At 40.3% G+C, this 250,804-nt stretch overlaps 2 protein-coding genes across 6 annotated transcripts; one reads left to right on the forward strand and one right to left on the reverse strand.

Annotated features, from left to right (window-relative positions):
• Positions 1-20,179: 20,179 nt before the first annotated feature.
• INIP (INTS3 and NABP interacting protein) lies at positions 20,180-66,057 on the forward strand. Of its 4 annotated transcripts, XR_008374988.1 has the most exons (8): positions 20,186-20,312; positions 21,216-21,297; positions 42,244-42,348; positions 48,719-48,821; positions 53,751-53,841; positions 55,076-59,805; positions 61,120-61,674; positions 64,866-66,057. XR_008374988.1 is itself a non-coding variant. In XM_053565796.1 (5 exons), the coding sequence occupies exons 2-5, from the start codon at positions 21,273-21,275 to the stop codon at positions 55,169-55,171; spliced, it is 315 nt and encodes a 104-aa protein (XP_053421771.1). In that variant the 5' UTR covers positions 20,180-20,312; positions 21,216-21,272; the 3' UTR covers positions 55,172-60,565. The 4 variants fall into 4 exon arrangements, 2 of the variants coding, with proteins under 2 accessions (XP_053421771.1, XP_053421767.1); XR_008374980.1 differs by lacking the exon at positions 42,244-42,348 and having other exon boundaries at positions 20,180-20,312; XM_053565796.1 differs by lacking the exons at positions 42,244-42,348; positions 61,120-61,674; positions 64,866-66,057 and having other exon boundaries at positions 20,180-20,312; positions 55,076-60,565.
• Positions 66,058-76,308: 10,251 nt separating this feature from the next.
• KIAA1958 (KIAA1958 ortholog) lies at positions 76,309-238,987 on the reverse strand. Of its 2 annotated transcripts, XM_053565723.1 has the most exons (5): positions 238,811-238,987; positions 160,896-162,089; positions 115,435-115,518; positions 92,824-92,996; positions 76,309-78,957 (listed from the first exon to the last, which is right to left on the reverse strand). In XM_053565723.1, exons 2-5 carry the CDS (start codon positions 162,064-162,066, stop codon positions 78,151-78,153), a joined length of 2,235 nt encoding a protein of 744 aa, XP_053421698.1. In that variant the 5' UTR covers positions 162,067-162,089; positions 238,811-238,987; the 3' UTR covers positions 76,309-78,150. The 2 variants fall into 2 exon arrangements, with proteins under 2 accessions (XP_053421698.1, XP_053421691.1); XM_053565716.1 differs by lacking the exon at positions 115,435-115,518.
• Positions 238,988-250,804: the final 11,817 nt, after the last annotated feature.

Consider the following 250,804-nt stretch of genomic DNA (forward strand, 5'->3'; position numbering starts at 1 on the left):
GAGGATCACTTGAGCCCAGGGGTTTAAGGTTGCAGTGAGTTATGATGATGCTACGGCATGCCATCCTGGGCAACAGAGTGAGACTGTGTCCAAAAAAGTATTTTGAAAAAGAGTATCTAGTCTGTGACCCTCGATTCATAAGTGGGAAGCTAAGGCCAAGAAATAGTTCAATACTTGCTTGAAGTCAATCACCGAGTGCTTCTGCTTGTAAATGCTAGTTTGCATAAAGGTAAAAGAATGAGGAAATAAGCAAAAAGGAAAAGAGAAAGAAGTGTCAGCCACTGTTAGAGTTGCCTTACCACTCATTTTCTCCTTCTTCATTGCTTCATTGCCTGTTGCCCTGACTCTGTCTTCTCCCTTCCTTTCCATTGCACTTGTGTGTGGACCAATGCATGGAGCTGCTGCAGCCATTTTGTAACCATGAGCACAGACATTCCTGATACATAGCTAAGTGGATAAATGGAAAGAGCCTGTGCCTTTGGTGGCATCATTGAACCACTGCACCCCAATCTAGACTTCCTTAAGTAAAAAGTAAGTATGCTTGTGGCTTCAGGCAGTTTGACAGTGATCCCTGTAACTTGCAACTGAAGTCATCCTTACAAGATGCTGGGGACAAGGAATATGAGTAAGCAGGAGAAAGTCTAAGCAGACAGCTCACCCACACTGTGGGCTGCGATGTTCACAGAAGTATCATCCTTCCCTAGCAAGCATTCTCAAAAGGGGAAATATCGCCCCCAAGGGGCTATGTCAAATAAATCTTAGACATTGAAGTGGTTTTTTGGCCCCTCAGCTTCCCTCCGCCAATAAAATCTTATTCCTTAGTATTTGATGTTTATAGTTAGGGGGTATTTTAGCTGGCCCGGGCCAGGTTCAAACCTGCCACCTTTGGTGTATGTGGCTGGTACCGTAACCACTGTGTTACAGGTGCCAAGCCTAGTTAGTATTTTAAACCAAATTAACTCTCCCCTTTAATTAAGGAGCAGTAATAATGAAAAGCAGGTTGAGACTGACTCCTCCCATATCCCTGCCCCAAGTTCCATCCCTGTAGTAGCTCCACAGGCCTGCCCTGCTCTGACTCACCTGGGCTTTGTAACCCAGGCCCACAGACAGGTCCTCACTGCACAGAGGTAGGGAAGGTGTGTGTACACCAGGCCTTATCTTTCTGAATAACCTGTGGGCAGTGTAGCAAGACATAGCTGGAGGCACTACAAGAAAGTGATACTCAGTACCCAGGTTATATTAATAGATCCAGGTGAGGTGACTTAAGAATGGAAGGGCTGCCCCACACCTGCAGCTATATAAGGTAATGAACCATGCTGGTATTTCCCCAGCATGGCTGGGTAGGAGGCTTGGCTTTCCCTTCTTCCCCCACTCAGGGCTCCCTGTGATGTGGCAGGCGGACGCCACCACCACCTCAAGAAGAAAGCCGCACTCACCACACATTCTCTAATCTGATTTCCTCTGCCTGCTAGAATAGTAGCCTTTGAACTTAGGCCAATAAATGGAAACTTGTAGAAGTTTTCTATCTGTTGGAATATTTATTTTTTCTAAAATCAAACTCAGTCTTCTGTGAGCTTTCTGTTTGGGGAGGGGCGGGGGGTTGTTTTTGAGACAGTATCTTTCTGTCGCCCTGGGTAGAGTGAGGTGGCATCATAGCTCACAGCAACCTTCAACTCTCAGGCTCAAGCAATCTTCTTGCCTCAGCCGCCTGAGCAGCTGGGACTACAGGCACCCCCCATAATGCCTGGCTAGTTTTTTATTTTTAGTAGAGATGGGGGATCTCACTCTTGTTCAGGCTGGGCTCGAACTCCTGAGCTCAAGCAGTCCTGCCACCTTGGCCGGACTCCCAGAGTGCTAGGATGACAGGCATGAACCACCGTGCCCAGCCTTCTGTGAGGCTTCTTAAAACACCTTCTTCTGGGCAGTGCCTGTGGCTCAAAGGGGTAGGGCGCCAGCCCCATATGCCGGAGGTGGTGGGTTCAAACCCAGCCCCGGCCAAAAACTGAAAAAAAAACACCTTCTTCTGTACTAGTATGAAGGCTTGTGCAACTCCCAGTTTCTAGTGGGTCAGCATCCTTGTGAGGTTGCCAGTTTCTGAAATCAACTCATTTGCCAGTTTCTTGTCATCAAATCAAAGTGGACCTAAGTTCTTCCTGGGAAAAGGCACACTTCCAGTGCCTCAGGGAGGGGTCTTATGGGATTTTGAGGATTCTACTAATTTAACACTGTATTAAAAGCAAAGTTCTAGCTTCACCTCAACTACTGAATTTCTGTATAGCCTCAGAATTAAGGTTTGGAACATGATATTCTTTTTTTTTTTTTTTTGCAGTTTTTGGCCAGGGCTGGGTTTGAACCGGCATATGGGGCCGGTGCCCTACTCCGTTGAGCCACAGGCGCCGCCCGATGTTCATTGATCCATCAGCACCAGTACCATCCAGAACTCCCTGGGGTCAATACATGGGTACATGGTTGGTACCTTGTAGGGATCCAGGAACTTAAGAGGACACCAGAAAGGAAGCCATGTCACTGATTACTTGAAAAAATAGAATATATGAGGCCAGACGTGGTGGCTTACGCCTGTAATCCTAGCCCTCTGGGAGTCTGAGATGGGCGGATTGCCTGAGCTTATGAGTTTGAGACCAACCTGAGCCGCAGCGAGACCTCATCTCTAAAAATAGCTGGGTGCTGTGGTGAGTGCCTGTAGTTCCAGCTACTTGGGAGGCTGAGGCAGAAGGATGGCTTGAGCCCAAGAGTTTGAGGTTGCTGTGAGCTATGATGCCAAAGCACTCTACTGAGGGCTACTGAGTGAGATTTTTGTCTCAAAGAAAAAAAAAACAAAACAGAATATATGCTATAAAATCCTAACTTGATATGTTATTGTAACTACTGATGGAATGGTATTTTTTAAAAGCTACTCTCATATAGACAGCACCTGTATTTTTCCTAGAGCAGAAAGGACACCCTTTATATTTGATGATCTTGCTGTTGGTGGTATTCCATCAAAGGACAGTAAAGGACAAGCTACACAGTGTCTTTGCAGCCGAGACCCAGCCAGGCTTGGGCTAGTAGGGCAAGTGAAAGAAGGCAGAAGGAATGTCTCCCACCTGCAGCTCCATAGTACAGAAAGCAAAGGATTGTGCAAAACCAAGTAAAGTGAGGAACCAAGATCAGAAAACCAGAGGAAGGGGTCTGAATTTGTCACTAAAGCAAGGGGAGTAGTTGTAGTGGCAAAAGCAAATGTCAAAGGTCAGAAAAAAAAAAATCATGTTTCAAGACCAGAAATAAGAGGTGAAGGTAAGCCTTCTAGTGATCCTGAGCAGCCTTTGGGTGGCGGCATTATTATAACTGTGAACCTTGTACTTGCTGGAGTGGGAGGCATGGTGTGGCCAGGACAGCCAGACTCAACTATTCTGGAAAGCTTCTCTGAGCTAGCAGGGAATTTGGACAGGGGAAATGACTTCTCAAAATTCCTTCCCCATCACCCATATTATTTGTTCAAATTAAGCACTAGATTGTAAAGACACCAACTCTATATCCAAAGGCAGAATGCTTTCTTGGCTTAGATAGACTCCCTGAGGAAGGATGTGGCTAGCAATAATAATTACTCTCTCTCCTTTAAAACAATTTTTTTTTTGTTAGAGATGGAGGTCTCTGTTGTGCAAGCTGAAGTGCAGTAGCATGATCATGGCTCACGACAGCCTAGAAATTTAGGACTCAAGCAATCCTCCAAAGTGCCTGGGAATACGGGCATGGGCTTCCATGCTGGCTAAGTTTTTTTTTCTTTTTTGTAGAGATGGTCTCACTATGTTGCAGAAGCTGTTCTGGAACTCCTGACCTCAACTGGAACTCCTGCCTCAGCCTCCCAAAGTACTAGAATTACAAACTTGAGCTACCATGCTTAGCTCCCCCTACCATTTTAATTTAAGTGATTTATTTATTTATTTATTTTGAAACAAAGTCTCACTCTCTTGCCCAGGCTACAGTGCTGTGGCATCAACCTAGCTCAGCAACCTCAAATTCCTGAGTTAAAACAATTACCCTGCCTTAGCCTCCCAAGCAGCTGGTACTCCAGGCACCCACCCCAAAGCCCAGCTAGTTTTTCTATTTTCAGTAGAGACCAGGGGTCTCACTCTTGCTCAAGGTGGTCATCAACTCCTGAGCTCAAGCTGTCCTCCCACCTCAGCCTTCCAGAGCGTGAGGATTACAGGCGTGAGCCACCATGCCTGGCCTAATTTAAACTTTTTATTTTGGAATAGTTGTAGATTTCCAGAAAAAGTTGCAAGGATAGTAAAGAGAGTTTTTGCATATTCCTCACCCAGTAATCTATTAACATCTTATGTCATTCTGATACATTACTATTGACCTAACCATAGACTTTATTCAGATTTCACTAGTTGTTCTCTAATGTTCTTTTTCTACTTCAAAATCCTGTCCAGCCCCTTATTACTTTGAAATAAAAAAAAAAAAAAACTTTTTAAAGACAATAACAGCGACAAAATCCCTTCCAGGATTCCATGTTACATTTTGTAGTCATGCCTTTGTCTCCTCTGGGGTGTGGCAATTTCTCAGACTTCCCTTGTTTACAGTGATCTGGACAGTTTTGAAAAGTGTTAACCAGGCGTTTTGTAGATTGCCCCTCAGTTTGAGTTTGTCTGATGTTTTCCTCGTGGGTAAAGTGGGTTTCTGGGTTTCGACCACTGAGGTGAGGTGCCATTCTCATCACACCATAGCAAGGACACACACTATGAACATCACTGAGGGTGTTAAGTTTAATTGCCTGGCTGAGGGAGTGTTTGCCAAGTTTTTCCATTGGTTACTGTACAGTAGTTTTCAGAAGCACATTGCTAAGCTCATTTCTTACCATTGCTGTTGGAACCCCATTTTCTTTTTTTTTTTTCAATTATAATTTTATTGCAAGTTCTATCTTAAGTATATATTCATTTAAAAAGCATTAAATTATTATTGATCCTATATTAATATCCTAGATACAGTACAAATGCAGGAATTTTAAACCTTACAGATCCAAACCTAAATACTTTTAGGTCATAATAAAAATAATAAATGCCATAATTAAATTAGTTGTTTTTTTTTTGAGACACTCAAGCTGTCGCCGTGGGTAAAGTGCCATGGTGACATCATAGCTCACAGCAACCTCCAACTCTTGGGCTCAACCAATTCTCCTGCCTCAGTTTTTTGAATTTTTTTTTTAATTAAATCATAACTATATACATTGATATGATCATGGGGCATCATACACTTGCTTCATAGACCATTTGACACATTTTTATCACAATGGTTAACATAGCCTTTCCGGCGTTATCTCAGTTACTGTGCCAAAACATTATTTGCGAAACTTGGTAAATGTAGAATGGAACCCCATTTTCAACTCTTTATTTGAAAAAGAAAGCTTGTGGTTAAGGTGGGTCAAAAAACATCATCTGAGGAAACAGGATACACCTGCAGCAGCCACTGTGGGCTGATGAGGACTCTGCCTTTGGCGGGGATATTATTCCTTTTTCTCCTGTCCTTTGGGCCTGATCCTCACAGGTTTAACTGCCCCTAAAGTTGTTGAAAGAGAAGTTTCCCACTCATTAGGTAATGTCTTCCCCAAATCTAATCAAGTAGTGGGGTGGAGGGTCTACTTGGTTAGTGGCTATGGAAGGATTAAAAATTAATACATTAAAAAAAAAAAAATCAATACATTCCATGATGGGCACAGTGGCTCACATCTGTAATCTTAGCAGTCTGGGAGGCCAAAGCAGATGAATTGCTTGGGAGTTCGAACCCAGCCTGAGCAAGAGCAAGACTCTGTCTCTAAAAAAAAACCCCCAAACCCCCCGAAATTATCTGGGTGTTGTGGTGGGTGCCTGTATACCTAGCTACTTGGGAGGGTGAGGCAAGAGGATCACTGGAGCCTAGAAGTTTGAGGTTGCTGTGAGCTGTGACACCACAGCACTCTTTAATTCATCTGGAATGTATTAATACCTTTTTTTCTTTAAGCCAGATGAATTAAAGATGCAAATATATAAATAAAATATTAGCAGAACATATATGTAACTGTGGCAGGTGGGGAGACCTTCAGCAACAATGGAAACTGGAGACCAAAAGCTATGTTAACCAGTGTGATGAAAATGTGTCAAATGGTCTATAAAACCAGTGTATGGTGCCACATGATCACATTAATGTACACAGCTATGATTTAATAAAAAAAAAAATGAAATCCTCTCTAAAAAAAAAAAGAGGCAGAGATAGAAGTGATGTTTCTGTAAGCCCAGGAATGCCTGGGGCCACCAGAAACTGGAAGAGGCAAGGACGGTTCTGCTCTAGAATTTGCCACCTGGCACCTTTCAGCTTTTGGTCTCCAAAACTGTGAGAAAATACATTTCTATTGTTTTCAAGCCACATAGTTTGTGGTAATTTGTTATGGCAATTTGTGGAAACTAGTACAGTCACCTAATAAGATTTGATAATGAAGATGAAAAAGCTGGAAACGGAGAAGTAAAAGGAATAATTACTTATTTTGTTATACAATACTAATAAAACCATAGAGCACTAATATAAAAAAGAAAAAGAAACTGGAGAGCTAGAAGCTGTAAAAGAAAAGAAAATATATTTGACTGGAGGAAAATTAAGGATTCTTATATTAAAAATACCATCTATCAAAAGATAAATTACAATGAGAAAATTGGGAGTGATAGCTATAGAACACAGAATTTCTTTGGGAGTGATAAAATATTCTAAAGTTGATTATAAAGATAGTTGCCTAAGTCTGTGAATTTAATAAAAACCATTGTACACTTTAAATAGATGAATTCTATAGCACAGTAGAACTTCCATAGTTGACCACCTCCCAACATTGACCACCTCCTTAAGTTGACCTAATTTTTTTTTTTTTTTTTTGAGACAGAGTCTCACTTTTGCTGTGGCATCATATAGCTCACAGCAACCTCAAACTCTCTGGGCTCCAGAGGTCCTCTTGCCTCAGCCTCCCAAGTAGCTGGGACTATGGGGACCTGCTACAACACCTGGCTATTTTTAGATGGGGTCTCACACTTGCTCAGGCTGGTCCTGAACTCCTGAACTCAAGTAATCCACCCACTTTGGCCTCCCAGAATGCTAGGATTACAGGTGTGAGCCACCTTGCCCAGCCTTAGTTGACCTAATTTTTATAGACTGGACATATACCATGTATATATCAATATTAGGCCTAGTTCCTTAGGTTTTGCACCTTTGTATGTTGACCATTACAGTGCCTTGGTAGTCAACTTACAGAGGTTCTACTGTATATGAATTAGATATCAATAAAGCTATTGCCTCCCAAAAGACAAACAATAACCTAGAGAAAATTTTTGTAAGACAAATAATCACTTGAGTGTAGGAATTTGAGGTTGTAGTCAGCTTTCATTATGCTGCTCCACTCTAGTCTGGGTAATAGGTGAAAAATGTTTTTCAAATATGAAATTTGGTACAAAGGTGAATATTTGTTTAAAATGAGAAAGTAAATCACCACAATTATAAGTTTTTAAAAACTGATAAATATCACAAAAGTTTTAAAATTATTAAGTGTGTGACACAGATCTATATTACTACTTTTCATAGTCCTTGGATGCATATTCTTTAAGCTTCATGAAAACTGCGTTATAAACTATTTTCTAAAGAGGGAATAGAAAAATAAAGATAATGAAGTCTCTTCTACGCTGGCTGACTGAAATTTCCTTTTTTTTTTTTTATTAAGACAGAGTATCACTCTATTGCCAGCTAGGATGCAATGGTATGATTATACCTCACTGTGGCCTTGAACTCCTAGGGCAGTGGTTCTCAACCTTCTAATGCCATGGTCCTTTAATACAGTTCTTGTGGGTCACGACCCACGGGTTGTGAACTGCTGTCGTATGGCTCAAATGATCCTCCTGCCTCAGCCTCCAGAGTAGCTGGAACTACAGGAATATGCTCACCATGCCTGGCTAGATTTTTTATTATTAAAAGCTTTAAAAAGTTTTAATTTCAAATTTGTTATTGATAATGTTGTGTAATCTGCAATCTGATGCAATCTGATATCTTGGCAGGCTTACCAATAGACATACTTGCTATCTGTAGTACTATTATAGACTTTTGGCCTACATACCCAGAAATTCTTAATTTTTCAGGTTAAGTTCCACCAAAAAGGAAAAAAAAAAACTATATGGTGAGTGTAAAATTATATGTACTGCATTATCAAGCATATTCCTGATAAGAGAAAACTTTTTTTTATTTGAGATGAAGTCTCACTATGTTGCCCTTGGTAGAATGCCGTGGCATCATAGCTTACAGCAACCTCAAACTCTTGGGCTCAAATGATCCTCTTGCCTCAGCCTCCCAAGTAGCTGGAACTACAGGCACCTGCCACATGCCCGGCTAGCTTTTTTTCTAGAGACCTTGCTCAGGCTGGTCTTCAACTCCTGAGCTCAAGAGATCCTCTTGCCTTGGCCTCCCAGAGTGCTAGGATTACTGACATGAGCCACGTCTCCTGGCAGAAAGAACTTTTGATCTTACTTGTCATCAATAAGAACTGATTTATTCACTATAATTTTATGACTTCTTCTGGCTCCACATTTCAAACTTTGTTTCCTCTCCAGTAGCCTCATACATCCAGGGCTAGGTCCTATGGGACACGTTTATTTCACAGCACAACCTCTGGCCCTGCATCTTCATAGAAGGATACCTACCCCGGGATGTCTAGCAATAACTTAAGTATGTATAGAGGTGACGGTGAACCTAAAAATACATCCTGCTAAACTTAAATATATGTACCCCATCTCAACTTTCAGATACGCCCACAGCCCCTCCAAGACCATCCAACCCCAGGGTAAGAGTGAGGGGAGGGGCATCAGAGTGGAGATGCACTGTTGTCTTAACTGGTTGCCATTAAAATAACTTTTTCAGATTTATCTGAAGTGGAGTATCCCAGGAATAGAGAAACAAGCACTACATGTTCACATTAATCATAGTTAAATGGGGCAGCACCTGTGGCTCAGTGAGTACGGTGCCGACCCCATATACCGAGGGTGGCAGGTTCAAACCCAGCCCCAGCCAAACTGCAACAAAAAATAGCTGGGCGTTGTGGTGGGTGCTTGTAGTCCCAGCTACTGGGGAGGCTGAGGCAAGAGAATCACCTAAGCCCAGGAGCTGGAGGTTGCTGTGAGCTGTGATGCCACGACACTCTACCAAGGGCGATAAAGTGAGACTCCGTCTCTACAAAAAATAAAATAAAATAATAATAATAGCTAAACGATGGGTACACATGGCCATAAAGTGGTGTAAAGGACACCGGAAACTAAGAAAGGGTCAGGATAGGAAGGGAGTGAGGGATAAAAACTTATCTTTAAGGTACAATGTATACTATCCCGGTGATGGGCACACTAAAAGCCCTGACTTCAGCATTGTACAATTCATTCATGCAACAAAAACACTTGTACCCCCTTAATATTTTAAAATTTAAAAAAATACATGACCCTGTGAGCACATGGCTAAGGCCTCTCCTAGGGCTGAGGGGGTAAGGGGTTCACATGTTTAACAAAGGGTCCTGAAATGTAAACTTCATCAGCTTCACAGGAAATCCGCCCATGTCCACTGCTAGTGAGGGTACAGGGAAACAAGTGCTCTAAATAGTGTTGGCAAAACCACGAAGTGCTATCAGAATAAAAGGACTAATACCCAAGGATATACACGTATGTGCAAAGGCATTTATTGCAGCAGTGTTTGCAGAGACAACAAAAGTAGAAACAATCTACATTTGCATCACTGGGGAAAATAGTGAACATTATGATCCATCCACACTCTATTATGCAGTAATAAAAAATAATGAATTCGAGCTTTATGTTTTAGAAGGTCTACAATACATTAAATAAAAAGAGCAAGTGGTAAAGTGATATGTATGGTGGAATCGCATTTCTGTAAAGAAGGAAACCCTTCCATACACACATATATGTATAAATATGAATGTATCTGTGTATATTTTATATGAGAATGGGGAAAAGCACGAAAGGACATGCACCAGACTGTTAAGGTTTTCTTTTTCTTTTCTTTTTTTTGAGACAGAGTCTCACTATGTCACCCTCCATAGAGTACTATGGCGTCATAGCTCACAGCAACCTCAAACTCTTGGGCTTAAGCAATTTTCTTGCCTCAGCCTCCCAAGTAGCTGGGACTATAGGCGCCTGCCACAATGCCAGGCTATTTTTTTTTGTTGTAGTTGTCATTGTTGTTTAGCCGGCCGGGGCCAGGTTCAAACCTGCCAGCCCTGGTGTATGTGGCCGGCGTCCTAACTATCAAGCTACAAGCGCCGAAACACTGTTAAGGTTTTCAATGTGGGAGGATGGGAGAAAAGCAGAAGATGAGTGGTGGAAGCAGACCAGATTAATGTTTCCTTTCTACAACATCATATTGTTTACATAATATGATGAGCATTTATTTTATAATTTAAGAATCTGAGTAAAGAAAAATTTAAAAAAATCGAAACGTGGAGCCTCTGAGCTAAACATATTTACAGTGCTTCCTACTTCTTTCCCAAAGCTAAGCAATATTCTTTATAGACCCAATCCTGTGCTTATCTTTCTTTACCCCAAAGTGATAAAATTACAAGGTTAAGAAATCTCCATTATATAGCCGGGCGTTGTGGCGGGCGCCTGTAGTCCCAGCTACTCGGGAGGCTGAGGCAAGAGAATCGCTTAAGCCCAGGAGTTGGAGGTCGCTGTGAGCTGTGTGAGGCCACGGCACTCTACCGAGGGCCATAAAGTGAGACTCTGTCTCTACAAAAAAAAAAAAAAAAAAAAAAAAAAAAAGAAATCTCCATTATACCCCAACTATACTACCAGCCCATGGCAGGTTTTTAAAAAACCTCTACGACATGTATCACTTTCTCCTTTAAATAATATGGTATTTACATGTTACTCCATAGCAACAAAGACAATTTCCATGCACAAACCTAGACCTACCACACGGCTGTGTCCAACCTCCCTCCTCCACTTTGTAGAGACACTCTTGTACTACCTCACTTTATCAGATGTATCTTGAAACATGTGTCAACAAGCAAGGTCGGATCAATGTCATATGATTTGAGGTGAACTATGGGATCATTTCCAATTTCAGAAAAAAATCTAATTTTACTTCTGATTAGAATTTTCTTTTATACTTTAGAATTGTGTCTTTTTGCTATTAACTGTTAATATGACATGCATTAATAACTGAAGGTGATATATTCTCAGCATCTTCCTTTTGATGATACTCTTAGGAGATTTTTTTAATACTCTGAACAGAAAGTATAGCATAGTCTGAATCATATGGATGACCATTACTTAACTGACGAATGAAATGAACATCAGCTTCTACATTTATATTTGCTTAAGATCAAGAAATTGCCAAATATTTCAACTTTAACTCCCTTCCTTCCTTCCTTTCTTCCAACAGAGTCTCACTCCATCACCCTGGGTAGAGTGCTATGATGTCATCATAGCACACAGCAACCTCAAACTCTTGGATTCAGCCTCCCGAGTAGCTCCAACCTCAAGGTGCCTGCCACAACGCCCAGCTAGTTTTTCTATTTTTAGTAGAGACAAGGTCTCACTCTTGCTAAGGCTGGTCTTGAACCCCTGAGCTCAAGTAGTCGACCCACCTAGCCTCCCAGAGTGCTAGCATTATGGGCGTGCGCCACTGGGCTGAACTTAACTTTGATTTTCTTATGCCAATGATGAAAGAACAGCAGCTGGCTGGCTTACCATGTGTAAACTTTCCCCCAGTAAGAACCATCTGATCATTTTTGGGAGCCTGGGGCAAGAACACAGATGCAGGCTCACCTTCTATAGTTTAATTATTTAGAAGTTATAAATCAAGCTAATAAATACGTGTAAAACTATTGTTTTGAAATGACTGAAAGTTGGCTAAATATCAAAGCCAACTAACTTTATGATTTTTTCATGTTTAGATGATCTGTTGATATTTGATATGAGTAATAAGTATATTCACAGCTCATAATTAGTTCAAATTTATACCATACAATTTTCTTTCTTTCTTTTTGCAGTTTTTTGGCCGGGGCCTGGGTTTGAACCCACCACCTCTGGCATATGGGGCCGGCGCCCTACTCCTTAAGCCATAGGCTCCGCCCCTCTTTCTTTCTTTCTTTCTTTTTTTTGGGGGGTGGGACAGAATCTCAAGCTGTTGCCCAGGGCAAAGTGCCATGGGGTCACAGCACCCTCCAACTATTGGGCTCAAGTTATCCTCTTGTCTCAGTTTTTTTGGGGGGGGGGTTGTTTTTATGTATTTTTAGTAGAGATGAGGGTCTCGCTTTTGCTCAGGCTAGTCTCAAACTCCTGGGCTCAAGAAATCTATCCACCTTGGCCTCCCAGAGTGCTAGGATTACAGGCGTGAGCCACTTCACCCAGCCACCATACAATTTCTTTTCTTTGCCTTTTTTTTTCTTTGAGACAGGGTCTCTCTGTGTCACCCAAGTGCAGTGGCACTATCATAGCTCACTGCAGCCCCAAACTCCTGGGCTCAAGCAATTCTTCCAGCTCAGCCTCCTGACCAGCTAGAACTACATGTGCTCACCCACCATACCCAACTGATTTTGTGTGTGTAGACAGAGGGTCCCACTGTCTTGCCCAGGCTGGTCTTATACTCCTGGCCTCCCCAAGTGCTGGGATTATAGGCATGAACCACTGCACCTGCTTTGTAGAATTTCTTTTTTTCACCTTTATATGAGCAAAAAATTAATTACATTATTATAAGAGTACAAGATTTTTCACCAATGGTGTTCTATTGACCAACAGAGCCAATTGGATAAATTTTCTCATGTGATTATAGTTCTTAATTATTTATTAGTTGAAATTTGGAGGAAACATGTTCTCTGGTAAGGAAACAATTATATTTGCCAATTAAATTCTTTTTCTTTCTCTCTTTTTTTTTTTTTTGAGACAGAGTCTCACTCTGTCGCCTTGGGTAGAGTGCAGTGGCATCATCATAGCTTGCAGCAACCTCAAACTCTTGGGCTCAGGGGATCCTCTTGCCTCAGCCTCCCCAGTAGCTGGTATTATAGGTGCCTGGCCACCACACCCGGCTAGCTTTTCTACTTTTAGTAGAGACGGGGTCTTGTTCTTGCTGAGGCTGGTCTTGAACTCTTGAGTTCAAGCAGTCCACCTGCCTTGGCCTACCAGAGTGCTAGCCAATTAAATTTTTAAAGCAATATTTAGATTCAGAAATGAATCACAAATTTTACATGTATTAAAACGCTGTGTTGGCGGGGGCTCACTGCGGCCTCTTCTCGTTGGTGCTAGTTGGCCATCTTCTGGCTGCATGCTCACATGACCTCTCTGTATGCTCCAGGAGAAAGAGCCAGCAAACCCTCTAGTGTTTCTTCGTATAAGGACCCTAACCTATCAGATCAGAACTCCGTGTTTATGTCCTCCTTCAACCTTAATTACTGCCATGGAGGCCCCATCTCCAAATATAGCTACAGTGAGGGTTAGGGCTTCCACATGTGAATCTTGGAGTGACACATTCAGGCCATAAGACATATGATAAGTTATCATCAACGGAATATCAGGGTATAGTTTACTTTTGTTATAAATTATCATTTATATTGCAACTTTATTTATTTATTTTTTGAGACAGAGTCTCACTATGTCACCCTCATGGTAGAGTGCTGTGAGGTCACAGCTCACAGCAACCCACAACTCTTGGGCTTAAGTGATTCTCTCTCCTCAGCCTCCTGAGTAGCTGGGACTACAAGTGCCTGCCACAATACCCAGCTATTTTTTGTTGCAGCTGTCATTGTTGTTGTAGCAGGCCCAGGCTGGGTTCAAACCCACCAGCCTCGGATGTATATAGCTGGTGCCATAACCACTATGCTACGGGTGCTATTTTTTTGTAGAGACAGAGTCTCACTTTATTGCCCTCAGTAGAGTGCCGTGGCATCACACAGCTCACAGCAACCTCCAACTCCTGGGCTTAAGCGATTCTCTTGCCTCAGCCTCCCAAGTAGCTGGGACTACAGGCACCTGCCACAACGCCCGGCTTATTTTTTTATTTTTTGAGATAAAGTTTTACTCTGTTGTCCAGGCTAGAGTGCCATGGTATAAGCCTAGCTCACAGCAACCTCAAACTTCTGGGTTTAAGTGATCCTTCTGCCTCAGCCTCCTGAGTAGCTGGGACTACAGGCACCTGCCATAATGCCTGGCTGATTTTGTCTATTTTTAGTAGAGACAGGGTCTTGCCCTTGTTCAGGCTGGTCTCGAACTCCTGAGTTCAAGGGGTTTCTCCCCCCTCCTCTCACCTTGGGCTCTCAGAGGGCTAGAATTACAGGTGTGAGCCACCATGACCAGCCCAGTTCTCTGCTTGTTTTGATTGATGATTCTCATTATGGATTGTGCTTTCCTGCCTTTTTGTATGTCTGGTAATCTGCTTAGATGGCAGACATTGTGAACATTACTTTGTTGGACACTAAGGTTTTTTGTATTCATATAAATCCTCTTCTGGTTTGTTATCTCCCATGAAACAGTGTTGGGAGATGGGGCCTAATGGGAGATGATTAGGTTATGAGGATTCTGCCCTTGTGAAGGGATTAATGCCACTTATAAAAAGGACTTGTTGGAGTTGTTTATTCTCTTCTGCTCTTCTGCCATGTGGGGACACAGAGTTTGTCCCTTTTTGCCCTTCGACCTTCTGTCATGTGAGAATACAGCCAGAAGGCCCTCCCCAGATGCTGGTGCCTTAATCTTAGACTTCCCAGACTCCAGACTGTGAGAAAAAAATTTGTATTTGTTATAAATTACCCAGACTCAGGTATTCTTTTATAGCAGCACAAAACAGATTAAGACATAGCAGGAGCCTGCAAAGCATTATTTGACTAAAGAATTAGATCAACTTTCAAAGCAGCAAAAAAGCAAAAGTAGGATTCTGGCCTGCATATGCCAAAGCATCTATTAAACAAGGACAGTTTGAATTTTCAGTGTCTGGCATAGCATTAATTAAATGCTTATTAAATAAATGACTAAAAGGGCACATTTCAGCTTAATCGGGTTCAAATTAAGTATCAGTCAGTAGGTATACTGCTTAGCGCTCTTCCAGCCAGTTTGAGGATACTAAAATGTACTGGAAACCCAGTCCTTTAGAGATAACAAAGAAGTAGGATGGCAGACATTTTGTTTGACATTGACATTGGCCTGCCAAACAACAAGACGTGAAGCATTACACTTCACCCATGCAGCCATTCTCCACAAGAAGTTTAGTGCATTTGGACAGTCCTCTCTATAGCCCTTTGAAGCGCCAGGGTTTGAGCTATTTAATAAAAGAATAAAAAACCAGTGGCAAAATACATGTGTAAATTCCTTCCTTTTTAAAGCAAATCGATTTGTTCAATAAAAAATTTCTAATCTAAACCTCACCCACTCTTCCTCTCCTCACCTCACCTAAGGAGGCACCTTTTATATTCCCCTGTGGAGAAAGAGGCAGGGTGTCTAATGCCCTCATGTCTGTGCACCCACCTGGTCTGCAGACTGTGGACAAGACTTGATAAGGGCCTCAGACTGCACCAGCTGTCAGCCTGTGACTGTGCCTCACGTTCTTATCATTCTTGACCATGGCTATAGATACAAGGGGCAGCTTCACCTAGCGTTTAGTTCACTATTGCAAACAAGATCTGTGGCATCTTGGACAAGTTGAGTGACTTGCTTAAGTGTTCGCCAGTAACTCAGATAGTCTTGTTCTAGACACTGCTTTCTTAACCAGTGGGAAATTCTGCCAAAAGTCTCCTAATCTGCATTCACTTCATTTCCGTCTCAGGATCTGAAATAAGAATGCTTTCGTTGAGCACTGTATTTATGGCAGCCAGCTTGTAAGATGGTCCCCAGTGCTCCCAGATCCTGGTACTCAGTCTTGTTCTCTTCTACCTGGTACCAGGGTTGGTCTGTGTGAGAAAGTACATGGGGGAGCATTAGGATGCCCCTTCCAAGATTCAGTTATAAAAGACACTGTGGCTTCTGACTGTGACACACTCTCTCACACTTAACGTCCATTGCTACAGCTGGGTCTGAGTCCATTTTTGTGTTGCTATTAAGGAAATACCCAAAGCTGGGTAATTTATAAAGAAAAGAGATTTACGGCTTGGTGCCTGTAGCACAGTGGTTATGGCGCCAGCCACATACATGGAGGCTGGCAGGTTTGAACCCAGCCCCGGCCTGCTAAACAACAATGACAACTGCAACAAAAAAATAGCTGGGCATTGTGGCAGGCACCTATAGTCCCAGCTACCTGGGAGGCTGAGGCAAGAGAATTGCTTGAGCCCAAGAGTTTGAGGTTGCTGTGAGCTGTGATGCTACAGCACTCTACTGAGGGCGACATAGTGAGCCTCTGTCTCAAAAAAAAAAAAAAAAAGAGAGAGAGAGCCTTACTGGCTCACAGTTCTGCCAACTGAAAAAGCAGTGTCTGCTTGGCTCGGCGCCTGTAGTTCAACAGCTGGGTGCCAGCCACATTCAGCAGGGCTGACAGGTTCGAATCCAGCCTGGGCCTGCCAAACAAACAATGACAACTATAACCAAAAAGCAGCCCAGAGTTGTGGGGGCACCTGTAGTCCCAGTTACTTGGGAGTCTGAAACAAGAGAATCGCTTAAGCCCAAACGTTTGAGGTTGCTGTACCAAGGGCAACACAGTGAGACTCTGTCTCAAAAAAAAAAAAAAGGAAAAAAGAAAGCAGTATCTGCTTCCGGTGAAAACCTCAGGAAGCTTCCATTCACTGAGAGAAAGGAAGTGAGAGAGAGGTGAGGGTGGTGCCAGGCCCTTTTAAACAATCAATTCTCATAGAAATAATAGAGTAAGAACGTATTACTTAGAGGACAGCGTGGAGCCATTTATGAGGGATCCACCCCTAAGATCCAAACACCTCCCACCAGGCCCCACCTCCAACACCTCCAACAAAGGATAAATATCCAAACTATATTGGCCTGTGAACTGCTATGTCATAAGCAACTCTATAGAAAGAGCTTCATGGTGAGGACCGGAAGCTTCCCATTAGTCAGGTTTGTGAGCTTGCAAGCAGTTCCTCCCATGTACTCAGGCTTTCACAAGTCTGTGGCCCCAGCCTCCATCTTGACTGCAACCTCCTCAAGGACCCTAATCCAGAGCCACCCACCTACACTGCCTGAATTCCTGCTCCTTCCTCAGAAATTGTAAGATAATGGTCGGGTGCAGTAGCTCACACCTATAATCCTAGCACTCTAGGAGGACAAATCAAGTTTAGGAGTTCAAGACTAGCCTGAGCAAGGGCTAGACCCCATCTCTAAGGCCTCTAAAAATAGCCAGGCATTGTGTCAGCTGCCTGTAGTCCCAACTGCTTGGAAGGCTGAGGCAAGAGAATTGCTTGAGCCCAGAAGTATGAGGTTGCTGTGAGCTATGATGCCAAAGCACTCTACCAAGGGTGACAAAGTAAGACTCCATCTCAAAAAAAAGAAAAGAAATGGTAAAATAATATGTTCATTATTTTAAATGGCCAAATTTCAGGCTAATTTGTTATATGGCAATAGATAATTAATATAGTAGTTGGCTCAAAGTTCTACATACTTGATCTTTAAAGCCTGATTAGCCTAATGCAGTTTCCATTAATATTTTATCACACAATACCAAAAGGAGTTAGGGTAGTTTCAGGAAGGTTAGTTGAAGGTCTATCTCCACAATAGTTTCCATGAAGCAATTTACAGATTGCTACCTGTCATTTCCTTATCAGTTAATAGAACCATGGGGTTGTAACATGCACTCTTGTCTTGAATTTTCCCCTAGTTATGTATGTAGGATCCACATATTTATCTATTGACCAAGTACCAAGATACTAGTAAAACATAGATTTTTTTTTTTTTTGTAGAGACAGAGTCTCACTTTATGGCCCTCAGAAGAGTGCCGTGGCCTCACACAGCTCACAGCAACCTCCAACCCCTGGGCTTAAGCAATTCTCTTGCCTCAGCCTCCCGAGTAGCTGGGACTACAGGCGCCCCACAACGCCCGGCTATTTTTTTTTGTTGTTGTTGCAGTTTGGCCGGGGCTGGATTTGAACCCACCACCCTCAGCATATGGGGCCGGCGCCCTGCTCACTGAGCCACAGGCGCCGCCCCGTAAAACATAGATCTTTCATTGTTTATAATAATACTAACAGCCAACATTTATTGTGCGCTTACAATGTGCCAGGTGCTATTTTAAGTGGATCACATATATTCACTTAATTTATTTTGATTCCCATTTTAGAGATGACAGAACATATGGCTCACAATCGTTAAGTGTGAATGCTAAGGTTTGAACTCAAGTTAAGTGACCCACTATTAACCACTATGTTAACATTCTTGTGAGGCAGAAGGTCTGAAAACTCTTAGGAGAAAACAGGAGGGTTTCAAGGGCGAAGACCCATGAAGCAAAGGGCAAAAGAGTTAGCGGCAAGTTAAATTTATTTTTCTCCTGATAATGTTCCCTTCACCCTGGCAAATTACAAAATGTTGTTCTGGGGATAGAACTCTCTTTTTTCACCCTCCCTTCTTAAATAAGCTTTGTTCAGGATCGGCGCCTGTATCTCAGTGGTTAGGGTGCCGGCCACATACACTGAGGCAGGCGGGTTTGAACCTGGCTAGGGCCTGCTAGACAACAATGACAACTGCAACAACAACAACAATAACAACAAAAAATAGCTGGGCATTGTAGTAGGCACCTGTAGACCCAGCTACTTCGGAGGCTGAGTCAAGAGGATCCCTTAAGCCCAAGAGTTTGAGGCGTTGCTGTGAGCTGTGATGCCACAGCACTGTACCAAAGGCGACATTAAGACTCTGTCTCAAAAAAAAAAAAAAAAGCTTTGTTCAGAATGTCCACTTGGGACTTAGACTGGAACTTTCTGTGCACTAGTTTCTATATTGTCTAGCCAGACAACAAAATAACAACAAAAATCTCCTGAGATGCTATCAGCCATATAGATCTCAGAAATCTTTTCAGTCACACTAGGACTCACAAAGTCCTCTTAACTGAAAAGGGCTCCTAGCCACTTATCAAAATGCACACGTGTTAGGCTTTACATCTGGATTAAAGCAGTCAGCAAGAGCTGGTCTCAGACGAATTCCTTCCTCTAGAGCAGAGGAAATACGTGAGATTTAAGAACGTGGGCATCTGGCAGACCTTTCTCTCTGAATCTCATTTTGCTACTCGACATTTCTGAGTAACAACATTTCTGAGTCTCATATGAATCAGAAAATGACAGGACCCAAGCTGGTGCCCAGCAAGTGCCTGACACTACAGAAGGCACTCCAACTGCTTGCTAGAGTGTAAATAAATGCTTGGTATTCAGTAAATAAATGCTTGATATTGAAATTATTACTTTAGTCATTGATCCATGAACAACAAAATTGTGCATCATAAACATTTAGTCTTGAGCAAACGATTAAAACATAGGTTCAAATTCATTATTCATTCTATTTAATTAAATGCTTTATGCTCTTGCAAGCTTGTGATTTAAGTCTGTGCTTTTCAAAAGCATCTTTCTGAAGAGATTAAGAAACTGCAATTTGAACACACATCAACGTAAGGTTACCTTTTAATGTATATGTGTAATCTATTGTGCTGGGATCAGGCATCAGGTGATCCCACTTTTAGCGTATTGGTGTTCTTAGACGTGGCACAGTCACTTTAAAAATGCAGATTATTGCACAGCAGTAAAAACCTCTACATGTTTTATGCTTTCCTTGTGTATAAGTATGTAAACTGCAGGCGAAAATACACCCCTGGATTCGTGTGTGTGAACGTGCGATCTGATCCGGTTGTTAAAGTATAAAAGCGAGCCCAGCCTCTGAAGACTCTGAGTTCCAACAGAGCTGGCTTCCCAGGCTCCCAACATCGGCCAGTGGCAAAAAAGCCAATCTCGGTGCTAGGGACCCAGAAGGGCTCCGCCCCGCCCCTGCGTAGCAGCCACGCCTCGAGTCTCGCCCCAAGTTCCATCCCACACCCAGGCCCCGCCCCGAACGCTACTGCCTGCAACTCCCGTGAGACTCTTCGGCTGTCACGCTTCAGAAAGGAAGTGACGTTGCTCTAGGGCGACCGTTAAAGTGCGAATCACTGTGGGCATTGGCCGTTGGGGCCCGGTGAGAGGCGGGGCTTCCGCTCCCTCCAGCGTACGCCAATCAGGCGGCGGAAGCGCAGAGGGGGGCGGGAAGGTTGTAGTGCCGCGCGTTGCTCTCCTTTCGCCTGTCCCTGAGTGGTCGCGCCCCCCTCGCGAGCCGCCGCGTGGAGGCTCTGCAGTCCCCAGCGCCTTCCGCTGCCAGGTACGTAGAGCAGCCTAGCAGCGCCGGGGTGTGCAAATCTGTGGCTCCCGCTGACCTGCAGCCGCGTCTTTATTGCCACAAGGCAGCGGCCTCCCTGCAGACCTTGCCACCAAACATTTCTCGCTCCTCCTTTTTTTTTTTCCTTCTAGAATAGATCGCAGCACTGGCCTCGCCTATCCTCCACGCGCTCGCGGGCAGGGACCTTCAGGGACGGCGCTCTAAAGCCCTGTCACATCCGCGCTTGCTGTTCCCTTTCACAAGATGGCCCTGTGTTCCTTCTGCCCTAACCTAGTTTTGCTAGCCCAGTGCTTAAGCAGCTGGCGACACCTAACGTCTCATTTATTTAAAAGCTTCCTTTTTCTAGTTCTTGCATCTTTCCCGGACTCCCTAAAAGCCATTCCTCTTTACTCCAGTAGTCCCTTGTCTCTGCCTCCTGGACACTGTGCACGCATTTTAAAGAGCACGTTTATTAAGTAAGCTTTTTTTTAGAGTGGTCGCTTTTCCTTTTTAGCTTTCAGTGTACACAGTAGTTCCGGGTGTGTTTTTTAAATGAGTGGAGAGGCACTGTAGTTGAGTGATTTTTTTTCTTCCCACCATGCTCATATTGATCAGATATCAATTGGTTAATATTTTTGGTAGTATTTGGAAGTACAACCTGGTGACATTTATTAAAGATGGAGTAACATTAAATGTTAGTGTTAGCATTTGCAAGAATAAACACACTGATTAAATGCTTGAGGCGTTTGCAGAGTTGAGATTTGTGATTTCAGTCTGTGGGCTTTTCAAACGTATGTTTCAGAGAGATTAATAAACTGAAGACATTTCAGCTAACTGTTCTGACAACTTTTAGTTTGTGATTAAAATATGGTGCATTTTATGTGTACACACGTATTTTTTTTACAGGTGATTGTAAAGTGCTGATTGGTTGCCACCAGACATAATTGAAAACAGAATAGGAAGATGGCAGCAAATCCTTCAGGACAAGGTAATGCATGCTGAAATTTTCTTTTATTACCAGGAACTTTCCCCCCATGTAGTAACTGTTTGATCTTAATAGAAAATTTGGCATAGGGAAGTTACTGTAGCCAGAATAAAAATAAATATCAAAGTATAAAACCTCAAATTTGAAATACTCAGCTCTTAATACTCTTAATAAATTTAGTGCAGCGTAAGTGATACTGTTAATAAATTTAGTGCAGCATAAGTGTATAGTGTTTTTGGAAGTTTACAGTAGTGCACAGTAATATCCTAGGCCTTCACATTCACTCACCACTCGCTTACTGACTCATGCAGAGTAACTCCAGGCAAGCTCTGTTTATGATAAATGCTCCACATAGGTGTACCTTTTTTTTAAAAGAGAGAGACAGGGTCTTGCTCTGTTACCCATGCTGGAGTGCAGTGGCTCAAACATAGCCCACTGCAACCTTAAACTCCTAGGCTCAAGTGATCCTCCTGCCTCAGCTACCCAAGTAGCTATGACTGCAGGCATGAGCTAGCACGTCAGTTAATTTTTCAATTATTCTTTTGTAGAGATGGAGTCTCCCGGTGTTGTTGAGGTGTACTTTTTGTTTGGGTTTTTGTTTGTTTGTTTTCTTGGGGGAGACAGGGTCTTGCTCTGTTGGCCAGGCTGGAGTGTGTGGTGGTGCAATTCTAGCTCACTGTAACCTAGAACTCCTGGGCTTATGTGATTTTCTTGCCTCAGTCTCCCAAGTAAAGGCACATAGTACCACACCCTACTTTTAATCTTTTGTGCCATTTTTTTACTGTCTCTTTTCTGTATGTAGATATAGTTAGATGCAAAGGCCAGGCCCAGAGACTCATGCCTATAAGCCTAGCACTCTGGGAGGCCAATGCAGGTGTATTGTCTAAGCTCAGGAGTTCAAGACTAGCCTGAGCAAAATTGAGACCCTGTCTCTACTAAAAATAGAAAAACTAGGTTGGCATCATGGTGGATGCCTGTAGTCCCAGTTACCTGGGAGGGTGAGGCAAGAGGATCACTAGAGCCCAAGAGTTTGAGGTTGCTGTGACCTATGATGCCACAGTACTCTACCCAGGGTGACAGAGTGAGACCCTCTCAAAAAAAAACAAAAAAACAAACCCAAGTGATATAATTATATGCACAGATACTTACCATTGTTGCCTGCAGTATTCAGTACTGTAATAGGCTGATTTGGTTTATAGTCGAGGAGTAGTAAGTTGTAACTTATTATCTAGGTGTATCATAGGCTATATACCATATAGTTTGTGTAAGTGTACTCTGTGATGTTCATTCAATGATGAAATCTCCCAACAATGCATTTCTCGGAACGTATCCGACTTAAATGACATATCCCTGTTCTCATAGGTCTAACATTGTATTGGCTATATAATATCTTTAATATTATTAATCCTATATTTTAATCTGTGTTTAGTTATGTTGAAATTGTTTTTACATTGTAAACCTTTTATGTCTTTCTGTGACATATCTCTTCTCTTGCTCTTTTACTTGAAATTAGAACCACTTTTTAAAGAAGTTGGGTTGTCCTCAGGCAACATTTTTGCCTCTGTCTTCATTGTTCTAAAAACTTAAAAGTTTCAATTGTGTTGCAGTCTCTCTAAAACAAATCAAGTTAGACACATTTGTTGCAAGTAGTACTTAGTTTTCTGCTTAAAAACTTGAAAGAAGCCTCTATTTCCTTTCTGTATCAAGTCTAAACTCATGTTTTACCCATCATCTTTTTTTTTTTTTAGAGACAGGGTGTCACTCTGTCACCCTGAGTAGAGTGCTGTGTCATCACAGGTCACAGTAACTTCAAACTCTTGGGCTCAAGTATCCTCTTGCCTTAGCCTCCCCAGGAGCTAGGATTACAGGTGCCCCCCACAGTGCTTGGTTAATTTTTCTATTTTTAGTAAAGATGAGATCTCGCCCTTGCTTAGGCTGGTCTCAAACTCCTGAGCTTAGGCAATCCACTGCCTCAGCTTCCCAGAGTGTTAAGATTACAGACATGAATTGCCACACCCAGCTTCATCATATTCTTTTATTACTGATCTCTGTTCTGATTTTTGTCTTAGTTTTGTGTTACCTTAAACTTCACATAAACAGAATCATGAATTATGTACTCCTGTGTGTCCAGCTTCATTCACTCACCATACTGTCTGTGAGATTCATACATGTGCCTGGATCACAATTGACTCAGTTCTGTGAGCAGTATTCCATTGTATGAGTATATTACATTTGGTTTATTCATCGTTCAGTTTGTGAACTTTGGTTGTTTCGGTTTTGGCTGTTGTGAATAAAGGCGGCGATGGGCATTTGTTTATAAGCCTTTTTGTAGACATATTTTTATTTCTCTTGGATAAATATCCCAGACTGGAGCAGCTCAGTGTATGGTTACTGCCAAACCTTTTCCAAAGGAGTTGTACCGTTTTGTATTTCCTCCAGCAATGTGTGAGGGGTCTGGTTGCTGTACAGTAGTGTCAGTCTTCTTAGTTATTTATTTAGTGTCAGTCTTTTTATTTCTTTTAATTATTTATTTATTTATTTTTATTTTATTTTATTTTATTTTTTTGCAGTTTTGGGCCAGGGCCAGGGCCAGGTTTGAACCCGCCACCTCCAGTATATGGGGCCGGTGCCCTTCTCCTTGAGCCATGGTGCTGCCCCGGTGTCAGTCTTTTTAATTTTAGCCATTCTAGAATGTGCGAAGTGACAGCTCACTGTAGTATTAACTCACATTTCCTTGATGACACATGTTGAGCACTATTTTCGTACTTAAATCTTCCTTTGTGAAGTATTTATTCAATTTTTTTGCTTATTTTTTGAAAAGTGAGTTACTTCTTTTTAATATCAAGTTTTTGTTTTGTTTTTGAATGTGGATACAAGTCAGGTGCATGTTTTGTAAGTATTCCCTCCCAGTCTTGCTTGCCTTTTCTTTTTTTTTTTTTTTTTTTGAACCCACCACCTCTGGCATATGGGGCTGGCACCCTACCCCTTTGCAGGTGCCGCCCTGCCTTTTCATTTTCTTGTTTTTTTTTAAGAGACAGAATCTCACTTTGTCATCCTGGGTAGAGTGCCGTTACATCACAGCTCACAGCAACCTCTAGCTATTGGGCTTAGATGATTCTCTTGCCTCAGCCTCCTGAGTAGCTGGGACTACAGGTGCCCGCCATGATGCCTGGCTATTTTTTGTTGCAGTTTGGCCGGGGCCAGGTTCTAACCCACCACCCTCAGTATATGGGGCCGGCACTCTACTCACTGAGCACAGGTGCCACCCAACCTTTTTGTTTTCTTAATGGTGGGTTTTTTTAATCCTGTATGTAATGTGCTATTTTTCTCAGACTTTATTTCACATTTTTTCTTCATATTTCAGCAGTTTAACTATAATATGCCTAGAGATGGTTTTCTTGCTTACAGTTTGTTGAGCTTTTTTGGATCTGTAGGTTGATATCTTTGACTAAACTTGGGGCATTTTCATCCATCATTCAAAAAAAATTTTTTAGGGGCGGCGCCTGTGGCTCAGTCGGTAAGGCGCTGGCCCCATATACCAACGGTGGCCGGTTCAAACCCGGCCCCGGCCAAACTGCAACCAAAAAATAGCCAGGAGTTGTGGCGGGCGCCTGTAGTCCCAGCTACTCGGGAGGCTGAGGCAAGAGAATCGCTTAAGCCCAGGAGTTGGAGGTTGCTGTGAGCTGTGTGAGGCCACGGCACTCTACCGAGGGCCATAAAGTGAGACTCTGTCTCTACAAAAAAAAAAAAAATTTTTTTTGACCCAGTGTTTCCTTTTCTTCTGGGACTGAAATTATGTACATATTGGATTACTGACCCACAGATCTCCAGGGCTGTGCTTATTTTTCCTCCATATTTTTTCTTTTTTTTTTTTTTTTTGACAGTCCTAGTTGTAGCCCTTGGTAGAGTGCTGTAGCGTCACAGCTCACAGCAACCTCAAACTTTTGGGCTTAAGCTGTTCTCTTGCCTCAGCCTCCCAAGTAGCTGGGACTACAGGTGCCCACCACAACGCCCAACTATTTTTGGTTGCAGTTGTCATTGTTGTTTAACTGGCTCAGGCTGGGTTCGAACCTGAACCTCCGTGCATATAGCCTGTGCTGTAACCACTGTGCTACAGGCGCCAAGCTTCTCTTTGCTTTTCACATTGGGTAATTGCTAATGCTCTAATTTCAGGTTTAGTAAATATTCTGCTGTCTCCAATCTGTGTTAATTCAGACCAGTGAACATTTTGTTTCAATTGTCCTTTTTTAGCTTTAGGATTTCCATTTGGTTCTTTTCTCTGCTAAATGCTCCTTTTATTTATTATGTGTCTATATTCCTTAAGTCCTTAAATGTATTTATACTGCTTTTAAGTCCTTGCCTGCTAATTACATCATGTATCTAGGTCTTCTTGGAGGTGTTTCTGTTGATAGCATTTTTGTTGAATATGAGTCACATTTTCCATTTTCTTCCAATAACTAGTGATTTATACTCTTGGATACTGGACCATATGACTAATACATTGAAGAGACTCTGGATTTTATTGTAGTCTTCTGAAATGTGATTTTCATTCTAGCAGATAGAATGAAAGGTTTGGCTTAACCTCTAAACTCTCGTCTTTCTTGTGTTGGGCATCTGAAATCTTGCTCAGCCCCGCTGATTTATCGCTGGGTTCCCTGGAGTCTCCCTTATACATTTTTGTAGTTCAGCAATGAAAGAGTGGATTTTTACGCATGGATTGGGCTTTATTTTTCCTGCCTTTCTCTCATAGGTCTCTCCTCTAAATTTTCGGCTATCCTGCCAGCCCTGATACTTCAGGCTAGTAAGGGAAAGTATGGTGAGGCTGTCTAAGCTGTTTGTGGATTGGGGAGTACCTCAGGCAAAAGACCACAAATTCCCAAATCTCACCAGTTGCAGTGTCTGCCTGATTTCAGTGCCTTCAACAATGTTTTTTAATATTTTAAAAATTTGGCTCAGTGCCCAGTGCTCAGTGAATAGGGCGTCAGCCACATACACCAAGGCTGGTGGCTTTGAACCTGGCCTGGGCCAGCTAAAACAACAATGACAACTGCAACAACAACAAAAAACTCTGGGTGTTGTGGCAGGCACCTGTAGTCCCAGCTACTGTATAGGAAGCTGAAGCAAGAGAATCACTTAAGCCCAAGAGTTTGAGATTGCTGTGACCAGTGACGCCACGGCACTCTACCTATGGCGACAGCTTGAGACTCTGTCTCAGAAAAAAAAAAAAAAAAAAAAGACTGCTGATTCTGTTCTAGTTTATCAGTTGTATGTATGACAAATTAAACATAATACAAGTTTTATGGAAGAGTAATATTGTGAAAAATTAGCTATGATAACAGCTTTACCAACTGTAACCAGCTAATACTGTTCTGTTTTCCTCTCAAATAACTATGTGTGATTTCTGTGCTCTATGGACCAATCACAGGTCAAAAGTCCCTTATTGTGGGCGGCGCCTGTGGCTCAGTCGGTAAGGCGCCGGCCCCATATACTGAGGGTGGCGGGTTCAAACCCGGCCCCGGCTGAACTGCAAACAAAAAATAGCCGGGCGTTGTGGCGGGTCTGTAGTCCCAGCTACTCGGGAGGCTGAGGCAAGAGAATCGCTGAAGCCCAGGAGTTGGAGGTTGCTGTGAGCTGTGTGATGCCACGGCACTCTACCCAGGGCCATAAAGTGAAACTCTGTCTCTACAAAAAAAAAAAAAAAAAAGTCCCTTATTGTATTGACTTCTTCTTTTGTCCATCAAGTTATAAAGGCTCAGATTAAAAATAATTTAAATTCTTGGGGGTGGGACACAATTATAAGAGGGACTTTGCCTAACAAATGCAATAAATGTAACCTAATTCTTTGTACCCTCAATGAATCCCAAACAATTAAAAAAATTTTTTTAGCAAATGTACACACAAAAACAAAAATAAAAATAATTTAGTTTTAGCTAAAATGAAAACTAAGAGAAGTCTATTTTTGGAAAGAAAATATGCTGCTAAAAATCACATAATGCAGCCCAAATGAAAATAAATTTAAAATTATCACACTAGTCTAATCTTACAAGTAACTGAGATTTATAATTTGCTGGTTACTGTTTTAAAAATCTTTAGTGTTGCCTTGATTGATCTATAATTAGATCCATTATAAAACATGCCCTCATCTTGGCCAGGCATGGTGGCTCACTTGTATAATCCTAGTACTTTGGGAGGCTGAGGCCAGAAGACTGCTGGAGCCTAAGAGTTTGAAGCTGCAGTGAGCTATGACTGTGCCATTGCACTCCAATCTGGGTGACAGTGTGAAATCCTGTTTCAGAAAAAAAGACATGCAGATCAGGTGGTGGGAGCTATCTGTTTTGAGCCACTCTGGATGTTCTCAACTGTGATTTCAGGGTGCTACATAGGAATGGATGGCAGACCTGTGAGGTGTCTTATTTGACCTCAGATCCAGGTCTTATCCCTAAATCATCTGTGTACTAGAAAGAAAGCAAATTTATCTTTCAGGCTTATACTAAGGCATTAAGAGTTTATCCTAGTGATGCATAAAAATTTTCTTTTTTTTTTTTTTTTTTTTTGAGACAGAGCCTCAAGCTGTCTCCCTGGGTAGAGTGCTATGGCATCACAGCTCACAGCAACCTCCAACTCCTGGGCTCAAGCAATATTCCTGCTTCTGTTTCCCAAGTAGCTGGGACCACAGGGGCCTGCCACAACGCCCGGCTATTTTTTTGGTTGCAGCCCATCATTGTTATTTGGGGGGCCCAGGTTGGATTCTAAACTGCCAGCTCAGGTGTATGTGGCTGGCACCTTAGCCGCTTGAGCCATAGGCGCGGAGCCTATCTTTCTTTTTTATATATATATATATATATATATTTTTTTTTTTTTTTTTTTTTTGTAGAGATGGAGTCTCACTTTATGGCCCTCGGTAGAGTGCTGTGGCCTCACACAGCTCACAGCAACCTCCAACTCCTGGGCTTAAGCGATTCTCCTGCCTCAGCCTCCCTAGTAGCTGGGACTACAGGCGCCCGCCACAACGCCCGGCTATTTTTTGGTTGCAGTTTGTCTGGGGCCGGGTTTGAACCCACCACCCTTGGTATATGGGGCCGGCGCCTTACCGACTGAGCCACAGGCGCCGCCCTCTTTTTTTTTTTTTTTTATGCTCTGGGTAGAATGCTGTGGCATATAGCTCACAGTAACCTCAAACTCTTGGGCTCAAGTGATCCTCTTGCCTCAGCCTCCTCCTAAGTAGCTGGGACTACAGGTGCCCACCACAAAGCCTGGCTTTTTTTTTTTTTTTTTTTTTGTAGAGACAGAGTCTCACTTTGTTGCCCTTGGTAGAGTGCCATGGCGTCACAGCTCACAGCAACCTCCAGCTCTTGGGCTTAGGCAATTCTCTTGCCTCAGCCTCCCAAGCAGCTGGGACTACAGGTGCCTGCCACAACGCCTGGCTATTTTTTATTGCAGTTTGGCCAGGGCCGGGTTTGAACCCGCCACCCCGGTATATGGGGTTGGCGCCCTACCCACTGGCGCCGTCTTCCTAGCTTTTTTTTTAAAATAGAGACAGAGTCTTACACTTGCTCAGGCTGGTCTCAAACTTCTGAGCTCAAGCTATCCATATGCCTCAGCCTCCCAGAATGCTAGGATTACAGGCATGAATCACTGCTCCTGGCCTTAAAATTCTTGTACCTTTTTAAAGATGAGAGTGTAAAGACAATTTGGAGTAGGTTTTTAAAAATTAGATATCTTTTCATTTGATTTTAATTGCTAAGGAAAGGAGAATAAATGAGATTCTGACGAAAGATTGATTGGTAGGCCCCAAGTTGAAATGGGAGTGAAACTGTCAAGGCAGAATATGATGTAAAGTAACCTGACGTTGTGTAATGAGGAGAAAGCTTTGGATCCCCAGGTCCATTCAAAGTAAATGTGAGTGTAACTCAGGAGACTTCGTGTTAATCAGTCGTGCTCTAATGAAAAGCTGTTCACTGAAAGAGGATTGTCAACATGGGGCTGACAGGAGTCTAGTAATGTTAACAACAGGAGGAATAGGGAGAGAGAATGCTAGATAATAATAATAGTAACAGTATTTATTAAGCAACTACCATGTGGCAGGCAGTGTGCTAGGTATTTTATGTAATGTATATTTTCTATATTTAGTATAACCTATAATCATCCTTTGAAGTTGTTACTGTTATCCTCATTGGTCCTGATGCATGGTGAGGTAATTTTCCCAATATTAAATAGTAGATGATAATTCTGAGATAAGAACCCAGATTGATTCCTTGTGCAAATTCCGTGTTCATTCTGTTTTCTCATGCTGCCCTTCAGCTGGTGGATTAGAACATTCTAGTTATAGCATCTAAGAAAAGAAATGGGAGCTTTAGACTAGGGACACAAACCTTTCCTAGTCTTTGTACCTCTTTTGGACTGGGTATTAAGCAGAAAAATCCTTAAAATGAAAAGGGCCTCGGGAGGCTGAGGCAAGAGAATCGCTTAAGCCCAGGAGTTGGAGGTTGTTGTGAGCTGTGTGAGGCCACGGCACTCTACCGAGGGCCATGAAGTGAGACTCTGTCTCTACAAAAAAAAAAAAAAAATGAAAAGGGCCTATGAATTTATCTATAAAGAAGAAAAGGAAAATGAGGGGAGAAGAAAAGTTGATTCATGCAGAAGATATTTCATCATCTAATTTGGCCAGTCGTGAAGAAGAGAAACCTCAATGGATAGAAAACCTGGCAGTAAGGGCGGTGCCTGTGGCTCAAAGGAGTAGGGTGTCAGCCCCATATGCTAGACGTGGCAGGTTCAAACCTGGCCCCAGCCAAAAACTGCAAAAAAAAGTGTCAGCAGCTTAAAAAGAGCAAGTCCTTGGGGTCCAAGTGAGAGAGAACATGAACACAACCAGATCACCTGAGCAGATATTAAGGCTTATTCCTTTCCTTTGATACGTATTTTCAGTAAACACCAAAAGGCAGCCAAGGGTTGAATAAATTTTGTTTTTGTTTTGTTTTTTAGAAACAGAGTCTCATTTTGTCGCCCTCGGTAGAGTGCTGTAGTGTCACAGCTCACAGCAACCTCCAGCTCTTAGGCTTAGGCGATTCTCTTGTTTCAGCCTCCTGAGTAGCTGGGACTACAGGTGCCCGCCAAAACACCTGGCTATTTTTTGTTGTTGTTGCAATTTGGCCGGGGCTGGGTTTGAACCTGCCACCCTCGGTATATGGGGCCGGCACCCTACTCACTGAGCCACAGGCACCGCCTGGTTGAATAAGTTTTTAATCATGAAAGATAAGAGAAACATTTGCCAGTAATTAGATTTAGGAAAGGGCAAGAAAACGGATTCTTTCCTAGTGACTCTGGAAAGAAACGCAGCCCTACCAACACCTGGATTTTAGCCACATGAAACTTCTGACTTACAGATCTGTAAAATAATAGATTTGTATCCTTTGAAGCCACTAAGTTTGTGGTAGATTTTTATAGTAGTAATAGACAACTAATATATGGTCTAACTGTGTGAGCCAAAATTCTAGGACTTGTCCACGACTCTTTCCTCATTGCTCACTTCATATTCAATCCATCCCTGTCCTAGTGATTTAATTTCATAAATAGCTCTTGAATGTGTTCATTTCTCTCTATTTTCACGGCCACTAATAGCTTCTATTATCTCTAGCTTGTTCTACTGTAATAAGTCTCCTGACGATTTTGTCTTATCTATTCTCAACATTATGGCTAGAGTGGTCTTTTTAAAAAGGGAATGATTATTTCCTCCCCCTCTTTAATTAATGTAGTTAACTTATTAATCCTTTAGATTTCAGTTCAAGTATTATTTCTTTTGGAATGGAAGCCTTCTCTAACACTATTCCCCCCCCAGGTTAGGTCAAGTTTATTCAACATTCATACCTACAATAATGATTATTATAAATGCTCATAAGAATGATATTTCTTTATTTCAGACTAATCATCTTAGATCTTAATTATACATTTGTGTTATTAGTTGATTGATCTTTATTTTCACTGGACTGTCTGAAAACCATGAGAGCTAGAATCATGTCAATTTGGCTTATCATTGCATCCTTAGAGCCTAATTTAGTATCTATAAGTGATGGAAGCACAGTAAATACTGTATATGTTGAATCAATAAATAACTTACAACATCTTGAGCTAACAGTGCCACAGTGACTTTCCTCTAATAGTAAACATAGGTGTCCTAAATATGGTGCTTTGATTTGTTGTCTGATTGTGAAGATTATAGCTTGTTTGATAACCATTTGAAAAGATTTAAACAATATTTTAAAATATCTTTAAAAAAATCATTGTTTGAAGAGTGATATAATAGCTATAATTGAAAAGTAAGATGATCCAGGGTGGCGCCTGTGGCTCAAGGAGTAGGGCGCTGGTCCCATATGCTGGAGGTGACGGGTTCAAACCCAGCCCCAGCCAAAAACCACAAAAAAAAAAAAAAAAGTAAGATGATCCATTACCTTACTGATCAAAATAATTTTCATTATTTAGTTTTAGATTTTTTTTTTTCAACAAAAAGAGTTCCAGTTAGTCTTGATAGAAATATTAAAGGAAAGTAAATACAGCTTTTGGGTATTAAATGCAGTTTGATATTATATTGATTACTTGAGAATGTCTTTAATGACAAATGTGTGGTAGTTGAATGTTTCTATGAGAAAATGAGAATGTACATGATTATGAATAGCCATAGGGTTATAGTTTTAAAAGTGGAAATATTTTTAGAGTATGCTATTCTAAGATTTTATTTAGAAAAAGGATTAGTTATAAGGTAATAAATATAAGGTAATGTTAAATAATTAGTACTGTACATGAGATAGTATATTAAAGACCTTTAAGACCCTTGTACTTCTTTTTTTTCCAGCCTCCCCAGGAGCTGGAACTACAGGCACTTGCCCCCCTACCTGGCTAGTTTTTCAATTTTTAGTAGAGACAGGGATCCCACTCTTGCTTGGGCTGATCTTGAACTGCTGAGCTCAAACAATCCACCTGCCTCAGTCTCCCAGAGTGCTAGGATTAAAGTGTTAGCCATGGTGTCTGGCCAAGAACCTTGTACTTCTGAGAATTAAAAAGAGATAAATTATGGCAGGAGACCATATGAGATTTACAAAACTCTAATATAGGAGTAAATGTCACATATTGATTCCCCGGTTAAGAGGAAGTTTGTATGAACCCTGAAGGTGGGAGAATCTTATTATAGAAGATTATACTTCACATAACCAGATAAATAGACTACCTAGTCTGTGCCTTAAATTTCAAATTTGAAATAAACAATTATTTCATATTTGCTGCCTATCTGTTGACTTTCATAAATGTTTTTTTTTTTTGGTTTTTGGCCGGGGCTAGGTTTGAACCCACCACCTCCGGCATATGGGACCAGCGCCCTACTCCTTGAGCCACAGGCGCCACCCTTCATAAATGTTTATAATGTAAATGTAACCAACATGTAAAATAAGACTAGCTTATGTTGGGCGGCGCCTGTGGCTTAGTGAGTAGGGTGCCGGCCCCATATACCGAGAGGGTGGCGGCTTCAAACCCAGCCCCGGCTAAGCTGCAACAAAAAATAGCCAGGCGTTGTGGCGGGTGCCTGTAGTCCAGCTACTCGGGAGGCTGAGGCAAGAGAATCACCTAAGCCCAAGAGCTGGAGGTTGCTGTGAGCTGTGACACAACAGCACCCTACCGAGGGCAACAAAGTGAAACTATGTCTCTAAAAAAAAAAAAAGAAAAAAAGACTAGCTTATGTTTTAAAATTCAAGAAGGAAGGAAGGATAGTTTTCATGGGTATTAGACAAGATCAGAAAATAAAAGCCTAATGTATCTGACCATAGATATCCTTCCCTTTCCTATAATAGCTCTATGGCCCTCAGCTCAGAGACAGACATTAGCTCTAAATGTTATGTAATAGATAACCTTACCCGAATTAGACTGTAGAATAGCACTTGAGAGGAGAGGCTATTCTAGAAACACTTAGGAAATAAAATTGAACTACATGATTGGATGTGGGTAGGAAGGAGGAGGTGGGGAGGCATCATAAGGATAAAACTCAGGCTTGCTGGGGGGAGAATGGGGGTATTAAGTGAAGTAAAGAGAGAGTTTATTCCTTATTTACCAAGGAAGGGACTGATGATCAGGAGAGGTTAAGTAAATTTCCCAAGACCACATAGTTAAGAAGTAAAGGAGCCAAAACTCAAGTCAGAGCTCTTGGTGTCAAGCTTTTTTCTCTATACAAAACTTTCTGCAACCTCAAATCAACTTATTCAAAATAGAATAGTATCTTTCCTTGCTTCACTTCTTTTGTCTTTGATAACTGGTTCCACCATCTAAGGCCATTTTAGCCAGAAGTTACTATAATAAAAACACAATGCCCAGAGCACTAGCTTTTCAAAGGTCTATACAAATGTTTGAAACATCCCTAAATCGTGTTTGTTTCAAAATACACAAGTAAAACTGAAATTCTGAGATAAATTACTATATCAAAAATAAAACATTGTGACCTATATAAAGTGTTAATTTTATTTATTTTAAAATTATTATTATTGGCTGGATGCAGTGGCTCACGCCTGTAATCCTAGCACTATGGGAGGCCGAGGCGGGTGGATTGCTTGAGCTCATGAATTCCAGACTAGCCTGAGCAAAAAAGCAAGATCTCATCTCTACTAAAAATAGAAAAACTGAAGCAAGAGGATTGCTTGAGCCCAAGAGTTGGAGCTTGCTGTGAGCTATGATGTCACGGCACTCTACCCAGGGTGACAGCTTGAGACTCTGTCTCTAAATAAATAAATAAAATAATAATAATTTTTCTTTTAGAAACAGGGTCTTGTTCTTGCTCAGCCTGGGCTCAAACTCCTGATCTCGAGCAGTCCACCTGCTTCAGCCTCCCAGAGTGCTAGGATTACAGGTGTGAGCCACTGTGCCCAACCTAGAATGTATTAATTCTTAATCCTTCCATAGCCACTAACCAAGTAGATGCCCACTACTTGACTAGATTTGGGAAAGAAATTACCTAAGGAGTGGGAAATTTCTCTTTAAACAGCTTTAGGGGCTATTTATTTTAGAGACAGGGTTTGGCTCTTCCTCAGGCTGGTCTAGAACTCATGAGCTCAAGCAATTCACCCACCTGGGCCTCCCAGAGTGCCCCGCCAGGCTTTGTGGTGGGCTACCTGTAGTCTCAGCCACTCTGGAAGCTGAGGTAAGAGAATGCTTGAGCTCAAGGGTTTGAGGTGGCTGTGAGCTAAGACGCCACGGCACTCTTCCCAGGGTGACCAAGTTAAAGTCTGTCTCAAAAAATAAAATAGTCTTTAAATTTTCATTAAATTTGAATACCATTTGTGACTTTGATATTTTTTGGTTTGTAAGAATCCTAGAGTATTCTGTGATTATCAAGCAATTACAACTAATTATAAATTAAATTACTTGTAGCCATAATTTCAAAAGCAAAGAAAACATCCTTTCAAAAATTTTGTAAGAATAAACAGTTTAGGTCAGGCGTGGTGGCTCATGCCTGTATTCCTACCATTTTGGGAGGCCAAGGCAGGAGGATCCCTCGACAGGAATTCAAGACCAGCCTGACCAAGAGCCAGACCTGATCTCTACTAAAAATAGAAAAATTAGCCAGGTGTTGTGATGGGCACCTATAGTCCCAGGTGCTCAAGAGGCTGAGGCAGGAGGATCACTTAAGCCCAAGAGTTGAGGTTGCTGTTAGGTTGATGCCACGGTGCTTTAGCCCAGGCCACAGAGTGAGACTCCATCTCAAAAAAATAAATAAATGTTTTAATATGGGATATGAGCTCATTTTAAAAATATTGGTTTTGATTGCTATGAACCCTCCACAAGTGAAAGTATCCAGGGTTCTTTAAAGCCTAATAGTAACCCTGCAATCACTTACTAGTGATTCAAGCTATATCCTTAGGGTCATCTTGATTTTTTTTTCCTCTAGTCTCTCATTTCATTTTATTTCATCTGCATTATTTCTTGAAGTAGTGTCTGTCGTCCTGCACATCTTTGATCCCTGATTTCCCTGTAGCAGGTGTCTTCCACCCTGTAATCCATTCCCTCTCACCAGCAGAGGGCATTCTAAACCATGAAGAGAATGATCCGTGTATTGTCCCTTTCTAAATGCTCTTAGTAGTTGCCCATTATCTATTTGATAACGCGTAAGAGCTATGTGTAATACAAGGTCCCTGAATATTTAGCTCCTTCTCTTCTCAGCTTCTTTCACTGCTTTTTATTTAATCATAATTTGTGCTAGAGTCACTTGGATTTATTTGCTAATGCCCAAGTATTCCATTTCGTTTCATAACTTTATTCAGTTATTTAATGTTGGAGGAGATTTGGAACTTGGAGAAAAATGTTTATCCCTGCTCATAATTTACTGCTCAGTTTATCAAATCTACCAAAGTTCTAAAATAAAAATGTAAACATTTAGACATTGATTATAAGCTTAGTTAAATTATAATGTAACTAAATTATATAAGCTTAGTTAAATTAGTTAAATTGAGACAGAACCTCAAGCTATCACCCTTGGTAGAGTGCTGTGGCTTCACAGCTCACAGCACCTCCAACTCCTGGCCTCAAGCGAGTCTTCTGCCTCCACCTCCCAAGTAGCTGGGACTATAGGCGCCTGCCACAACGTCTGGCTATTTTTTGGTTGCAGCCGTCATTGTATTTTGGTGGGCCTGGGCTGGATTCGAACCCGCCAGCTCAGGTGTATGTGGCTGGTGCCTTAGCCACTTGAGCCACAGGCACCAAGCCTAAATTATCTTTAGTAACAGTTAAATTACAATTATAATTAATACATTTCTGCAATGCTTTATGTGGTGATCACAAAACTTACTAAAAACTTAAAAGTAAAGCAATTAAACTATTAACCCATTAAAGTCAGTCACTCTATACTTTTATATATATTTATATAATATACACGTATATATCTTTATTATATATATATATATATATATATGTAATTCCCGTGTGTGTGTAAAAAAATTTACAGGAATTATATAGATTTCCTCTCCCAAGAGATCAGGGATCAGGTATATATTCTAGATCTCTCTTTAGGATATTTGACAGTAATTCACTTAGTTAGAACTCACTTTCTACTTGGTCACTGTGTGTGACCATGGGTGCTCAACAGCCACTGGTCTCCTTTAAGTTGGTGTGTGAGGCTGGGCATGGTGGCTCACACCTGTATTTCCAGCTACTTGGGAGGCTGAGGTGGGAGGATCACTAGAGTCCAAGAGAAGGAGGCTTCAGTGAGCTATGATTGTGCCACTATACTCCAACCTAGGAGACAAAGTGGGACTCTGTCTCTTCAAAAAAAAGTAAAATGGTTTATGTGTGAGAACCTGTGCTGATCCAACTTTCCTGTTACTGGTACAAGACCTTTTTCTGGGAACTATTTGGCTTAGTCACAGTTCCTTGTATCTGCCTCTCCTTAAACTGAAACAAAAAAGTACACAGCTATACTTCATAAACAGGAATATGTTATACTCAACAGGAGAAACAAAACAACTAAAATTTAACACCTAACCTAGTTATTAACACAGTAAGACATTAAATACCCTATTGTTTTCACCCTTTTTTACAACTATCTTTTTATATACTTTAACTTTCCCTTTTGCATTTCATTATGAATTCATAGCTTATCATGGACTCATTTGTTCCATTTAGCTATAATTATTATTCTCTTTTTAATGTTCAATTATGACAGCCTAGCTAACCTCAAACAGACTTCTTTGTCCTTTTGGCATTATCCTAGACTTTTTTTAAAAGGTCTCGTTGGCTGGGCACAGTGGCTCATGCCTATAATCCTAACTCTCTGGGAGGCCAAGGCAGGTGACTGCTTGAGCTTAGGAGACCAGCTTGAGCAAGAGTGAGACCTCTATCTCTATTAAAAATAGGAGAAAAGGGGGCGGCGCCTGTGGCTCAGCCAGTAGGGCGCCGGCCCCATATGCCGAGGGTGGCGGGTTCAAACCCGGCCCCAGCCAAACTGCAACCAAAAAATAGCCGGGCGTTGTGGCGGGCACCTGTAGTCCCAGCTACTCGGGAGGCTGAGGCAGGAGAATCGCTTAAGCCCAGGAGTTGGAAGTTGCTGTGAGCTGTGTGAGGCCACGGCACTCTACCAAGGGCCATAAAGTGAGACTCTGTCTCTACAAAAAAAAAAAAAATATAGGAGAAAAGGCTCAGCGCCCGTAGCACAATGGTTACAGCGTCAGCCACATACACCGAGACTGGTGGGTTTGAACCCAGCCTGGGCCAGCTAAACAACAATGACAACTGCAACCAAAAATAGCCGGGCGTTGTGGCAGGCGCCTGTAGTCCCAGCTACTTGAGAGGCTGAGGCAAGAGAATTGCTTAAGCCCAAGAGTTGGAGGTTGCTGTGAGCTGTGACGCCACGGCACTGTACTGAGGGCGACATAGTGAGACTCTATCTCAAAAATAAATAAAGTAAAATAAAAATAGGAGAAAAATTAAACTAGCCTAGCATGGCAGTGGGTTCCTATAGTTAGTCCCAGCTCCTGGGGAGGCTGAGGCAAGAAGATAGCTTGAGCCCAGGAGTTTGAGGTTGCTGTGAGCTATCATGATGCCATGGCACTCTACTGAGGCAAAGAGTGAAGACTGTCTCAAAAAATAAATATGGGAGTGGCCACAGAGTTCATGTGCAATAGTGTACAATTTTAAATTGTACACAAACTTTATGGCCACCCTGTATATAAAAGTCTTCTTGCTTTCTGATGATCTTGATTTTTTTTTCCCTGCCCTAAGACAAGGAACTAGTATTCTCCTTGAAAGTCTGGTTTCTGATTCCTTTTTTTTTTTTTTGTAGAGACAGAGTCTCACTTTACCGCCCTCGGTAGACGTCACAGGACTCACAGCAACCTCCAGCTCTTGGGCTTACGTGATTCTCTTGTCTCAGCCTCCTGAGCAGCTGGGACTACAGGCGCCTGCCGCAATGCCCGGCTATTTTTTGGTTGCAGTTTGGCCGGGGCTGGGTTTGAAACCGCCACCCTAGATATATGGAGCCAGCGCCCTACTCACTGAGCCACAGGCGCCGCCCTCTGGTTCCTTTTTAATTGGTAATAGTAATTATTACAGACCAAAATCTCTTTCACCTGGAGTTGACAATAAGGAACAGGGTATTGGTGCTGGCCATTTTAGTGACAGAACAAGAAAACATGTTTCTTTTAGGTCATATGTTAATAATGGTAGTCCAACTTAACTTTAACATTACTAAATCTTTTTCTGTCTTACTGCTTTTCTTCATTATAAGGTTTCGTTGATTACTAACACTATTACATTGACATATATCTTTCTATATGAAGTTCCCTGGGCCAGGAATGTTTCCTCCCACCCCTTTGACAGTTTGGCAAGCTTCTTTGTAAAATCAGAGAGGGGATAGAATAAATTTGATTAAAACGCAACCTACATCTCAAATGTTAAACAGAACCAGAGCAATTGAATAGTCTTACATATCTTCAAGTACTTTTATTGAACTTAAGGTTTTCTTCCATTAAAAAAAAAATTACTAGAGTGTTGCCCGTAGCTCAGTGGGTAGGGTGCCAGCCACATATACCCAGGCTGGCAGGTTTGAATCTAGCCCGGGCCAGCTAAACAATGACAACTGCAACAAAAAAATAGCTGGACATGTGGCGGGTGCCTGTAGTCCCGGCTACATGGGAGGCTGAGGCAAGAGAATGGCTTAAGCCCAGAAGTTTGAGGTTGCCATGAGCTATGATTTAACAGCACTCTACCAAGGGCAACATAGTGAGACTCTGTCTCAAAAAATAAATTCCTAGAAACAATATTCAATCCAGCTACCCTAACATGGTTTTATTTGAAAATCATTTGTAGAATTATATTTACATTAAATTCTTAATTGTCCTAGCACTCTGGGAGACCGAGATTGCTTGAGGTCAGGAGTTCTGAGACCAGCCTGAGCAAGAGCAAGACCCTGTCTCTTAAAAACTAGCTGGGCATTGTGGCGGGTACCTGTATTTCCAGCTACTTAAGAGGCTGAGATAAGAGGATCACTTGAGCCCAAGAGTTTGAGGTTGCTGTGAGCTATGATGTACAGCACTCTACCCAGGGCAACAGAGTGAGACTCTGCCTCAAAAAAAAAAAAGAAAGAGAGAGAGAAAAACTAATAACTGTCTATAAATTTTTAGTATTTCTGAAAATTACTGTTTAAGTTCATAGTACTAGTTTTAAACAGTTTTTAAAAATCCTCATTAGGGCGGCGCCTTTTGGCTCAGTCGGTAGGGTGCTGGCCCCATATACCGAGGGTGGCGGGTTCAAACCCGGCCCCGGCCAAACTGCAACCAAAAAATAGCTGGGCGTTGTGGCGGGCGCCTGTAGTCCCAGCTACTCGGGAGGCTGAGGCAAGAGAATCGCTTAAGCCCAGGAGTTGGAGGTTGCTGTGAGCTGTGTGAGGCCACAGCACTCTACCGAGGGCCATAAAGTGAGACTCTGTCTCTACAAAAAAAATAAATAAATAAAAATAAAAATCCTCATTATTTGGAATCTGAGCTTTTTTTTTTTAATTTTTTTTTAGAGACAGAGTTTTGTTTTGTCGCCCTCAGTAGAGTGCCGTGGCATCACAGCTCATAGCAGCCTCCAACTCCTGGGTTTAGGCGATTCTCTTGCCTCAGCCTCCCAAGTAGCTGGGACTACAGGCGCCTGCCACAATGCCCGGCTTTTTTTTTGTTATTGTTGTTGCTGTTTGGCCGGGGCCAGGTTTGAACCCACCACCCTCGGTATATGGGGCCGGCACCTCACTCATTGAGCCATAGGTGCCACCGGAATATGAGCTTTTTATATAGCTTATTTCCTCTTTCCAATGCTACTATTAGAAACAAATTTTGTTTTGAGATTGTCATTTTCAATATTACTAATCAGGTTGTAGACATTTTAAAAATAATTTATATAAGTTTATAGACACCGAAGGGCATTGAAAACCTCAGTTGTACTCATTTATATACAGCTTGATCAGATTATGTACTCTTTCTAATGCTTTTTCTATTGCTGGCTACATGGCATATAATTTCTATTGTACCATTACTGACAGTGACTCTGAAGTATTTTTGTGTAAACAAATTCTTCTTGAGGGAGATTGATACTTCTGTAAATAGCACATAAGGACTTTGCAGGGTGACATTAGGTTTTAAAATTTGCTTTTTAAGAATTTTCTACCACGAATGGATTAATAAATTGTGGTATATGTATACCATGGAATACTATGCAGCCTTAAAGAAAGATGGAGACTTTACCTCTTTCATGTTTACATGGATGGAGCTGGAACATATTCTTCTTAGTAAAGTATCCCAAGAATGGAAGAAAAAATACCCAATGTACACAGCCCTACTATGAAACTAATTTGGGACTCTCACATGAAAGCTATAACCCAGCTACAACTTAACAATAGGGGGAAGTGGGAAAGTGGGGGGGGTGGGTAGAGGGAGGGGAATCGGTGGGATCACACCTGTGGTGCATATTACAGGGGTATTTGCGAAACTTGGTAAATGTAGAATGTAAATGTTTTGGCACAGTAACTGAGATAACGCCAGAAAGGCTATGTTAACCACTGTGATAAAAATGTGTCAAATGGTTTATGAAGTGAGTGTATGATGCCCCATAATCATATCATTGTATACAGTTATGATTTAATAAAAAAATTAAAAAAAGAAAAGAAAAAAAAAAAAAAAAAGAATTTTCTAGCCAGGCACGATAGCTCATGGCTATAATCCAAGCACTCTGGGAGGCCAAGGCAGGTGGATTGCTTGGGCTCAGAAGTTTGACACCAGTCTAGCAAGAGTGATACCCCGTTTCTAAAAATAAAACAAACAAAAAGTAGCTAGGCCTTCTGGTGGGTGCCTGTAGTCCTAGCTACTTGGGAGGCTGAGGCAAGATCACTTGAGCCCAAGAGTTTGAGGTTGCTGTGAGCTATGATGCCACAATACTCCACCAAGAGTGACAAAGTGAGATTCTGTCTCCAAAAAAAAAAAAAGAATTTTCTATTTGAAGTATCTCTAAAACTCTAAAAAATGGAACCATACAATATTCTTCTAAGAATGCATTAGCTTCTTCTAGAAAAAGAAACAAGTCTTGTCCTATAGCTGGAAACGTAGCTGGTGGTATAACTTGCCTCAAACATATGCAATTCATATACAGAGGGTCCCCCCAAAATGTATATACATTTTAAGAAAAGAAAAAAGTGTATTAAAATTGTAATACTGGATATATACTGATAACAATGAATGATGAATTCAAAGATGAATGCAAGTCTCATTAAGTACCTTGTGTAATTGCAGAAGTCAAACATGACTTGAGTGTTGCAAGAATGGGGTGGAAACTCAAAAAACTTTACTCATTAGAAATTTAAGTTGAATGTACGTTTCCATCAATTACTTTGTTAGCCCAATGAATTCTAATTGAGTAGTCTAATTACTTGATTTATTTTTTATTTTTTGTTTTTGAGGTAGAGCCTCAAGCTGTCACCCTGGGTAGAGTGCTGTAGCATCACAGCTCACAGCAACCTCCAACTCCTGGGCTTAAATGATTCTCTTGCCTCAGCCTCCCAAGTAGCTGGGACTACAGACGCCCAGAGTAGTCTAATTACTTTAAACAAGATAACTTTCTCAGCTCACAGTATGTCCTTAGTATTTCAGTAATTTTTGCTTGACACCCCCAGGCCCATAAAAATACTTAACAGTTCTGTTTAGTAAATAGTTAGCGCCAAACAACCTAATAGTATTTATGGCCTAACATCTTATAGTTTTTTGTTTTTTTTTTAAAAGAATACATATAAATTGAAAGAAAAAATGTTTAATTTCATTTTAAAATAACTGCAATTACTTACTAATGGTGTGTGCCTGGCCACCACATAACTTTTCAAACTTTGGAATCATTTCAGACACCACCAATCCTCATTTCTTGTTCCGCACTAATTTTCACACAATATTTGTTTGTTATCAGAGCAATTGCCAAAACCCCAACTTGATAAAGATGTCATTGAAAGGAATGCAGTGCACTGTTGAAAGTGTAAACTACTTAAACCATGTCATGTGGTGTCCAACAAATGTAAGTACTACTGCGTTTCCTTTTCCACGAAGCCTCTAGGTTGCTCCACGGTGTCCTAGAGATACCAGGGCATATAGTTTGCAGACCACAGCCAAAACAATACAATGATAGTTTCTCTCATGTTTTATCAGGCTGTCTCCTAAAAGGGTTTACAGATTAGGTACTATACAAATAAAGGGCATAATAAAATATTTTCTAACAATTAAATAACCTTATAGATTTAAAGAACTTTTCCTAAAAAGGAAGTATAAGTATGGACTCATGTTTACATAATAAGGAATATTATATAAATGTAATAGCTACTGTAAGATAACTTATGTATTAAGTTAAAGTTTATTAAATGCTCTATTATTTGACTGTTTTCTACCCACAAAACAACAATTACATATGATTCACCAACTTTTTTTATAATTATATACTTACATGTTATGCTTTGCTTGGTCAAGAAGGAAGAGCCTTCCATCATATTCACACATGCTACTTGTTTAGTATTATGTGACATGCATCTGTCTATATGGTAGTCCTCCTTTATCTTTTGGGGATACCTTCCAAGAACCCCAGTGAATGCATGAAATTGCAGATAGTACTGAATCTTATAAATGCTGGGTTTTTTTATACATAGGCACGGTAAGACATTAATTAATAATAACAATAAAATAGAAAATTACAACTACATTGTAATAAAAGTTACGTGAATGAGTACTCACTTCCTCTCTCTCAAAATATCTTACTGTATTCACTTAGTTTTGGGCCATGGTTGACCACAGATAAGTGAAACCTTGAATAAGGGGTGACTACTGTACATTTTAAATTTAATTTTGATTAGTGTTAAAGAGAAAGAGTCTTTTAAATAAAAATAATAATAAAGCCGAGTGCAGTGCTTTATGCCTGTAATCCTAGCACTCTGGGACATCGAGGCGGGTAGATTGTTTGAACTCAGGAGTTAGTGACCAGCCTGAGCAAGAACGAGACCCCATCTCTAAAAAATAGCCAGGCGCTGTGATGGGTGCCTGTAGTCCCAGCTACTCAGAAAGCTGAGACAAGAGAATCATTTGAGCCCAAGAGTTTGAGGTTGCTGTGAGTTATGATGTCATGGCACTCTACCAAGGGTGACAAAGTGAGACTCTGTCTCAAAAAAATAATACAGATGAGAAATAATTTAGATGTCTCATACATTAAGACACCTAGAAATTCTGAAAATCAGTGAAAAGAATACTGTAACCTGGAATGCAAACATTATTGAAGTGTGGAGAACAAGGTCTTCTCTATGGCTGCTTCCAGAGAAACGCATGTCCATTAAATGAGAGTCACTGTGGTATTCCAAAATGTCAGGAAAAACAGACCATTTTTCTGCTCAGGATAGTTATCTGATCAGCCTTGTCTTTAAAACTGGGACTCTAAGGATCTCTTAACTCCATTTGGTTTGAAGAAAAAATAATGCCACCTGGCAGTCAGGCCAGTCATAGTTGGAGTACACTTTATTTCTGCCCTCACTTCTCTACCCCTGCCAGATAGTTATTTCTGATTTTCAAAATCAGTGGAATTAGAATTATATAGTGTCCCAAAAGTCACTCCTAAAGTTGCCATACTTTAGGCAAGTGGGAAATTATAGCTAAATGTACTTTTATTTATAAAATAACTTATTATAAAATTTTACAAAGAGGTAGCCAACATGTAGAGACTATTTTATAAATATTCTATAAAATTTTGTAATGAATATTTTGTAAATAAAGAGACATTTAGCTACAATTTCCCATTTTCCCTATGTATGGCTTTTAGGGGTGACTTTTCAGACACTGTACATTGCTTTGCAATGATGTTTCCTTAACAATATTCTGACGAAGTTTCAATTATTATAACATACAGTATCTTTTACCATGCATTACCATTCATAGGCATAAATATCATGTATATTAAGATAGCTTAGAATTTTCAGAGCGACAGACATTTGGGGAGGATTGTGGAATCTTCATGTGTTAGAGCTGGAGAGAGCCTTTAAGGACTACTTTAACCATTTCATTTAACATGAATTTAATTACCCATCTTTGGAGACTTTAAGAAGACTCTCCCAAGCAAATAGCAACTGTTTATGGAAGGATTTCCATAGGCGATGATGCTTTCATAAGTCTGATACTGAGACTGGGAGGAATTTTTCGTGGATTCAGACTTTATTTATTTATTTATTTATTTATTTTGAGACAGAGTCTCACTTGGTCGCTCTGGGTAGAGTGCCATGGTGTCATCATAGCTCACAGCAACCTCAAACTCAGCCTCTCTGGTAGCTGGGACTAAAGGCCATCTGCTACAACGCCTGACTAGTTTTTCTATTTTTGGTAGAGATGGGATCTCAAACTCCTGAGCTCAGACGATCCACCCACCTCGGCCCCCCAGAGTGCTAGGATTACTAGCATTGGGTAGTAATGAGAGTGCCTGGCTGATTCAGGCTTTATTATTACCCACTATTGTCTGCCTCATTTCTTCTAAATGAATCCTAAATTGTGATAGAAACATACCTTCTTACAGTCCTTTCAGAAATAAGTAATTATGTAAGTATTACATTCTTGAAATTTAGCTATTGTGATATAATAAGAAATATAGGTTTGGTCTTTGATCACTGGTTCCTGACATAGAGCTCCTTAAAACCCTTGTAATTTCCCGTGCAATAGCAATAGGATAATCTTTAGTTCTGATGTTTTGTCTTTCACCTCATCTCCTAACAGAGCTCCTGAGATCTTCTTAATTTCCTGGCTGATACCATCTTTTGTTCTAATGAGGTGACTCTTGGTGGGTTCTGGATGGAGGCTGGTTGCCAGGGGAACCAACCTGCAATTAGAGGGTTAGAACTTTCAGTCCCACTCTCTGACCTCTGGGGAAGGAAGGGGCTGAAGGTCGAGCTGATCAAAGGCCAATGATTTAATCAATCATGCCTATGTAATGAAGCCTCCATAAAGCCCCAGAAAGACAGGGTTCAAATGAGCTCACAGATAGCCAAATATATGAAGATGCCTGGTGTGCAGGAGACAGCACTGCAGCTCCGTGCTCTTCCCACGTGCCTTGCCCCGTCCATCTCTTCATCTGGCTGTCATCTCTAACCTTTGTAATGTCCTTTATTAAGAAACCAGTAAATTTAAGTAAAGTCTTTCCCTGAGTTCTGCGAGGCACTTTAGCAGGTTAAATCCAGGGAGAAAGGGTCATGGAGCCTTGATTTGTAGCCAGTTACTTAGAAGTATAGATGACAACTATTACATACATGCCACTGGCATCTGAAGTGGGAGGTAATCTCATGGAACTGAGCCCTATAGGATCAGACACTGTTTCCAGGTAGATAATTGAATTATAAGACACCCAGCTGGTGTCTGCCGAAGAATTGCTTAGTGACATCTGGTGTCAGGAGTGTTATGTTGAGGGAGAGTAGATATAGGAAAAACAGTTTGTTTTTTTCCTCTGTCTCACAGAGCTGGATTAGATCCTTCCTTAGGTAGAGACTCCTGAGACATACCTTAAAAGGCCCCAACAGAGCTTTTTCTCCCTGAAGACTTAACTAAGAGGTTGGGTAGGAAAAGGGGATTGAAGTTAGGATGAGGGTAGATGAAGCTGGAAAGCTCCTTAAACTCTCTCTTCAGAAGCACCAGAATGTATTGTAAATGATTTCATTCAAAAAGAGGGAGTCTGCTAGGACTAGCATCTGGTGATACAGGATAAGTGAGCAGAGAAGGAAAATGGGAGATGATAGATTCCTACAATGGAAGTGTCAGAGACACTTTTTTTTTTGTAGAATTCTGGATGCGGCCAGTATACAAATGCCAAATTTAAGAGCAGATTTAGTTGGAAACACTGCAAATCTCAGCTGCTTTTAGTCCAGCCCAATCTCTGTCTGAACACTCTTTGTACTGCCAATCTCTGCCTCTGTCCCCAGGAGAGGAGGAAGTTATGCTTCCTGCCCGTTTACCCTTAGGAGCGTCAGGTCTGCTCTGTTTGGCACATGCTCCCTCCCCCATGTTTATTCTTCTAGCCCGTAGTTCTAGTCTCCTGAGCTGTAGTCATCATTCTCTTTTTTTCTGCTGATTTGTCCGGTTTTTAAGCCTTCCATTTGTTTTCTTTCTTTTTTTTTTTTTTTTGTGGTTTTTGGCCGGGGCTGGGTTTGAACCCGCCACCTCCGGCATATGGGACCGGCGCCCTACTCCTTGAGCTACAGGCGCCGCCCCTTCCATTTGTTTTCTTCTAAATTAGGGATCAGAAATTCAGATGCCTACAGATAACATAAACAAGGCTGATAAGGTTTGTAACAGGCTGGAGAGTGCCCAGCTAAAGGGGATCCTTTTTTTTTTTTTTTTTTTTTTTTTTTTGAGACAGTCTCACTCTGTCACGCTGGATAGAGTGCTGCACAGCTCATAGCAACCTCAAACTCTTGGGCTTAAGCGATTCTCTTGCCTCAGTCTCCCAAGTAGCTGGGACTACAGGCACTTGCCATAATCCCCCCCCCCCCCTTTTTTTGGTTGCAATTGTCATTGTTGTTTAGCCGGCCCAAGCTGGGTTTGAACCTGCCAGCTTGGGTGTATGTGGCCAGCACCCTACCCACTGAGCTATGGACACCGCCTGGGGATCCTTATTTCTTAATTCTAGTTCATTGTTGCCATGAGGACATACAGATCCATTGTTACCAGACTTCGAGATATGTTTCAAGAGAAGCTAGAAATCTGAGAATTTAGTGTGCAGTTTCTCAGTGATGACATGTTGGTATTTAATTCAGATTCCTAAACATAGCTGCTTCTGGGCCAGGATTTTGCAACCTGTGCTCTAGATGTAATGTAAGTTTGAAGCTCAAAATCGAGCCCAGAATTAAGTATTTGATAAAGGATATACCTGATTTGTTTTGTTTGCGTTGTTGCCCAGGCTAGACTCAAACTCCTAGTTTTAAGAGATCCTCCTGCCTCCCCCTCTGGAGTTGCTGGGACTGCAGGTACAGGCCACCACACCCAGCTCAAGGACATTTCTCTCTGCATCCTGTCAGTTATGCTCCATTTCTTTCTCAGAATTGCTTTCTGGTCAATTGCAATTTTTTGACATGTTCCTTGAAAGATTGTATGTCATTTCTAAATGGAAGCAGTTGAAAAAAAGAAACACTTTTGATTTGAGAGTATGTCTAAGGATTTTTCCCCTATGAAAAGAGGCATTCACCAAAATGCCTAAAATTGATGACTAAGAAAATATACCCTCCTGGATATTAACTATGCAGGATAGAGGTTGGTCCCTGCAGCATTTTGGACCTCAAAAATTTGTTAAAAAACAAATACTGTAGTCTGGGCTCAGTGGCTCACTTCTATAATCCTTGCACTCTTAGCAGCCAAGGCGGGTAGATTGCCTGAGCTCACAGGTTCAAGACCAGCCTGAGCAAAAGCAAGACCCTGTCTCTAAAAATAGCTGGGCATGCTATGACGCCATGGCACTCTATCCAGGGGCAACTCTGTCTCAAAAAAACAAACAAAAAAAAAACAACCAAATACTGTAATATATAGTGATTAAAATTCTTTTTTTTTTTTTTTTTTTTGTAGAGAGAGAGTCTCACTGTACCACCCTCGGGTAGAGTGCCGTGGTGTCACATGGCTCACAGCAACCTCCAACTCTTGGGCCTACGCGATTCTCTTGACTCAGCCTCCTGAGCAGCTGGGACTACAGGCGCCCGCCACAACGCCCGGCTATTTTTTTTGTTGCACTTTGGCCGGGGCTGGGTTTGAACCCGCTACCCTCGGCATATGGGGCCGGCGCCCCACTCACCGAGCCACGGGTGCCGCCCCTCTTTTTTTTTTTTTTTTTTTAAGAGAGTCTCAGTATGTTGTCCTTGGTAGAGTGCTGTGGCGGCACAGCTCACAGCAACCTCAAACTCTTGGGTATAAGCGATTCTCTTGCCTCAGCCTCCCAAGTAGCTGGGACTACAGGCGCCCACCACAATGCCAGCTATTTTTATATTGCAGTTGTCATTATTGTTTAGGTGGCCCGGGCCAGATTTGAACCTGCCAGCCTTGGTGTATGTGCCTGGCACCATAACCACTGTGCTACAGGTGCCGAGCCTAAAATTCTTTAGAAGTAAGTCTTAAAAATCTTCAGTCAATATTATACTATACACGTAATATATAGCATATTTTGCATATATATCCATGTAATATGCTCTTAAAGGTGTTGGGAAATAGGCAGGAGGGGAACAGTAACCATTTAGGAAAAGTCCTTTCTAGTGAGTTCATTATCATGTTAGAGAGTAGGAATTTTGCCTTCTGGGTTCTAGATGCCGTAGGTTTATAAAATAGGTCTGAAATGTTTCTCATTTCTCTCTCTCTCTTGCTTTTTTTCTCCCCTATCTTCCTCTCGTCTTTAGGTTTTCAAAACAAAAACAGAGTTGCAATCTTGGCAGAACTGGACAAAGAGAAAAGAAAATTACTTATGCAGAACCAGTCTTCAACAAATCATCCTGGAGCAAGGTATTGACTACTATTTGGGGAGCTACCATTAATCATATTTTTAAGAGAATAAATGGAAATTTTTTTGTTTTATTTTACTTTAATTTTTTTAGGCACACAAATTTTAAAGAATAATGTTTTTATATTCACTGATTAAAAAAATTTTCTTGGACCTGATAACTCAAATTGGTTGGCAATGGTTTGTTTCTTTAACACTGCAATTTAGGCTCAGTGCCCACGGCACAGTGGTTAGGGCGCCGGCCACATACACCGAGGCTGGTGGGTTTGAACCTGGCCAGGGCCAGCTAAACAACAATGTCAACTGTAACAACAACAACAATAAAAAAAATAGCCAGGCGTTGTGGCAGGTGCCTGTAGTCCCAGCTACTTGGGAGGCTGAGGCTGGAGAATCGCTTAAGCCCAAGAGTTTGAGGTTGCTGTTAGATGTGACACCACAGCACTCTACTAAGGGCAACATAGTGAGACTGTGTGTCAAAACAAAACAAAAAACCCACTGCAATTTATATGTTGTGTTTTGTTTCTGTGGGGAAGGCTAAACGTTACTCATCTTAGTTCTTAGTTGGGATGGACCCCTGTAATAAAAGGCAGATTTAACAAGAGAAAAACAAGTTTATTAATGCATGCAGTGCATGTTACAAGGGAGAAACCTCAGTGAAAAGTAAATATGTACATGGGAGAAAACTAAGAGGAAGGTTTGTTTGCAGATTCCTCTGGTACGGTCTCTGCGCTGAGAGTCTAGAGTTGTCTCCAGTAAAGGAGAATTTGTATCCTGGCTTTAGGCAGAAAGCGAGGAGGATAGAGAGAACTTTCCCTTAGTTTGCTGCTGTTTGACTTCAGCTCAAAAATAATTTTTATGTCAAAGAGACATGTTTTGGGTGACTTATTATGGCTTTTTTCCTTTCCTATTTAGACCTTTAAAAATTAAACTCTTCAGGCTGGTGCAGTGGCTCACACCTATACTCCTAGCACTCTGGGAGGCTGAGGTGGGTGGATTGCTTGAGCTCAGGAGTTCAAGACCAGCCTGAGCAAGAGCGAGACCCCATCTCTACTAAAAGTAGAAAAAATTAGCCAGGCATGGTGGGACATGCATGTAGTCCCAGATAACTTGGGAGACTGGGACAAGAGGATCACTTAAGTCCAAGCATTTGAGGTTGCTGTGAGCTATGATGCCACTGTACTCTACCCAGGGTGACAGAGTAAGACTCTGTCTCAACAAAAAATAAGTTAAACTCTTTAATTGATTAGATCTTAAATATTCTAGTCCAAATATTTTTAATATGGCTTTCCTTAGGAAAATAAAAGGAAAAAAGTTTTGAATGGTTGAAAAAAGTTTTGAATTTTTGTTTGTTACTGAAATTTTTGCCAGGGGCCCATTTCTAGTCATTCTGCAAAGTAGGTAAAGTTTAGGTAATTTAATCATCTTTATGATATGTACTTTAGTCTCTGCCATATTCATTATCTTCCCTCAGATCTATTATCCCAATTAGCCACCCTAATTCTCCTCTCTTTCTCTTACTTTCTTTGAAATTAGTTGTCTGTACTCTGATTTACTTTTTTACTCATCAGCCCACTGTAGTCTGACATAGAAACCCTCCTTTTCCTTCCACCAAAGAATTATGTTCTTGCCTAGGTTGCTTGTAACCTTGTGGCTAAATCTGGCAAACCAGGTCCACGTCTTTTTTTTTTTTAGAGACAGAGTCTCACTTTGTCGCCCTCAGTAGAGTATCATGGCATCACAGCTCACAGCAACCTCCAGCTCTTGGGCTTAGACGATTCTCTTGCCTTAGCCTCCCGAGTAGCTGGGACTACAGGCGCCCGCCACAACATCAGCTAGTTTTTCCATTTTTTTTAGTAGAGACAGGACCTTATGCTAGCTCAGGCTGGTCTTGAACTCCTGAGCTCAGGTAATCCATCCACCTCAGCCCCAGAGTGCTGGGATTATAGCTGTGAACCACTGTGCCCGGCCTAGAGAAAATATCTTGATTTCTTCTGTAGACATTTCTCCACCTCTTTTCTCTTGACTATTGACATTCCTCTGAGTTCTGTTCTAGTCCAGGTCTCCCAGTCTACATCTTTTCATTGGACAGTTGCATCTACTCACACCACCTGTTATTTATGTGCTGGTAACATGAGCATTTGCAGGTCTAGTCCAGTCCTTTCTTCTAAGCACCACACCACCTCCTAGCCTCCTAGACATCTTTACTTTGATGTCCAACAGGCGTTTTAAACTTAGTATGATCCAAACTGATCATCTTCCCTTCCCTCTCTCTAACCAACTACTTATTAATATTCTTGGGTTTCCTGTCTCAGTGAGTGGTGCAGTCCATCATCTACTAGTTATCAGAGTCAGAGATGTGAACCTTGGTTGTTCATTATTTCCTTTCACTTCCATCTCTAAGCATTTACTATTCTTCCATGATAGAATTTTGAAATGTATCTCAAAGCAGTCCATTTTTCTTCATCGCTAATGATGGTGTCCTGATTCCTAGCTACTCTCATTTCTTGCCTCAGTTACTGTAACTGCTCCCTCATTAAATTTCCTGTGGTCTTACTCTTCTTGAATATATTTATCAGTTGTGTTATTGTTTTAATCTAGATGTAACAGAAAACCGACAAAATTGGCATAAACATCAGGGTATATGTTAACCAGGAGAGCCAAGATAAGGAACTTTCAAAGTGGCTTAATTCATTGGCCATAGCAATATCATCAATAGTGAAGCTTCCTTTATCTTTCCTTTCTGCCTTCCTCCATGGGTCAATGGCTCTCTCAAGGTCAAAATATATCTAGAGTAGCCCAGGCATCACTTCCACGCTGAGCTACAAGAAAGGTTCCTGTGGTTAAGTCCCATTTGTAAGAGAGAGGAGAGTCTTCTAACAGACTACTGCCCGTCAAGTCTGGTTGCCCAGGTTGTGTACCTTTCTCTTGCCTAAACCAGAAGCCACAAGGGGAATGGCATTGTCTTAAACCAGCAAGGTCTACTGCCTGGGGCATGAGCCTGGCCAGCCCTGCAGCATGTGACCGCTGGTGATTGAACCAAGTTTGGGTTCCATTAGCAAGAGGAGAGAGCTAAACAGCCATGGGGGTGACTGACATTGTCACTGGTGGTCTTTCTGAACCACAGTGATCATGATTCTGATCAGGGCGCTCCTCTGCCACTCAACACTCTTCTGAGGCCTTCTATTACTCTTTTTATGAGGTTTCCCTTTTTTAATGTTTCCAGCTATATTGAGTGTCTTTATTAATTCTCCTGTTATAGCTTGTATCACATCTCATCAGAACTGCTGCTGTCTGAGCTTTCTCTGGCATGTTTTTATACTCCTTGTGTTTAGCATGGAGCCACACATCCAGTAGCTGCTTGAGAATCTGGTGAATACATGCCTCTGAGTTTGTCTGTTTATTCATAATAGTTCAGTCTATGTGGAACATGGTTATGATAATTTTTATACAAAAAAATGGGGTTTTACTGTTGATGAATTAAAACAGTTAAATCTTGTGATACTGCTAATAGGGATCACAATAGATTGAAAATGAACTAGGGATGATAAATAATAAATGCTTTTTTTTTTGAGGTAGAGTCTCACTGTGTTGCCCTGGGTACATTGCCATGGCATCATAGCTCACAGCAACCTCAAACTCTTGGGCTCAAGTAATTCTCTTTATCTCAGCCTTCCGAGTAACTGGGACTACTAGTGGCAGCACAACACCCAGCTAGTTTTTCTATTTCTGGGAGAGACAGGGTATCACTTTGCTCAGGCTGGTCTCAAACTTTGAGCTCAGGCAATCTACCCACCTCAGCCTCCCAGAGAGATAGGATTACAGGTGTGAGCCACCAGGCCTGGCCTAACTATAGATGTTTTTTAAAAATCATTTGAAATTGGCTGGGCGTGGTGGCTCACGCCTATAGTCCCAGCGCTGTGGGAAGCCAAGGCGGGTAGATTGTCTGAGCAAGGAGGTTCGAGACCAGTAATGAGCAGGAGTGAGCCAGAGTGAAGCCCTGTCTCTACCAACAACAAAAAAAGCCGGGCATTGTGGCAGGTGTCTGTAATCCCAGCTACTTGGGAGGCAAAGGGAAAGAGAATCGCTAAAGGAAGAACAGAGAAAAGAAAATACGAAAAAACGAAAACAAAAACTTCAAACGAAGAAGAATGAACAAGCCAGCTGAAATTAAAAGCAAAAAAAAAAAAAAAATCATTTGAAATTCTACTAAATAACATGGGCTTTCTTCATAGTGGAGATAGTGCTAGAAGGAAAAAAGACTTATTCTGGGAGATCTTTTTTACCCCTATAAAGAATATATAATGAAAAATGTGATTCAGCAGTAAAGACACCTTTCTAAGAGATTTATTGGATAGCATGATAACTATATTTAATGATGTATACTTGAAAACTGCTGAAAGGATAGATATTGAATAAAAAATGGTAAGTACATGAGGTTATAGGTATGTTAATTAGCTTGATTTAGCCATTTTACAACATAAACAAAATATTAGAACTTCACATTATATGCTATAAATATATGCAATTTTAGTTTATTAATTATACCTCAGTTTTTATGTTTGTTTGTTTGTTTGTTTTTGAGACAGAGTCTCAAGCTGTCGCCCTGGGTAGAGTGCGGTGGTGTCATAACTTACAGCAACCTCAAACTCTTGGGTTTAAGGGATTCTCTTGCCTCAGCCTCCCATGTTGCTGGGACTACAGGTGCCTGCCACAACACCCAGCTATTTTGTTGTTGTTGTTGCAGTTGTCATTGTTGTTTTAGCTGGCCCGGAAGGGTTTGAACCTGACAGCCTCGGTGTATGCAGCCAGCACCCTACCCACTGAGCTATGGGCGTTGAACTATACCTCAGTTTAAAAAAGATAACATATATCATCAAAAAAAAGGGATGTCCCTGCCTCAAGTAGCTGAGTAACTGAGATTGCCATTTCAGCATTGCACTCTCCAGACCTGCTCTGAATAAGGATTTCCGAGATCATGCTGAGCAGCAGCACATAGCAGCCCAGCAGAAGGCAGCTTTGCAGGTGAGTCAAGTGCAACTGACATTCTGGTCTCTTTGGAGATTTCTTGGGTCTTAGAAGCCAGCACAATAGTTATTTTATGTTTCAGTAGAGTAGTATCAATAAATATGTTCCATATAACTGCCATGGTTTGCTGATGTTCAGTCATGCCCAAAGGATTCGGAAGACCAATATGACGGTAATGAAAGTATCTTTTATGGTGCTGACGCAGTCATGATTGATTCTGTGTGGAACTGGCCAAGGGACTGCTTGTGTACAGAAGAGTTTAGGATATCTGGACGGATGGGAATGATCTTAAAAACTGAACTGGCGCATTTAATATGCATATATATATATATTTTTAAGTTTGTCATTGTTATTTCATCCTTTGGTAGTCTTAGTGGTTTGTTTGGAGGTTTTTCTTTTTTTAATGGTCAGCACCACAGTAGTCAGGAAATGTTTTAAAGCTAACTTTTATAGGATTAGGAATGTGATACTTCATCAGTTACAAAATGTATTCTTCAGAGTAAATGGTTTTAATGTTACATTTGTTCATTTTGGATAACTTAAGATTCCCAGAGACCTTGGACAAGACATTTTTTTTCTTAGATATAATCACCAGTAATCCCCTCTTCCCTGCTCTCCTTCCTATTATTACTCTGCTTTCTCAGGCTCCTGCTTTGCTGACCCAGAGCAGAGTACTTTGGGACCTTTGAGGCCAGTTTTCTTCTCTCCAAGGAACAAAGCAGTGTCTTTTACTCATTTATTGACTGAGGAGAATCCCAGGGGAGATAATGGGAATGACAAATATGTACCTGGTGCAACTTGCTCATCCAAATTTTGTATTATTATCCCTCTCCCATGTTCTTAAACAAAATTAGCAGCATGAAAACTGATTTTTAAATATATTTGGTGTCAAGCATTCAGAAAGGTTAAGTAATTCCTATGCCTTGGTTTAATGTGGTTCAGTCGGTAAGGCGCCGGCCCCATATACCGACGGTGACGGGTTCAAACCCAACCCCGGCCAAACTGCAACCAAAAAAATAGCCGGGCATTGCGGCGGGCGCCTGTAGTCCCAGCTGCTCAGGAGGCTGAGGCAAGAGAATCGCTTAAGCCCAAGAGTTGGAGGTTGCTGTGAGCTGTGTGAGGCCACGGCACTCTACCGAGGGCCATAAAGTAAGACTCTGTCTCTACAAAAAAAAAAAAAAAAAAATTGTGATTCTTAATAGCTTAATTGCCTTTGTTTAATCTTTCCCAGCATGCTCATGCACATTCATCTGGATACTTCATAACTCAAGACTCTGCATTTGGGAATCTTATTCTTCCAGTTTTGCCTCGCCTTGACCCAGAGTGAAGAAAATATTTGTGATGAAAATGACTTCGTAATACCAAATGCCAAAGCCTCTATCATTCAGTGCTATACAAACAGTGACTTTCAGAATTTCAGTGAACTTTTATATTTTCTGCTTCTTTAAAAGAAAGGAATGTATAAGTAAAAACAAAACAAAACAAAACAAAAAACAAACGGTAACTAGGATGATGGAGAGCTTTAGGAGCCGTATCGTCTGAGGAACTGATTATGCTGCCCATGACAGCAACTGTTCTGAAATGCTGTTTGATTTTAACTCTAAATCAGATTCTGAATTGGATGGTCATATAAAATCACACCCTAGCCCCCAACAGGTTTGACTGACTATATCTATCATGTCCACACTAGATTTTCAAGAGTCGTTTATAGTACTTACCTTAAAGAAATGAGGGTGCTTTATAACATGTGAACCAGTAGCTTAAATAAGTTACATTCATATTGGGTGTTTGGAGGATTAGTGTCAGCATACCTTTTGATTTTATAGTTAACAAAAGAACCTGAAATATTCTTTGTGAACTTGTATTTCCCCTATTTTTCAATTCTAAACAAAAACTCAAGATAAGACTAAATTACCAAACAGTCTTATCTTTAATAAACATACGCCATAATAAATGATGTGACTAAATGCTATTAAAAACAATTATAATAAATGTGGTGGCTTTTAAATTCATACATGCTCTTATGGAGCATTACCATATAAATGGTCTGCTTGTGTGGTTTTATGGTCCATTATTGTTCTAATTAAAACTTACGCAAGTTGAGATCACTATTCATTCCTTTGAATAGGAAGGAGTTAAGTTTCTCAACATGACCAATCATCTTTAACAGACTCTGGGGTGCTTATGTAAATATGCAGTCCCCACTACCCTACCCCAGTCCTACAGAATTAGAATCTGATTAAAAATAAAGTCTGAAGGGCGGTGCCTGTGGCTCAAAGAAGTAGGGCGCCGGCCCCATATGCTGGAGGTTGTGGGTTCAAACCCAGCCCCGGCCAAAAACTACAAAAAAAAAAAAAAAAGTCTGAAAATGATGGGTTAGAGAATTGTATAATATATCTTGTACAGAATTTTCATGATATATTTATATACTCATGGTTTTACAGATTCCTAAAACTTAGAGATCATTTAGTTAAAATATACATTTTTCTTTTAATAGGACTGAAATTGTATTTTATACTATATCACAGATAAACTATTTTATATAACATTTTATAACCTCATTTTGGCCTTGAGTCCTGTAGGACAGAATTTAAACTTAAAGTTCCAATTTGGGTTAATATTTAGTCAAAATTCTCTCTTTCAGAGTTTCTTCTCCCCTCCCTTCCCCAGATATTTTCACCAACCACACAGCCCCATCCTACTCAAATTAAGTGAAGCAGGGGTAGATGATTCTAGAATTAGATGTGCCATTTAGATTCTTTCTCTTGAGAATTTGAACTGATTTCCTTCATTAGGGTGAGTTGGCAGCTGTCTCTATTACAATGGTCACCACTGCAGAGAAGAGCCCCCTTCCTCCTGACAGAACTTTTGAGGGGCCTCTGGGTCCTGCCCCGTCTCAGGTCCTTTCAGCTACTCCTTGTGGTCATTTTCCTGAATTAATTTCAGTGTTTCTGTTCTCTGTGATCTGCAACATACTGACATGGTTCTAATCTCTAGTGATACTAGGAAGAAAAAACATTTGTATAGTTTTTACACTATTGAAGACTTTACCTAATGTGTGACTTCTGTAACTCAGGTACAGAGATCTTTTTACCAGTAATACCCTTTCTAGTCTCTTAGCCTTTTAAATAAATAGCTGTGGCCTAAATCCTGAAGTCCTGGCTAGGAAGCACTTCCCCCTACTCTTTTGCTTACAAATTCAGCTTAATTCCTCTTGTTTTTGGGGACACAAAGCTGTCCTTATGGAGGTCACAGTGAAGAGGACCCTATTCTGGTATACCGATTGTTTAAAAGTACGCCAGAGAGTAGTAGTGGCACAAGAGAGGCATCTGGGTGTGACGCTGCAAGTAGGCTTGGGTAGGCTGAGAAGTATTTGTATGATTTAACTGGAAAGGGAGGGAAGAGCTGTTGCAGTTGAAAGTCAAGATTGCATAATCAGGCCAGGCATGGTGGCTCACGCCTGTAATCCTAGCACTCTGAGAGGCTGAGGTGGGTGGATTGCCTGAGCTCACAGGTCCAAGACCAGCCTGAGTAAGAGCGAGACCGCACCTCTCTAAAAATAGCTGGGCACTGTGGCGAGCACCTGTAGTCCCAGCTACTTGGGAGGCTGAGGCAAAAGAATCACTTGAGCCCAAAAGTTTGAGGTTGCTATGAACTATGACGCCACGGCACTCTACTGAGGGTGACAAAGTAAGACTCTGCCTCAAAAGAAAAAAAAAAAGATTTCATAATCAAAGAGAAGAGGGCGCTGGGCGAATGCAAGCACCTCAGAAGATGATGGAAAGGGTAGCTCTGGGGTGAAGTTGCTTCCCTTGGATCATGGGGGAATTGGGTAGCTCACTTAGTCTCTCTTTGAATGTTGTTCTAATCTGTAAAATGGGAACAGCACACACTGCCTTTGTCATAGATTATCTAGACAGCATTTTTCATTGTATAAGTCTCAACCCATTGCTGAGACACCAATATAGGGCTTAATGGGGTGTGACCTTTAAAAAAAAAAAATAGCATCCAGCACACTGCCCATAGTGAGAAGTGGTTTTGTTTCCCGAATCTTCTGTTTCAGTGTGTTCCTACGGGTGTGCATTGTACTCACTAGGATGTAAGGTCTTTGAGGGCAAGGATTTCTTTCCCTCCTTTTCTCTTTCCTTCCTCTTTGTTCACTATTGTACTCTGCATAGAATAGTGTTTGGCATATAGCAGGTGTTCAGTATATACATACTGAAGGGATGACGAAAGGATATACATGGCCTGAGTTGTGATGTAATGTGTAATTTTTTTTTTTTACTGTGAGTCATGGCAAAAATGCATTGAAAGCCACTGCTAAATAGTACGGATGACAATGCTTTGTATGACCCTGGAATAAAAAGTGAAATAACTCCATAATTTCAAAGGCAGATTTTTTTCCCTGAACAATCTATAAGCTGTTCATTAAGTTGTCTCAGTTCTTTGCTTCACTTTGGCAATAGAAGATCAGCCATTATATGAGTTTAAGGCCTATGGAGGCAAGAGATTTGGCAAATGTGGTTATACTGAGAAGAGAAGATCACCGGAGTGTGAATTCATTAGTGCAGTTCAGCCTGCCTGCCAGAATCCTGTCAGCCAGCACAAGTCCCATTCTGACAGCTTGAAACTCAACCAATATTGACTGAGTGCTGTGCTATTCACCTCTGTCTGCACGGTGATGCATACACAGTAGACACCCACAAATGTTTTTAAGTGAGCAGATAACGAACATGGACAATGAGGAGGAGGAGGACATAGTCACTGTCCTCAATCTGACAACTTAGAGTGAGCAAGACTGGTAATTAACACTGGAGGCAGCTGGGGGAGAGAATGTGGACATGAGCCCGAAAGCGCCCGTGAGGCTCCATCAGAGAGCAAGTATTTGAGCTTGGCTTTGAAGATGAGATTTCAGCTAGGGAAGAGGACAGCAGCATACAAAGCAAAGGAAATCTGCACACAGGCAGGAGGAGAGCCAGCCCAGGGGCTGCTGTGAAGATCCCGAAGTCCAGTTCAGCTGGAGCAGAGACAGGTTCATGCAGATGGATAATTAGTAATGAGGCTAACAGGAGGCTGGATTCATACTCCAGAGCATCTTAAAGTCCATGGTGAAGCAAATACCTTTAGCTTGATATACAGCTGGGAGCCGTGGAACATTCTGGGGCATAGGCAGGTATAGAGATGAACCCATTCAACCCTCATCAGCTCTTGGGAAAGGGGAACTTGGGAGGTACCAGAAGAATGTTACTGTTAATTTCTGAGAATTCAGAGAGAAGTGTGTTCTGTTTGCATCTACCTATCAACTCTATCCCCATTTGACATCTCTTCCATTTCAGTTTTGGACCCTTCCTCAAACCTCTCTGTGCTTATCCCCCCCCCCCCACTTAGCTGCCTTTCTTTTCTCATCCAGTTTTCTTCTATAGCTCTACCTCCAAAAACATTGCAAGAAGGAAAAAGCAAGGCATCCTCACACAGTATTCTACCCTCACCCCCAACAGCTCAAAGGTAGAGAGATGGAGACCCTCAGGAAATCTCAGCATGACTTTTGCCTTTCCCCCTTCCTAACAATGCTTGGATGGGCCACACTCCTTCCACAACAGCCGTGTCCTTCAGGGGAAGCTGACTCAGCCCCCAAACAGGAGCGAACCTTACATGCTCTGAGCCAATCAGAGTTACTTCCCTTTTGCCACAGTTGACTGCTTCAGGTAACTCCTGCCCACACCAGTTAGCACACAGTATTTCCAGACCACAGGAATTGGTTCAGGATTGTATAGTTACTCAGATGAGACTCCAGGAAAGGACTGCTGAGCTTATGGAAAGGATGCATTTTCACCCTTCAGAGAACATTATCAAAAGGGACTCTCCAGATTTGTAAGGAAGCATTCAATCCCCAGCGTTGTTGGCAGCTGTCTGTGACTGTGAAGCGGAGCCAGTTTTAGGAGGAAGCCATCACCCTAAAAGGTACAGTGGAGAAATCCAAAGAAACTGGGTCCTTGATGACATTATTGGGTGCTGAGTCAAATGGTTCCTATGGTGCTAGCTACCCTTCCTCTGGGATTTCTAGTTATGGGAGGAATAACTCCTCATTCTTGTTTACACCACATTAAAGTAGGTTTTTTGTCTTGTTGCACTAACACCCTTACACAAGGTGTACTAACTTGCTAGCTCTTTGCCACACAGCTAAGCAGGATTCCAAAACTCTCCTCGTGACTGTGCTCCCTCTACTGCCTGCCTTGGGCTGCTGGCATATCCCTCCCACCCTCGCAGTCCGCTCTCCTCCCCTGCACCCTTCCACCACGCTTTGGTTCAATCACCAAAATCTATCTATGCATTTCCAACTTCCCTGCCACCCCCTCTGTCTCCATTTCTTATTGTCAGTGGGTCTTTTGTACCTGGCAGGAGAAGGCAGTTCATGACCCGCATTCAGGCTGTAGACTCAGCCAGCTTCTGGCTCGCTCTCTGTTGCTGCTCCAGAATATTGCTTAACTTCATTTCAAAATTCATTTCTTAAAAACACATGTCCCTACCCCCCTTGCAGAAAGCCCATGCTCACCCCAGTGTCTTCACTGCCAACTTCTGCAGAGGTGGGGGACTCCCTCACATCCCTCAAAGACCTTGATGCCTTCACAGGCTTGATCTCTGCATTACTCCTCAAAACATCAACAGCACAGTTGTTCTTTAGACTCTTCCTTATGGCAATTTTTTTTTTTGTAGAGACAGTCTCACTTTTTCGCCCTTGGTAGAGTGCTGTGGCGTCACACAGCTCACAGCAACCTCCAACTCCTGGGCTTAGGCAATTCTCTTGCCTCAGCCTCCCAAGTAGCTGGGACTACAGGCGCCTGCCCAACCCCAGCTATTTTTTTTGTTGTTGTTGCAGTTTGGCCAGGGCTGGGTTTGAATCCAACACCCTCGGTATATGGGACCGGCGCCCTACCCCTGAGCCACAGGCGCCGCCCCCTTATGGCAATTTTTAAACAGAACAGAGAAGAGACTAGGAAACTCTCATGTACCCATTGCATTTCTTAAATAATTATCTGCTCGAGGCTAATTTATATATCATCTATACCTTCATGTTCTCAGCCCCTCTGGATATAAATAGAGCTTAGAACAGTGTCCAGGACATCATAGCAATGTTAAAAATATTTTAATGAATAAATGAAGTAAGTCTGACTGTACAAAGGGAAAACTGCCCTCCCAGTCCTCAGTAGCGGCCCCTCTGGAAAGTGAAACAGACACATGTGCATACACAGAAATTAACATGTGGTCTGACTCTAGTTGTAGGAGGTTCCTGCCCAGCCACAGATCCAGGTTTAAAACCCTTTGATCAGAAGGAATTCAGCTGCTACCTCAGTGGATGCTTCTCCAATACAGTCTTGAAAATCGCTTCAGTGCCACAGGTGTTATTGCTGCTGAGCGTCTCCCAGGAGAGCTGGAGCCTTACAGTGCTGTAGCGAATAGAGTGAAGCGACAGCATAGTTCTGTTAAGGAAACATGAAGAGCGTAGGCCAGCCCTCATTCTGCATTGCTGGTCCTATTGATTCAGGTTCTCAGAGAAACATCCAACAGGCTCTGAACAGCTGCAGGCTGGAAACAGACGTCTGTCCTGGGAGGCCCAGACCTTCACTGGAGAAATGAGTTCTCTACCCAGTTCAGCCACGTGAGTCAAATGCTCAGAGAAGCAAAGCTGCTCCCTTTAATAAACTTGGGTCCTTGGGATGGCAGGTGCCTTGCAGGTGACAGCAACTGGCTTGAAGTTTCTGTTCAATGTTGATGTCCTCTGAGGCAGAAGAATCCAAGAGGACTGACCTGCTCACGTGTGCCGTGCACCAGGTGAGAACTGGAGACTAAGTAAGAACGTACAAAGCGGGTGTGACAGCAGAGGGAAGGGGGGTTGGGAAGTGTCCTAGACAGAGGGTGAGGGCGCACAGGCAGAGAGGAGGCAGAAAAGCAAGATGTTGGCAGTCCATGTGGTTGGGAGGTTGGAGCTTTACCAGAAGGGCTTTGGAGGGCCACAAAAGGGAAATGATAGAGTAAGATTCGTGTTTAGTGAGGTTTTCCTGGAAAGCCATTGGGCAGGGAGACCACTCAGGTGGCTTTTAAGTAATCATGGGGCAAAATGGTGTGGGCTGACCATGTTAGTGGCAGTAAGGGAATGAGAAGGGAAGAGATTCAAAGGATTTTAAGGCAGGCAGAATGATCAGATAATGGAAACTGATTATAGAGGGTGGAGGAGGAAGGAGAGGAAAAAGGGAGGTCCTGGCTGGGCGCCGTGGGCGGGGCAGGTGCTTGCTTGAGCTTAGGAGTTGGAGACCAGGCTGAGCAAGAGCAAGACCCCATCTCTACTAAAAGTAGAAAAGCTAGCCACGCACTGTGTCAAGTGCCTGTAGCCCAGCTACTCGGAAGGCTGAGGCAAAGGGATCACTTAAGCCCAAAAGTTTGTTTGCTGTGAGCTATTACACCGTGGCACTCAACCCAAGGTGACGGAGTGAGACTCTGTCTCAAAAATTAAAAAAAAAAAAAAAACAGAAGGGAGGTATGGGCGGCGCCTGTGGCTCAGTCGGTAGGGCGCCGGCCCCATATACCGAGGGTGGTGGGTTCAAACCCGGCCCCAGCCAAACTGCAACCAAAAAAAATAGCCGGGCGTTGTGGCGGGCGCCTGTAGTCCCAGCTACCCGGGAAGCTGAGGCAAGAGAATCGCTGAAGCCCAGGAGTTGGGGGTTGCTGTGAGCTGTGTGAGGCCACGGCACTCTACCGAGGGCCATAAAGTGAGACTCTGTCTCTACAAAAATAAATAAATAAATAAGAAGGGAGGTATTAGAATAACTGTCAGGTTTCTGGCTTGAGCAACAAGGTAGATAAGGTGTCATTTCCTTAGGAAGGAAAGTCAGGTTGAGGAGCCTTTGTCACTTGAAGTTCCCCTAGAGAAGTAAGCCTCGCCCCCAGGCCTCACTATCTTTACCATCTCTCCCCTGCATCTAGAGTGCTACTAACTATGTTCCTTAATTCTCCTCTGGGGACTGGGAAAATAGGCCCTCAGGTAATTTTCTGCATTCTGTGGTTCAGATGAAGAACCCCAGTTGAAAAAGGGTTAGGTAATCTAGGTCTACTGCTTTTTGTTGTTGTTGTTGTTGTTTTTGCAACTGAGTCTTGCTGTGTCTCCGGGGGTAGGGAGTGGTCGTGTCCTCATAGCTCACTGCAGCCTCTACCTCCTGGGCTCAAGCAATTCTCCTGCCTCAGCCTCTGAAGAAACTGGGACTACAGACATGCACAACCATGCCCCGCTAACTTTCTCTATTTTTAGTAGAAATAGGTTTCTCTCTTAGGCTGGTCTTGCACTCCTGAGCTCAAGTAGTGACTTTCTCACCTTGGCCTCCTAGAGTGCTAGGATCACAAGTGTGATCCACCCTGCCCAGCATAGGTCTATTTATGCTTAAGGGTATAGGAGTGGATGAAATTGTCCCGAGAAAGTGTATAAAATTAAATCTAGGCTGTGCATGGTGGCTCATGCCTATAATCCCAGTATTGCTTTGGGACGCCAAGGCAGGATGATAGCTTGAAGCCAGGAGTTCAAGACCAGCCTGAGCAATATAGCAAGACCCTATCTCTATAAAAAAAAATTTAAAAACTACCTGGGTGTGGTATATGCAGTCTTAGCTACTTGGGAGGCTGCAGTAGGAAGATCACGTGAGCCCAAAAGTTGACATTATAGTGAGCTATAATTGGGCCACTGTACTCTAGCCTGGGTGATGGAATGAGACCCTGTCTAAAAATGAAAAAAATTTAATCCATATAAATGAGAGCATCAAAGGACAAGGAGCTGGAGAAAGAGAATCTAAATACTAAATGGAGGGCGGCGCCTGTGGCTCAGTGAGTAGGGCGCCGGCCCCATATGCTGAGGGTGACGGGTTCAAACCCAGCCCCGGCCAAACTGCAACAAAAAAAATACTAAATGGAAAAGTCAGGAAGCAGTGATACCTGAGCTCTTCCGAAGCCAGGAAGAAGATCATTTCAAAGAGGGGAATGGGGAAACCAAAGTGTGGTTATTGCGCCATGGTGATGCTAGTGATGTTTCTTACGGTATGTATGACAAACACTGCAACTTTAATAGTGATGTACTTATATCTATTTATTATAAGTAAAACAGCATTTGTATAGAAATATAAATAATCACCATAGCTAAAATTTACTATGTACTAGGCAGTGTTCTAAGTGCTTTATCTATATTGATATTCTTATTTTTTTTTGCTTTACTACAAACTCAAGTTAAAAAAATGAATCAATTTAGGGCCGCGCCTGTGGCTCAAAGGGGTGGGGCGCTGGCCCCATATGCCGGAGGTAGTGGGTTCAAACCTGGCCCCGACCAAAAACTGCAAAAAAAAAAAAAGAATCAATTTAAAGAAAATAACAAATAGACAATAGAACAAGTGAACTTAGCTATCATAGAAATTGTGAAGGTGGCCCAAAAATGGCTGAGACTTGGGAGGTGGTTTACCAGCTGGATGGTTCACTGAGAAATCATGGGAGAGCAAGAGAAATATATGGTAGTAAACTCTACATAGTCTACAAATGTGCAGAGAATACAGGACCAAAGGAAATCTTGGAAGCTTAGTTTTCCCTGCCTGGGAGGAGGTCACACCGCATCCTTTCAATTCTGGACCATTATGCGAGAGACAGCTTTAACAACAAAGCACAAATACAGTATTAACTACTAACTGTCACAAATGTGTTTGTTACCACAGGGCTGGACTCTTAAATAATGTCCTCAAAGACTCATTGGGTTCTTTAAATTTGGTCAAACTCTTAAATATTATTACCATAGTTAAGTGTATTAGAAATGAGCTCAATTACTTCCTTGGTTGCATTTTGAACACTTCAACAGCTGAGTACATTGTAAATACTCCAGCAGGAATTTCTAGTTCTCATCCTTATTTCTTTGGGATCCCCTGAGAAATACAAGAATCTCATTTATTGCTGAAATACATCTTGTTTAATGTCTTTTATGTCTGTTCCTTGTATCTTAGGAGGAAAAAATGGCAGTGAAAATGCTCCTGAGCAGAAGGACTAAAACAAGCAGATGGAAAGGAAAAGAAGGAAAAGGAAGCGCACTGGTGCAGGAGGGTGGGGACACACACCTTCTGAAATACGACACATCAGACTGGCCCTCGGAGACTCCCTCAGGCCCTGGTACGCATCAGGAAAAGCGGGCCCTCCCGGCATCTAGAGGCCCTGTTGCCTCGACCCCGTGCTGCACACCCGTGGCGATGCTCGCCTGGAGCTTCTCCCTTCTTCCAAGTGGCAACTCTGAGGAGTGCATGTCCCTGGGGTAAAGGAGAAGGCCACGTGCTATCCTGGGCCCAGGAACCCCTGGCTCACTTTGCGGTTTTCACAGCATTCTCACGAGACTGGATCACATCTCAGTCTCATAATTACAGCTCTCTTACGGCTGCTGGAATCAGCCCCCAAATTTCCACAGATCTATTTTCTTTTCTTTCTTTCTTTTTTTGAGACAGAGTCTCAAGCTTACACCCTGGGTAGAGTGCCATGGCATCATGATAGCTCACAACAACCTCCAACTCTTGGGCTCAAGCAATCCTCTTGCCTCAGTTTTTCTATTATTAGTAGAAACAGTCTCGCTCTTGCTCAGGCTGCTTTGGACTCCTGAGCTCAAGCAATCCACCCACATTGGCCTCTCAGAGTGCTGGGATTACAGGCGTGAGCCACCGTGCCTGGCCACCATGGATCTATTTTCCTCATTGAGAGAACAAAATCTGTTCCCAGGCCCCACCACGCAGTAGGTACAAATGAGGCCACAGAACAACTCAAACTTCACAGGCTCTTGTCGTCATGGCTACAACCCGGCAAGCTCACCTGAAAATCTGGCTTGGGCCTTATTGCCTTTGTCAGCATCATCATTTCCAGTTCTCCTTCAGTTCCCTTCTTTTAGTGTAAAGAGTCTATGATTTTATGAGATTGACAAGGAGGGCCGTAGAACCTCCAGTGCAGTTGTTTTGTTTGTTTTTAACTCTTCCTTATGGAACATTTTAAACATGTACCAAAGAACAGAGGAGAGATAATGAACTCTCACTTACCCATTACTTTAACAATGATCTGCTCAGGCCAATTTGTGTCTCATCTACGCTTCCATGTACTGGATACCTCTGGATTATTTTGAAGCAATTCCTTAAATCTTTTAGAGTATACCTCAAGAAGACAACTCTAAGGCGGCGCCTGTGGCTCAGTCGGTAGGGCGCCGGCCCCATATGCCGAGGGTGGTGGGTTCAAACCCGGCCCCGGCCAAACTGCAACCAAAAAATAGCCGGGCGTTGTGGCGGGCGCCTGTAGTCCTAGCTACTCGGGAGGCTGAGGCAAGAGAATCGCTTAAGCCCAGGAGTTGGAGGTTGCTGTGAGCTGTGTGAGGCCACGGCACTCTACCGAGGGCCATAAAGTGAGACTCTTGTCTCTACAAAAAAAAAAAAAAAGACAACTCTATTAAAAAATATTTCTAGAGCAGGGGTTTTAAAACTTAGATTTCTGAATGTAAAATGTGGTACATGTATATGCACTGTGATGAGAAAAATAGTCCACAGCTTTCATAAAAATTTTAAACTGGTCCAGCAGTCTAAAGTGTAAAAAGTCATGGCTGGAGTGGAACAATGAGCATAGAGTCAATTTGTCTGAGGGTCAATTATGCTCAATAGAACAACATCTCTTCTTTTCACTATTTCCACAATTAGACTCTATCAGAAATATCTGAAACTATTTCAGAAGCTATTTCTTAGACATGATTTTAGAAAAAAAAAAAAGAAATGATTTTAGCTGTTTTATATTCAGAGCAGTAACTTTCTACTTTGTAATTTCTAAGGATTAAATGTAGTCTCCAAATCCAAAATAATAAAGACCAGAAAAACATTAATTAGAGGCATGTACACAATGGTCCATATGGAATTACCATGTGAGCTTTCCAAATGGAGCTTCAGCCTACCCAGTGAAGCAAGCCCAAGTAAGAGGACCAGAGAGAGCATCAGAACAACTGTTTCACCCGGAGCATGGCTCAGAAGCATAGAATCTAGGTATAGAACTGCTCGCAAGATCCTAAACTTGCAAACTATAAAGAAAAACATTACATCTAGGAATGTGATACTACAATACATACTGCTGATTAAGTTCAAATAACTGTTATTTTAAGAAAACAGACAAAATATACATTGAACTTTTTTATTTTTCAAAAATCTGGGTCAAACAGTCAAGTTGCATGTACATAAATGAAACCAAATAACAAGTTAAAAACAAAACAAAACAAAACACAACCCAGAACCTTGCAGATTGTTAAGAGACTTTACTAGACTATCAACTAGAAGTCTGGACTAGATGAATAAGAAACTCCTTCCAACGCTAACACTCTATGACGGAAAATAGAAGGAACAGCCACTTCCCACTCATGTAGTCCCACCTGCGCGTGTGCAGGAGAAGAAAGACAAAGTTGAAAATGATACAATAAAATCATTCAAGTTACTGACCATTTCCTACACCATTCAGATAGATGTTTCCAGTGTTAAGAAATTATGGGTATCCTCCTCTACGTTAAAGAAAAAATACACAACAGTGAAAACATTAGGACACAGTTTTGTTGCGATTATTTGGAAAATACAGTCACATAGAAAATATTACATTTTCAAATAAAAGCATTGCATTTTTACCTAAGTGGCTACATGGAACAGACTTCTGTCAGTCACAGCTAAGCAAGAGGACCCTGGGAAAGGCTATTCTTGGAATCTACCCATCTTTATGGGAAGAAGTTTTGCTGTGTTTCAGACTGAAAAACTAAGCAAACACAAAGCAATCCATGAACTATTCTATTGCTAAATTGGAGCAAACATGCTGGTGTCATTGAAAATTTAGTTTAAGTGGACAACTTAGGGCACAGATAAAACTTTAATATTGCCTGGAAGGAACTGAGCATTAAAGCCGAAGATACTCTACATTCCTGTGTTTTCAAGGCCTGCAGTGCAAGCAAATGAAAAAAAAAAAAACCCAGAATAATCCAGCTTTGGTTCTAACACTGACATTGTAGACTCCAGAAGTAATTTTTTTTTTTTTTTTTTTTTTTACTGCTTTTATTCCCTTAATATCTGAACTTAAACAGAATTCCATGAAACTTCAAGTACAGCTAAGGAAAGCACCTCACTGCCCCAGGCCAGCTTCCTGTGGTTGAAATTGCATTTTGTACTCTAAAACGAGCTTTTTTTTGGATCACTTTTTAAAACACAGACATATATTCTTTAATCTTCTAATTTTGCCCCTCTTTCTAGTTCTGAGTTTGAGGAGAATGGGGAAGCACATGGAATGGAGTCAACGAGCTCTAGTGTAGACCAGCAGACACCCAAAGGTGGGGACCCCCAGCCTTTTTATAATTGGAAGAGAGAGACTCTTTTAGATGTTTTAAACGGTGTTGGGAAAAATTGGGAGCAATTTATATTCTATTAGTAAAAGATGTGTCTGAATTTCCTATTTATACCATAATTATCATGCATTGTCTCAATAATAAAAATGAATAAATCACAATGCTGTGCTATGACAATTAATTTTAGATACATTTTCTTGTGTTACTTAGCCCGTTCACGTGAAGACTTTGCTTTTAGCTATGTGGCTTCTAGTCGATATTATCTATTTAAAAGCATATATTCCTTGTTTTAGTGGATAATGAACTGCTATTCAATACCCCAGAGTGAAATTGTGACACTCAGCAAATACTATTGGATTTAAACAAAGCTTTGTAGATTTCAGTACATCTCATTATCTTTATGAGAATATTTCATAGCTGGTATATTTCCTAGATGCTTGTCATATCTAAAAATAGTCCCTATCTTAACATATAAAATGTATGTGAAATTCCAAAGTCACAATTTTCCTCTTCAAAATTCCCTATTGTTTCCTGGCAATTGTATTGTGTGGTAGAGTGGCAGAAGTCTGGAGCCTGACTGCTCCTTTTTTTGGTCTTCTCTTTTTTCTACCTTTCCTTTCTTACAGGCAATTTGTTACTTTTGGACTGGATACCTGCAGGACTTTTCATTCTCTAGGATTCTAATGTTTTTGCCAGGAGCTGATTAGGTATTTGTTTTGTCTTCTTCAGGTTTTTTTTTTGGCCTGGAATGCAAATCTATATACACAGATTTTCATTCTATTCAGGAAAGATTTCACTTTTATAGTCTGATAATATTTTTTTCCTATCAATAATGTCTTTCTATCAGAAAAAAAGTAAATGCCAGTAATGTTAACTACTGTTCCATCTTCCAAATCCATTCCCCTTCTCCACTATTCACTTGTTTAAGAAAACAAGAAGATAAATCTCAAGTTTGTCCTTCACATAATTGATATGAGGTTTTAAAAGCTTCAATTTGTTCTTTTCTGCTTGGAATGTGGATTTTAATCTGCTCTTGTGTTTTTGGCTTCCTTGAAATCCTTCTATTTCCTTTTCCATTTTATTCTATTGCCTTTTTCTCTTAACGCATTCCCATCTTAAGATTGCTCACTATTGCTGCATAGAAGCAATTCTTCTGTTCTTTCAGTTATGACAAGGAGAATCCTAAGAATTTCTTGTTTCCTGCAGTCCATCACTTTTATTTTCAAGAGTGTTCCGGAAGCTGTTCATTTTTTTTCTCTGTACTCATCCTTAAATGTGGTCCTATGTTCCCAGCCCCTGCCCACTTGCGTGTTTGTTGAATCCCTTTTATGTCAAATCCCAGGCCCACAGTAAGGTGATGTTCATATTTCCAAGTTCTATTTCTAGTTTACCATGAGGGAAGGCATTATAGACTGATTTTCTACTCCTGAATCTCCTACTTTTCTATTGACATAGCATCCTTTCCCTTCCTACTGCCTGGTTTTCTGGATCTCTGAACCAGCATCATGCCTGAGAAATCGTGTTCTGCTACTCGGTCATTTATGGCTTCTGCCTGCACTGAAGGGGCGTTATTCTCTGACTGGGCAGTTTGTCTAATAGTCCCTCCCTGCTACCTGCTACCTTTTAGCCCTAGGATTTGTCTTGGGACTGAATGAAGAGAACGAGAGGTTGGAGAGAAGGGAGGGTGGTGTAGCTTCACGGTGTGGCAGCTGGCTGAGAGCATCAGCCTGAACTTCTCTGGAGCTCCGACCCAGAGTAAGGAGACAGCTATGGTTGGGGAGGACAAGAACTTAACCGATCCCAAAGTTTTAGTTTCACAAGCCTCTGTTCCATGAAGGGAAGACAGGGTTTGAGCTTTTGCCCCAATCCACCTCATAAATTCTGTGAATTCCGTCTACATTCCAGAATTAAGATCTGGGGCTTTATGAATATTTTTCTGGGAAGGTGGGAGAAGCTCACTCACTGGAGGTTTCTGCTAGCCAATGTCTGTTTTGCCAAATGCAGTTCTATAATTACTTTTTAAAAATCTGAACCTTCCCAGCTATGACATGAGGGAAGGCATTATGGACTGATTTTCTACTTCTGAATCTCCTACTTATTGTTTGACTGATCTTAGATGGACCCTTTAATATCCCTGGCCTTTAATTTCTGAAGGAGCTAAGAAAATTTAACTACAAAGTATGACTCCCTGGTATAAAAAATATTTTGAATTGGAGGCCAGTCAAGGTCAAGAAACAATGGAGGACTTCCCTCTATCTGCATAAACCGGGCAGGCCTGATCAGAGGACCAAAGAGGGTAATAGAGATCTTTTCTGTTACCTCAAAATATTTCAGGAATGGGGGTCAGGAATGTAGGAATACATGGCCCAAATCACTTGGGTCATCAATACCCATCTCTCAGGTTAATTTATAAGTCAATCTATTTCTCCCCACATCCATTCGTCTCCCTAGCAACCATTTATTGCCCTATTCTTCCCAACTGCCCCCTTCCCTCGAAGGTGTATTTGAACTCCATTGGAAAACTGTGTTATCACTCTGATTTTGCCTTTATGAAGTAAATAAATTCTCTTATTAATCTTCCTTGATTGTAAGTTGATCTTTCAGTGAACTTTTAGGGGAAAGGGCAAGTTTCCCCTCACCTCTACATTTTTCCTTGTTGGTAAAACGAGGGAGTATGACTAGATGATCTCAGAGTTACCTCTAACCTATTCCTTTTTAGGTTAGAAAAATAAAAAAAATGCCCCAATAGAAGAAAGAACAGAAAACAAATGACTACATTTTGCTATTAGAGTAGGCTTCAGCCTAAAGATTATAAAAAATCTTCTGGCAACAGAATTAAAAACCACGAATAAAAAACCGAACATGTAATCATGGCATAGGTTAGGAAAACTTCTTTACATTTTAAGCAACGGTTCCAATGTCAAAACAGGTACAGTTTATAAACCAACTGACTTCTTTTAGAATATACTGGCATGTATAGTCTAGAATATATCTGCCCTTTAAAGTAGATAACGGTTGAGCGGTGCCTGTGGCTCAAAGGGGTAGAGCATTGGCCCCATATGCCGGAGTGACGGGTTCAAACCCAGCCCCGGCCAAAAAAAAAAAAAAAAAAAACTTCAAAAAAAAAGGAGATAACGGGTAATATAAATTGCTCATTGGATAAAGATAGAAGATTTGCAGTACACAGAAAATATACTCATTCATAGAAAACCATCAGGCTTTCGAGGAACTATTAAATTATACCCAAATGACTTTTTCAGTTAGTAAGAGAGTAGATATAAAGTGTCTGGTGCAAGAAACAAAATATTTCCCAAGCAAATAGAAACTGTGTTTAATTTTTAAAAAGTTGATTGGTGGGCCGGGCATGGTGGCTCATGCCTGAAGTCCTAGCACTCTCACCAGGCCAAAGGAGTGGACTGCCTGAGCTCAGGAGTTCCAGACCAGCCTGAGCCAGAGCAAGGCCCCATCTCTAAAAATAGATAGGCGCTGTAATGGGAGCCTGTAGTCCCAGCTACTCAGGAGGCTGAGGCAAGAGAATCACTTGAGCCCAAGAGTCTGAGGTTGCTGTGAGCTATGTCACGGCACTCTATTGAGGGTAACAAAATAAGACTTTGTCTCAAAAAAAGTTGATTGATTTAGGCCAGCATGGTGGCTCATGACTGTAATCCCAGCACTCTGGGAAGGTGAGGCAGGAGGATTGTTTGAGCCCAGGAGTTCAAAGTTACAGTGAGCTGTGTGAGGTCAACTGTACCATAGCCTGGGCAACAGAGTCTGTTTCCCCCAAAAAAGAAGTTAAATGGACCTCCAAGGCAGTTTTGTCTAATGGATTGAGCACTGGATTTTGAGTCAAAGACCCTATATTCAAACTTAAGTTCTCTAACTTATTAGCTCCGTGAGACTTTTGGAAGTTTAATTAACTTCTCTGAGCCTGGTTTCTCAATAAGTAAAATGGGAATAATTAGACCCTTGCAGAGCTGCTGTGAAAATTAAAGGAGAATGTGAGGCAGCTTTGAGAAAGCACTTAAAACTGTGTCAAATCTGAACCTTCTAGAACAGTGGTTCTCAACCTGTGGGTCATGACCCCTTTGGGGGTCGGAAAACACGTATTTCCGATGGTCTTAGGAACCGAGACACCGCTCCTCTACCCGTCTCTAGGCTGGTCCGTCCACATACAGATCTGTCCACATACAGTACCCGGCATGATGACATCATCTGTATTAAAGGGTTGAGAACCATTGTCCTAGAAACTTGCATTTGAACAAATCAGTATATGTAATAATAACCAGTTAAATGTAAATTAAGTCAATTATATTGACCATTATGTCTTTAGGAGCCCATTCTCAACAGGGGAGAGAGATCTAATTGCTATTATTATTATTATTTTTTGAAACAGTCTCAAGCTATTGCTCTGGGTAGAATGCTGTGGCATCAAAGCTCACAGCAACCTCCAACTCTTGAGCTCAAGTGATGCTCTTGCCTCAGTTTTTCTATTTTTAGTAGAGGCAGGTTCTCCCTTTTTGCTCAGGCTACTCTGGAACTCGTGAGCTCAAGCTTTCCACCTGCCTGGGCCTCCTAGAGTGCTAATATCTAATTGCTATTAATAGTAATGGAACTAGTATGTATCTCCATATTATCCAGTTTTTTGGTTTTTTTTTTTTTTTTTTTTTGGCCGGGGCTGGGTTTGAACCCGCCACCCTCGGCATATGGGACCAGCACTCTACCCCTTTGAGCCACAGGCGCTGCCCAAGGTTTTTTTTTTTTTTTTTTTTGTCTTAGGTATTTCCTGAAATAATGAACTTCCATATGAGTTGCATTAAATAAATAACTAAACACTTTACTTGAACATAACAATCTGATTCTGATCAATAACATAGGAAAACTTCTCAGGATTTCTTGGACTATAATGAATTAGAAGTATGCTTAAGCATAAAAATAATGGGTGAACTTTGCCTGAAGAATGGGCAGCCTCCCTCAAAAGACTTTTGGGAAATCCAGTGATGTAAGGACACATGTCAGAAGTAAGAATGATCAGAGATGTTAATTATTATCCTGGATGGCCTCCTCTTCTCTGGGAAAGGGAGCGCAGCTGTCGGTCACTCCCAATCCTTCCCAACTCCTGTTTTAATTAAGGTGATTAATTTATATGAGAAGATGCAACAAAGATCTTAAGAACATTGCTAAACAATGGGTTTTTTTTAAACACAGATCATTAAAAATTCACTTTAAAGGCAAAAGCATTTAAAAGTATTCTTCTGCTCAGAGCTCATTGTTTCTGTGAGTATGGGCCTTAGCCTTAACTTTCATCACGTAGAGAAAATGAGGTAACTCTTACTTGAGGTCCTCATTGTTTACCTTCATTGATGCCTAAAGGTTAACTAGTTATAAGTTCAAAGTTTTTAAGCAATCGCCATCTCATATAAAGCAACAGAGAGGGCTGGGTACAGTGCCACATGCCTCTAATCCCAGCATTTTGGGAGGCTGAGCCGGGTGGATCGCTTGAGCTCAGGAGTTTGAGACCAGACTGAGCAAGAGCGAGACCCCATCTGTACCAAAAAATAATATATACATATATAGAAAAACTAGCTGGGCATTGTGGCAGGTGCCTGTAGTCTCAGCTACTTGGGAGGCTGAGGCAAAAGGATCACTTGAGCCCAAGAGTTTGAGGTTGATGTGAGCTATGATGACGCCATGGCACTACACGGAGGGCAACAAAAAGTGAGACTCTATCTTAAAAAATAAAAATAAGGCGCTCAAGCAGCTAAGACACCAGCCACATACACCAGAACTGACGGGTTCAAATCTGGCCCAGGTCTGCCAAACAATGACAACTACAACCAAAACATAGCTGGGCATTGTGGCAGGCACCTATAGTCCCAGCTACTCGGGAAGCTGAGGCAAGAGAGTCGCTTAAGCCCAGGAGTTTGAGGTTGCTGTGAGCTGTGATGCCACAGCACTCTACCCAGGGCGATAACTTGAGGCTCTGTCTCAAAAAATAAAATAAAATTAAATTAAAAAATAAAAATAAATAAAAATTAAAGCAACAAAGAGATGAATGTTTTCTTTTTATTTAAGTAGTAACAGTATAGCTAGTGTTAACCTAAACTGAGAAAAATAATCAACATTCTGCTGCCTAAGGATAGCAAGATAATTTAGAAGTTGTGGAACTTGAAAATTCAAGAATGGCATCTTGTCTTGGGAAAGCTGAAATCAACATGATTTTTTTCCTTGAAAAGAAAAATCTTATTCCTAAAGAAGGTATCGCTAATGAGTGAGAAGCACAAAATTAGGAGATAAATTATTTGGCTTTCAGGAATTAGGAACTTTGCCACTTCCTCATTGTATGAACCTTGAAGAACTGCAGAAGTGTGACTTTGTTCACCTTGGAGATGATCCATTCCTCTGAGCCCACTTTATAGCTGAGGAAAGTGACACCAGCATTTGCCCAAGTGAGGAGTGAAATAGCTCCCAGTCTAGCAATCTTTTCATTTTAGCAAGAGGCTTTAGTTTCTATATGAGTATTACTTTGTTCAGATTCTCCTAATGACCGTGTCTATGAACTGGTCGAGAGAGTGGAATATAGTGCTTGATGCTTTTAGTAAGGCTAGATTAAAATAAAAATCAAAGTAAGAGAATTTCATATTTCTTCAACACCATTTATCAGTCTGACTAATGCAGTAAAAAAAAAAAAAAAATCCGAGGAAAATTGGAAAAATGCCACATGACCAAGGAGACCATTTCTTTCACAGCTTTGGTTAGATACTTCCATAATATTCCTTTTTGCAAACACACTAAACAATGGAAAAACTGTCTCATAAAGCCTATTAAGGCTTTTCTGTTCTACTTTCACTTATTTTTGCTATATTTGAGGTATCAGGGCTTGGCTGAGTTAGAGGTAGAATTCATGGGTGAAAATGTGTTAACTTGACCAGATTATCAGGTTTGGTTTCCTCTTCAAGTTTAACATTTTAAGAGAGAGAGAAAATCTCCATGATGGAGGAAATAAGTGGTATAAAGCAGATTAGTTAAATAAATCTATCACATGCTTATGATGTGCTCAACTCTTTATGTTTAATTCAATTTGACACTTATCATCTCTGCCAGAGTAAACTTCCAACAAGGAGACCTGCTAGATTCTGAAGAATCAGTAGCAAGAAAGCAGGGCTCACTTCAGAGCAGATACGCACAGTGCTGTGGGCAGGAGCTCACCCAAAGGACTCCACAGGCCCTCTCATAACTCCTGCAGCACCAGCCTGATGCACAGCCCAAAGGTAACTGGTATCTAGGTGAATTTGAGAATTCTCAAAATTCATTCCCACTTTGGAACACAAAAACTCCCAAAGGTAAGTGGGGAAAATGTTCTCAACCTTCCCTCTTGGGATCTCCTTTCTCCTGTTTAGGCCAAGAGCCGAAAATCCCGGTGTCCGCAGCAGGTAAGGTTTAGAGCAGACTGGAAAGCCAAAACAACTGCCCTAGCAGAACACCAACCAGACTACCTACTCTGCCCCCCATTAAGATCCTCCAGGGTCGGCCTTAGCCACGCACATGGACAGGCACTTTGCCATCTTAACAGGTTCACCAGGCTTGAACACACAAGTGTGTGCGCGCACATACATATACACAAAGATGTAACAGATAAAGTACCTAGCACAATGGGTGGGGCATGGTAACACCTGACGGAAGTGTTCTCCTTCACACTTCCATGCCCAAGAAGGCATGTAATGAACGGCATTTAGGATGCTGAGACACCGTTCTTTCCATCGGACAGCTCTGAAGATGTGCCCTCCAGATGTAATCATTCGCTTCAGAACTCTGGGGATTTATAGTACATCAAATAGGTGGCAGGCAACAAGCCCGAAGCAGGGACGGTTATTCAGTGCATGAGACGCCACTATCAGTAGAAAGGTTACAAACTCTAGATCGGTTATTGCTACTATTGGAAATGTTAAAATCTGAAAAGATTCCTAAGAGCCATTTCTTCTTGAATCTAAAATAAAAGTGGAGGCTTTATTTACGTAAGCTGCAGGCTCTGCCCAATAGTTCACAGAGGTTATATTTCAGTTTCAGTGCAGAACTGACAAGGACATGAACATCTGCTTTCCACAAACAAAAATATCCTTTGGGTGTTTAGCGAACTAAAGGAAAACTGTATCTAATGTTTTGTCTATCTCTTTTTAATCAAAACCCTAAAATCACTATAGGAAAACCACAACAGAACAGTATACAATATCAAGTCATAACAATGATTATTAAATATTACCTGTTATTTACATACAGATGTAAATATTCCAAAATTAACCTCTACCAAGGAAAGATCAACTAGTAAACAAAATTATCAATGCACAGTAACTTAAAAGGGAACATCACAGCTTAAGGCAGCATTGGTCGAGTGTTCTCTGGTAAAGAAGTATTATGTATTTCAGTGACTAGGGAATGTTCTTAAAAAACAATTAAAATAAATACCAAAATAATATTTTGAAAAAGAAATGGGACTGATTTTCTGACTTCTCCAAAGTCAGAATTTGTACAGGAATTTTAATTCAGGATTAGAAAACACACACAGGAACATGGCATAAAGTTGTAGAAGTTTTTCCTCAAATATAAAGATCTGTATGAATTATTGTTATTATTAATTAGTACTCTTTGGACTCCTTATTCACCTACTGTTGCATTCAGAGTAGTAATCAGAAAATTCTGCTAATGTTTAAATAATTATGCAATCAGGCTGAATTTTACCTGAGTGAAATGGTTTCAAATGCCATTAATAATCTACATTAGGCTCTGACTTTACAACTACATTCTTAATGCTGGGTTTGCTTACCTGGTCGGTCGCCTAAATTATCATGTCGCAAGCTCTGGTGCCAACCTAAAATGATGGCATCTGCCGTGGCTGAAAAAGTCAGGCTTTGACAACAATATTTCAAAGCTCTTTAATAAACATGTTTTGGGATTTGTTTTCTTTGCAGTTTATTTTGTTGGATTTTCTTGGTAGCCGATAATTACCTTTAGTTGTTTTAATAGATCCAGTGTTATATGCTGACAGAACTATGACATGAAACACAGATTAATAACAATAAAAAATGTTCAAATGAAAAGAGCTCTCATGTGGTGCTGAGAAATAAAATGTAGGCACTTCTGCTTCAGGAGGTTTTCACATTTTGAATCACAGATGGCTTTTCCAAGCCATTTTCCTTCACTGCTGGAAATTCCCTCATACTACAAACCATCTAGTCACAGGAAACCTTGTTCTCACAAACACCCTTCTGGTGCATTCATCTTTTTCACAAAATTGTCTCCACTGACAGTCGAGATGGAGTCCCTTCCACTGCGGATCTCCCCTCCGGCGAGGCTGCTTGCTCTGCAGAACCTCGTTACCCACCAGCAAAACATAAAGGAGGGTCAAGAAGTGCACTTCTGTCCCTGGACATTGTTAACACGTCGCCTCTCTCCTTCTGCTTCATTCTTGTGAGTGTAATTCAACAAGTGTAATCCTAACACTCTAAAGCGACTGGGCTACTGGGATTTTTTTTTTTTTTAAGTGATTACTTAAACAGTTTCCTTTTTTATTTTATTTTCTTTCTTTTCTTGAGAAAACCTGTGCTAAAAAGGCACTAGATAAAATGAATTTCCTCACTCTTGTATGTAGCAATTATACATTGTGTTAAATTCTAAAAGTTAACAAAGGTGACAGACATTTGGATAAAACATCTGAATTATTCAGACTCATCTACTTAAAAAACAAACCCAAGTCAGGGGATTAGCAGGCCACGCTGATGGAGACCAGCCTGATAGACGTCATGCCTGGTCAGCCCCTGCCTCCTCAGAGCACTGGTGACGCTGACTCTGGCCACCTAGGGGAGCTCTGGCCTAGGAGGGTGCACGGGGCAAGGGCTGGACCCAGGCTGGGCTCACTGGCAGCAGCTGTGAGAGCCCAGCCTCCTGGAGACCTGAGTAAACGAGACGAAGGTGAAGTTCTCACAGTTTTCCAGCTTGACCTTCTTGGCTAAGTTTGGGACAATTCCACGAAGAGATCGCAGCCCCATCCTCTGTTCCTCGTACCACACACTGCCCATGTCTGCGGCCTCCTTTCTGGCGGTAAGGTAGAAGGGGGAGCGGGCCTCCATCTGGGTGGGCGGCCGGTGGATGTACATGTACTTGTAGAGGAGGCAGTAAGGGCACTGTCGGTGCCCCCTGGAGTGCTCGTGGTAGATCTTCCCGTGACACACTCTGGTGGAACCACTCCGACTCTCCCGCTTGACGCTGTCTGTCCGCGCGAAGTAGGGCTGGTTCTGTGGGTCTTTGAGCAGCTCAATGTCCCCATACATCAGATCCGCGTGCTCCTGCAGCGTCCGCATGTTCAGGTACTGGCTGTTGTACTTGACCACAGTGGACAGGAGAGTGATAGGGCTGTCATCCCCCAAACAGCCCGCCTGCCACATCTCCTCCTCGTCGGAGAGGGAGAAGTAGACGATGTTGCGAGAACGGGCCCCTGACATGCCGGCCTTACTCAGCACCCACAGCTTCTCCTTGAGCTTCTTGGTGGAGGAGCTGAAGGTGCTGCTGGTGATGGAGAAGCCCACACCTGCGTTCTTCAGGATGCGGTCCAGGCCTCGGCGGATGGCGTGGAGTGAGGTGGCCAGGAAGTCGGAGCCGTCACTCTTCTTAACGGTGACATAAAAGTTCTCGAGTAGCTCGTTCAACTTCACTGCAGGGATCTCAAATGAGACAAACACTGAGGTTACACACTTGAGGACACCCACATAGCCAGACCCCTCCTTCCTTTCCCATCCTCACCAGGGGCTGCACTGTGGACAAGACACGTGGTGGCCTCTAAAGGGTTGACCCCTTAGTGACACAGTGGAAACAACAGTGAACTTCAAGCTGGAAGATCTTCTACACTTGGATCCACCACTCAAACCTTTGCTTCCATTCACAAAACAGGACATAATGACCTCTCAAAGGATCGTTGTAATGTTTAACGTAGTGGGCCACGAGAGGGTTTGCAAATAGTAACGAACACACACACCCTGTGTGTCTGCAAACACAGACATAAACTGTAAATATACCTTTTCTTTGGTCTTTTGTAATTTTCATTATTCCTTTCTGGAAGGCCCTTTTTCTTTTCTTTGCTTGCAAATCATTTGCTTTCCTTCCTTTCAATAAAATTCAACCATCCTCTGTAAAGGATTCCTAAACTAAACTTAAACTCTGAATCGCTTCAGCATTAATTTCCTCGACACGTGCACACTGGTCTTGGCGTTACTACACATGGTGCTCTAAGGAAAGACAATTGAGGTCTCCTCCACTGAAGAGAGCAAGTTAATGCTCCTTGATTGTCACTTGAATTTATCTGAATAGGTCCTGAAATATATCTCTGGCTTAATGACCGACAGGTCTTCAGTATCAATTATTTGTTAAAGAGAAATCAAACACTTAATGACTATACTGACAGGGAGAGCACCTGATTTGGTATGGTAGGAGAGAAGGTAGCTTGGCTAGTAAGAAAGCTTTATTTTCAAGATGCAGAGCAAACCAGATCTTGCTCATAGTGTATTCAGGCTGAATGTACTAATAGGTTTTAGGACAGTAAGAAAATCTCAGCAAAAAAATTCTTTACTGAGTAGAAATTGAACAGATTAACATTCATTCTTCTAATATCCCTGAGTCAAAGAGAAAGAATTCAAGATTAAGAATTAACAACAACAAAAAAAGAATTAATGAAAAGCCACCTATTGGATACAGCGTAGGGGCATACAGCAAGCACGGTTCTGGATAAAGGACTCAACCACAACTCAGACTTTGAACTTTACCTTATAAATGTAACAATCACAAGTATCCTATATTAACACCAAATTTAAAAAAATTAACAAAAGGAAAAATATTACATATCAAAATATATGAGATACTGTGGCCAGGCATGGTGGCTCACGCCTGTAATCCTAGGACTTTGGGAGGCCAAGGTGGGTGGATGGCCTGAGCTCACAGGTTTGAGATGAGCCTGAGCAAGTGCAAGACCCCGTCTCTAAAAATAGCCGGCATTGTGGCAGGTGCCTGTAGTCCCAGCTGACGCAGAGAACCACATGAGCTCAAGAGTTTGAGGTTGCTGTGAGCAATGACACCACAGCACTCTACTGAGAGCAACAAATGATACTCTGTCTCAAAAAAACAAAAACAAAATGTATGAGATACTGCAAAATATACAGAGGGTACCAAAAAATGTATGCACATTTTAAGAGATGTTATCTATGTACCACTTTTTGAAGTTGAATCGAAGGTACCATTACTGGTCAAGTGTACCTAGGCATGCTACACACATCAATTTTACTTCCAATTCATACACTTTTTGGGAATGTGTATAAATATTTTTTGCACCCCTAGTATTTCAATAATATAGTTTTGAATGACTTTGTTAGAAAACTTTATTTAGAATAAGCAAACCGATTATTAAACCCAAAAGGCTAGAAAAAGTAAATCAAACTAAAAAATAATAGAACGAATTGATAAAAATGTAAATTAATAGGCTACAAAAGATATAAGTTGAGGTAGATAAAAATAAGAATATGTAATCTTTAAAAATATGCATAGAGTTGACAAACTTCTGGCAGGTATAACTTTAGAAAGAGAGAAAAAAGAGAAGGAGGTATGTGTACATTTAAATAATAGTAGGAATAAGAAAGAGTATAACTACGGAAAATGAAAATAAAGAATATGAAAAACATGATATAATTTCTGAATATTAATTTGAAAATCTAGATAACCCAAACAATTTTCTAGCAAAATATGAATTATCGAAGTTGGTTCAATAAGAGGTAAGAGATTTGAATAGGCCTAAACAAGAGAAAAGAGTGAAATAATTGTTAAAGATGTGTATTATTTCTAAAGAGATGGCTTTAAGGAGTCAATTCAGATTTTCTTTTGTATTTAAGGAGTTTTAAGGCATAGGAAAAAGATATTTTTTTCTAATGCAAATTTGACCAACATTATTCCAAAAACCAAAGTATATGCATATGTGTATGAATGTAAACATCCCTAATAAAATATAGGCAATTTTCATTTTCTACTTCATTATGTTAAATAAAATTTGTGCACATTGGTACCATTTAAAGTGAAGGCATGACTCTGATATGCATAAGTTCTAGTTCGCCTTGCAAAACAGGGAATGCCTATTATTATCAAGTCAAATTCAGAATGGAGTATAATATTGCATCAAAACAAGTGGGGATTCTTGTACAATATAAAAAAATTCAATCTTAATACTTATTTTTATATAACTGACATTCATTAAGAAGAAAAAGCAATATGAACTTGATAGATACTAAAGAAGTATTTGAAAAAGTAATAGCCAAAATTTTTAAAAATACAAATTAAGTTTAGATTGGAAGGAAAAAAAGCTTAGTATGATGAAGAGTATTAGGATAGGCAAGAACTATAAAAATTATACTTATAATGAAAACTTTTGAATTCTTTCTTATAAAAGCAGGAATAGGGTAAGCATACTGAATATTATTGCTATTATATATAACACCGTTCTGGAGGGTACAGCCAAACACGTAAGATAAGAAAAGGAAATTATTATATATACACGCTGGTACATATGTATATAATAGGAAAAGAAAAAGACAAAATAGAATTATTTTCTGATAATCTGATTGTTGGTCTAGAAAACTCTAAGAAATTCAGATGAAAGCTATCAGAAGCAGTAGGTTACATACAAAATATAAGAACAACTTTCTTTTTTTTTTTTTTTTGTAGAGACAGAGTCTCACTGTACTGCCCTCGGGTAGAGTGCCGTGGCGTCACACAGCTCACAGCAACCTCTGACTCTTGGGCTTACCCGGTTCTCTTTCCTCAACCTCCTGAGCAGCTGGGACCACAGGCGCCCGCCACAACGCCCGGCTATTTTTTTGTTGCAGTGTGGCCGGGGCTGGGTTTGAACCTGCCACCTTCGGCATATGGGGCTGGCGCCCTACTCACTGAGCCACAGGTGCCGCCCCAAGAACAACTTTCTTTTTTTTATTAGTCTTTTTTTTTTTTTTTTTGGCCAGGGCTGGGCTTGAACCCGCCACCTCTGGCATATGGGACCGGCGCCCTACCCGTTGAGCCACAGGCGCCGCCCAAGAACAACTTTCTTAAATGGCAGCAATAATCAGTTAAAATAATTTCCCAATAACCAATATACTCAAACTCAGCTGATGTTGGATTTTTAGGTTGTCACTTGCAACTCTCCACTTGCAGGTATTAGCTTCTCCTTTTATTAATGGGGATGTCTTTGATTGCGAGAGAGAGACTAAACTTGAACAAGTGTAGGCAGAGAGCGATGTCAGACTTAGTGGGGCTTCAAGGCCATCAGGACGCTCTCTATTTCTCATCTCTGCTTCTTTGTGCAGACTGACTTTCTTCATATAGCTACAGAAATAGCTACCTAGCACTCCCCAAGGTTTACATCTTACAGCTTCAGGTTTTTAGCAACAAACTCTCATTTTCAGTAAAAAAAAAAAAAAAAAAAAATCCAAAAAAGGGATTCTGTTTGGCCTACTCCTAATTCAAACAACTTATCATCTTATTACTGTGTGACTTCTGAAATAACCATGTGGATTGCAGGAGAGGAACGAATCCTAAATAAGGAGAGCTAAGGAGAAAATCTTATTTTTTTACTTTAGTGTTTTAATAAAAAAACAAAACAAAAACAAACATCTGACAGCTTCCTGTTGCCCCTGGGATACATTCTAAACTGTCTACCTTGTATATAAGTCTTCACAATCTGCTTCTACTCTGTGGCAGGCCATTGGCAAAGAGAGCTCCAGCAATTCCCTTCCCTGTACACACAACCCTTTGGCTATGCGACTTTGCTGCTTCTCCCATCAAGAAGTGGAGTCTATTTTTCCACTGACATAGTATGACCGACAGATATGGCAGAAGTGACAATGTGTGAATTCCAAGCTTAGGCCTCAGAGGAGTTCAGTTTTCATATTACAGGTTCTTCCTATCTTAGTGCATCGTGTTGCCATGTGAGGAGGCCCAAATTACCTCCCATCTAATCCCAGATGACTGCACCCATGTGAGCACCTTAAGTGAGGCCAACAGAGGAAATACTCAGTTGAGCTCAGCCCAAAATGCTAACACGTCAAATCATGAGCAAATAAAATGACTGTTTGCTGTAAGTTACTTTTTTGTTGTTGTTGTTGTTGCAGTTTTGACCAGGGCTGGGTTTGAACCTGCCACCTCTGGCATATGGAGCCAGCACCCTACCCCTGTGAGCCACAGGCGCCGCCCTGCTTGAAGTTACTTAGTTTTTTGGATAGTTTGTTATGCAGCAATAGATAACTGGTACACACCCTATTTCTCTAGCTTGATCTTCTGTTCTCTTTGTAGTTTATTTTTCAGCCTCATTGAACTTTTTGCCATTCCCAGAAACCACAAGGCCCTTTCATGCTTCTAAGTCTTTGTACTTGCTAATTCCTCTGTCTAGAATGCTTTTCTTCTAACCTCTATTTGAAAAGTCTCTATGCCCTCTTCCAAAATTAGCTCAAATTCTGTTTTCTATATAATAGCTTTTCCAGCTTCCCTAAGCAAAATTACTTTCTTACCTGGGATTCCCACGGTCCTTTCCATGTTGTATAGTCTGTTATGTATTTATATATCTATCTCTCAAAATGGACTGAAGGTTCCTTGAAAGCAAGAACTGTATCTCATTCATGATTAGGTCTTCAACACATACCAGAAGGCCAGAAACATAATTGGCACCCAATGCACTGACAACTATAGGTTAAATCAATGAATTAACCTTGGTATCAGGAGAACCAAGCTGACTTAGGATACAGAACATTTTTCTGGACTCCTACAGAATATCACAAGTTTCAAAGTAAAATCACCACAAAAAAGCAATTCCTGGAGAAATGTCAAGGCACAAAATTTATATTGTCTGCACATAGGAAACAGTTAATTGTCACCATGTTGGCTGCATCTGTTTTCTCAGACCTAGCTTGGGCTGGTGATTATTCCTCTAAGTTACCAAGGTCTTTAGTGAGCTAAGAAGACATGACAAGAAACCACTTTCCTTCATTAACCTAAATTGATTTACCACATCAAGATTCACCATGGATTAGACACTTGGCTTCCTTGATGTAAAAAATGACCAAAGAGAAATAAGAGATTTGTTATGGGACTGATGACCCCAGGTGGGAAAGAATAAAATAAGAAGAAAACTGACTTGCCTGGCAAATTCCAAAGCTCTGAAACTAAATATTAGTCCTTGACACTTGCAAGAGACAGGATATAAGACAAGTATTAATAAACCCAAGAACTGCTTTTTTTGAGAAATGCTTCAAACTCTTATTTGTAATAATCTTGTCTAGGAGGATGGAGAAAGTGGAGAAAATGGGTATGAACTGCAAGTAGTTGTACAATTTGCTTGAAAACAAATGAATCTTGAAGTAACCATTGCTGACAACAAAAAAATTTGCACTTACCAAATTTTACTTTATTCAGAACAGTATTTATAGAGATGCCCCATTTTTTTAGTGATTGAGTCTAAGGAACATGTAAGGCAATAGAGCAAACTTGAAGAATACGTATCAGGGATGAGTAGGTCACACTTCTGATAACTCGTGGGGAAAAACCACAGGCACTACACAGCGCTCACAGAGTGAGGGCAGCGCGCACACTAGGCTTATTCAGATGACATGTGAAGTCTGACTTGACTCCTTGCTTTCTCCCTTGAGCAAGCAACTAAATTTGGGGCTCGCCAGATGCCAAACCATAATCAGGCACTGGTACCTGCCAGCTGTATCTATCTTTAATGACACACCTAGACTAATAATATTTTGTAGGGAAACCAAGAGAGTCAAATTAAAGAGTATGGGCACTTGATGCCACATTTTTTCTCTTCATTAAATGTTGGCTAATTCTCTAAGATATTTTCTTTCTTAACAGATATTTAATCTGGGAGGATCATGTAAAATGGATTACAGAGGACTGAGACATTTCTTTATCCTTAGCCATTATTTGTCTAGGTAACACAGGGGCCAACTAAGAAGTATTAATACCCAGAAGCAGGGAAAAGGGACACTCTACTGGAAAGCTGAGAAATTTTCACCACCTGAGATGTGGATGTTACCTAAATGATGGAGGGTGGGGAGAAATAAGGGTCCTTTCATAGACTCCTACAAGGGAATATATAGGTTCACAGTACAGACAACTGCCATAGTGATGTTAGAGAATCTGGAAGATAAGACTCTGAGGCCTAGCCTTAAGGCTAGTGGCCATGGAGAAATCATGGGAGTTGGAGAACAGGTGAATCTTAAAATTACTAATATATTAGCAATCATTTAAAATTATTATTTAAAAGGAAATGATTACCTTTTTATTGATTTGGGTTTTTAAATTGTAGTAAAATATACATAACAAAATATTTATTATTTCTTAAATTTCTACTTTATTTATTTATTTTTTGAGACAGAGTCTTACTCTGTCACCCTGGGTAGAGTACTGTTACGTCATCATAGCTCACAGCAACCTCAAACTCTTAGGCTTGAGCAATCTTCTTGCCTCAGCCTCCCGAGTAGCTGGGACTATAGGCATGCATCACTATGCCTGGCTAGTTTTTCTATTTTTAGTAGAGACAGGGTCTCACTCTTTCTCAGGCTGGTCTTGAACTCCTGAGCTCAAGCAATCTGTCCACTTCAAAATATTTAATTTTTATTTTTTGTAGAGATGGGGCCTATGTTTCCTAGGCTGGTCATAAACCCCTGGCTTCAAGCAATTCTTCTTTATAGATCATTTTTAGGCATACAATTCAGTGGCATTAATTGCATTCACAAAGTTGTAAATCACCACAATTCATTTCCAGAACGATTTTCATCATTCCAAATAGAAACTCTATACTAATTAAATAATACCTCATTTCCTCTTTGCCCAAGGCCTGGTAACCTCTACTGTACTTTCTGCATCTATGAATTTGCCTATTCTAGGTACCTCACCTAAGTGGAATCACACATCTCTCTTCTGTTGTCTCTGATTTATTTATCCTTTTGTGTTTGACTTCACTTGGTCTAACACTTTCAAAGTCCATCCATGTTGTAGCATGGATCAGTACTTCCTTTTTATTGCTAAATGGATACGCTAGATTTTGTTTATCCATTCACCTACTAATGAATGTGGGTGGTTTTCACATTTTGGCTATTGTGAATAATGCTATAGTAAATATCTGTGCACAAGTTTTTGTATGAATATATGTTTTTCATCCTCTTGGGTATATATGCCTAGAAGTGGAATTAGTTGGTTATATAGTAACTCCATGTTTAACTTCTGAGGAACTGCATGATTGTTTCCAAAGTAGCTGCATCATTTTACATTCCCATCACAAGAATATGAGAGCCCCAATTCTTTCACATCTTCACTAACACTTGTTATTTCTTCTTAAAAAAAAAAAATTCTAGCCATCAAATTGGATATGTTGTGGTTTTGATTTGCATTTCCCTGATGTCTAATAATACTGGGCATTTTTTGGTTGTTGCAGTTTTTGGCCGGGGCTGGCAAGCAACCTGCCACCTCTGGTACATGGGGCTGGCACCCTACTCCTTGAGCCACTGGCACCGCCCAATACTGAGCATCTTGTCATGTGCTCATTGGCCGTCTGTGTATCTTCTTTGGAGAAATGTCTATTCAGATCATTTGCCCATTTAAAAAACAGGCTATTTGTCTTTTTGCTGGTAAGTTATCATAATTTTTTATTTTTTTTTTGAGACAGAGTCTCAAGCTGTCGCCCTAAGTAGAGTTCTATGGTGTCACAGCTCACAGCAACCTCCAAACTGCTGGGCTCAAGTGATTCTCTTGCCTCAGCCTCTCAGCTAGCTGGGACTACAGGCCCCCACCACAGCGCCTGGCTATTTTTTGGTTGTAGTTGTCATTGTTGTTTGCCGGCCTAGGCTGGATTCGAACCCGCCAGCTCTGGTGTATGTGGCTGGCGCCCTAGCCACTTGAGCTACGGGCGCAGAGCCAAGTTATCATAATTCTTTATTTTGGATACAAGTCCTTTATGAGATACAGGATTTATAAATACCTTCTCCTATTCAGTGGGTTGTCTTTCACTTTCTTGAAAGTGGTATCTTTTGAAGTACATGTTTTTAATTTTAAGGAATTCTGGTTTATCTATTTTTTCTTTGGTTGATTGTATATTTGATGTCATATCTGAGAAACCTTGTCTAATTCAAGGTCATGAAGATTTACCCTTATGTTTTCTTCTAAGAATTTAATAGCTTTAGCTCTTTTAAGTTTAGATTTTTGATCCATTTGAGTTAATTTGTATATATGTTTTGAGGTAGGGGGGTCCAACTTTAGTCTTTTGCATTAGATATCCAGTTATCCCTGCACCATTTATTGAAAAGCTATTCTTCTCCATTGAGTTATTTGGCATCCTTCTTGAAATCAACTGACTGTAAATGTGAGGGTTTCTTTCTGGATTCTTAATTCTATTCCACTGATCTGTTATGTATGGTGCCAATGGAACACAGTCTTGCTTTCTGTAGTAAGTTTTGAAATTAGAAAATGTGAGTTTTCCAACTTTGTTCTTCCTTCTCAAGATTGTTTTGGCAACTTTGGGTCACTTATATTTCCATATGAATTTTAGAATCAACTTCCTACTTCTGCAAAAAACAGTTGAGATTTTGATAGGGATTACTTTGAATCTATAAATAATTTGGCTGATTACTGCCATTTCGATAATATTAAATTTCCTAATTCATGAACACAGGTTGTCTTTACATTTATTTATGTCTTTACTTTTTTCCCCAATATTGTTTTGTAGTTTGCAGTGAATAATCTGGAATTTTTCTGTTAAATTTAATTCTAAATATTTTATTCTTTTTATTTTTGCTATTATAAATAAAATTCTTCTCTTAATTTTATTTTTGGTTTGCTGATTGCTGATTCTTTTTTTCTTTTTTGAGACTCTCACTTTGTTGTCCTCGGTAGAGTGCCATGGGGTCATAGCTCACAGCAATCACAAACTCCTGGGCTCAAATGATTCTATTGCCTCAGCCTCCCGAGTAGCTGGGACTATAGGTGACTGCTACAACACTGGGCTGGTTTTAGAGATGGGGTCTTGCCCTTGCTCAGGCTGGTCTCGAACCCGTGAGCTCAGGCAATCCACCCGTCTCAGGCTCCCAGAGTGCTAGGATTACAGGTGTGAGCCACCACGCCTGGGCTGATTGCTGATTTTTGTGTATTGATTTTATATCCTGCAATCCTGCTGAACTAGTTTATTATTTCAAATCACTTTCTAATGGTTCCTTTAGAATTTTCTTTATACGTGAGCATACCATTTGCAAAAGAAGATAGTTTACTTCTTCTTTTTCATTCTGGAAGGCTATTTCTTTTTATTGCCTAATTGAACAGGTCCTGGCTTGAACCTCCAGTATAATGTTCAATAGAAATGGCAAGAGCAGACCTTGGATGGGACGAGTTCAGTCTAGGGGCTAATTATTCTCTATACCTGACATGAGCTTTCTGAGTACTCTCCTCATTCTCAATGAATCCTGAGGTTTTCCCACACTGGCTGGTAAAAACGGTGCTTTCCTCAGGGAGCTTCCTTACCTGCATATGCTGCTCAGTACTTACCTGAATATTTGAGGGTGACTGTCTTCAGGTCTCTATGGGTTCTTTGTTTGGCTCTCTGCCTTTAAATATTCTGTTATGACTACTCCAGCCATCTTGGTCTCTCTGTTCTCTCAGCTCCATTTCCCTAACTCAGAAGGTCTACGGGACTCTGCCTGGATTCCCTCTCCCTACACTACACATCTGTTAACTCTCTCAAGAAAGCAAGCTGGGGCACCTTTTTTTTTTCTTTCTGTCTCTCAAAGATCACAGTCCTTCTGTGCTTATTATACAGAGCTTTGCAAAACACTGTTTTTATCTTTTGTCTGTTTTTTTATTGTTTCAGAAATAAGGGTAAATCCAGCCCTCCAAATTGGCTAGAAGTGAAAGACCTAACTAATTACTCTCCTATGTGTGGGTCACATGTTTCCATGTCTAGTAATATTTGATTAGATGCTAAAAATTATGAAATTTACGGGAGGCGCCTGTGGCTCAAAGGAGTAGGGTGCCGGCCCCATATGCCGGAGGTGGCGGGTTCAAGCCCAGCCCCGGCCAAACACTGCAAAAAATAAAATAAAATAATAAAATTCTAAAAAAAAAAAAAAAAAAATTATGAAATTTACATTGTTGAAGTCTAGATTTGGGCATTTTTTTCAGTGAATGTTAATTTCTTTCTAGTGTATTCATGTCCTCAGCCTGCCCAAATTCTGATTGCTGTGTCCCCACAACTCAGTGAGATTGCCAGGCTCTGTTCAGATTTCCTTCCCTTAACTGCACTTGAGAATTTGCCTCCAGGCAGGAAGCCTGAGAGCTGACAGCACCCTTTTTTGTTTTTGCAGTTTTAGGCTGGGGCTGAGTTTGAACCCCCCAACTCCGGCATATGGGGCCGGCACTTACCCTTTTGAGCCACAGACGCTGCCTGAGCAGGCAGCACTCTTTCCATGTGTTTCCTCTGTCTTAGGGATCACATCCTGTGCTGCCTGTTCTATCATAGATTGTTTCATATATTGTATTCAGCTTTCTAGCTGTTAAAACAGGAGGGTAATTCTGGACTCTTTTATTCTCTTATAGCCCAAAGATGTCAATTTATTTTCAAATCTGCTGGATCATTTTGATTAGTGTATTTTTATTTTTATGATTTCTTCTATTTCTATAAAAATGCCATACATTGGGGGCTGGCCATGGTGGCTCACACCTGTAATCCTAACACTTTGGGAGGCTGAAGTGGGCAGATTGCTTGAACTCATGAGTTGGAGACTAGCTTGAGCAAGAGCAAGATGCTGTCTCTATTAAAAATAGAAAAACTTCCTGGGCATTGAGGCGGGCACCTATAGTTCCAGCTACTCAGGAGGCTGAGGCAAGAGGATTGCTCAAGCCCTGGAGTTTGAGGTTGCTACGATGCCACGGCACCCTATCTAAGGTGACAAAGTGAGACCCTTGTTTCAATAAATAAATAAATAAATAAATAAAAATGTCATACATGGTTTATTACCTACTATTCAATCTACTATCTAAAGTCCTTGGGGTCTAAATCTGTTGTTTGTTGTTTTTATTCATTCTCACTCATGGTAGTTTATTTCCTTGAGTGGTGGTGGTAGTTTTTTTTTTTTTTTTCTTGAGACAGAGCCTCAAGCTGTCGCCCTGGGTAGAGTGCCATGGCTTCACAGCTCACAGCAACCTTCAACTCCTGGGCTCAAGCAATTCTCCTGCCTCTGCCTCCAAAGTAGCTGGGACTATAGGCATCTGTCACAATGCTGGGCTATTTTTCAGTTGCAGCCATCATTGTTGTTTGGTGGGCCCGGGCTGGATTTGAACCCGCCAGCTCAGGTGTATGTGGCTGGAGCCTTAGCGGCTTGAGCCACAGGCGCTGAGCCAGTGGTGTTTGTTTTTAATGAGCACATATTTAGTTTATCTTAATCTGAAAATAAACCTGGGCACTTACATTTTGGACCTTTCCCTTAACAATCATTAGCATATGACTCTGGGAGGATCCAGGGTCTGTTACTGACCTGGATCTTTAGGATCCTGGCAGGATCTTTTCCTTAATCCAGGATTCTTCAGTTCATCTCCCTGTCTCTTCCCCTTCTTACAGAGTTTTTTTTTTTTTTTTTTGCAGTTTTTGGCCAGGGCTGGGTTTGAACCTGCCACCTCTGGCATGTGGGGCTGACCTCTTCCCCTTCTTAATAATTTTATCAACAGAAATCTTCAGGGAGAACCCTGCTTTTCAGTGGTACTTACTGTTCACTGCTCCAGTTTTGCCTCTCCTTTGTTGGGGAATGGGGAGAGCACAGACAGCAGAAAGGTCCCAAGCCGCTCGAAGTGGAAACCTGGGTTTCTTAGTTTATCTCCTGTTGGTTTCCTAAACATGTCACTCAAACTCTGAGACCTCACCTGTCCTGGGGTTTCAACTATGACCTCTATTTTCAAGACTTTTCCTTATATATTTCCAGCTTTAGTATTTCTGTTTTTTTTTTGTGGTTTTTGGCCGGGGCTAGGTTTGAACCCGCCACCTCCGGCATATGGGACTGGCGCCCTACTCCTTGAGCCACAGGCGCCGCCCGGACCAGCTTTAGTATTTCTACCATGTTTAAAATCTCACATTCTCAACTGCTTATTGGACATGTCCATCTAGATATCCGATTTAGACTCAATATAGCCAGAACAAAATACAGGATCTTTCCACATCTCTAAAATTATTTTCCTTCCATTCACAAACTTTAAACATCTCTACTCAGAAGCTCTTAAAAGCTTATTTAAAAAATGGAGAGACTGAGAACCAAGGATTTTTTTTTTTTTTTTTTTTTGAGACAGAGTTTTAAGCTGTCACCCTGGGTAAAGTGTTATGGCCTTGTAGCTTACAGCAACCTCCAACTCTTAGGCTCAAGAGATCCTGTTGCCTTGGTTTTCCTATTTTTTTTTTTGTAGAGACAGAGTCTCACTGTACCGCCCTCGGGTAGAGTGCCGTAGAGTCACACGGCTCACAGCAACCTCTAACTCTTGGGCTTACGCGATTCTCTTGCCTCAGCCTCCCAAGCAGCTGGGACTACAGGCGCCCGCCACAACGCCTGGCTATTTTTTGTTGCAGTTTGGCTGGGGCTGGGCCTGAACCCACCACACTTGGCATATGGGGCCGGCGCCCCACTCACTGAGCCACAGGCGCCGCCCGGTTTTTCTATTTTTAGAAGACATGGGGCCTCGCTTTTTGCTCAGGCTGGTCTCAAACACATGAGCTCAAGCAATCTACCCGCCTTGGCCTCCCAGAGTGCTAGGATTGCAGGCATGAGCCACGATGCCCAGTCAGGACTAAACATGTTAAATAACTTTTTGCTCATCACTTCCAGTGAATTTCTCCAGAGTACCTCTTTATGTTCCTTCCTGCTCAAAAACCTTCCGTGGTTGCACTTTTGTCTAGCTCTTAAGATGGATCTTATGGTCAGAGTAATTCTCCCTATGGCAATAGTCGCCCCCCACCCCCACTGCAATAATCCTTTCAAGTAGAGTCTCTTGCTAGCAAAAACAACACATTTCAGTGAATTCTCAATGTTCACAAGATTTTAGCTTTGTACCTTGGTTTTATAGTCTGCTGTATCTATGTACGACACCTCTTCCGCAGGCAAGATGTGCCTCAGATTTTACTCTTCCTTCCATCACTCAGCCTAGAAAACTCCTGTCCTCATCTAATTCTACAAAAATCCTACTTCTCTCTCAAAATGTAGTTGAAATATCAATTCTCTCCTCTAGTTTCACCAAACTGAAGTTAATTTATCCAACTGAACTTTTCAGACAGTTCTGTTCTATGAATTCATAAAATACGTATATTAAATTCTGCTTTGTACTATGAATATTTTTCTTCTATTTTATGTCCTTTTAAAAGTTTTCCCAGGAAGAGAGTAACTGTTCTGTGTTCTCTACAATTCTTAGCGCAGTGCCTGGGACTTTGAAGCCCGATGAAGTTGGCTGAAAAAGTAGTAAACTCAAAAGTCCCTTACCTTGGTGATGTCCGTATGATCTTTGAGCCCGTTGGTCATGCACCAATATCGCCACACGTTCAGGGCATACCGGGTGGCTTTGGTAGTATTTGGGCTTACTGCACTGGTACACAGATCATTCAAGTCATCATTAATATTAAATACAGGAAATTTGTTGAGCTTAGTAGAATAAGCTAGAAACAAAAACAACAAAAGCATTAAAATAATTTGCCATTCTCTTCTTTAGAGAATTATATCTTGGGATCATATTAATAAACAGAGAGCTCCTAAACGATAGCACTTTTAAAAACTATTTTTTTCAAGTATACATATGTTAGAATAAATGAAGTAGGGAACAATGTTGATAGCATGGAATCAAGGCAGTAACCCTGCATTTTATCTCAACTGTTTTGCCATATATTAACTTATGCACTAATGTAGGCATTTCAATAACAGAAAAAAATGAATGCTAAAAAACAAAAAAAATGTTCTTTCTAAAACTTTCACTGGAAAAAATAGCATTTCTATAATAGCAGCAATAAAAAGAGAAATGGAAAGAAGAAAGGAAAAAAAGAAAGAAAAATTACACATCCTGGGCAGGGCCTGTGGCTCAGTCGGTAAGGCGCTGGCCCCATATACCGAGAGTGGCGGATTCAAACCCGGCCCCAGCTGAACTGCAACCAAAAAAAAAGAAAAATTACACATCCTTAGCACATGGAAGTGCTGCCATTCCTTTGTCATGTACTGTCTCAAATGTCTTGTGTGCCATCATGGGAAGCCTTAAATAAAATGGCATTGGCATAGTTCTTTAATTCTTTTCACAAATTAATAAAGAGAGAGATTTAAACCCTGAGTCCACAACATATCATCTAGCTTCAAATTAGAAGTGGAAGGCTACCTGAGGGAAAAATTAGGGAAAGAAGGAGGAATACTCCAGAGGGGCTCACATCTTCTCAGAGGAGAGGGAAGATCTTTTAAATTGCCAAAACTACTTCAGATAAAGATTGAAAAATCACTTTAAGTGTTGGTTGCCAAAGAGATAACCTAGTCCATAACCATTAGCTGTCCTTTCTTTACAACCTCTGATTTGCTAAAACCAGGTTTAACCTGTTCAAATTGAAAAAGAAATCCAAGGCAGGTGGGCAGGCCACCTCACAATAAAAACAATGCCAACCTCTACTTTGCCTGATAGAAACAGTTTCTATCTTCAGACAAAGCTCTAATGACTAGTTCTGTGAGAAATAGCACAATGAAAAGTTAATGCAGTTACCAGGGCGATGTGCAGATGGGTTTTGCTATACCTAACTCACAGCACCCTTCACTGCTCACACTGAAGAGCTTCTCTGTACCAGGCCACGTCTCCTTCTGTCCCCAGGATCCGCCTGCACCCAGGAATCCACACCACATCTTCCCACACAGAGCTTGAATAATACCCCACGTGGTCTTAGTGTCAAACAAAATAGTCTTTTTTTTTCAATTCTAATTTCTATTTCAATTCCAAACTTACGTCTACTTAGCTTTTCCCCATACTAACCCAACTCCCTTGTTCTCTCCTTCAGTATGTGCCTCACATTTGCTTTACTTTTTTTTTTTTGGCTGGGGCTGGGTTTGAACCCGCCACCTCTGGCATATGGGGCCAGCGCCCTACTCCTTTGAGTCACAGGCGCCACCCTGCTTTACTATTTTTTAAGAGTGTGTTTGTTATACTTGTGTCCAGACCTCTTCAACTGGTTTGCATGCACCTCAAGACTGTATCTTCACCCTTTAAGTCTTGATCCTGCTCAGAACTGCAGAATACACAGTCTGCTTTAATAAATGCAGGAGAGGAATAAACAGTGCAGAAACTCCTGGAGGCACTGGTGTCACCAACCTCATAGCCCTAGGTAACACCTATTATTTGTAGGACTTACTTATTACTAATCAAAGGATTCTAGTATATAATTTATAAACTATATATACTTGGCACTAACTGAATGTCTACTAAATGCCAAGAGGTTTCACATAAATTACTTGTAACCTTAAGTAAGCCCACTGTTATCCTTACTTTACAGATAAGGAAACTGAGCCTCATATGGTTAAATAACTTCATACATTGAGTCATCCAATATTTACCAAGATATTCTTTCTGTGCCAGGCACTGAAGGAATATGTTTCAGTCATGGAACTGGTAAGTAGAAGAACCAGTATTTAAACCTGAGTTTCAGTGACTTCATGACCACAAAAGGATCAGACACTACAGATTTAAAATTCTCAGCAAACAATACAAGTTAGATTACATCTGGAAAGCAAGTATAAGTCTGAATGTTCTATATACCACTGTAGGGATGACTATTGTTAACAATGATACATTGTAGAATTTCAAATAGCTAGGAGGATACTGAATGCTCCCAACACAAAGAAATAATATACATCTGAAATGACAGATATGCTGATTACCTTGATCTGCTCCTAAACACTATACCTATCAAAATATCACTATGTAACCCATAAATACGTACATTATATGGTGGTTGTTTTTTTTGGAGACAGAGTTTCATTTGTTGCCCTCGGTACAGTCCCATGACATCATAGCTCACAGCAACCCCAAACTCTTGGGTTCAAGTGATTCTCTTGCTTCAGCCTCCCAAGTAGCTGGGACTACAGGCACCGGCCACAATGCCCTATTTTTTAGAGATGAGGCCTTGCTCTTGCTCAGGCTGGTGTTGAACTCCTGAGCTCAAACAATCCACCCGCAACGGCCTCCCAGAGTGCTAGGATTATAGGCATGAGCCACCGTGCCCAGCCTATGTATTAATTTAAGAAATAAGAAAGAATACAATTAAGATATCATCATGTCGGGTGGTACCTGTGGCTCAAGGAGTAGGGAGGGCGCTGGCCCCAGATACTGGGGGTGGTGGGTTCAAACCCAGCCCCGGCCAAAAAAACTAAAAAAAATCATCATCATGTTGTGGTGATGAAAAACATTGTGGTCCCTCAAAATTTACTTGGATTAACCTTCAATAGGAATAACTACGTCTGATTTATTCAGAAGACCACTACAGTTTCAAACAGATAAGATGATTACATTTAATTATTACGTTAAACAATTATATGGCCTTAGATAATTCTATTGTTCTTTCATTTTTACCATGGGACATATACTATACATTGAAAAAGAAAACCACAATCCTAGTACAATAGGGAAACAGGTACAGAATGCTTGTATGTTTACATAATAGGAAAGAAATTGTGTGAAAATGATCAAATGACATACATGGTTCCTTCCTGATTATACTTAAGGATTAAATTATATTTACTTAATAAACTGCTTTTAAAATTTGGGGGATAGAAGTGACTGAGGAAATTTTTAGGAAACTATATTGATGGAGAAACAAAAGTAAAAATGTGTAACTGAGTACAGGAAAAGAGGGGACTACTAAAGGACTTGAGTTATTTTTCCACTGGAGGATGGGACAAACTGCAAGCTCAAGTTAGGAACAGTGGGGCAAGGCAGCGTAGCGTAAGGACTACCAGGTCTGAATGGTTATCCTGCTCTCCACACAACTACCGCTGACATTTACCACCAGCACAGGCGTCGGCAAGTGCAGGTGGGTAAGAGGAGGGAAATCGGACGTGGAAGGTTACCCTCCGGGCCAGAGAGAGGAAACAGAGCAATGCTTCCAGTAACTCTGGGTCGTCCCATTGAACACAGAGAAGGGAAAAAGAAAAGCAAAGAAACCCTCGAATGTAACACCTTCCCTGTGTCTACAATTAAGAGAGTGCAAATTTCCCAGATTGTTTCTCTGGCACTCATTACAGCTGGCTTAAGTCCACCAACACAGCCCTGTGTTCAACTATTACCTACAGAAGTGAGCTCTGTACGGATATATCAAACAGGAAACTTCAACAATATCTAAGGAAATCTCTATCAGTTACCAATAATGATCAACCTAGACTTGAATTCTGAAGAGTGACTACACAAAGATCACTTGGCAATTGAGAAAACTAACAGCATGACAGTCTCCAAGGTAAACGAACACAGCAACTGATGCCACATTCCCTGCTCCTCCCTCTGAGGATCAAATTAAGAAAACCAAAGACAAAATTTAAAACATCACAATTATATTAGAGTGATTTGAGAGGACAATGCATGCTTAAAACAAGAACAGCCTTCATTGCAAAAGGAGAATTAGGAAAAACAAGGGATGATCTTGGAAACTTAAAATGATTGAAAAAAAATTTTTTTAAAGAACAAAAGCATCTTCATTGCAGAGAATAAAAGATAGGCAGAGGCATTTCTTTGCAAGATTTCATCATTTTTATGTGCAATTTAGGAAGTACCTGGACAGATGCACCTGTTAGAGTAGAACCTAGTGGGTGGGGAACCAAATTGAGGCTCAAAAATAATATCCCCCACCCGGTTTCATCACCTGAAGACAAAGAGATAGCATATACATTGGTCTCAGAGAGATGGTAAGGTTTCTTTCTTTCTTTCTTTTTTTTTTTTTGAGACAGAGCCTCAACCTGTCGCTATGGTAGAGTGCAGTGGCATCACACCTCACAGCAACCTCCAACTTCTGGGCTCAAGCGATTCTCCTGTTTCAGCCTCCCAAGTAGCTGGGACCACAGGTGCCCGCCACAATGCCCGGTTATTTTTTGGTTGCAGCCGTCATTGTTGTTTGGCGGGCCTGGGCTGGATTCGAACCCACCAGCCTTGGGTGTATGTGGCTGGCGCCTCAGCCCCTTGAGCCACAGGTGCCGAGCCAATGGCAAGGTTTCTTGAGGATAGGGTTTCTGTCACCTTAGAACTTAGAACAGAGCTTGGCATAGGCAGCCACCAATAACATCTGAATAAAAGATTGATGGTCCAAATCTATAACTCAGTCATTTATGCAAGATTCTAAGACACTGATCTTAATTGACCATCTCTGTGGCTCAGTGAGTAGGGCGCCGGCCCCATATACCAAGGGTGGCGGGTTCAAACCCAGCCCCGGTCAAACTGCAACAAAAAAATAGCCGGGCGTTGTGGCGGGCGCCTGTAGTCCCAGCTGCTTGGGAGGCCGAGGCAAGAGAATCGCTTAAGCCCAAGACTTGGAGGTTGCTGTGAGTCCTGTGACGTCATGGCACTCTACTGAGGGTGGTAAAGTGAGACTCTGTCTCTACAAAAAAAAAATAATAAATAAATAAAAAATTGACCGTCTCTGGGTTTCTTGTGTATATTGTGCACAGATTCTTCTCAGGTATAAAAACCAGTCTATCGTTATAATACTGCTATACATGCTTAGGGTTGACACACTTCCCATTTTCTCGGGAGTGCTCCACTTCGTCCTATGGGTGTAATTGTAATAGTGCTCCATTCATGTTTTAAAGTATCCAGGTTTGAACAATAAATTATATGATTTTCCCTATATGCCCCACCATAATAGGGAAGCCTCGTATTTCCACTGGAAACGTAAAAGGATAGGGGAGATGTAACAAAATATCCCCTGGGAGTTAGAGCTACAAAATTTTGAAATGAATTAGTTGTAAGGATGAAACAGTTCCTTCTTTAGAGACTGTCATAAATGGAATTAATCTGTACAGCATCAACATCATCATTAGAATATCATCACAGAATGGTAAAGTGGTAAGTAGGAATGGAAGATTCCTCAAGGTAACCTGAAAAAAAGAGAGAAGCTGAGTATTAGAAGGAACGTGACTGAAAGGCAAACTGGTGATCTAGAAGGAATCTTTCCTACAGGGCAAAGTAATCGAAATATAAAAATATGAGGGTAAAGTTAAGACACATGGAAGGCAGATCCAGATTAAATATCCATCTCAAGGATAGAGGAAAGGACAGAATGAAAGATACAATATCTGAAAAGTTCCATTAATCAATGCAAAATTTGAATTATTTGCATATACCGAGGGCTGGGTTTGAACCCACCACCCTCAGCATATACCACAGCGTATTAAGGTTCATGAACTATGAAACAGAAATAGTGAAAGATGTACATATGAACACAGCTTGATGAAATTTCCAAAATCTAAGAACAAAGAAAATTCTAAATCTTTCTGGTAAACAGGAAAAAAAAAGTCATTACGAGGCACCGAGCTGTTAACATGGCGACAAGATCTGATTTCTCACTGATAACACCAAATGGGGTAAAAACGTAACGACTCAGTCTCCTTAAAGTTATGAAAGGAAAGGATTATAAATGAAAAAAGTTATTACTCCGCACAAGTATCATTCAAGTGCTAGGGCAAAATAAAGAGATTTACTTTTTTTTTATAAAAAGAGACTTTAAATCTTCAATCTTTTAAAGATTTTTTAAAAAGACTCTTACTCTGTTGTCCTAGCTGGAGTGCAATGGCACAATCATAGCTCACTGCAGCCTCCAACTCCTAAGCTCAAGTGATCCTCCTGCCCTTAGCTTCCGAGTAGCTGGGGTGACAGGCACACACCACCACACGTAATAAAATTTTTTTTTTTTTTTGTAGACAGAGAGGTCTTAATATGTTACCCAGGTTTGTCTTTACCTCCTGAACTAAGTGATCCTCCCCCCTTGGTCACTTAAAGTACTGGGATTACAGGTATGAGCCACTGCACCTGGCCCTAAATACATTTCACTTTGTTGCCCTTGGTAGTCACCCTCAAACTCTTGGGCTCAAGCAATTCTCTTGCCTCAGCTTCCCAAGTAGCTGGGAGTACAGGTGTTTACCACAGCCCCTGGCTATCTTTAGAGACAGGGTCTCACTCTGGCTCAGACTGGTCTTGAACCTGTGAGCTCAACCAATCCATTCGCCTTGGCCTCCCCAGAGTGCTAGAATTACAGATGTGAGCCACTGCACCCAACAAGAGTTAGTCTTTTATACTATGTACCTGGATGGGAAGGCTCAATATTATAAAGATGCTTAATTTCTTCAAGTAATCTTTAATTCAATGTAATTCTTATTAAATCTCCCTTTTTTTGGTTGTTACTTGTCAGGTTGATTCTAAATTTTAAGAGAACAAATGAATAGGAAAAGGAAGGTAATTTTGAAAATAATAACTGGGAGACTTTACTCTGAAAAACATACACATGCACTGTAACACTGCAGTAATTAAACTGTAAGTTACTGGTAAAGAAATAGACAAGTAGATCGTTGCTGCAGAAGAGAGTTCAAAAGAAGTATGTAAATATGCACACTGAATATGTAATAAAGGCTATAATTCAAATTGTTGGGGGAAGACAGACCTTTCAATAAAAGATAAAATTACCTATTAATTTAGAAAAGCAAAAACAAAAGCAAATGTAGATACCTATGCAAATAGGAAAAGAGAACTGTTCATTAGACCCCATTTAAATAGAGGAATAATTAAGTAACTGCACGTATATTTACATATAGTCATTAAAAATTGGGCTACCCTTCTACATGCTAACATGGAAACTGTTCTACAATGTATTATTTAGTTAAAAAGAAAAATTCACCTTGGGATAATATGCATAGCATGATTCTATAAGGAAAATAAAATTTAAATGATTTGTAATTATATAGAAAAAATATGGATGGAAACACACCACAATAGTTACTAACTACTTCCATGGTACTTTAAGTTTTATAATATGAATATATTATTTTTGCAAGTTATAATAATCACTAGGACTTTGGAAATTTATATGCAGGAAACATAAATAATTTTTTTTTTTTTGGCTCAGGAATTCCTCTTTTAGAAATTTACCCTAAGAATTTAACTAGAGAGGTATACATAAATGTATGCTCAAGGATGTTCTGGGCAAATTTATAAAAGTGAAAAACTAGAAACAAATCCGATCCAACAAAAGCATTGAAAAACAGATTTTGATCTAGCTATACAATGGAAAACTATGTAGCTATCTAATGATGCACTAAACCTAATGGCTAAACATCTTTATAAACATACAGAATAGTAAGTACAGTTTAATTATAATTTTTGAACTACATTTATGAAGCAAAATGTCCAAAATAAAACCTCACAATGTAATAAGAGTCCTATGACTTTTATTTCCTATTTATTACTATTTGCCCAAATGACTCACAATGAATATTTATTGCTTTGGCATTTTAAAAGAGTTATAAATCATAATAAAGCAAATGCTAGTTTTACTTCCACCTTAAAAACAATAATGCAGCCTGAACAGATTTGCCATCAAATTAAGTATTTGCTTTTAAAATTATCTTCTGAAATGATATATCACCAGCATTAAGTATTTTATACACATTATCCATTTGAGTCACATGAAATCCTCTTGAAAAAGATTATAAATAAATGAAAAATATTTTTTAAGAAAACATTTTGAGGGGGCGGCGCCTGTGGCTCAGTGAGTAGGGCGCCAGACCCATATACCGAGGGTGGCGGGTTTAAACCCGGCCCCGGCCAAACTGCAACAAAAAAAATAGCCGGGCGTTGTGTCGGGTGCCTATGGTCCCAGCTACTAGGGAGGCTGAGGCAGGAGAATTGCCTGGGCCCTGGAGTTGGAGGTTGCTGTAAGCTGTGTGACGCCATGGCACTTTACCAAGGGCGATAAGGTGAGACTGTCTCTACAAAAAAAAAAAAAAAAGAAAACATTTTGATTTGTAGGTAAATATTACTCAACTAGACTTCTAATATTCTTTCTCCATCAAGGAAATAAAATTAATCACATTTAAAATGTATAACTTGCAAACACATTCAAAGAAGGATTGCTTAAGTACCATGAAAATACAAAGTTATAACTATTTGTAATTTTAATATTCTCTAAATACTATCATACAAAAATGCAGTCATTGTTTCTATCTAGAATATTCAGCTACGAGTAAAGACTTTGGTGGATTATTCAGACATGAAAGACATTTGCATTTCTACCAATAATTGTCTATTGAGAGAAAACATTTTTCAGATGTTTTAATGTTTTTTTCATTAATTCTAGTGACACAAAAAAGATGTGTGAAATTAGCCAACTTAGTTATTACAATAGAACCTCCATAGTTGACTTAATTTTCACAAACTGGATAGGCACCACATGTCTGTATCAATCAGTAGGTCTAGTTCCTTTATGTTGACCATATCCATATGTTGACCAGTTTGTTACAGTTTCTTGAGTGGTCCACTACAGAAGTTCTACTATATCCATTCCGCTCCAAGAACACTGTCATGTGTTAAATAATGAAACATGGAGAATTATAACTAAAAAGATTATCCTAAAAATAAGGAAGTCTAGAACATGATATCTTCTTCGCTTGATATAAGTTTGCACCTATTTAAAAAGCCTCTAACAAGTAAATTACTGGAGGTAAAGAAAAACAGCCAACAGAGCTCCACAGACAGACAACGAATTCATCGTTTGCAGGGAGAATTTCTGCCCCATTAACAAGATTTTTAGGACCGGGGCTCCAGGAAGCCTATGACTGATTCAGCAGTAGGTCCCTTACTGAAGGGTTTTGCTGCCCTACAGGCTGTTTCAGCAGTCAACGTGCACAAAGCTTACTTCCCTGCTAAGGATTCCCCACTCTTGGTGGTTAGGAACAATACCAAACCCAGGAGGCTTGGCTCAATGTGCATCAACTAAATATCCTGAGGCCAGGGCAGTGTCCAGCCCAACATAATTTTTTTTCAAAATGCAGTTTAACTTGTTTTTTAAATTGTTTGTTGCAGCTACAAAAATCATCCAGCTTTGCAGAAAACAATTTATTAAATGAATGAAGACTGGTCATCATACCCAAACACAGACAGAATACTGCGACTAAAGCATGCTCTCATTATAGAGACGTCAATAACACTTATTAAGCTGACTTTATTTGATTGCTTTTCTTATTTCCATAACTTTTAGGCTGTACCAACAAATATCGAAAACAATAGAAAATTACACTACATTAGTGGCAAACATTATATACACACCGGAATAAACTACTGGGACATAAAACTAGAATTTTATTAGAGCACAAGTACACAGACAAATATGAAACAAAAACAGTGACCTGATAAAGATGAAAACATCTTAGTGTAAAAGATCCGTGAGCAGCAAAATAAAAATGAAACCAATAGTGTACTCTTAACACAAAAGGTTCTGTTGTTATTACAAACACCAAATGGCAACACAGTAACTGACCAAGAGTATCCCAGTCACACAATATATTAACAGAAGTTTCCCTCCATTTTAATTCACCTTTCTTTTCTTTCTTTCACAAATTATAATTGTAGCAGCTTAAAAAAAAGTTGTTAAATATTATTTGATTGCAATAGGCACACACGCTTTTTTTTCACATTAATAAGTTAAAAGTGACTGGAGTATCTAAACATAATCTATCAAATGGGAGAAAAGTAAATGTACCCTCAATCAACAGTACAATGTTTTTTCATATTTTTTCTAAGTGTTAATTATGGTGATTATATTTCTTTTTTTTTTTTTTTGTAGAGACAGAGTCTCGCTTTATCGCCCTCGGTAGAGTGCCGTGGCGTCACGCAGCTCACAGCAACCTCCAACTCCTAGGCTTAGGCGATTCTCTTGCTTCAGCCTCCCAAGTAGCTGGGACTACAGGCGCCCGCCACAACGCCCGGCTATTTTATTGTTGCAGTTTGGCTGGGGCCGGGTTTGAACCCACCACCCTCGGCATGTGGGGCTGGCGCCCTACCCGCTGAGCCATAGGCGCCTCCCTGGTGATTATATTTCAATATAGATGTCTGGTCTTAAATTATACTGCCTATATTAATAAATCCATCTTTTTATTCCCAAATAACTTTTAAGTGACAGGGTGAAAGAAAGCTTCAAAACATTTAAAAAATTTGTATGATGGAAGAGCTTATTGAAGTTGAATACAGTAGTCACTTCGCTAACCCACCAAAGTTCTTCACTTTTACAGACAAATGAATTGAACATAGTGATTCTGTTGAATCCAACATGCTTCCAGTTCCTCTCTCATAAGGTTTCAGGCCTATGGTGTTACAGTTACATTTTCAGATTACAACATGAAAGGTACAAACCATTATTTACCATAGGATAATTTGGCAAATCTATGTTTAACTTTAGCCGTCAGAGCATTTAAAGTCACAGGGGATACTGGAAACCCCAGAAAGTAGAAACCTATGTACCCTGTTTCCCCGAAAATAAGACATCCTCCGAAAATAAGACCTACTTACAGGAAAGATAAGACGTCCCCTGAAAATAAGACCTAGTGCATCTTTGGGAGCAAACCTTAATATAAGACACTGTCTTATTTTTGGGGAAGCAGGGTATTATTTTATTAAAAATTTGCTCTGGGCAGACATACGAAATGTCCAGAAGACCCAAAGGTGGGAAATCCAAGCAGGATTCAAATAACATGCCCACTGCTGTCTAACAGAAAAAAAAAAATTTTTTTTTTTTGAGATAGTGTCACTATGTCACCCTTGGCAGAGTGCCATGGTGTCACAGGCTCACAGCAACCTCCAACTCTTGGGCTTAAGCGATTCTCTTGCCTCAGCCTCCCAAGAAGCTGGGACTACAAGCATCCGCCACAATGACTGGCTATTTTTTTGTTGAAGTTGTCAATGTTGTTTTAGCTGGCCCAGGCTGGGTTCGAACCGGCCAGCCTCAGCATATGTGGCGTAACTACTGTGCTATGGGCGCCAAGCCATTAACAGAAATTATTAATCATCAAGATAAATCATGCCATTATCTTTGGTGTACAAAAGGAATTCTTGGTGCAAAGAAGCATCCAATGAAGAAATCAAGAAATACTTTTCTGTGACTCTGGAGGCCACCAGACAAAGGCAGAACTTCTTTAGAACATACATAACTCAATTTCTTTTTATTGCTTTATCACCTCACTGAGGGACAATAATCTAAAGTATATTCTAGGGAAAAGACTCACAGTTAAAATCTGCCTTTCTTTTCCTTAAAGCAAAGAAGTGGTAGGGGCCTTGATGAATTAATGTTCTTAGAATTAAATCAGTAATTTAGTAGAAATGTATCCAAATACCACTTTGGCTGCTGCTATGTATCTGACAGTCACACAAAAAGCCTCTCTATAATTTTGGAGATTATCCCTTTATTAAAAGAATCTTGTAATTGTAAGCCCATTGAACTGACGGTAGGAAACCCTGCATGAAGTGAGGTGTTTTGGCAGATTGGTGTAAAAAGGCTCTTCAGGAAGTAGCCTTCTTTCCTTAATGCTTTGTGACAGTGTTCCCTCCTGTTTTAAAAGTATAAATAAAGCATAAGGGTATTTCCCCCTGTTGAATTTTAACAATGTATAATTATCTGTTGAAACAATTTTCTCTTTACTTTCAGAGTTTGTTTGGAATTGCTGAGGCAAGATGGTAACACCAGGAATCAAACTAGACAGGTGGGCATAAAAAAGTCCTGACAGTCATAAGGCAACAAATATGTTAAGGATGTCCACGCCAATGCTGCAGGTAAAAGTTGACATTTGGACCTGTGAGGCTTCAAGGGTCCCTTATAAGGAAATAAAATTACTAAACAATCGTATTAAGCACAATCCAAACAGTAAGCCATAAAAATAATGTCTACTCCCCATAGTCCTCTGTTGTTACTTTGTTCAGCCTAAGAATACCCAGGTCAAGGGGAATCCTGCTCTGTTGTCACTCTACTGGATTTTTCTGTAAGGTGTTCAAGTATCAGAAAATAAAAAGATTTAAAATTTTAAGGGAGGGAGCGCTAGAAAAGTTCAGAATTCTTGCTTTCCTTTTCTTTTTGCAAATGTTTTGCTTTCAAAGAGTTGGTAAAGTGTGGGAGAAAAGCTGACCTACCCTGGAATTATACATTTGACACAAGATTCTCAAGTTTGGCACCACTTTGACAACCACAGTGTTTCCTTCTGTAGAGGCCACTAAGGGCTGGTTCAAAATGTGAAACAACAAAGTACATACTCAGGTCACACATACAAATGTTGACTGGCACAGCCTTTTAACACAGTTTTTCAGTTTAACTACAGTAAGTGATAGCAGCAATGGTTAACAATTCCATATAAACAAACACCACAAACACATACGAAAGAGCACCTATAACAACATGCAAAATCTCAACAATGACATCACTGACTATTACACAATGCATAGAAATTGTAATGGTTTTTGGCAAGATGGGTTTTTTTTTGTAACAAATGCTTTATAAAACAAAGTTCTCTTGTTAAAAATGTTATTTAAAAAGTTGCAATATAATGGACTATAGATACAAAAGTTCAGTTAGATAAAGTTAATCTGGGTGGATTAATACTAAACATGGACTTGCTACTTTATCTAGTATAAATAATCAATTATAAATTAATTTCTAGTGGAAGTACACTGCGGTATTTGATTTATAAAATGTAAGAATTACAGAAAATAAACAGGCATAAAAGTCACTAAAATACAGTATGCACAATTACTGTTAGGAGTCTATATTGCTGATTCCTATCTCCTTAATCCTATTTACCACAAACAAATAAATTATGCCAAAACATTTTCAAAGCTCTTATTGAAATGAATGCCATGGTAAAAATGCTCTCTAATTCCAGTGTAATACTAAGACAAACATTGGAAGTCTAGCAAGATTCAACATTCCATAAAAAAACAAATAATTACATTGTAACTTTTAAAAACAGGCTGAAATTTGATCTTTCTTTCAAGTATGATCTTGCAAATATAATTTGTAAAATAAAAATCTGCGAAACTTTTAGTATTTATGCTTGAATTCCTTTTCAGAAGAATAAGCAAGATAATATAATGAAATAAAAATTATTTGTATTTTTACATCTTACTGCTATAGGACTCTGTCATTAGTTTCCATTATTTTTTCCTTTACTATTTCTAAATAAATTCACTTCAGAAACATCCTAATTATGTTGACAGAAATTTGATCTCCTTGACTCGAGGGTATGTCCCAAACTTTCAAATGTAAGTTTTAAAACTTTTCACAGACTACAAAAGCTTGCACTGAAAACCAATAATATAGATACTGTGTAGCTCGATATCAAGTAAATACCAAATTAAATAAAAAGTTACTTTCTAGTTTACTATCTACAAATCTATAACTGGAATTCAAGTCATAGATTTGTGAACAGTTTATTTTCCATCCATAATTGAAAAATAAAGGCTGGGTACAGTGGTTCACACCTGAAATCCCAGCACTTTGGGAGGCAAAGGTGGGAGGATCACTTGAGGCTAGGAGTTGAAGACCAGCCTGAACAACATTGCAAGACCTGTTCTACCAAAAAGGGAGAAAGAGAGAGAGAGAAAGGGGGAAAAAAACCCCAACTAAATATAAATGTAGTAATGGAGTAGGCCAAGAGATGTTCCTTAGAATAAAGGAATAACTGCGTTTATATTATCCTAACAAATTTCAAAAGAAGCTGCTAAAATCAGGATATAACAACACAATGAAAAGTAAAACTTCACGTTCAAAAATAGCCTATTGGAAACTGGCAGTTTAAATGTACTTCTAATAGAAATTTGTGAGTTTAAAAAACAACCACAATTTGGAAAACAAAAAAATATATATACTCTAACTCAATGGAAACGTAGGGTTGTTTTCCTCCCTAAACTCGATAGACAGGACGTCAGGGTGCCTGGGTTCCAGTCCTGGCTCTAACCCTAACAAGGTAAGGCTCACATCCAAAACAGGTGTGAGCACCTAAGCATTCATCTCATCACTCTGGACAGGTTTCCTTGTCTGTGAATGAGGTGATTAGATTAGATGTTTCCAATCTTATTTTACAGCCAGCACACGAAGGATGCGAATAGAGGTAACAGCAGTTCAGTCAGTCTAGTCTCAACAAGGAACAGCAGGAGAATAGGAGACATGAGCATTCCTGGGGAATCTTTGTTTGAGGATGTTTTCTCTTTGCTATTTCCAATTTCCTTGCCCTCTCCAATTTCTCCCTCCAGAGGCCACAGTGACCACGACTCTTCACAGCACTAAAAACTCAGGGGCAGGATGCTCTCTTGGGTCCTTTCCAAGTCTGGCTTCTGTGACTGTAATTCAACAAAGGCAATGACTTACATTAATTCTCTGACCTAATTAATATTCTGATCAAATTGGGACTCTGACCTAAATAATACTCTGATTTTAATTAGACAAAGTTATAGTTCACATAAAAACTCAATTTAAATGTTTTTTTTACAGTTTTTGGCTGGGGCTGGGCTTGAACCCGCCACCTCCGGCATATGGGGCCAGCGCCCTACTCCTTTGAGCCACAGGTGCTGCCCAATTTAAATGTATTAAAATGCTATCTTTTGGGCCACGCCTGTGGCTCAGTGAGTAGGGTGCCGGCCCCATATGCCGAGGGTGGTGGGTTCAAACCCAGCCCCGGCCAAACTGCAACAAAAAAATAGCCGGGTGTTGTGGTGGGCGCCTGTAGTCCCAGCTGCTCGGGAGACTGAGGCAAGAGAATTGCGTAAGCCCAAGAGTTAGAGGTTGCTGTGAGCCGTGTGACATCATGGCACTCTACCCGAGGGCGGTACAGTGAGACTCTGTCTCTACAAAAAAAAAAAAAAAAGTTAAAAAAACCCCCGCTATCTTTTGAAAAATAATGCAATCTTTGGCGGGGCATGGTGATTTATGCTTGTAATCCTACTATTTTGGGAGGCCAAGGGGAAAGGATTTTGTGAGGCCGGGAGTTCACCTGAGCAGCATATGGAAACTCCATCGCTATAAAAAATTAAAATATTAGCTGGGCTTGGTGGGTGCACACCAGGTTGCATCGACTGTGACGATACTATTGTACTTTAGCTCAAGCACCAGAGACACTGTCTCAAACAACAAAAAAAGATGTAATCTTCAGCACCAAACCAGGGTTGGCAGGCCCAATTGGTCAATTTAAATAAGAAACTTTTGATACCTTCTCTTCCTCTGTTTAGAGAAGTGAAATCAAGAGTTGTAGGGAGTTTGTATCATCCCCCCTTTTCTGTTACATCACTAGAACTACACAACCACCAACAGGATGATACCTGCAATGTATAACTTTACCCCTATGCTGTTTGATAATAAGGATCTCTAAAGTTATTCTAGCTTCATCACTTTCCTTTATGAAAAGGTATGCACTCGTATCATCTCTGCCGGATCCCAGAGGGAAGGAAAAGCATTAAATAAAAAACAAAAACAAACATCTAAAGAGACCCTTGACAATGTGCATTTCTTAATAAGTAATTTTTTTTTTTTGCAACAGAGTCTCACTGTGTCGCCCTCAGTAGAGTGCCATGGTGTCACAGCAACCTCAAAATCCTAGGCTTAAGTGATTTTCTTGCCTCAGCCTCCCAAGTAGCTGGGACTACAGGTGCCTGCCACAACGCCCAGCTATTTTTTTTGCAGTTGTTTAGCTGGCCCAGGCTGGGTTTGAACCCGCCACCTTTGGTATATGTGGCTGGAGCCATAACCACTGTGCTACGGTGGTGAGCCTTAATAAGTAATTGTTTATCTGCACCACATCAAATGGTAGATGTGCAGAGATATATTTTGCACAAAGGACTTCTATTTGGGAAATATTTCCTAAACTGACAGAGAACTTGTCAATTCTTTAGTATCTGTAACTATTTTTTTAATGAACTAACCTTTTAAAAAATATCTTTCTGCAATAAATTATCATATATTCCCCTTGACCTTTCTCCCAGAGTCTTGGAAATTTACTTCCTCTATCATATGGTAGAGAGTTTTGTTTATGGATTGTTTTGGCTAGAGAAATAAAGATCAAAATATAGCTTTCCTATAGATAAAACCAGAAAGAAGAGAGATGGATTAATTCTAAAATGTTTGTCTCCCACTAAACTGTGGAGATAATCAACAAACTACAAAAAATCTGAACAGTTTCATAGTCTATCTCTAATTCTGGGAATCACAGGGATAGTATTTTTCCCCTAAAAGCTGCTGTAGTAATCCTAACTCACTAACCCCCTCCCCCCAAACAACAGCAACAATAACAGAATCCTCTATTAATACTGTTCATTTGCTGGCACCAAATCTGCAGGCAAGATCAAACTCTACTGTCCATGGTAGACCAGCAACCAGGGTTTAGTTGGTTACTGGTTGATGGCAGTATTGGCTTATAGGCATAAGAGAGGCATTCTCTCTGGCCACAACTTCCCCTTCCCTGTCTGCACTTTAGCAAACTTGTCTGAAATTTGGTTTCTGGTTTTATTTGGGGTAAAAATAAATGACAATCACTTAAATACATAATTCCTTGGGTACGTATACCCTCACCTCCGTGACAAATTTAAGTGTTCTCTAATAAAGAGTGACACAAACTTCTGCTCTCTACTGGTGACCTGGGAGAACAAACTCTGCTGGCTGTCCCATCTCAAAATAACTATAGTAAGGGGGCCTGAATAATTTGCTAACAAACAAGCCAGGTGATGGCACCAATCTCAATCAATTCAGAGTTCAATGAATACTAAAGATGTTATTACACTAGAGATTTAATTTATAATTTGTCATTTTAGAGGGTCTACAGAAGTACAGCAAATCACTTCTTGAGCAGGCTGCTGCAGCAGAAAAGGACAGGGCTGAATCTGGATCCGGATCCAGTTTCAGATACTGATGCTCTTTTGCGTTAACTGTGACATGAGCAACCCATCTGACTTCTCTGGACTTCCTCATTTATAAAAGAGAAATAATGATACATAATAGAACTATTGTGAGAAGTTAGTGAAACAACTCATAGAAGCACTTAGTACAATGGCACACAGTAAAGGCTCAATAAATGACAGTGGTTGATGACAAATCTTATGCATGTGTGTACCTATGTAAACACCACAGATGGTACAGAAGTGGCTTCACCTTATTACCGATTTTAAAATGGGCTCTAAAAGAAGATGTTCCAGGAAATGCTCAAAGCAGTATTATGCATTCTGCAGCAAACCAACATATTCAATAAATAAATAATGGACAAACTGCACAAGTATAATGTTTAGGAAACTACGCCAAATACTACTGGCATGGAGTTTTTGTGGGCTCTCAAAAATGAAATAAAACTTTTATTATGGTATCTTTAATAAAGTCTTCGAGAAGAGGGACTGTTTTATTCATTTTTGTACCTCTTTCAGTGTCTAGACCCTAGCTGCTCAATAATATTTGTTGATGTGACTATAAATTTTCATCTCAATAAAGTCATTGATTTCATGGCAGCTGGGAGCTAAGCCCTATGGCTCACACTAATAAATGCTATGGAAGTTTCACCTAACAATAATCTAACTGAAAAACCAAACAGGCCTGATCTATGCTACAAAATTTTCAGACTATTCTTTAGTAGACCAGGCAGTGAGTTAACATAGGATAAATTTAACACAGGGAAACATAATTATAAAATAAATAGTTGATATATATTTATGAATCATACTCTGACTAGCTCTAATAACCATGACAACAAATATAATCTTAGAATAAGCTGTCTTGGATAAACATCCTAAATATCTCTTTTTCAAAATTATGGTTTTTAAAAATAATTGCTAACATCTATGGTTTTTAATAGTTGCTTACATAAACATGGAAGAAAGATCAAATTATTTAGTTACATCATCCAAATGTCGACAGGTTGGTTCAGTGTTTTTGTTATAAACAGTGCAAAACTTCCAGAGTTATGTGAGGGACACTGGAGGATTTCTCAGATCCCATTAAGAGTGTAAAATGTACACTTTGTAAATATGGTTTTATTTGAACCATGGGATTATCTAAAAAGGTAGCACATTCGGTTGTGATAAACGCATTAAATGTTCGGGGTTTTGCTCATCTACAATTTTGACATCTACCTCTGCCACAATGTGAACATGTTTGTTTGTTTCTCAAGTTAAAATACCAAATAATAAAAAAAGTATCTGGCAGCGGTATGTCCTCAGTATTGTATAGACAAAAACACAAAATTTAGAGGTAGTTGCAGATTTTTCATATTTTAATCAATTCAAAAAAATACTATAATGTGGCTGTGTTTCTAACCAAGCCATTCTTCAGAAAAAAAGAATCTTCTGAATCTATATCACAGTGTTTCTGTTTGGTTTATCAGAGCAAAATACACATAAATAAGAAATAATTCACATTCTCAATTTAATCGTGTTCTTCTAAATGAAAATGCAGGATGATGAAGCAAGAGACAGATTTTCATTTCAGTACCTCAATAAACATAAACAGGGATTCACAATTTTTTAGTTCTTTCTCAGTGCGTACTAACTGCCCTTTCTCCCTAAGACAAACTTACTTTGCTGTCAAAAACATATCAAGAATTTAGAAACCATGTCAATTAAAAACTATAATGCACAACCATGTTTCTTTTTTTTACAGAGATCTTTTTTTTAAAAACGAGGTAATGCCCATAAAAATAACTATTTTTTAACAAGAGTTCCCTTGAAGTAGGCTGTCTTGTACACTTATGGCCCAGCTGTAGGATAAGGAGAAAAGGAAGGTTTTGTTAAAAGAACTGAAAGAGGCATTATGATTCAGAATGTCTGGAGGGTGGGGGACTCCAAGACACAGTGCCACGGGAAAGATCACTCAGCTGTCCCTTTAATCAGAGGGATGGTAAGACACTGAGTCCCCATCTCTGGCTCAAATCACTGGGAACTAATTATAAGCTGGTACTGAGAAAGAAAAACTCTGGACTGAGATGACAGACTGCCATTTCCTTAGCTGTAATCTAATCGACCCACCTTGATCTCACCATTTTTCGGAGATAACTCACCTTCTTTTCAAAGTTGCCAAAAGCACTAGGATAATGTATAGAGAATTAAATATGTATATACTGAAATTCATCTGAAGAAATATTTGCCAAAATGTTAACAGTATTCATCTTTGGCTAGCAAATTTATGAGTATATATTTATTTTCCTTATCCTTATCTGTATTTTCTAATTTTTAAATAATCAGTAACTATTACTTATGTATGTGACGCATCTAATTCACTGAGTACAGTGCTGGCACACTAACTGGCTCAAAAATGGCAGCTATCATCAATATTAATACAAAAAATAAAGCAAGACATCCTTTGCTCTTCTTTCTTCTTTCTGCATATGTAAATGAATGCTTCTCTACGGAGGGAAAGTCATGAAAATGAAGCTAATTCCACCACACAAAGTCTACAGCAGACTTCCCACTCCTGAGCCAAAAGAGAAGTCACAGCTTTGAGGAATGGGTTGTTACACGCTTACAACTTAGTGTTGCAAAGAGCCGCCTAGCCAAGGGAAAGCTCAGCTCCATGATGATTTAAGCAGACAAATCAGAGTATTTGCCCTGCTCATACAAAAAATTAATACATAAAATACCCCCTACCTTCCTAGCTAATGTCAATTAGGAGGTCTTTGAAGAACAAATTATCTCCCAATAGAAATCCACATCCAACAAACCAATTAAGGTTTGGAGTTTATGTGTGTTAATGATTATAAAGGATAGGAACCTAGTTTTAACGGACCAGCTATAGAATAAGGAGAACAGGAGGTTTAATGTCTAAATGTATGGTATTTTTGATGTATGGTTAGTTAGTATCTTAACTAACAATTTACCACAGGCTTCAAAACTTGAAAACAAAGACCTTGGAAAAATCACCACAAATGCTTAACCAAAATTATTACTATTATAATTGCAGGATATCGCAGAAAAATGAATTTATATTTACTGTAGAAGAAACTCACACATTTTCAAGAATGTTTAGAATTCAGCAAAACCTGGCAACAGAATATTGTTACTTAAAATGAGTGTCAATATTCCTTTGATCTCAACTACAGTCAAGAAACCCCCTGGGGAAAAGAGGCTGAAGTTTAATGCATATAAATAAATAATTCAGGGGTTTGAACTTTGAAAAGGATGAATTTTTTTGTTGTCTTGACTAGTGCTTCTAGATTTTTAGTTAAGACTTTTCCATTCTCTACCTTTTCTTTATGCTTGATACACAAGTAATGCTTAGGAACACTTTTAAAGCTTTAATAGTTTTAAATTTCTTCTTATCCAGTAATCAAACTTCATTTATACTGATTTCTTAGGGACAAAAAAAACAGTCCATCCAGCCTCAAGAACAACAGTAAAAATGAACTATGTAACAGTCTTTTTTGCCACGATATCAGACTTTGCATATTATTTTAAAATTATGTTATCTTCCTAAAAGAATGGCACCTTTATTCCCTCCTTCTACTCCTCTTCCTCCCAAAAAGACAGTAAACATCTAGACTTTCGTACACTGCAAAAAATGAGGCACGAGAGCTAAAATTCTAATAAATTAAAAAAAGAATATTAAATACATCGATGCTGAGCTTATAAAACACTTTCATACTTTGGACCTGGCTAAATACAGTTTTATGTAAGCAGTAAAGTTACTGCTGACTCCTCTCGAGTAGCATAAAAATTTTTAAATTAAAAAAATAAAGCCACTTATTAAGGACACTAAAAATGCGAGGTGGAGTGGGACAGAAAAGCAGGAGTTGAGGATACAAGCGTCAAGGATGACTGTTTCCTTTTTGACAGTTAAAAAAAGAAAAAAACAGGATTCCTTCTCTATTTTGCGTTGCCTGAGAACCACTATGGTTTTGTACAGTCTGTGACAGTAATTACATTTAATCACCCACAAGTACATTTGCCTTAAACCTATAAATACTGTCATACTAAATTATCTCCATTGGCTTATTTGTAAAAAGAAAAATATATATTTATATTTTTATAAAGTTAATTAACACTGATGGCAGAGGAAAGGGAATGAAAAGTAGTGTATAATCAATCCCAGTTTCTCTGGACACAGTAACAAAACTGGGTCTTGCTCAAGCCACCTGGTCAAGCAGTGTCTGAGGAAGAGTCATAGGAGGCGGAGACGATGAAATTGCCACTGTTGGAGTGTCCAGCCACTGACTGGGCGGCCTGCTGGCTCAGATTGTTACAGATAAGCACCAACTGGTTGCTCTGGGCCTCGGACAAAGTGCTACAGCTTTGATACACACTGAAGTTAGTTTTCCTGCCCGGGATGTTGCCCTTTTCACACATGGTCTTCACCATCTTGGCCAGCTTGTTCTTACCAAGAGCTTGGCAATTGTACCAATGCAGAGCTGCCAAGTTCACGACTGGCTTGATGGATAGGTAGAAGGGGGCATCCTCATAGCGCATGGCAGGAGGCCGCCGCTGAGCATACTCCTTATAGTCCTGCACTGGGCAGGTTTGTGGGGCGTGTTGGGTGGCATACACACGCGAGTCTGTTCCCCCCCTCTTGGTTTTGGCATTCAGGTCCCCAGTGTCCTGACCCATCCACTCCAAGTACTCCAGGCCTGTTTCTGTCACCCGGAGCCGGATGTCACCCCATTTCAAGGTAGATCCGTGGAATCCTGTGCAGTGCCCAAAAGCTTTTGTGTTGTTGAGCCAGACTAGGTTGAGCAAACCCTCAGGATTATATCGGCTTAGCAGCCCCCGCTTACGCAGGATGAGCTCATCAGCAAAGGTGAGCTTCATGGACTTGTGTGGCTTATTTCCTTTTCCTTTGCAGCGGAGTTCAATTTGCTTCTGTTTCAGGGCCTCTTGGGAACGCTTGAATTCCTTATCCCTAGTGATACTGTAGCCATACCTGTGTTCTTTCAGGTACCTTTCAAGCCCACACTGGTAATTGGCCAAGCTGTTGGGTTCATATTCAGACCCATCCTTCTGCCTGGCATCAACAAAGAAAGACGCAAGGTAGGCATCCAACTCCTTGCAAGGGATGACATAAATCTCTCTTGTCTCAGAAGGATACTTGGAGATGAGGAACTCACGGAAATTGCGGAGCGCGGTCTGCGTGCTCCGGATGGTTTTCTCGTTCTGCTCCCTGCTGAGCTCAGCTGCTCTTTCATCCTGGTCTGCAACAAATTGGGGGGGAGGAATAAAGAGGGTGTTGATGAGTTCAGACAATGCACTTTCTACTCTGAAATAAAGTTTCCTTCTCTAATGACAAGGGAAAGAAGGAATCAGTTTTACAGAGATTACTGATAAATGTTATTTACATACCTGTCTAAGCCAACTCCAGTTTCACAAATGATGCACTAGACAAGTGTACAGCCCATTACAAGCAAAACGAGCTTCTCGTGTCACTGGCACATAGTCTAGTGTGTGAAGGTTTGTGGAAAGACGGAGATTAGAGACAGCTTTCGTTTTAGGAAAAATGTAGGACTGAAATGTGTTATTTATCTTACTGCCGTGTACAAGGGCCCATTAGCGCTGATAAACTCGTTCTGAATAACTTCATTTGTGAAACCAGAGGTTGTACTGGTTCCATTTTGTTGAGTTTAACTAAAAATATGTTTGTTATTTTAACACATCATTAAAAACCTATATTAAATAATGACTACGCAGGTCTTTTACGCTGGTTAATCAGATACTTATTCTATAACAATTCAGGTAAACACAGCTTGTAAGTATGCTATATATAATTGCAGGGCAGTTTGCAATAAGTGATAAAAATATTTAGTATGTTGGAGGGTTAGGATAAAACATCATAGCTATAAAGATTGGAGAATTAAATATGAATTAGGCAATTATAGTCAAGATGTAAGAAAGGGGGTATGTCTCCTGGATACATAATTTTATTTTATTAATTTATTATTTATATTCTGCTGAGGAGTTAAAAGGCCTTTTTCTGGTATGGATCATCCATGATTAAGTACCAATATTTCAGAGTAGCAGTCCTCACACTTTACTGTGCTTCAGATTTGCTCAGGATGCTCAAACAAAATGTAGATTACTAGGTGGCAGGTCTAGGAATATGCATTTTAACCAGTACCTCTGGTGCTCATGATAAAGTCTGAAAGAGTACATTTTAAGAAACAAAGTTGTAGTGCCTATGTCCTAAGTAGGAAATCCTACTATATATTGACCAATTTTTTGTAATGGTCAAGTTTAATGATATCATTTAAATGGTTCCATTTCAATAAAAATGTTAATTTAAATTTAAGGTCAACATTAATAATAAAAACATCTTGGTAAAAATCACTACTACTATGTCAGAGATAATCTGGGTGAAATTTAAAAGACGAACCCTAAAAATGAAATTGTGTGATAAAAAACCCTAGGTTATCCTACTGGTATCTGTGGTTGGTTTTTATTTTATTTTTATTTTTTAGTTTACTATTATTATTTTTTAGAGACAGAGTCTCACTTTGTTGCCCTCGGTAGAGTGCTATGACATCACAGCTCATAGTAACCTCTAGCTCTTGGGCTTAGGTGAATCTCTTGCCTCAGCCTCCCAAGAAGCTGGGACTACAGGCGCCGGCCACAATGCTTGGCCATTTTTTTTGCTGTTGTTGCAGTTTGGCTGGGGCTGGGTTCGAACTCGCCGCCCTCGGTATATGGGGCCAGGGCCCTACTCACTGAGCCACAGGTGCTGCCCAATATCTGGGGTTAATATAAAACAAAATAGGAAATGTAATTTCTGATTCTAAAGTACAAAATAAAAAGCATTTTATTTATACCAATTATCCTATGTAGGAAAACTTTAATAGGTAAGGTTGCTCAGTAGAAGTCTTTATAATTACCCCATCCAGTAATTATAATTAAATAAAATTTCTATACCCTAAATTTTATTTAAAAAGCACCCTACTTTATGGCAGAATGCAGTGGCTCATGCCTATAATCCTAACACTTTGGGAGGCTGACACAGGATGATCACTTGAGCATGGGCGTTCAAGACTATCCCGAGCAAAAGCAAGACCCCTTCTCTACTAAAAATAGAAAAAAGTGAGCTGGCGGTCATGGTGCACACTTGTAGTCCCACCTATTTGGGAGGCTGAGGTAGGAGGATTGCTTGAGACAGGAGTTTGAGGTTGCAGTGAGCTATGATGATGCCACTACACTCTACCCAGGGCAACAGAGCAAGACTGTCTCACAAAAAAAAAAACAAACAAAAACAAAAACCACACACTACTTTGTGTATTATTACACATATTTATAAATAACTATATTATCATAAAATTGTAAGATGTGATTGCCAAAATCCACATAACTTTATCAAATGAAATTCACTAAATTAGTTAGGTATTTTTATAGGCCCATTTTTGAGAAATCACGTTTCCAAAATTCAAATATACAAAAGCATATTTTAGGCTTCAACAGACTTAACTTTCAGTTATGTAATTTTCTCCCAGTAGAAATTATTTATGTATCAACAATAAATTCTATCTTCCCATTAAAAACATGGAAGCCACAGGCTGAATGTAACCTTTGATATTCTGGATTCCTCGACTGTTTACATGTGAAGCCAAAGGAGACAAGACATCTGTTTATTTTAGCTACTTGTTCAAACACCTATCATAGCAGTCTCCAAACTTCAAACAAAGACTTTCTAAGAAATAAACATTCACAGACAATTTTAGTGGGGAAATTTCTAGCTTCTGACCTCTCAGATGGGATCTTTCCCAACACTTACTTGTCAGGGTTGAAGACTGACATGTATTGCCATCCCACACTACTATGGGACTTGTTCTGGGATGTGAAAGATTTTGAGGAGACAAACAAAACTTATTAATCAGTGAAAAAACCCACAGCATTTCCTATCGCTCTCTGTTGGGCATGTTCTGATAGAGGCTAAATCTTCCATTAGAAACCCAATATATGGGTTGGCAATATATGTTAGTCTTCATCTCAGACAACTAAGTATTGGGAAAGATCCCAGGTGAGAGTTCACAAGCTAGAAATTTTCCCACTAAAGTTGTCTGTGAAGGCCTGAACTGGGGTATTCTGAATTCAGGATATATAAGGAGTTACAGGTTAGTGAGGTTGATTCTTTTAACTAGAACTGACATATATTGCAGGACTATCAAGAAGTTCAAGATAAAGAAGCAGCTTAAAATTGTATTCATTTCTTTTGGATGATTCAGTGTGCTTTTCATTCACAAGGTGTTTAATAACTATCAAATCATACCATGAAATTACTGATTCTAGCAGTTGATCCTTATCTTCGTGTTCTAAAATATTCATTACTTTCTATTATACCTCCTTTTTAGAAAACTAAACTGATTGAAACTTATATACAAAACCTTTGGGTATCAATTTAAAAGTAAATGAGTGACATAGAATTTTTCCCAAGTTCTTTTAAGATATGTGATCCAAAAAGTTTAAGTATGTTAGGCTAAATTGAGCACCAGCAGTTAGTCTGAAGTAAGTGGAACTGGTGAAGATGAGTGAGAAGGATCTAGAGGGCTGGCCTGGGTGTCACCAACTGTGATAGTTCCCCGGGTGAGGTAGCAAGCTCCCCTACTTTTAAATCTCCTCCCCCTTTTATTTTATTTATTTTGTTTTTTATTTTTTTGAGACAGAGTCTCACTTTGTCACCCTGGGTAGAAAGCTGTGGGATCACAGCTCACAGCAACCACAAACTCTTGGGCTTAAGCAATCCTCTTGCCTCAGCCTCCCCAGTAGCTGGGACTATAGGCGCCCCCCACAATGCCTGGCTATTTTTAGAGATGAGGTCTTGCTCTGGCTCCATTGGTCTTGAATTCCCGAGCTTAAGCAATCCACCCCCTTGGCCTCCCAGAGTGCTACGATTACAGGTGCAAGCCATGGGACCCTGCCTCCTCCACATTTTTAGCAACATGCTAAAACATTCAAAGTTGATTGACCCATTCTCATCTTTTCAACTCATCTTCGGCCCAGCCTTGTTTTCAAGCCTTTCCCTTCTTTCCACTGGGCCTCAACTTAGTTAAGAGTCAACCAATATATGTGGGGGAAAATACAACTAAAGAAAAACATCCCACTGTCATAGCCTTTCCTAATACCTTGGAATGTGCAACGAGAGGAGGCTGGAAGGGTAAAAGACACCCTCATTCATTTTTAAGGGAAAGACTTTTTTTCAACTAATAACAAAATCAAATAAAACCAGAGAAGTTGAACAATAAAACACAGAACTATTAAAATTATCTTGTCTTGGGCAGTGCCTGTGGCTCAGTGAGTAGGCACCGGCTCCATATACTGAGGGTGGTGGGTTCAAACCCAGCCCCGGCCAAACTGCAACAAAAAAATAGCCGGGTGTTGTGGCGGGCGCCTGTAGTCCCAGCTGCTTGGGAGGCTGAGGCAAGAGAATCACATAAGCCCAAGAGCTGGAGGTTGCTGTGAGCCGTGTGACGCCATAGCACTCTACCGAGGGCAGTAAAGTGAGACTCTGTTTCTACAAAAAAAAAAAAAAAAAATTATCTTGTCTTTATCCCTAGTTTTAGAAAAATTTGTTCCGGTCCTTTTAAACTTTTATTTTCTGTAACATACATACAATGAAAAAGACAGCTAGCTACCAGCACCCCAGGAGCCTTCCTCGTGTCCTTTCTTCTAGCTATTCCCTCTCAACAAGAAAAACTGCTTCCCTGACTTGAAACATCATTTGTTTGGTTTGTTACTGTAATATGTACGAATGGACTTTTAGGAGGGAAACTCCTTTTTTTTTTTTTGGCCGGGGCTGGGCCTGAACCCACCACCTCCGGCATATGGGACCGGCGCCCTACTCCTTGAGCCACAGGCGCCGCCCAGGAGGGAAACTCTTACATGTCTGGCTATTTTGACTCAACATCCTGTTTATGAGTTTCATCTATATTATTGTATATTTGTAGATTATTTTCCTCATAGCTATGTACCATTCCATTTTCCAAATACATCGTAATTTCTTTTTCCATTTTTTTGGACACTGCATTCCATTCATTTGCAGTTTGGGGCTATTTTCAATAAAACTACTATTAACATTCTAGTAGATATCTTTTGGTGACCATGTGCATGGACTTCTGTTGGATATATACTTAAGACTGGACTTGCCAGGTCAGAGGAAATCACACATTTAACCTTAATAGACACTGACAACCATTTTCCAAAGTGGTTGTACCAATTCACTTTTCCCACCATAGGAAAATGTGCTCAATATCTTCAGCACCATTACACCCTGTTAATCTTTCTTATTTTACTCACTCTGCTGGTAGTTTTTTGTCTTCATTTTCCTGATGACTAATGCTGCTGAACACCTCTTCATGTTTACTGGCCATTTGGATATCCTGTTTTGTGAAATATCTGTTCAAATATTTTGCCCATTTTTCCACTGAACTGTCTGCTCTTTCCTTACTGTTTGTGTCAGAGGGTCCCCCCCCACCCCCGCCCCCAGAGTCTCATTTTGTCGCCCTTGGTAGAGTGTGGTGGCATCACAGCTCACAGCAACCTCCAGCTCTTGGGCTTAGGTGATTCTCTTGCCTCAGCCTCCCGACTAGCTGGAACTACAGGCGCCTGCCACAACGCCTGGCTATTTTTTTGTTGCAGTTTGGCCAGGGCCGGGTTTGAACCCGCCACCCTCAGTTTATGGGGCCAGTGCCCTACTGAGCCACAGGTGCTGCCCTGTGTCAGAGGTCTTAACTTAAGACTCATATCTAGAATATGAGTCAAATAAATGTATTGCAAATGTCTTATTCCAGTCTGTAGCTTGCCTTTTTACTTCCTTAATGGTGTCTTTTAATAAGAGTTCCTAATCTTAATATAGTCCAACATATCTAATTTTTTTCCTATATGGTTCATGCTTTTTGTGTCCTGTTAAAAAAAACTCTTGCAATTTCCAAGGTTATGGAAGATCTTCCATTTCTTCTTCTTCTTTTTTTTTTTTTTTTGAGACAGAGTCTCACTTTGTCACCCTTGATAGAGTGTTGTGGCATCCTAGCTCACAGCAATCTCAAACTCTTGGGCTCAGGCGATTCTCTTGGGCACCACAACACCCAGTTATTTTTAGAGATGAGGTCTCACTTTGGCTTAGGCTGGCCTTGAACCCGTGAACTCAGGCAACCCACCCGTCTCGGCCTCCCAAGTGTTAGGATTATAGGCATGAGCGCCGAGCAATCTTCCATTTCTTCTAAAAGCTTTACTGTTTTACATTTCAATCTGCAATCCATCTAAGGATTGATTTTCATATTTTGATCTGCCATCCACTAGAATATCCACCTGTATGTTCTGAGACAGAAATTAAGACTGACTTTTTTCAGTTTGGATCATGACACATTTGATTTTAATTAATTAATAAAATTTGAACAGGCAGGCGGTGCCTGTAGCTCAGTGGGTAGGGTGCCGGCCCCATATACCAAGGGTGGCAGGTTCAAACCCGGCCCCAGTACAACAAAAAAATAGCCAGGCGTTCTGGCAGGCAACTGTAGTCCCAGCTACTTTGGAGGCTGAAGCAAGAGAATCGCTTACGCTTAGGAGTTTAAGGTTGCTGTGAGCTGTGATGCCACAACACTCTACCAAGGGCGATAAAGTAAGCCCCTGTCTCTAAAAAAAAAAAAAAAAGAAAGAAAAAATGTTTTGAATAGGCAATTTAAGCATATGTGGTATAGCATCTAAAAGCTACAAATGGGAATAGAGTGACAATAAGTCACCTTCTCGTATCATCACTTTGTCACCAAGTTTCCCTCTTCATGGCAACCAATTGATTTGATATAATTTTGGAGATATTTTATAGACACACACTTATTCTTTTTTTTTTTTTTTTTCAAAATGCAGGTAGGAATATATTATACCCTCTGTTCTATACCCTGGTTTTTATCCTTAACTATATAGTGGAGATAGCGTCATATCATTACATATACAGTTGCCTCAATCTTTTCTTTTTTTTTTTTTTTTTGGCCGGGGCTGGGTTTGAATCCGCCACCTCTGGCATATGGGACCGGCGCCCTACCCGCTGAGCCACAGGTGCCGCCCCCAGCCTCAATCTTTTCAATAGGTGTACAATGGCTCAACACCTGTAGCTCAGCAGCTATGGTACCAGCCACATACATTAGAGCTGGCAGGTTTGAACCCAGCCTGGGCCTGCCAAACAACAATAACAACTGCAATCAAAAAATAGCCAGGCGTTGTGGTCAGCACCTGTACTCCCAGCTACTTTGGAGGCTGAGGCAAGAAAATTGCTTAAGCCCAAGAGTTTGAGGTTGCTGTGAACTGTGATGCCACAGCACTCTACTCAGGGCGACATAGTGAGACTCTGTCTCAAAAAAAGAAGTAGTTGTACAATACTTTCTATGGATACACCATAATACATTTTTCTAGTTTCCCAATTCCCTATGGCTAGACATTTGCCTTATTTCCACCCTGCTGCTATTACAATGCTGCAATGGGTACCCTTGTACACATGACATTTCTGACGCATGGGCAAGTGTACATACAGAATGCGTTTCCAAATCAGAACCTGCACTATACTGTACAAACATATGTTTCCAAGAAAGTATAAGAGTTCTGGTTTAATCACACCTCCCAGACCAGATGTATTTGATTATGTATTATCAAACTTTTTTTTTTGAGACAGAATCTCACTTTGTTGCCCTGGGTAAAGCTTCATGGCATCATAGCTCACAGCAACCTCAAACTTTTAGGCTCAAGCGATCCACTTGCCTTAGTCTCCCAAGTAGCTAGGACTATAGGTGCCTACAACAATGCCTGGCTAATTTTTAGTGATGGGGTCTCCCTCTTGTTCCAGCTGGTCTCGAACTCCTGAGCTCAAGTAATCCACCTGCCTTGGCCTCCCAGAGTGCTAAGATTACAGGCATGAGCTACCACCCCCCCCACACAACTTCTTTTTTTTTTAAAGACAGAGTCTTCCTGTGTTGCTGGACTAGAGTGCAGTGGTGTTATCATAGTTCATTGCAGCTTCCAGCTCTTAGGCTCAAGTAATCCTCCTACCTCCCAGCCTCCTGAGTACCTGGGACTATAGGTATGCACCATAATTTTGTTAAATGTTTTTAGAGACAGGGTCTTGCTATGTTGCCCATGTTGGTCTCAAATTTCTGGCATCAAGCAACTGGATCCTGCTACCTCCGCCTCCCACGTAGCTAGGAATTATAGGAGTGAGCCACCTCACCCAGCATATTACCAAACTTCTTAATCTCTGCTTATCTAATTGATAAAACATATTATGGTTTTATTTATTTTGCATTTCTTTTATAAGTGAGATTTAACATTTTTTTTGAAATACTTCCTAGCTCTGTTTTGTCATTGTTCTCTCTGAATTCTTTTCCTCCTCTGTTCATTTTCTTTTTTATACTGACTTCTTACAGGAAGTCTAGATAGGTTTAGGAAATTTACATTTATGCTTACTCTTAATTCTTGATATTTACTATTTACATATTTATTTAACTCTATTATTATATTTTATATATTATATTTATCTCTTTGGTATATATATGGTGGCATTTTTTTCTGTAAACTTTTAGTTTGCTTTTTATATTTGTGACTCTTACATTCGGGATTGAATTTCTCTTCTCTAAAAATGTATTCTATATTTTATGTTATACTTAGAGATTTTTCTCCACTATAAAACCTTTTATGTTTTCTTGGAAAATATGCATTTTTAATATTTAAATATCTAATTTATTTTTATGGAGAGTAAGGTAGGCATCAATTCAATATTTTTCTAAATAGTTGCCTAACTGTCCTGACACTATTGACTGAACAATCTATTTTTTTCATCACTGACATGAGATGGCATCTTTATCACATGCTAAGTTCCTTGTATTTGAGTCTATCCTAAATTTTTAATTTTGTTCCATTAACTGGTATCCTTATTAGTACAAAATATACTGCCATTTTAAATAAGGTATCATACTAATTTGTTTTAATAACTGGTAGGCCTATTCAACTCCTTTCTTCCTCTATTATTTCTGGATATTCCAGGATATTTAAAAATTTTTGTATAACAAATAAGCTTTAGAATTAGCTCTTGTAGCTTCAAAACTAAAATCCCATTGGTATTAGCATTGATAAAATTAAATGTACACTAGATTTAGGTAAAACTAACATATTTATGGTATGAATTCTTCCTCTTTACTGTATTAGACTAGATTTTTTTTTTTTTTTGAGACAGAGTCTCATTATGTCACCCTTGGTACAGTGCCGTGGTGTCACAGCTCATAGCAACCTCAAACTCTTGTGCTTAAGTGATTCTCTTGCCTCAGCCTCCCATGTAGCTGGGACTACATGTGCCCACCGCAACGTCCAGCTATTTTTTTTCTTATAGTTGTCATTGTTTTAGAAGGCCCAGGCCAGGTTCAAACCTGCTAGTTCTGGTGTACGTGGCCGGTGCCCTAACCACTAAGCTATGGCGCTGAGCCCATTTCCTTTCAATTTTTAATAGTCCATATATCCTTTTGTTTTCTAAGTACTCCCAAAACAGGTTCCTCTATAACATGCTAAATAATAGTGATTGGTTGTGGCTCAGTACTGAAATTAATGAGAAAGTCTCTTATTAAAAAATGGCAACTTTGGGTTTATGTTACACTAATAAAGGTATTAAATACATAAAATTCTTAAGTACTGCCTTACCTACATCCCGTAAGTTTTGCTGTTATTATTGCTGTTATTGTTATCTAGAAACTCTGCATTACTGATTTCACAATAAAAATCTCTCAGTCAAAATTTTTAAAGTGTTATAAATTAGGTACTTTAAAGGTTCTGAATTTTGTTTAGAATGTTTAGTTTTACTTCATTGTGCTCTAAGATGGTATTCCTGCTATTTTCTATTTTTGTTGTTGTTGTCATTGTTGTTTTCGCAGGTCCAGGCTGGGTTCTAACCCGCCAGCCCAGGTGTATGTGGACGGCGCCCTAATCACTGAGCTACAGCTACCAAGTCTGCTATTTTCTATTTTGAAGAATTTGAGATTTTTTTGCCAGTATTGCAACATAGCAGAAAGTCTACACACTGTTGAGGAATATTGTTCACAATGTTCATTCTCTCTTCTTGACTCAATATGGCTATTTAATATGTGAATTTTCCCTTTGTGTATTGTGCCCTTGTCTCTACAATTAAAATTTCATTTTTCATTACATCCTGTTCTAGTCATGTAACTTCTCCTTAAAATATTTTTTTGCAGCAAATTCTTATATAAATCTGTAACTTATAATTATTTATTAGAAGTTTATCCTGTCTTTTGTATTATACTAGTATTTTTTATCAGAATTAGTTTCCTTAGAAAAAATAATTAGGGATAGGCACTGTGGCTCATGCCTGTAAACCTACCACTCTGGAGGCAGAGGCAGGTGGTTTGCTTGAGCTCAGGCGATGAAGACCAGCCTGTGCAAGAATGAGACTCTATCTTTCCTAAAAATAAAAATTAGCCAGGCTGAGCGGCGCCTGTGGCTCAGTCGGTAAGGCACCGGCCCCATATACCAAGGGTGGCGGGTTGCCCAGGAGTTGGAGGTTGCTGTGAGCTGTGTGATGCCACGGTGTCAGAAGCAGGCTGAGGTAAGAGGATTGCTCCAGCCCAAGAGTTTGAGGTTGCTGTGAGCCTGGGACAACAGAGTGAGAGTGTCTCACTCATACATACCTACATACACACAAATTCGTTTCCTTTTGTTAGTTATCTGATTAGTCTGTCCCACAGCTCTGTCATTTTTTAGGGTGCCAGTTGTTTTCAGAAAGGATTTCATTATAGTATTCATTATAGTAACACCTGTATAGCATATAGTTGGATTTTGGTTTGTGATCCAATTTAAGAGTCTCAACTAAGTTTATCTCGTTTATATTTGATCTGGGCTCACAAAGTGCTGGGATTACAGGCAGGCCCTTTTACTAATTTATTATTTCGTTGACACAGGGTCTTGCTCTTTTGCCTGACATGAGTGCAGTGGTATCATAGCTCACTGCAGCCTTCAACTATTGGGCTCAAGCGGTCCTCCTCTGCCTCAACCTCCTGAGTAGGTGGGACTACAGGCACACTACTACACACTACCATGCCTGGCTAATTTTGAAAATTTTTGCTATCGCCCAGGTTGGTCTTGAACTCCAGGGCTCAAGCAATCCTCCTGCTTCAGCCTCTTCAGTAGCTCTGATACAGGCATATGGCACAGTACCCAGCTTAAATATTCTATTTATGTCTGTCTGTCTTTTTTTATTTTTTGAGACAGAGCCTCACTTTGTCACCCTTGGTAGAGTGCTGTTGCGTCATAGCTCACAGCAACCTCAAACTCCTGGGTTCAAGCGATTTTCTTGCCTCAGCTTCCCAAGTAGCTGGGGCTACAGGCGTCCGCCACAACGCCCAGCTATTTTTAGAAATGGGGTTCACTGTGGCTCAGGCTGGTCTCAAACTTGTGAGCTCAACCAATCCATCTCCGGCCTCCCAGAGTGCTAGGATTACAGGTATGAGCCACTGTGCCATGCCTTATGTATATATTTTTTGAGACGGGACATTGCTTTGTCATCTGGGCTAGCTCACTGCAGCCTCAAACTCCTAAGCTAGGCTCAAGCAATCCTCCTGCCTCAGCTTCCCAAGTAGCTGGGACTATATGCATGTGCCACTATGCTTGGCTAGTTTTTCTATTTTTTTGTGGAGACACTGTCTCTCCCTATGTTGCTCAGTCTGGTGTTGAACTCTGGCCTCAAGTGATCCCCTTACCTCAGCCTTCCAAACTGCTGGGATCACAGGCATGAGCCACCACACCCAGCCCAAATCCGCTATTTTTATACAGCATATATTGACACTCCCTTATAAGCAAAATTAATATACCATATGCTTCCACTTCCTTTTCCAACTAATCATTTTCTTTTTCCAAAATTTTATTTTGTTATTGTTTTTGTTTTCTATTATATTACTTTTCCTGGTCCTTATAATTGTTAGATTTCAATTTCATTATTTTATTTAGTTCTTTTAGTATTACCTTTATACTGTCAAGTATTTATATACTCTATTACTTGATTTACTTTTAAAAAATATCTTTTGAGTTTTGGTTTATATGATCTCCCACATTCTCCTGTACCTTCCCAACTTTAAAAATTACATTTCCTCCTGGTAAAAAAAAAAAATAAAGTTAAAAGATCACACATTTCGGGCAGCGCCTGTGGCTCAGTCGGTAAGGCGACGGCCCCATATGCCGAGGGTGGCAGGTTCAAACCCAGCCCCGGCCAAACTGCAACCAAAAAATAGCCGGGCGTTGTGGCGGGTGCCTGTTGTCCCAGCTGCTCTGGAGGCTGAGGCAAGAGAATCGCTTAAGCCCAAGAATTAGAGGTTGCTGTGAGCCGTGTGACGCCACGGCACTCTACCGAGGGCGGTACAGTGAGACTCTGTCTCTACAAAAAAAAAAAAAAAAAAGATCACACATTTCTACACTGTCAAGGTTTGTAATAATAATCACTGCATTCAGTAGCACTTCTTTATAAATTGTATGAAATGATTTATAATATTTTGTAATAATAATTTCCCTATTTTGGTCTTGGTCTTACAATTACATTGACAGAATCAGTGCTAACCACAAGTGTTTTGTTAGAGACTATGTCTCATTTGGCTGAAGTTGCCCTTTGATAGCTTTTTCAAAAAGTATTTATGGGCTCAGTGCCTATAGCTCAGAGGTTGGGGGCCAGGCCATATACACCCGGGCTAGCAGGTGTGAACCCAGCCAGGGCCTGTTAAACAACAATGACAACTACAACAAAAAAATAGCTGGGTTTTGTAGCGGGCACTTGTAATCCCAGCTACTTGGGAGGCTAAGGCAAGAGAATCCCTTAACCTGAAGAGTTTGAGGTTGCTGTGAGGTGTGACGCCACAGCACTCTACCAAGAGTGACAAAGTGAGACTCTTATCTCAAAAAAAAACAAACCAAAAGTATTTATGAAAACTGTTTTCCCGAGGTACTAAATTTTTGAGACTATCTTTAATCTTTTATTGCTTTTTATAACTGCACAGGACAACAGTTTGCCTAGATTCAAAATTCTTAACTTATACGTTCCACCACAACATTAGTGGTATTGTACAACTGTCTTCTACATTTCTTTTTTTCTTTTTTTGCAGTTTTTGGCCGGAGCTGGGTTTGAACCCACCACCTCTGGTATATGGGGCCAGCGCCCTACTCCTTTGAGCCACAGGCGCCACCTGTCTTCTACAATTCAATGCTTTCATAGTGAAGTCACCATGATCTTCCTACCTTATTAAATCTCAATTGCCTCTTTTGGGGGGACAAGGTGGTAGATATTTAAATGATTACTTCTTTATCTAGGAAGGGCAATTAACTCTTCTAGGAAATATCTGTGTTGATCATTATGCATTAGTCTTTTTTTCCTGGTACATAATATGCCTTTCAAACCATAAATTCAAGTATCACTCCACTGCCTTGTCTCACCAGCAGGCCACTTCCCACAAAGATGGTAAATGTGTCATGTGTCACCACCAACCCAAGCTCACTCTTCCAGTTCTCCAAACTTGTTATTTTGCCATTCAGCATGCACCACTTCGGTAGAAAACTAAAGTCTTTCAATTCCTTCTGAGATCTATATTCATATGTTTCTTGGTGTCATATTCAAATCCCAGTTTGAAGCATTGCATTCAGTAAGCACTTCTTTATATACTGAGGTTCTAGGTTACAGAAGACTTCTAATTTTATTTAAAAATCATTAGAAAAAGAGTTTTTTCAGTTTCTCTTTCTTTTGAAGTGATTTCAAAGAGAAGTGGGCTGAGACAACTTAGTTCTATGTTCTCATAGCCAGAATTTTGATTCAGTTCTTTGCATTTGAATGAGATTGCTGTAACACCAGTCCCCCTACCAACCCCCCTTTCAAGTTGGTGCCTTGAACTAAAGAGAGATCCTATAAATGTTTGTCGATTTCTGATCACATGAAATCTGCCCGATAAAGAAGGGTTCTTTCCTGAATATTTGGGTAGTCATTTATAACTCAGTACTCAAACTTCATTAAAGTTTCATTTGAATGTACATGATAAGAAATATAACTTGAGTTCTAAACAGCACTGTTGTTTGATGCTGATGATAAACAATAAGTTTTTTATAACACGAATGATTTTCTATAAAAAAAGACTTCTAATTTTCTGAAGTATGTACAGGGTTCAGCAGGCGAACTGAATGAATTACGTTACCAAAGAGATGGGCAAAATTGTCTTATTATATTAAGAAAATTGTGATTAATAACAAATTTTTAAAACTGAATATGGGTAAAATACCATAGGGCTCAAAATCTGAATGAATGGGGGCGGTGCCTGTGGCTCAAGGAGTAGGGCGCCGGCTCCATATACTGGAGGTGGCGGGTTCAAACTCAGCCCACAGCCAACAACAAACAAAAAAACAAACAAAAACTGAATGAATGGCAGACAAAAACATGCAAGTATAAATTTTTTTTCTAAGTAGTTTAGGAATTTAACAATAAGAAATGGCATTTTATTGATCAAGTCCTGCTAAGCTGCATCATTCATTCATTCAAGTACATTTACTGAGTAACTGATACATGTCAGGAATTAAGGAGCCTAGGTCTATAGGGATGAATGTAATGAAAACTGTTCTCGTGGAATTTCTCATTTAGTGGGAGAAAACAGATAATTACACAAATGAGTAAATCTTAGACAAACTGGCACGAATGCCATGAAGAACAGGTGTGTAAAAGAGAGGGTAAGGATGGATATTCTCGGAAGGCCTCTTCAAAAGACCGCAGAGTTAAGATCTAAAAAATGAGAAGATAGTTATGCAAAGAGCGGGAGGAATGGTAGAGGGAACAGTACAGGAGGAATTCCTGCAACGGAAACAAAACTTGAGAAACCGAAAGGACATCAGAGTACCTGGAGTGAAGTGATCAGGGGCAAGAATCGTGTGAGGAAAGGTGTGAAAGCCCATTGGGACCAGACTGTGCAGGGCCCGCAGGCCTTACAACCTCATGTTTTATTCTACAAAGACTGGCTGGTCAGAAAACTACATGGTCAGATTTGCTCTGCTCTGTTATTATATAAGCCTAACTATCTCCTCCCATTTTAAGAAAATCTTCAACAAACTCTGCCTTATATTGTTTCTTTTTCTAGAATTGGAGGGCAGGGGCTAAGTTCCTGCAGGATGACCTGGTAGGAAATATTCCCAGACAACAAAGTGACCCATAACCTGAACGACCTTGGTGGGAGTGGGAGTCAGAGCCAGAGAGAACAAGAAAATAACCGAGACAACCACCACCTCAACCTTCCTCTTCACCCACTGACACCCAACCCTCTAATAAAGAAAAGCTATCAAGAGTTTATACAAATCGTAGAATACACTTAGACAAGACTGGCTCATGTTGCCCTGCACAGTCCTTTTTGTACCTCTTGGTTAGGTTGTGACCTGTCCGAGGAGAAAGGAATGCTTAGAGATAGCCTTAGTAAAATTTTTAAGTAGGCAGCTTTCCTATACCTATGTATGAGGTCTCACAATTATGTCTGCAAATTCCTCCTAGAAAAAGTGCTACATACCTCGTGGCTGAATATCAATACAGTCAGCTGCAAAGTACTCCCCTTGGGAAGCTACACACTAATGCAAGTGCCTAGTCCATTCTCCAAAGTAATTCTGGAACTCTTTTTCTGGAATGGCCATCAGAGCTATCATCATATTACCCTTGATGTCCTGAATGTCATCAAAATGTCTTCCTTTCAATCTTCCTTTCAATTTGTGCATCTTTGCACAAAGAAAAAAGCAACTGGGGGCCAGAGCAGGTGACTAGGGAGGGTGTTCCAATACAGTTCTTTGTTTACTGACTAAAAACTCCCACATGGACAGTACTGTGTGAGCTGTTGCACCGTTGTGATACAAGAGCCATGAGTTGTTGGTGAAAAGTTCAAGTTGTTCTTGTCTAACTTTTGCACACATCCTTTTCAGCACTTCAAACAGTAAACTTGGTTAACTGTCCAGTTGGTACAAATTGCTAATGAACAATCCTCTGATAACAAAAAGGTTAGCAACGTCATTTTGACTCTTGATTTGTACTGATGGAACCTTTTTGGACATGGAAAATTTGCTGACTCCCACTGTGTACTTTGACACTTTGTTTCAGGGTCGTATTGGTATACCCATGTTTCAGTGATAAGATGGCCCAAAACATCGTCTTGCCTCTCGAAAAGGGCTTGGCAAACTTCAGCTCTCCTCTGTTTTTGTTCATTCGGTGAGCTCCTTTGAGACCATTTTTGCACACACCTTTCTCATGTTCCAAGATGGTTTGTCTATCAATGTTTATTTGGTATGCTATGCTTCTCAAAGTCAGTCGACGATTTTGAGTCATAATTTAATGAATTTTTGCAATGTTTTTGTCAGTGCTGCTCGTTACTGGCTGCCTTGACCTCTTTTCATCAGTGATGCTTTCTCTCCCTTCAGAAAAATGTTCATCCATTATTACTCTGCCATGTTCTTCAAGGCATCCTCATAAACTTGGACTAACACGTTTTTGATTTCACTCCCACTCTTGCCAAGTTTAACAAGAAATTTAATATTTGTTCATTGCTCTAATTCAAACAAACAAAAACAGGCAGTAACAATAATGACCGCCACTCAGCAAGACACCACCGCACATCGACACCGTCACAGCTGTGAGACACTCATATATCAATGTCAGAAAACCTCAACAGAGCTGTTTGTACAGTGGCGGCCAAGTTTACGAACTTAACTGAGACTTCTTGTATACAGTGTCCATGCCCTGCTAAGTCAATTATTTTTCATGTATTTGTTATCTGTGAACCTCAAGAACTCAATTGTCATCTGTGAATCTCAAGAACTCAATCGTTATTTGTGAATCTCAAGCATATGGGCTGAACAGTGGCTCACACCTGTAATCCTAGCACTCTGGGAGGACGAGGCAGGTGGACTGCTTGAGACCAGGTTCGAGACCAGCCCGAGCAAGAGTGAGACCCTGTCTCTACTAAAAATACAAAGACTGAGGCAAAATGATTGCTTGAGTCCAAGAGTTGGAGGTTGCTGTGAGCCGTGACGCCACAACACTCTACCCAGGGTGACAGTTTGAAACTCTGTCTCAAAAAAACAAATAAACAACAACAACATATGTGAACTGTTAAAAGAATTTTAAATCCACAGATGACTGACATCTCAAGCTTCAACCTTAATCTGACAGAAAAGGGAGAAGTTCCAGATGCGTGGTTTTCAAAAATGTACTTTTAAAATGTCTTTTTCTCTCAGACCTTTCACTTACAGTAGCTCCCTTCTACCTATATGCTGTACCCTGCCAGGCAGTCCTTCCATCACTAGTCTAGTTTTGGTTCTAAGTAGGGACAGGAGATAAATTCTCTTTGTAGAAGGAATAGGTGATCCCAGTTCTTTGAATGGTTACATTTCTTGCCTGTACCATTCAAGAGACATAGTATTTATCATTTAAATTTATTCTAAGCTTCTCCAAAGGAGAAGCCACCCCGTAAAACTCTGTACAATGAAATGAGCCTTCAGTAAATGTAGACAATAGACTGAAAGGTTTTAGGTTACTGTCCAAAAGATCTGCAACCCGGAGTGTGATCCCAGGAAGAGCCTCATCACTGGTTCAGGAACACTTCCCAACAGCTTGAGTAAAATTTTTATGCAGACAGCTTTTCCATACTTATTCACGTGGTAGCTACGCTCCATTAATCTAATTATTTCCTCTCTTGTTAGGAGATGGCACAGAAAAACACATAATTGCTGCAGTATCTTATGTTCTCATTTAATTTGAGGAGATTTATGTTAGATTTAAATTCAGATCCATTTGCTTCTATTGCTGCAGTACTCAATTTGAAGTAAAAACAAACTTAGCTATCACAGCACTTCATGGTTTTATTAAAGCAATACATCTGAAGTAGTAAGAAACGTTTCCCAATGTTTAACTTCTCCTTTATTACTTTCATTTAAGAGAAGAGTAGTTTGTCTCATTTTTTACTTGATAGAGAAAAGAAATGAGGTCTGAATTCTCTTTACAAACCAGTGAATGAATGATTGAGTCCAGGAGCTATTACATAAAGATGTATTTTAAGTTTGGTTTGCCCCCTACCATTCCAAGGAGACCTGCAGAGTGTAGTCAAAGGCAAGTTATAAAAATGACATCACTGCTAAAGAGATGAGTAAACACACATAAAACTAATTTAAAGACCACACATGGCACTGTGCAATTAGACCCTGCACTTACAGCATGTACCCTAGGTCCTATAAAAATCCAGAAAGAGGAAGAGGAGAAACAGAGAAGTTAAACAGAGCTTGAGCTGGTGTTGGAGCTCAAATCCGTGGAGGAACTGGGACTTGGGCTGGCTTTAAAAGATGGTTATCATCTGGTTAAGCAGAGCAGGAGGGAGAGGCATCCCAGGAAGAAAGTGCATGAGGGAAAGAGATGGGAAGGAATCCGGCTTGTGTTCATGAAGACTATAAAATGCGGATCCTGGTTCTGAGGTGGGGTAGGGTTGGAGTGGGAAATAAAGCTAGACCAAGTCGGAGGCAGCAGGATTGCTTCAGCCCAGGAGTTGGAGGCTGCAGTGAGCTATAATTGTACCACTGAACCGCAGCCTACATGATAGACTCATAGCGCAAGACGTCATTTCTTACAAAAAAGAAAAAAGAAAAAGCTACACCAGTAGGATGACCACATAGAAGGTTTTATATAGTAATCATAAACATATATGGCAAGTAGAAAAGATTGAATATGCTAAGTGCAAAGAACTTGCAAATGTCAACCATTTGAAGAATGATTTTATATTCATTTTCATATTTTTTATTTTAATGTTTTGCAGAGTTGGGGTCTTGATATGTTGTCCAGGCTGGACTCAAACTCTTCAGCTCAAGTGATCCTTCTGCCTCATACCCCCAGTAGCTAAGACTATAGGCATGCGCCATTATATCCAGCTGCTGCTTTAAAAAAAAAAAAAATCAATATCCACTTTTCTACCTCTAACATTCCTTATTGCTCCTTTGCTGTTATTTTCTTCCATCTGTTTACTTGTTTTGTGTCTGTCTCCCCCAATGGACTGTAACCTCCATAAGAGATGAGACTTCACTGCTTTATTGCCAGAGTCCAGAAGAGCACTGGAGAAGTTCAGTATTATTATTTAATTGTTGATTGAATTAACACCAAAGCTGAAAGGAAAGTTACTCAGATAACTATGTGTGTAATTATACAATCCACTTAACACTGCAGATTGATTACACTTAGAAAGCATTAAAAATAAAAGTTGAGTTGTATAAAATTAAGTTCTGGGACTCACAATCAGAATATCATATATATGCGTCTTTGTTAGGACTCTTCACAGCACCAGGGCAGGTGGTAGGGACATCTGTAATAATGACATAAAATGACCTATGAAACCACTGGAAGATTTTTACCAGGGCCAGTTCCTTGGGAAATAAGGACCTATAAGCCATCACACGAATTGTTACATGAACGTATCTTTATCCTACTATCAGGATAAGGAAAAAAACAAATTAATATCTTACCAAAATGCCACACCAGAACAAATATGTCCATAAAAATCAATGGATAGCTCCCCTCCCTTATCCTCAACCTCTACTTTAAAAAGAAAATATATTGCTATTATGGTGTTGTCTATTAGATTCTGTATTAATTTCTTCCATTAGACATATTCATCTCAAAGAAATCAAATTTTCTTATGAATCTATGTTAGAGGATAACAATCTCAGTATTACAAAAACAAACAAACAAACAAACACAACACAACAAACATGATCCCTGGTTAGTGAGCTTAGGAAACAGGCTAACTTCAATTTTATTTGTCAGTGGTTAAAAAAATCGTAACTGCCAACATTCATGTTTCTTTTATGAAAACAGCAATAGCTCCTAATCCCTATAGGTTATTGGGGGAAAAATCAGTGTGCTTTAAAGTGGAAAATAGGCTCGGTGCCCATACTCAGTCGTTAGGGCACCAGCCACACACACCGGGGGCTGGTGAGTTGAACCCGGCCCAGGCCTGCTAAAAACAACAATGACAATCACAACAAAAAAATAGCTGGGCATTGTACCAGGCGCCTGTAGTCCCAGCTACTTGGGAGGCTGAGGCAAGAGAATCACTTAAGCCAAGCCCAAGAGTTGAGGTTGCTGTGAGCTGTGACACCATCGCACTGTAATGAGGGTGACATAATGAGACTCTCTCTCTCAAAAAAAAAAAAAGTGGAAAATAAATCATAACCTTGTAACAATCATAAGATGTATTAAAAAGTCAGTGTCTTCTTTTCTCTTTAAACACTCAACTACTTGCACATTTTTAAGCTTTCTCCTAGAACTTTTAAAATGCAGGCTATTTTCTGAGATTGTTAACATCACTAATTGAAGCCAGATTTCTATGCTATTATAGCTATCTGACCAGCAAATTATTTTTATGCTCAGTTAATCTTTCCTAATAGTGGAAGGAAAACACATTTCTCACATACACACTGAGGAGCTCTAAATTTTAGAACAATAGAACCAGTTAGTCCAGTATGATTCTTTTTTTTTTTTTGAGACACAGTCTCACTTTGTCACCCATGGTAGAGTGCTATGGCATCACAGCTCACAGCAATCTCAAACTCTTGGGCTTAGGCGATTCTCTTGCCTCAGCCTCCCAAGTAGCTGGGACTACAGGTGCCCGCCACAACGCCTGGCTATTTTTTAGTTGCAGCCGTCATTGTTTGGCGGGCCTGGACTGGATTCGAACCCACCAGCTCAGGTGCATGTGGCTGGCGCCTTAGCCGCTTGAGCCACAGGTGCCGAGCCCAGTATGATTTTTTGATAGTATTTTTCACTGCAGCAGAAATCACTTAAATAAACATTAGTCACCTGCACGTTTCTCCTGGATGTGATTCAGCAGCCTCTGGAGAATTTTCTCCTCAATAAAAATTTAGAGGCTGGGCAAGGTGGCTCATGCCTGTAATCCTAGCACTCTGAGACGCCAAGGCAGGTGGATTGTTTGAGCTCAAGAGTTCAAGACCAGCCTGAGCAACAAGACCCTGTCTCTAAAAATAGCCGGGTGTCATGGCAGGAGCCTGTAGTCCCAGCTACTTGGGAGGCTGAGGCAGAGTTTCAGGATGCTGCGAGCTGTGATACCACAGCCCTCTACCAAAGGCAACAATGTAAGACTCTGTCTCAAAACAACATCAACAAAATATATATATATATGTGAGTGTGTGTGTGTATATATACAGTCCTCTACCAAAGGCAACAATGTAAGACTCTGTCTCAAAACAACATCAACAAAATATATATATATATATATATGTGAGTGTGTGTGTGTATATACACATTGTATGTACTCGAGGGTGCAGGACTCAACTATATATATAGTACACATATATATTTTTATATATATATTTAGAAAACAGAAAATAGAGCACAAAATTTACCAGTACTTTTATTAAAATAACACAAAACCCTAGAGTACAGGGGAAAGGTCTTCCTTGTTTTCTCTTCTGTATCAAACTGTTGTCTTCACAAATGAATTACACAAGCCCAAGGGTCTGTGTGTGCTGTAAGATAGGGGTGAGACATCGCCTGTGTAAAAGAGACCACACGTTGACCTTCTAGATCTTCACAACAGGAAATAAATTTATGGCCAAACAGGAGGCAGGAGTCTGCATTTTTTTTTTTTTGTAGAGACAGAGTCTCACTTTACCGCCCTCGGTAGAGTGCCGTGGCGTCACACGGCTCACAGCAACCTCTAGCTCTTGGGCTTATGCGATTCTCTTGCCTCAGCCTCCCGAGCAGCTGGGACTACAGGCGCCTACCACAACGCCCGGCTATTTTTTGGTTGCAGTTCGGCCGGGGTTGGGTTTGAACCCGCCACCCTCGGCATATGGGGCCGGTGCCCTACTCACTGAGCCACAGGCACCACCCAGGAGTCTGCATTTTTAACAAGTCCCCAGATGGTTCTAATATAGATGTAGTCCAGTAGCCCATGCTCTAAGACAGTCCCCAGAAGACCCAGAAAAATGACTTTTTGAAATTTTGAAATATGAAGTGGGTATAAACAAATGTTTTTGTTACCAGGATATAACAGGACTTTTGGTATGCCCATCACCAGAATCATGCTTACTGTACATAATAGGTAAGTTTTTATCCCACACCACCCTACTCTCCCACATCTTGGTTTCTCATGTCTTTTATACGTAGTATTGCTTTGTGCTCATGTGTACCACTTACCAGTGAGAGTACGTGTATATCGTGTTTGGTTTTCCATTCCTGAGACATTTAGGATAATGGTCTCCAGTTCCTTCCATATTCCCGCAAATGAATTATTTTATTCTTTTTTGTAGCTGAATAATACTCTATGGTATATATATACCACATTTTCTTTATCCACTCATAAATTGAAGGGCACTTAGGTTGATTCCACATCTTTGCAATTGTGAATTGTGCTGCTATAAACATTCGAGTACAGGTGTCTTTTTTTTTTTTTTTTTGCAGATTAATACGAATGTACAAAAGATTAGGTTACAGTGTTTACATTTGTTAGGTAAAGTCCCTGTTATAGTTGAGTCTTGCATCCTCAAGTACAGGTGTCTTTTTGACAAAAATAACTTCATGTCCTTTAAGTAGATACACAGTAGTGGGACTGCTGGGTTGAATGGTGGGTCTACATTTATTTCTTTGAGGACTCACTGTTTTCCATAGAGCCTGTCCCACCAACAGTGAATAAGCGTGCCTTTTTCTCTGCATCTACGTTGTCATCTTTTGTGTTTTGGCTTTTTAATAATTGCCATTGTGATAGAGGTAAGATGACAATAGTTTTACTTTGCATTAATCTAATGTAGTGATATTGAGCATTTTTTCATGGTTTTTTTTGGCCATTTCTCTATCTCCTTTTGAAAAACTTCTTTTTTTTGAGTCTCCAGCTGTTGCCCTGGGTAGAGTAATGTGGAATCACAGCTCACAGCAACCTTAAACTCTTGGGCTTAAGTGATTCTCTTCCCTCAGTCTCCCAAGTAGCTGGGACTACAGGTGCCCGCCACAACACCCAGCTATTTTTTGGTTGCATTATTGTCATTATTGCAGCAGTCCTGGGTTGGGTTCGAACCCACCAACCTTGGTATGTGGCCGGCGCCCTGCCGACTGAGCTGCGGGTGTTACCCTTGGAAAACTTCTGTTCACGACTTTTGCCCACTTTTTGTTGGGGTTTATTCTTTTCTTGCTGATTTGAGTTCACTGTAAATTCTGGATATCAGTATTTTGTCAAATATTTTGGTGGGCCCGGGCTGGATTTGAACCCACCAGTTCTGGTATATGTGGCTGGTGCCCTACAGGGACCGAGCCTCATGTAAGTGATTTCTGTTCAGTGAAAAATGCTGTAAGAGATCATATTGGACTGACTAGTACTATTATTAGACAAAATAATGAATGAATGAATGAAAAAATATTTCCCTCTGAAACCCACTAGATTCAGACTTTTTCTTTCTTAGTTTCTCTGAAATTATGCTTAAGTTCAATACTGTTTATCTAATTGCCAAAGACCATTTTTCAAGTCTAATCTTACTTGATGCCTCTCAGAGACCCTGACATAGGGAGTGTAATCAACAGCTAATGGCTCCAGCTTTGCCAATATTTGGATTTAAGTCCCAGCTCTGCCACTTAAACAGTGTAGGTTTTATAATCTAAGCCTTAGTTTTTTTAAATTATAAAATGGGTATAATTATACCTGTCTCTTAAGAGTTGTATGAAGATTGAATAAAATAGGAAGGTAAACTGCTTAGCTTAGCCTTGGGCATGTAAGTCATCTAGTTCAACTCTTTAAATATCGCTGCTTAGGCTCGGTGCCTGTAGCTCAAGCAGCTAAGGCACCAGCCACATACACTAAAGCTGGTGGGTTCGAATCCAGCCAGGCCTGCCAAACAACAATGACAACTACAAGTAAAAAAATAGCCAGGCACTGTGGCGGGTGCCTATAGTCCCAGCTACTTGGGAGGCTGAGGCAAGAGAATCAATTAAGCCCAGGAGTTGGAGGTTGCTGTGAGCTGTGATACCACAGCACTCTACCCAGGGTGACAGCTTGAGGCTCTGTTAAATAAATAAATAAATAAATAAATAAATACCGCTGCTCAGAAAATGTATTCCAACCCAGAAGTCTTCCTATCTTGCCTGAGCTCCTCCTCTATTAATGCTTTAATTTGTGGCAAATACTTGCTAATTCTTTCAAGGTAGATTCTATAAAGGCCACCAATGTTAAACATAAATAAATACCCTGTCACTCCCACATGTGAATACCTGAGTTAATACCTCTGTCTGAAACAGCTCTTAGGAGTCCTCCCACTCCACAAGACTGTGGCCTGAGGGGCTCACTGTGCTGCTGTAGACACCCTGTGACTTCACGAATTCAGTACAGTTCTAAACAAGGGCATAATCACGGAATGCTCTCTCCTAAAAATGCTGCTTTTTTAATTGAGAAAATGAGGGATTCTCTTCTATTTCTCCTTCCCCTCAAAAAGAGCTTTGTCATTGCAAGAGTGAACTAGTGAATCTTGAGGACAGCCCTGCCATGCAAGAGATAGCTCTGGGCTGGCCACATGTGCTCCGAGGGTGTGAATTTAATAGGTTTCACATACGGAGAAGATGGGGCATTCGGTGAAACCTAAGAAGACACAAAAAAGAGACAGACAACAAGTGTGAATAAAAACTAGATGAAGCTTCTCAGATCTCAAACTGAATTTCAAGTCACCGAAAAGAAATTATGCACAAAGGTGAGAGAAAAACGGAAGGAGAGAATAAATATTGTACTATATTAATCACAGTAAGAAGCACTTTGGTCTTGGCCAAAATAAATTCTTAAATCAACTTTAGCATGTAGCTGCACTTGCAGGGTTAGCAACACGAAACCCTTCTGACTGTAATTAATGTAATAAATCATGTTGTGGACTTTTCTACAGAATGTGACGGTACTCACTGATATATTGCTTATTAGAGACTGCAGAAAATTTCCTCCCCACTTTTTTATTATATGCCAGAGACACTGAATCAAGAGTACCTTCTTGCGACATGTCTGAAATATCTGCTGCCAGTGTAATACATAAAATACACAGTGAGAGTTGCTGCCATCAGATTTTGAAATACAAGATATCGCATACGATTTTCAAAAAGAATTTTTAACTCCTTGATTTAAAGTAGTCGTAGAAGACACATGGCTTCATTAGATGTGACATTTATGTTTTCCACAGTTTCAGTCCACTTTGCATATGTGGTTCCATTAGTATATAACACAGAGCATTTTAAACAGGCATTAATGCATCAATCTGTATGTTTGTTTTTTGTTTTTTTAAGACAGAGTCTCACTATGTTGCCCTTGGTAGAGTGCCGTGGTGTCACAGCTCACAGCAACCTCAAACTCTTGGGCTTAAGCGATTCTCTTGCCTCAACCTCCCGAGTAGCTGGAACTACAGGCGCCCACCACAATATCTGTCTATTTTTCGGTTGTAGTTGTCCTTGTTGGTTAGCAGGCCCCGGCTGGGCTCAAACCCGCGAGCTTTGGTGTATGTGGCCAACGCCTTACTCACTGAGCTACGGGCGCTGAGCCATCAATCTGTATGTTTTTTCATTGCTTTCAACATCTGACTCTTCAGAAAAAAAGTTTATTGATTTATTAAATCAAATCACTTTTTTTTTTTTTAAATTGAGAGAGAATCTCACTTTGTGGCCTTCTATGTGCCCTGGCATCATAGCTCACAACAACCTCAAACTCTTAGGCTCAAGCGATTCTCTTGCCTCAGCCTCTCTAATGGCTGGGACGATAGGCACCCACCACAATGCTGGCTATCTTTGTTTGCTTGTTTGTTTAGCAGGCCCACGCAGGGTTTGAACCCACCAGCCCCGGTGCATGTGGCCAGGGCCTTAACCACTGAGTTACAGGTGCCCCTCAAATCACTTTAAAAGGTCTCTGCGCAGTTCAGGAATTCAGCCATGACTGCATTTCACAAACCCTTAAATTTGCTGTGCATAAGTATATCCTAATTTAGAAACACCTGATGTTTAAAAAACAGATTATTTAAAGGGTACTACTGACATAAGGAAAAGGTTATATTATGCATTTTTCCTCTAGTAAACATAACTTCATTCATTTTATCATAAAAGTCATTCACAGAAAATACAAAAGGTATAAAGAAAGATAGCACAAATGCAATCAGTGTAACCTGGCTTATTGTACCCTCAATGAATCCCCAACAATAAAAAAAATATATATTAAACAAACACACACACACACACAAACACAAGAAAAGAAAAGAAAGACAGCAAAAACTGTCCATAAATCCATCAACCAAAGGTAGCCAGTGTATACATGGTGATGTATATTTTTCCAATTTAAATTTTTAACTAAAACTATTACTCTTTAATTACCAAGAGTCTAGCCCATTCTATCTTAACTATACAATTCATTTTTCTTTTGTGACTTATTTTATTTTTCTCTGAAATAAAAATAAGTTTATTTTTATAAACTTAGGAGAAAAACTGTTAACACAGATAAATTACTATTTCTAACATACTGCTTTTGTGAGTATAAAATTTTGTATTTTAAGACTGGAGTAAGGATTTAACATTGGATTTACTATCCATAGGTGACATAAATTCCTTCCCCAGGTACGACTGAGAATCCCCTATGCTCTCTCTTGCTCTCGTTCAAACTGTGCTCCCCACCAACAGCCTGAGCAAGTGAGCTTTCAAAATATTCCCAGTCTGTCCATAGCCCTGCCCTGTTTAAATTCCTTCCATGAATTCCAACTGCTCTTAAGTGAAAGTTCAATGTTTGGTCTTTCCCACAAGCCTCTAGTCTACCTTACCTTTTCCATTCCAGCCACAGTGGCCTTCAGGCCAGGCTCTCTGTTCAGCATCTCAAGGATATCACCTCTCTCAGAGTTTGCACACGCTGATCCCTCTATCAGGAATATACTCTTGACCTCCATTTCCAAACCTCTCATCCTTCATCCTCAATTCGAATGTCACTTCTTTAGTAGAATCTTTCCACATCTTCCCTTTATCCCAACAAATTCTCTGTTCTGTCCTATCAAACTAACAATTTGTAATTATCTATTGATTATGTGATTAATATAAGGCCCATGAGGAGCTTACACTGAACTATAAGCTCCACGAGGGCAGGAACTTTATTTTCCACTGACGCACCCACAGTTGGAAGAAATGAACAGCAGGCACTCATTAATATTTATTAAATAAGTGAGTTAGTTTGACTATTGGAAAAGATAGACTAAAACTAGATTAAAAAATGAAGTCAAAAGAAAAGAGAAAAAATGAAAGTTACCTCCTCTTGATTTCTAGAAATGATTTGCACATTTGCTTCAACATTCACTATAAATATATTCAACACCTCGACATGGTAGGCGCTGTCTGAAGCTCATCTGGACATGTCTTCCTCAACTGTTAAACACTTAAGATTTTCATCCATCCTTGGGCGGTGCCTGTGGCTCAAAGGGGTAGGGCACCGGCCCCATATGCTGGAGATGGTGGGTTCAAACCCAGCCCCGGCCAAAAAAAAAAAAAGATTTTCATCCATCCTTGTGGAAACAACAAAAGCAGGCAGAAACTGAGACTAGAAAAGAAAGAGCAAGAATAGATGTCTTGTCAATGATTTCTGGAGGAATAAAGCAAACAGGCAAAGTTGGTGCAGGTCAAGGAACAGCAATTCCAGCTAACAGGAAGATGCTGGGACATCCATGAGAACCATAACTGTGACGAGTAAGCCTATTGGTTAAGAGCATGAATTTGGGAATCAAGCTGCTTGGGTCAAAATTCCAGCTTTCCTGCGTCTTATGGTGATATCTGGTAACTTCATTTAATCTTTCTATGACTTAGTTTCTTCACCTGTAAAATGGAGTTAATTATAGTCCTAACTTCAAAGAGTTATATTGTTATGAGAACAGAGTAAATATAAGGAATAAGTGAGACAAGAAGTACTCTTTTTTTAAAATTTTTTTTAGAAGTACTCTTTAAGTGTTGGCTATTATTGCTATTTTGCACATAGTAATCAGACAGCTACCAGCATACCGACCTTGTGTACTAAAGAGGGGTTTGAAAGGTAAATAAGAATCACCCTTTGGTTAACAGTGCATGACCAAAAAAAGTGCTTTTCCTGAGTTTACTGAAATTCAATGGCTTACATGACTGAGAACAAATGTAACATACAAGGTAACATGTAATGAATTTAAGAAATGAAATGCTCTCACCTATCACACACAATGTAGAGGTAGGTGGCACACCTCCTGGGTGAATGGCTCAACTACAACTTGGACTTTACCTAGCAAACACAACGTAACCTACTTATATAAGTGCATATCTTAATTCGATCAAAATATGAAGGCATCTTTTAATGAAAATGCATAATAAAATAAAAACAAAAGCAGTAATTAATCAACTTGCACAAAAGACGTATGGAACATAAAACAAAAGGAAAACAGATGACACATAAAAATGGAAATGTACAAAACTCTAATAAATTATCTCCCTCTCTTCTGAGTCAGGTTATTCATATTCATTAAATTCTTCAAGAAGTAATAACCTAATGGATAGGAGGATGCCAATTTCTCTAAGTGGGTTGACAGATAATAACGAAACATATTTTTGAAAAATTCTTCATAAAATAAAAAGTATGTTTCTATATGGATTAGCATTCTATTACCCATTTATAAATATAGGCAAATAGAAAAATAAAGCTTTTCTCTTAATGATAAGATGGTTATTTCTGGGTGGCACCTGTGGCTCAAAGGAGTAGGGCGCCGGCCCTATATGCCAGAGGTGGCGGGTTCAAACCCAGCCCCGGCCAAAAACTGCAAAAAAAAAAAGATGGTTGTTTTTTAAAACAGAGAAAAATAATTTAGCAGCATTAATTATAATAGTATATAAAATGTTAAAAAGCTAGTGACCTGTAACATAAATCTTAACCTTCTAGACACTAAAAATAATCTGCAATATATAACTTCAGGTATTATTTTTAAAGAAGATACATTTATATATACATATTGAATCAAACCCTAAAGTCAAAGTCACAGAAATAGTGAATCTTAGAAAACAAGAATTCTTTATTTGCTCTATTGAATAAAGCTAAAGGTAAAAAAATAGTAAGTTTTTTAAAAATTCTAAACTATAATAAGCCATTTCATTATCTTTGTTAGAGGTCTCCAAACTTTTGTGATATGCAAAAATGCTTTTGAACGGCAGTCCTATTGCCAACCAATATATATATTTTAATATACATATTATTTAAAATATATATAATATATATTTAATATATTTATTGAAATATATATATTTCTTTTTTTTTTTGAGACTCAAGCTGTCGCCCTGGGTAGAGTACCATAGCATCAGAGCTCACAGCAACCTCCGACTCCTTGGCTCAAGCGATTCTCCTGCCTCCACCTCCCAAGTAGCTGGGACTACAGGCACCCGGCTATATTTTGGTTGCAGCTGTCACTGTTGTTTGGCGGGCCCGGGCCAGATTCGAACCCGCCAGCTCAGGTGTATGTGGCTGGTGCCTTAGCCGCTTGAGCCATATGCACCAAGCCTATTATCTCTTTTTTAGACAGAGTCTCCCTTTGTCGACCCCGGTAGAGTGCCCTGGCATCATATCTCATGGCAACCTCAAACTCTTGGGCTCAAGTGATCCTTTTACCTCAGCCTAAGTAGCTAGAAGTATAGGTACCTGCCACAATGCCTGGTTATTATTTTTTTTGTGTGTGGAGACAGAGTCTCACTTTATGGCCCTCAGTAGAGTGCTGTGACCTCACACAGCTCACAGCAACCTCCAACTCCTGGACTTAAGCGATTCTCTTGCCTCAGCCTCCCGAGTAGCTGGGACTACAGGTGCCCGCCACAACGCCCGGCTATTTTTTGGTTGCAGTTCGGCCGGGGCCGGGTTTGAACCCGCCACCTCAGTATATGGGGCCGGTGCCTTACCGACTGAGCCACAGGCGCCGCCCATGCCTGGTTATTTTTAAAGACAGGGTCTTGCTCTTCCTCAGGCTGGGGTTGAACTCCTCAGCTCAAGCAAACCACCCACCTTGGTCTCCCAGAGTGCTAGGAGTATAGGTGTGAGCCACCATGCTCAGCAAGCCAACTAATAATATATTAAAGGTTGGTAAAGCTTAATTTCTTTCTTAGTTTAAATAAAAAACAGGAAATCTAATATTTTCTGCTGGCACCATTATGGATCATTGGGTGATTACACTGGGCAACACTGAGCCATATACCTCAGTGATACATCTTTGTCATGTCATGATGTCATGTATTATCTTGTATTTGTACCTAAATGTTTTCCTATTATTATATTACAGTTATGTGTACTTTTATAGAGAAATTAATAAAATTCTATTCCTACGATCACTTTGAGAAATGAAGAAAAGAGGTCAAGAGACAGGCTTATGTATGACAGATGGATTTACTTATTTATTTATTGCCCTCAGTAGAGTACTGTAGCATCACAGCTCACAGCAACCTCCAACTTTTGGGCTTAAGCAATTCACTTGCCTCAGTCTCCCAAGTGGCTGGGACTACAGGCGTCTGCCATAATGCCGGGCTATTTTTTGGTTGTAGTTGTTATTGTTGTTTGGCAGGCCTGGGCTGGATTCGAACCTGCCAGCTCCAGTATATGTGGCTGGCACCCTAGCTGCCAAGCTACAAGCGCCAAGGCTGACAGGTGAATTTAAAGCAAAATACTAACATTGACTGGTCACTGCTAACTTGAATTAAAAATTTGGATGTACCTACTGTTTTAAAATTCTTTTTTTTTTTTGAGACAGAGCCCCAAGCTGTCACCCTAGGTAGAGTGCCAAGGGATTACAGCTCACAGCAATCTCCAACTCTTGGGCTTTAACAATTCTCTTGCCCCTGCCTCCCAAGTAGCTGGGACTACAGGCACCCGCCACAGTGCCCGGCATTTTTTGGTTGCAGCCATCGTTGTGGTTTGGCGGGCCCAGGCTAGATTCAAACCCACCAACTCAGGTGTATGTGGTTGGCACCTTAGCTGCTTGAGCCACAGGTGCTAAGCCTGTTTTAAAATTCTTATGTTACGGCAGTGCCCGTGGCTCAGTGGGTAGGGTGCCGGCCACATACACTGGGGCTAGCGAGTTCGAACCCAGCCTGGACCTACTAAACAACAATGACAACTGCCACACACACACACACACAAAAAAATAGCCAGGCATTGTGGCGAGCACCTGTAGTCCCAGCTACTTGGGAGGCTGAGGCAAGAGAATCAGTTAAGCCCAAGAGTCTGAGGTTGCTGTGAGCTGACACCACAGCACTCTACACAGGATGACAGCTTGAGACTTGTTCCCAAAAAAATAAAAAATTAAAATTAAAAATTAAATTAAGTTAAATTCTTAGGTTAAAAGTGGCAGAAACATATGAGAGAAGATGCTCAAGATCATTAGTCATTAGAGAAACACAAATGGAAACCACAAAGAGATACCACCTCACACTTCCTAGGACGGCTAAAATCCAAAGTTGGAGTACAGCACATGTTGGCAAAGATGTGAAGAAACCGGACCCACATAACAATGCTGATGGGAATGTAAAATGGCACAGCCACGGAGGAAAACAACTTGGCTCAAAAACTTAAAAATGTACCATGTGACGTTTTTACTCCTAGGAATACACCCAAGAGAACTGAAAACATATGTCCACATGAAAGCTTGTACATGAATGTTCATAGCAGAGCATTATTCACAATAGCATAGAAACAACTCAAATGTCCACTAACTGATGAATGGGTAAACTAAATGTGGCACAAAAGAATATTATTCGGTCATAAAAAGGAACAAAATGCTGGTAAGTACCATAATGTGAAAAGATCTTAAAACATTACGCTAAGAGAAAGAAACCAGACACAAAAGGCTACATATTATATGATTCCATTTACACGAAATGTCTAGAATAGCCAAATCTACAGACACAAAGAAGTAGATTAGTGAATACTAATCTAAGAGGGCTAAGAGGGAGGGGAGGCAATGGAGTAATGAAATGTTCAGGAATTACTTAGTGACAGCACAACTCTGTGCATACCCAAAACCACTAAATTGTATACTTTAAAAGGTTGAGTTTTATGGTACATGGATTATATCTCAATAAATTGGAAATATTTTGACAGAAATTGCTGGCTATCCATCAAAACCTGTTCTCCCTATATTCTAGAACTTCCCAGCTACTCTATGTTTACAACCTCCTTTAAAGCTGGTGCTTATGGAAAGTACTCTGTCCTAAGAACTGTCGGAAGTCCTCAGTTGCTGCCCAGTGCTGTATCTTGACAACTTGTTTAACTTACTAACTACAAGATACAGTCCCACTGTAGTCCTCCCTCCGGTCAGACACATAACTACCTATCCACTCAAATTATAGAACATTCCTTCCAAATTTTATCAGTTCATAGACCAATAAGCTAAGCAAAAAAAACCCCAAAAAAGTGGGATTAGTTCCAGCTACTTGTTATGTCTGCTGAATGGTATAAGACAATTTTCAGCTTGTGATGATGGCTCCTTGGCCTTTGAGTTTGTGGCTGAGAATTAGATAAGGCCCAAGACAGAGAATGCATTTCACCGTCACTGGAACTACGAATGTCCATTCAGATTCTGCAGTGGAAAAGCAACACAGGTAGGGGAGCGCCTGTGGCTCAAAGGAGTAGGGCGCTGGCCCCATACGCCCGAAGTGGCGAGTTCAAACCCAGCCCCAGGCAAAAACCGCAGAAAAGCACCACAGAGGCAGAGATGGACCCTGACGACAACACTGACCAGCGCAAATAAGGAATATGCGCGCCCTGTTACTCTCTGCCATTAAAAAAAAAATTGCTATTTTTAATTTTTTTGGCCAGGGCTGGGTTTGAACCCGCCACCTCTGGCATATGGGACCGGCGCCCTACCCGCTGAGCCACAGGCGCCGCCCTGATATTTTTAATTTTAAAAGTACATATTATAAAAATTAAAGACAAAACAGTATGTAGAATAAAAAGTTGAAAGTTGCCCCCTACCCTACCTCACAACTCTTTCCTCAACTTCCACTCTTCAAGAGTAATTACCATAAACCATTTAGTATGTATCCTTGCCAACCTTTTTTTCTATGTGTATTAAAACACTCAAGTTCTTTTTTCTCTTATAAAAATGGGATATTATATCCATATTTCTGCCCATTGTTAGACACAAGTCCACTCCACTTCAGTACATCAGAAGTATCTCATCCTTTCCAACCACCTCACATTGTCGTATTCTTCCATTACCTGAAAAGCACATGCCCATTTCACAGAGTAGCAGCTACTCCAATCCAATCTAGTCTTTTCATGGAGAATTTTCTAGACTTTGGCATTATTTTACTCAGGCTTCCATTGTCTTTTTCTACTAAGATATCTTCTTATTGCCTTATTTTTGTATCTGAACCAGGGTAACAAGTGAGAACTACTACCCTCAGTAAGCATTATTATCAAAGTAGTTGTAGTTTATCAACAGCTAATAGTTACTGATCACTCACCATGTACCAGGCACTTCTCTTTAAGTGCTTTACCTTTATTAACTCATTGTTCCTCATAATAGCCTTATTAGAACATATCACCATTTTCCTTATTTCTATAGATAATGAAACTGAGAACCAGAAAGTTAAGGTAATGAACATGGGTACAAAGTTAAAGCCAGGAAGTCTGGTTCAAGTCCATGAGTAACTATTATATGGCTTCTTAAGAATGATATATAATCCAACATATCATTGTATTCTTTAAAAAATCCACTTATTAAGTACCGAATTAAAAGCGAAATGTGGCCAGGTATAGTGGCTCACACCTCCCAGCTCTTTGGGAGGCCAATGTAGGAGGACTGCTTGAGCCTAGGAGTTTGAGGCTGCAATAAGCTATGATGACACGACTGCACTTGAGCCCTGGCAACAAGGCGAAACCCTGTCTCAAAAGAATGCTTCGATAAGAAATAAAAGTTAAAGCTGTAAAAATAATAGCATAATTATTCTTCCATATATGAATGTCAATCTTAAAGTTAAACCATCACCAAGCAAATTCAGCATTTCAATGCACTCAGCTTTTGCTCCAGAGTTACAACCCTGCTTTATAACCACCAGCAGTAAACAGAGCAAAGTTCTTACGTATTCCTATCACTCAAAAACAGTAGGAAGAACGGGGACACCTACAGCCTCCTCTTTAGGTGGAAGAAGTATTTTTATTTTTTTGAGACAGAGTCTCAAGTTGTCGCCCTGGGTAGAGTGTGGTGCATCACAGCTCACAGCAACCTCCAACTCCTGAACTCAAGCGAGTCTCCTGCCTCCTCCTTCCAAGTAGCTGGGACTACAGGCGTCCACCACAACGCCGGCTATTTTTTGGTTGCAGCCGTTGTTGTTTGGTGGGCCCCAGGCTGAGTTCGAACCCACCAGCTCAGGTGTATGTGGCTGGCGCCTTAGCTGCTTCAGCCACAGGTGCCGGGCCGGAAGAAGTATATTTTTAACTTTTCTATTCATTACTTAATCATCAAATTGGAAGGTTAATAAAAAGGAGTTAAATTCTCATCTTTGTATCAAAGAATCTATGGATATTTCATGAAGCTGATAAATCAAGAAACTACTTAAATTTACTTGATTATAAATCTGGTCACTGTTCTTACCTGATAAAAAAAGCTTAAAATTGCCTTGGAGCCATAGAAACAGAATTTTTCATTTTTGCTATGCTCTATAAATACTTCTGGTTTTAAGATATGCTTTTGGGAAAACAAGCCATTAGTTAAATAAATGAGATCTAGGTTGAAAGAGAAGTTATTGTTAGATCTATGATGAAGTAGATCACCTGCCCTCTGCTGCTGGGACCCAAGATGGTCAGGCAGTTCTGCCTGTGAGGAGGAGCTGGCTGCTCCTCTAATGAAAACAGATTTAGGGATGACATTTGAATTTAAGGGATGCTGGAGCTATGGCTTCAGAGCACCGACACTAACTTGTCTGCCCTGAGATGATACACTATTTTATCTTTTTAGACCACAGGAAGGGACACCAATCTAGAAAACCAAGGTCAACGCCTCCTCAGTTCTAATGTGGTTCCTGGCTTTTTAGGAGTCTTAGTCAAATCCAAATTCACTCAAAGAAAATTGTACTCTGCGGTTTATAGCATTTGCTTGTTTACTGTATCTGGGTACATTTTATATATTGGGAAGTCTTAATCATACATAGGTGAACTTCAAATACATCTATATAATGGGGGTTTTACTTCACCGGTATAATATGAAAATGCCCTTATTTTCAACAAAAGACTAATTGGGAAGGCTTTTGTGTGAAATTCTGAGACAAATGAAACTAAAAAAGGATGTGCAAGCACTCAAAAAAGATGTTAAAACATAATTTCTCAGAAAACTGTATTTGTATAACATAAAGCAATAGGGCTTGATTTTCTTTTGTCTTTGAGAAAACTAGAAACAACTATATTTTTAATTCTTAAAGGTCACTAGTCTGCAAAAATAAGCAATATAACAATTTTAATATAACTAGGTTTGCTATTTTCAGTTGAGGAGAAAGTGTTTCAAATAAATTATGATATGGAATGGGTTGTCTACAGCCTCTACACTTTTAATTTCTATCTAAGAAAGACTTGCCTTTCATTAATCATAGTGGCTTAATTGTTCATTTAACTACTGTTAGTCATACATCATCCTAGAAACAGTCTTAATAAATGTGCTGTCTAAAGGCAACCAATTTAGTCTTTACAAAATCATTCAGTTTGATTAACAGCATCTCAGTTCAGGAAATATTTAAAACATTTTTGTTTTTTAAATTTGGGATGTTTTGAAAGAGCACGAGCGCCTCTCTCCTACTGAGAGTGGATGCAGCATGAGAACAGAAACTGTTTTGCTTTGTTTGTTGCTGTATCTGAAGTATTCAATCTGAACCTGACACTTTGTAGGCTTGCAATGAATGAATGAATGATCATGGCATGCTCCAAAACTCTTCCCAATCTTCTATCCTAACACAGAGGATTTCACATTATACTGCATTGTAGATCTTTGTGTCTTGAAGACATTTTGGTGTAACCTAAAACAGCGCTGTACCTTTGCACAAGAAATATACAGCTAATGACACCCAGAGGTCATCAAGTTCTGCCCTTTAACTCCTGCAATATCTCCCTCTGTCTCCTCCTCTCCAGTGCCTTCACTGCCGATTCATAGGGGCCCGTACTGCCATTACCCACCTGGATTACTTTAATACCCTAAAATACAGCTCCCACATCCCAGCCTCTTCCCCAGTGCTATCAGGGTGATCTTCTAAGATAACGAACTGTTTCCCCCTGCCCGCCCCCCCCCATGAAGGACGTCTGTGATACCTCAATAGAAAAAAAGACTGAAACATACATCTCCCTTGCTCCCAATAGAGTTGATGCTCCTATTAAACCCTGTCCTTTTAAAACTGATTCTCAAAAAAAAAAAAAAAAAATTATCTCTTTAAGATATGTTCTGGCAGCTGAAGCTTTGGGTAAATAATAGGAATGACTTGAAATAAAAGAAGGGAATGAAGAAGCAATCAGCAGTTAAGGCTATTCCTGCATCAACACAGGCAGAAAACATGGTGCAAAGCAGCAATCCTGTCCCTCTCACTGAACAAGCAGGAGGCCAGGCTCCTCCCCAGCCATCATAACTTCCACCAAATATCTGTTTCTTTGTGCCTCATTTCCCAGCAGTAAAATAAAGGAAACAACCTCTTTCTTTGTAGAACTCGGGCAATGATGATCCTGGAAATAAAAGTGCTATACAGATAATAAGAGACATTTTGTTTTTGTGTTTTTTATTTATTCCAGCAGAAGAGCTTTCAAAATCCTAAGGAGGCAACCCACAGAGTTAAAATTTATGAGGATATTTCTCAATTTTTTGTCCATAAACAAGTATAATGAAGACAATGGTAGTGAAGTTTGCTTTAAAAAAAACTTCCATATTCAGTAATAACAATAATATCATAATGTTCAAAAATACTCCACAATTTTATTTATGCTTCACAATCTATATTTTAAAAGTACTCACATTGTGGGTGAGGCAAGGTGGCTAATGCCTATAATCCTAGCACTCTGGATCCTGAGGCGGGTGGATTGCTTGAGATCACAAGTTCAAGACCAGCCTGAGCAAGAGTGAGACCCCATCTCTACTAAAAATGAAAAACTGAGGCAAGAGGATCTCTTGATCCCAAAAGTTTTAGTTTGCTGTGAGCTATGACACCATGGCACTCTACCTAGGGTGACAAAGTGAGACTCTGTCTCAAAATAAAGACTATTCACATTTTGAAACCCACAGAAAAGTATACAGAAAAATACTAACTAAAGTGTGCTCACCATGAACCAGAGGGCATTGTGTGGATTGATTTAACCTATACATCAACGCTGCAAAATAGATATATTATTATCAAATGAGAAAGCAAAGTCACAAAGGTTAACTTACTTGCCAAAGTCACCCGGAAAATGGGCGGCAGACTTGTGATTTGAACCCACGCTGTTGTGAGTCTGGAGTTCTACCCTTAAGCACTGTGCTGAGGTTGCCTCCTGTTAACATAAATTTATATTTCTGTAGCTCAGATCTAATAAATGTTAACATTGTGTAGTATTATATGTCTTTTAACAAAGTTACAGATATAGCTCAAGTTTCCCATGTATCCCATTCCCTACCTAAGATAACCACTACCACGTAACCATTCAACATTTGTGTGTGTGTGTGTGTGTGTGTGTATAACATACATTACATGGCAATGTTTGTGTTTTCTTTAAAAGCTATGGTAGTCTAAAAGCTATGGTATTCTATTATATAGCCTACATTTGTGTGCTCCTGCAATATTACAGAAAAAAAAGGTATGGTACTCTAATAATATTCTAGTATATGATGATATTCTGCAACTTTGTTTTCAAGATTTATCCATAAACAATAGAACCTCTGTAAGCTGACCATCTAAGGAACTATAATAAACTGGTCAACATAAAGAGGTTGTCAATATAAAAAACTAGGTCAACTATACTAATATGTATGTATGGTGTCTATCTAATCTATAAAAATTAGGTCAAATTAAGGAGCTGGTCAACTACGGCGGTTCTACTGTGTGTGTGTATATTTTTAAAAATAAATATATATTATATATTTTTAAAGTATAAATGTGCGTATATATGTATGTGTATATGTACGTATGTATACATGTATGTGTATATGTATGTATACATGTATGTGTATATGTATGTGTATGTGTATATGTATGTATGTATATATGTATGTATGTGTGTAGTCTCTCCTCTGTTCACCCAGCTGGAGTGCAGTAATACGATCATAGCTCACTGCAACCTCAAACTCCTGGATCAAGTGATCCTCCTGCCTTAGATTCCCAAGTAACTGGGACTACAGGCATGAGCGACCATGTCTGGCTGATTTTTTCTATTTTTGGTAGAGATGGGGTCTTGCTCTTGTTCAGGTTGGTCTCCCATTCCAGGTATCAAGTGATCCTCTCACATTGGCCTCCCAGAGTACTAGGATTATAGGCATGAGCCACCACCTCTGACTGATTTATCCATATAAGTCAATGAAGATCTGGTAGACTACTCTATTCCACTGAAAAATTTGCCACAATTTATTCATTCATTCCTCTACTGATAAACACTGAGGTGTCAACTGACTTTTCCCCTTGTGATCACAAAGTTGCAATGTATACTCCTGTACCTGTCTTTCATGTGTCTGTGAAGAAGTCTAAGGCAGATGCTTAAAAACAGAATTCCTAGGTTGTACACATATAATATGCACACCTTAACTTTATTAGATATTATAAATTGCTCTCCAAGTATCTGTACCTATTTATATTCCCACTAGCGTGCCCTCATTTTCTCATACCTTCAACAGCACTTGGGATAATTAATATTAATGACTTCTGTCTTTCTGATGAAAGTAAAATTGTATTGCATTGTTATTTTAATTTGTATTTGCCAGAGTCTGGTGTGGGTACATTTGACTGGCAAAGCCTAAAGTCACAAGACTGTGCCCTTGCTGAAATACAAACTTGGAAGGCAAGTTTCTGCCCTCTCTTTGGGGGAAGGGCAGGTACACAAAGGAGGGAATTCTCATACAGGAAGAGAGTTGAAAGTTACTGGGAGGCCGGATGGAAGGACAACATGGCTTATAACTCGGAGCACCGCATTTCCTAGATTCTCATGCTTTAATGTGTATACAAAGACACCTAGAGATCTGGTTAAATGCAGATCCCAGTTCTCTGGGTCTGAGATGGGGCCCAAGGTTCTGCATTTTTTAACCTTCAAAATAGTCCATGGAAGGTTCTGCATTTCTAATATGCTCCCAGGTGATGCTGGTGATACTGGCCATGGGTCATATTTTAGTAGTGAAATGGATGTAGCTGCATAAAATCAGAATCTACAACTCAAAGAGTTCTGAGCACAATTAATGATGATAATGATGAGAATAAAATACTAATCAGGGTAGAAATTATCCATTTAGTAAATGTTTATCATGTCAAGTATTCTCTTCAGGGCTTTACCTACATTTTTGCATTTGGTCCTCAAAATAACCCTCCAAGACAGACCTTTACTTTACAAATGAAGAAACCGAGTTTCAGAGAAGCAAATATGACTTTGTTAAGGTCACCAAGATAGCAGGAGGTAGGGTCAGGAATCATCAAATATCTACAAATATATCTGTGTAGAATATATCTAGCCAGGCCATATTAATTTTCAGATGTGTACCCCTTTGTGATAGGAAGAAAATGATGGCAAAAAAAAGCTGAATTTTTACTTTGTCTCTTTTACCTCTCAAAATTTGTCTTAGGTTTTTCTAAAGAAAACTACAGAAAAGGTGTAAACAAGAAAACAAAGTCTTATTTCCTCTTGAAAAGGGAATATATTTCTCAAAGAATGAGGAAATATATAAAATAATGTGTGTGTATATATATATAAATGCATATACATAAGCATGTATATACATATACATATGTATATGCATACATTTTTATTTTTTAAGATGAGTCTCACTTTGTTGCCCTTGGTAGAGTGTCGTGGCCTCACAGCTCACAGCAACCTCAAACTCTTGGGCTCAAGCAATCCTTTTACCTCAGCCTCTCAAGTAGCTGGGACTATAGGCACACAGCTATTTTTAGAGATAGGGTCTCGCTCTTGCTCAGGCTGGTCTCGAACCCATGAGCTCAGGCAATCTACCTGTCTCGGCCTGTCAGAGTGCTGGGATTACAGCACTGCGCCCGGCCTCATAAACATACACTTTTATACATACGTCTATCCCTTACATTAAAACACTCTTCCAGTATACTCTGTCACTGAATGAAATACGTAACAATTCTTCCTACCTGCCCACAGGAAAATTAAAATGCTCAAAACAAAACAAAATCAACAAACCTTCACCTAAGTAGTTGTTGGTATCTCTGGTTTGCTGTCCCTCTCAAGAATGACACGTAGCATGTCCCTAGAAGAACACTCCCACCATACCCCCACACTCAGCTATGTGGTGGGTGATCTGAACTCAATACCATTTCCAGAGTGGGGACCTGACGCCCTGTGACTGGGTCAGGGGTTAGTGGGAATGCTGTGGACACAGGTTCTGTCTTCAGCTAGGTGGTGAAATCCAGCAGCACAACCATCTTGGGTCTATGCAGGGATCAAATTCTGTAGGTGAATCTAATATGGAGGAAGCAAGAGGGAAACAGAACTGCTGTCTGAACCCTGGATGCGCTCATGTTTAAAGATCTGTCCTTGGACTATAAGGCAATTAATTCTCTGCTTCACTTATTTTAACTCAGGTCTTCTGAGAGAACCCATTGTTTATTGTGTCAACAGAGACCAAATAACTGGAAGTAATATATACCTTAATCAATTTTTAAAAGCTCACTGAATTCAATTATACATGAATAATTTTTCAAAAAAGTATATTACATAATTTAGACTATACTATTCTTACTCTCTGAATGCACTGTTCGCACAAAATATAATCAAACAATAAAATTTATCAGAAAACATAAAGAGATTAATGAAAACAGAACTGACAACAAGAAGCAGACCCAATAATAAACAAAGATATGGTGTATGTGGTATGAATCGGATCAGTGAGAATGCAAATTATTCAACAACGATGCTGGGACAGCTGACCTAAAAAAATAATGAAATGAGATTCCACCCCAAAATATATTCTAATTTTAGAGTTAAGTGTTAAAAAAGAAAGGGAAGAGGAGAAGAGAGGGGAAGAAAACCATAAAAGAACCAGAGGAAAACACAGGTAAATATTTATGCAATCTCAAGGTAGGGAAAGGACTTCCTAAGAAAAATACCAAAAACAGAAAAGACAGATGAATAGATGAGAGGACATTCTTTTTTTCTTTTCTTTTCTTTTCTTTCTTTCTTTTTTTTTTTTTTTGAGACACAGCCTCAAGCTGTCACTCTGGGTAGAGTGCTGCGGCATCACAGCTCATGGCAATCTCCCACTCCTGGGCTCAAGTGATTCCCCCGCCTCTGCCTGCCAGGTAGCTGGGACTACAGGCGCCTGCCACAACGCCCGGCTATTTTTTGGTTGCAGCAGGCACTGTTTGGCGAGATTCGAACCTGCCAGCTCAGGTGCACGTGGCTGGCGCCTTAGCCGCTTGAGCCACAGGTGCTGAGATGAGAGAACATTCTTTATAAAAATTAAGAAAATCTGTACCTCAAAAAAATACCACCAACAAAATTAAAAGCTACTAGTGAAGTAGAAAAAGTATTTCCAATACACATGATAGACTATGTGAGTTACTATTTCTAATACCTAAAGAACATATATGAATCTATTAGAAAAAGATAAAAATGTATATTTTCAAAAGAAATATATACATATATATAAAGCAAACCTGATAAGCAAATATTTCTTGCTACCATAAAACTCCCAGGGAAACAGTTGATTAATAAAAGGGAACCTTGCACAAAATCATAAAGGAAGCTATAAGTATGGGAGTATATGTAATAAACATACCATAAAAATCCAACTCAATGCAATAAAGATTTAAATTTCATTATGACAAATGCCCAAAATTTACATAACCCCCCTCCCAAATTTATGAAATCCAAGCTACGGTAGATAGTCAATAATTCTTCTAATAATATATGTCCTCTTTACTCATTGTTTGCTAAGATTTGGATTGAGCACTATGGCAGAACTGACATGAAAATTAATGATTTTACCCACACCTTGATTAACATTTTATAACTTTATGAGTTCAGTCCTGCAGAAATAAATATGACATTCCACTAGAGGAACAGAATTTAAATGGCCTTAGTAAAACTAAACAAAACATGAACAATTTCTTTGTTTCTGGCTGACTCGATAGTCTATTGTTTTAAAGTGATTTGTTTAAAAAATATTATTTAAAGGTATGCAGTACTTCTATAATGTTCTGATGAAGACTCAAGCTTACACAGCATCCATATCAAAAGAGCCTGATTTAGCTTTCAGCTAATTCTTTCAGAATCTTTCTTCTTTGCTTAGTCCCTAGTGTGCCTTTCTAACTGTGTACACTCCACCTGTACAAAGTCAGTAGTATACATACATTTGGACATGCTGGAATCTAAATCTTTTAAAATCTATGTTTAAAATGATTATCTACTATAAATAAATATACAAACACAAATGAGTAAAACTTTAGAACACAGAATCTAGTTGGGTACAAGAGAACCAAAAAAAAGAAAAGAAATAAAATGTCAATCAGATTTTTAGTTGTCGCTTTGCTGTTTCCAGTCCAACTAGTGTTTCTCTAACACTAATGGCAGACATCTCAGAAATACAATATCCTTCCACAGAACAATGGATCAAAACATGAGGGCCCTTCCGTAGGAAATCCCCATTACCAATTCTTCATACTGTTTTTCTTGAAGGTTCTTGAAGGTCCAAGCCAAACCAGCTCATCTGAGAGTAAAGCCAAATCACAGTTTATGACTGTATCTATTATGTGCTATCTTTGGACAAGCCTGCTTTTTATAGCTATTACAAAAAGTGTGATTCTCACGAAGGGGGGGAAAAACCCTAAAAGAATGTAATATATACAATAATAAATTAATTAAAAGTATTTCTCTTTCAAATAGGCTTACTTTCTTTTCCAAAATAATCATAGTAAGATATTCATATATGGTTTAGTAAAGAGCCTCAGTGTCTCATTTACTATCCACTAGGCCAGCAGTCCTCAACCTGTGGGTCGCGACCCACAGGAACTGTATTAAAGGGTCGCAGCATTAGGAAGGTTGAGAACCACCGCACTAGGGAGATGCAAAGAAGCCTTGCATCTTGCTTTGCAGGGTAAATTAATAGAAGAGTATTAGACATAAATACTATAATAAGAGTCTTACCCAACTATTTGGGTACACCAGACCGCTTTGCAAAACACATTTCTGAATTCTATTCTCAAACATAAATGAAGTGAGAATACAGAAAACTCCATCAGCATATAAGTCTCCTATTTATAAAAATATACATACATACATATGTATGAACATAAATAAATAAGGGCAAAGGGAGGGGAAGCAAATAAAGAAATGAGATTCACAACTATTTAAGTGAAAAGGTACTACTTATGGGAGAAAATATTTATAAATCATATCTGATAAGGGTCTTATATCCAGAACACATAAAGAACTGCTACAACTGGCCAATAAAAGACAACCAAATTTAAAAATGAGCAAAGTATTTGAACAGACCATTTCCCAAAAGAAAATACACACAAGGCCTGAAAGCACATGAAAAAAAAAGCTCAATACCATTAGCCCTGAGGGTAAGGCAAATCAAAAGGACAAGAAGATACTAACACTACTTCATGCACCCAGTAAGATACCTACAATTTTTTTAAACATGGAAAATAACAAGTGTTGGTGATGATGTGGAGAGAAAGGAACCTTTATACATTACTAGTAAGAATGTAAAATGATGGCTCTCCTTGGGGAAAACAGTTTGACAGCTCCTCAAAAAGTTAAACAGTGAGTTACCATAGGACCTAGCAATTTCACTCCTAGGTAGTTACCCAAGCAAGATAAAAATACATTTCCACACAAAAACTTTTACACAGGTATTCACAGCAGCATTATTCAAAGATGAAAACAATCCAAATGTCCATCAACTAATAAAAGGAAAAATAAAATATGGCATATTCATACGATATTACGTGGCAATGAAAAGAAAGAAATGCTACAACATAGCTGAGGTCAAGATTATGCTAAGTGAAGAAGGTCACAAAAGGCCAAGTAATATATGATTCCATTCGTACGAAATGCATAGGACAGGCAAACCCATAGTCAGAAAGCAGATTCGTAGCTGCCAGGAGCTGGTGGGCAAGGAAGAGGGACTACTAATGGATCAGGGTTTCCTTCTGGGTGACAAAAATGTTCTGAAATTAGGTAATGGTGATGGCTGCACGGGTCTGTGAATACTCCAAAATTCACACTGAATTGCATACTTTAAAAGAGTCAATTTTAGGAGAAGTGAATTATACCTCTTCATAAAAAGAAAATGGATTAACTCAGAAGCATTAATTTTCAGTCATGAAATAAGTATTTCAGTGTATTATTTTATGAATGACACCGTGTCTTTTAAAAACTCATAAATGGAAGTTTTCCTTCGGGAATCTTAAAGTTGACATTAAAATCAGAACAACATGTTTGTAGAGCAACTTAATTCTGGGAAGTTTCAGGGTAAAGGCACTGCTGCCTCAGGCTTCTAGGAAGCTTTTCCCAAAACACATGACTTTTTGAGAAGTACTGAAAGAAACCAAAAGGGGCCGGAGGTGCTTTCTGTATTTTCTGCACATCTGTTCATCCTTGTCTATGTTTCTGCTTCTAGCCTGTTAGACCTGAATCATAAACCCAAAATCATGAGACCAAATCCCGTTATATAGTTACAGCCCAGAATGAATGTCAGAATTAAAGAACATTAGAATGTGAGAATTATAGGTGCAAGGACCTCATATAATACAATTATTTCACTCTTCTCTCAATCAATTCCAGTTAGGCTCACATATTTCAGAAATGCAAGTTACTTGATTCCTTGAAACTTTAAGAGAAAAGACTGAATACTTCTCTTAGGAATGTTGGTTGCTTTAAAAACTTACTTAAACTAACATAGCAATTAAAATGAACAGCAAAGCCAAGGTGGCTCAGGCAAATCAATAATGATCAAAAAGCCTTAGGTCTATTGTCAGTATGTGCCTTACCCAACATCATTTTGGCTTCAAACAGCAGCTAAATACCTTGGTAATAACAGAAAAGCATTTTTAAAAAACTTTCAAAAATAACTGTACTGTATAAAAATTTAGCTGATGTTCAGTAACAATCTTAAATCTAACCAGACAGTATCAACAGCACAATCTTACAGCTGTCCTCTGAGCCCTGGGCCTTAATTCTGATAAATTTCCCTTATAGTATCACCTGGATACCTTCTTTGTTTCTACGTTTCTGAGACTAACAAAGGGCCGAATTCTAGCAAACTGAGCCAATGGTTTGGGAAGTGCTGACGACGCGGTATTCTGTGATGCATGTGGATGAGGGACATGCTGTCACCTCAGATGCCATACCTGGTATGCACTGTGCTGTGGCCTCTGTGGTTATAGTCGCAGCAACTGGGGCCTGCTGCTGACTGGAGCTTACTTCTGGCTCTGTGTTAACTGAGGGAGAAAGGGCTACCTCACAGGAGGAGACCTGGCTGGGCAGATGGGACAGGAACTCTTCAGAAGCAACATGCTCATCCTGTCCAGGCAGCTGCAGGGCAGACAAAGGGATACTGATCTGTTTGTTAGGGTGGGATGTGCTCACAGGCATCTGCATGGCCACCTGTTGGCTGGCGCCATGGGTACCAGAGGGTCCTCTGTTTGGTGAAGCCAGAGATACCCTAGCAGTCTTCTGGACGACTGGCCTGGAGATAACAGAGGGGGATGCAGACATACCGTGTGGGTCTAGCTCCACGCTGATGGCAGATGTTACGTGGGGAATCAGCTTAGCAGACCCAACACAAGAGGGACCAGCATGAGTCTGAGGCTTGGGTTTTGCCATCTGTGTCAGTGACAGGGCTGGTCCATCAACCCCTCCTGTCAGCTCTGCATTTGCCACAATGTAATAATCCTCAGGAATCTCTTGTTTGATTTTCTTGATAATGACATCACTGCTGCATTCATCCACCATCTGCACATGGGAACTTGAATGGAGGGAAGACGGGCCTACTCCAGGCCTTTTGCGAGCAATGCTTTGAGGCCTTTGGTTTTGAGGTTCAAAGTCACTATCCTCATCTGTAACAGAAGACTCACAAACCATGTCAAACAGGGTGTTCTCATCTTCGTATTCTTCAACAGCTTCATCCAGTTCAGAGGGCTCACTGCAATAGGAGAAGTCACAGGAGTCTCTGGTCCGGTTACAGTCTAGCTTTGTTTTCACTGGTCTCCCGGGGTACCTTTCCACAGGGCTTGTCTGTGTCTCAGAAGGCACCCCAATAATACTGGGACTATCTGAATTAAAACTTCTGTTATCCTGGAAACAAACCCTCTCTTGGGACCCAGCTCTGCAAGTGGCCGTTAGTGGCCAGTGATAAGCATGGCCAGCACTACAGCCCCACATGGCTGTCAGGTTCCCATGGGAACCTTCCGAAAGCAAGTGTTTCAGGTTTGGAATGAGGCTGCAAATGGTCCCATGGCTGTGGGCCCAGCTGACCAACTTGGACAGATTTTCAGATGAGGTATGAAGACAATCCTCCATGTTCTAGGATCAGCAGTGTCTTCCTAAAAGGAAATAATCAAAATAAGAAACCATTATTACCCAAGACATTCCCATATTTCAATCACCTTAATTTCTTCCAACTATGACCATTTGGCATGAAAAAAGAAATGTACTTCAAAACTGAATGGGACTAGAAGGGAATGCAGTGAAAAGTAAAAACAGCTGATGACTTATGGTTGTGGGATTTGAATAAGAATGTTGTTAGTTTCCTTTACTGTTACAATAATTCCTACATAAGAAAAAAGAAAAAAAAAAGAAACAAGCAATAACAAAGAGGGGAGATTTCATACCATTTTAATTCTAAAGTCACACAAAGAAAGATTCAGTCAGCCTCTTAATAATAAAATGTCTATACTGTTTGTATTAACCAAGAGGATTCACTTTCAGTGTCACCTTCGGTCATCAGAAACTTCACTACTAGAGGCAGAACCAACAGAGGAGGTCTGCATCCATTTAGGACGCCAGAGGAGGGAAGTCAATCCCCTGCTGGTCACCAGAAAATAATGCACCTGGAGTCTTAGGAGACAATGAGGGGCTAAATTTGGGAAGGGGGGCAAGAAAGCCTTCAGCAGAGAAGGGACAACAGACTGGGAGGACCCCCACAGGAGGGGTAGGCTACAGACTAGAGGCAAGGATGGGGAGGAGCAGCACTCTCACCACCGCTGGGGGCAGCTTCCTGCCTCCTGGCTTTCTGAAATTCCTGAAATATTGCCTTTCATCTGCAATTACAGGTAAAAGGCATGTCTGGTACACTCCACATCTCAGGGTCCCATAAACCCAGTAATAACCAACTACCAAACAGGAGTAAATCATTCCTTATTGGGCAGGAGACACAAAGACCACTGGTTATGAATCTTTGGCTGGGTAAAAGTGAGGACAAGATGGGCAGGAAAAGTGAAGAGGGCCTGGAGAGTCTCCAAGTGGGTGGAAAGGGTAAGCAAGGCTCTGTGAAGAGGGAGATCCAGGGAGCTTGGGGCAAGGAGGCACAAGGATTTTCATGTGTGGTTTAGTCTGCCCTGGAAATAATGGTGATAAGAGGTGCCTCCCAGGAGGTAGCTCTGCACTCAGGCACCAAAGCTTAACTGCAAGGCCAGGTGGTCATGCCAAAGTACACACCTGAGCCTCCATTTCCTGTCCTTACTCCATGGTTCCCCACCAGCTGGGTTATTTAAGTTCAAATCCTTTAACATACTCTGAGGTCTCTGCTGACTGTGGTTACAGCCACCTCTCAAAGCCTCATTTCCTACTACACCATTGCCTTTTCCCACACTTCTTGTGGTCCCCTCTTTTCTAAATAATTTCTCCCCCCACTGGGCCCCTAAAAACTCATTCTTTGGCTTAACATGGAGCCCTTTTCTTTTGCCCGACAAGTCCCTTCAAAACCAAACCTGCAGCCAGCACAATGGTATGTACTTGTAATCCCAGCTACTCCACAGGCAGAGGCGGAGGCAGAGGTGTGCTTAACCCCATGAGTCTAAATTCAGCCTGGGCAACTTAGTGAGACCTCCAACTCTAAAAAAAAGGAAGAAAGGAAGGAAGGGAGAGAGAGTGGGAGGGAAAAGAGAGAAAGGCAGAAAAAGAGAAAAAGACAGCAAGAAAGGAAGAAAGACAAAGTACTTTTTTCACAGCTTGCTTAGTAAAAGAACAAAACTAAACAAACTGAACTTGAGGCCACCTCCTGTTGAAGTCTTTCCAGATCCCCTTTCTGCCTCAGAGATTATTTGGGTTCCCTCCACCATGCCTCTGTCTCCTCTTGAGGAATGTGACTTTCCTGTCTTCTGGACCTGACTGAGGATTCCCCCCCAGAGCAGGACTATGACTTAATTATGCACTCATCAATGAGGATCTACTTCCTGGGGAAACAGAGATTAGTAATGCATGGTCCTGTTCTTGAGATGTTACAATCTATAGACATATAGTCATTGCAGAATAAATGAATAAAGGATAAATGAATATATAATTCTGTCAGCACCATCAACACTAACAAATTGAACACATAAAACTCTTCCTGCCTATTTGATAAAACTCTCAAATAGAGCACAGTGGCTCACTCCTATAATCCTAGCACTCTGGGAAGCCAGGGCAGGTGGATCTCATGAGCTCAGGAGTTGGAGACCAGCCTGAGCAAGAGTCAGACCCCATCTCTACTAAAAATAGAAAAACTAGCCCGGCATCGTGGCAGGTGCTTGAGTCCCAGCTAGTTGGGAGGCTGAGGCAAAAGGATTGCTCAAACCCAGGAGTTTGACATTGCTATGAGCTGTGATGCCACAACACTCTATCCAGGGTGACAGTGAGACTGTCTCAAACAAAATAAAATATAATAAAACTCTCAAATAAGAAACGTGAAATATCCTCCCATCACTTTTATTGTAATCATTTGAGGAGGAGAGGGTTTTCTCTCTGACGGTGTAACCAAAACACAGCTGCCTTATATATGTAGGAGAGTTAACACATGAACAACCAGAGCTCCTGAAGCAGCACAAGAAAATGTAGGTAACAGGGACCAGTCTGGGAGTCAGGAACTTCAAACTCCAGGCCTGACACTGCAGTCTGGGGCCTCAGACAAGTCACTAATTATGTCTAGGCCTTGTATGACAGGACTACACGATCCTATGCTTCCTTCATACTTTAACAATTTAGGGACTTATTTACATTCCTTCACACACTCTGGTTAAGATAGGAATGCAGATAAATAGGAGAAATTGGTGTGTGTGTTCTGAACTTTTTTTTTTTTTTGTAGAGACAAGAGTCTCACTTTATGGCCATCGGTAGAGTGCCGTGGCATCACAGAGCTCACAGCAACCTCCAACTCCTGGGCTTAAGCGATTCTCCTGCCTCAGCCTCCCAAGTAGCTGGGACTACAGGCACCCGCCACAATACCCAGCTATTTTTTGGTTGCAGTTTGGCCGGGGCCGGGTTTGAACCCGCCGCCCTTGGTATATGGGGCCGGTGCCTTACCTACTGAGCCACAGGTGCCGCCCTGTTCTGAACTTCTTAACAAAGCTAGTGTACCAGAGACTGCTATGTCTCAAGCTGTTGGGCAGCAAGGTGAGTACTAAAACTTATTTCTCAGCTTCCTCTGAAATAGGGGTGGCCCTGTGACACAGTTCTTTCTACCCAAGGACATGTAAACAGAGGGGTTTGGGGCGGCGCCTGTGGCTCAGTCGGTAAGGCGCCGGCCCCACAAACTGAGGGTGGCAGGTTCAAACCCAGCCCCGGCTGAACTGCAACCAAAAAATAGCTGGGCGTTGTGGCGGGCGCCTGTGGCTCAGTCGGTAAGGCGCCGGCCCCATATACCGAGGGTGGCGGGTTCAAACCCGGCCCCGGCTGAACTGCAACCAAAAAAAAATAGCTGGGCGTTGTGGCAGGCGCCTGTAGTCCCAGCTACTTGGGAAGCTGAGGCAAGAGAATCGCTTAAGCCCAGGAGTTGGAGGTTGCTGTGAGCTGTGTGAGGCCACGGCACTCTACTGAGGGTCATAAAGTGAGACTCTCTCTCTACAAAAAAAAAAAAAAAAAAAAAAAAGAGGGGCTTGGATCATAATCCTGAAAGACACAATCCCAAATGCCATTATCTCAAACGTTGAAATCCTGAAAGACCAAAGTCCCTAAAGTCTAAAATTTCTAAATCCTAATCACAGGATACGTGCATCATGGGAGGTGGAACTATTACCTTGTTACTGTGTTCATTTGGAAATTAAGTATTATTTAAGGAGAAGAGCATGGGTGCTGAACTGACAAGGGTTGGATTTGAGCACTTAAATTTTAGGGGACAACTTGATTGGATGAAGGCATGCTTAGAAACCAAGAACAGTGTTATTCTGAATGTGTCTGTGAGAGTGTTTCCAGAGAAGATTGCCATATGAGTCTGAATGGATTCTACCCACAATGTTGGTGAACACCATCCAATAGGCCGGGGACACAGAGAGAACAAATACTGAACGTGAACAGTCTTGCTCTGAAAGCCAGGACTGACTTGTCTTCTATTGCTTGCCAAACTTGGACTCCAAGACTTGCACCAGCAGTCCCCAGGGGCCTGAGGCTTTCGGCCTCAGACTAAGTTACACCATCAGTTTCCCTGGTTCTGAGGCCTTTGGGTTTGGATGGGGCCATAAAACCAGGATTTGAAGGTCTATAATGGCTTGCAGACAGCCTATTATGGTACTTCTCTTGTATGTATATGGGAGGGATATAAATTCCCTCTCTCTCCCCCCACACTAATATTTCTGTCTCTCTGGAGAACCCTAATACAGATTTGGTGTTAGGAAAGCTGAATTTCATTCCCTCTTACCATATTCCTTGCAACACAATGGAATAGACACGTGAAACTATTCCCTCACAATAAGTTTAGGGTACGAGGCTACTTAATGGTGTAAGATAAAAATTTAAAAGCTAATAGTTATTGGTGCTGTGAAAGCAGAGAACTGCTTAATTACAATGATTGAACAATAACCAGACTTTCAAGTGGACAGCATATACTTATAAGATTTGTAGACCACAACCACTCTCCAAATATAAGTGCAGTAAGTATTTCAAAGATTAAAGAAGAAGTAAAAATTCAGGTAAAAAGTACAAAAAAAAATCTCCTCTGCCAAAGTACTTAATCATGTACAACTTCTGCCTCTTCAGGCATGGCGCCATGCTTGTCTTCAAAAAGAGCCCTTCATCAGAAAGTAAGAATTTGACAAGCTCAGCCATCTACACCAAAGACACTTGCTGATACTGAGGTTCCTCCAGTTTACAAAACACATTAGATGGTAAATTACTCTTGATTAGGGATTTGACTATTGAAGAAGGCAGACTTATATTTACCATTAAATCCAACATAGAAAAACAGTACATCCTTTACTTTGGCTAATGGATGGCACTTTCAAAACTGTCCCCTCTGTTTTTAAATCAACGATATAGAATAGAAAAAGTAAAATGCATTTTTATTAAAGACTTGGTGGACTTTGCTGAAGAAAACTGATTCAAATGAATCCCCAAACCACAATGACAGATTTGGAATTAAGTACAATCTAGCCTTCTAAAAGCAAATTTCAAGGTGTTACCAATAAAGGTTAATTTTTTTCCATCTAGCCCAATGCATTTGGCAAAAAATTCAGTTGAGTGGACTGGCCACACAACACACAGCAATGACACAAACTACAGTTTAAAAATGTGTCATTTGCCTGCGTGGCATACCTTCCAGCAGATGACATTCCAGGAGCTTTTAATAAATTAAAGACACATTTGCCTAAAGAAGCCAGCAAAGTTATTATCTGGTTAGAAAATAATTATGTACATAGCAGGTAAGAAGACACTTAGGCAACAGGGTTGCCGATCACCAATATTGTTTCTGACAAATCTGTGGTCTGTATATGACTGCATGTCCATGGGATTTCTACATACCCAAACCAATACAAAAGCATGGCACAGAAAATTGGAAAATTTAATAGGGAACAATCATGTCACTATAAACTGAATCACAGAAGAATTTCAAAAGGAGCAGCACTACACAGAAAATGAATATGAATGTTTTCTCTGAGGAAAGTCATGTACTAAAAGAAAAAAAGCAGCTATTCATCAAGATACAAGACTTCAAAATATAATCAGCTCAGGTGGATTGCCCTAAGCTCACAGGTTCAAGACCAGCCTGAGTAAGAGCAAGACCTTGTCTCTAAAAATAGCCAGGCGTGTGGCAGGACCTGTAGTCCCAGCTATTATGGAGGCTGAGGCAGGAGAATCGCGTGAGCCCAAGAGCTGGAGGTTGCTGTGAGCTATGATGCCACAGCCTCTACAAAGGGCAACAAAGTGAGACTCTGTCTCTAAATAAATAATAAATAAAATCAATTATTATGAAAGTCAACCAGTTCTTATGGACTACCTCTGTGCAAATGTCCATAATATACCCTGTAATACACTTTTTTTTTTTTTTTTACTGTTGGGGATTCATTGAGGGTACACTTCTTCATATAACAAATTTCCTTTTTAGTTTTTTCCTTTTTTAAAAAAAAATTTTCCTCACTATTTTAAGTTGTCAGCATTATTTTTTTTACAATTTCCTATACTATGTATTTCATCTCCGCATCATTCCCAAAGCTGGAGATATAAATTGTGTAAAGACTTTCAGAGGGCTGTAATTTATTTGATGCATTTTGCAAATTTGACTCCAAAAGGTACATTATCACAATGTTGACTGTGTGTGTAAATACTGTGTACATAAAAATGCTGAAACTTCCTCAATATATAAAAAGATATCCTTTTTGTTCAACTGCATTTATAAAAGATAAAATTTCTCTTTGCGCTGCTGCATATACAGAGGTGAATCACTGTTGTTTCTGATCAATCTCATCAAAAGACTTAGGCTGTCTGTCACAGTATTTCAAATGACATCAGTTATATAAGCTATTTCTCTGGGAATATGGTTTGTATGCTCATAAATGTTATACCTGTGCAACTGTTATTAAGTATAACTGTTGATGCTTGCAAAACTACAGATGTTAGTATTGCCTATTTTATTGTATAAAGTGGCCTATGAAGTATTCACTCATGTTTTTGTTTCTCAAATCTCCCTTTAAAAATGTAAATAAGTATCTTTTAAATAATTTCTAAAATTATTTTTGCCAGAATCATATTTTCACGATTGTGATTTTCACAATTTTAAACTTTAGGGGGCTTCTGGGAAAGCCTTTTGAAACACAGATTTGTCTGGGTTTTGTCTTTTCCCTTTAGTCCCTCCCCTTTCTTCTACCTGGAAAAGATGTAATGGCTAGAACTCCAGAGACCTCTTGGGAGCATAAAACAAGAATTTATAGATAAGGAAGAACCTGGGTCCCTGGTGACAATTCAAAGCCACCAAAATCAACTCTGAACATGGGCAAGACTCATTATTAGCGAAGGAAAGATAAACTGATCTTCAAGCCACTATTGTTGGGAGTTTTCTGTTACATACGACTGAACTCAATTGTTAATACACACAAAATAATATCTCTGGTTTTTGAAACCTCACAGCACAATCCTTCATGCTCTCTGCATAATACTCCAGCACAACTGTTATTCAGACTAGACACCACAAATAAATTCTTGAAAGGTCTTTAATTCTGTGTCAAAATGTTTATTATCTGTTTTCATTTAATCGTAATAGCAAATACAATCAATAAGCATATTATAAATAATCTAAAAAATCACCTTATATCCAAGTATTACCCCATAATCACAGCACCTCTCTTTTTATCTATATTCACATTAGGACCCATAATCACGGAAAAGAGATGTCATTTAACTTCCAATTCACTGGGAAACGTGTTTGGGCTATATTAATTTTAGCAGATATAAATTTTAAAACTTCTCTTTTGCGGGTGGCACCTATGGTTCAGTGGGTAGGGTGCCGGCCCCATATACCGAGGGTGGCGGGTTCAAACCTGGCCCTGGCCAAACTGCAACAAAAAAATAGCTGGGCGTTTTGTCGGGTACCTGTAGTCCCAGCTACTCGGGAGGCTGAGCCAAGAGAATCACCTAAGCCCGGGAGTTAGTGTTGGGGGTCACCACAACATGAGGAACTGTATTAAAGGGTCGCAGCATTAGGAAGGTTGAGAACTACTGCCTTCGACTAACACACACTCATCAAAGTCAGTCCTAAATTTAAAGCGGCATTACAAAACAAGGTTCATTTATCCGCACGTCCCTGGGAGCCATGCAAATAGGCCCTTAGACAAGCTACACAACCTATCCTGTAGCCATCTAAAACAGCAGTCCCAGAGTTTCTTTAAAAGAAAAATCATATGGGCTTTTTAGTGGCATCCTTTCATTTAACAAATATCAAATGACAGTGGGCCAAAAGGCACTGGGAAGACTGCCATTAATAAGACAGCCTTGATCTGTGCCTATATGGAGCTCATGGTGGCAGGGTGAGAGGGGACAAATAATTATACAAAAAACAATTCAGCTGCAATTGTGCTAAGAGACATAAAATCAGGGGCACCTGCTCTGTGGGATAAGAGAAAGCTCCTCTGAGAAAGTGGAGCTATGTAAGGTTAAGAGTTGAGGAATAGGTAGGAATTCACAGATGAACGGAGGGAGCAAGCAGAGAGAAACCGATTGGAAGCAGAAGGAAAAGCACAAATTAAGTTTCTCAGAAAAGTTCTGGAATTCCCTCATGATTCTGATTAGCAACTACCCTGCAACATTCTAGCACCCCACATGGCTCAGGATAAGAGACGCCACGATCTGAACTACTTCTTACCCTGACCATTCCACCGTTCACCTACTCCCTCCTGAGAAATGCTACTCAAACATGACACATTGATGCAGGTTAAGTCTTGACTTGAAATATACACTTATATCATGCACTAGTTATATCTGCCAAGAAAATTAACTTTTAAAATAATTTTTAATATGATTTCTGCAGTCATGGAAAATAAACACCTTAGTCAATAATTTGATACTGGTATTATCTCAAAAATGCTTCAAAACTGGGATGGGGGTTTCAGTGTATGGCACACCTCTTGAGGGGGCAGGGCAGGACACAATATTAAGGACTTTACCTGACAAATACAATCAGTGTAACCTAATTCTCTGTACCCTCAATGAACCTGAAACAACAAAAAATGCTTCAAAAGTATCAGTGCATCTACGACACTCATAAATACTTCAAAATTCTTACTTACCCCATTATTGATGTTTTTGAATTTCTATAGCCTGCACTGAGTAGATTGTTAGAATATACTATCAGAAAAAGATTAAAATTACAATGACATTCCATTCATTCAAATTGGTCCTTGTGTGTTGACTAGTAATATTATTGAATCACATTTGAAAGTGGTTTTCCCATCAATGGGCGTGATTTGACATGATGATTCATGTTTTCCAGCCCACTCAAAGTACAGTAAATAGTAAACCTGAAAATTCTGTCTCAAAGTGAGTGACATTAATATTTTTAACCAGCTTTAAATTTATATAGTCTCATTCTCCCAATGGAATTTTTCAAGACCGAAGAGAGTAGTAGTGTCTTATACCAAAGACACTTCCTAGATGCTGAAAATACTGCCCTACGTTGGTAACTAAACTAAAGGCAGGCTAAGCTCAGATTTCAGAGAACAATGGGAAAACCGCTCTGGCCAAGGTCACCAACTGACACTCCTCAGTCCCCTTCTCTTGGCCTCTCAGCAGCTCTCAGAGCTGTTCCTGTCTTATTTGAAACACTCTTTCCTGACTACTCAGCTATTCTCAGTTTCCTTTGCTGGGGCTCATCACCCACTTTTTGATCTTTAAAAACTATAGTTTATCAGTGTCTTTTCTTCTCATATTACTCTCTCACTAGATAATGCTCTCCTCCACCCCTATGGACTCAGTTATCAAACATTTTTCCTGACAATATCCAAACTAACATCTCAATGAATAGGTATTATTATTTCCTCAAGCCCAAATCCTTCGAGTCAGTCTTGACCCAAACATTCCCTTCACATCTCTGTGCAGAGAAATTTGCAGGGCTGGCTCAATTCCAAGAACTCATCCTACACCACTGGGTTTCAAAATCACAAGTTTTATAAAGCTTCTGGTTTATATTACTGTTATACTTCTAGGAAAAGATGAGCATTCAGAGATGTACTTTCTTTATAGAAAGTGAATAAACCTTAAATTAACATTTCAAATTTGGTAATAAGTTAATAGTACTTATTGCATGCAAAGTGTTATATAATACGTAAATTAGTTCCTATATCTTCACTAGCTCTCAGGAAAGGAAGACAGATCTTTCTTATTATTGTGAAATATCTGCTCATGGGAACATGAGTTGAAGCTATTGCGTATGTCATTTTAACAGTCCCTCCATTCTGACTCTTATTTTTAGGAATGGAGATGGTGAGTCAGTGACAGTGTTGGGAATATGAGTAACCTATATTTTTCATAGAATAAAATATTTTAGAAACTGAAATAGGCTTAACAAACATCAAGGTAACATCAATTTTAAGACATGGGTAATAGGACTAATTTGGGGCTACAGTATTCATTTGAGAAAAAATCCAAAAAAGGACAGAGACCACTTTCCTGAGAAATGCAAAGGAACTAAAAAACGGATATGATTTTGATTATTATGGTTTCCTTGTAAAGCACAAGAATTTCCTTACTCTCATAAGTAATTATAGAACTTATATAGATTCATTAATCTATTTATCTATTTTACAGTTAATACTACATCATGGCCAGGCTCAGTGGCTGACACCTGTAATCCCAGCATTTGGGAGGCCGAGGCAGGTGAATTGCCTGAGCTCACAGGTTCGAGACCAGCCTGAACAAGTGCAAGACCCCATCTCTAAAAAATGGCTGGATGTTTGGCAGGCACCTGTAGTCCCAGCTGCTTGGGAGGCAAGAGAATTAGTTGAGCCCAAGAGTTTCAGGTTACTGTGAGCTATGATGGTACAGCACTCTACAGGCATTCCACTGAGGGCAACAAAGTGAGACTCTGTCTCAAAAAAAGAACAAAAAACCCCCAAACTGCATCATTTAAAACTCATATAGCTGAACATGTTTTTATATTCAGGAAGGCAAATACTTTATTTTCCTTTTTTTGTTTTTTTTTTAGAGACAGCTCACTTTATCGCCCCCGGTAGAATACTGTGGCACCACAGATCACAGCAACCTCCAACTCCTGAGCTTAGGTGATTCTCTTGCCTCAGCCCCTCGAGTAGCTGGGACTACAGGCGCCCACCACAGTGCCCAGCTATTTTTTGTTGCAGTTTGGCCAGAGCTGGGTTCTAACCCGCCACCCTCACTATATGGATCCAGTGCCCTACACATGGAGCCATTGCACCCCTAATAAACTTTCTTTTTTTTTTTGCAGTTTGGCAGGGGCTGGGTTTGAACCCGCCACCCTCGGCACATGGGGCGGGTGCCCTACTCACTGAGCCATGGGCGCTGCCCTAATAAACTTTCTTAACTATGTTAAAAATGTTTTCTTAATTAGAAAAGATGTGGAATTTTATTAAGTATCAGTTTACTATAAATATGACTTTTCCTTTTTCATATCATAAGTTACAAGTACAGATCTGTCAGTGTGACCTACCTTCCATTCCCATAGCTACTTCTCAATTTCTGTCATTGGCCCATCACCCTTTTTTTGATCTTCAAGTTCATCAAAGGTCCTGGTTCTCTGCTTTACTCATGGTGCTAACTTACAAGATGATGTTTTCATCCACCTCTGTGAATCTGGTTAGCAGAGAGATATGCCCTAATGTTTCCCTAATTAATATCTTAGTAAATGGAGTTACCATCTTCCTAGCTACTAAGGTCTGAATCCCAGAGCTGGATTTTTAAATATTTTTTAAGATTTGAGGATCTTTACAGAAATACACTGCTCAGGGGCTGGACCAGTGTGTGTCAGTCTTACTCTGCAACCCTTCTCTAAGCACTTAATGCGGACTACTGAAGAGTGGAAACTGTCTAGTACTGTGTCTTCAACACTTCTGACAAAGCCTAACGCACAAAAGGCATTCAATAAATACTTTGAATCAGCTTTCATTAATGTCTAAATAATTGCAGTTAAAGATGGTGCATACTTGTGACAGGATTTTGGTCTAGTGAACATTCCAGTTGGATTGTTGGCCCTCTCCCTCTGTGAGCCATTGCTGTGCTTCAGGCAGTCTGAAAGGGGCAGACTTCTGCTCTTGTTAGGTTGGGTGGGAGGTGTTGGGTGGGGGGTGTTGGAACAGCCCAGTGAGTTGATTCTTTGATTTATGTCTACTCACGTGTTGTCTCGACTGTCTACTTTGGACCATGCAGCTTCCCTGGCCCACCACCTCCCGCCCGGCCTACCAAGAGCAGAAGTCTGCTCCTTCCAGACTGCATGAAACACAGTAATGGCTCACAGAAAAAGAGGGCCAACAATCCAGCTGGGATGTTCACTAGAACAAAATCCTGTCACAAGTATGCACCATCTTTAACTGCAATTATTTAGACATTACTGAAAGCTGATTCAAAAAGCCTACTACAATCTTCTGCCTGGTTAACCAGAGAAGCCTAAGTGAAAAGGGCTGTATAATATCAATTCACAGCAAAATTAGAGGATGAAGCTACAGGCCTAGGAGTTAGGTAGAAATATGTGAATGTGTATATGTGTTTGGTGGCAAATTTTCCCAAACTGTACCCCCTTCCCTTCAATGAACCCAGCTAGTAACCCCCTGGCTTTGAAAGCACAGACTGTGTCCTGCATACAAAAGGTGGTAGGAAGAGACAGCAGGGCCTACCCGGGAAATACAGGGACAGAAACTGAGAGAAAGCTCAAGAGAAACATGAGATGTCACAGGGTATTTTAAATTTCACATGGTGTTCTGGTTCAAATATGCTGAAACTAATCCCCATTGTAATATTAACAGGTGGGGCCCTGGAAGATCAAGTGCTTGGAAAAAGAAAACAACAATGCCTCTAGGGTAATGATAAGTCTTGAGGGCTTTGCCCCCATGGATGGGGGTAAGTGCCTTTAAAGGGGCTGGAGCAGTCAGGGCAGAGTGGTTTATGCCTGTAATCCTCCCACTGTAGGAGGCGAGGCTGAAAGATTGCTTGAGGCTAGAAGTTCCAGATCACCTTGAGCAAGAGGGAGACTCTGTCTCTACAAAAAATAGGAGAATTAACCAAGTGATGTGGCGTGCACCTAAAGTCCCACGTACTCAGAGGCTCAGTCAAGAGTCAGGAGGATCACTTGAACTCAGTTTGAGGTTGCAGTGAGCTATGATAACCACTGCACTCCAGCCCCAATGACAAAGCAGAAGACTCTGTCTCAATCAGTGGATCAATTCATGATTTAACAAAAAAAAGGTCTGGAGGAAACTAGTTTAGGCTGCTTTTCTGCTCTTCTGCCACATGAGCATGCCATGGGGAATCAATGGAGCAGACCCTCACCAGACACAGAATCTGCCAGTCCCTTCATCTTGGACTTCGTAGCCTCCACAGCTGTGGGAAATAAATGTCTGCTCCTAATAATATAAAAAATTACCCAGCCTATGTTATTTTTTTATGGCAACACAAATGGACGGAGACACTTGGCTAACAAGAGGCACCTATTGAAGCCAAAGAGCAAACACCAAGCTCACCACTCTGTGTGGCCAATGTGTCTGCTGACCTCACATGTTCCTCAACTCTCCCCCTTGCCCAGCCTCTGCTCATGCGATCTCAGAGACATCTGTGGTGATTAAAACTATTAATATAAATGAGTTCACTCCCTCTTAATAAAGTACTCCCTGGCTCAGCACCTGTGGCTTAAGCAGCTAAGGCGCCAGCCACATACACCTGAGCTGACGGGTTCGAATCCAGCCCGGGCCCACCAAACAACAATGACAGCTGCAACCAAAAAATAGCCGGGTGCCTGTAGTCCCAGCTACTTGGGAGGCGGAGGCAGGAGAGTCGCTTGAGCCCAGGAGTTGGAGGTTGCTGTGAGCTGCAATGCCACAGCACTCTATCCAGGGTGACAGCTTGAGGCTCTGTCTCAAAAAAAAAAAAGAAAGTACTCCTTCAAGATGCTGCCTGGGGGTAAGCTTGCAGGTAGATGCTCTGAGCCCAGAAGATGGTACCAGCAATCACACCTACCACCTCCAAACCAGGCCTTGCTGCTCCAACTTTTAAGGCAGTTTCTTTTTGGAAAAACTCATCCTCTAATTTTTCACAGGGGGGAAAGACTTTTCCTTGGCTGTGTTAGGTGTTCAGCAGTAATCAGCTTTCTGGGTAGTCTGAATCTGATTCATGTTCTTCTCTTCCAGGTGTGTGTGTTGGGGGTGGGGTTCTTCTGAAGTGCTCCTTTCTTGTTTTTAGGGTTCTCACAGATTTTTTTTTTCTTTGTTGGCATTTCATTTGGTTTTAAAACCTTTGGCTCCGGTGACTGAAGCCAATGTACAACTAGGGAGCCACTATGCAGCGGTCCCCAAATCAGGCTGTGCACTGAAATCGCCCAGGGTTCTTGTTAGAAACTATAGGACCTGTTTCTAGCTCAGTCCTAGAGATTCTGATTTCCCTCAAACTGGGCTGATTTCTGTTTAATATTTGATCATTAAGCATCACTGTTTCATGAAGTGTGAGGAAAAGGTGTACCAACGTCTGATGTCTTAAAAGAAATGTCCCTACCTAACATAGGCCTGGTTCCCACCAACTTAGCAGTCTCTTTCTCTGTTTATACTCACACATCAGGACCGTGAACATTAAGGGTGGATTACTCTGAACACAGTGTAAGCTGACTCTGCTTCAGGAACGAGAACTTAAAACCACAGATCCTTAATCTCTTGTCAGTCTGCCAAACTTTTTGAGAGTTTAAAGTACGACAACCTAAAGAAGCATGATTTCTAAGAGGAATATTTACTCACTTTGGGCCCTGAATGAATAAATGAACTAAATTCTCTGACGGACTGTTGAGCAAACACTCAGTACTCCTGCAAATAAAGTACAAGGATTCTCACAATCCAGATGCTCATCAACCATGACCTTAAAATCATGAGACTGTGGAGAGAAGCAAAAGCTGCCATACACGAAAGTATTCACCAATGAGTTAGTGGAGCGGTTCCCATTTGAACCCTCCCACAGTGTCTAATTCTGCAGACTCATTGGTGACACTCTGATTTTTAGATGCTACAAACATCAGACTACAAAAGCAGGATGAATGAAAACTCAAACCACAAACTGCCCAACACGCAAGATTTTAGGACAAGTTGCTGAAAAAAATGCCAGAGAATTCCTTTAATGATATGCAAAGCCATTTTAACAAATGAATATCTGGCAGAGTTGAACCAGATGTAATTAGACCATAGAGCAATTATGAAGAATTATCAAGGATGATACAATAGGTACTTTAAAAGAGAACAAATTAACTCTCCAAGAAGTAAGTGAGGGCCTTGGGAAAACTGAAGAAGTGACAGAGTATTTCTGCAAAAACATCCCTCTCTTCCTGACCTAGCTGAGGAAAATGTAACCGGTAAAGGATTCTGCATCATGTTCTTATATAATTTTGTCAGAAAAACTATGTCCCCAAGGAACACTCAAGTCACTTTTTTTGGATTAGCCCAGTTTCAATTACATAAATTTTGTTAAATATTAAAAATTTTAAAAGCTTTTCATGGTTTTCAGCTACTTTTTCAAATTAAACTCTGTGCAGTATTAATATTAAAAAGGAATAAAATTCTGATACATGCTACAACATGCATGCAACAAACACATTATGCTAATTGTAATAAGCTAGATACAGGAAGACAAATGCCATATGATTCCACTTACATGAGGTACCTGGGAGAGTTTAATCCAAAGAGATAGAACAATAGTTAACCTGAGGAGTTTTTTCTTGAGACAAAGTCTCACTTTGTCGCCCTAGGTAAAGTACTGTGGTGTCACAGCGTACACAACCTCAAACTCTAGGGCTCAAGAGATCCTCTTGACTCAGCCTCCCAAGTAGCTGGGACTATAGGTGCCCACCACAAAACCCGGCTAATTTTTCTAATTTTAGTAGAGGTGGGCTCTTGCTCTTTTTTTTTTTTTTTTTAATTAAATCATAGCTGTGTACATTAATGCGATTGTGGGGCACCATACACTGGTTCTATAGACCATTTGATATATTTTCATAGCCTTCCATTTGATGTTCTATAGACATTTGATATATTTAACATAGCCTTCCTGGCATTTTCTTAGTTATTGTGTTAAGACATTTATATTCTACATTTACTAAGTTTCACATGTACCCTTGTAAGATGCACCCTAGGTGTAATCACACCAATCACCCTCCCTCTTTCCATCCTCCCCGCTCCCCCCCATCCCTCTCTCCTTTCCCCATATTCTTAGGATATAACTGGGTTATAGCTTTCATATGAAAGCCATAAATTAGTTTCATACTAGGGCTGAGTACATTGGATACTTTTTCTTCCATTCTTGAGATACTTTACTAAGAATATGTTCCAGCTCCATCCATGTAAACTTGAAAGAGGTAAAGTCTCCATCTTTAAGGCTGCATAATATTCCATGGTGTACATATACCACAATTTATTAATCCATTCGTGGATCGATGGGCACTTGGGCTTTTTCCATGAATTAGCAATTATGAATTGGGCTGCAATAAACATTCTGGTACAAATATCTTTGTTATAATTGTGATTTTTGGTCTTCTGGATATATACCTAGTAGAGGAATTACAGGATTGCATGGCAGATCTATTTTTAGATCTCTAAGTGTTCTCCAACCATCTTTCCAAAAGGAATGTATTAATTTGCATTCCCACCAGCAGTGTAGAAGTGTTCTCCCTTTTCTCCATATCCATGCCAACATCTCTGGTCTTGGGATTTTGTGATGTGGGCTAATCTTACTGGAGTTAGATGATATCTCAAAGTAGTTTTGATTTGCATTTCTCTGATGATTAAGGATGATGAGCATTTTTTCATATGTCTGTAGGCTGTGCGCCTGTCTTCTTCAGAGAAGTTTCTGTTCAAGTCCCTTGCCCAACCTGCGATGGGATCACTTGCTCTTTTCTTGCTTATACGTGTCTGAGTTCTCTGTAGATTCTGGTCATTAAACCTTTGTCGAAGACATAACCTGCGAATATCTTCTCCCATTCTGAGGGCTGTCTGCTTGCTTTACTTACTGTGTTCTTGGCTGTGCAGAGCTTTTTAGTTTGATCAGGTCCCAGTAGTGAATTTTTGAAGCTGCTTTAATTGCCCAGGGGTCCTCCTCATAAAATACTTGCCCAGACCGATTTCTTCAAGAGTATTCCCTGCACTCTCTTCTAGTATTTTTATTGTTTCATGTGTTAAGTTTAAATCTTTAATCCAGTGAGAGTCTATCTTAGTTAATGGTGAACGATGTGGGTCCAGTTTCAGTCTTCTACAAGTTGCCAGCCAATTCAGCCAGCATCATTTGTTAAATAGGGAATCTTTTCCCCACTGAATGTTTTTAACTGGCTTGTCAAAGATAAGTAGAAACTTATCCTCAACGGTAAGTAGCTGGGTTCATCTCTTGGTTCTCTATTCTGTTCCATGCATCTACCTCTCCGTTTTTGTGCCAGTACCATGCTGTTTTGATCACTATCGATTTGTAGTAAAATCTGAGGTCTGGTAGTGTGATTCCTCCTGCTTTGTTTTTATTCCTGAGTAATGTCTTGGCTATTCGAGGTTTTTTCTGATTCCATATAAAACGAAGTATTATTTTTTCAAGATCTTTAAAGTATGACAGTGGAGCTTTAATAGGGATTGCATTAAAATTGTATATTGCTTTGGGTAATATGGACATTTTAATAATGTTGATTCTTCCCAGCCATGAGCATGGTATGTTTTTCCATTTGTTAACATTTTCAGCTATTTCTTTTCTTAGAGTTTCATAGTTCTCTTTTAGAGATCTTTCATGGGCTCTTGCTCTTGTTCAGGCAGGTCTTTAACTCCTGAGCTCAAGCAATCCTCAGCCTCCCAGAGTGCCAGGATTATAGGGAGGAGTCATCACGCATGGCCTAGGTACATTACATTTTCAGTTTGGGAATGATGAAAAAGTTCTAAAAACGGATGATGTGAAAAACAACATGAATGTGCTTAATATTACTCAACTCTACACTTGGAAAATTGATTAAATGGTTGATTTTTGTATTATATATATACTTTATACAATTAAAAAAACTCATAGTAAAGCAGAAATAAAATGTAACTCCTTTAAAAAAAAAAATTGTGTAGTAAACAGTTAATTCAGCAGGCTAGGCTTACTCAAACCTCATACATTCAAGGAAAGGAGAAGTGGCCATGACAGGCTCCTGAGAGATAACCTCTGAGGTCTTGGAATGTCTTGCCTGACAGTGAGCATTTTCCTATGCCTATGACATTGAGCCACTGTATCATTTGGCCTCTGGGGAGGTGGAGAATGAGTAGTTAAGGTCAATCACGCAGGTGCCGCATGTTTACATAACGGACAAATAAAAACCTTGGATATTGAAACTCAGGTAAGCTTCCCTGATTGGCAATACTTTCTGTCACCAATGCTGCTGGGAGAATTATTGCTGGTGTGACTCCACTAGGAGGGTATACATGGAATCTGATGCCTGCTTTTCTGTTTTCTTTCACTGTAATAAACAATAACTATGAGTAAAACAGCTTTTTGAGTTTTGTGAGTCCTTCTAGGGAATCACTGAACTTGGAGGTGGTCACTAAGTTCTCAATGAAGGTCCCTCACTATCTATGATTAATTTTTTACCCCTACTTTAAGCAGGTTCATTTAAATGCACTTTCAATACCAGTTATCCTCAGCTAACAAAGATCTCATCAATAATCCTTAGAAAATAGCCAGGAGTTTGGACTTGCTACAACAGTTGTTCGCAGCCATCCTGCTTCACCATGAGTGTCTGCTGGTGATCTCAGGGTGGTTACTGGGTACAACGTGGAGCATATGAACTGCTTCCATGTCAACAGATTTACATTAGGGTGAATTTAGGTTCTGCCTACAGTTAATATTCTCCATGCAAAGGCTCCAAATAGCTCAGAGCTCAGATCCCAACGTACCAAGGTGGCTTCTGAGGCCTCTGGATCTGGGCCCTGCCAGTCTTACCTCTTGAGCTAATTCTTTCCCCTGAAACACTGAGCCCCAAATGCATTAAACTAATTCCAGTTTGCTGAACTATGGTATCTCAACTGCAGATCTTTGCAAATGCTGCCATTTTTTGCCTGATTAAATACCTTTTTACTCAGTCTTTACAATGTGGTTTACAGAAGGGTTTCTCACCCTCACGACTATTACCATTGTAAGTCAGATCACTCTTTGTCGTGGGAAATGGTCCTGTGCGCTGTACCTACCCATGACATGCCACCAGCACATACCTCCAAGTTGTGACAATCAAAAATGTCTCCAGACATTATCAAATGCTTCTCCTATGCCATCCCCACTAGAGGACCACTGAGTGAGAGTCACTTCTGCTGCTCTCCTCGCCCCCAGGCTTAGTTAGGTGCCTCCACATTTGCTCCCCAGAAACCCTGTGTCACCCTACTTAAATGTCTACTGCTGTGAGAGCGGTAGCTTCTTGAGCATAACGCTTATGGTTTTATTAATCACTACACTTTTAGCTCCCAGCCCAGTTTCCAACATGTAACGAGGCCCGAATAGATACTTGCAGACTAAGTGGTTATGATTAGGCTACACAGAGTGGGAAGCTCAAAAAGAAGAGTGAGTGAAGGCAAGAACGTGGGAAGCTCAGGATGTATACAGAACACCAAACGTTCATTTGCTTGTCAATAGAGTAGGTTGAGGGAAGTAGCAAGATATGAGTTAAGAAAAATAGGTTAGAATAGCATGTTAAGTTATAAAGGCCAAGCCTAAATTGCCTGAACTTTTCTGGGAAAGAGAAATGAGGGGACAGAAACAGGTGACATTTGTTACAGTCCTTTCCACAATTCCATTAATCAACCAACATAAAAGTGTATTACTTAATTGCCATCTTGAATCTGTCCATCCAGAAACTTGGTAACATGCTTATATCAATTTGCTAGGGGTGCCTTGAAAAACAGAAAATTACCTTCTCACAGTTCTGGCTGTTAGAAGTCTGAGATAGAGGTGTCAGCAGAGCTGGGCTTTTCTAATTCTAAGCCTGCTCTCCTAGGTAACTGACTTCCCCTAGTGTCTCATGGTCTTCCCCCTTTGCATGCACATGGTCAAATTTTCATTTCCATAAGAACACCAGTCATAAAGGATTAGGGCACAGCCTAAAGACCTGTTTTAACTAATTACCTCTTTAAAGAACTTATTTGAAAATACAACACAATTACACTTAGAGGGTTGGGACTTTAATGAATATGGGGGGGGGCACAATCCAGCCTATAAAATGTAAAATATATGGGGGAAAAAAATGACAAAATCATTCATTCATTTCAAAAATATTTATTAGGACTACTATATACCAAACACTATGCTAAGGCACAGAAGATTCAACGTTGCACTAAGAGATACATTCTCTGTCCTCACAGAGCTCACTGTCTAGAGGCACAAAATCTCAACAAATTAATAAGCATGTTGTGGATTATGATGGGGAAGTGCAGACTGCTGAGGAGCACAGAGAAGGGGTAGTTAACCTAGAACCCAAAGAGTCACGGAGAGCTTCCTGGACAAAGGACAGTTGAGTCCAGAGCAGAAATGTAAAAATAACTGAATTATATATATCAGGGCAGAGAGTGTGAGAGTATTCCAAGCAAGAAAGAGAATCCTGAGAAACATAAAATTCAGTATAGTGGGCACATATAATACCCAACAATCAGAATGTTCATTCAATTCAAACTGTATGCCTTTCTAAGTCATCCATGCTATACAAATTTGCCAGCGTCAAAATAAGTGTAATTTTGGCTAACTCAAGAAAGTTCTACTACTTGGTGCTCTAGAGCACCTTCGGTTAGGATCAGCAGAGTTGAGAAGGGCATCTGTGGGCGGCGCCTGTGGCTCAGTGAGTAGGGCGCCGGCCCATATACCAAGGGTGGCGGGTTCAAACTCGGCCCCGGCCAAACTGCAACCAAAAAACAGCCGGGCGTTGTGGCGGGCACCTGTCGTCCCAGCTGCTCAGGAGGCTGAGGCAAGAGAATCGCTTAAGCCCAGGAGTTGGAGGTTGCTGTGAGCTGTGTGATGCCATGGCACTCTACTGAGGGCCATAAAATGAGACTCTGTCTCTACAAAAAAAAAAAAAAAACAAGAGTTGGAGGTTGCTGTCAGCTGTGACGCCACAGCACTCTACCAAGAGCAACATGGTAAGATTCTGTCTCAAAAAAAAAAAAAAAATGAGTGTATGCATTCAGAATGTAAATAACAGACATTCTTAATAGCCAAAAAACCTAGCCAGGTGCAATGGCTCACACCTGTAATCCTAACAGTCTGGGAGACCTAGGCAGGTGGATTATTTGAGCTCAGGAGCAAGACCCTGTCTGTAAAAATAGCCAGGCATTGTGGCAGTGCCTGTAGTCCCAGCTACTTGGGAGACTGAGATAAGAGGATCGCGTGAGCCCAGGGGTTTGAGGTTGCTACAAGTTCTGAAGCCACAGCACTTTACTGAGGGCAACAAAGTGAGACTCTGTCTCAAAACAATAACAACAAAAAAGCCAAAAAACTGGAAACAACCTAAAATAAGGACAATGGATTAAAAATTTGTTGTATATTCATACAATGAACAGCAATTGAAAAAAAACATATCACTGGTACACACAGCTACAATGAATGAACTTCGGAAATACTACATTGAGTGAAATAAGCCTGGAATACACATTAGAATATTGTGTATTCCATGTATATGAATTCCAAGAACAGGCAAAACAATCCATGGGGACAGGAGTTAGAATAGTAGTTACTTTTATAGGGTGAGTATGGACTAGGATGGGGCACAAGGAAACGTTCTGGGGTGATGAAGTAGTCCACATTTCATCTTGGTGGTGTTTATAAGGGTGCATACGTATGTAAGAATTAATCTACACACTTTTAAGACTTGCGGATTTTACAGGTAAATTATACCTCAACTTAAAAGATTCAGGCTAGGCACCCATAGCTCACTGGTTAGGGCACCGGTCACATGCACCAGGGCTGGTGGGTTCAAACCCAGCCCAAGCTTGCTAAAACAAACAAACAAACAAATATAAAAAATAGACGGGCGTTGTGGCGGGTGCCCGTAGTCCCAGCTGCTAGGGAGGCTGAGGCAAGAGAATCAATTGAGCCCAGGAGTTTGAGGCTGCTGTGAGCTATGACACCACAGCACTCTACTGAGAATGACAAAATAAGACTGTCTAAATAAAAAATAAACAAATAAAATATTCAATGGAGGGCCACTAAATCAAGCCTGGTTTCAAATGCAAGTCACCTAGCCCTAGAAACGTCTCTTCCCTAAACCATACAGTCTTGTGAATGAGAATCCAACACTGAAGAACTTGAAATAAAAATGGCTACGCTCACTGCCTGGCATACCAGTCTCACCAACCTGAGCACTCTGATCCTTAAACATCACGTAGTGGCTTAAAGGCTTCCCTTCTAACAGGTACCATTATATCTTTCATGTTATTAATCAATCTTTTCTGTGAACTCAGACTAGTCCAGCTGTTTTCCATATCCCTCTTCTTTGCCTTGTTTTTCCCAGACCAGATGCTGTAATAAATAACGGTTCATTTCATACCAGTGAGAGGACTCTAAATCAATTTTCTAAGAATTACTCACTAGGGGCCAATTGATAAATAGATCAATTTGCTGAATATACCAAATTTATGCTTTTTTACTTTTTGAAGTTTTCAGTCAAGTTTTAGTAGACTAATTTTCACTTTGCTTCATAGCAGCATTTTAAGAACTATTAAATTTATAAAAAGCAAAGAGTTTTATAGAGTGGTTTAGTCTCCTCATAAATATATTCCCCTTGAATATGCTCAATAAATGTGAATATATTCTTTATAGTAATTATATTCATGAATATATCCTCCTTATTAATATATTCATGAATATATTCTCTTCTGCTCTATTGGGAAAGCTTTTTAATACAGTTTAAAATTAATGAATATGAATATATTCATGAAGGTTTTCATTGGTTTATATTCATATGCATGAGCTATATTCTTGACCATATTGGGACATTTTTGGACCTGGTTTAAAAGTTAATGAAGAGCAATATATTCATCAATAATATATTCATATTTTCATCACCATATATTCATACTCATGGCCTGTACTGTTGACCATATAGGGAAATTCTGAACTCAGTTTAAAATTTAATGATTATCAACAGATTTGTTAAGAATATATTCATAAGGATACACTCATATTTATTCCAGAAATAGCACACTCACAATGCAACTAATCCATCCCGAAATTTTAACCTTTGACAAAATGAACATTCCTTAAGCCAGGGCTAAGAAAGTAAACTGGCATCCTTCCAGAAGGGCTTTTCTTTTTAAGCAAGCCCCAGGAGTTACCCAGGGAAACTTGTGTAGGCACGTGCCAGCACAGGCTCTATAACCTCTCTCCATTTTTCCGACATACTGATTTGGGATTTATCTAACAGTTTTCTTTGCCTGAATGTAAAAACTTCTAGCAGTCTCAACACAAGCTGATTATCACTCTATATCTTCAGGTACCATTTTTGCTCTTCTTTTTATGATTCATTTATTTATTTTTTTTTTTTGAGACAGAATTTCAAACTGTGGCCCTGGGTAGAATGCCATCCCATCATAACTCACAGCAACCTCAGATTCTTGGGCTTAAGCGATTCTCTTGCCTCAGCCTCCCAAGTAGCTTGGACTGCAGGCGCCCGCCACAACACCTGGCTATTTTTTCTATTGTTGTTGCAGTTGTCATTGTTGTTTCAGCAGGCCTGGGTTGAGTTCAAACCCACCAGGCCCAGTGTATGGGGCTGACGCCCTACCCGCCAAGAGCCAATCTGGCTCTGCCAGATTTTTTTTTTTTTTTCATTTAATTCTCTGGTTTGGCTGCTGTTTCACTTAACTTCTTTAATGTTAGAAGAAGACGTCCTTAACCCAATAAATAATATTTATTAAAAAACATAAAACTCTGAAACTGGAAGAAGAGACTGCCATTAAAAATTTAAGACAAGGATGTCTATTCTCTTCATTATTCGAAATTGTTCTAAATGTTCCTATGCAATAAGGCAAAAATACTGGAAAAGAATCACAAAAGCGATGCATTATTTCCAGAGGACATGATATGTACCCAGAAAAAGAGTATTGTATTAAAAAATCAGAATATATTAAATAGATTATAAAATTCCAAATAGCTTAGAGATTTAATTTGAACAATAACTAAAAGGACTAGAAAAATAACTGCATAATTTTGAAATTTTAAGGCATTTCTTATTTGTGCTTAAAATTTTAAGTATGTAAATATTTTTAAATGTTACAATAATGTGATCATAGAAAACATTCTAGTGGGGCTTTCCCCCATTATTATATATATATACACATTTGGAGACAGAGGCTCATTATATCACCCTTGGTAGAGTGTGGTAGTGTCACAGCTCACAGCAACCTCAAACTCTCGGGCTTAAGCGATTCTCTTGCCTCAGCCTCCCAAGCAGCTGGGATTACAGGCACCCGCCACAATGCCCAGCTATTTTTGTTTTTTTCCGGTTGTAGTTGTTGTTGTTTGGCAGGCCCAGGTTGGGTTCGAGCCCGCCAGCTCTGGTCTATGTGGCTGGCGCCCTAGCCCCTAGCTACAGGCGCTGAGCCTCCCCCTCTATTTTTTATATTATCAAACACAGATAAAAGTTGACAGACTAGACTATGTTTACCCATACAATCTCCATAAAGAGTTAACAACTGTTAACATTTGTCCATATTTGCTTTATCTATCCATCTATGTGTGTATACATGTTTATATATGTAATTATGTACACATACATACTTTTGTGCTGAACCATTTGAAAGTAAACTGTAAACATGATACATTATGGGTTTCTTTTCTTTTTCGTTTTTTTTTTTAGACAAAGTCCCACTCTGTTGTCCTGAGTAGAATGCCCATGGTATCATAGCTCACAGCAACCTCAGACTCTTGGGCTCAAGCGATCCCCTTGCCTTAGCCTCCCTAGTAGCTGGGACTATACGCACCTGCCATAATGCCTGGCTTCTAGGATTGTTTTTCATCAGATTGTTTTTTTTTTTTTTCATTTAATTCTCTGGTTTGGCTGCTTCACTTGACTTCTTTAATGTTAGACAATGTCCTTACTTCTAACAGGAGATGGCTAATTTTTCTATTTTTAGTAGAGTCAGGCGTCTCACTGTTGCTCAAGGTGGTGTCCAGGGCTCAGGCAATCTATATGGGTTTCTTTTTAATACCCCTCTCCCCACATCAGTACTCCCCTATCTGGGCACCTCATTATTGGCAACCTAGTATCTCTCTCTCTCTCTATATATATATATATACACACAAACATGTGTGTTTGTAATTATAGGAGCATGGGTAAGGATGGGAGGATATTACATACACACACATTCACATATGTAGTATTTTATGAAAACAAAATCACGTGCGTACTTTTCTGCATCTTGCTTTCCTTACTCAAACATACCTTAAAGACATCCTTTAAAATCAACTAATATAATTGATTGATTTTCGTTTTTAATAACTTTATTTAAATAAATATATTTCCTATACCATAAATCTACCTATTTAAAATTCACAATTCAGTTTTTTAATGTATGTTCACAGAGTTGTGCAACCTGATCACCACAATCAATTTTAGAACATTTTCATAGCCCTAAATAGAAACCTTCTACCCTCCATTCCAATTCCTCCTCCCAGCCCCACTCTTAGTCGTAACAACCGTTAATCTATGTTGCCACCCTGTGGAATAGCTTAGTCTACCCATTTCACAGAAGTACGTAGTCCTTTATTACTTCAGTCTTTCACTTAGCATAGTATTTTCAAGGTCCATCTGTATTGTAGCATATATTTTTATGGCCAAATAATATTCCACCGTGTGGAGATTACGCAATTTATCCATTCATTTTTTAGTGCATGGACGTTTGGGTTATTCCCACACTTTTTGTGTATTATGAATTATGCTGCTATGATCATTCACACACACCTTTCTGTGTGGACATATGTTTTCAGTACTCTTAGGTGTATACCTAGGTGTGGGATTACTGTGTCATGCAGTAACTCTATGTTTACATTTGAGGAACTTCCAGACTGTCTTCCAAAGCAGCTGCATTATTTTACATTTCTACCAGCAATGTACAAAGGTCCCAGTTTTTCTACATCCTCCTCAACATTGGTTATCGTTATAATAACACTTGTTATTGTTCATCTTTCTTATTACAGCCATCCTGGTGGGTGTGGAGTGGTGCATCATTGTGGTTTTGATCTACACCTCTTGAATGGCTAACCATCTTTTCATGTGCTTATTGGCAATTTGTACATTTTCACTGGAAATGTCTTTTTGTTGAGTCTCATAGGTTTTTGTTCTTTTTTAATGAGGATCAATGATTTAATATTGTAAAACATTTACAATGTGTGCCTGGCACACATGAGACACCCAGTAAATCTCAAATAATAAATTTTATTATCATTACTGATTATTCAAGAGGTGGACTCACAACAGTTGAATTTTTGCCAAGTTCTCCTTGTATTATTAATAATTTTGGTTTTATGTTTTTGTATGCTACGCTATTTGATGCTATTTGGTTCACACATGATCATAAATCGTGTTCTTTATCAGCATCTGAGTCTGTCTTTACCCTGTTTATTGCTGCCTCTAACTTAAAATCCACTTTGACTAATGCTGTTCTGCTTTTTGGCTTGAGGGGGTGGTTGTTGTTGTTGTTTAGTGTTTTCTTGCTCTTTCATTTTCTGCTTTATTTTCACCTATTCACTTTGCTTTGAAAAAAAGACTTGTAAACAAACATTCTTCAGAGCTTAACTCAGTCTGACATATGCTCTCTTTTAATGGGAAAATTCAGTCTGCTCATATTTAGTCGGATACTTGACACGCTGATCTTATTTTCTTCCACTTTTATTTTCTTACTGTATGATGTTTCCTTTTCTTCCTACCCTCTGTTTGTGTTAATTAGGTTGCCATTCTTTCCATTGCTTTCTTTCATTAATGTGGAAATTTGCTAAGCTTCTCCATTTAAATAATAGTTTCCTTGACTTTTCCTGCTCTGAATATTTTCTGAAAACAGGATGCCAACTATTTCTCCAACTTTTGAGGTCGTCTTTATGTAGCAAAGGATAACTGAAATATTGCCAAGGAGTTTTCTAAAGTAGTCACATCAACTTCTATTTTCACCAGCACATAATAGCATTCCTGTTGCTCCATAACCTTGTAAACTCTGGACATTATCACTCTTTTGAATCTTAACATAGTATCTTACCGAGGTTTTAATTTTCACATTCCTAAATGAGGTTAAGCATCTTCTCATATATTTTTTGGTCAATTAGGTATCTTATAAGAGCATATTTTCTTTCTGGTTTTTTTTTTTTTTTTTCAATTTTTGGCTGGGACCAGGTTTGAACCCACCACCTCCGTCCGGTATATGGGGCCGGTGCCCTACTCCTTTGAGCCACAGGCACTGCCCAGAGAGCATTCTATTAGGGTGACTATCTTTGCATTACAGGAGCTTCTTAAAGATTCTAGATATGAAGCCTTTATCACATACATGTATTGAAATATCTTGTGCCATTCTGTGCCTTGCTTTTCACTCTTACTGACTTTTAATAAAAATTCCCTAGTATTAAAGTGGTTCAGTTTATCAGTTTTTCCTTGATAATTGCTGCTTTTTGTTCTTATTCAAGATATAGCAGAACCTCTGTAAGTTGACCACCAAAAGGACTGTAACAAACTGCTCAACATGCGTAGGTGATCAACACAAGGAACTAGGTCTACTGTACTGATCTGTACAAGTGGGGTATCCAGTCTATGAAAATTAGGTCTGCTTAAGGAGACAGTCAAGGTAGGGAGGTGGTCACCTACAGAAGTTCTGCCTATCCCCAGAGTAGGCCTGTTAACTTCTTAAATCTTTACTTTTTTTTACCTTTAACATCCAGATCCAGAATTCTACCTGGAATTTACTTTAGTGTAGGATATAAAGTTGGTATTGATTTTTTTTCCATATGAATATCCAATTGACTTGCACCATTTATTAACAGAACCAGGGACATGTGGGTCTGCTCTGGACTCTCTGTTCTATGGTCTACTCGTCCATCCTTGTGCGCCTCTCCCTTATTATATAATTTTACAAGAAATGTGGATACCTCATAGAGTAGGGGTCAACAAATTACGGCCTGCAAACTATACAGCCTGCAAAGTCTAAAATATTTGCTATCTAGTTCTTTACAGAAAAAGTTTGCTCAACCTGCTACACACCAAATCCTAACACCTTCAGATTTGCTCTCCTTCAAGATTGCCTACACTATCCTTCCTCTTCTGTATATCCACATACATTTTATAATAAAGTCATCGATCGATACACATACATACACACTTCTCCTGAAACTGTCTGAGATAACTGGATCTATAGATATATCTGGGGAAGATTAGTATCTTAAAAATATCGAGAATAGCATATTCCAAGGTCTAAATTTCTTTGTCCTTGCTCTGTAGCTTAGCATCCAAAATGTTCAGGGGAGAAAAGTCCAGTGACAGTTTCTTTTATATTCACTTTCAACAGTTTCAGGGGCTTCAGTTACACCTAGCTACTCACTGAAATCAGCAGTCGATTCACAGAGTAAAGGAGAGAATAGAAGGAAAAATCACATTCCATTACGTTCATCGTGTTCACAAACCCTTCTCGCTTTATGTATGACAAGTACAACAAATCCACCAAAGTCAAAGGAAAAATCAGAATTGAACAAAAACTTTTTGACAAATTCTCAACAACAAAAAACACAAGGTCACAAATGGCCCACAGGTGCATGAAAGAGTGCTCAACATCACTAATCATCAGGGAAATGCAAATTCAAGCCACAATGAGATATTACTGCACACCTGCTAGTATAGCTATTAACAAAAAAACAGAGGTAACAAATATATATATATATTTTTTTGTAGAGACAGAGTCTTACTTTATCGCCCTCGGTAGGGTGCTGTGGCGTCACACAATTCACAGCAACCTCCAACTCCTGGGCTTAGGCTATTCTCTTGCCTCAGCCTCCTGAGTAGCTGGAACTACAGGCGCCTACCACAACGCCCAGCTACTTCTTATTGCAGTTCAGCCGGGGCCGGGTTTGAACCCGCCACCCTCGGTATATGGGGCCAGCGCCCTACCCACTGAGCCACAGGCACTGCCAGAGACAAGAAATATTGATGAAGATGTGGAGAAATGGGAATCCTTCTACACTACTGGTAAAAATGTATATTGTTACAGCTTTTATGGAAAATAGTATGGAGTTCCCTCAAAATATTAAAAATAGAACTACCATACGAAGTTTTAATCCCACTAATTGGTATAAAGCTCAAGGAAATGACACCAAAGAGATACCGTACCCCCATGTTCGCTGTGGCATTATTCACAATAGCTAAGATATGAAATTAACCTAAGTGTCCATCAACAGATGAATAAAGAAAACGTGGTATAGTTACACAACAGAATACCATTAAGCCTTAAAAAAGGAGAAAATCCTGTCATTTGTGACAACATGGATGCACCTGGTGGACACCATGCTAAGTAAGTCAGGCGCAGAAAGACAGACATGGTGTTAGGTAATTGCCCCAGAAAAGCCTCTTCCCCAGAAAGCCCCTTCTTGCTTCAACAAAGACTAGCTGTCTCACTCTTAAAGTTACAGCTCCTTTCCAAGCACAGGGAGTTGCCTGCTAGACATCTCCTTGTCTCCCAGTCACAAAACTTACCTCATCTCCCTGTCCCAATTTCCCGCTGAAAATTTCAAACTTATGGCCTACCCCTAAAGACTCTTCCCGCCAGAGCAGTAACTCCTTCTTGGCTATTCTACCGTCCCATCGCCATTCTGAGACTTCCCCTAACTGAACCTATGTAAAGGTCCTCTTTTCTTTTGGTCTCTCTCTCTCTTTTCTCTCCTCCTTGGTGCTGCTCTGCAGCATCCCTCGCCAATAAAGACCTTTCGTACAAGCCTTGGTGGTCTGTGAGATCTCTGCCGATCGATCGAGTGCCGCCCTTTCACATGGTACACTCGCTTAGCTGTGGAATGTAAAAAGCTGAACTCTCAGTGAGTAGGGTGCTGGCCCCATATGCTGTGGGTGGTAAGTTCAAACCCAACCCTGACCACACTGCAACAATAAAAAAATTTAAAAAAAAAAAACACAAACTTAATAAAAAGCTAAATGCACAGGAGCAGAGCACAGAATAACGGCTACCAGAAGCCACAGGATGGGGTGGAGGTGGAGAGATGTCGGGCAAAGGATATAAAATTTCAATCAGACAAGAGGAATAAGCTCAAGAGATCTACTGTAGGATATGGTGACTACAGTTAACAACAATACCTTGTATGCTTGAAAATTGCTAAGAGATATTAAGTGTCCTAACAACAAAAAATAATTATACGAGGTAACACATGTTAATTTGATTTATCCTTTCCACAATGTATACATGTCAAAACATCGTGTTATGTACCATAAATATATACAACTTTTATTAATTATCGATTTAAAAAATGTTCTAAACATGACAAAGTCATAAGACATAAATAAAACAATCCTAGGGAAATGTCTGAGGTATCTTTCAAGGGAATGCCTTCCTGAAACCGAAAGAGTTTTTATAAATCCACTAAGAAAGGCGAATATCCCAAAAGAAATATTGACAAAAGATACAAACAAGTATTTCATGGTAGGAGAAAAGCCAATTAATGGTCATAAAAATGTATTACTAAAAAAGAATCTTACTAATTAAAATGCAAACTAACACAAACACATATAAGTTAAAACCACACCCTGAAAACATTTTGGCTACTGACTAGACTAAAAATGATACTAAAAAATGGTGTGACAATCAGTGCCAAGGGCAAACGTGAATGAGGAGTGGAAGGGCATCTCATCCACTGTGGGTCCTTTCGTTCTGTCCTACATGCCACTCTCTTTGGTGAGAAGATATATCCAAGGACATGCGGTTTTTTTGAACATTAATCTTGAGATATGTAAAATAACATCTTATTATGAGCTAGGCACTAGTCTAAACTCGCGGTCATGACACAGGTGCAGTTATTACCCTTCACTTTACAGATAAGAAAACTAAGGCACAAAGAGGGGAAATAACTTGCCTAAACTTAGACAGCTAGTAAATGGTGAAGCCAAGTTCAAACCCAAGACAATGGCTCCAAAGCTCTGTTCTTAGCCACTGTGTTCTGTTGTCTTTCTCACACACATTTTTCAGTATGTCTACTGATTGACTCAGTGTTTCCTCTTTAAAAAAAATACTTAAAAAAACAATAGGACTTTTATGTAATGATATACACTGACACACTGTTTAAAATGCTAGAAATTATAAACTATTATTTAAACATATTATTGAGTGGAAATGTAGGTTATCCATAAATATATACACATATGTATTTCATGAATCTGTAAAGGTATACTTAAATTTGGGAGAAAAAAGTAAGATTACTGGAGAGCTTTCACTATTGCTGTACTACCTGAATATTTTATAAAGATCAGGTATCAGGTAAAAAAAAAACAAAAAACAACAAAACATCCACTTTTCACAATCTAAGCCAGGCACAGCTGCTCATGTGTTATCCTAGCTGTTCAGGAGCCTGAGGTAAGAGGTTCTCCTGAGCTCAGAAGGAGTTCAGGGCTGTAATGAGCTATGACCACGCCACTGTACTGTGGCCTGGGAGACAGAGCGAGATCCTGTCTCAAAAAAGATGTATACAATAATGTTTTATTATATAATACATCAGAGAGCCAAGTTTTGTTGCACTGATTTTCAAGGATACCCTGAGGGCCATGGTCAAGAAAGACGTGTCACAGTTTTTTACAGGTTTTGATTTTCATTGCAGTGTACAGGTGAAGAATGCGTGGGCAGTCTGCTGAAAGGGACGCCAGCTCATCGAGGCACAGTCAAGCCTATACCTCAGACAGTGGCACACCAGCAGATTGAAGGAACTAACCTTACCAAATGAATGCTGCCCCAGTTTTTGATGTTGCAATCCTAACTCCAGAGCTACCACTGTTTCATATACGCATGAGAATATTTTCTTAAAACAGGTTACCCCTAGGGAACTATTAGGGAATGATCACTCCAATCCCCATTTTCTTGCATACCAAGATATTTCCCAGTGATTTGTGTTAAGAGGTAGGTACTGGCCACTACGCTGTGGACAAGGGACATCTTAGAAAAAAGTTTTCCTCCAGCCTACAGCCCAAAAAAAATAAATTTAAAAAGTCCCTTTGAAATTCTCTCTAAATGTTAAGTTAAAAAGTATGTTATTTTACTTTTTTTAGAAAAGGGGGCTCTACTAAAAGATTTTAAATGCATCTGCCTTTAATTGTGCTGCCCTTGCAAATTATTTGAAGACTAGAATGTATCATTCAAAAACCATGACCTTCCATATATGACCCATCCACGGACAGACCTCAATCTGCAAAAACTACTCTGCCACTTCCAAGCCCCAATTCACCTCCCCTTCACCAACAGAGGCTAAAAAAAATTAGAAGCAGCTAGACAATGCTAGGTATTTTTAATCCAAACAGGCTCCCCAAGGTATCTATTGAGGCCATCAGGCCCCTATGGGAGGAATGTGAGGCTATCCCTCAAAACGAGGTCTGACAGCAGCTGGGACAGGCAGCAGGAGTGCCAGGCCAGAGCACACACTTCGGCTCCACAGAGTTAGGGTCCTCCGTCTCCAGTTCTGCTCCACCTGAGCCGACATCAGTGAAGTCGTGGTTTCAATACAACAACACAAGGCTAACCTTTATACCCTGATCCATTTGCGTGTATATAACTGAAGTGAAAATCCACTTGATACTTAATACAGATTTTTTAAAAAGAAATGTTACGGTATATAAAACTTTACATATTTCAAAGACTAATATTACCAAAATAAGAACTGGTTCACCAGTTCATTTATCAGTGGAGAAACCAATCTGAATTTTGGAATATTTTTTCAAAAGGATTTTTAACTTTCAGTATCTAGAATGAAACAGATTATCATCTCCCTAAATTAAAAAAAAAGCCTCAATTTCCCTCATTAAACAAATACATGCCAATTTACTTTTTAATTAGAAACTAACAAAAAAGTTGTGTCACACTACTCAATAGATATTCTATTGTTAACATCTGGATGGGTGGCACCTGTGGCTCAAAGAAGTGGGGCACCGGTCCCATATACCGGAGGTGGTGGGTTCAAACCCAGCCCTGGCCAAAAACTGCAAATAAATAAATAAATAAATAAATAAAATAAAATAAATCTGGGTTTTTCCTTCTAGTTTTTAATTTGTACTAAGTATCACTGTTAGTTTCCTTTTAAACAAAGGTAAAATCAAACTCCATATGACCATCCATATCCTCTTATCTTAAGCATTTTCTATGCTGTTGCACAATCACATGCTATGTTATTTCATCAGCTGTAACTCAGAATAAGCTGAATATAAAATATATAATGGAATTACCAACAGTTTCATAACAGTTTCTGAAACATTTAGCTGGAGACAAACATATTAAGAATCCCAGGCTTCTAAAAGCTAAACTTAATTTCTGGCAAGCATGACTGGTAATTATAACCAAAAGCCAAATATTGTGAAGTCCTTTTTTTAGACTAAGCAATCTTACCACTCTGCATATATAATCACTGAAACACTTCCAGCATAATGATATCTTCAGCTACTGGCAACCATAAATGTCCCTGAAAGCCAGAGAAATACAAAATTTCTCTAATATGATTTGCAAAGTGAAAGTTTTATCTGTAAAAACTGAAAAGTATGAAACTGTGGTCATAAATACAACATTTATTCAGAGAAAATTCATAATACATATTTTCACCTATGAGAAGTAGCTATATAAATCATCACGAAGAAAAATAAAACCAATTCAATACTGAAAAAACTTTGTTCAATAGACTGCATCCATCTAAGCACATCAATGCATTTTAAGACTCTATGAAATCAGAAGGGAAATCATTTAAATTTTCAAAAATAGATACTTCAGCACCTAGCAGTACCAGAAAATGTTCAAAAAAAAACAAACCAATGGGAGTATGCCGAAGGGACACGGGAGCAAACTCAAAGATCTCCCAGCAGCTAAAGCTAGAACAATGTGAGAAATAAAATAAAGAATAAGAACTCTAACTCAAAGTATAAAATAAATTTCCAAGAGTCCACAGTGGTATAAATAAATGACTAAGTAAATGGGAAAACCAGGCAATACTACTATACAGAAGATTTCCAAACAACTTATGTAAATAAATATTGCCTCACCCCTTTACTGTGGGCTACACATGGTGACAGCCTTCCAAAAAGCAGCGCTGGTGGGGAAAGAGTCCTCTACAGTGTACTAACCTGGCGGGCATTACCCCAGCCAAATGATCAAGGCATCAACAGTGATAATTCATTTTACCTCTGTGGTCTTTCTCCCAAGAACCCAGAATCCCATCTAATCTATGAGAAAAACATCAGACAAACCCAAACTGAAGGACATCTTGCATTCTCTAGAATACCTCACCAATACTCTTTAAAAACTCTTTCAAGGTCATCAAAAACAGTAAGGATCTAAAAAATAACTTGTACATGTAATGTAGTATCACGGATAAGATTCTGTACAGAAAAAGGACACTAGGTAAAATCTAAGAAATATGAATAAAGAATGGACTTCAGTAAACAATAATGTATCAATATTGGTTCATTCATTGTTATCACTAATGTAAGATGTTAACAACAGGGGACCTGGGTGTGGGGCATATGCGAATTCTCTGAACTGTCTATGACTTCTTTGTAATTCTAAAACTAGTCTAGAAATTAAAGTCTATACGTAATATGTATTATATGTGCATTAGATTGAAAAATGAATGTATAGGCTTGGCGCCTGTGGCTCAAGCAGCTAAGGCACCAAAGACATATACCTGAGCTGGAGGGTTCGAATCCAGCCCAGGCCCATCAAACAATGACGGCTGCAACCAAGAAATAGCCAGGCGTTGTGGCGGGCACCTGTAGTCCCAGCTACTTAGGAGGTGGAGGCAAGAGAATCGCTTGAGCCCAGGAGTTGGAGGTTGCTGTGAGCTGTGATGCCACAGCACTCTACCCAGGGCAACAGCTTGAGGCTCTGTCTCAAAAAAAAAAAAAAATGAATGTACAAGAAGATAACACACACATGCACACATCTAAATTCTAAGAACTGAGGAATTTTGTTTGGTTCACTGTTCTGTACTCCACTGACAGATCACATCTCCTGACACTCAGTAATTTTTGGAATGAATAAATGAACACATGTTTTGTGGCATTGATTTTATTTCTATAATTCTTCATTATTCTTTTATTCCTGTAATTCCATATATGAAAAAACTGTTGTACAGGAAAAGCATCATCTCCTATTAGTCAAGAATGAGGTAAGTAAACTCATGCTTATAGAAATTTACCACTACTGGCTTGGTGCCCCAGCTCAGTGGTTAGGCCGCCGGCCACATACATCAGGGCTGGTGGGTTCCAACCCAGCTGGGGCCTGCTAAAAACAATGACAATTACAGTAAAAAAATAGCCAGGTGTTGTGGCAGACACCTGTAGTCCCAGCTACTTGGGAGGCTGAGGCAAGAGAATTGCTTAAGGCCAAGAGTTTGGGTTGCTGTGAGTTGTGACACCATGGCATTCTACCAAGAGTAACACAGTAAGAGTCTGTCTCAAAAAACAAACAAACAAAAAAAAAGAAATTTACCATTACTAAAAGGAATATGATTTTTGAATGGAAAAATTAAAATGAAAAGAACCAAACTGCTACTCCTATTTCCTGTACAAAATTAAACATAAAATAAAGTTCAACTGCTTCTAAAAAAAATAAATAAATAAATAAACATTCATTAATGGATCTATTCAACAAATATTTATTATATCTTTACTGTAATCCAGAAACTATACCAAATGCTGGGGACTCAAAAGTAATAAAAACATGAAATAAATACAGTCTAGTTGTAAGGAAGGAAGTTGAGAGCCTGGCTGATACACAGATGATAATGACATGAAATGGTTGCGTATCACCGGAAAGTTCACCAGGAGCACCCTAACCCTGTATGGATGGAAAGTAACAAAGGATTCCCGAGCAAAGAAAGGCAAGCAGGCCCAAACAACAGATGTGCAGGGAGATAGGAGAAATTTTGTAACTTTGGGCACTAAGTGCAAGGCAAAGCACAGTAACAGCTGGTGCTGGGAAGGCAGGTGGCACCTGACCATCAGAAGGTCTGGGAAGTCACTAGGGGGGTTTACAGAAGGGCAGTGAGAGGGATAAGATAAGAAGGGTGACTTCAATTGATCACATCTCTCTGGAGACAGAGGCAGAGACTGGGCAGGATATCAGTATGAAGTTGCAGGAGCAGATCTGGCAAAGATGGTGAATAAGGGAGAGAGCTGAGATCCATTTAGGAGATAAAAGAGGCAGACTTAGCAATTATTGAATATTAGATGGACATGCCTCTTAACTCATTTTTCCATTTCACCCCTTGCCCTCTTCTAACCATACCCCCCACAGCAGACAGAATTATCTTTTGAAAAGCACAGAGCAGGCCAGGCTCAATGACTCACACCTGTAATTGCCTGAGCTCAGGAGTTCAAGATCAGCCTCAGCAAGAGAAAGACTTCATCTCTACTAAAAATAAAAAATAAAAATAAAAATAAAACAGGCATAGCAGCTCATACCTGTAGTCAGTCCTGGCTACTCGGGAGGCCAAGGCAATAGGATTGACTGCTCAAGCCCAAGAGTTTGAGGTTTCTGTGAGCTACAATGACACCATGTCACTCTACCAACCACAACAGAGTAAGACTCTGTATCAAAAAATAATGACAATAATTTTTTTTTTTGGACACAGTCTCACTTTGTCACCTTTGGTAGAGTGCCATGGCATTACAGCTCACAGCAACCTCCAGCTCTTGGGCTTAAGCAATTCTCTTGCCTCAACCTTCCAAGTAGCTGGGACTACAGGTGCCCACCACAATGCCCAACTATTTTTTTTGTTGCAGTTTGGCCGGGACCAGGTTCGAACCCGCCACCCTTGGTATGTGGGGCCAGCACCCTACTCACTGAGCCACAGGCACCACCCACTGACAATAAATTTTTAAAAAATGAAAACATAAAGCAGATCATCTAACCCTTGGTTTAAAAACCTTCCAATGGCTTTCCATTAAATATTCCAAAGCTAAACTCCTTAGTATGAATTCCAAACGACAACATAATCAAGTTTCTGCTGTCTTGTCCAACTGCAGCTTGTGCTACCCTCCTCCAGCTACACTGCTTTTCTTTCAATTCCTTAGAAATATCACGTTCCTTCTTGTTTCAGAGCCATTCCTTATGCTCAAATGCTTTCTCCTTTTTGTTCCAAGGATCTTGACTTAAATGTTACCTCTCAAGAGGGCCAACAAAAGAAAAATTCTCTCTCCTATACTCTCCATCACAGCTGTTTCTTTCTTTGCACTTAATTTGCAAGTACAGTCCATTCTTAATTGTGGTAGTTAATTTTATGAAGTTACTACAAACACTGAATAAGTGAATACTTAACCTTTGCTCCTAGAGGAAACACAGGGTCAGATTTCTATAAACCTCTGCTCATAACATTTTCTCTAACCAATCAATATATAACTTTGTTTTATGTGTGTCTCTATTTAAAGATATCTTATTCAATATGCTGTACATTGTTGATTCACTAGTACTAAATTCATGGCTAATAGCACTATAATTTAAGCCTGAACAAAACTTACCATAGGGCACGTCACAGTATTATTCCACTCAGGAACGCCAGAGAACATGTTAGCCACACTAGGGGCTGTTGTTATCAGCAAAATTGCCAACAACAACAAAATACAAAAATGCAAAAGCATGTGGCACCAAATACATCACAAAAATGATATTCATTTATAAAACGAGAGTTAAAACAAGAAGGCAGAGTGTTTGCTGCCTTGTTGAACTTCGGCTGGGAACGTGTGCACCAGGTGACTCCAACTTTTCACCACCTGCACATGTCCATAAATGACTCCCGAAGTGGTGAGAGTACTGATTAGGGGGTTACAAATTAATTTTAGTGAATAGGTAGATTCACGAATATAGACTCTGCGAATAATAAGGGTCAACTATATTTGATTATCACTATTTGCTTTACAATCTGTAAACCACCAAGCACAGGGGAGAAGCCAAGAGTGTCTATTCTTCTAGCATCTGGCACATAGTAGGCATTCAACACTTGAGAATAAATAAACATATGCATGTCCAATAGGCAGGTGCATAAATAAGCATGAAGGGCAATCACAGGACAAGCTTAAGATAAAATGAAGACATGCTAAATAATCATGGATGTGGTAACTAGTAGAAAACTATGTGAACAAAGCACCATGATAATTTAATTAAAAAACAAAAAAACAGGGCGGCGCCTGTGGCTCAGTCGGTAGGGCGCCGGCCCCATATACCGAGGGTGGCGGGTTCAAACCCGGCCCCGGCCGAACTGCAACAAAAAAATAGCCGGGCGTTGTGGCGGGCGCCTGTGGTCCCAGCTACTTGGGAGGCTGAGGCAAGAGAATCGCTTGAGCCCAGGAGTTGGAGGTTGCTGTGAGCTGTGATGCCACGGCACTCTACCGAGGGCCATAAAGTGAGACTCTGTCTCTACAAAAAAAAAAAAAAACAAAGCACCAAGATAGGAAATTGTAGGGAGACTTAACTAGGATGGTCAGGGAAGGCCTTTCCGAAAAAGTGATTTTTAAGCTGAGGACTGAGAAACACAAAGGGGCAAGTTATGTGAAACAAAGTACATGTATGTGGAAAATCCCAGGCAAAGAGAACAGTAAATGTAAAGGTGCTGAAGTAGGGAAGTGTCTTAATGCCTGAACACTACTACTCGGAGGTTAAGATGAAAGGCTCGTACGTAAGCATTAGTGCCTGAGTAAGTTCATCACAAATACCTCCCAGGCTTACAGAAGCAGAACTTGAACCTTTCAACTCTCCCAGAGCTGTCTGAAGATTCCTTTCTCAAAACCCTATAAAACAACATGATAAAGACACTGCTATGGATTATCTGCTCCCTCCAAAACTCATGTTGAAATTTGTAACTGCCAATTCACAGTAGACAGAGGGCTCCACCCTGTGAGTGGGACTGGTGAGTTCCTCACCTCTTGCTCTTTTTCACCTTCTGCCCTTTTACCTTCCACCCTTGCCAGATGCTGGCACCTTGATATCAGTCTTCCCAGTCTCCAGAACTGCAAACTAATACACTTCTGTCTATTATAAATTACCCAGTCTCGGGTATTGTGTTTCAGCAGCACAAAACAGATTGTAACAGACACTGAGACTCTTGATAGTTAATGATTAGGACGACACTGCTAAATTTATCAATGGGAATACATCAGAATAAAGAGCATAAAAGGACCTTTCCAACTTCCCTTACTTCCAAGGACCCTGAACCCCTTTGTCCTATTCTTTCTCCTCTGTGCTCACTCACATTCAGCAAACTGAAAATTTACTCTTATTTTGGTTATGTAGTATAATAAGTTTGCAAAACGATAACAATAATCAAGGATATGACGTGGCTTTTGTCATTCAGAGGAAGTAAAACTGGGGAATCCTATGAAGACTAGAAAATTACATAAAAAAGAAATATGTAATAAATGCCCCCTTCACATAATAGGTACTAGACAAAATTACTTTTAGATATGAATAATTGCGGCAATAAACACAGAAGTAATGGCATCATTAGGAAAAGCAAAATTATTCAGGCAATGAACAGACCACTGGTGGTCCCCAGAATCAGTCTACTTCACCATTACTGAGAACAGACCATTAGAATAAATGAAAACCACAGGATATACTCATTTTCCCAAGATTTGTATGCTATGGGGAGGTCAACTGCTGTGGATTCCGGGAAAGAATGCATTTCTAGTGTTACAGCCTTGACAGGATGGGTAGAAGGAGAAGATGCAATGTGTTAAACATCAACTCATAGCTAGCCAGGTACAAGTACTCTCTTATTAGTACACAAAACATACACTTAAATGTTTCACTGGAAGCCATCTCTGTCACGCCAGTTAGAGCCAACATGCACTGAGACTTAAATACAATGTGTTGTTACAGGCGGTGGAAGGAATTCTGGGGAAACAATGTGGCAAATCTACTCAAGGAGACTGAGGTCCAAACAGCGTAAATCCACTATTTTATGATGGTGGATCAACTGGTTTAGAATAAGAACTTTATCATGAAAATATTTAGAAGTAAGAATTTTATCTTGACAATAAGGGCGATTAGGTCCTCAGGCCACCAAAAAAGTCTCATGTAGCCCACTGTGCTGACCAGAAGTATAGGACTAATATTGCTACATAAAACAGCCAACTAGATTTTTCTTATTTCTACAAGAAAATGCAATCCTAGTTTGTAACAGTAGCAAAAGCATCAGAGCACTACCCATAACAAATCTAGGCAGGGTTCCAGGGCTGTACTACTGTCCTCAAAAACTTGCTAATCCTAGTGGTTATTGATAGTGGTTATTTAAATTTAAAATAATTAAAATAATTAAAAATTCAGTGGTTATTGATAGTGGTTATTTAAATTTAAAATAATTAAGATAATTAAAAATTCAGTCCGGGCATGGTGGCTCACGCCTGTAGTCCCAGTGCTGTGGGAGGCCGAGGCGGGTGGACTGTTTGAGCTCAGAGGTTCGAGACCAGTATGAACAGCAGTGAGCCAGAGTAAGACTCCATCTCTACTAACATCAAAAACATCACCAGAGGAAGAAGAAAATGAACAACAAAAAAGAGTACTTCAAACGAAGAAGAATGAACAAGGAAGCTGAAATTAAAAATAAAAAAAATTTTTTAAATAATAATAATAATTAAAAATTCAGTTCCTTACTAAGCCACATTCCCAGTGCTCAAGAGCCACACGGTTAGTGGCTATCATATTAGACAATGCAGAAAGAAAACAGAAGCGTCTCACTTTTCTATAGCATCCTAGGTGCCTGTGGCTCAGTGAGTAGGGTGCTGGCCCCATATACTGAGGGTGGTGATTTCAAACCCAACTGTGGCCAAACTGCAACAATAAAAAAATTAAAAAAAAAAAAAAAAAAAAAAGAAAGCAGCTTTCTGTGGACGGATGGGTGGTGAGGGTCACACAGCAATGTGGATACATTTAATGCTACTGAACTATATACTAAGAAATGGCTAAGATAGTAAATTTTATGTTATAAATCTTTTGGCAGCTGTCTTAGTTGTTATACTCTCTCCATAAATTCCAAGGTATGGCACAAAATTAACTGCTCACTAAACAAGACCCCTTCAAGTATGGAGCATGCCAAAGCCAAGAATTTATAAATGATTGTAAGTATGCAAAAAAGAGCCAATGGCAGTGGTCCAGTTCTACTTCCTGTCCTTTGATTTTCTGAGTTTTCACATGTCCTTGACCAGGCCTTACATTCATCTGTACTGTAACTAGAACCTCTTCTCAAATATCCCACAAAATTCTCTCCCAAGTTAATCTTTTGAGATTCTAACATCAGTGTCATTGGTGACATCTTGTTGGCTTTTAGATATGTGGAAATATGGATGGGAAATGATCAATCAATATAAAAAGGGGGGGGGCTGAAATTAACAGCATAAGTATAATGGGGTAGGGGTGCACACACTCCAAAATCCCATTCTTTGGGAATTTGACTAAAATAGGTAAATCAGTTTGCTAGAAAAGCAGCAAAAGGCTTGTGTATCTGTGGGGGTGGAGTGGGGAGAATAGGAAACAATGGTCCCAAAGTAAGAATAACTTGAAATCTCTGCAAGGTAAACTGTGATTGTGCTTAATCACCCACAAACCTTAATGTGCCCTAAATTATGAAATCTTACTCCAGAAGCCTATCTTAAACCATTTCTATCTTTGCCTATAATGTACACTCCCCATCTGAGACATATCTGATATATGCAGTAACTTTTAGGAACAAAATTCCCCATGTCTCTCCACCCATGAGGTCATAGAGTAAAAGCAAGCCACCAGAATCCAAGCCAGAACTATCTTCCCCACACCTTCCAAAGCATAACACAACATGAGGAAATCCTAGGCCAGATGTCAGATCTGATAAATGGCTTACCTTTCACTTAATCCAGGGTAAATCTAAAACTACATGTGTGCTGGTTGGTGCTTTAATATCAACACATCTAATAATTCAGGTATCTGAAAAATCTCACCATCCTAACAGAACTATCCTCCCCCCATCATCTAAATTTGATGTCACTTCTCAAATTAGGAGTCATAAGTGCAAAACCAAAATCAGTTACTAAAAGGTGGCTGTGATAATGGGTGATTACGATGGTAGGTAGCTTATGCTGTGTGTAAAAAAGACATTGCCCAACTATCATCACTCAGCCCTGTATCTTGCTAATTCAGGCTACTGACATCTGTTAACTTGGGGGATATTCCCACCATTTGCTCTGGACCATGTGGATTCAAATTTCCTCTCTCCCAGAGCTCTACCAACTGAGCCAAGACCTCCTCAACTGCAGCTTTAGTACATTTTTTCTTCCCCAGCTTTAGTCTCAGAGCTAGGTTAAGTGGGCTGAGCTTTATGGCCATAACCAAAGATAAAGTCAAAAATAAGTAGATACGGTCAGTGGTCCCAGCTGGATCAATGAGGGTTAGGGTGCAAGGTCAATGCAAGCAATGAGAATAACAGCACACATAAAGCCAGATATATCCTTGGTATGGAACCTGGAAAGACAGAATCATGGCCCTTCAAAGGCACCAGGATAGCTGTATACACCTAGGACAGGGACTGGAAAGATACCAAAGGTAACTCAGCTGACAGGAATGTACACCCAGAGATACTTAGAGAGGAGAGAGATATTAAACAGGATGAGGTAAGACGTGGGTGACTACAATTATCCCAGCAATGTTAGGGACAAAGTACTGAAAAAGAATATGAGATCCATTATCTGCAACATGAAATATTAGAGGGCAACAAAGATGGTCTACAGTTTCTTAGGGAAAGGTTCTTTTTTCTTTTTTGAAACAGAGTCTCACTCAGTTGTCCTGGGATTGAGTGCCATGGTGTCACAGCTCACAGCAACCTCAAACTCTTGGGCTTAAGCAATACTCTTACCTCAGCCTCCCAGGTAGCTGTGACTACAGGCACCTGCCACAATGCCCGGTGGTTTTTTTTTTTTTTTTAGAGACAGGGTCTCACTCTTACTCAGGCTGGAGGGAAAGGTTCTTTAAAATCAGAATTCTATACCCAGCAGTGATCAACTATGGAGAAAAATAAGGATTTCATTTAAGGGTATATAAGGGCATAAAGTAATCACCCCAAAGCACTTTTATAGGGAGAGAGAATAGAGAATGTACTCTAGTGATATAAAAACTAAATTTGAGGGTGGTGCCCATAGCTCAGTGGGTAGGGCACCAGACATATACACTGAGGCTGGCAGGTTTGAACCTGGCCCAGGCCAGCTAAAACAACAATGACAACTGCAAGCCAAAAAAAAAAAAAAAATAGCTGGGCCTTGTGGCAGGTACCTGTAGTCTCAGCTACTGGGGAGGCTGAGGCAAGAGACTCGCTTAAGCCCAAGAGTTTGAGGTTGCTGTGAGCTGTGACACCATGGCACTCTACCCAGGGTGACAGCTTGAGACTGTCTCATTAAAAAAAAAAAAAAAAGACTAGCAAGGTATTGTGGCAGGTAGATGTAGCATTAGCTACTCAGGAGACTGAGGCAAGAGGATCTCTTGACCCCAAGAAACTGAGGTGTTATGAGCTAGGATGACGCCAAAGCACTCTACCCAGGGTGACAGAGACGCTGTCTCAACAAGAAAAAAAAAACTATCCTGAATGATGTAGACTATTTAGAAATACAAGACACTGAGACATTAAAACTTAAGGAGAACAGGCAAAATAAGGGACCCAGGAAGATAAGATAGAAAGCCTTATATGCTTTCATTAGAAAATTTTTAAAAGACTGAGATTAAATATTAAACAATAAGCTGGAATCATGTTAAAATAAAAGAAACTAGAAGGGTTTATAAAATAAAGGGGAATTTAAAGAAACAGAAAACAAAATAAAACAAAACAAAAGAGCTGACATAGATTGTATCATGAAGAAAAAAAGATCAAATATAAACATCATTTATTTAGCACCTCCTAACTCCAAGTACTGCATGCCAGATGCTAGGGGTATGTTTCATATGGACCAACATATGCTGTCTTGATTCAAACTACAGATGGTCTAAAAAGGATTCCTACAAGAAAAACTCAGGACATGAGTATTTCTAGTTTCCATCTTTATTTCTTTATATTTTGACTTTGTTCTTATTGGAAAGTAAAAAATTCACATTTCCTTGTATTCTGTGTTTTCCTGATGGTTGGATTTCCTCTTTTAGCACCACTCATAGTGCAGAGTTACAGTGAACAACCCATGCATGTCTCACAGTTTCAACATCCTGTTCACTTGTCTGTTCCTTCATTTTTCTTTGCAGTCAGAGCTGTTCCCCCCTCATTCTCCTATCTACAGTTTAAATGTGAGGATGTTAATTTACACAGAATACCACAGCTCTTACTGTACAACAGTTAACCTAACACCAATATACTCACTTGGTGTACAGAGTATCATAGATGGTGGTAAAAGCATCAGGCATGTGCTGCTGCTTTATCAGATACAATAAATAATACACAACTAATGCAATATATCAATTTCGTTCTGCCTCTAGTTATTTGATACTACACAACACTCATTATACTACCTAAAACTAAAGGGAGTACCTCTACCGAAAGCCAGTGCTAAAGACTGAATTAGATTTCTCAAGCAGTAACATGCACACAGCATGTTTACCTACCTCTGTCTTTTCTATTTTCCATCTTAAATGTTTTGGAAATGGAATTGGTTGTCTCCTTTCGACCAACTAATCTAACCTATCAAACCAAGTGTAAAATTACAACTGTTTTCACTTTGCCATTTTCCCAAACACACAGAACTTAAGAATTCTTTGATCTTCAAGATGACATTATCATCGAAGGGACAGCACCCCCTCTGTTCCATACTGGTCCACTTCCTGCAATATTACATCATTAGGAACAAGAGGTAGATGAGGTATTTGTAACAACACTTACTGAAATACTAATTAAATGCCATAATAATAGAACAATTACATGAACATAATCCAGTGGGTCAAATCAATACAATATAGTTATTGTTTTATCGGAAACAAGCTAGTATAAAAATGTCTTTGAACTCCAAACGGTACATCAGTATCTCTCACTATTATTCTCTGCAGCAACAATATTCTGCTGGAAATGCCTCAAACAACTGAAGGATGTGGAATTTATTTTCATGATTACCATGCCTCCCTCTCACACAATAATTATTAATTCAATAATCACTGAGCAACTATGTATTAGCACTAAGGAAGGCAAAGCTTTCCATATTAATGTTAAGAGACACAAGGATAATTCAAAACAATGAATTCTTAGAAGTCTAAAAGTTATCTTTTAAAACAAAAAATTCCTAAAAGTCTAAAAGTTTGTGTTTGATAAGGCTTTGTTATTGGGAAATTACACTTAAATACCAGAGCATGCGATGTGCTGATGATAACCAAAATGTAAAAATTAAATCATAAAACTTCCCAGTGGGTCCTAAAAACAGTTTAGGAAGCTATGAGCACAAGTTTAGACATCATAGAAAAACATCCAATTTGTGTTGAATCTCCTACTAGTCTCTTAATATGTTAGTAAAAACACAGGATGTCTTACAGAGCAATCAATAGAGAAATCAATGAACTGAAATAGCAGAAAACGAGGTTGGTTCCGAAAGCCAGTCAATGTTGTTAATTCTTTTTTTTTTAGTTCCTCAAATGTTTATTTAGTTTCTACTGTCATCTGCTTAGTAATGTACTACATGTCCAAAGCATGTGTTTTGTTTTGAGGGTTTTTTTAACAGTGTCTCATGTTGCTGAGGCTGATACCCAGTGGCCCAATTATAGGTCACTGCAGCCTCTAACTCTTGTGCTCAAGTGATTCTCCCACATCAGCCTCCCTGGTTTTGTATTGTTACTGATTTTATGGCTATTTGTTCTGCCAATATTTAGGGAGGGATGTTGTAATCTCTGAAATTCAATGTTTTGAATTTTGATGAAATCCTATTTATCCATTTTTTTTCTTTTGTTGCTTATGTTTTTGGTGTTACATCTAAGACTCCACTACCAAATCCAATGTCACAAAGATTTTCCCTTACATCTTCTAAAAGTTTTATGGTTTTTGCTGTTACATTTAGGTTGCTGATCTACTTTGAGTTAATTTTTATACATGGTGTGAGGCTGAGGTACAACTTCATTTTTTTTTCATGTTGTACCTGCGTCATCTGTTGAATGAACTATTCCTTCTTCATTCAATAGATTTGGCACTCTTGTTGAAAATCAATATATTGGTTTATTTCTGGACTTTCAATTCTTATGCCAGGGCCACAGTTTTGGTTACTATAGCTTGTAGTGAGTTCTTAAATAAGGAACTGTGAGTCCTCCAACTCTGTTATTCTTTTCAAGATTATTTTGGCCATTCAGGTCCCCTGCCAATTCCAAATGAATTTAAGGATCTGGTTTTCCTTTTCTGTAAAAAAAAAAAAAGTGTTAGAATTTTGATAGACATAGCTTTGAGGTGTATCAACATATTAACAATATTGTTATTCTACCTATGAATGTGGATGTATTTCGTTTTGTTTGTTTTTTTCTCTGAGACAGAGCCTCAAGCTGTTGCCCTGGGTAGAGTGCCATTGCATCACAGCTCACAGCAACCTCCAACTCCTGGGCTCAAGCGATTCTCCTGCCTCCTGCCTCAAGCAATTCCAAATAGTTGGGACTACAGGCGCCTGCCACAACACTCAACTATTTTTTGGTTGCAGCCGTCACTGTTGTTTTGCCGGCCCGGGCTGGATTCAAACCCGCCAGCTCAGGTGTGTGTAGCTGGCGCCTTAGCCGCTTGAGCCACAGGCGCCGAGCCTATTTGCTTCTTCTTTAATTTCTTTTCAGCAATGTTTTGTAATATTCAGTGTACGCATCTTTTACCTCCTTGGTTAAATTTACTCCTAGGCATTTCACTCTTTTAGATGCTACTATAAATGGAACTGCTTTCTTAATTTCCCTTTCAGATATTTATTGCTTGTGTATAGAAACACAACTGACTTTTGTGTGCTGATCTACCTTGCAACTTCACTGAATTCATTAGCTCTAGCTGCTTTCTTGGAGAGAGAGGAAAAAGTGTGTGTGTGTGTAGGATCATGTTATCTGTAAGTATAGATGGTTTTATTTCTTCCTATGAACTCTAAAAACTCCAGTCACCTTGGCCTCCTCAATCTCCCTGCCCTATCAATCTTTTCAAATCAGGGAGGTTGGCAGCCTCCACCTGTTCCCCCTCCTTGTACCACAGTCTGAAAACCTCTTCCAGGTAGTGAGGTGGGGCAATCATAGGATTCACTGCTTATTTTTAATCTCTTAGAGATCACAGTACTTCACTGCCCAATGTCTTGAAAAAATTGCTGTTTATTTTGTCAGATTTTTTTCACATGAAGGCTATAACCCAACTATAGCACAAGACTATGAGGAAAGGGCCAAGGAAGGAGAAGGGAGGGGGGAGGTTAGGGGGGAGGGAGGGTAATGGGTGGGGCCACACCTACAGTGCATCTTAGAATGGGTATAGGCGAAACTTACTAAAGGCAGAATATAAATGTCTACATACAATAACTAAGAAAATGCCATGAAGGCTACGTTGAACAGTTTGATGAGAATAGTTCAGATTGTATATGAAACCAGCACATTGTACCTATTGATTGCACTAATGTACACAGCTATGATTTAACAATAAAAAATATATATATTTTGTCAGATTTTTAAATCATTTTAGGTGATTGTGATGGTTAATTTAACGTGTCCACTTAAGTGGGCCCCTGGGTACCCAGACATTTGATCAAACATTATTTTGAGTGTCAGTAAGGGTGTTTGTAGAAGAAATTAACATTTGAATCAACATACTGAGTCAAGCAGAGATTGCCCTCTCTAATGTGGGTGGGCCTTAGCCAATCAACTAAAGACCTGAATAGAACAAAAGGGCCAAGTTAAGAAGGAACTACTGCAGGACTGCTGGAGCTGAGTCATCAGTCTGGTCTCACTTTTGGACTCAAGTTGAAACATCAGCTCCTCTTGGGTCTCTAACTTGCAGAATTCCCAATAGGAACTGACAGCAAAGGTTCTTGTGGTTCACAAGGCTTTGGATTCAGACTGGAACTACATCAACAGCTTTCCTGCCAACTACAGAGCTTAGAATTTTTCAGCCTCCATAATCAAATAAGCCAATTCTTTATTTTAAAATTCTCTTTCAATATACACATCTCCTGTTGGTTCTGACTTTATTACAAGACAAGTAATTACAACAGTCATGAATACTTCCAACCCCAGCCGAACTTCAACAAAAAAATAGCTGCACGTTGTGGAAGGCACCTGTAGTCCCAGCTACTCGGGAGGCTGAGGCAAGAGAATCGCCTGGGCCCAGGAGTTGGAGGTTGCTGTGAACAGGGTGATACCACCACACTCTACCAAAGGTGATAAAGTGAGACTCTTGTCTCTACAAAAAAAAAGAAAAGAAAAAAAATACAGGATACAGAAAGAGAGGAAGGTAGTACAGAAAAAAGTAGAGGACGTGGACTAGGAGATAGGACTTTGTATTTTACAAAACATTTCCATATAGTTATCTCATGTTTCATCTTCTAAATAGCTGTGAGGCTAAACTGGTAGGTACTTTTAGTCCCACTGTACCTGTATATACTCTGACAAGGCCAGACAAAAACATGACTTGAACTCAAAATTAGCAACTTGAAACTATTTGATGCTAAAGTCAAGACACACTGGTCATGGAGACACTTAACTAAGGGAAACATCTGAGATTTGGAATCAATCAGACCTATGTCAATTTCTCTTCCTGACTTATTCATTGGCCCAAATGGTCCTACCATCTTTTCACTGTCCCATAAGCCATGTCCTTACTTCTTTCTTTACGTAACTTAGATTTTATGGTACTCATTTGAAACAATCCCTTCTCTCTAATCCAGTGGTTCTCACACTTTTTCGTGCATCAGAAGAACCCTGAGGGCCTGATAAAACACAGATTGTTCACCCTCACCCTCAGAGTTTCTAATTCAGTATGTCTGTGGTGGGCCTCAACAATCTACATTTCTTTTTTTTTTTTTTTTTTTTGTAGAGACAGAGTCTCACTTTACCTCCCTCGGTAGAGTGCCATGACGTCACAGAACTCACAGCAACCTCCAGCTTTTGGGCTTTCACGATTCTCCTGCCTCAGCCTCCTGAGCAGCTGGGACTACAGGCGCCCCCCACAACGCCCGGCTATTTTTTGGTTGCAGTTCAGCCGGGGCTGGGTTTGAACCCGCCACCCTCGGTATATGGGGCCGGCGCCCTACTCACTGAGCCACAGGCGCCACCCAACAATCTACATTTCTAACACATTCTCTGGTACTGTGGGTCCTGGAATCACACTTTGCTCAAGACCATACTCACACTCCCACTTTCCTAATTGAGTATCTCTTCAAATTTTCAATGCCTTCTGCCCTGTACTCACTCTTGCCAAAGAAACAGGCAAGCAGAAGGTAACTTTCACATGCTCCCAATGCCACATCAGCCTATCTGCTGATGATCAGTCACTCTGATCATCTGCAAAATCTTCTCTGCTTTTCCACGAGTGCGCTCACATTGTTCTCACTTCAAGGATTTCTCACTGGCTACCTGGAATGTTCTTCTCTCCAGATACTTGCTTGAGTTTCTCCTTCACTTCCTGTAGATCTGCTTAAGTGTCCCCCTATTAGAAAAGCCCTCTGGCTTGGCACCCGTAGCACAATGGTTACGGTGCCAGCCATATACACCAAGGCTGGTGGGTTCAAACCCAGCCCAGGCCAGCTAAGCAACAATGACAACTGCAACAGAAAAAAATAGCGGGGCGTTGTGGCGGGCACCTGTAATCCTAGCTACTTGGGAGGCTGAGGCAAGAGAATCGCTTAAGCCCAAGAGTTTGAGGTTGCTGTGAGCTGTGATGCCAGGACACTCTACCGAGGGCAACATAGTAAGACTGTCTCAAAAAAAAAAGGGCCCTCCAAGACCACACTATAAGAATTACCAATTCTCCCCCACCTTGAGTCACTTTTCTCCCTAACACTTACTATGCATTCTTACCTGATGGTTTACTTAGTTGTCTATTTGTTTAGCTCTGTGGATACTGAGCAGAATGGAGATAGAAGCAGTCATTCTCTGGGATTAGAGAGAGTACAAGATAAGAGAACAGACAGAAATCTGCAAAAAAAAAAGAGAAACAAAAACAAGAAGCTAGGGCTCAAGCAGAAGTTTCTTAAGATGCAAAGGCAGTCCTGAAGGCCCAGGGCCAGGACAAATGTGAAGAGATTGTTTAAAGATGTTGAATAGTGTGATGTGGGGGGAACAAAGTTGCATAAATGCCTGAAAGAAATGGGCTCACAGAGATTTTTTCCTTTGTTATTAATAGGTATCTATCGAGAGTTTACTACACCCATAGCATTGCGGGGAAACAGTTCATACCCACTGTGACATCAGATTCAGTTAATCTTCCTAAAGATTAAGATAGGAAGTAGGAATGATCACATAGGCCTTTTTGCAGAAGAGACATCCCTCTGATAGATTTGCCCACTACAAAAATACCACACAGGCTTCTCCTCCCAAACAATTTCATCCTTCCTTTCTCCCTGACCTTACTTCTAATCGAATACTACAAGGTCTGCAAATGCAGGGTCTCATGCAGTCAAATATCTGGTCTTAGGAGTAAACCTTTATGGAAGGGACTGAACCACTTCATTAAACACTCAGGTGATTATCAAGCTTCCCAAACAGGGAATCAATCTCTATGCTCAAAGAATCCAGATGCCACCCTGACTCACCTCTGTTGACTGCTCCAAAGTTGTCTTCATGATAATTCATCCTCAGTTGAGTTCTTAAAGCTATGCCAAATAACTTTTCATCACTGCAGCTGCTCCAAATCTTATCTTTCTTTCTTTTTGAGACATAGTCTCACTGTGTTGCCCTGGGTAGAGTGCCGTGGCATTATGATGCCACAGCAACCTCAAACTCCTGGGCTCAAGGGATCCACTTGCCTCAATCTCCCAAGTAGATGGGACTACAAATGGCACCACAAAATCTGGCTAGTTTTTCTATTTTTAGTAGAGACAGGTTTCACTCTTACTCAGGCTGATCTCAAACTCCTGAGCTCAGGCAATCCAAGGCCTCCCAAGGTGCTAGAATTACAAGTGTGAGCCACTGCGCCCAATCCAAATCCTTTTTTTCTATTCTTCTTAGCTGTCCAATTTTCACCCTCAGCCCCTACACTTTCAGAAGAAAGTCTTCATTCACCAAAGCCACAGAGGGCAGCCAAAAGAAGCTGTTTTAGCCTCCCTTCCCTTCACTTCAAGCTTTCATCCTACTCACAGAATACTCTTTTCCTCATGTTGTTTGGTGACAAAACGTATGGATTCCTTTCCAACGTATGTGTCCCATTCTTGCCTTATGTTACTACGCTCAGACTTCCAAAACAATGATAATAATGAACATCCTTCTCTGGTTCCTGACTCAACCTGTTTCCCCATTAAGAATAGGCCTGGCCACTGGTTCTCACAAAAATGCCTTTTTTTTATTGATTGATTGAGACAGGGTTTTGCTCTGTTGCCTGGGCTAAAGGGCAGTAGTATCACTACCACTCCCTGCAATCTTAAACCTCTGATCTCCGGGGATGCTCCTGCCTCAGCCTCCCCACGTGCTAGGATACAGGCATGAAACACTGCACAGAGCCAACACTGCTTATTTTAAATGTCTCAAGGATAGACTATCCACAAGGAAAAAAACTTAAATTAAAAAAAAAAAAAAAAGAATATTCACAAGGAGTCAGTTCTGGGCTCGTCCAAAACCTCTTTGTGATGAAGCTTTTTCTATATACTATTCTGCTGACACTGACAGAGAGTACGTTAAGTATATCTGCATGACCCTTTTAAAAATGTTTATCATATATTGTCTTTCCAGGCATTTTAATCACAAGTCAGCTATTTGTTGAAATGTTTATTTTAGTATCTTCTTTATGACCACATAATTTTCTTTGGTAATGACTATACATGCAGGCTACATTTGCTCATTTTGTAAAAAGTACTATATAGGTGAATGGTCTGTAAAAGTGAAAAAAATTAAGTTGAACCATATAGTGTAACTAGTGGCCAGCAGGGCCAAATAATCAGAAAAATCTTACTAGAAAAAAAAAATAGACAATCAGCTTTATGATACGTACCAGCAAACAGAAAACCGATTTCAAAAACAATCCTCAGATGTTTAATAATATATATTTTTACGACATGACTTTCAGCTGTTGTTTTCACCTTCCAGCAAGATTGAATCAGATTCTAACCACTCTTATGGCACTGTACATATGCAGGGAGCAAATGCAATCTATTGAAGCGAAGCAGTGTGTGTAAAGGGCTCAATTAAACGGGAGAATGTTTCTTGTAAATTAAAGCCCTATTGAATAATCATCTTTCATGCAAATTATCTTCTGTAGGATGTTCCAACAATGTGCCATCATCATATGTAGCTGCTTTAATACATGCTTATTTGTAATGCTTGACATAATGAATTCTCCCTCTTTATTCCCTTAGAAATGAGAATGAGAATTTAAGCTTTTTAATTTTTCCTTGCTAGACTGCCTTTATGAATACACCAGTGGTAAGACACTATTTTTCCATAACCTACAGTGCAGGGGAATTGATTTAACCAGATCCATAGTATATTTATCAGAAAAACAAATTAAATGGATTTCTGATAGAAAAAATGCCACGTTAATCTCTGCTCCCTCAAAAAAAGTAAAATTTCCCTGAAAGCCCAGAAGCTCACTCTCCTAATCCTCATCTCAAACCTTTAAGGATTCTATTCTTTTTTTTTTTGGTTTTTGGTTTTTGGCCGGGGCTGGGTTTGAACCCACCACCTCCAGCATATGGGACTGGCGCCCTACTCCTTGAGCCACAGGCGCCGCCCTAAGGATTCTATTCTTAGAAGAAAGTCATATGCTATAATGTAAATACACAAAATAGAGAAGTTTGCATAATGCATCAAGAGAGTCCACCGTGTTTTCTAAAATGTAAACAACAATGTTATGTTGCATGTATAGATATGTGCATTTTTTGAGAAGAGTCCCAAGGTTTTACCTGAGTCTCAAAGGGGTCAAAACCCACAAAAATATTAATTACTGGCTCGGCGCCTGTAGCTCACGTCATACACCAGAGCTGGCGGGTTCAAATCTGGCCCCGCCTGCCCAACAATGACAACCACAACCAAAAAATAGCCGGGCATTGTGGCGGGCGCCTTGTAGTCCCAGCTACCTGGGAGGCTGAGGCAAGAGAATTGCTTAAGCCCAGGAGTTGGAGGTTGCTGTAAACTGTGATGCCAGGGCAATAGCTTGAGGCTCTGTCTCAAAAAAAAAAAAAACCAAAAAAAAAACGAATTACCAAGAAAAGCTAAAAGATACAGAATCTCAGGTACTTTGATTCTATAGGTACAGAGGTTTGGTTGATATCCCAGTCGATAAATGTTTAGTTCCCTTGGCGCTAAAAGCTGTACATTTGTCACATAAAACAAAAATTCTCATTCAAAAGAAGCAAATTAAAAATATTCAATTGTGGTCATTTCTTAAAACCTAAAGAGATTCCATGTATACTTATGTGCATATGATGTTGGCAAAGGAGTTACAGGGGGAATCTAGACCAGAGCCCTAGTGTGTCAGCAGAAAGCTGGGAAAGAAAGACTAATTTGGTGTCACAATTTCATGCTTCATCAGGGTCTCTGTAAATGTATGACTTCTTTCCCCTCTACTCCCAAATGCTTCCAAAAGTCCTTAGCTTAACTGTTAACTAATTCATAAATACTGAACTGCACTTAAAAATTTTTCTCAGAGGCCTAATGTAATGGGCTAGGAAATTTCCAAGTGACCTTGGGGTTCAATTAAATACCACAACTGCTATAACAGCAATGACCACTGCGTATGTAAGTACTTGAGCCCTGTTATAAACTCACTACCGAAACCACCACACTTCTAGTTAAGCACAATCTCAAGTTCTATTCAGAATTAATGTGCCCACAGAAACCCTCAATTACAACCCCCATGATGCTGTAAAGAAGGCAAAAGGTTCCTGATAAAGCTAGTGTGGCAGAAACACTGCAGGCTATTTATCAGCTGTGTCAAAAAATAAAAAGAAAGAAAGAAAAGAAAGCAGCAGCTTGAACAAGTAAAATTTTTCTTTAATTTTTTTTGGACAAGTAAAATTTTTGAAGGTTTAAAATTAAAGAAAATAAAATCAGCATTACAAAAAGATTTCACATTTTCCCCAGTAAAAAGTAATCGAATCTTATGCAATCCCCAACCAGTCACAAATACAAAACATATCAGAGACATATTACGTATATAAAATTATCCTTCATTACCCCAAAGAAAAATAATCAAACATTTTTCACAAACTGTCACAGCACTATATACATGATTTCATTTTTCAGCAGCTTGAACAAGTAAAATTTTTCTTTAATTTTTTTTTGGAGAAGTAAAATTTTTGAAGGTTTAAAATGAAAGAAAATAAAATCAGCATTACAAAAAGATTTCACATTTTCCCCAGTAAAAAGTAATCGAATCTTGTGCAATCCCCAACCAGTCACAAACACGGAACATATCAGAGACATATTACATATATAAAATTATCCTTCATTACCCCAAAGAAAAATAATCAAACATTTTTCACAAACTGCCACAGCACTATATACATGATTTCATTTTTTCATACTTCAAATTTTGCCAAAAGCTTCACCATATTTTTTTAATAATTTATTTTATAGAAAAACAAAATTTTGTTTTTGTTTTTCTTCATTATATCTACTTCATGCGTTCAGTGGTCTCAAGCCTCTCTGAGGTTAGGAGACACTCAAATACTAGAATTTTGGTGGCACACTTCAAAGGACAGGGTTACATACTCATTCATCACTCTCTACTTGAGCCATCTTTACCATTGTGCCAGTTTAAATAGAGCTTTTCACTGCCCTGACCTACATACTCACAAAGCAAAGTTCCTTCCAGCGCCAGCAAACAAGCAATCTTTCCTAGAGCTCACTGAACCTGTGCTTTGCCTTTCACCACGCGTCCTGGCCCACTTTTCATCACCTGACCACTCAGGCAATTTACCTCAATCACAGTATTTCTTCTACCCAAATTAAAAACAAACATCCTTTTCTCCAAAATTTGATAACATCTACCACAGCACACATTTGAAACCACTATGCTAATTAAGATGATTAGCTTTAAAATGTTTTTAATAAATAACTATATTACCTTTATAAAGTCAAAGTAGAAAGACATACACATATATAGACTTTAAATCATACAGTTTAGGGATCTGCTCTGGTATCTAGTGTTCAAATACATTCTCTTTTACATATGTAAGCCTCAACAACTTATCCTATGTGCCTGGCAATCTACCCACATGAATTTATTGAATCCTCACATCAAGCCAGTGAGCTATATACTTAGTATTATACCTATTTTATAAATGCAGTAACTAAAACACAAAGAAGTTACCTACTAATAAGAGCCAGAAACAAGATTTGAACCCAGGCAGTCTGAGTGCAAGTCTGATTTTAATGAGGGCACTAGCCAAAAAGATTCATTATTGGCACCATATTTGCTATTTGTGGAAAAGATATGGACAAAACAGATATGTCATCATTTTCAAATATATTCTTTTCTTTGAGACAAGAGTCTCACTTTGTTGCCCTCGGTAGAGTGCCGTAGCATCACAGCTCACAGCAACCTCAAACTCTTGGGCTCAATTGATCCTCTTGCCTCAACCTCCCAAGTAGCTGGGACTTCAGGTGCCCACCACAATACCCAGCTATTTTTAGAGACAGGGTCTTGCTCTAGCTCAAGCTGGTCTCGAACTCATAAGCTCAGGCAATCCACCCACCCCAGCCTACCAGAGTGCTAGGATTACAAACGTGAGCCCCTGCACCCAGCCTAAAATGTTTTCTTTTTATGACAAAGATCAGGCAAATTATTAACCACAAAAATCATTCAAGTGGTGATAACCTCAAGCTAAATGATGAAGAAACATACAAACATCTATGAAAAAAACTAGAAGCCAAGTTTCTCCATGTTTCTGCATCACTGCCCCATCCATAAAATAAGAGGGTTAAAATAGGTAATCTCCACAGTTCCTTTTGGTCGACACACTGAAAGATTAATACATAATTTAAAAACCAACAATTCCATTGATGAGTTAAGTGACAGCTGCTCACTACCAATAAAGTTAGGTTACAATCAACTCAGAAAAGATCTAAAGCTGCAATCCTCAGCCCCGTGGTTGCATACCAATACCTGTCTGGAGCCTGTTAAGAACCAGGCTGCAGAGCATCACTGCCTTGGCTTTAGCTCCTGTCATTCCCCCAACTCCAACCTCCAATCTCCTAACCATGGAAAAACTGTCTTCCACGAAAAGGATTCCTGGTGCCAAAAATGTTGGGGACCACTGATAAAGTACTTGATTTCTGAATTATTCAAAGATACAACTATGCAATACATTTCTGGTTTCTAAATATGGTTTTTATTCTAAAATATAGCCTAATTATAGAAAGTGTGGCGCATATACATACATAGCCCCGGTTAACACTGTTAGCATTTTAAGGTATTTTCTTCCAATCTTTCCCTGTGCACATAGCTTTACATGATAGTCATAATTAGGGAGGGAGGGAAAAATTGAAGAGGGAAAGGTCATTCTTTCTTTTTTTCCTACTTGAACAATTTATAATAGGTATTTTTCATTTTGTGACAAGGTTCTACGTGATCTATCTTCCCCACTACCACCACTAATGAATTACCTGTCCAACCTCTTGCAACTCTTTCCGGCCACTCTACCCTTTCCTTCACTCCACTGCAGGCCTTGAAATTCTGGTTCCTAGAATATATCAAACACATTTCCAACTGACCCTTTGTACTTCTTTTTTTTTTTGACTTAACTCTTATTTTATATATATTTTTTATTAAATCATAACTATGTACATTTATGGGGTACAGTGTGCTGATTTGATATACAATGTGGAATGCTTACATCAAACTGATTAACATAACCATCATCACTTACTTCTTTGTTGTGGTCATTTATACTTACTCTCAATAGATTTGAAATGTACCACTGCATTATGCACAATAGGCGAGGTCACACCAAATACCCTTCTTCCTCCCACCCTCCCTTCTCTTCTCTCCCTTCTTTCTGGACTATAGTTGTGTTTTATCTTTTGTAAGAATGTGTAGATGATTATATATTGGTTTCATAATAGTATTGAGAACACTTTTTTTTCCATTCTTGAGATGCTTTATTAAAAAGAATATGATTCAGTTCCATCCAGGTAAACATAAAAGATGTAAAGCCTCCGTCCTTTTTTATGGCTGCATAGTATTCCATGGTATACATATACCACAATTTGTTAATCCATTCATGGGTTGATGAGCATTTGGGCTGTTTCCTTAACTTGACAATTATAAATTGGGCTGCAGTAAACATTCTGGTGCAAATGTCTTTGTTGTAAAATGATTTTTGATCATCTGGGTAGATATCTAGTAGAGGAATTGCAGGATCAAATGGTAGGTCTACTTTCAGTTCCTTGAGTGTTCTCCAAACTTCTTTCCAAAAAGGACGTATTAGTTTGCAATCCCACCAGCAGTGTAGAAGTGCTCCCTTCTCTCCACATTCACACCAACATTTGTAGTTTTGGGATTTTGTGATGTGGGCTAATCTTACTGGCATTAGATGATATCTCAAAGTAGTTTTGATTTGCATTTCTCTGATGATTAAGGATGTTGAGCATTTTTTCATGTGTTTGTGGGCCATTCTCCCATCATCTTCAGAGAAATTTCTGTTCAAGTCTCTTGCCCACATAGAAATGGGGCTATTTGTTCTTTTTGTATTGATTAGTTTGAGTTCTCTGTGTATTCTAGTTATCAGACCTTTGTCGGAAACAGAACCTGCAAATATCTTCTCCCATTCTGAAGGCTGTCTGTTTGCTTTACTTACAGTATTCTTGGCTGTGCAGAAGCTTTTTAGTTTCATCAGATCCCAAAAATATATTTTTGATGTTGCTTCAATTGCCAGGAGGGTACTCCTCATAAAATACCGACCCTCTGTACCTAGTGTTGCCTTTGCTTCAAATGTTCTTCCTCCAGATAGCCCCGTTTCTAGTCCTCTAACTTATTTTAAGTCCTTACTCAAAAGCCCTTTTTAAGTGAGATCTTCCTTGGCAACATTATCTAAAATATCAAGACCTGAAATATTTCACATCTCCCCCTCCTACTGTTTTGTTCTTAACATTTAATCCTTAGATGTTATTTTTACAAGTTTATTCTCCACCTTAACTAATAAAATTTACGTTTTCTGAGGGCAAGTGTTTTGTCTTTACTTATTTCCTAGCTTCTAGAAAAGTAGCTAACGCATGCCAGATGCCCAATAAATATTTTCAGGTAAAATAATCTCTGCAAGCTTCCTTTTAAATGTTATATCCAACTTTATCAAGGAATTCATCAAATAATTACCCACTGATGGACATATTGGTTACTGCCAATTATTTACTATTCTAAATAATACTTTAATGTAGGGGTCAGCAAACTTTTTCTGCTGAGTATCAGACAGTAAATATTTTCTGCTTTGCAAGGTCTCTATCATAACTATTCAACTCTCCTACCGCAGCAAAAAAGCAGCCATAGACAACAAATGGCTCTGGGTCACTGCAGGCCAGATTTAGAGTGTTTCATTTAATATTTTTGTGCATATATCTTTTTCCATCTTTTCAATTAGTAAAATTACTAGATAAATTGTTATGAATGTATTTGTGGGTCTTGATACATTCTGTCAAATTGCTTTTCAAAATGAAAATTAAGAGGAAGTAGGGCGACTGGAATACTTACACACTGCTGGTAGAGTATAAATTGATACAGCTACTTTGGGTTTTATTCATTTTTTTTTTCTACACAGTTACTTTAGAAAACTGGCAATAACTACTAACACTGAGTATGTATACTCCATGACTCAGAAATCTGTTAGGATATTATTTTTTTCTTTCAAAAAGGCTGTGTCAGATACTGGAAGGATCATAGGGGGTGCCAACAATGTCCTGCTTATTGATCTGAATGCTAATCTTCAATTTGTAAAAATTAATCAACTATACACACTGATATGTTCAACTTTTGTTAAGTATACATAATACTTCAAAGTTTTAAAAAGAAAAAAGATTAATACTATATTCCCATCAGTAATACATACAAGAATAACTTCCTCCACTCTTCCTTTTCACTCACCAGAAATAAACAGGATTTCACTTTATATTTTTGCTGATTTGGTAGGTTAATAAAAAGTTTCTGGCTCGGCGCCCATAGCACAGTGGTTACAGCACCAGCCACATACTTGGAGGCTGACGGGTTTGAACCCAGCCCACGCCAGCTAAACAACAATGACAATGGCAACGAAAAATAGCTGGGCATTGTGGTGGGCTCCTGTAGTCCCAGCTACTTGGGAGGCTGAGGCAAAAGAATCGCTTAAAGCCCAAGAGTTGGAGGTTGCTGTCAGTTGTGATGCCATGGCACTCTACCCAGACAGCTTGCAAATATTTTCCTTCTTCTTCTTCTTTTTTTTTTTTTGTTCAAGACAAAGTGATTTTTATTAGCCTCCCAAGCTAGACTTATTAACAAACAGTTATTAGAAGTCATAGGTAGCTATCAGAGGTCTGCCTCCAAGATTTCAAATCTCGGCTCTTCTGTGCCTTACGCTATGTCACTTTCTGCCACTTTTGTCCCTCTCTGTGCCAATTTCCTCTGCCTATAACGCTAGCCTTCCACTGGGGTGAGGTACAAACTTTGTTTGATTTTTAAAGTCTGAAATGGAGGATTTTCTTCACTGACTCAAGATTTGATTGAAAGAGGCCTTCCCTGTTACTCTCCATTGCAGCCCTGGTTGGCTGCCTTCTTGGTGGCCTACCAACTTGGTACTACTCATTCATCTTTCTTTCACACTTTAAGGCCTGGGTCTTCCCACTCTACCATGCACTGGAACCACTGCCTCCTGTGTCTTGAGTTTACCTAGGTCAGACCAGCGCCTGCTGCAAATATTTTCCCTCCTTTTTCATTTCATTATTTTGTTTTTCAAATGAAATGTCAAGTTCTCATATGGCCAAATTGACTGACCTTTTTTAACAGTATACCTCTTTTTTTTTTTTTCTTTTATTTGTTGTTGTAGTTTGGCCAGGACCGGCTTCAAACCCACCACCCTCAGTATATGGGGCCAGTTCCCTACCCATTGAGCCATAGGTGCTGCCCAGTATACTTCTTTCTAATTAAAAAAAAAAACAACAAAACTATATATATATAGTATAAGGCCCAGCATGGTGGTACATGCCTGTAATCCCACCATTTGGGAGGCCAAGGCAGGTGGATTGCCTGAGCTCAGGAGTTCAAGACTAGCCTGAGCAAGAGTGAGACCTTGTCTCTAACAATAGCTGAGCATTGTAGCAGGTACCTGTAATCCCAGCTACTTGGGAGGCTGAGGCAAGAGAATCGCTTAAGCCCAGGAGTTTGAGGTTGCTGTGAGCTATGACGCCACCACACTCTACTGAAGGTGACAAAGTGAGACTGTCTCAAAAAAAATAATAATTGTACAGAACTACATTTATTTTCAACCAAAATATTGTTTATTTGTGTAGGGATATGCTTACTTCTCAGGCCAACAGTATGCTCTTACAAAACTAAATAAAACATTTATTTGGATGATTAATAGGAAAGCATCAACTAAGAAAAATATTAAGGCAAATCAACAAAATGAATTTTAACACCAAAAATAATTTAAATAGGGAGAAAACTAAACTTCTGATGCAATAACTTCATTAATTGAAAGTGAAGATTTCATACTTTATCAATTTACAAATACATCATTGAAAAAAATGTGTTATCAGGTGGCGCCTGTGGCTCAAGGAGTAGGGCGCCGGTCCCATATGCTGGAGGTGGCGGGTTCAAACCCAGCCCAGGACAAAAAAAAAAAATGTATTATCAGAAATTTACTTTTTTTTTAGAGACAGACTCTCACTTTGTTGCCCTTGGTAGAGTGCTGTGGCATCACACAGCTCACAGCAACCTCCAGCTCTTGGGCTTAGGCGATTCTCTTACCTCAGCCTTCCGAGTAGCTGGGACTACAGGCACCCGCCGCAACGCCGGGCTGTTTTTTTGTCGCAGGTTGGCCAAGGCAGGGTTCAAACCCGCCACCCTTGGTATATGGGGCAGGCGCCCTACTCACTGAGCCACAGGCGCCGCCCTGTGGTAAGACTCTTAACAGAAAAAAAGACAACAGACTGGCCAAAAAACAATTTAAAATATGTGTGTGTATATCCATATCAAGAAGATATTCACATACCAAATATTTTCTTTTCATAAGTGAAATGTATTCATACGCAGGATATTATTTATAAGAGTACATACTTTTTCACCAGGCAAGGGGGCTCACGCAATGTAATCCCAGCACTCTGGGAGACAGAGGAGGGTGGATTGCCTGAGCTCTCAAGTTAAGAGACCAGCCTGAGCCAGAGCGAAACATGGTCTTTAAAAATGGTCGGGCGTTGTGGCAGGCGTCTATAGTCCCAGGTACATGGGAGGCTGAGACAAGAGAATTGCTTAAGCCCAAGCGTTTGAGGTTGCTATGAGATGTGACGCCATGGCACTCCACCTGGGGTCAACAAAGTGAGACTCTGTCTCAAAAAAAATAAAAACAAGAAAAAAAAAGTATATACTTTTCATTGAATGTATTCATATGGTAATTCACATAGTACTATTAGCTTTCAAAAACATAACATTCCTTAAAATGCTGCTCTAAAGGTAGAATGGGAATACCTCCAGCTATTAATAAATTTTCACAAAAATCTTCAAAAGCTGTTAATTACAGAAAACAATGTGGAGGTTTTTCAAAAAGCTAAAAATAAAACTATCCAATCCAACTCAACTAAATCCCAACCCAAGTCAAACTTTGCACATATTTATATTTATATTCAGAAAAGAAACATTTCAGTAATTTATAATAAAGAGCACTATTTTTTAATAAAAAAAACCCTAACCAATCCAGCAATCCCAGTACTGGATATATTAACATACCCAAAGAAAAGGAGATCAGTATACCAAAGGGACGCCTGCACCCTCATGCTTACTGCACTGCTATCCATATAGCTAACAGACAGAATCAACCTGAATGTCCTCCACAAAGAAAATGAGTATACACACATAATGGAATATTATTCAGCCATAAAAATAGAATGAAAATCCTGTCGTTCACAGACATATACATGAGCCTGGACTATATTGCATTAAGTGCAATAAGTCAGGCACAAATATTTTCAATCATAAGTAGGAGTTAAAAAAAATTTGAGATAATGGAAGTAGAAAGTAGAACTGAGGGTATTAGAAATGGGATGAGAGGGTTGGCTAACACATACAAGATCGCAGCTAGACAGAAGCGGAGCTCTGGTGTTCCACAGTGTGATGGCATGTGGTTAACTAGAATTTATTGTGTATCTTCAAAAGGGTAGATGAGAGGATTTTGAATGTTCACAACACAAAGAAATAATAAATGTTTAGGGTGATAAGTATGCTAATTACCCTGATTTGATCATTATACATTGTATGCATGTATGGAAATGTCACTGTATTCCATGAACATTTAGAAGAATTAGAATGTTATTCCATGAACATTTAGAACAAGTAGAATTATTATGTGTCAACTAAAAATAAAAGGGAATATAATCTACTCTACTCTACACATAAGATTTATGCATGCTATGTATGAAAGTCGTATCAGTATTTTTTTAAAAACTTAAAGAAATCTTCAAAAGCTGTTTAAACAACATTTTTGGTAAATCAGTGATTCTTTTTTTTTTTTTTGAGAGAAAGTGTTAAGCTGTCGCCCTCAGAAGAGTGCAGTGGCATCACAGCTCACAGCAACCTCAAATTCTTGGGCCGGAGTGATTCTCTTGCCTCAACCTCCTAAGTAGCTGGGACTACAGGCAGCAGCCACAAAACCTGGCTATGTTTTGGCTGTAGTTGTCATTGCTGTATGGCAGGCCTGGGCCAGACTCGAACCTGCCAGCTTCGGTGTATGTAGCTGGCACCCTAGCCTCTGAGCTATAGGCGCCAACCCTAAATCAGTGACTCTTTATGGGCTTGTAGGTGGGTGGATTAATCCTTTCAGGAATTGTAGAAAACTGGCCTAAAATCAGCCAGGCACAGTGTTTCACACCTGTAATCATAGCAATCTCGGTGGCCAAGGCTGGTAAACTGCTTGAGCTCAGGAGATCAAGACCAGCTACAGGGAGATCCCGAGACCCCAGCTCTAAAAAATAGCCGGGTAAATGGTGGGTTCCTGTAGTTCCAGCTACTTGGGAAGCTGAGGCAAGAGGCTCTCTTGAGCCCAAGAGTTTTGAGGTTGCTGTGAGCTAAGGTGCCATGGCACTCCACCAAGGGCAACAAAGTGAGAGATACTCTGTCTTAAAAAAAAAGAGAGAGAGAAAGAAAAAAAGAAAACTGGCCTGAAGTTGCAAAACTTCAGAGCTGAAAACTTAAGTGAATTTTCTAAGCTGCTTGAGTTCATCCAGATGCCAGAAAAGAATTTCTTTGCCTGATTTCCAAAAACAACCAAACTACTACCCTCACTTAAATTAAACTACATTTGAGGACTATCTTCACTAAAAATGATTAAAATCTTAAAAGTTTTGTCTAGGAAATAAACTTTAGTTATATGGGAAATCCACTAATATAGAGTTCCTTGTTTTCTGAAGATGCCAGATAAAATAAACTGCTGAACCAGATTTGTCTTGAAAATGTTAACAAATCTAAGTAATTTAGAAAATAATTAAATCCTTGCAACAAGTATGTATTGGCTTATCACTATAAACCAGATAAACTAGAAAAGCTGTTAATAAATCAGCTTATTTGCATATCTTACCCATTCTTACCTTATCAGATATTGTCCCCTTTGATCAATAGGAAAAAAAAATTGTCTTCCAGGGCAGTGCCTGTGGCTCAAAGGAGTAGGACACCCGCCCCATATACAGGAGGTGGCGGGTTCAAACCCAGCCCTGGCCAAAAACTGCACACACACACACACACACACACACACACAAAAAAGAAACTGTCTTCCAAATGGCAAAGTATCCAATGTACTCAATACTAATATGAAGCCTGTAGACAAACTAATACATGCTCACACAAGAGAAAAACTCAATTCAATTTAAGCTGGGGGTAAGAAAGAGAGGAGGGAGGAGGATTGGTGTGCTCCCACCTAATGGGCACAAGGTAAGGGTGTCGGGTACAGCTCCTAGGGGCAAAACACAACTACAATAGGGACTTTACCTAACAAATATAAACACTGTAACCTAATCATTTGAACTCTCATATTAATCTGAAATTTAAAAAAAGGAAAAAAATAGTCTTCCAAGACAACAACAAAAGCAAGCAAGAGGGTGAAGCACCAAGATGGTAGCAGATGCTGAGTTTTGGATTCTTCCTCAAATCTAATCATACAAACAGGTTACGAATAGGGGTGAGGAAGAGATGGAGAGGCTGGCAGAAACAGGAACACAACTGTATTGAACTGAGCACTTTCACACACACGCACACACAAAGTGAGTACCAGTGAAACTGGAAATCTAAGTAACAAGGTGCATTTTATCAATATCAATGAATTAGTTTGCTAGGGCTACCACAGCAAAATGCTACAAACCCATTGCCTGAAACAACAGAAATTTATCTTCTGGCAGTTCTGGATGCTAGAATTCCAAAACCAAGCTGTTAGCATGCTTAGCTTCTTCTGAAGTCTCTCTGCTTGGCTTGCAGACGCCCACCTTCTCACTGTGTTCTCACAGTTTTTCCTCTGTGTGTGTCCAAACTTCCTCTTCTTGTAAAGACACCAGACTAGGCTCAGCGCCTGTGGCTCAAGCGGCTAAGGGGCCAGCCACATACACCTGAGCTGGTGGGTTCAAATCCAGCCCGGGCCCACCAAACAATGACGGCTGCAACCAAACAATAGTCAGGGGTTGTGGCAGGCGCCTGTAGTGCCAGCTACTTGGGAGGCGGAGGCAGGAGAATCACTTGAGCCCAGGAGCTGGAGGTTACTATGAGCTGTGATGCCACAGCACTCTACCCAGGGTGACAGCTTGAGGCTCTGTCTCAAGAAAAAAAAAAAGACACCAGACTAAATTGATTAGGGCCCACTCTGTCAGCCTCTTCTGAACTTAAAAGACGCTGTTAAAGACCCTATCTTCAAATACAGTCATATTCTGAGGTATTAGGGGTTAGGGCTTTAACATATGAACTTGGAGGGACACAACTCAGCCCATAAAATGTCAATGTCCTGGCTGCACTATTATAAATATATAGCTACAAAAAGTTATCTTTGGGGGAAACTGAGAAAAGTATGCAAACAACCTCTCCGTATTGTATCTTACAATTTCAAGTGTATCTGCAATTATCTGGGGAGGGAACCTATGGATGGAAGAAAATAACAAAAATAGGTGGAATATAACAAAAGATGTTCAACCCAATTAGGTGATAAAGTAGACCCATGAATACCAGATAAGCAGTCTGGGAGAAAATACCCAAAAAACTAGTACCCACACTAGATTAGCAACTGGGCAGATGAAGGTAGAAAAGGGACAGTTCTAAGGTCTCTAAGAGTTGGGAAAAGGACATTACAGAAAATTGCTCTCAGAAACAGAGGATCCCTTTAAAGTAAAATTGTACCTAAGAACAGTGAAGTTTCTCAGGCTTCTGGACACTGTATGACCTTTCCTCATGGGGGAAAGGCCTTAGGGGGAAAACTGAGAGGCCTTAGGGGGAAAACTGAGACTAGAATCCAAATCAAATACAGAGCATCAGTGGGGATAAAGGAGAGAGACTCCCAAAGGAGGTCAATCTCAAGAGAAGCCTACATAAAGAGACCATATGTTTTCCTTTATATTGAAATACGAATCAGATAAGGACAATAATAAGTGAATTTGCTAATAAATCATTAATTTCAGAAGTAGAAGTCACTTATTTAACCAGCAACCAGATCAAGAAACAATCCTTCCAGCACCCCAGAAGCCTCCACTTTCTTCTTTCTAGTCACTACTACTCCTGCTTCTAACAGAACAGATTGGTTTTGCCTGTTGGGGGATTTTATGTATATGCAGAAATACAGTACGAACTCCGCTGTGTCTGGCTTCTTGAGCACAACATATGTCTGTGAGATTCATACATACTGGGGCACGCAATTGTCGACTAGTCATTCTCATTGCTCTACAGTGGTCCAATGTGTAAACATATGATTTCATATCAATTATGAGTCAGCTTAATATTGCTGTGTAATTGGCTCGGCGCCCATAGCATAGTGGTTGCGGTGCCAGCCACATACACTGAGGGTGACGGGTTTGAATCCGGCCCAGCCAAGCTAAACAACTGCAAAAAAAAAAAAATAGCCAGGCATTGTGGCAGGCGCCTGTAGTCCTGGCTACTTGGGAGGCTGAGGCAGGAGAATCACTTTTTTTTTTTTATTAAATCATAGCTGTGTACACTGATATATTCATGGGGCATCATTCACTAGCTTCACAGACCGTTTACCAAGCTTCACATATACCCTTGTAAGATGCACCACTGTTGTAATCCCACCAATCCCCTTCCCTCTACCCACCTGCCCCCTCCTTCCCCCCCTTTCCCCCTAGTCTTAGGTTGTACCTGGGTTATAGCTTTCATGTGAAAACCCTAAATTAGTTTCATAGTAGGGCTGAGTACATTGGGTACTTAGGAGAATCACTTAAGCCCAAGAGTTTGAGGTTGCTGTGAGCTGTAACGCCACAGCACTCTACCCAGGGCAACAAAGTGAGACACTGTCTCAAAAAAAAAAAAAAAAAATTGCTGTGTAACAAATCAGTGGCTTAAAACAATCCATTTTTCACAATATATAGGTTTTCAGGGCAGTTTCCTCCCTGGACTTGTTCACATAGCTTTCAGCTGCAAAGTCAGCTAAGCTAGAAGATCAAAGATAGCCTCACTCACATGTTTGGCAGTGTAAGGACTGGTCGTCAGTTGGCACCCTGAGTCTTCTCCATGTGACCTCTTTTATTCCTACACTTTCTTACACTCCTATAAGGGTCTCAGCGCAGTATTTCCCCCAATGTGTAAGCATTTTCCAAGCCTCTGTTGCATGATGCTTGCTAAAGTCCAACTGGCCAAAACAAGTTACATGGCCAAAACCAGACTCACTATGGAAGAGCAGAACACAAAGGTATAGGTACCAGATGTGATTTACTGGGGCCATCAATGTCACACTGAATCAGATATTACACTGACAGTCATTTGGGCAGATTCCATTTTCAGACTTTTACAAACAGGGCTATGAGCATTTCAGTACATCTATTTTTGGTGAGTGTATTTCCTATAGTGGAATTACCAGTCATAGGGTACATACACATTCAGCTTCAGTAGATACTGCCAAACAGTTGTCCAAATTGGTTGTACCAATTTATATTTCTGTAACGATTTACTCTACCAATACTTCCAACAGCAGTGCAGGAAAAGTCCAACTACTCTACATTCTCCCTAACACTTGATACTTTTCATTTTTCCCATTACCTACTGTAGTGAATGTACAATGCTACCTTACTTTGATTTTAATTGATTGGCCATATTTTTAAAATTTTTCAGATAAGTAACGAAGTAGAAAGTCTTCAAACAATGAAACTAGAAAAACTATATGAAAGCTATGCTAACTAGTGTGATGAAAATGTGTCGAACGATCTATGAACCAAGTGTATGGTGCCCCATGATCATATTAATGTACACAGCTATGATTTAATAAAAATTAAAAAAAGGAAAAAAAAAAGAAACTAGAAAAACTACACTGGCCCACTCCCACCTCTATGATAGGAACTTTCTCCTAAAGAACAGGTAAATCCATCTAATAAACTTGCACAAAAGACAAGAATTAAATGAAAAAATACTATCAAAAAGTACTGTGAGAAAAAATAATTTAAAAGAGTCAATGTTTTAATAGCCAAGGAAAGCACATCACAAAAATCTGTCCACAAAATCTGTCCACAACTCTATAATAGAGTTATCTATTATAACTCTAACATAATATTTCAAAGTGAATCAAAAGAATGTAAGAAAATGATAGAAGCTATGAATGAACAGCATAGAACAGATAAGAAAAAAAAAGCTAAAAACTGACACTAGCCAGATAAGAAGATGTATAGTAAGAAATGACAGAGTTAAAAAAAAAGTAACTCAGAAAGGAAGACAAAACTAGACTCACGAGATAGCATAGAAAGTTCACTGAAGGGACTAAAGGATAAAATGGGAAAAATGCAAAAATAAAGCAAATATAAAAAATAAAAGAGGGCTGGGTGCAGTGGCTCACACCTATAATCCTAGTACTCCTGGAAGGCCAAGACAGGTGGACAGCTTGAGCTCAGGAGCTCCAGACCAGCCTGAGCAAGAGCAAGACCCCATCTCTACAAAAAATAAAAAACTAATGAAGTATAGTGGTACAGTCCTATAGTCCCAGCTACTCTGGAGGCTGAGGCAAGAATATTGTTCAAGCCCAAGAGTCTGAGGTTGCTGTGAGCTATGAAGCTATGGTACTCTACCCAGAGCAACAGAGTAAGACTCTGTCTGCTCCCAACAAAAAAAGAGAAAAAGAACCTGAAGAAAAATGACAACCAAAGATGCAACATTCATGTAGCAAAAGGTCCCTCCCCAAGTGAAAACAGTAGGATAAACACTGAAAAACTATAATTGATGGAAAATATGTATTAAAAAATTGGACCAATATAATAAAAAACACATTATGTATCTGGGAACACTAACAGAGAATAGTTAGACTTAATCTAGCAAAATTATTGGCTTTAAAGACAAGAAAAAAGTCCTTTGAACATCCAGGCAGAAAAGAGAAAGTTACTTAGAAAGAAAATCATACTGGTATTGACAACAATACATTTTACCAGAATGCAATACCATAGAGTAAGGCTCATAGACCAAATCCAGCCCACTGCCTGGTTCTGTAAATAAAGTCTTACTGGAACACAGTCATGCTGCATTTATATACTATGGATGGCAGCTTTTGCAATGCACTGGCACACTTGAATTAATTGTAACAGAGACCTATAACCTGCCAAACCTAAGATAACTAACTATCTGGCCTTTCACAGAAAAAGTTTGACAACGCCTACAATGAAGTAACATTTTCATTTTGTAAGATGCTTGAGGGATAAAATGTGAATCAAGTTTGTTTTCTTTCTTTTTTTTTTTTTGAGACGGAGACTTGCTCTTTTGCGCTGAGTAGAATGCTGTGGCATCATCACAACTCACAGCAACCTCAAACTCCTAGGCTCAAGCAATTCTCCCTGCCTCAGCCTCCCAAGTAGCTGGGACTGCAGGTGCCTGCCACAAGCACAGCTAATTTTCTTTTTGGTTGTAGTTGTCATTGTTGTTTGGCAAGGCTCGGGCTGGATTCGAACCCACCAGCTCCTGGTGTATGTGGCTGGCACCTCAGCCGCTTGAGCTACAGGCGCCGAGCCAATTTTTCCTATTTTTAGCAAAGGAATCTTGCTAAAGATTCTCAATCTTGCTCAGGCTAGTCTGAACTCCTGAGCTCAAGCAATACACCCACCTCGGCCTCCCAGAATGCTAGGATTCCAGGCCTGAGTACTGCAATCAGCTAAGGAAAAGTATTTTATTCAGCCAGACCGGCCTTTAAGTATAAAAACCACAGGTAAACAGTGTTAAATATGAAAGGCAGGGGATATTTTTCACATGAGCCATTTCTAAGGATCTGATGAACTTCAGACTACTAAATGATAACAGAAGCCTGATCATAAGAACCTGTGCAGAATATATGTAACTGAAGAACTAAGATGAATGTAAAGGTATGTGATTCATATGTGGTAAACAGACCAAACAGAGAAATCCTGGGGACCAAGAATCAACTGAGGAGCTTGACTATATAAAAAAGATGAAACTAAAAATAAAGGGGTCAGAGATCATGCCTAAATTTCTGGACTGGGAAGACAGCTGGACGATGGTACCAACACACTGAGCTAGAGAATAAAAGAGAAGACACAGATTTGAAGAGGAGGATGATACATTAGTTTGGGGGTACGCAGAATGTGAAATGCTCGTAGAATATCAAGTGACTATTTATAGTTGGTCACAGGAGAGGGGCCTTGACTGGATATTAGTTACAAGAGTCATCAGAACATGTGTGAAATGACCAGGATGGTATATAACTTACAATGAAAGTAGAAAGACCGATATTTGAAAAAGAGCACAAAAGAAATATTTCCTCAGAACTCACAAGAAAATTACAAAAATAGCATTTCCACTGAATTTGGCCACAAATCCTCTAGTATGCCAAACCAATTATTCAGAATTTTCTATTTTACACCTGTAATCCTAGCGCTCTAGGAGGCCAAGGTGGGAGGATCCTTGGAGCTCAGGAGTTCAAGACCAGCCTGGACAACAGCGAGACTCTCGTCTCTATGAAAAATAGAAAAACTAGCCTGGTGTGGTGGCAGGTGCCTATAGTCTCAGCTATTCAGGAGGCTGAGGCAAGTAGATTACTTAAGTCCAGGAATCTGAGGTTGCTGGGAGTTACGATACCACAGCACTCTAACCAAGGTGACAGAGTTCTGACTCTGTCTCCAAAAAAACCCAAAAACCCCCAGATATTTCTACTTTAACTCATTCAAAATAAAGTACTTAAAAATAACAAAGAGGGGCCAGATGTGGTGGCTCACGCCTGTAATCCCAGCACTCTGGGAGGCTGAGGCAGGTGGATTGCCTGAGCTCACAGGTTGAAGACCAGCCTGAGCTAGAGCGAGACCTGTCTCTAAAAATAGCTGAGCGTTGTGGTGGGCGCCTGTAGTCCCAGCTACTTGGGAGGCTGAGGCAAGAGAATCGCTTGAGCCCAAGAGCCGGAGGTTGCTGTGAGCTATGACACCACAGCACTCTACCGAGGGCGACAAACTAAGATTCTGTCTCAAAAATAAATAAATTAAAAAAATAAAAAACAATGAAGAGTGAAAAACAAAAAAAAGGCTTTAACTCCCTACTTTATTTTTAATGACATACGAAGTTAATCATATTGCTCCATATTCAGGCCTGACATTCAAGTGAGAAACAGAGTAAATAAGACACAAAAGATGAAACCACCACAAAATCACATACACGGAGTGAAGCATGTATGTTCATATGCATGAAAGGCGATAGGCAGAGGGACAGACTGTGTTAAGGGCTAATTGTGTCCCCCCTCAAATTCATCTGTTCAAGTCCTAACTCCTGGTATGTCAGAATGCGACCAATATTTGGAGAGACAGGGCCTTTATTGGAGGTAATGAAGATAATAAGAGGTCATACAGGTGAGCCCTAACCAAACACAACTGATGTCCTTACACAAAGAGATTAGGGTGGTCAGGCACAGAGGAAAGACCACGTGAAGACATCTTAGCAAGTTAGCCATCTATCAACGAGAGAAAAGACTTAGAAGAATCCACAGCTGCCAACCCTTATATCATACTTCTAGCCTCCAGAATTGCCAAAAAATACTTTTTGGTTAAGCCACATAGCCTGTGATTTTCTGTTACAGCAACTCTAGCAAACTGATACTGGTAAGATAAACTACTCCTAGCTAGTTAAGAGTTCACAAATATTGGCCAGGCACAGTGGCTCATGCCTATAATCCAAGGTTGGTGGATGGCCTGAGCTCAGGAGTTCGAGACCACCCTGAGCTAGAGGGAGACCCCGTCTCTAAAAAACAGCCAGGCGTTGTGGAGGGCACCTGTAGTCCCCCAGCTTCTTGGGAGGCTATGGCAAGAGGATGGCTTGAGCCCAAGTGTCTGAGGTTGCTGGGAGATATGAAGCCACAGCACTCTACCACGGGAGACAAAGTGAGACTGTCAAAAAAAAAAAAGAGAGAGAGAGAATTCACAAATATTGTTAATTCTATTGCAGAAATATGAATTTCTATAACAGAAACATAGAGCTTTTGATAAGTAGTGATTATGCCTTAAAAATGCAATGATAAAATTCTAAAATAATAATAAATATTTACAAGGGAAAATATAAGGAAAAACTGGCCCGGCGTGGTGGCTCACGCCTATAGTCCCAGCGCTGTGGGAGGTGGAGGCAGGTGGATTGCCTGAGCTCAGAGGTTGGAGACCAGTATGAACAGCAGTGAGCCAGAGTAAGACCCCGTCTCTACTAACATCAAAAACATTGCCAGAGGAAGAAGAAAATGAACAACAACAAAAAAAAGAGTACTTCAAATGAAGAAGAATGAACAAAGAAGCTGAAATTAAAAAAAAAAAAAAAAGAAGGGCGGCGCCTCTGGCTCAGTGAGTAGGGCGCCGGCCCCATATGCCGAGGGTGGCAGGTTCAAACCCAGCCCCGGCCACACTGCAACAAAAAAAATAGCCGGGCATTGTGGCTGGCGCCTGTAGTCCCAGCTGCTCGGGAGGCTGAGGCAAGAGAATCGAGTAAGCCCAAGAGTTAGGTTGCTGTGAGCCGTGTGATGCTACGGCACTCTACCCGAGGGCGGTACAGTGCGGTACAGTGAGACTGTCTCTACAAAAAAAAAAAGAAAATACAAGGAAAAACTAAAAGGATACACTATTTGCAATTACAAAAGGACAGAAAAGTTTAAAGTGATATCAGTTCTAAGGAAAACCAAAAAGAAAAAGAATCCTACCAAGATACATCCTATTCCTGAAATGAAAGTTAACCTTTTGTTAAATGAATAATCCAAAAACAATCCAGTAAGGCAAGGGGAAAATAATGGAGGCAACTTTAGATAATCCTTAAGAATTAAAAAAGAGTGTGTATGTTTTCTTTTAATGCTCAGCTAACAAAATCTTCATTAACAAACAAACAAAAAAACATTTTCGAGCATCAAATAAAAAGATATTTAGAATTGGTTTTAATGGAATTCTGGTTCTTTGCATTTCTTTTTTAAAACAAACAGCTAATAACTACCATCCACTCAACACGTACTACTTTTTGTCCTAACACAGAGGCCATGTATTTTAACAGGAGAGGAAGGCGAAGAAGGAAAAGCTATTCTTTAATTTGCAGCTACCAAGAAGAGACCTGCACTCTGGCCCTCGCCCAGCCAAAGCTCAGATAGAGGAGAAAGAAAAAAACTAGATTAAAAAGACTTCATTTTATGGTAAGATTTTTAATGTTAAAAAATACCTTAAATGTTTTAATGTCTTCTTAAAATTTTTCAAAATTACATTTCATGCTAATTGTATACATTTTTCTTTTGAGACATGTCTTCTTTCAATACAAAAGTATTGCTCATGACCTAGACCACAACCCTTTACTTTCTATATTATTTGCAAGTGTGATAGATAACGTTTCTGAAATGCATCCTCTTTGCCACTAGACCATTAACATTACAAGTATGCAACAGAGAAAAATGCTCTCCAACTATTTAAGTGTAAGACTTTGCAAAACAAACTTGAATACGGCTGCATAATCTGCCTTTCCCCCAGAAAAGCCTATTAAACTTTGTTGGCATTGGATACAAAATAAAATTCAAAAATTTGCATTTTCAGTACTTTTGGTTTCTTGACCTTTATTTGAATATGAGACTAAGCTTTACCAAACAACAGAATTTACACAGTAACTGGCCAACCACAGTCCTCATTATGGAATCTATGCAGTGCATTTGTTACCTAGGAAACGGACCAGAGCACAGGCAGAGTGCAATTTCAGTCTAGCAAAAGAATTCTCCAATCATGCTGGTAAATAAACTCCATAAATCAAGTAATCAGAAGCAAAGTCAAGAAGTTATCATGTAAGAGTGAAGCTCAATGGAAACTTTTTTAAAAGAAAATAAAAAAGAAACCTGTGGGGCTTCTTTAGGCAACTATGTAGATCTCCTAAGTAAATATTATGAGCAGGTTTCTTTACAAACACAAACTGTCAGAAAATAAACTGTTCAAAATAAATGGCTTCTCTCCAATCTTCAGCTTCTCTATTTTTGACAGTACTTAAGAGAAAAAGCTTATTTAGAGCCAGCTCATACATCTGGTACCCGAATATTAATCCAAGACTGAATTCTGCATTTTTGGCGAGCAGCATGGGGTTTGTGCTGTTCTTAAACAATGTATGATAAGAAAAGCTGGAATGAGAGGTCAGATCTACACCTCTCATGGTCGGACCTGCTTCCCTACCAAGCTAACAAACAAACAAACAAAAACATGAAAAGGACTTGAATGTCTTTGTAATGGTACAAATTATCACTTTTCTGTTTTCCATTTATCACAAATGATAATATTATTCATTTGTGGGTTCCAGTTTACACAAAGTGGCCATTTTAAGTTTCCTTTAATGATACCACATTAAGAACCAATAAACAGGAAAATGCTAGAGAAGTCCATGGTTTAGAAAGCCTATTAAATGTAACTGCAGACAATTTAGCATTGTTAAAAAAAAAAAGGTTGCTAAATGTCAGCTATATTTAAAAATCCAATTTTATACAAATTCAAATTTCCTATAAGTAGCATTTATTTGTCATAAGATAAAAAGTAGCAGGAAAAAATGTCAAGCATGAAAAATGAAAAATAATTTACATGCCTTCCTAAGCACCAACTTAACCAGAAGGGAAATCAGTTGGAAATGTTAAAGTTCTCTGGAATGCTCCTGGTTTACACTAAAATATTATCGCTAATTATACAAAAAGCAAATAGTATCTACATATCACTTTAAAAAAAAAAGTGATAGTATCTTTTAGCCAGCCCACATAAAGACTACAGTGACATCCCAGAAAACTGTTGGGCACAACTACAACTTTGTCAAAACAATTCTCAATACAGGTCACACTCTGTTAATGTTTATACAGTGACTCTTTGTTAAATCTTATCACTACCACTGACTGCCTTGTAAATACATAAATAAGCAATTCAATTTGTTAATTTATTTTTTTTAATACCTTGAAGAGCTAACTAATAAGGAGTATGTGTATCTAAGATCTAAAAGAGTATGTATATCTAAGACCTAGAATTCTACGAATGGTCTAGAACTCCATTCACCATAAAGCCTGACCAAATTTCAATACCTTTCCTCTTTGGGCTATTCTTAATGGAAAAGGAACAGGAACACTAGTCAAGGGCCTACAAAGGCACAGAGCCGCACACGAAGCTCTGTGCCATTGTGCAGAATTTAAATTCACTCACCTAATTCACACTGAAAGTCAAAGCAGGAATAAAATTTGATCAGTTCAAAGGGGTTGGCTTGATCATTGGTAGGTTGTAAGTGTGCATAAACGTACATACCAGACGCTTATAAAATTAGGTATGCAATAATCTGTTAACGTAACTAGAACTAGAATCTACATTAAGCATATTAAACTATCTCTTTTTATAATGCAAAAATCAATTTGCCTAATTTAAAATGTATTAAATTTTATATTGTTTTTCTTGTTTTATAGAAATTTAAATAACAATTTTCCACCATACTGTTTTTCCTTCAAGTTTAGATGGTAATGCTTTTTGTGAAAGAAAGCCTCCATTTTCTACATACAGCTGTACAAATAATTATCAGCATGCCCCCCAAAATTGCTTAAAAAAAAAGTCTTGATACTGTCAGACTTAAGTTTGTCAATACAGAGTCTCAGTTTGAACAACAAAAAAAAGTTTCCAGAAGTGAGCAGCAGATTGAGATTAAATACAAAGATAGAAACCCATACTTGCATCAAGAAATCTGAATCTGTTATAATTAGTAATTATTCGAAATCATTTATTATTTAAATATCTACAAATACAAGGCAACTTTTCATAGAGAAACTTAACTAGGTAGTTAAATAAGAGAAATCAAAACTATCTTTCACTAATTTTCAAAACACTGTACCCAACATATACAATCCAACCTTTGGGCCACTCCGTATAATACCTAAATATATGAAGTACGGGAAGCACAGTAATAGCTGGAAAAATCAATTCTAACACCCATGTTGTTCTCATATGTTGTGAAAGATCTCGTATCTTATAACAGCATAAAAGGTACAGCATTGTTTACCGCACTCCAGTTTAACCACCACGGAAGCAGTCACTACCTGACTCGCTTGTTAACTGTTTAATGGGCAGAAGATTCCGTCAAGCTAATCCTAACGAGTCTGGGGGAAAAACAAAACTTTACTCCAAAACTTCAGAGGAAAAAAATAATAAATACACATAATTGTAAAAACCACAGCCATGTTCTTTTAAGTTCCTGTCCTACCGTAAAAAAGGAAAAAAAGCCGTGAGAAAACCAAAAATATCCTTTGCTCTGGTTCGATTTTGATTTGATGTTGGTCAGTCCAACCTCGGGCTACCCAGGGGATACAGTTCTTGATATATTTGATAACAAACACACGCCACTGTGCGCAGCCTCCAATGTGGGGGGGGAGCCCGCGGAAGAGCCTTTTGGAGAAAGCCCTCCTCCGTTAGAAACAATAAATAAGGGAGCGCAGCGGCGCACGTTCCTGCACACACGCCCCACACGCTCCTCGGTGTGGCTCCCGAGGAGGGAAACCAGTCGGGCAAAGCCCCGAGCCACCTCTCTTCCTCCACAACCATCTCAAGACTTGGAAACTACGAGGGCAGATCTTTTCTTCCTCCTTCCCGCCCTCGTTCCCACCTCCAACAGACCCAGGAGCAGGAGCAGAGCTAGACCCACGCAGCGCTCCCGCGCCGCCGCGGCGACAGGAGCTACCGGGCTGGGGGCCGGCCCCCGGCAGCCGGACCAGAGCGGCCGCCGGAGCTCGCTGCCCCTCACGGCCGCCAAGCCCGCCGCCGCCGACGGCCGGCCGCCCGGCTCTGTGCCCTCACTCCGGCCTCGCTCCCCTCACAGGAGACAAAAGGAAGGTTTGGCCGGGTCACCGCGCGGCCGCCGAGGGGAAAGCGGAGCAGCCGCCCGCGCGGCCGCCCCCCACACAAAGGGGCCCCCCGCCCGGGTAGCAGCGTCGGCGCGCTCGTCCTCGCTCCGCGCGCGGGCTCTCACCCACCTGCAGGTGTCTGTGCGTCTGTCCATAGGAACGCGGGCGGCTGGGAGTTGCGGGGGGGAGCTGCGAGCGCCGGGCAGCTGGGGCTGGACGGGGCGGGACCGAGGGGTGAGAGGGCGGGAGGACCGCGGCCGGAGGTCCGGGCACCGAAGGCAAGTGGAGCGGGGAAGGCGGGCGGCGGGGTGAGACGGGGGGCGGGGGCGCCAGCCTGGCTCAGCCGACCGGCGCGCGCCGCTCCGTGCGCCCCGATCTCCGCGCGCCCGACTCGGAGCGCGGCGGGCGGGAGGCGGGGCGCGGGCGGGGCGGGGCGGGGCCGGCGAGCGAGGCGGGGGCTCGGACCCGGGGCTCCAGCCGACACCGGAAACGCGCCGCGGTCGGCGAGACCCACAGGAAGTGTGTAACGACACCTCCTACCGCACGCACCGAGCTGCCGGTCGTCGCTGCTTGGAGGGGGTGTGGACCGACCCTCCCGCTGCACACACGTGAGGTCGCGGCCGGCGCGCTGGCCCGGGAGGTTGGAACAGCGCTCCCCCTACATACCCGAGCTCGGTCCCTGTTGCCCCGGCAGGTGTGGAGCCCACGGTTCCCGCTACATTCCGAGAGCTGTGCAGCGCCGCCTCCCACTACACGCCCTGAGCCGCGGTTCCCCCTGCGCCTCGAAGCTCTGCACGCCTCCCCCTAAAGGCTAAGGAGTAGACAGAAACTGTTCGGTTCTTAGATGTGTTATAACGCATTAAGTAGAGTCACCTCCACAGCCAGGGATATCCAATACCTTCTTCAAGCGACACACTACGTGCAGCCAGCAGTCACAGCTGCCTGGTGGAGGTGCTAACATTAAACTGCAACACGCACAATCCTACCAAGGGAGCAGGGCTGCTTAGTAACACCTAGGACACTAAGGACGCTAGAACACCACCTACATACATACTCAGAGCTGCAAAGGTGACGCTGGACACACTACCTATTATCAGTCTCCGTCCGCCTGTATTTTACTAACTCTGACACTTTATAGCACTTACTATATGCTCAGGGTTTGCACTAAGTGGTTAGCAAATTAATTTACTCCAAAGAACTCCATGAAATGGGTGCTATTAGCATTGTCATTTTATGAAAAAGGAAACTGAGGAATAGAGAAATTAAGCTCAAGGTCACATACATAGTTAACTGGAGGAGTCCAAATTCATTCCAGGAAATTTGGCTCTAGCAATTTTTAACTCCTTTTCCACTTACAGCACTGAGAATCTCCAGAACAGTAATGGTGATAATAAATAACATTTAGCCTATCCAATTATCCTAATGTGGTGTTCACATGTTAGCCTCATCCCATCTGTGACGGAAATACCTCAGTCACTCCTACCCTTAGAGTAAGGGGAGAGAAGAATATGATTGTGGCAGAGAAAAGAGGCTAACTTCTAAACAAAGAAATTATTCAGGATCGGGCGGTGCCTGTGGCTCAGTCGGTAAGGCGCCGGCCCCATATACCGAGGGTGGCGGGTTCAAACCCGGCCCGGGCCAAACTGCAACCAAAAAATAGCCGGACGTTGTGGCGGGCGCCTGTAGTCCCAGCTACTTGGGAGGCTGAGGCAAGAGAATCGCTTAAGCCCAGGAGTTGGAGGTTGCTGTGAGCTGTATGATGACATGGCACTCTACCAAGGGCCATAAAGTGAAACTCTGTCTCTACAAAAAAAAAAAAAAACACTCTTCCTAATCTAGACTGAATTTAAAAATTTGTGTAGACATTTTTTACACAATATTTGTATGGCTTGGCACCTATAACACGGTGGTTATGGTGCCAGCCACTTACACCAAGGCTGGTGGGTTGGAATCCAGCCCAGACCAGCTAAACAACAATGACAACTGCAACAAAAAATAGCCAGGCAGTGTGGCTGCCACCTGTAGACCCAGCTACTTTGGAGGCTGAGACAAGAGAATCACTTAAGCCCAAGAGTTTGAGGTTGCTGTGAGTTGTGACACTATGGCACTCAAAAAAACAAAATAAAAGTAGTTGTTCTTTTGGATTTTTTATTTTATTGTAAGGGGATTCATTGAGGGTACAGAGAACCAGGTTACACTGATTATATTTGTTAGGTAAAGTCCCTCTTATAACTATGTTCCACCTCCAAAAGGTGTTCCGCACACCGCAACCCCCCACATCCTCCCTCTTTTCCTCTCTCTGCTCCCCCATTCCCCTACCCCCAACCATGTACTAGGTCATCAATTGTCCTCATACCAGAATTGAGTACATTGGATTCTTGTTTCTCCATTCTTGTGATGCTTCACTCAGAAGAATGTGTTTCAGTTCTATCCAGGTTAATACAAAAGATACAAAGTCTCCATCTTTTCAGTGGCTGACTAGTATTCCATGGTATACTTACACCACAGCTTGTTAACCCATTCCTGGATTTGTGGGCATTTAGGTTGTTTCCACAATTTGGCAATTGTAAATTGAGCTGCGATAAACAGTCTAGGGCAGGGATCCTCAAACTACGGCCCGTGGGCCACATGCAGCTGGTCAAGGACATTGATCCGGCTCCGGGTATCTGCTGCCTGTCCTGCTACAGTGCGCATGTGTGGAATGTGTGTGGCACTCTCCGACTCCCCTCCTCTCTGTCTCTCGACTCCAGTCTCGGGACTAACTGATGCACACTTGCATCACTTGTTACGACTAGCAGTGACAAATATGGAACCAGACATTGACCATCTCATTAGCCAAAAGCAGGACCATAGTTCCCATTGGAATACTGGTAAGTTTGTTGATTTAACTTTAGTTGTTCTTCATTTTAAATATTGTATTTGTACCCTTTTTTTTTTAATTCAAAATAAGATATGTGCAATGTGCAGGAATTTGTTCATAGTTGCCCTCCGACAGTCTGAAGGACAGTGAACTGGCCCCCTGTTTAAAAAGTTTGAGGACCTCTGGTCTAGGGCAAATGGCCTTATGATAGAATGATTTTTTTTTCTTCTGGATAGATGCCCAGTAATGGGATTGCAGGATCAAATGGGAGGCCTAATTTGAGTTATGTGGTGGCACCTGTAGTCCCAGCTACTTAGGAGGCTGAGGCAAGTGGCTCACTAGAACCCAGGAGTTTGAGGTTGCTGTGAGCTAAGACACCATAGCACTCTACCAAGGGTGACCAAATGAGACTCTATCTCAAAAAAAAAAAAATAATTGCCTTAGCTATACAGAATTTTTTTCTGGTTCCATACAAAACGAAGAATTATTTTTTCCAAACCTTGAAAGTATGTTGATATTTTAATGGGGATTGCATTGAATCTGTAGATTGCTTTGGGAAGTATAGACGTTTTGACAATGTTGATAGTTCCCACCCATGAGCATAGTATCTTCCATTTGTTGATATCTTCTGTTATTTTGTTTCTTAGAGTTTCCTAATTTTCTTTATAGAGGTGCTTTACCTCTTTTGTTAGGTATATTCCTAGATATTTCATTTTCCTTTGAAACTATGGTGAAGGGAATTGTGTCCTTGATTAGCTTCTCAACTTGGTTGTTATTGGCATATACAAAGGCATTGGATTTGTGGACATTGATTTTTATATCCTGAAACATTACTATATTTTTTGATAACTTCCAGGAGTCTTGTGGTTGAGTCTTTGGGGTTCTCTAAGTATGAAAACATATCGTCGGCAAAGAGGGAGAGTTTCACCTCCTCTGCCCCCATTTGGATGCCCTTTGTTTCCTTCTCTTGCCTAATTGTATTAGCTAGAACTTCCAGCACTATGCTGAATAGTAGTGGTGATAGAGGACAGCCTTTTCTGGTTCCAGTTCTAAGTGGAAAAGCTTTCAGATTTACTCCATTCAGTATAATATTAGATATGGGTTTGTCATAGATGGCTTCAATCAGTTTAAGAACTGTGCCGCGTAGGCCTATTTTCTTCAGAGTTCTAATTGGAAAAGGATGCTGAATTTTATTGAATGCTTTTTCTGCATCTATTGAGAGGGTCATACGGTCTTTGTGTTTGCTTCTGTTGATACGGTGAATTACATTTATGGACTTGCATATGTAAAACCAGACTTGCATCCCTGGCATGAAACCTATTTGATCATGATGAATGATTTTTAAATTTTTATTTGTTGATTTATTGTTTTGAAACAGAGTTTCACTTTGTCATCCTCGGTAGAGTGCTGTGGCATCTTAGCTTACAGCAACCTCAAACTCTTGGGCTCAAGTGATTCTCTTGCCTCAGTCTCCCAAGTAGCTGGGACTATAGGTGCCCACCACAATGTCCAGCTATTTATAGAGATAAGGTCTCGCGTTGGCTCAGGCCAATCTCTAACCCGTGAGATCAGGCAATCCACCTGCCTCGGCCTCCCAAGTGCTAGGATTACAGGCGTCTTCGAAGGTTTCATAGAATTCTGGTGTGAAGCCATCTGGACCATGGCTTTTTTTTTTTTTTTTTTTTTTTTGCTGGGAAATTTTTTATTGTTTCTTCAATCTCAGTTCTTGAAATCGGTCTGTTCTGGGGCTGCGCCTGTGGCTCAGTGAGTAGAGCGCCGGCCCCATATGCCGAGGGTGGTGGGTTCAAACCCGGCCCCGGCCAAACTGCAACAAAAAAATAGCCGGGTGTTATGGCGGGCGCCTGTAGTCCCAGCTGCTCGGGAGGCTGAGGCAAGAGAATCGCATAAGCCCAAGAGTTAGAGGTTGCTGTGAGCTGTGTGATGCCACCGCTCTCTACCGAGGGCAGTACAGTGAGACTCTGTCTCTACAAAAAAAAAAAAAAAAAAAGAAAAAGAAATGGGTCTGTTCAAGAGATTTTTTGTTTTTTTATTTTTGAGACAGAGTCTCAAGCTGTTGCCCTGGGTAGAGTGCTGTTATGTCACAGCTCACAGCAACCTTCAACTCTTGGGCTTAAGCAATTCTCTTGTCTCAGCCTCCCAAGTAGCTGGGACTACAGGCGCCCACCACAACACCTGGCTATTATTTCTGTTTCAGTAGTCATTGCTGCTTTAGCTGGCCCGGGCAGAATTAGAACCTTCCAGCCTCGGTGTATGTGGCTGGTACCCTACCCACTGATCTATGGGCACCACCAAGAGATCTATTTCTTCTTGATTAAGTCTAGGGAAAGGGTGTGATTCCAGGTATTGATCCATTTTTCCTCCACAGCGTTAAATTTCTGGGCATAGGCTCAGCGCCTGTGGCTCAAGAGGCTAATGCACCAGCCACATACACCTGAGCTAGCAGGTTCAAATCCAGCCTGGGGCCCACCAAACAACAATGACGGCTGCAACCAAAAAATAGCCAGGCGTTGTGGTGGGTGCCTGTAGTCCCAGCTACTTGGGAGGCTGAGGCAAGAGAATCGCTTAAGCCCAGGAGTTGGAGGTTGCTGTGAGCTAAGATGCCACAGCACTCTACCCAGGGTGACAGCTTGAGGCTCTGTCTCAAAAAAAAGGAAAAAAAAAATTTCTGGGCATAGAGTTTCTCGTATTACTCAGAGATTATCTCTTGTATCTCTATGGCATCTGTTGTTTATTTATTATTTTTTTTAAACAACTTTTCGGGCAGTGCCTGTGACTCAAAGGAGTAGGGTACCAGCCCCATATACTGGAGATGGCAGGTTCAAACCTGCCCCGGCCAAAAATTGCAAAAAAAAAAAAAACTTTTCCTGTGATCCTAGCACTCTGGGAAGCTAAGGTGGGTGGATTGCCTGAGCTCACAGGTGTTTGTTTGTTTGTTTGTTTTGAGACAGAGTTTCACTATGTCACCCTCACTAGAGTGCTGTGGTGTCACAGCTCATAGCAACCTCTAACTCCTGGGCTCAAGTGATTCTCTTGCCTCAAGTGGCTGGGACCACAGGCGCCCTTTATAACGCCCGGCTATTTTTTTGTTGCAGTTGTCATTGTTGTTTAGGTAGTCTGGGCCAAGTTCAATCCCACCAGCCTTGGTGTATGTGGCTGGTGACGTAACCATTGTGCTACAGTTGTGAGCCTGAGTTCACAGGTTTGAGACCAGCCTGAGCCAAAGCAAGACCTCGTCTCTAAAAATAGCCGGGCATTGTGGAGGGCACCTGTAGTCCCAGCTACTGGGGAGGATGAAACAAGAGAATCACTTGAGACCAAGAGTTTGAGGTTGCCGTGAGGTATGACGCCACGGCACTCTACAAACTCCTGAAGACTCTGTCTCAAAACAAATAATAAGCAAAAAACAAAACAAAACTTTTTGTTTCATTATTTTCTATATCGTTCTTGTTTGTTTGTTTTTTTGAGACAGAGCCTCAAGCTGTCACCCTGGGTAAAGCGCTGTGACATCATAACTCACAGCAACCTCCAACTCCTGGGCTCAAGAGATTTTCCTGCCTCCGCCTCCCAAGTAGCTGGGACTACAGGTACCTGCCACAACACCTGGCTGTTTTTTGGTTGCAGCTGTCATTGTTGTTTGGCGGCCTGGCCTGGATTTGAACTCGCCAGTTCAGGTGTATGTGGCTGGCGCCTTACCCACTTGAGTCATAGGCATAGAGCCAATAAATTTCCCTCTTAAGAGTCCCTTTGCTGTGTCCCACAGGTTTTGGTAACTTGTGTCTTCATTGTTGTTATGTATGAGGAATTTAACAATTTCCTCTTTTATCTCTTCCTGAACCCAACTATCATTCAGCATAAGGTTGTTTAATTTCCAATCTTTGTGTGGGGATTAACATTTTTGTTGGAGTTGAGTTCCACCTTTATTGCCTTGTGATCTGAGAAGAGACAAGGTGTAATTTCTATTATTTAAATTTTGCTGAGGTTTGATTTGTATCCTAGGATGTCAATTTTGGAGTACATACCATGGGCTGATGAGAAAAATGTATATTCCTTAGCTTTGAGATGGCGTGTTCTGTATATGTCTATTAAAGCCATTTGTCATAGGGTCACATTTAAGCCCTTTACATCTTTGTTTAGTTTCTGTTTAGAGGATCTGTCCGGTTCTGTCAAAGGGGTGTTAAAGTCCCTGACTATTATGAGATATCATATTGCTCAGCCCTGTCAAGATCTATTTCATAAATCTGGGAGCATTTAAGTTGGGTGCATGAATATTTAAAATTGAAATGTCTTCTTGTTGAATTGTTCCTTTGACTAGTATAAAGTGTCCATCTTTGTCTTTCTTAACTTTAATTGCTTTAAATTCACTTGTAACTGAAAATAAGATTGCAACCCTTCCTTTCTTCTGATTTCCATTTGCTTGAAATACTGTTTTCCATCCCTTAACCCTAAGTCCTAATTTGTCCTTCAGGGTTAGGTGTGTCTCCTGGAGATAGTATATGGATGGCTTGTGCTTTTTTTTTTTTTTAATCCAATCAGCCAGCCTGTGCCTCTTCAGTGGTGAATTTCAGTCCATTGACATTTGTTGAGAGAATTGATAAATATGATGGAGATCTATTCATCTTATTTTGTGAAAGTCTATTTTGTAGTTTTATCCTTTGTGCCATTGTGGAAGTTATGTTTTGACCTTTAGCTTTTGGGTGTTTACTTTGTTGGTGGTCCGTTGTGGTGGTCATTGTTGAGAATAGGTCTAAATATTTCCTGTAGTGCTGGTCTTATTGTGGTGAATTTCCTCCATGCTTATATATCTGCAAAAGATTGATTTCTCCATCAATTTTGAAGCTTAGCTTAGAAGGATACAAAATTCTGGGCTGAAAATTTTTTGTTTAAGGATTTTGAAGGTGGATGACCATGCTCTTCTCGCTTGGAAGATTTCAATTGAAAAGTTTGCTGTCATCCTAATGGCTCTGCCTCTGTAGGTCAATTGGCGCTTACTCCTGGCTGCTTGCAAAAAATTATTTTCATCTTGACTTTGGACAGTTTCATTACAATGTGTCTTGGAGAGGCTCTGTTTGAGTTGAGATGACTCAGGGTTCAATATTCATCCAAAAGGACTCTGTTGGGATCTTTAGTAAAACTTGGCAAGTTTTCCTTTATGATGGTCTCCAGTAGGGCTTCCATTCTTTTGGGACAATCTTATTTCTCTTCAGGAATCCCTATTATTAGTATATTTGAATGCTTCAGGGAGTCTTGTAGTTGTCTAAGTGCCTGTTCTGCTTTCTCTCCCTGCTTTTCTGCCTCTTTACTTAGGTTACCTCAAAAACTTTATCCTCTAGCTTTGAGCTTCTTTCTTCCTCATGGTGTAACCATTTTTGATACTTTCTACTGCATCTTTACATTCCCTGATTGTCTTCTTCATTTTCTTAAGCTCCGCCATATCTTTTCTATGTTCTACATATCTCTCATCTGACTTTTGGGTCTGTCTTTTCATTTTCTCATCCATTCCTTTAATTGTCTTTATCATCCATATTTTAAATTCCCTTCCTGTCAAATCTATTAATTCTTTATAGGTGGAGTCTTCTGCAGTAGTTGCCTCATGGTCCCTTGGGGTAGTTCTTCTGTTCTGGTTTTTCATGTTGCCTGAATTTTTCTGTTGGTTCCTCCTCATGTGTTCTTCTTTCTTATTCATCTCCTTGTCCTCCTTTTTCCTTCTCACTGCCTCCTTTGTTTTAAACAGAAGTTCTTTTTTTTTTTTTTTTTTTTTTATGTAGAGAAAGAGTCTCACTTCACTGCCCTCGGTAGAGTGCCGTGGCATCACACGGCTCACAGCAACCTCCAGCTCTTGGGCTTATGTGATTCTCTTGCCTCAGCCTCCCAAGCAGCTGGGACTACAGGCGCCTGCCACAATGCCCAGCTATTTTTTTGTTGCAGTTCGGGGGGGCTGGGCTTGAACCCACCACCCTGGGTATATGGGGCTGGCGCCCTACTCACTGAGCCACAGGTGCTGCCAGAAGTTCTTGCTGTTGATGACAGTATGTTGCAATGTGCCACCAGGACACCAGGTGGCGGTGTGGGATTTTTTTAAGGTCCTTATTGGTCCTTATTTCAAACTTAGTTGCCTTCAGTGATTGCCTGATTGTTTCCTCAGCATTCAGACCCTACAGGGATCGTAAAGTTCAGAAGAATCCTTCAGGAGCAGGTCTCACAGTGCCCCCTGACTCCAGTTACTGTAAGGTGCAAGAGTCCCTCAGTCTATTCCAAAAGTGGAGTTCTGATCCTGGCAGGCAGAATTAAGATGGCCGTTCTTTAGGCCCTGCTAAGATATTCTCACCACCTTCCCAAAATGGGAGGCCCCTGGCCACCCAGACCTTCTCAGTATGGCTGCCTCACCAGCCACCAAATCTATGGCAAATCCACTCCAACCAGCATTCAAATCTGGTTGCTGTATGCTGTTTGAGTCCACCCACTCTTCCAAGCTTTCCACTCAATGCACAGCTTCCCCCAACAAGTGAAAACTCTGGAAAAGCTTTCTCCTGTCCTGGACCTCTGGCGGGGGGGGGGGGGGGGGGGGGGGGGGGCAGTTCATCCCAGCTGGTCATAATCACTTGCTTAATTCATCAAATTTCCACCAGTCCAGATCACACACTGTATCCAGCTCACCACCTCCTTGCTGTGCTCCCTGAGCTATGACTCTGGGTAAGGTCCTTATGCCAAGTATGGCTGGGTTCTCTCTTTTTCTCCCCAGTCATTCTAGGAGAACTCAGCTGAACCATCCTTCTGGTCTGTCATCTTGCTCTTCCCCTTCCTTTGGGTTTTGTGTTGTTGTTGTTTGAGACAGTCTCACTTTGTCACCTGGAATACTGTGGAGTCATCATAACTCACAGCAGCCTCAAACTCTTGGGCTCATGCAATCCTCTTGCCTCAGCCTCTTGAGTAGCTGGGACTAAGGTGCCCACCACAAAGCCTGGCTAATTTTTCTATTTTTAGTAGAGATGGGGATTTTTGCTCTTGCTCAGGCTGGTTTTGCACTCCTGAGCTTAAGCAATCCACCTCTCTGAGCCTCCCAGAGTGCTGGGATTGCAGGCATGAGCCACCGTGCCCAGTCACATAAAAGTAGATAAGAAGATAAATTTTATTTTTTTACCCCCAATATCTTTTTTTTTTTGGTTTTTGGCTGGGGCTAGGTTTGAACCCACCACCTCCGGCATATGGGACTGGCGCCCTACTCCTTGAGCCACAGGCGCCACCACCCCCAATATTTTTTTAAAACAAATGCAGGCTCGGTGTCTGTGGATCAAACAGCTAAGGTGCCAGCCACATAAACCTGAGCTGGTGGGTTTGAATCCAGCCCAGACCTGCCAAACAACAATGACAGCTGCAACCAAAAAATAGCCAGACATTGTGGCGGGCACCTGTAGTCCCAGCTACTTGGAAGGCGGAGGCAGGAGAATCTCTTGAGCCCAGGAGTTGGAGGTTGCTGTGAGCTGTGATGCCACAGCACTCTACCCACCCAGGGCAATAGCTTGAGGCTCTGTCTCAAAAAAAAAGATGCAATCTCATTTGTTTGTAGGATATTGCCATCATAATGATGTCTTTTTGAGACAGAGACCAGCTTTGCTGCCCTGGCCACTGCAACCTCAAACTCCTGAACTCAATTGATCCTCTTGCCTCAGCCTCCTGAGTAGCTAGGACTACTGGTGCATGCAAGTGCGCTCAACCCATAATGAATTTTGTAAATGATTGAAACTTCCAGCTACAATGGAGTACATTGTTGAACAAATTAACTCTCCCACTGAGCACTATAAAAGCTATTTTTTTAAAAATGCCAGAAAAATGGGAGCACTTTGGGAGGCCTACACAAGAGCATCACTTAAGGCCCAGAATTTGAGATGAGCCTGGGCAACACAGCAAGACCCCATCTCTAAAATATATATGTGTGTGTGTGTGTGTGTGTGTGTGTGTGTGTGTTTTGTTTGTTTGAGACAGAGTCTTACTATGTTGCCATGGTGTCACAGCTCACAGCAACCTCAAACTCTTGGGCTTAAGCAATTCTCTTGCCTCAGCCTCCCAAGCAGCTGGGACTACAGGTGCCTGCCACAACACTCGGAACTATCTCAATTCCTAGCTTTGTCAAAGTGGTCTTCCCAACTTTTCATCTATCTACCAAAAAAAAAAAAAAAAACAATGTATTTTTTTTGTTTGCAGTGTTGTCATTGTTGTTTAGCTGGCTTGGGCCAGGTTCAAACCCGCCAGCCTGGGTGTATGTGGCCAGCACCCTACGCACTGAGCTATAGTACCACTCACAAAAAAAATCTTTAAAAATTAAGTGGATGTGTGGCGGGGCGCCTGTAGGTCCCAGGCTACTCGGGAGGCTGAGGCAAGAGAATCGCTTAAGCCCAGGAGTTGGAGGTTGCTGTGAGCTGTGTGATGCCACGGCACTCTACCGAGGGCCATAAAGTGAGACTCTGTCTCTACAAAAAAAAAAAAAAAAAAAATAGCCGGGCGTTGTGGCGGGCGCCTGTAGTCCCAGCTGCTCGGGAGGTGCTGAGGCAAGAGAATCGTGTAAGCCCAAGAGTTAGAGGTTGCTGTGAGCCGTGTGACGCCATGGCACTCTACCTGAGGGCGGTACAGTGAGACTCTGTCTCTACAAAAAAAAAAAAAAAATTAACTGGATGTGGTGTCACGTTTCTGTAATCCCAGTTACTTGGGAGGCTAAGGTGGGAGGATCACTTGAGCCCAGGAGTTCAAGGCTATAGTGAGCTATGATTGGGCCACCCCACTCTAACCTGGGTGACAAAAAAAAAAAAATGTCTGTTTAAAGCTACTGAAGAGAGAGCCTTTGTCAGTCAAGGCTTGAGAGTCCAAGCACACAGCAAGAAGGAAATATGCTAACGTGAGTCTTACCGTCTCATTATTGATTTCTGTCTGGGAGTATAGAAGCCAGAAAGAATCATCCTAGCACTTGTGACAGTCTTATTGTCCTGGATATACAAAATTTGGAGGTCAAGTCTATTAAGGCAGCTTGGTCTAAAGGAGCCAATATCCCAGAGAAAGCAATCACAGTAAAAACAAGTCAATCATTCTCCATGCCATTTCCACTCAAAGCATTTGCTGATTCCAAACCCCTGCATAAGCAAGGGGCACAAAGCCAAAAAAAAAAAAAAAAAAAAAAAAAAAAACAAGCAGAAAGCAATCACTGACAGAAAAGAAAAATCTAAGCAGAAATGTCTGGCTGCCTTATGGTGCTG

This window comes from Nycticebus coucang, chromosome 2 (assembly GCF_027406575.1).
Source record: "Nycticebus coucang isolate mNycCou1 chromosome 2, mNycCou1.pri, whole genome shotgun sequence".
NCBI classification, from domain to species: Eukaryota; Metazoa; Chordata; class Mammalia; order Primates; family Lorisidae; genus Nycticebus; species Nycticebus coucang.

Bases quoted from the DNA above. Each gene is read 5' to 3' on its own strand.
- INIP (XM_053565792.1), top strand. From the start codon at position 61,609: ATGTTGATGTCCTCTGAGGCAGAAGAATCCAAGAGGACTGACCTGCTC. The intron at 61,675-64,865 runs GTGAGAACTGGA...CTTGTATCTTAG, and splicing joins TCACGTGTGCCGTGCACCAG to GAGGAAAAAATGGCAGTGAA.
- KIAA1958 (XM_053565723.1), bottom strand. From the start codon at position 162,066: ATGGAGGATTGTCTTCATACCTCATCTGAAAATCTGTCCAAGTTGGTC. The intron at 92,997-115,434 runs GTGAGTTCCTCA...TTTTGTTTCTAG, and splicing joins GACCGCGCTCCGCAATTTCC to CTTATTCTACTAAGCTCAAC. The intron at 78,958-92,823 runs GTAAGGGACTTT...GTCTCATTTGAG, and splicing joins ATCATACGGACATCACCAAG to ATCCCTGCAGTGAAGTTGAA.